This window comes from Marmota monax, unplaced genomic scaffold (assembly GCF_021218885.2).
Source record: "Marmota monax isolate L192 unplaced genomic scaffold, Marmota_monax_Labrador192_F-V1.1 WCK01_AAM20220418_F8-fsc00153, whole genome shotgun sequence".
NCBI classification, from domain to species: Eukaryota; Metazoa; Chordata; class Mammalia; order Rodentia; family Sciuridae; genus Marmota; species Marmota monax.
Window position 1 is genome coordinate 566,694 of NW_026692146.1, and position 288,358 is coordinate 855,051.

The window sequence follows — 288,358 nt, forward strand, 5'->3', positions numbered from 1 at the left end:
GCTAATCATATGATTCTTGTTTTTAAGTCTATGGATGTGATAAATTACATTTATTGATTTCCGTGTGTTGAACCAACATTGCATCCTGGGGATGAACCCTACTTGATCATGGTGTGCTATCTTTTTAATATGTTTTTGTATGTGATTTGCCAGTATTTTATTAAGAATTTGCATCAATGTTTGTCAAGGATATTGGTATGAAATTTTATTTCCTTTTGGTATCAGAGTGATACTATTTTCATGGAATGAGTTTGGAAGGATTCCCCCATTTTCTACTTCATGGAATACTTTGAGGAATATTTATGTTAATTCTTGTAGTACTTGGCTGAGAATCCATCTGGTCCTGGGCTTTTCTGTCTTTCTTTTTTTTTCTTTTGGCAGGGAGGGTACCAGGGATTGAAATCAGGAGTACTCAGCCACTGAGTCATATCCCCAACCCTATTTTGTATTTTATTTAGAGACAGGTTCTCACTGAGTTGCTTAGTGCCTCACTTTTGCTGAGGCTGGCTTTGAACTCATGATCTTCTTGCCTCAGTCTCTCAAGCCACTGAGATTACAGGAGTGTGTCACTGTGCCTGGCTGGGCTTTTCTTGATTTGTAGGCTTTTGATGATTTTTCCTATTTTATTACTTGTAATTGATCTGTTTAAATCATATATATCCTCCTGATTCTGTTTGGGTAGGTCATATATCTTTAGAAATTTGTTACTGTCTTCAAGATTTTCTATTTTATTGGGGTATAAATTTTCAAAATAGCTTCTAATTATCTTTTCTATTTTAGTTGTGTCCATTGTGATATTTCCTTTTTCATCACATATTTTAGTAATTTGAGTTTTATCTTCATTAGCATGGCTAGGATTTTATCAATTTTATTTTATTTTTCTAAGAACCAACTTTTTGATTTGTAATTTTTTTGAATTGTTTTTGTTTCAATTTCATTGATTTCAGCTCTGATTTTATTTATTTCCTATCTTCTACTGTTTTTGGTGTTGATTTGTTCTGCTTTTTCTATGGCTTTGAGTTGTAATGTTAGGTCATTTTTTTGTTGACTTTTTGTTCTATTAATGAATGAGCTCATTAATGCAATGAACTTTCCTCTTAGTACTGCTTTTATGGTGTCCCAGATATTTTGATATATTGTATCACTATTCTCATTTATCCCTAAATATTTTTTTTATTTCATCCCTGATTTCTTTTGTTATCCATTCATCATTCAATAGCATTTTATTTAGTCTTCAGGTGTTAGAGTAGCTTCTATTTTTATTCTATCATTGATTTCTAGTTTCATTCCATTATGATCTGACAGGATACAGGGCATTATCTCTATTTTTTTTGTATTTGCTAAGAGTTTCTTTATGGCATAAGATATGGTCTATTTTAGAGAATCCATGTACCACTGAGAGGAAAATGTATTCACTCATTGGTGGATGAAAAATTCTATATATGTCTGTTAAGTCTAAAATATCAGTTATATTATTTAGTTCTAGAGTTTCTTCATTTAGTTTTTGTTTGGAAGAACTATCCAGTGGTGAGAGAGGTGTGTTAAAGTAAGCCAGTATTATTGTATTGAGGTCTATTTGATTCTTGAAGTCGAGAAGGGCTTGTTTGATGTACATATATGCTCCATTGTTTGGGCCATAAATATTTATGACTGTTATGTCTTATTGATGTATAATTCCCTTAAGAGTATGAAATGTCCTTCTTTGTTCCTTTTAATTAACTTTGTCTTGAAGTTCACTTTATCTGATATGATGACAGAAACCCCTGTTTGTTTATGTGATCCATGTGAGTGATATGTTTTTTCCCATCCTTTCATCTTCACTCTGTTGGTGTCTTTGCTTATGAGGTGAGTCTCTTGGAGATAGCATATTGTTGGGTCTTGTTTTGGGATTGCTAGTCTGTGTCTTTTGATTGATGAGTTTAGACCATTAATGTTCAAGATTATTACTGAGATATAATTTGTGTTCCTGGTCATTTTGATTAATTTATGTTTTTTAATTTGACTTAATTTCTCCTTTGATTTACTATTCCTTTAGCATTATTCCTCTCTCTGATGGTTTTTACTCTTTTTTTCACTTCATCCTCATGGAATATTTTGTTCACAATGTTCCGCAATGCAGGCTTTCTAGTTGTGAATTCTTTTAACTTTTGTTTATAATGGAAGGTTTTTATTTCATCTTCAAATCTGAAACTTAATTTTGCTGGATATAAAATTCTTGGTTGGTATCCATTTTGTTTCAGAGTTTTGAATATATTATTTCAGGACTTTTAGATTTGAGGATCTGGTTTGAGATATCAGTTGATATCCAAATTGGTCTCCCCTTATACATAATTTGATTTTTTTCCCTCATGGCCTTCAAGATTTTATCCTTATTCTCTGTGTTAGTCATTCTCATTCTAATGCATTTTGATATGGGTCTGCTGTAATTTTATACATTTGGGGTTCTGTAAGTCTCTTGTATTTGATTTTCCATTTCATTCTTTAGGTTTGGGAAATTTTCTGATATTATATCATTAAAAAGATTGTGCATTCCTTTGGTTTGTATCTCTGCTTTCATATATCCTGATAACTCTTATATTTGGTCTGTTCATGGTGTCTTACCATCATCTCTACAGGGTTAACCCTATTTTCAAGATTATATATTGTGTGTTTGTTGCCTGAGGTTCTGTCTTCCAAGTGGTATAGTCTGTTGGTAATGCTTTCTATTAAATTGATAATTTGGTTTATTGATTCCTTCTTTTTTTCATAATCTCTAACTCTTTATTGAAGTGATCTTGCACTTCCTCAGTCAGTTCCTGCTCCCACTTTCCAGAGGCAACTACTGTTCTTTATTTTTCCACCATACATTTGTTTTATCTGTTTTAGAAGTTCATAAAAATTGAATCATACAGAACACACGCATTTAAGACTTTTTTTTCACTGAACATACTGTCTGTCAGCAAGATTTATATGTTGAAGGAATGCTATTGCACATATAAGGACTTCATTCCTTCTTAATTCTGCCCTTAGTGAATAGTATAGTCTCCCTCAGATCCAAGGGTCTAGTATCTGGACCCCCACAGATACCAAAGTCGGCCAATGCTCAAGACCCTCATATAAAATCTTGCAACATTTGCATGAAACCTATGTACTTCAGACCATCTCTAGATTACTGGTAATACCTAATGTTTTTTTCTTTGATTTCACTCCTTATACTATCCTTTACATTGCAGATCAGTTTAACTATGTACATTCTAAGATCCTTCTCTGACATTTCTTCTACTGTGTTGTCAGTGGATTCTGTTATTGGAGCACCTTGGTTTGTTTGGGGTGCTTCATTCCCTTGTTTTTTCATGTTATTCATGTGTTTTTCCCAGCTAGCAGTATAGATCTGAGCAGAACAGATTCTATCCTGCAGACTTATAGTGCCCCTGAAGGTTACCAGTACCTTGCCTTTAGAAGGGAGACCAATATCAACAGCACTCCATGCAAACAACATACAGCCCCAAACCCACTAGATCCTATTAAGATTTCCACAGTTTTCTCACAATAAACAGAATTGATGAGTTCAATTATTGATTACACTGTATACAGTAAATTTGCTAAAAGGTTTTACAATTGCAAATGTTGGACAAAGAGAGTACAGAAGTGGTGCAGGACATGATGTCCATGAGGGAGGAGGAAAGAAGCCAGAAGCAAAAATCTATAGGCAGAGTGGAAGAAGAACTGATAGAGACTGACCATTAGTGGGAGAAAGTGAGAGAATTCAGGAAAACAACAAGTGAGAGGAAAAGTACAAATCATAAAAAAATTAAAATATAAAAATACACAACAAAAATGCAAAGCACCTTTCATACATCACAGTCCTCAAAAACTGATGCATGAAAAATACCAGGTTTCAAATATGGTAGAGATGCTAGAAAAGAGGGAAAAAATATTAAGACAAAAAACAAAAAACTCAGTGGAAAATTGAACAACTGTCTGCAACAGTCCTCAAAGTTTTCTCGGTCCTGCCTCTGACTCTTCATGGGATTGCCAGGCCCAGATTGGCCCAGCAAGACCCAGTCACTATCCCATGGATCTGGGTTTCAGATATCCCAGGCTTGGTCACATTGCAGTCCCAAGATCTCAATGTCCTTTCAATTTGCGAGAGATCACCAGGGATATGCTCACACAGAGGAGCGACCCTAAAAAGAAGCTGCAAGATGGCGGTCACCAGCACTCCCAACAGGAAGACTCTAGGAACAGCCAACTCCACAGGCACCCTGACACTGGACCTCCAGGTCCCAGCTGGTATCCCCAAACAGAGGCGGCTGCACCCCAAGATGGCAGTGGAGGCAAAGCAGCTGGTCCATCTCCCAAGATGGAAGTGGCAGTGCCCAACCAAACCTGCAGGCACTCTGGCAGTGGACCTCTGGGCGGCAGCAGCAGCGGTAGTGGGGGCGGGTCAGCAGCAGCTGGCAGCAGGTCCTTGGCAGTGGCACCAGTTGGAACTGGATGGGGGAAGCAGGACCTGTGCCAGCCTCTCCCAGAGAAAAGAACTCTGTGCGAAGACAGTGGTGTCTGCCTTAAGTACATATTTATTGAGGTTTGAAGAATGCAAATAGTTACGTAATTCAAACCCCTGGAAAGTTCCCTCTTGCTCTTTCTCAGTCAGTTCCTGCTCTCACTTTCCAGAGGCAACCACTGTTCTTATTTTTCCACCATACATTCGTTTTATCTGTTTTAGAAGTTCATAAAAATTGAATCATACAGAACACACGCATTTAAGACTTTTTTTCACTGAACATACTGTCTGTCAGCAAGATTTATATGTTGAAGGAATGCTATTGCATATATCAGGACTTCATTCCTTTTTAATTCTGCCCTTAGTGAATAGTATAGTCTCCCTCAGATCCAAGGGTCTCATATCTGGACCCCCACAGATACCAAAGTCGGCCAATGCTCAAGACCCTCATATAAAACCTTGCAGCATTTGCATGAAACCTGTGTACTTTAGACCATCTCTGATTACTGGTAATACCTAATGCAATGCAAATGCTATATACATAGTTTTTATATTGTATAGTTTCAGGAATAACGACAAGGAAAGTTGTACTTGTTCAATACAATGCAAATATTTTTTCTAAATATTTTTGATCCAGGATTGATTGAATTCTTGAATGCAAAAACTGCATATTGATGGAGGGCCAACCATATCTCATTGTATGGACGCACTACACTTCCCTTGATAAGCTCTTGGGTTTCTTCCAGCATTTGGCTATTAAGATTAATAATGTGTTTGCCTCTGTATTTTACTGATGAGGAAAGCCAGGCTCATGGAGAATCAGTGATTTGTTGAAGGTCAAATGGTTAGTGAAGGGCAGAATCAAAATTCAAATCCAGCCATATCTGCCTAAATGCTTCCTGGTCACCATGAGGTAAGCAGCTTCCTTTGCCATGATATGCTGTGCTGCCACAGGCCCAGAGTGACAGGGCCACACAATCATAGACTGAAACCTCTGCAATCATGAGCCAAAATAAACCTTTCTTCATGATAAGCCACTTTTTCCAAAGTAGTTTGTAACAGTGACAAAAAAAAAAAACTAACACAAGAGAGAACATCTGGATGACTCTGCAAGGGATCTTCTTGTCTTCACAAACCTTCCTTTCTAGTTGGTGAGAAAAGAGATGAAGAGGGGATCTTCCTAGACAGACATGTGTATTTCCTCACCTTACATCTGCCTTTGTAGGATAGCGGGGTATTTAGCCATGTTTCCATGTCCTTCTCTTATTCTTAGACCCTTTGCATTGTGCTCCTGGGTATCACACCTGATGGCCCATCCTTTATGTGTCTGTCAGAGGAAGAACAGAAAGGTTCAGCTATGTGGGTATAAGTCACAGAGATTCTGGAGTCCTTGAACTTCTGGGTGTGGAATCCTTACTCAAGGAGATTGTGGGAAGATACCCCTTTTGCAGAGGGCCAATGATATGAAATCTGGGCTGATCCTCAAACACTCTCTTGACAGTTTACACAAATGTCTTCATATTGGCAATGCGTTCTTAGAAGCACATGGTTACTCATTCATTCATTCACTCATAGAGCATAACTGGGCACCATGAGTACAGATGTGATAGAACCAGACCTGGCCCTGCCACCCAGCAACTTCTAGTCTAGAGGAAGAGGACATGAGATGGGTCAAGGTTGCTCACAGGGGAGTACAGCTTCCAGAGCAGAACCCAGGAAGGGTGCTTGCTTAGTGATGCCTAAATTGAAACTTGAAAACTGAACAGAATTATCCAGAGAGTGGAGAAAATGGAGCACGACAGTCCCAGTCAGAGGGAGTCCCAAGGGTAGGGGTCATTCAAAGACCCAAGAGAAGTGGGGTTTGGGAAGAGTGTGGAGCGAGAGGGAGGGAGATGAGGGCAGGCCTATCTGGAGAGAGCCCTGCTGCAGGAAGGAGACGGTCATATTCCTTCTGAGGGTGATAGAAGGTCCTGGGGCAGGAACTGAAGGGCTGTTTCTGTAACTGACTGGGAGGTTCCACTCAGTGAGGGGAAACAGCCACAGCTGGCTGGCATTCAGCTGGCCTGGCAGTCTGGACTCCCAGCGGGCCCTGGCAGGCACCTGTCCAGCCTGGCTGGCTCCCGGTGCTGGCTCGCTCCCCTGGAGAGCCACTCTGAGGGGCAGAAGCTGTTTGAATTGTTTCCTTATCCAGGGGCATCTGAGCCCAGAGCCAGACCTGACCTCAGAGCCTGCACTGCAGCAACAAGTAGAACTCTAAGAGATTCTGACTTCACTGACATCTGATGACCTTGAGAGGTTTACCAGAGGCAGTGTCCCCGTGACCCAGCATGACACAGTGTTCCCTCCCTGGAACATAATGTTCCTTTAGACTTTTGATTATGACTGAGGGCTGATGGGGATACCAGTTCAGCTTGACTCTGCTAGGACCACTGCCTAGCCCTCCCTTGTGCCCTACCCCACACCCACAGCCCTGTTCATCCCAGAAGGTGAGCTTGGCACAAGCATGGAGGGCAAGTGGCTCTGCTTCTGTGAGCAGCAAATGATCCTTTCCTGGGACAGGCAGACAGGGCTATAAAGAGCACAGTGCTGGGGCCAGGGGATCCCAGGTTTCACCTCGCTACTCCAATGACTCTCAAATGTCACTCAGTCACCATGCTCACATGCTGGGACATGCTGTTACTTTTGCTGATATTTTTCTTTATACATATTCACTTAGAATTAAATACACTGATTTTAAAGGAGATCATTTAATTATTCTATAACGAAAAAAAATCACCTTCAATAAATGAAAGGTAAAAATAAATGACTAATTATTAAAATAAAGTTGCTTGAATACCACATAAAACCATCCCATGTTCCATTAGAGGGTAGATGTACCCAGCTTGGGGTTTTTGTGTGGATCCAAGAGCATTTGGGTGAAGCCTCTGGCACAGCCAGGGGTAAGGACCCCAGGCTCCCATCATGCAGCTGACCTGAAGATACAGGTGTCCACAGGTGTGGGGCAGGGTGAGGTCCCCTAAAGAGGAAGTGGTCACCTGGTGGGAACATCTGCTCAGGAAAGGCCTCTTGGATACCCAGGACAGTGGAGGTGATGAGGCAGGAGCTGGTGGCCCCAGTGCTAGCAAGGGGCCAGAGGATATTTGGAGAGGCTGGTACAAGGGAGTGGGAGACCTGTGTCCTGGGGTGTTCCCTTTATTTCAGGGAATGAGAAGTTTGAGAAGGGCTCAGATTTGGGGAGAATTATTTTGAGGAGAGATTGGTAACAGAGGAGGCAGTCACTCAGCTCCAGATTGGAATGAGGGGCAAGAGGGGAGTGGATAGGCCCAGGTCCTGCACAGTGAGTGGCTGGGGAGAGACTAAACTGGATTTTCTGGCTCCCACCCAAGCTCCAGGGTTGTAAGAGGCCAGTCATGGTAGCAGAGATGGGGAAGGAAAGGTGGCAAGGAACCTCTGAAGAGGGCAGTTCCTATAGGAACAATTTACCTTGTAGTGTCAGAAAATACACAAAACCCCACCTCATTCTCACCACACACAATGGCAATCTACGATTCCTCCTCCTGTGGCCATCTGTGCTATGGGCTGCTCCCCATCTATTCCCATTCCTTGTCCCTCCCCACTTTCCCAGCCCATTGGTTCGATGCTCAGGGCTCAGCCCAGGCTGTCTGCTCCTCACACACTCTCTGGGTCATCTTGTCTTCACCTGGCTGAGCTTTGCCTGCTTGTGACAAGCTCTAAGGGCTAAGTGGCTCCACTTCCGTGAGCAGCAAATAAACCGTGCAGATGGAGATGATGCCAATCTTCACATCCAACCCAGCCTTGCTGCTGTGTTTCACACCCATTGCCTCATCTGTGTGTTCACTTCCAAGTCCTGCAGGTTCTTCAAACTCAATGTGCAGCACTATCTCCTCCTCTGACACCCAAGACCCGTTTCTACAAAGTATGGTGACTGAGGCCCATCACCCACCTGCTTAAGCTGTGCACTAGGAAAAAACTCCTGATCCCCACCTCTTGCTCCGCCAAGGACATCAGTGCTGCCTCTGGTTATCCTTCTAGTCCAGCCCCTCCCCCACCCACCTGCTTCAGGCCACATGCTTCTGAACACACCTTTTCTTTAGTCCTCCTTCTGCAGCTAGAAGGATTACCCTCTAGGGCTCTCTACTGCCCTGGAGAGGCAAGGTCTTTGCAGTCAGCAGTAGGCTTGAGGTCCCTGAGACAAGTGCTTCCCCTGCCCTGGCACAAGTTGTATGGCTGCATTTGCCCAAGGTTTGTCTTTTCCTTCTCATCCTAAGTGTCCCGAGGCCTGTCTGGGTCACTCTTGTTCCACCTGAATCCCCTAGGTCTTGCACAATGCCTGGCACAAAGGGGGGCACTCTATAAATATAGTCAAGTAGATAGATGGCCTGGGAGGGCTGGTCAGAGATAATTCAGTCCTTGACATCATCGTCCATGCTTCTGGGCCAGGCCTGTATTGTGTTCCTTTTTCTTGGAGTTCTTGGGGACCCAGGCTGAGCCACAGCCTTTTGAAGAAAGAAATATAGCCCAAGTCTTACCAATTTAAAAGAGATTTTTAAAAATCACTATTAGGACATTTAATGCTGACAAACAAGGGTCTGAAGTCAGGCAAATGTGAATTCAAGTACAACAGCACAACCCTGATCTAGTCTCAGGACCTTCAGTGACATCAGTGGATCATGGCACGTGGGACTGTTGAGGAGCCTGCAGTGCACCAGAGAGTCAGCCTGGGATATAACTTCCTCCTCTCAATTTCTCTTCCTTAGCCCTTTACAGATATAGTACTCTGCTCAGACCTTTAAAATACTGCAAATGCTTGCTTTAAAATAAGGAAGCTGGTTTATACCATCTCCAGCCCTTCTTGCTGACTGGCATCCATGTGGGATGCATCCCTACCCTTCTACCCATCCCTGGGCTCTACCATAGAAGGACACAGTCTGTGAGCCCTGGGGCTGGCCCCACCTCACTCCTGTCTGCTCAGGTTAAGCCAGGATGGGGCAGAAGTGTTGCTCAGCAGATATGTGATACTTTAAATTCATTTCTCCATCATCATCCTCATCTCCCAGACCTGACAGCCTGCTCCCTCTTCCAGAGGTCTTCCAGAGGCTCAGAAATCGTGTTCTGCCCCCTTGTGCTGCATCATGCTCCTGGGACCTCTGTAGACAGTGAATAAAGAAGCAGAGAATATCAGAGCCAGAGGGGATGTTATGAGCCATCTGCTCACCCTTGACCTGTGGATGGGGAAACTGAGGCCCAGAGAGCTGAGCCAGGGTGGGGGTCATCTTCCCAACTCCCACACTTTGTATTTTTCTTGCTGACCCCCAGCTCCTTTCAGAAGCCCTGAACTGCCCTGATATGTAGGGTCAGCGAGAAGGGAAATCCTTTGACAACAGACAGGCTGGACTCTATCTGACCTCTGAGAAGCATGGCAGGAGGGGGCCGCGCCCCTCCCTCCAGCATCCCATCAGCATTCAGAGGCAGCCCTGACTTGTGGATGAGGCAAGGAGAGAGCGAGGGACTTGGCAGAGAACCAGCCTCCTTGCCCAGCTGGCGCATGAGTCATGCAGAATGAGCTGCTTCAGAGATCAGATGGGAATGGGGACTGACCGGAATGCTGCGCAGGTGTGTCGGCAGAGGGGCAGCAGTGGGAGCCCAGGGTGCTTCTGTCCGCTAGATTAAGTCAGCCTGGAGGGGTCAGGGCTCTCTTCTCCTGCCAGATTCACCCTCTTCCCCATATAACCACCTCCCCTCCTTTTCTCCTCCAGGGTCCCCCTCTCCAGCTCTCCTCCCTCCTCCCATCCCCCATTCTCCCTCCCTTCCCCAAACTGGACTGCCCAGGTAACATTGGATAGGGATTCCAGAGCCAATGTTCTTTGTGGATTTTTCTGATTCTGCTCTTCAGAATGGGGTTTTTTTTTTTTTTCCTTTTTTGGGGGAGTACACAGTTTCTGCTTCTTCCTTTGCCTGTATAAAATCTTTGGGTGCTATAGGCTGCCCCCTCCTCTCCTAAGGGAGATAGGGGTTTCTCTGAATTCCTGTGCTGAGGCAGGGTTAGGGAGGAAAGGGGCAGTGGGGAGCCTTCTGGAGTTGAAGCTAATGGAAGGAGAGGAGCAGAGATAGGTGATCTGGGAGGGAAGGGGTCAGGATGGGGCTGGATCAGACCCTGGCCAGAAGGTATATGTACAGAGAATGGAGTCACTTGGTAGTAAAGCTCCCAAAATGGTGGGGATACTCTGTGCATTTGAGTGACAGCTTGACAGAAGTCAGAATCCAATGGGAGTCAGAAGTCCAGGCTCCTGGCTCAGGGCTCAATCCAATCCTACCAGATCTGGGCTCCCCATGGCTGATACTATGACTGTAGATCCCCCTGGCCCTTTGCCTTTGAAACCATTCCATGGCTCTTTGCCCTGCCCCGGAGAGGGAGAATGTGGCCAGTCTGTTTTTGCTGCCCAATGGGAATCCTGTGTTACCTGGAGTTAGTTTGGGGCTCCTGCCTTCTCTGCTAAGAAGCAGAAGGAATCCTCCCATGACAAACTCTATGCTAGCTGTGCCCAGTTTCTGCCCCTTTAGGACCCAGGAACAGCAACATTCAGCCTGGCTTTGATGCCAGTTGCCTGGGTATTGCTAACACTCTGAGCACACGGCAGGCCTGGCAGGAGGAAGGGGTGCTGCTCCCCGTGAGCTGGTACCCACAGCCTTCTGAGGGCAGAGGAGTGAGCTCAGTCCATAAATACTGCTCAAGCAAAGTTAGAAGTTAAGAATCCTAAATCCAGGATTCAGCTAAAGATATCCAGCCTCATCCAACTTGCTTATTGGACAAGGACAGGGGAAGGGGGACGGCAACCCAGGGAGGGAGAGACCGGCTTAGTGTTACACATTTTGTGAGAAACTCAAGCCTAGAAACAGGTCTCCTGATTTTCCTGAATGATGCCCTTTGTCTGGTAAATAAAGAAATTGGAGAAAGACAGCTGTGCCTTGGGAGCCATTGGAGCGGTACAGAAAGCCTCCAGGCTGAAGGTGGAAGGTGGGGGCAGCACTGGCAAAGGCCGAGGGACAGTTCAGGCCATGGAGCAGATGCATAGTCTAAAGGAACATTGATTTTATGATGTTATTATTTTAGTATTTATTTTTTAGGCCCATGAAATATTAACCTTATGTACCCTTGGGTGGTTGAATGAGTTGAAAGAGATAACCGACATGGAAGTGCTGTATAAACTTGATAGGCTCTGCAAATGTTAGTCCTTATTAGCAGAGGCCTGTATTTCTAGCACCTTGGCTTTATGGAGACTGAGAAGATGACAGAACTGGAAGGGATCCACAGAGACCATCCGCTGCCTCTCAGTCAGTCTCCTGAAGGGTGAGCCTCCACTCTTGGTGTGTCCTTTTTAAGAAAAAAGAATATGCAAAACTACAAATACAAATATTTATATAAATGAGAAATCACAACAAAATAACACATTTTTTTAAAAAATCTGACAACAGAGACATCACACACAAAAAATATCCCAGTAAACTAACAACATATTTTTAAAATGAATATGGATCATCTTCTGCCATTCATCTGTAGTACTTTAATCCTGCACATGTTTGGGTTGTATATTCTTTGATTTCTTCATAGGATGATAATTTTGTATTATCATTTACTATAGAGAGAATAAAAAGATAAGTCTGTCTTTCCTGTAAGCATAGTGACCTCAATTTATTTAATTATTTATTTTTTTATCGTTGGTAGTTTGAAATCATTTCTTTCAGCTTCTTTAGTGCTGATGATACCATGTCTGAGCTGTCCTCTGTTCAGTGGTCAAGCTCCTGGTTGGGGCCTTCCCTCCCTCCTATGGTATGGAGAGCAGAGGAGTCCCCCAGTCATCAATGGATCCTACAATGTCAGCAAAATCCAAGCCTGGGAAACATCTCTTGCCAAAAGTCAAGGATGTTAACAGCCTTGATACTTGGCTTTGATGCTAACAGTTACCAGACATTCAAAGACAATGGGCTTCCTGGGTGCAGCAGGATAATAGTAGGATGTTCCTAGCACTGCAACAGTAGGATAGCTGCAAAAATGTTTCTAGTTCTGTAACTTTTTAGTGCACAAAGAAGCCTCTTAATAACTCATAAGCCTTGAACAATTTACAATGCCCCTATTGTTTAACTTCCTGATTATGATGCCTTATATAATAAACTTGTGGAGCTAGTTCTGGGTCACTGTTCCTCCATCAAAGTGCAGTGTCCCACCTGGCCCCAGTTTTACTTGAAAAAAAATCTGTGTCTTTCTCCATCTCCTATCACCCCTACTGGAGATCCTTTGTTGATGCCATGCGGGTTGCAGCACTGTGGCTCATCAGCTGGCCCTCAGTGGCTGCTTCAGCTTGACCACATCCTGGCCCACCTGGGTCCCTGCCATTGCCCACCTCTGCTAGTCCAGTCCTGGGGTGAAGTCAGGGTAACCATGAGGCCTGGTCATTGTGGCTCTGAGTGGGAGGCTAAGACAGGTCCTGATCTGATCCTTCCTTTGGGAATGAAGTGTGTGCAGCCCTGGTGAGTGAGGTCCTCCAGAAGCAGAGGAGTGCCCATCCATTGGAAGTGGATCATGCCCATAGTCCTAGGACCCTGCTGGGGAATGGTGTGTGACCTCAGCTAGGACAGAGCATCTCAGTAATGGTTACCGAGGTCTCCTAGCCACACCCTGAAGAAAACACATGAGTGTGGGGTCATGAAATGTGGGTGCTGGTGTTCTCATAGTCAGCCTCATTCTGATCCCCAACTAGCATTCTCCAGAAGGATCCTGGGATGCTCCGTAATAGGAGGATCCTGGAATGTCCTAGTTTGTTTTGGTTATTATAATAAAATACCACAGACTGGGTTATAAACAACCAATATTTATTTCTCACTCTGGGAGTCTCAGATCAGGATGCCAGTGTGGTGGGGTTCTGGTGAGGGTGCTCTTCCACAATGCGGACAGCTGACTTCCTGTGTCCCCACATGGTGGAAAGAGGGTGAGAGAGCTCTCTGGTCTCTTCCTACAAGTGCATCAATCCCATTCACGAGGGCCCCACCCTCATGATCTAATCACCTTGCAAAGGCCCACCTCTTAGCACATCATATTGAGGATTAAATGTCAAAATGTGAATTTTGGGGTGGACCCAGCATTCAGTCCATTGCATGTGGGAAACTATATTACCACTACCACTAAAAACTCTGAGCTGGACATGGTGGTGCACTCCTGTAGTCCCAGTGGCTTGGGAGACTGAGGCAGGCAGATTGCAAGTTCAAAGCCAGCCTCAGCAAAAGCAAGGCACTAAGCAACTCAATGAGACCCTGTCTCTAAATAAAATACAAAATAGGGCTGGAGATGTGGCTCAGTGATCAAGTGCCTCTGAGTTTATCCCAGTACCCAAAACAAACAGACAAACAAAAAACATCTGAGAAATCCCTCAGTATGGAAACTTGCAGTAAAGGGTTAGAATGAGCTGTATACACACTTGACATGGGTTTAGGTGGCACTTAATTCCAGGTAACTTTTTCAACTTGGTTTAAGACAACCTAGCTGGTCCACACGAGATGCTTGGGTAAATTTGGTTGAGAGGACCAATTGTTGAGGTTAGGAGCACTTTTCCGAGTTTAGAAAATTGAAGATAATCTTAGAAATCACTAATAAAAACCAAAAGGCTCCAAACACAGGGTAATACATACAGCTTCAAGTTTACTCCTGAGATTGTGGATGAATCATACTTAAAGGAAAGGAAGACAGTAACACCATGTCCCTGATATGCCCCTTTCAGTTCACAAGGTCAAGCCAAGCCCAAACTGTGAGCCAGCCGGGGCCAGAATGCCTAGATAAGCATTATCAAGAAGGAAGCTGACTTTCTCTTGTGTTCCGGGAACTAGGGCAAGCTAATGCTATGTGTGGAAAGCTGCTTTCTTGCACGCATGCCAGGACAGCTGCTCCTCAGGATGCCGGTCATACAAGAAATGAAGCAAACTAAGCAAATTAATGATGTTTTGTAGCCTAACCTACAAAACCCCTCTTTCTGCTGTCGGTGGCGCAGATCGGAGCACGTGGAAAGAGAAGTGCTCCTTCAGGTGGCCACCCCTGCACAAAGCGGACAAAACATTGCAAGGGAGAGGAAGCTCTGTCTTCTGGTGAAGCACTGTCGGCACCATGAGCAACAGAGGTGTGCCTGTCCAGCGGTTGTCATCGGACTCTCCTGCAAAGCACCTGTTCAGCCTCTCTCTGCTGGACCTTCCCTGTAGCATTCTCCAATAAACCTTCTGTCTCACCTTCCATCTCTGGGTATCTTCTTGGTTTCTCTGCATTAAGTGGCTTTCCACAGATTCTACACCAATCCTACCCTGCCCCTCTCCAGTTAGCCACATGTAAATACTTCTGATCGGTGTCTGTCACATCATCCAGAACGTACACCCATTGAGGAGCTATGGAAATGCCTAATCTAGCCTCAGAGAATTCTCACTTCCTTTAAAGTCCAGAAGAATAAGGTCGGCTGGACTTCCTGATGCCCTGACGTATGACACAGCACTGCTGCAGCGCCTAAAAGAAAGGAGGCCTTTCTTTTTAAATTTTATTTGTTCTTCTTAGTTATACATGACAGTAGAATGTATTCTGACATATTATACATACATGGAAGGGGCCCTTTCTTGATTTTTTTTTGGGGGGGGCTGGTGGAGGTACCAGGGATTGAACTCAGGGGCACTTGACCACTGAGCCACATCCCAAGCCACATCCCCGCTGCCCTAGCACAACTGGGATGTGGATATTACAACCAGGTGGCTGAGTTGGATCTGTCCACAGGGCAAGTGGGCAGGTATGGAAGATAAACAGTTACATGTCAACTTGTGGCTTTGGAGGCAAAAATGACAGCAGAAGTATTCACATGTGGCTAACTGGAGAGGGGCAGGGTAAGATTGGTGTAGAATCTGTGGAAAGCCACTTATGCAGATGGGAGACATAGATGATATGACAGACACCGATCAGACACCATATGTTGTTATGATGTCAACTCCTCAGAATCTTGCTGAAATATTATTCAACTCTTGACTTCCCTTAAGAATAACGACAAGTACCCCTTTCAAACACTTGCTTCTGTGATCAACATTTGCATTAGGCACTTGATTTAATCTTCACAACAAACCTATAAAGTAGGTAGCATTCTCCCCATCTTCTTGATGAAGAAACCGAAGTTCAGAGAGGTTAAGTCATGAATACAAACTCAGACAGCTAGAGGACGGTGGAGCTGGGATGCAAATTCAGGTTTTCTCATTCTAAAACCTGTGTTTTCTTCATTTCACTGTACACTAAATGACAAAGGCTACTCTAGGGGTGACTCTATAGCATATGACTCTATAGCATCCGCTCTGAATCCAGAACTTACACCCATTGAAGAAGAGAAAATGAGCCCATTGGGATGCAGCTCACTAGTTAGGAATTCAGGATTTAGAGCTAAAGTTTTAAATATAGAGGACAGAACTCATGGGTCCGTGGATTTGGATAAGAAACATTTGCATCTCATTTTCACTCACCTCTAATGGCATGTAGCATCTCTTTTGCTGACCATGTTGGCAGTAAACCACAATATAGCTGTCCTGTGACTGACTCTGTCATCCAAGAAACTACCAATATTTTTTTATTTCACGTGACAGGGTTTACAGACATCCCCAACATTATTTCTGCAACTGATCACCACCTTGCATTTATGGTAGTTGTTAGACCTACAGCAGACCTTATTATTTAATGTCGCTCATAAAAAAATAGCACCATTACATTATGTATTAGTTTTTAAAAGTGTTGTGATAACTGGCCTTTAGTATAATTCATTGGCTTGATTTTATTTTATGCATTTAAAAATATTCTTCTGAGCAAGATTCCCTCTATCTCACATGACTTCTCCCACTGCCCTAGCACAACTGGGCTGTGGAGGTCCAGACTGAAAAAGAGTCTAGATGCCCCGACGAAGCATGAACAAAAACCCAATCCAACTGGTATCATGTACTAGATGTAAGACATCAGGTAAGTCCCATAGGCACATGAAATGCCTCTCTTAAATCAGGGTTTCTTAACAGTGGCCCACTCTTGACACATGGGCTGCTTAATTCTTTGTTGGGATGTCAGAATGTGGGTGGGCCCTGTCCTGGTGGATGTTAGCAGTATCCCTGACTTCTACTTGCTAGATAGAACCAACCCCCAGTTGTGATGTCCCAAAACATATTGTCACATGTCCCCAAGGTGGGGGGCAAGATAGTAGAGAACTGCTGTGCTAGATGCACAGTGTGACATTAGAAGATTCTTTTGGCATTAATTGTGATAATGCCTCAATGCCTGATAAGTCAATCAAGGAGGCCTCTATCCTGCTTGTTAGGGCACCATATTTTAGTAAATCCAGTGTCAAGAGGGGCCAGCCACAAGAAACTTCCCCTCCAGAGTGTTAGCCCTCATAGTGGTGATTCTGACAGGGAGTCTGGGGGTGCCCAGCCTCGGAGAACTCATTCTGGGGTGGGAAAAGAGGGGTCCCATGGATGCCTGAGGGTGCTGTCTGACCTAAAAAATGGGTCCGGGGTCCAGATGGACAGGAGCTATGGAAAATGCCTAATCCAGCCTCAGAGAATTCTCACTTCCTTTACAGTCCAGAAGAACAAGGTCAGCTGGACATCCTGATGCCCTGATGTATGACACAGCACTGCTGCAGCGCCTAAAAGAAAGGAGGCCTTTCTTTTTAAATTTTATTTGTTCTTCTTAGTTATACATGACAGTAGAATGTACTCTGACATATTATACATACATGGAAAGGTCCCTTTCTTGATTTTTTTTGGGGGGGGCTGGGGGAGGTACCAGGGATTGAACTCAGGGGCACTTGACCACTGAGCCACATCCCAAGCCCTATTTTTGTATTTTATTTAGAGACAGGGTCTCACTGAGTTGCTTATCACCTCACCGTTGCTAAGGCTGGCTTTGAACTAACGATCCTCCTGCCTCAAACTCCCGAGCTTCTGGGATTACAGGTGTGTGTCACTGCGCTGGGGCCCTTCTTGATTTCTTTGGAGGACAGAAGGAAAAATACCATCATGCATCACGTCATGACATTTTGGTCAAGGAAGGATCAGCTATACCATGGTGGACCCAGAAGATATAATGGAGCTGAAGAATTCCTACTGCCAAGTGGTGTCATTGCTTTTGTAATGTCATAGTGAAAATCACAAAATTTGTGGTGATGCTGGTGTAAACAGCCTACAGAGCTGCCAGTTGTATAAAAGCATAACACATAATTATGTGTAGTACATAGTACTTGATAATGACAATAAATGACTATGGCACTGGTTTATGTATTTACTATATTTTTTCTTCTTATTTTGGAGTGGACTCCTATTTAGAAAAAAGTGTTTACTATAAAATTATATACCTTGTTGTATCAGCAGCTGCTTCACACATCTCATGTTACTGTGTTTCTCAATGGCATCAAGAGGTCCTGTCTAATGGTTGTCCTGTGCCATCTAGGTCTGTGTGAGTGCACCCTGTGGTGCTGGCACAGTGAGTCAATCACCTACCAGTGCATTCCTTAAAATTTATTGTCATCTCTAAGCAATGCATGTCTGTAACAGAATATTGAGAGAGGCTGCTGTTTGAATGTTTCCTCTGCACCAGACACCCTTCTGAGTGGCCTGCATCATCATTGTGTCATCATAGATGACCGTCTGTCATCACAAATCCTTATAACAAACAATGAGGTCATAAAGATGTGAGTCTTGACACCCAATTCAAATCTTTATACGTGTACTTTGTATAATGATGACCATCACATACCTTATATACAAACACAGATATGAAAAAAAAATGTGGTATATATGTGTATAAAAATTATAATGCAAAAAAGTACATGTATAATGGCATAAATTGGCATGAACATACTTTATATACAGAGATATGAAAAATTGTGCTCTATATGTGTAATAAGAATTGTAATGCATTCCACTGTTGTTGTGCATTTAAAAATAATAATAAAAAATAAATAAGTGAAATAAAAAAGAAAGATATGAGTCTTAAAAGTCAATGATCTTGCCTGACTTTGCTTCTGTAAGTAACAGAGATGAAGTTTAAATCTAGGTCTCATTTCGGTACCCAAGAATTTAACCAGGAGACATCATTGCCTGGGTGCCCAGAAAACTCAAAGCTGACCTTGCCACATCAATATTAGGAACTATGGAGCCACATGAGGAACCATGGAGGCCAGAGCACTCCAGAGAAACCAGAGTGCTTGCCTGAGACAATGTTTGACAAAAGTGAAGTGGATGGTGGACTCTGTGACCTGTGGACTTGTGAATTCAGTGTGGATGTTAGATAAGCATCTGGATCAATTATTAAACATATGGCTGTCAGCCTTTAGATGCTGAAAGGGTGGTTGATAAAAATCACTCTAAGACCGTAAGTGAACAAAGCATGGGTCATGTCAGACTAGCTTCATTCTTTATGGTTCTGTGCTTCTGATGGTGTGAGGGGTGCTCCTGCAGGGGAATCTGCAGATGGCTCTCCACAGGGTATCTGTCCACATTTATCACGTTTGTGAGGACAGGTTTAGAAATGTGAGCTGGATGACCGCAGGTTAGGCTGCTTTCTGGTGGGTCAAGACCTGTCCCCAAAAGATCTGTTGACTTAAAATGGGCCTAGAGGGAGTCTTGATGGCAAACTGGAGATGACTTAATGGTCAGAGTGGAAAATGTCACCATGAGATACCTGTGGAGGAGGGCAAAGCACCACCAACCAAGTGGACTCTAGCTATGTCTGGTATATGGAGGAAGGGAACCAGTATTGCAGAATTGTGTGGACTTAATAATGACAATAGCTAATACCTCTAAAAACGAACCTGTGTCAGGCATGGTTCTAGTCCCTGGACATGAATGAGCTCCTTGAGTTCCTCCTGACAACATTATGAAGGTTCATTTCATTATTTTCCATATTTCACAGTAGAGGAAACTGAAGCAGGTGGCTGGGAGCAGAGTCCCATTTAGCTCTAAGATTCTACCAGAAGGTAGGTAAAGAGTGGCTAATATGTGTACAAATAGAAGTTGATCACTGTGTGCTAAGTGGCTCAGCAGTCCCCTTCTCTGGGAGGCTTTACCTGATTCCCAGGTGGGCTTATCGGCCTCTCCCAGGTACTCACAAGGCACCTAGTACAGGTGCTGTATCTCCATGTGCTGATGGTTTCCTGTTGTGGGTGTCTGCCTACCCACTCACTGTAGGCTCATCTTATCCATCCATAGCCCCTCAGCATCAAGCTCCGTTGATAATCCATGGGCTCTCCTTATATGTTTATGAGGGAATTGGAAAGGATTTAAGGAGTTGTAAAGTATGAAAACACCTTGGAGCCGTGGAGCCTGAGGGTTAACAAGGGTGTACATGGCCTGTGTGACAAAATTGAAACCCAAGGGAGGAAAGACATAGGAGGCTTATCATACCCAAGAATGTGACACTGGAGGAACCTGTGGAAAGTCTTTCCCTGAATCCCGGATGATCTAGAGAGGTGGGGACTGTGGTCAGAGACTCACCTATCTCATATTTTTCTCCAATTCTAGGAGCCAAGAAGTCTATGAAGGTAGAGTTTCAAGATCTGAAAGCTGGACTGCTTTCCTTTTCCTTTTAAATTATAGGAATGAAAAGACACGGCGGGTGGGAACTTGAATATAGTGGATTAGTAAGTGATCACAGTCAGTCTTAAAAGGCTTTATGGTATATGATTTCCGCTATGTAACTTTCTGGAAGAGGCAAGACCAAAGAGAAAGTAAAAAGGCCAGTAGTTTCTAGAATTGGGATGTGTGGGAAGACAGATGCATAGTTTGAGCACAGAGGATTTTTAGGGCAGTGAAATTATTCTGTGTGATACTATAAATGGTAGACACATATCATTATATACTTGTAAGAATCTACAGAATGAACACAAAGAGGCAACCCTGATGTGAACTTTAGAGTTTAGCTAATATTGTATCAAATGTTGTTTAATAAATTATAACAATTATACAACACTAATGTAAGATATTAATAATGGAGATTACCCCATACCCTCTCTCAGGGTGGGCATGGGAACTCTATTTTCTGAGCAATAGTTGTATAAATCTAAAAATGCTCTAAAAAATGAAGTTGCTACATAAGCACCAATAGGAATGAGTGAAGCCACCTCCTTACACCCTGGGATAAATATAAAAACAGACAATGCCAATATTATCATCCTATAACTTGCTTCCTTTCCATTTCCTCTCCCCACGAATACTCAGTAGGTGAGCGTGCTTCCTAGAACGGGAAATGCAACACAATTATGAAGAATTTGCGGGCTAAATCGATCTAATAGATTTCTTTGGGCTTTTAGCTGTTCTAAGTCATTACACTAAAATGGACTCCAGGAGGGTTACCATTAACACCTGTTCCTCCTGGCCATGGCCAAGTGAATTAGGGTTCACAGAAGGGCCACAGGAGACCAGAATTGCTTATGGTCTGGTGTCTCTTGTCTCCTATCCAAATTGAGGGCACCTGCAGAGTATCTGAAGTGTGGACCCCTTTCTAAGGGGGTGCTGGGATGAGGGCTAGTCCCAAGCAGCAGGTACCTCACGGGACAAGAATCAGGATGAGTATCAGATGGGTATTGGGGTGGGGGTTAGAAGACAAACAGGAGAGGTCAATTGCTGAGAGAGATTGAGGGAAGGACTGAAGAAAATTTCTCCCCAGTCAAGAGTTGAAAGAGACCTTTTAAATCTTTTGCTCCTTTCTCTCACTGTACAATTGAAGAAACCAGGGTCTGGGAGCACCTCCCACCCCTGTGTATTAGTCAGCTTTTTGTCACTATAACAAAATTACCTGACAAAAACAACTTAGAGAAGTAAAGGTTTATTTTGGCTCATGGTTTCAGAGGATTCAGTCCATTGTCAACCAGTTCCAAGGCAGAAACATTGTGGCAGAAGGGTGTGGTAGCTCATAACAGCTAGAAAGCAGGGAGAGAGAAAGAGAGGAGGGGGCCAGAGAGAAGACAAACCCTCCCAGGGCACTGCCAGTGATCTACTTCTTCCAACTTGTCCGCCTCCCCGCAAGGAATGTATTCATCTATCAATTGATTAATCCACTGATGAAGTTAGAGTCCTCACGATACAATCATTGCCCCCATGATACAATCATTGCCCCATATCCCCTTGCTACATTGGTGCACTGGGTTTCTTGACTTTTTTTTTTTTTTTTTGGTAGGGGGTGGGGGATTGGCACCACTGGGGATTGAACCCAGGGCCTGTTAGGCAAGTGTTCTGCCACTCAGCTAGACCCCCAGCCCAATCTTGCTGCATTGGGGACTATGTTTTCTACATGAGCTTTTAGGGGACATTCCAGATCCAAATCATTCATTAACACCCTGAGACCCTAACTCCTAGGGTCACACTCAGTAAAACTGAATTGACTTGCAAAATAGTTCTCAAACCTGCTCACTCCTCCCCATCTCACCCTAGCAACTTTTCTTCTTCCCACTTTCAAAGGTTTCCCCTTTTCCCTAAGGGAAACCATTTACCTCCCTAGCTTGAACTCCTGGCCCTTTATGAACTGGCCCTCACTGACCTCTGCAGTTCCATTTCTCTGCCCCTCTGCCCAACCACGCCCCCCCCCCTTTTCCTTTTCTCCACCCCTGACCCCAATCCTAGGCTCTGGAAGTGCAGAACCCGTGTTCATCTCCCAAACCCAGTCTCCTCTCTTCACCCCTGGGACAGGGCATGCAATGTGCACCCCCCAAACTCATCCAGCACCCGCCTACAGTGAGGCCTCCTGCAGCTCCCAGGCCATAGCTGCACGAACCAATCCTTATTGCCTCCTAGACTGAAGAGCACAGAAGCCTGGCATGGAATATGTGCTTCTGAAATATTTATTGATGAAAACAGGGTCTATAAATACTTATCAGCTCCAAGCAGAAAATATTAGTCTCGATTCCCACAGGCTCCATCCCATCTCCCTTGCCCAAACTCTATGCATCTGCTAGTGCTTAGGTTTCTTTTTCTAGTGGCCTTGGGTGACCAGCAGCTCAGTGTTCTGTGAGCTACCAAGTGGCTTGAAGCTCATGGATGAGGTATCACCACCACAGTAAGGTAGGTTTGTGGCTCCCATTTAGTTAGCTGGGCTTACTCCTTTGGCCACTTAAAATAATGTATTGCAGGTACCCGGGGACTGGTTTCCAGCCCAGCGTGGGCTGCTTTACTTCCTGCTATGGCAGTTAAACCCCTTGTTGATGCACACACTCTGCATTAAGTTTTATGATTTCAATACCACCGTGCTTGGTACTCACCCTCCCTGATAAGTGACTGTAACTCTCCAGGGCCCTATTTTACCTGCTAGAATAGAAATCTTGACCGCAGACTTTCCCAGTTATCACCTTGAAAATGTACAGGCATTAACTTTTATGCTTTAAATCCAAAATAGACAATAAAATTAGGGAAGCAGGTTAGTGATAATCTACAGGGTTGCCTGTGGAGATGAGTCCTTCAGGGTCCTTGAGGGAATTTCCGAGGCTGTCCCGCCTCCCTGAGCAGAACTTTGTGTAGCGTTCAGAGATGGGATGTGCTGGGAAGGCGGGCACATGCCTAATGGGTAAAGATTGAAAATTTCCATTTGCTCAAAATCTTAGCATACAGCAAGCCAGGGATGGGCACTTAAGCAGGGGCTCCCAGGGGAACAGATATAGTTCATTCCAGTCTGCTTCAGGCAACCCCAAGCAAGTTTTACTTGCAAACACCTTGGTTCCTGAAGGGTTCAAGGCAGGTCAAAAGCACCTGGGTTTGCATGTGGCCATTAATCACTCACTTGACACCTTCCTCCCACTCACAAGGGGGACAATAATTGCCATGCATCAGATACCCGCTGTGTACTGGGTACTTGACTTAACATTAGACATCATCCTCCCCACAGTCTATCTCCAAATTCTACATTTAGGATTTAAGGTCCAGGGAGGTCAATACCTCGACCAAGTACACAGCCCGGTAGGGAAGGAGGCAGGTTTTGAAGTCAGGTGATGTCTGTCTCCTTCCTTCCAAAGCCCACTCTCTCACATGATGCTGTGCAGCCTCTGTGAGGAACAGCTAGAGGAAGGGGAACTGCATGCTGCTGGAACTGGACTTGGGAGGAAGGAGTGGGAGAATGCTGAGGTCCAGGAGCCTCCTCTGCATTTGACCCACCTGCACCTGCAGTGCGGCTCTGTACCAGCATCTCTGCAAGAACAGACAGAAGCCCTGTCTGCATGCCAGCTGCTGGGCCGGGTGAAATTAGGTGGGAAAGGGCCTAAAGATTCCACACCAGCAAATCACAACCTTGCAATTAAAAAAAGCTACATGGAAATGAAGTGTGAAGATACCTGTGACTTCTGATGTGCTCCTGAGAGGGAGCAAGTCAGCCAGAAAACACCTGCTCTGCTCTTCCTTGGAATGAACACTCGGGCGGACACCTTGGGCTGGCATGTCACAGCACCCTGGGCTTCTCAGCTGTGTGTCCCAGGAAGCCCTCCCCTGAGGCAGAGGGCATTTGTGTTTGGCATGGTTCACTCACACAGTGCATGGCTAGGGCACCAAGTCACCATACAGCCAGATCTGTTTGCACTCGGAAGGTGGCAGGAGAGAGGTGATTCTGTTCCATTACACCCAGGGCCTCCGGGACTTTTAATAGAAATGAAAGCCAGGATCATGACATGCTTGGAATGCCATGTGGATTCTTTCTTGCCACATATGCTCACAGTAGTGAGAACAACAGCACTGTAAATATTTGTAGCGGAATCTCTGGTGTGTCTACAGAGTACAGGGATGGCAGGGAGCGTCCTGGGGATTTGGTTGGGCATCGTCTGATGTTGCAATTAAGATGCTCTGCCTTCCTGCCAGCCTCTGTGCTTAGAACTATGTTGCCACGAATACCTTGAAGTCTCTGGCACTGTGGAATTTTTTTCCCCCGGGGCTAGGGCTGGCAAGGCAATCCTGTGCTTGGTGGCTGTCCACTGCTGCTACGTTTTCTGGAAGAAGGCAAGGGAGGCCACAGAGTTAGCCTTGCATGCCTCCTTCTGTGTGTCCCATGGAACATCGAACACTCACCTAGTGGTCTCAGAGACACAGCTACATGTAGAGGGCATGGGAGGGAGGACAGGTGTGAGAATAGAGAAGAGCTCAGCTCTGGCTCGCAGGTGGAGGCTGTCCACACAGGGCTTATTTCCCTTGTTCCCACCTGGCCCACACTATCAGGCCATGTGATGCCTAACACCCACCCACCCTTGTGAATACCGGCTCCTTCAAATAAATGGGACCAGTGGTATGAAGCTGTGCCGGGGCAGGGTGAGGCTGTCACCCCATCTCTAATTACCAGCACTGTAACCACGTGCTCAACGCCATTGTCACTGTTGATGGTGCCTCCTCCAAGGGTGGGCTCTGCATTAGGTGATGGCTAGGCAAGCCCTTTCCAGGTGTCCTCTTTCTTGGTCAGCCTCAAGTTCTTTTTTTTTTTTTTTTAGTTTACTTTTTAGTGGGAGTTGGACACAAAACCTTTATTTTATTTATTTATTTTTATGTGGTGCTGAGGATCGAACCTAGGACCTCACATGTGCAAGGCGAGCACTCTATCCCTGAGCCACAACCCGAGACCAGCATCCAGTTCTTAAGCCCACATTTTCTTCCCATCACCCATGATCACTGCCACCGGCTTCCTGCCCGCCCAACTCCACTCCACTATTAAAGTCACGCTTCAAACTGACATTTTCTTCTTAATTTTTAATCAGTCTGTGTCAAGAAAAAACCAGGACCCGATCAAGCTTCCAGCCCTCACTGCTCTGTCGGCACAGCAATTTTATGGATCAGAGTTTTGTTTATATTTGTCTAAAACCCAGAGGAGGAAAGGAATCAACTCCACAAACCAATATATATTTGAAGAGACACTTTCGGAGTCAGGGCATTTTTTGTTTGTTTGTTTGCTATATATCAATCAATCAGTTTCATAGGAACAACACCCAGTGGGCACTGTTGAGACCCCTGCAGCAGGACTGTAGGGATGGCAGGCAGGCGAGGCAGCTCAAGGCCCAGAAGCAAGACAGGAGGGCAGTTTTGGGGCTGGGAGGAGCCTCCTGATTCTGCAGGACAAAATAAAGGGGGAATAAAGAATTCACTTTCTTTGGAGGAAGAATATGTTTACAGAAACAATTTCTGTTTTGGAAAATAAAAATATGTCTAAGTTTTGGAGTAAGGGCAACAACATAACAGTCACCCAGAAAGAAACTCATGACTCGGTCAACTGTTGGATGGAGTCTTTTTAAAAGTCCCAAACCAAACATTACCTTAGTTACTTTCTCCACCATGAGATATATTTGAACACATTCTGATCATATGTAAAGTCACGCAACTTAGCCAACACCAGGGATCCATGTGCCATACCACGAACACAAATACTGATGCTCCATCACCAAACGCTGATGCTTTGATGCTCCATGGCACAGAGTACGAGAACTCCCCTCCTTGAAGAAATTGCCAGAAAGTAGAGTCTGCTTGTCTTTCCTTCCCTTTCTGATGGGGACCGCCACATCCTGCTCTGAGCAGAGTTTTCCCGGCTGAAGGAAGATGGTCCGAATGTCATCTGAGAGCCTCTCTGTTGGAAGTTGGTCCCTTACTGAGGGCACAGGGGAGGTGTGCTCCTCTTCTGATAGCTCAACATGGACTTTCTGCAGAGGCTGACCCGTCCAGCTTTGGAGTCCAGCAACAGTTTGAAGCAGATTTGAGAAGCAAATTTACAAAATGTGACATGCTTTCAGAGGGGGCAGGGAGCACTCATAACAGAGGCCAACAGGATGTGTGATGCAGTGGGTGCATATGGAACTGCCCCAGGTTCCGCAGGACTGAGCACACTCAACACCTCCCTTCAGGACAGCACAGGGGTCTGCCCTCTGCGCTCCGTTCCCCACTGGTCTTATCAAATCCTCTAGTGTCTTTTAAAAGCACTGCCCCTGCAGTTTGTTAGCCTCACTGTTGAGTTCGAGGTGTATGATGTGAATCACTGTCCCCATGTAGATAGATTAGAAAATGTCCCTCATGCCCTCAAGCTCTGTCTGTCTGTGGCTTTCCCTCCAAGGCTGAAGATTCCTTTCCCCAAGGGGCAGTCGAATTTTGAGGAGTTCACCCAGTTAGGGATCTTCTTCCATTAGAGGAATCTCTGTTAAAGCAGACACGCTTATGAGCTTAGTATAACTAAAAACACCATAGCAATTTGGAATTTTGACAATTCCAGAAATCAGTGAGGAGAAGAAAGATCAAATAAGCCAACTCTTTGGTATAACATCTATTTGCTGGAAAGCAATTGTGATTCTATTCCCAGTTCATTAAAAAAATAAAATAAAGTGTTAGACTTTAGTGACAGATTCAAGTTCAGAAAGGCAGTGTGGTTTTCAGGAAAGGTACTGTGTGGGGACCCAAGAGGCCTCTGTTTCTGTCTTGCTAATGCCATAAAATAGAATTCATAGTTGCAAAGTTGGGCTGGTGCTTTCCTCCCCTGGGAAACAGATCCCTAAATAATTGATACATTTCCCTCCCTTTCCATGAGCTGTACTCTGCCCTTCTTTGTAACAGGTGCATGAGCACCTTTTATCTCACATGGGGTAAAAGTAACTTCTATATACACAGCACTTCTCTGGGGCGGGGACACTGTCAGGGCCCTGACATTTCTCTTTGCCTGGGTGTGTTATCCTCTTCCTAAGCTCTGCTTTTAGAAGCCCTGCCTAATTAAGGGATAAAGAAGGAAAACATCCTGTATCACATACCTGCTACAAAACTAAAGCAGGGCCACTGTAGCCTTTCTACTCTGGATGGCGTGGTGCCCTTTGGGTCTCCTAAAATTTCCATTAGTGGACCTATTATTTGCAAAATAATAATCATTCCTTACAATGACTGGCCTTGGCCAAAGCCTCTACTTATTACAGAAAGCAGAAAGCAATGGGAACTGAGTGGAAGGCAAATGACTCAGCCCTGAGCTAGGGAGCCGGGCTGTGCGCAGCAAGGGGCTGGCTTAACGATGCTGGGTGTGAGGTGTTTACAGGTGCAGCTCAGCCTTGGGGCAAATACTTACCATCTGCAATGTCGATGCCCGGGCTGGCGGATGCCACCTCCCCCACCGTGCTAGTAATTGTGTCAGGGTTGTCCGAGGTGGGGCGGGTGCCCCCTTGGCACATGGGAGGTGAATATAGACTCTGAAGCAGCTCAGAAGAGCCCGATGTGCTGTCACAGGTTTCTGACTCTCCTGGTCCTGTATCCGTGTCCCCAGAGCCAGGATATGCTGGGGGGCTCTGGTCGTCCACAGGTATAGGGCATCCCTGGCCCACCGAGGCCAGATACCCGGGGCCTAAGGCACTCAAGCCACCACTCACAGCCTCATCATAGGACGGGAGCATGACGGGCACACCATCCACTACCACGAAGTCAGGGTCACTGCTGGAACTCCTGGGAGGCCCCCTGTGTGGAGGAAATGGTGTCAATAAGTCAGAAGGCTACTCCAGTGCTCCCCACCAGAGCTGGGATGCTTGGGGCTCCCGTGGGTGCTAGAAACCAGCATGGATGGTGGTACAGAAGAACCAGCCTAATTTCTGGGTCTGCTCTGGTAGACAGTGAAGCCCACCATGGCCATGCTTGAGAGGGAAGAGGTTTTGCTCTTGTCACTCTTGTGTCCTCCTGCCTCAGTGCTTCCTGTTGCCTCTGAGATCTACTACCTCCTGTACTTCTTTCCTCCCTAATTTGGCCTCTGGGTTTGGGCTATGAACTTGTGTATGGAAGGGAAGGAACCATGTGTCCCATTCTAGCAGAATATCCCAAAGTGCCTCTGCTGTATCTCCCGGGATGGTTGTTGAAAGCAGAGTGGCACCGTGAAACCTCCAGGGAATGGTGGACCCTAAGTGCCCCGTGGAAGATGACTAGTCTGTGCCTGATATGTTTTGTTTTCTGGTATAGTATAAAAACCACTCATTTTTACACAAGACAGAATAATAACAAAATGAAAAAGTCTGACTAGGAGCACGCTCTGACCTGATTTCCTCATTCAAGTTGCGTGGGTTCATAGGCCACCTCCTGACTCCTCCAGCATGGTAGCTTACGCACAGCCTGTGCTGCTGGCATGAGAGCTCTGGTGGTGGCTGGGAAGCCAATTTGCTACCTCACAGGCATGCTTATGTAGGGGCACTTGCATTGCTCTGGGACTGGCCCCTGTATATCTCATCACCCTGCATGGTCAGCACAGCTGGGCTTGAGCCCAGGTGGTGTCTGACACCAACCCTGGGCTCCATCGGACCACTGCACTCTGTTCCTGGCTCCAGAAGGAACCCAGAGTGGTAAGTGGCGGACAGAACTTACTGATTCTGCTGAAAGCTAGAGCTCTGAGCTGCATTGAGGTCAGATAGTGACATGTCAGGAAGGAAAGGTGACCCATTTGGGCAGGAGGAGCCTGAATCCCCAAGTGCTGATGGCTCCAAATCCCAAAGATACGAAAGGTCTGGACATGGCACCTGAGGTAGAGGACAGTATCTGACTGCACTTTTCTCTAATGACTGAAGGATGGTCTGGAGTCCACTATGAGAAACATCTTGCAAAGGCCTACGGCTCATGGTGGTGAGCTCCTTGATCTATAGTTCTTCAAGGCTACCCGGAGAGGGTGGAAGATTGTCAAAGCCCATGCTCCCTAGAGGGTGGCAGGCAGGAGGGAAGGATATTTGGAATCTGATGTTGCCTCTCTTAGAGCCACTAGTTAGTGCATCCTGGACAAAGGACCTCCTCTTCTCTCTCAGGTCTCCTCTCTGTCCCTTTCACCTCCAGGTCATCCTGTCCAGGACAGGCCTCTCTGTATTCTCCATTTACCACCCTAATGGTCTGTGCTCAGGCGGCGTCCCCCATGACCTGTCAGCTTCCCCTCTGCTAAGCCCCAACCAGGCTGCTCAGCTGTCATATGCCCTGTCATCAAACATCTCCACAGTGTCTGTATTCCTGGGACACGGGGAACAATCTTCATTCTTGACTTGCCCTTGAGAATCTTACCATCCATTTGGACAGATGGAATCGAATTTTCCAAAACTAGAGAATAATACAAGACGGAAACACTCAAGGGATTTAGAACATCAAGTGAAAGAGTTTTGAGAACATTTTTGAAACATCTTCATATTTAGTCGATATCCTGGAAACTTCTTCCAAGCATAAGTAGAAAAATAGCTTCTGTGGGCCATTTTAAAGTACTCTAATGTACTATAAATCATAGCCGTGTATTTAGCCTCCTCTTTGTGATCCTTCGGCCTTTCTGAGATACCGTAATTGCTCAGTGATATAACATGGTTCCTGGATTAATAAATAATAATGATGCAGACTCAGAATGGATGGCAGGTTTGAGAGGAAGGAAGTTTCTGGCACTTCAGGATGGGCTTGGTGATGGCACCAGGGTGGCACAGACACATCTTTTGGTATGGAAAGGGGTGCAGGTGACCCTATACCTAGCACACTTTCATGGCTAGGGAAAGTGGCATGCCTATAAGATATGACCCTGCAGGGATTCTAACTCACTGTTATGACTTGGATCCATCCCAAAGGCTCGTGTGTTGAGGACCAGCTGATAGCGCTACTGCGAGGTTGTGGAGACTTTAAGAAGTAGGACCTAGTGGTAGGAATCAGATATTGCACACGGGCCCTTGAAAGGGATCTTGGGACTTGAGCCTCTCTCCCGTGCCCTTCTCTCTGCTTTCTGGCTAATGTGACTTGAGCAGCCTTGCTCCACTGTGTGCTCTCTGAAGTGATGTTCTCCCTTGCCTCGGGCCCACAGTGATAGGACCAGCCGACCATGAACTAAAATCTCTGAAACCCTGTGTCCAAAATAAATCTTTCCTCCTTTGAAGTTGTTTATCTCATGTATTTCATCATAGTGACCACAAAGCTGACTAACACATGCCGACTTAGCATTGCTAAGGGAAGTGAGGTGTCCTGCCCTGGAGGGGTGGGGCTAAGGGAAAGGGAGTGAATGTTGTCCCCAATAAGCTGTCCCTTTCCTCATAGGGAGTTGTGAGAGATACACTGGGTTTTCCTGGAGGGGAGAGAAGGAGGTGGCTGGTTCCAGGAGCCTTTTCCTTCCCTAAGCAAAATTCCCCCTTTCAGGGGTGGTTTGCATGATCCTGGGAGCTAGACTGTTCTTAGTGGGGGAAGTTCCCTGTTCTGAAGCATTAGGTCCTAAATCATTATGATAACTACAGGGGTGAAGACACCAGGCTGAGCTTATTTGTGTAGCCAACAGGGGCAGTGGGTGGGGCACGGGGTCGGGGTATAGAGATCCACCCTCCAAATATCCCATTCAGCAGGCTCAGATTAGACTCCAGGCAGAGGCTCACTAGTCCTTTCCTGATTGCCCATCATGTCTGTTCTCCCTCCTGAGTGCTGGGAGCCATTAGCCAAGTAGGTATGACAATTTCCTTGCCAGCGTACCCCATGTTGCTGACATGTTGCAGTGACATTGAATGTAGGTGACCTTGCTCAAGGACCAAGGCAGATTAGGGTGTTCCCGGTTTTAAGATAATCGTGTTTAGGGCATTCCCAGTTTAGGTTCCAGGTTTAAGGTTTAAGATTATTCCTGCCGGGAATAGGGCGTATCCTGCTGCCTGAGTTCCCCTTGAGTTCTCACGGGATTCAGACAGTATTTTTTGGGAGACAGAAGCCCAGTGGATGTGGATTTGGGCAGAGAACGTGGATTTCCCCAGAACGTGATTGTAGACGGCTGGTGTGAGTTCGGGAATAAAGAGTTGCTGTTTGAATCTACAAGTTGTGTGGTGGCTCGTGATTGTGTGCCCAGCCAGACTGCGGCACCTGAGACTGCCCATTGCACACACAACTGACCTCTGCTGGATACACACCTCGGACCTATGTCCTTTGCACATGTCTAATCCTCTAGGGCCACATGAAGGTGGCGCCCTGTGGGGCAGTGAGCACCAGGCAGCCCCTCATTTGTTTCCCTTCTCCAGCCCTCAGAATGCTCGCCCCAGAATGTTCTCCTGGGGGAAGGACAAATGAGGCCCATGGTGCTCTGGCCCCCAGATACCCCAAAACATTTCTGGAAGATGCTTCTCTCTCTTCCTTGTTCCACCCAAGGATCTTGGCTTTACACTTGTCACATGCTCACTCTGCTGCACTGACCTGGGTGGGAAGTGGGCCTTGAACTTGGTCTGGAACATCCTGGCCAAGATGACAAGCAGCAGCACCAGCAGCACACTGGTTGCCGTGAATGCCACGATCTTCCATGTGGTCAGGAGGGTCTCGTGGGTGCTGGGCCATGTTTGCTCTGCCGTGAGAGAACAGAACCATGCAAGAGGTTTGTGCTGTGGGTGCCAAATTCCCATAGGTTCTGTTGATGGATTCATCTGGCACATGAGACACCCAGAGAGTACCTATTGGCCCTTGGGGCTCACAGTGACACCGTGCACCTGGCACAGTGCCTATAAATCACATTAGGATTCACACAACACTAAAACCCATCTCCATCATGGGCTCTGTGAGGTTGCAGACCTTCCCGTTCAGATTCTACACCTGGCCTGAGAGCCTGGCATAATCTGAATAATGGGCCTCCTTGTGCAGAGAGTGGCAGGGGTCCTCTTTCTGAAGGAAGTTGTTCTGAAATGGACCAAGGGCTGGGGGAGGGAGGAGTGGGACTATAGGCCTTGGTGATGTTCTGGTACTTGTTATTGGTTGGGGTAAAGGGTGGTGGCATAAAGCCAAAAAAGGAGGATTAAGGGGACAGGCCTGTCCCAAAGCCCTCAGCCTCACTTTGTCCATCGAGTGCCTGAAAGTAAGATTCAGAAAGAACAGACCCTTCCAGAATAGAGCTTCAGCCTTTTGCCACAAGCTACCCCGTCCCCTGCCTCCTCCTCCCTCCTCTCATCATGCTCGGTGGCCATCCTCTTATTCTGTGCACCTCTCCCCTTGCTGGTTCACGTGGACACCTGTGTGCCTCCAGATTCCCAGTATTAACAAAGCATGTCCCTCACGTGCTGTGTCCAGGGTGGCAGCATGCAGCCATCACTGTGGCTTGGAGCAGTGGCCATGGCCATGGTCTTCAAATGCTGGAGAGAGTGGGAAGGGAAGGGCAGGGCAGGAGACTGGCATGCCGGTACCCAGGCCTCTGTCATGTGGTCACTACCTTGGTGGGCTGAGTGGTGAAGCTAGTTCCCAAGTAATTTGTCACTAAGTTAGGAAAGCACTGGAACCTGAAAATGGCCTCCATTTGTGTAAGTGAGAAAAAGTCTAAGCGTCCATAGTATCACTTATATTCTCATATACAATTTTAGTGGAAGAGAAAGGTGGATCACTGAGTCCCAGGGCAGGGTGCAGGATTCTGGTTACACCCCAAGGCCTGTATCCTTGCCTGTATTCTTGCCAAAGACGGGAGAAAACTGACCAGAGGCCGAGGTCCTTTCATGAATGCCAAGGGACTAGGGACCCTGTCCAGAGGACCAGCATTTTAACCTGGGAATGGACAGGTTAGTACTCCCGACCCTCAGAACAGGGCCTGGAATCATCTGGCACAGGACAGCCCAGCCCTACATATCAGCAACACGTTTCCACAACCTGTTCCTGATGCCGGCTGTGGGAGGGGAGCAGACACAAGCTATCCGGGGAGGGCCTGCCACTCCTCCTCCGAGGGACCCACCTGATTTGATACAGTAGACTTGATAGGAAGGGAACCACTCTCCGTACTGGCAGGTGATGTACTTGTAGTCACTGGTGAGGCTGTAGCCAGGATCGCAGTAAAACTCCACCACAGTTCCATGGTTGTAGCGCTCACAAGGCCGCGGGTGGCAGATGAAATCTCCGTGACTCACCATTGGAGGTAGTGGACAAACTTGGGCAGTGGGGGAGAATAAGAGTTTCAGAACCAGAGGTTCACCCTGTCGGAAGCCCTTCAGACACACGCTGGTCCAGGAGAGCATGCGGCTTAAAGATGTGCTTCTGCATTCATCACCAGGACACTGAGATGCGCCAGCATTGGCCCCTTCTTTTGTATTTTCACATAAGGTCAAATCGAATATTCTGAGCACATGCTGCTTTCACATGGTGTTGTAAAGCACACCGTAAAAGAGAGGCTCATTTTACAATGCAAAGAGTGTGCCTATTTAATAGATGGTATTAGCTACTCTATTAATAATGCATGCTATTATGTGCCAGACAGCCTAGTAAATAAAATTAAGATATTTGTGGACAAAATCTTTACCCAAAGGCACAGCTATGCCAAGTCTGCTTTTCTGCAACCACAGTAGTGATTTGGAACTGTTTGAAACACAGGGCTGTGGTCCTAACCGGATCCTCCAGTGTCATCTTGGGGTCTGGCTGATGACAAACATGGAGCAATTTTTCTACCTCTGCTTGTGGATCCAGGCCACACACACCCTTCCCATAATGGGGAATGAGACACCTTGGGTTCTAGGTTCGCTTCTGCCACCAACACACTGTGTGACTTTAAACAGTTCACTTAATATCCAGAAGCCTTGATTGTTCTCCTCTGCAAAATAGAAGCTTATTCTGTGCTAGATGAAGTTTGAGGGTTTTCTGACTCTAATATTCCATGAGATTGGGGGAAAAGAAAAGCTGGTTTTAGTTTCCTATCTCGAGATTGCATTATAGGCTGCAAGGAAAGAATGGCTCTATCTCTGGAACCAGAAAGACAGTTTTAGCAGTTTGGTCCTTATTCATCTCCTACTACAGAGAGCTCTTTTTCATGGAGAAGGACTAAGAAATAAATAGCATTCTTCAGGAAATAATAAAACCATGAATTCTACCAACGGCAGCCTAAAACCCACACCTGTGGAAACCTCTAAGAACTTAGAGCAAAAACAAAAACAAAAAAACACACAAATCCAAAAGAGAGTTAACTTTCAAGCCCCTTGCTCGGGGCAACCAAATGCCCTAGACAGTGTAGATCCCTGGGTACTGCCCATCACTTACTGGCTGGTTTTGCAGGGAGAGCCACCACCCCACATTGGCTTCCCTGTGAAGGGCACAGGAAAAAGCATATAGTAGGACTCACTGGCAGCACATGCCCACTGAGGCTGGGTGACAAGATGGGACCCATCATGGAGGCATCTCAAGGCATGTGGATGGATACAGGCTCACTCTCGCTTGCTCGCTCTCATTCTCCCCCTCTTTCCCTCCCTCCCTGTAAACAGTGCTGCACTGTAGACCTATTTTGTCTCTTTTAGATATGAGGAAACAGAAGCTCAAAGTAGCAACCAGAGGAGTGAGTGGGAGCCCAGGCTTGCTCTAGACAGAAGTAGGCCTTAATTCTGGCTGAACTACTCTCTAGTCATGAGACACCAAGTCCCTTCTCATCTCTGAGCTTCAGGGTTCTAATCTGTAAAACAAGAAGAGTCCCTGGGGGCTGTTCTAAGGAATGCCGGTAAAGCCTTCATTCAGAACCAACATATATGAATCTGTAGGTCCAGCCAAGACCCAAGTCTCTAAAGAGAGGGAACATCATGAGGTAGTGGCTTATATGGGTGATGGGAGAGAGGAGAAGCCAACAGGGGCACCCCAAGATCAGCAGCTGCAGGAGGCCACTGCCACCATTGGGTGGGTAGGATGAAGGGGTCTTCATTGCTGGGGTCCTCAGTAGAAGTTGGAACCCCAGAGGTCTATTCTGCAGGAGCTGGAGCCAAGGACACTCAGACACTGCAGGAGATGTCCCCAGGCAGAAAGAGTGGAGGAGAAGACCTAGTTTTTCCACCTGCCACCCTCCAGCCTCCCTCTGGGCAGAGCTAGTGGGAAGCCAGGTGACCAGGGAGCCTAGGAAATGAGGTCTTCAGCGGGAACTCTGCCTGTAACATGGTGTCGTGTAGGGAAGGCCCAGGGACAGACCTGAGGCCCACAGCCCAGGGTGTGCTCAATAAACGTTGGTTGCCAGGTGGGTTGCTAGAAGGGCCCCACGGGTGAGCACTGGTAGCCATGATTAGAAGCTCTGACTTTGAAGGCTGAGGAGCTTTTGCTGCCCCAGGGGTGTTCCCTGGGCTGGCAGGTGCCCTTTACTGCTGTCCATGGCATGGAGTCACATCACTTCTGCATTTCCATTTACACAAATGGGGGTTCTTTTCAGATTCAATATCTCCAGGGTGTTCTGGGAAGATCCAAGGAAGATAACAGTTGAGGAAGAGGGACAGAGAAAAAGGCACTTGCAATGGTAGCTGGTCTGAGAGGTCCAGGGGTAAGTCAGCGAGGGCTCCTCCCAATCCACTGGCCCTCCTCTATGCCATTTTTCCTCCACTCAGTTCTTGTAAGAACACAGGGAAGGGTACCCCAGTGACCTCTAGGGATGGTTGCCTGAGGTTCCCAGCATAACCGCAAACCAGTGGAGTCCAGCTGTATGCTAGTGGAAGTCATTTCTATGGGCGTGGGTATACTAAGTGTCCACCAACAGATGAATGGATTTTAAAAGAAAGGCCACACACACACACACACACACACACACACAACACACATGCCATGGAGTATTATTTATCCTTGAAAAATAAAGAAATCCAGCCATTTGTGACCACAGGGAGGACATTAAGCTAAATGAAAAAAGCCAGACACAGAAAGAAAAATACTGGACGATGCGTGATCTTACCAATATGTAGAATCCAAAAAAGTTAAGTTCATAGAAACAGAATAGAGTGGTGGTTACCAGGCGTAGGGAGGTGGGGGAAGTGGGCAGATATTGCTCAAAGGGCGTATCTGTTTCGGTTAGGGAGGGTGAACAAATCTGGATCAAGGGACCATGGTTAGCAATGCTGTGTTGTATCCTGGAAATTGGCTGAGGGTAGATCTCAGGTGTTCTCACCACAGACATAAAGAGGTAACTGTGTGAGGAGGACAGGTAACTTGCTTGGCTACAGTCATCATTTTGCTATGTATACATACATCAAAACATCGTGTGCTACACCTTGATTATGCATGAATTTGATGAAAATTACAGCATCCAGAGCACTGAGGCTCTCCTCCTAGCAGGCTCTCCAAAAAGTCCCCAAGGGCCCTGGTAGGTTTGGAAAATTACCAGAACTGTTTTCAAGGCCCAGAAAACCTCATGAAAGAGGCCCCGTGAATATATGCATGTTTGTTATCAGCACCAATTTTTCTCACTTGGCCTCAAGGATACAGGACTGTTCAAACCATAACATCAACCCCAAGGCAAGCAGTCCTGTGATGTGCTAAAGATTGCTGTACTGTACGATCCATCATTTAATGAGACAAAGGGAGGCTGGGCTGTGGAATTACCCAAATTTGTGTTCAAATCAGTGCTCCACCCTTGATGAGCTGTGAGGTGTTCCGGCAGCTTGTTTAACTTCCTAGGTCTTCACTTTCCCATCAGAGAAACCGTTCCCAACTCACTAAGTCGTTGTGAAGATTATAAGCTGTATTAAAATCATGGCTCAAACATCAGGAACACCCTGAGGACATGGTAAATAATAGCTAGTGGTTATCACTGGTGCCCAAACTTGCTGGAGCCCCTGTGCCACCCTTCCCATGACTGCCATGCCAGGCGTCCTATGCAGTTAGAATCCCTGGGTTGTAACAGGGTAGTCCCGAAGAGAACCTGGTTGCATCTAACTGTCATGTTTTCTTGGAGGCCGGGTAAAATCCATCCATTGCAGAGTCTTTCCTTCTGAGACTGTCATGATCCCTTGTAATGGAGATGCATTCGCCTCTAAGTGGAAACATTTGTCTTCACACCTTGCACCTGGCAGACCATTAGCTTCTCTGTTAAAGGAAACCCCTGAGAGGTGCAATCAGGGCAGAGGGTGGGGAAGTGTTCTCTGACTTGGAAGGAAACAACAAAAGCACAATTAATTTATAAACTTGTTGAAACTTATTTAAAAATCCTGAGGGACTTCTACTTCCATCCAACACAGCCTGCCCTTGGAGCTAAACTGAGTTCTGGTACCCTGTCCTCTCTGCCCCTTCTCTAAGAGGCAGACAATGCCACATAACGGAAGGCACACACAGAAGCCTCCAACACAGGGCACGGTGACCTCATGGTCAGCATTTGAAATAACCCACATGTTCCTAGACTGCTGGTGAGTAAAAGTGCAAAGCTACCCCTGAGAATTCCCTTCCAATCATCCTGTGACTCAGATCCCATCGGCCACTAGTTCTAAGCAAGCCATACCTGCCAGAACCTGTGGCAGGCACGAACAAAAATTCTTCTGTAACTCTATTTTTAACATGTTTCTCACAGCTTTAGAGATTATTAGCAGCAGTTATTGCTTTTATGAGGTTTGCAGTCTAGACATTCTGTGGTTCCAGGCAGAGTCCAAGCGAGGCTCCGCTGCAGTATGGCCAGAAATGGACAATAATTATTGTCCAGCAGGTGTCAACACTCTGCTCCTTGTTTGATGACAGAGGATTATAGCTCCTTTCAGAATAGCAGGAAAATGCCTCTCTATACACACGATGGCAGAATACAGTTTTTACCATATTTAGTCTCTCATGGAGCTCGACGGAGATGGGCTAGTGCAGGACTGAGATGTAGGGGCCTGAAACCCTCAATATGCCCTGTGTTGGCTAAGAAGGACCTGAGCTGGGCTGGACAGGCGAGCCAGAGGCCTGCTGTCAGACCGTGGTTCCCCCTAATAAGCTCTCTATTTCTTTCCAACCTCCTGAAAATTTCCAAGGCAGCTCTTCTGCCTCTAAACGCCATCATTTCCTCACTCCTTGCCTGGTTCCTCCTGGTCAGATTGAAAGCAGCATGAACACCAGACCCCTCAGGAAGCTTTCCCTGCACACCCAGGCAATGCTCTTAGAATTCCTCAGATACTGCATTTTATTTGCATATACAAAAAAAAAAAAAATCCCCAGCTTACCATGAGGCCATATCGTGATAAAGCCTTGGTAAACAGAAAGTATCATAAGGAAAATGCATTTAAGAAACCCAACCTGCCAAACACTCAAGCTGAGCAATACAGCACGAGGTACAGTATCTGTTGCTCCCCTTTGTGAACACACAGCTGGTGGAACTGCAGCTTGAAGCTGCTGCCCAGCATCAGAAGATCTTACTGTCTACTGTCAGTCCAGAAAAAGAACAAAATTCAAAATTTGAAGTACAGTTTCTACTGAATGCATATTGTTTTTCCACTACAGTAAAGCTGAAAAATCTTTTTTTTTTTTTTTTTTTTTTTTGGTACTAGAGATTAAACCCAGAGATGTTTTACCACTAAGCCACATCCCTACCTCTTTTTGTCTTTTGAGACCTGTCTCACTAAGTTGCTTAGGACCTTGCTAAGTTGCTGAGGCTGGCCTCTAACTCACAACCCCCCCCCACCGCCTCAGCCTCCACAGTTGCTGGGATTACAGGCATGCACCCTAGTGCCCAGCCATAAAGCTAAAAAATCTTTAAGTCAAAACCATCCTAACTAAGTCAAGAATCATCCATACGTGTATAAATCTGTGACCTCATTGAGAGGGCTATCTTTTAAATTTTTGTCACTTCGATAGTATCCAGCATTATTCTTGGTAAACACTTTTTAAGTGAGTGAATAAAAACTTCATTGTCTTCATGATAAACCATAGTCCCTCCTCTGTCCACCACTCTCCCATTGTCGATGAGCTGTAATTTCTATGCTGTACTGGTCCCATTTTTTTTTTTAATGCAAAAAGAAGTTGAGAAATAACAACAGATTACCAGTTTCTTTACCTCATGGCTACATCGGGCAAGGACCTGTGTGCGTTTTAAGGATGTCCTAGTGATGTGAGCCAGAGCTTTGCCAGCCCCACCTCTGAGAACTAGTACAATAAAGAGGTCAGTGTTCTAACATCTACAAAACAATGCCAGTCAGTGCTTCCCGTGAGATCTAAAAGTTGTGCAGAGCATAGGGCAAAACGTACATGATAAAAATGGAATGTTTAATGCAAACATCCTGTATTCCATGGAACAACACTCACAACACAGACGTGGTGGTACTAGTAGAGTAAGAGGCAAGTGTGTGTGGGGTGGACTTACATCCATGCAAAAATAAAGCACAGTTATTGCAAATCTGGGACTTGGAAAATAAGGGACAAGAAAAGGATGTTCAAGATTTCTTCCTTAAAAAAATACATAAAGATGAAGATAAACCCAGCAATTTGGGAGGCTGAGGCAGAAGGATCCCACGATCAAAGCTAGGCTCAGCAGATTAGCAAGGCACTTAGTAACTCAGAGAGACCCTGTCTCTAAATAGGAGAAGAAGAAGGAGGGGGGGAGGAGGTTGAGGAAGAGGAGGGAGGAGGAGGGGGATGAGGAAGGGGAGAGGAAGGAAGGAAGGGAGGGAGGAAGGGAGGGAGGGAGGGAAAAAAGGGCTGGGGATGTGGCTCAGTGACTAAGCATCCTTGGTTTAATCCCTAGTACAAAAAAAAAAAAAAAGATGAAGATATATAGTGCTCTTTTGTCTTGGTTAGAAAAAAACCCAAAGCCATTTTATTCTGTTATCTATCTATATCCATTTACAACATATATGTAAAGACTTTTGGGGAGCAGTTTTAGGCTCACAGCAATGTTGAGCAGAAGGTGCCAAGATTTTCCTTATGCCTTCTGCCCTAACACATGCACAGCTTTCTCAATCAACATCCCTCCCCTGAGAATTTGTTACCAGTGACAAACTTGTATTAACACCTCATCATTGTCTTGAGCCCATGGTTTATATTAGGGCTCACTCTTGCTGTTGTACGTTCTGTGGGTTTGGACCATGTACAATGCCACATCTTCACCTTCACAGCATCACACAGAGTAGTTTCACTGTTCCACACATTCTTTGTGCTCTGCCTCATCATCCTTCCATCTGCTGGTGACCACTGATTTTTTTTTTACTGTTGCCATAGTTTTTCCTTTTCCAAAATGTCATATAGATGGAATCACACAGTATGCAGTCTTTTCAGAATGGTTTCTTTCATTTAGAATATGCATTTAAAGATCTTGTGTTGAGTGGGAGAAAATCTTGGGCAGCTACTTCTCGGATAGGGGATTAATATCCAGAATATATAATAAACACAAAAAGCTGAACACCAAAAAAAAAAAAAAAAAAAAAGAAAACAAACAAAAAAAGACACAGAAATTTCTTAAAACAAACAAAATGGCCAACAAACATATATAAAAAAAATGTACAATATCTCTAGGATTGAAGGAAAAGCAAATCAGAACTGCACTAAGATTTCATCTTGCTCCAGTCATAATGGCAACAACCAAGAATACAAGCAACAGTAAGTGCTGATGAGGTTGGGGGTAAAGGGAACACTTGTACTTTGTTGGTGGGACTGCAGACTAGTACAACCACTCTGGGAAGTAGTATGGGGATTCCTCAAAAAACTAGGGATGGAACCACCATATGACCCAGCTATCCAACTCCTTGGTATTTTCCCAAGAGATCTAAAATCACCATACTAAAGCAATACAACCACCTCAATGTTTACAACAGCACAATTCACAATAACTAAATTATGGAATCAATCCAGATGCCAATCAATAGATGAATGGATTAAGAAATTGTGATACACACACACACACACACACACACACTCAGCCATAAAACACAATGAAATTATGGCATTTGCTGGTAAATGCATGGAAAGGAGAATATCGTGCTAAATGAAATAAGCCAAATCTAGAAACTCCAAGGTCAAATGTGGAAGCTAGAGAAAATAAAATAAAGCGGAGGAAAGGATAGGATAATACAAAAAAAACAATCAAAATACAAATTAATAGATGAGTGAAAAGAAGTCATGTAGAATAGAGGAAGGAGAATGAAAGAGGGGAGTGAGCACGGGAGGGAAAAGGAGAAAATCAATTCCCATGCATGTATGAGTTTGTCAGGATAAACCCAACTACAATGTTTATAAAGTCCTAAAAGAAAAAAAAAAAAGACTCTCTGTCTTTTCAGAGAGTTTGGTAGCTCATTTTTTTTTTAGTGTTGAATACTATTCTACTGTCTGAAGGTATCAGTTTGTTTATCCATTCACCTATACTGAAAGTCACTTTGAAGTTTTGGCAATTATAAATAAAGTTGCTATAAACATCGTGGGCAGGTTTTCATGTGGACACAAGTTTTCAGCTTCTTTTGAGTAAATGCCAAAGAGCACAATTGCTATTGGATTGGCTATCCTATTTAGTTTTGTAAAAAAACCACCCAAATGTCTTCCAAAGTGGCTATACCAGTTTTCATTGCCACCAGAAATAAGAGCTCATGTTGCTCCACATACTCATCTGCATTTGGTGTGTCCGTGTCCAGGATTTTGGCCATTCTAATAGGTAGTGTAGTTGCATCTTGTTGAGGTTTTAATTTGTGTTTCCCCAGTGACACCTGACACAGAGCATATTTACATATGTTCATTTGCCATCTGTATCTTTTCTTTGGCGAGATATCTATTAAAGGTCTTTGGATCATTTTACAATCAGGTTATTAGTGTTCTTCTTGTAGAGTTTTAAGAGTTCTTTCCTATATTTTGGATGAGAGTCTCCTTTATTTGATGTGCCCTTTGCAAATGTTTTCTACCCATTTGTGGTTTGTCTTCTTATTCTCTTGATGCTAACTCTCACAGAACAGAATTTTCAAATTTTAACAAAGTCCAACTGATCAATTATTTCTTTCATGGATCACACCTTCAAAGTTGTTTCTTAAAAGACATCATGATACCCAGGGTCATCTAGATATTTTTCCCATGTTATATTCTAGGAACTTTATAGTTTTGCATTTTACACTTAGGCCTATGATCCATTTTTAGTTCATATCTGTAAAGAGGACAAGTTGTATGTCTATATAGATTTTTCCCACTTTGGCACTTGTTGAGATGTTTAAGCACCACATATTGTAAAGACTATATGTGCTTCCTGTGTCGCCTTTGCTTCTTTGTCTCTGTTGATCATATTTATGGGGGTCTGTTTCTGGGCTCTCTATCCTGTTCAGTTGTCTGTTATTTCACCAATACCACACTGTCTTGACTGCTGTAGCCTTACGGTAAGTCTTGGCTTTTTTTTTTTTTTTTTTTTTTGGTATTGGGGATTGAACCCGAGCAACATCCCCAGCCCTTTTAAATATATTATTTAGAGACAGGGTCTCACTGCATTGCTTAGGGCCTTGATAAGTTGCTGAGGCTAGCTTTGAACTCTTGATTCTTCTGCCTCAGTCTCAGGAGCTGCTGGGATTACCCATGTGTGCCACCATTCCAGGCTTTATGGTAAGTCTTGAGGTCAGGCAATGTCCTTTGAAATTGTTCTTCTCCTTCAATATTGTGTTGGCTGTTCTGGTTCTTTTGCTTTTCCATATAAACTTTAGAATCAGTTTATAAATCCCCCAAAATAATAACTCCCCAAATAATAATAATAGGATCTGAGTCTATGAATCAAGTTGGGAAGAACTAATATCTGGATAAAATTGTGTAGTTCTTTGATTTCTTTCATGCAAGTTTTATGGTTTTCTTCATATAAATCTTGTACACAATTTGTTAGATTGATACCTAAGCATTTTATTTGGGGGATGCAAATGTAAATGGTACTGTTTTAAGTTTCAAATTCCACTTGTTCATTCCTGGTCCAAAGGAAAATGGTAGACTTTGCTTATTAATCTGTGTCTTGCAGCCATGCTATAATAACTTATTAATGATAGAAGTTTTTTAAAAGAATTTTTCTTGATCAATTCTTCTGGATTTTCCACATAGATGATCACGTCATCCATGGACAAAGCCAGTTTTATTTATTTTCCCAAACTGTACAAGTTTTATTTCCTTTTCTTGACTTACTGTAGTAGTTAGGACTTCCAGAATGAGGTTGAAAAGAATTGGTGGGAAAGAACCTCCTTGCTTTGTTCCTAATCAGAGTAGGAAATCTCCTAGTTTCTTATCAAGTATGATGTTAGTTGTAAGATTTCTGTAGATATTATTCATCAAGTTGAAGTTTCCCCCTATTCCCACTTTATTGAGTTTTGAATCATGAATCAGTGTCAGATTTTTACTGGATTCTTTTTCTGAATCTGTGGATAAGATCAAGTGCTTTCTTTTTTTAACCTATTGATTTGATGGACTACTTAATTGATTTTTAAGTGCTGAACCAGCCTTGCATATCTGAATAAATCCTATTTGGTCATGGTATAATTCTTTATACATTGTTGGATTCGATTTGCTAATATTTTGTTGAGGAATTTTGCATCTATATTCATGAAAGATATTGATCTTATAATGTCTTTGTCAGGTTTTGATTTTAGGGTAATGCTGGCTTCACAGAATAAGTTAGGAAGTATTCCCTCTGTTTCTGCCCCCTCATTGTTTCCTCATTTATCAAAGAGAGAAAACAATACTCACTCACTAGAGCAAAGTTGGAGTTTATATCAGAATATTGCCTGGCTTGTTTTCAGGGATGGGGACCTGCAACCCCAGCTTAGCCATAAAGTGAGGTTTGGAAAGAGGAAAGCATTTTTCTGATTTCCTGGGATCTCCAAATTCCTCACACTCCATGAAGGCATAGACATAAATGTCTAATCCTGCTGATCCTCTCCACATTCCCTGGAAAAATATGATCTAATTAAGTTTGAGTTGGGAGAGTGTCTCTCTAGCCAGATGCTCCCCATGAGGAGCAGACCAGTCACAGGGACTCCTGCAATAGATTCTTTTCTGTGGTCACTGCGACGTGAGGACACCAGGACCCTCTTGGGGAGGTGAATGCAGCCTTGCTCTCAGACCAGGAAGCTGATAATCCAGAAGGATTTAAGGATGCACCACTGGGCTTCCTGTCTCACTCTTGGCAGTCCTGCCTAGCTTCTTCTGGGAGATGGACTGCACCATCTTCTGGATAGATGTGGCTTCCCTGTGATTAGTCTTCCAACCTCCCTTTGCCCTCACAAGGGACTCAGAGCAGCCTTCTCCTACCAAAGTCACTCCTTCCATATCATCAGCCCCTGAATCTTTTTTTTTTTGAAAAGACTGGTGACTCCCAGTCTCTGGGAGTGCTATTCACTACACCAGCAGGGGTGGGACAACTCAGAGGGCCCCCATGGTCAAGTAGCAAATGCCACTTTGTGTTTTGGGGAGTATTGGAAGCAGACACCCATGCTGTCCCCACTACCAGTGTGTTGTCTGGAGCATTTTCATTTGCTTACAGGCAAATAACTCTCAAACTACTTCGCTCCTCTTCTATGTATACCAAGCTCTCATCTCCACTGTCTGAGCTCAGAGATCAACTAATTCTACTGTCTGAAGCAAAATAAACCTACAAAGAAAGCCCGATGCATTTCCAAGTAGGAAAATAAAAGGTTCCTCCATGATTTCTTCCTATTTTTGCATTATTAGCATGAAAGTACTCCCTTTTGCATAAAAAAAGCCAATTATACTTGGACTGTCTGCATTTTAGACTTTCTAGCTTCTTCATTCTTCTATCTAGGTACATGGATTATACTCTTTCACTCATTTTAAAATTCATTTATGTAACAAGTATTTTTTGGAGAACCAGAGAAGCTAGGTTCTATTTGGTCCTTTCTTCAGATGATAGGTAAGCAAATGAATATTTATGTGTCTGGGTGAGCCCTCTGCGCTATCTTCTGAAAAAAAAATTATTACCACACTCTCATATACTGGATGGAGATCCCAAGCTGCACATCTCCCAAGAGGGTATAAAAGACACATAGACCAAAAGGAGCCAGGTGTTCTTTTATCCACAGTAAGATCCAAAATGTACACAGTACTGGCAAACCAGGTCTACATTTTGGACTAGAACATCAGAGGTAAAATGTTTAAGAAGCTTAAGGGCCAGGCCTCCCTGCTTCCTCTAGATGGGTCATGTGCACACCATGCTGGAGAAACTGAAGATTCTCTTGACATACAAGGAGGCTGGGTGGTGGGATCATGAGGTCAGTGCCAGTGGGGAGCAACAGAAAAGAGAAAAGGACCAGGAGGAGAGAGAGGTTGCAGACAGAAGTTTCCATCAGGAGAGGATAGGTCATATGTGGATATCCTGTGGATAATGCAAAGCCTCCCCCCCCCCACCTGAGTCTTCAACGCCGACAAGAGTGGATTCTACTACTGCCTGGTGGTTAAAATCCACTTGAATCGTGGTGGAGGGATTGTTTCCTCATGGAGAATGGTCAGAAGATGCTTTCTCTTGCCCCTCCCACAGTTTTAGGCAGGTAACAAAGTGCCTGCAACAGCGAATGTGGTTGTCAGAGCTGGAAGAAACTGCCCATCTATCTAAGCAATAGACTGATTTCAAACTAAGGAACTGCTCATGTTATATCAGATCACAAATTCTCCTCCACAGTGGAGATTAATGGGAGTCAGATCACAAATTCTCTACCACAGTGGAGATTAATGGGAGTCAGATCACAAATTCTCTACCACAGTGGAGATTAATGGGAGTCAGAAGAGAAATTAACATTATTGGGGGTGGGGGTACAAGAATATACTTTAAATGAGCTGTTCTGGGAAGTACCCAAAAGAGGTGACTTTTAGACTGAAATCTAGAGCAGCCCTATTCCTCATGGGGACCTAGACCATTACCTATGCATCAGTTATGTGCTGCAGAGTCTGTGACAAAATAAGAAATAAATTTGGCCTTTTCACAACATCTGTGTGTGTTTTTGATTCCTATTTATTTAAATGTAATTTGACAATAGTCAAACCTAATAATTAAAAATGGGGCTTGTATTATGTCTTCATCATTTTTTTTCTAGAATCCATTTTTATTGTCTATTATACAAGCATTGAGCTGCAGCATATTGGAAAACACCACCCAATCCTGGTCCTTTCTCTAGCATGGTGAGAAGCACTGATTCCATCACAGATGCCCATGTGAATGCATGGCCACAATGACCAGGACCCAGTCAAGGGCAGTGCTGTAAGGGAGAACATGTCAGGTAGAGGGGGTGGCACCCATGAAGGAAGGTTGGAAGCACTGAAGGGGGGCCCCGGGTGGTGGTTGTGAGTGACAGGAGAAGGTCGGGTGGCACAGGACCAGGGTTGGGAGGCAGATAGGACAGCATGTGTGAGCTCCGTGGTACCAGGGCAAGAAGTTGGGATTTTATCAGAAATGTGAAGGAATATTTCAAAGAGCAAGGATTGATGAATTTTAAAAATGCAGCTCTGGCCACTGTGTGCACACACTATTGGAGAGCAGGCACAGATCTGTTAGGAGGCAGCTGCTGTGCCCTGGAGAGATGACAGTCAACACAATGGCAAACAGGGCAGTAGGACATAGCTTTACATATTCCAGTTTCATTTCTACTCTAGGACTTCTTGTTAGATTGATTTGGAAGAATCAAAGATAACTCCCAGATCCCTGACCTGGCTTGACTGGGGTGCCGTTTACCAAGTTAGGTGTTTGCTTTGTGGGAGGAAAGTGGTACTGAGTTTGGCTTTGCACTTGTTAGGTTTGAGCTGTCAGTAAGAGTCATACAAGTGTCAATCAGGCAGTTGGAGAAAAGGTCTGGGATAAATTTAGAACTCAGGAGTCATGAGCACGGAGATAATATCTACAGCCACACAGCTACATGAGCGCATGTAAAAGAAATGGCAGCAAGAAAAGAAAGGGTCCCAGTCCCAATGCTGAGACATCAGAGAGGGCAAAAGAAATGAGCAGAGCAAATCGGGGTGTTTCACAAATGCCAACAGTGGAGACTGTGGTTCCTAGCAAGCTGATAAATATGGGAAGAGAAGAGTGACTATTGGATTTGGCCACATGGAAATCACTGGTGACTCTGAGAAAAACAACTTCTGTAAAGTCATAGAGGAGAATCCATTTGGAGTGAGTTGAGGAGTGAATGGGTGTAGGAGCTGTGGGTGACTCTTTGGAGAAGTCTGTTGCAAAGCAGCAGCAAATGGGCAGCTAGAGGGTCAAGGGAGGCTCCCTCCATCCTGTAGAAGAGCTCTGTCTTGTTCATTCATTGGCAAGAGTGGAGAACATGGAGAAAAGACTGGTGATAAAGGGGCAGGGGACTGAAGGAGGGTAGTCATGGAGAAGGTGAAGAAGATGTGATCATGTACAGGATTGAAGGAGCTGGTCTTTGACAAGTTAGAAGGGAGGAACTAGAGCTGAACACAGGCATATGGAGATCCATGACCAGGGTGGTGGAAAGATGAGAGAGCTGTTCTCTGTAGGCTCCCATTTTCTGAATAAAGAAGTATGATGAGGCCATTGTTTAGTGGCAGGGAAGCGAAACTTAGAGCTCAACATCATATGTTATAGTCCCTAACTCACATATATTTCTCTCTGTGTGTAAAAGAGGCTTTAAAAATGGGCTTTAAGCTAGGCCTGGTGACACACGCCTATAATCCCAGCTGTTTGGAAGGCTGAGGATTACAAGTTCAAGGACAGCCTGGGCAATTTAAGGAGACACTGTCTAAAGATAAAAATATACTTTTTTTTTAAGTTTGAGATGTAGCTCAATGGTAGACTGCCCCCAGGCTCAATCCCCAATACAGAAAAAAAAAAACTGCTTTGAAAGAGGTTTAGAAATAGTTTATGTACATTATGAATATTCACACAACTTATTCTGGGGGTAGGGGACAGAAAACTTAGAACATGATAACCTATAGCCTCTAATTTAATATATATATATATATATATTAAATTATATATATTATATATATATTATATATATATAATTATATATATTATATATATATATATAAAAGCCACTGAGCCCAGATGCTTTTGACTATATATTTTCATTCTTACTTATTCCAAAGCTTTACACAGCCCCCTGAATATTTTTCATGCAGGAAGGAGCTGTCCCTTTAGGGCTAGTGGCAGGAGCTGTTAGCTACTCCCCACAATCCATGGTCCCCTCATCTTCTGGATACCCAGCTGGTCCACATTACCCAGTGCCCTGTGTTCCTCTAGGTTCTAGTCAATGGGATGTGAGATGATAATTACTACTTCTAGGCCTTTCTCATGAAGCCTTTCCATGCTTTTGGCTGGCTAGAATGATCTCCCAAAGGGACCTCAGAAGCTATACAGGAGAATAGAGCCTCTACTGGCCCATGGGAATGACCAGAAGGAGAAGAGGTACCAGCAGACCAACAGTCACTCCGTACCACTACATTGAAGCAGACTTCCAATTTGTTTGAACCACGATTCCTTTCTGGGAACCTTCTCATAGTAGTAATCCACCATATGCAGTTGGTATAAGGAGTAACAGATGTGAATCTGCTCTGTTTAAGAGCAAGGCAGGAATTCTTTAGATATTAGTGTACATTATTACAGTCAGCACTCTCCCTTGCTGCCACATTAGTGCTGCATTTGAAGAGTGTCTTAATGACTTGGGTCAGTGGTTCTTCAGTCCTGGCTGCGTATTAGAATCACATGGGGAACTTTGTTTCATTGGTCAGGGCTGGGTTCTGGCCATGGCTATGTCTTAAGAGGTTCCTGGGTGATTGTAATGGGTAGTCAGAGTTGAGAATCACTATCTCATGCAGTTACAATAGAGATCTGGGAAAAATCAGCTCCCCTTGTTCTCCATCTGCTGAGGATGGCTGGCTTACAACATTCAGTGGCGCTGGTGTGGTGTTTGAATTACACTGCATTGGTATCTGATCTGAAGGCCTTGTTATCTGAACTGCTATCCAGTGAACCATTAGCTTGGCCTCAGCTAGAAGCTTGCTAGATGTGTGTAAGCTCTAGCTATACCCCAGACTACCAAATCAGAAACTTTCTGTTAGCAGGATTCCAGATGATTCACAAGCACAGTCCCATTTGGGAAGGGCTATCCCACACCACTAGGAAAGTTCGTAGCTGAGCTAAATGGGGACAAGTGAGAATCTTGGCTTTTAATGGCAGAATCTTGACCTCAGCTGGCTTTGAAGAGCAAGGGGAAATGGTGGTAGAGCCTGTGATTCTGTGTGTTGAAGGCAAGGACATCATCCCAAGACAGCCTAGCATATCATCAGCATGGCTCTAAGAGGGACCAGGAGTATAGGGACTGTTTAATTCTAACATGAACAGAATCACTCAACCTCTGTCCTCAGAAGTTCTGCTCACTTCGAATAGTCAAAGCTGGCAGTGTGCCAGCTCTCCCCAGTCTGATCTAAGTTTGGGTAATGATTCCAGGAAGCTGCATGGGATTCTCCATGTCAAAGTCACAGTTGTTTCCAAGGCTACATCTAAAACTTTGCTTTTAGCTCAGGAAAAATCAATAAACATTATACAGCACATTACGTTTTCCATTTTTGTTTTGTTATAACAACATAGATGGCCGATAAATGTGTCCACCAAAGGAAGCAAATGATCATGAGGCTGGAGCTTTGCTTGTTTCCAGGCCGGATGGAACATGGTGTTTACCTGCTCAGAGATGTGCTGACAAATCAAATAAGATCAGTACTACCCAGGGGCCCTGAGGGAGAGGCTCTGATCTGCTATTACAGTGTCCCACAGTAGGGTAACCCTGAAGAAACACAGAAAGCATCTGATGACCACTGTGAGATTTCAGTGTGAAACACAGACACACACACCATACACAAATCAAGCTTTACATAGGAAGAATGTCTGGTGGTGTAGCCATCAAAAGCCATGGAGGAGCACGCAGGTGAGCAAACAGATGCAAACCCATGATGTACTGTCTTTGCAGCAAAAACTGACACTGAAATGAAAAGTTGGCCTGTGTTTCTGTGTTCTGATGAGGCTGCTCTTCTTTCCCTGCAATGACTGGAGGACTGGCTACATCAAGGACAGCCTGGACCACACCAGGTAAGAATAAATCACAAGACATCCATGGAATCAAAGTATTCTGAAGACAGTGAACCTTTTCCCATACAAATCCTCCTGTAGTTAGAATTCTAATGGCAATCAGGGCATCTTCATTTCTTTAAGGGAGAGAAAACAGGACACAAGATTAAAAGGGGGTATGTCCCACAAGGTAAGACAAAAAGCCCACAGGTAAAGGAGCATTTAGAGTTGTTTTTTTTTTTCCTGCCTCTCTCTGGAATCAGCAAATCTTTCCACCCTCAGAGAGGATGTTGGAGTTAAATGTTGCCAGTGTATCTTGGTGATTCTCAATCTCTCCCTTCACAAACTAGACCAAGGTGGCACCCAGATAGATTCATGTATGGGATATTCTGAACCTCAAGTTGTTATCCTCTATTTTTTTTTCTAAAAGTTTTTGGAAATTTGTGAAATTCTTATTCTTGTCTAATAGCAAATCCTAGCAGATGAGGAGATACATAATTCAGTAGTTAGTTAATAATAGTGGAGAGTAATTAATCATGTATTATTCCTAGCTGTGTGTGTGGTGTGGTGTGTGTGCGTGTGTGCGTGTGTGTGTACATGTACATAGATGCTTTTAGGTAGGATTCTAGATTATATATAGAAAATAGGAATATTTTATGTTGGTAAAAGTGCTTGGTAAAAGTGCTTCAAATATTTGCCCAATATAAATAACTTTATCAATATTTCTTCTGCAAAAGAAAAAAAAGCCTACTGTTCTTTGAAAAGTACCATGCTTTTCTGACATCTGAATAAATTCAAGCAACACTGTCTTAGAAGGCATGGACAGTGAAAGAAAGGAGCAAGGACAAAGCCAGCAGGGGGACAGAAAGGACAAAGTATGAGAATGAGAGTGTGAGAGAAGAGACACTTAGAAGACAAAACTGGGTGGCTTAGTGTGGAGGCAGCTTTACAAGTAAGGCCAAGTGCACTGCCCTAGGTTCAAATTCTGGCTCAAGCACTGAGTAGCTATGTGACCTGGGCATTTTACTTTTTAAATTTTTATTTTTATTTTCCTTCTGAGCTTTAGTTTTCATCATCTGTAAAACAGGAACAGTGATGCCTACTTGCAGGGCATTTATAACAATTAGAAATGATATCTGTAAATCAACAAGCACCAAGTACCTGGCACAAAAGTAGATGCTCAATTTAAAAAAAAAGGAGATAGTTACTATTTTTAGCTACAATATACACCAATGAGATAAAAAGCAAGCTGTAATCACAATGGTAACATTTAACAAGCATCTACTATGAGGGCAGCATACATACCTATTTCACTTGATCCTAGCAACAATCTTGCAGAGCAGGTGTTGTTATTGCCTCATTTGTGCAGAAAAGGAACTTGAAGCTCAGAAAGGTGAAATTATTTCCCCAAGGTCACCTGGCGAGTAAATAGCAGAGCTGGGGCTGGACCATATGTGAGGCTGGCTCTGAATCATTCACTGTGGTCTTTCACTGAGACTTGCCATGGGGTTTTAAGTGTACATCAAGGAAATGGAGTGTAGGGCCTCTCAACGGCCAGATTTTTGGAGCAATGATTTCTTTATTTGCTAAGATATGTATTATGCACAGTGGGGTTAGTTTAGAAAAGCCACGAGGCTTATAGAGATGTGAAGAGATGGAGGGATCCTGATAGACGGAGAAGGCGAACTCATTTTTTGGCTCAGTGGACATAGGCAAGGCATCATATATGGGGCTAGAGGATAGGCTGGCTCAGGAAGGGGGTGTGGGCAGTTCAAAGGATGCTTGTCCGCTAGGGTTTGCAAAGACCTGAAGATAGTCCTTTTAACCTGGAAGCAAGAAGCACAGGGAATTCAGAGGAGAAGGCGACTTCTTCCCAAGGCTGGGAGAGCATGGAATTGTGCCTTCCCCCATCACAAATTCTTATGTTGAAGTCCTAATGCCAGGTCCCATGAATATGACCTTATTTGGAGACAGGGTACCTTGCAGATGGAGAAAATGAGGTCATACTATCCTATATGACAGGGGTCCTTGAAAGAAGAGGCAGAGAGACACAGAGAGGAAATGTCCACATGAAGATACGGACCTAGGGAGGGTTCATGTGACGACAGAGGAAAAGATCAGAGTGATACAGCTACAAGCCAAAGCACACTAAGGGCCATGGCCACTACCAGGAACTAGAAGGAGGCCAGGAGGTATTCTACCTGGAGCCTTAGAGGAAGCACAGTCCTGCTGACTTTAGACTTCTACCCTCTAGATCCAGCAGACAATAAATTTATTTATTTTATTTTATTAGGCATATTAATTGTATAGAATAGTATGTTTCCTTGTGCCATATTCACACATGTTTACAACATCATTTGATTAATTTTATTCCCAGGACCTCCTCTTGCCCATCCCTCCACCTGATCACCTTCCTCTACCCTTACTGTCTCCCTCCTATTTTCATGTAATTCCCCCCTTTTGTTCCTACAAAAACTTTTGTTGGAGAAAATATAGTCTCTTTAACAAATGGTGATGGGAAAACTGGATATCATATGTGAAAGATCCCTCTAGATCCCTCTCTCTCACCCCGCTGTTTTAAGCCACCTACTTCATAATAGTCTGTTACAGTCACCCTTGTAAGCAAATATAGCATGAATCCACCCTTGGTCCAGAAAGTGGAGCCCAGCCTTTGGGCCAGGTCCACTGGGAAGCAGGAGGGTTTCCTAGGTAATGTCAGAATGTCCATCTGGAATAACAAGAAGTCCTCCTAATTGAAATAAGAAACACTATGTCCCTTAAAGTGGTTAACTTGTGGGCGAGGAAAAAACTGAATCCCAGGCCTTGAACCCCAAGCACTCCTCATGGAGATACTAGTTATTCTCTCTGGGAGGTGCTAGTCAAAATCAGGCTGTTTTTTTAATTTATTTATGCTCTAGGGAGAGTAAAATCACCCACAGATAATGCAAAGGCCCACAATGTCTTTTAAAACATCAAGCAATATGGCTGGGTAAATTTCCTCTCCCAGGCTATTTTAGGCATGGTTGTCTATAGAATTCTTGGCTTCCTATCTTCCCACAAATTTACTTTTCTCCCCATCTCCAAAAAAAAAAAAAAAAAATTCTGTCAGAATAAGACACTTATGGTATGAAAATACAGACTTATGTAGGCACCGTTGTTCCCTTGTGATAGCTTGAGATAAGGACTAGTTTTAAAATCTGAATTTCAATATAATTGGCTGCATCTTAAAAATATCCAACCATTTTTTCCAACTTCTTAATGGATGGATCATATTAAATCCCTTCCCTTGGGTGGAAGAGGCAGAGTTAGAAAATGCATTTGGTTCTCATCCATCGAGGAGCAAACCGACCAGAATGTGATCAAAGTCCTAGGCTTTTCTTCAGAAACCATTTTTGAGGAGACAGATGAGCTCTGGTAAAGCACTGTCTTCCTTAAACACTTTAGAGGAATCTAGGCACAGTTTAGAATCAGGTATGACCTTTCTACAAAACCAAAACAAATAAAAAAGAAACCTCCTTGTGTACAAAAAGTGAAAAAGATTGCACACACAGGCATTGTGGGAAGAGGTTTTATGAAAAAAAAAAAGATGAATGACAGAAGACACAAAGATGGGCATGGACAGGCACTGCTGTTTGACTTGCCTACCACCCTAGATGTCTAGCTTCTTTGAGAAAAGAGACGGGTAATTTGGGAGAAGGAAAGTGGGAGGTGGGCAGGTGAAGGAAACTAGGAAAGGACCTGTAAGAATGACTCCAGACCACTTTGTAGATACGCCGAGTGACTCGAAGTGACTGAGGGGATTTATCATCTTCTGCATGGCACCTGATCATAAGAGGTTTTATTGCTCTGAAATACAAGTCGCCTAACTTCCCAGAGAGGGAAGGAGGAAATAAATCCTGCCTAGAGGGGGAATGAGATGATATCCTAGAGTTTAAGGACAAATACAATTTCCCATTTGTCATATTCATCTATTTTCTGAGCAGAATGAAGTCATCCTGGGGGTACAAGCGAGGGGCTCAAACCACTGGTCATGGCTTTGTGGTTGCTTAATGCTGCACTTTTTTCAGTGGCTTGACATTTAAACATCATAAGAAAAAGACTTCAGCTTCCATGTCTGGATTTTCAAAAAATAAGAAGGGACTGCAGGACAAAACCAAAATATACTTTGGTGAAAACCATGAATCTAGTAAAGGGTCATGTTCCATACTCCCTATGCCAAACAGAGCAGCCTCCCACGTGGGCACAACCCTGCTCATCAGGTGAGAGTGGAGGGAGGGGCCTGCCTGGATGTGGGCACGACCCTGAGGGGATCCCAGCTCTGAGAGTGTGCAGGAATGGGGGAGGGAGTTATGGGGTCCTCCTCTGGTGACCTCTTTCTTTCTTGATTTGGTGAGAGTCACTGTTCAAACCAATGGAGCTGTCAGCTCTGTTTGCCCCTTTGGTGGGGAGAAGAGAACCACCAGTTTTGCTCCTTCGACCTCAGCAGAAATTTCTGCACTAAAGTGCAGTTTAAAAAATAAAAAATAATGATTCTGGAAGCCAGGAGAGAGGGAGGATTGATGGTCACATGCTTCCAATGAGACAAAAGGAAAGCAAGGCCCTGTGGGCAGGGACCTGCATAGGGGCTGCATAGGCTGGTGGACAGCAGATCCGGAGAGAGAGGACGGGGAAGAGTTCAGGACAGGCAGGTCAAAAGTCATAATGACCAGGAGAAACAGAGCCTAGAATAGCAGCAAAGCCTGGAAACTTGGATCTACTTTAAAAAAAAAGGAAGGAAGCCTCTTGGAAGTGTTTTCTGATTCAATGGAAGAAAGGAGGAGGAGGAGAAGGAGGAGGAAGAAAGCAAGGGAGGAAGCTTCTTCCTTGATGTTACAGTACAGTCTACACATGAGTACAAGAGTGATGTGTGACCAAGAAGAGGGATGCCACTGGGCAATTAGTCTTTATTAAAAAAAAAGAAAGAAAAAAAGAAAGAAAAAATTACGCACACTTCTGTGGCATGAAAGCTACTATTTTCTTGTAATCACTCTGCTGTCATATAAGAACAGTACATGAAAATGGTATTAGGATAATTTACTATTGCTTGTGAACAATAAATTAACAGGATTGCTTGCTATTTTGCATTTCCTGCTAATAAAATACCCCTCCAGGGTCACAGGCAAGGTGATTGTAACACAAACAGCGTCAGCTACAGAAATTTTCATTGCCAGGGAACAAAATAGGCAAAAGGGATGTTACCCACTGACAATGTGTCCAGATCAGAGAATGCATTTCCATTCATAAACTGACCTCTCTGTGTTTCAGACTGGGCTTGGCTAGCTAATGTTGCTAACACAGGAAACCAACGAAGCCCAAGATTTCCTCTTTCACAAGTCCAGGAACACTCATTTGTCTTCAAAGCGAACAGGAACTTCTTTTGTTTTCAAGAATAAGATCTAAAAATCCCATCAGGTTTTGGCTGATGTAAGCTGGGTTCCTACTCAGGGTTGTAAATTAGCCATCTACTTCCACACCTGAAGGTTGGGAGTCTGAAGAGATGTTGGAATTTTTATGCAACCCTAGCAAATCATTTCAATTCTCTGGTCTTGGGTTCTTGAGAAGGCAGAACTAAGAGAATGATTTTCAGATGTTACACTGGCAAACTCTTCCTTTCAATAAATCTTGAGTGGGAACATGCTATATAAATATGTAAAACAGAGTGACTGGGGCTGCGGTCAGCCGGGAAGAAAGCTAACCTGGGGCCTTCTTTGCTGGGCCTCAGAGCCTTGAGGACACTAGCCCCAAACCACCTGATAGAGCATTTCCTAATCTTGCATACACCTCTAACATCAGCTAAAGCAGAGAGAAAGTGATAGTTTGGGGCAAGCAGATAAATCAGAAGGCCTCCTTCCACCTTCCCATGAAAAGAGGCCCCGCTGCTCTGTAGTTTCAAGAGGAGAGAGAAGGCATTCACTGCTCTTCACTTTCTGCTGATGCAATTTCAATTGGATCCAGCTGCTGGCAGGATCATGGGTGAGTCTGCAGGGAGCCTGAAAGGCTGGCAGAGGTTAATGGAGACCATGCCCCTGGCCAGTTGGTCTACTGAGAAGGGTGAGAAGCTGGGGGAGGGGGTGTTGGGTGACCAGTTGGTCACTGCTATTATCACTACAGCTGAGGTGAGCATGACTTGAATTCCTAATAAGCAGATGCCCCACGGCACTCAGTACAATGCTGGTTGACAACAGAACCTTACTAGGCAAAAGGGATAGATGGAAAAAAGAAAAAAAAGAATTACCGTCTTGTTCACTATGGTATGCAGTACAGCTTGGGTAAAATCATATTTTATATATATATATATATATATATATATATATATATATATATATATACACACACACACACATACACACACACACACACACACATATATGATTTCTTCCAAAACCTGAGCATGCTAAAAATCCACCGGGAACATTAATGAACAAACGAGTCGCCTCTGGTGGCTAAGTAGAGTACTCAGGTGGTCTCTCCACGGAGGGCAGCACAGTGCCGAGGAAAGAACCCAGCCTGAGGTTGGGTCAGAGAAGCTTTTGAATCTTGCTCTGTGTCTTGCTCCCGCAGGCCAAGGGTTGCTACTGGGCCTGTTTCCTTTCTGTAAAGAGAGAACCATTATTCCCAGAATTGTCTTGAGGCTGAATACAGAGGACAAGTGAAGTGCCTGCTACCAGGATGACCCTCCATGAGCATCTGTACTTATCTCTCTGTTTCCTCCCAGTGATGGAAAGCTCATGGTCGACCATGAATATGAGCCGCAGGGAGATGATGTCAGCTGCCATCAAGAGGAGGAACAACCTAGCACCCCAGCCGTTCACTTTGCTACACGCCTTGCAGAGCCAGCCAAGTCCAGGGCAGACTCTCTGGGAAGAGTTCTGGTAAGAGCAGTGAAAAGAATGTGTCTGCCAGGAGGGCACTTCTGAGGTCAACTCTTCCAATTCCTACCCTTTCCACTTGAGGAAATAGAGCTAGGATCAGAACCCAGACCATAGTGCTCAGTAGGTGCTCTAGGTCCTGCAGGGCCATGGGAGTGATGTCAGTAGAAGGCTTGGACTCAGGAAGTGTACCGGCTGGCTGACGAGGGGGTAGCCTTGGGAAAGGAAGGGAAGCTCTCTGAACCCCGGTCTCATCTGCAGCTGGCATCAGTCATGTTCTCGTGACTGTTGGGGTGAGAGATCACACAATAAAGGAACCTGCACAGTGTCCACAGATGTCAAGTGGACTGAAGGAAGCTTTAGTTATACCACACACCAGGGCTGAGAATTCATGGAGGAAAGAGGCACTTTCTGTCATGTAGTTGCTCATGGGACAAGGAAGTTCAAAATACTGCTTTCCCCTGTTCAAGAACACAGGTGAGGAAGGGAAAGGGGACAGAGTGGTGTGTGCCTCCCCATGCAAGGCAGCCGATTGGTGCCAGAGCCTTAGGCTGTATGTGCCAACCTCGATGGGCACTCCCAGGCCACACAAGGCCCAGGCTCAGCTCTGGTGCTGCTGACTCATCTCCACAAAGGAGATACTGGGGTGTGACAGGGTAGGCAGGGGAAGGTGAATCTGGGATGTCTAAGGCCTTCCATACTCTTTTTTCTATGATCAGCAAGTCAAAGTCAGTGACATGAGATCCCTGCTATGATTGCTCTTCTGTCGTTTCTCTCTTTTTACTTAAAATCCGATGGTCCAAGGCACGTATGCATCCAAGGCTTTCTTATTTGGATCACTGGGCAGGAAGAGGAGACTCCTAGATTCCCTTACTTGTCTAGTGAAAGGTGGCAAGAGGGCATAAATGTCATCAGGAGATCCCCAACCCTGGTTTGGGGAAGTGACCTAGTAACAATGAATCTCCTCATGGACAATAATTTATAGCCACCTTTTTGGGAACAGGCCCAAGACTCCTTTTGGTGCTTTGGATTTTCCATTTGGGAAATGGGAACCTCCCACCTGTGGAAGGGGGTGGGTCAGTCTGGACGGAAGCTTTGAGTATTATCCCCTGCAGCTTGCCCCCACGGGAGCTCTCTCTGCTTTCTTAAGGTCAGCAGGGCCCCTCATCTGATGAGGCCCAGATTGTCTGCTGTGTCCTTCCTGTTCCCTACGAAGGATTTGCTTTGAAGTCCAGAGGTGCTTCCCAGTAAAGTCAGGATTCCTGGAGGGAGAAATCATGGCAGGCACCTCTTATGCCAGGAGCCTCTTGTACCTGAACATATTTTGACTCGGGAACAAAGTATACTGCAAACTACAGCTCAGGAGCTGGGAGCCCTCTACATCCAAGCTGGCTTCGAGTTTTGATCTCAAATTGGAAACTTTCAAGTTATTTCTTATTTGGCCAAACAGGGTTCTTCAGTTTCTTATGTCTCTTCCATTTCTTATAAAAGGACACAGACCTAAAAGGATCCCTGGGCACTAGTAGGTTCTCGGGAAATCACACTGCTGCATTCTGTGTGATTGAATCTGACACTGTCTCATTAAACCTTCATCTCTGTCCATGTGAGCTCTGAGATGAGTGAGAATGGGGGGATCACTTTGGGTTTCTGAGTTTGAAGACTGGTTAGATTTAAAACAAAAAGTTTCAGATGTTCAGCTCCTTAATGGGGTTGGCTTTGCTTGTTCCTGGAAGAAATGCCAGCCATGGGGCTGAAAAAGCCTCTGGAAAATGTCAACTTTGGGGAAGTCACTGCCCAAGTCATTACAAGGCAAGTGTTAGGCACCTGTAGTTCCTGAAATCATCTTCTCCCCTATTTGGAAAAGCAGATGGAAAAACACATCAGACTCCCCAGGAGCCAGCCCCACACTGCAAAAGGTGACTCACAATGCAGCCCTCCCAGTACTTTCTAAACCAGGAAGACCTCACTTGAGAAGACCTTCTCAGAAGCCTCAGAGTAGGTTACCCCTACCTCTGGAGACCCTGGAGACCTTACAGATAGAATATTCTGAATATACCTGCCAGGAGAGTGAGATTTCATGAACAGCATTATGAGCTATAAGAGCCCTTGCAGGGCAGACACCTTATATAACTCATATACCACGGTGTGCTCTGGATCTTGCAAAATCCTCAACATTGAGGCCTTAAAAAAAATTGGCTGAATGAGTACATGGCTCTCACAGGCACTTATTTTAAAGAGCATATTGCACTCATTTTGGTTACTTTCTTTCCAAAGTCTTGATCCTTTCTGGATTTGATCCCCCACTCTCTTGTTGTTTCTGGAGATCTATTGAAAGGACCTCTGGTTGGGGAACTAAGTCCTTTGTTAGGGAAACAAAAGAGACTTTAAGTAGATGGAAGCTACCAGCAAGGACTCCAAATGCCAAGTTTTGGCTTCAATCACCTGTTCTTTTGACCCTTGTCTTGCCTCACAGATGCATGGTCACGTGATCTCTGTTGTTGTTGACATGCCATTTGAGCAAACTGCCACCAGGAATTTCTTCAACTAGATAACTAGCACCTCTGTGTCACCACCAGGCCATTGGAAAACCTTCCTCTTATGAAGAAAGAGCCCTTTTCTGTGGTTGTGCATCACCTAACTACAGTGTCTTGGGGATCCTGGACAGTTGGCACCTCTTCTTCCTAGTCCACCTCAGGTATGCACATGTCTTTCCTTGTAACCTTATCTGCTGTGTGGCTATATTTCCTTGCTTTATGACCCTCAACATCCTACATTCCCATCCTTCAACTTTTGGACCAGTGTCCTTCACACACATATCTGCTGCCTAGGCTGATGAGCTCTCCAATTTCAAAATGCACAATCCTTCCATATGAGTGAATCAAGTGGAGCCAGAAAGTATGTTATGATTTGGTCTCCAGGGAAAATAAACAAAAAATGCCACAAATCTCTGGACAGAAATTTTCACTTTGCACTTGTAATATCACCTACTAGAACTGTCCTTCTACCCTCTCCAAAGTGCAGATGCTCTCACATGCTCCTTGGTAAAAGTATCTGTGTGTGTGCATGTACATGCCACCTGTAATGATCTGTTCTCTAGATAATGGAATTTGTCTTCTCATTTTCCCCTGTAGACTGTAAACTCTGCAGAGTAAAGAATTATGCCCTTTTCTTTCTTTGCAATTCCCCAGTGCCCATTTTAGTTTTGCTCTGGGCCTAGCAGGTGTTCAATAAACCCTGATGGCAAGGTGAACTGAGTTCTGAGCACTTAGAAGAAATTGCCCACACTCATTATCTAGGTTCTTTTAAAAATTATTGGATTCAATGCATGGAAATGAGACAGGGAGAGGTGATATCCTCAGAGATGAAGAGGGCCTGAGAAGGGAAAGGATTAAGATACACCCAGATGAGGAAAAGCATGTATACCCACAGAAAGATGGGCCAACATAAAAGGATGCACAAAGTTCCTTTCAGGTCCAAAATATTGCAGCTAACATTCTTGTTCAAGGTTTGGTGATTTCAGGTGCTTTATCCATTACACACTATGGAGGTACACATGTGCTCAAGAAGGGATTCCCGCATACATGACCTCTATACTGGTCCTTGGAACTCTTCCTACCTTTGATGATACTACCAAGTTCTTTTCTTCCAAATGATCATGATCAACTCCTCCCAAAGCTAACCTTCAAAAATAGGACTGTTTACATGTGAGTGTGACAGGTCAAGTGTTGGCTCTCTATTCCATTAGGGAGAGGGGGTGCCATGTAGCAGAAAAAGCCACACCTGAGAGCTAGGGGGTCAGAGCAAGTTATGCCATCCTCTAAGGTGTCAGTGTCCCCATCTGTAAAAGTAGACTAACCATCTCTGCCCAGCTCACTAGCTGAAGTGAAGCACCACACTGTAACATGGGGACTAACAGGCATTTTCAGGGGGCAGCAGTAAGAGCTGGCAGCCACCTGGTGGGCGGTAGGACCTCCCTTTGGACTCATGGTCCCCTGTACCTGGGATTTCTTGAGGAAGACCACAGCCTAGAATGATAAATTCCTTCCTATGTAATAAAGCTTTATTTTTTTTTAGTTTTTGAAAAACCAAATCACCTTCCCTGTTGGATTGTAAAATCAGAATAAGTTAATCAGACTCAGATTTATATCAAGAGTTTTGAAGTGACAAAGACTCATGCTCAAGTTCTAGCTCCCTCACTATTAGCTGACTTTGGGCAAGTTACTGAGCCATTAGAAACCTTGGTTTGGTCATCAGCAAGGTGGGGTTAGAAGCAGTGAACAGACACTTTGGTCAAGAGTCTGGCACATACACAGTCACTTAGTATGATTTAGATATGAGGTGTCCCCCCAAAGCTCATGTGTGAGACAATGAAAGAACACTCAGAGGTGAAATGATTGGGTTGAGAGGTAGAACCTAATCAATGGCTTAATCCACTGATTAACTGGGCTATAACTGTAGGCAGGTAGGATATGGCTGGAGGAGGTGGGTCACTGGGGTCATGCCTTTGGGGTTTATATTTTGTCCCTGATGAGTGAAGCTCTCTCTGCTTCCTGATTGCCCTGTCCTGCCTGAGCAGCTTTCCTCTGTCATGATGTTCTGCCTTGCCTCGAGCTCTGAGCAATGGAGTCGGCCATCTGGACAGAGACCTCGGAAACCATGAGCCCCAAATAAACCTCCCCTGCTCTATGTTGTTCTTTTTAGGTCCTTTGGTCACAGTGGCAAAAAAAAAAAGCTGACTAAAAATCATCTCTCAAAAATAAAGGCAATTATCTTTATTGTTCAGTATTTCCTTCCCTTATCTGTTCCATCTTATACAAACACAGCTAAGAACATGCAAGTAACTAACATTGCACCTGAACAACCAAAATTAGTGTCACAATGAACATGCTCCAAAGCCTGGGCACCTTATTCATAGAGAATTATGCCCAGATCCTCACTTGTTTATACGGTGACTTATACACAACTCTAAAAACATCAATTGATTGGCCACTTGCTATATGTCAGAAACCTCACTAAATATGTCAGATTTGTTATACTGAATCCTCACAATCTCATGGGATAAGTAGATCACCACCCCCATTTTACAGATGAGGAAATGGAAATGGAGGCCAATAGAGGCAAAACCACTTGTTCTAGGGCAAAGTGACTAAGCAAGAGACCCAGGATGTGAAGCCAGCCAGCCTGATGGCCAACAGTCTTAATTGATAAACCCATGATCAGCTTAGGGATCCCATACCCTGGCTCACAGCAGGCAAGGCAACGAGTTGAGCATGGAGAAAACATGGCACCACATGCTCCCTGAGAGTGACAGGTACCCTGGTAGCTGATGCATTAGTAGTAGGAGAGGAAGGGGAAAGGATAAAAACCTCATAAAGACCTGCACAGCACCCACTCACTCACTATAGGAGCACCCTAACATATTTTAAAGCCCCCAATAACATCATGATTCTACAGCACAGTGCAATCATTTTTACTATGCTATCAAGAAAAATCAAATCATGCAAATTGTGGGTTTAGGAAAACAGGAAGGTGGGGGAGAGTGTGGGTGATATATTAAAGGGGTAGAATCCCTAGAAACAGTTCATCTCTTTTGAAACCCTGCAATAATATTACATAAATAAGGCACTGAGGTTGAAAAAGATGATACACAATTTGAAGAAAGAATTAAAGAAGTGCTAATACCTAGGCACAACTTGATGATGTTCTCATGAACCTTTGCCTCTTATTTTTTTAATCCATTGTTTATGCTTTTTGTTGTTGTTGTTACTGTTGTTTTGAGGGGGACACTGGATCTCTGCTGGGTCTCTGTTTCCCAGACTGAAGTTGAACTCTGACCTTAAGTGATCCTCTTCCCTCAGCTTCCCAAGATGCTGGGACTATATGCATGTGCCATCACACCAGGCTCATTGTTTGCCTTCACCCAGTTTCTATCTAGTTTTCCTTTGGTCCACTCTGTTATCTCTCAGTTTAGAGTCATGGCTTTTGTACCTTCGGCAGTGGTACATCTAAAAGGGCTCACAAATGAAATTCATCAGATAATTTAAAGAGACGTGTATTGAAAATCAAGATGTGAACATTATTTAAAAGAAAAACCAACTGAGGGAAAAAGGCATTCAAGTGGTCTTCCTGGCACAGGTGATATCAGGTTGGATCTTCAGCATCTCTCTGCAGCCAGAGCTGAGGCTGCAGTGGAAAAGGGCATGTGTTAAGCAAGCAGACTCATTTTCAACCAGAAGCTGCTCACAGCTTCTGTTTACAACCCTAGATCGTTGCCTCTTGAAGTTAAGATTTTGTTTTATGTCTCTCCATATCATATTCTCTAGGCTCCATAAAAACTGCTTTCTAAGTCCCCAAATGAAGCTTATCAAAACCTGACTGCTTGAAACACATTTAAGCCAAATTTGAAAAAAATTTAAAATGGGCATTTCAAATAGATAAAATCATAATAATGATACCTTTAAACTACCCCTCTCTCTCCCTGGTCATCTGGGTAGAAAAAAGCCTCCAGGAACTAGAAGACAGGCCCCCTTCTTCATGTGCCTACCCTGACCCACCATCAGTAGCCAGACAAGAGAAAGGCTAGTCCACTGGTAACAAAGGGGATGACCTTGTCTCTTCAGGCAAGGATGGCCAGATTCAGCAAACAGCAGTACAAGACATTCAGTTATATGTGAATTGCAGATAAGCCAAAGCAGGATTTTTCTTTTTAACCTTAAGTTCCATGCAACATTTCAGGACATGCTCCTATTAAAATTATTTATTGTTTCTCTGAAATTCAAATTTAACTGGGTGTCCTCTACTTTATCTAACACCTCTACCCTGGGTTCCTGCCAATCCATTAGAGGATTTGGGACAGGTGAGAGGTGAGGGAAGCAGGAGCTCTAATGACCAGCCTAGGGATAGGGCAAAAAAATGGCCCAGGCTTGGCACTCTCCCTGCCACCCACGGTTCCCTCCACTCTCCCTGCCACCCACCACTCCCTCTCCCTCCAAGGAGGCTCCAGGGCCCCAAGTCCATCCTTTCCTTTAGGAATAAATGCTTTCTCTCATTCCTCTGAGCATCGCCCTCCAGACATACTTCCCACTCTTACCTCCTCCCACAGAGCTGCACACTATAAAGCTGCTGTAAACCTGTAAGAACTGGTTTGCTTCCACATTTTGTTGTTTCTTTATTTGTTTCTTTTCCAACCACGGTTCCAAATAGGTTTAGAGAGGCTCTTGATGGGAGGTTTCCTTTTCTTTTTTCTTTTTTTTCTTTCCCCATGGAGGTCCCTTCCCACCCACTTATTCACATGCCAAGAATCACATCGGGCATAATTTCAAGGTGGGTGTTAAAGCAAGGGCTGACCCAGTATGTCCAACTTGTCTAGCACAAGACTTTTATGGACCCCATGACACTGCCTTGATCCTGGCAGTGGATGCCCTTCCCCCTCACTATCTTATACCGCTGATTAGTGGTCTTTAGTGATGCGCACTTTGTAATCATATAGATTTAATAAACAAGGAAGAAAGACCTCTTGCTTTCAGGCTTCCAAGGATGTGCTTGCAGCAAAACATTTACAGCTAAGCTATAAAATGCATGGAAATATGGAGGAAACATTGACACAACAATAAAACGAGGGGTGAGATTAATGATGCCATAATGCAATATGTTTTCATTTGGTGCAGAGAAAATTAATTTTTGAAGACATTTCATTTAACTTTGCAATATTCTGCAGTTTAACCTTTGATGCTTGCAACTTTTTCTTTCACCCACTCTCCTCCCCTGTGAGCCTGAGGATGGGGGAAGCAAATTTTACGTCTAACTGGAAGTATGGTTTCATGGCAGGTGGTCTCTGCTCTGGACAAAAGCAAGAAAAGTGGACTCAGGGAACAAAGGTTACTGCTGGCCATCATTTGCAGTTCTTCATTTCCCATCGAAATGTCCGCTTTAGTAATTCAAAATGCAACTCCAAAAGGCTAAGATGTGTTACCTTCCAGAGCAAGGCACCGGGGTGGGCTGGATGACCAGATAAGGTTGTGCAAGCACTCGAGATACTCAGACCCCTCGGGTTTAAATCCAGGGAAGCAGCGATAGGCGATGACAGTCCCCACTGGGAAGGAGGTCTGGAACTCAGAGATGTTCACATAGCCATTAGAAGAGGCTAGAGGTCTCAGACAGCCTGTGAAATGTGAAAGAAGAGAAGGAAAGTTTCACTTGGTCATCTTTGTACATCCAAGAGTCAAACAGCACACTGGGACTCTTCAGGGTTGGCCCACTGCATAGAAGAAAGAACAAAACAGTATTGCTTCTGTTTTAGTCAGCTTTTTTTTGCCACTGTGACCAAAAGACCTAACAAGAACAAATAGAGGAGGAAAAGTTTATTTTGAGGCTCACAGTTACAGAGGTCTTAGTCCATCGACAGTCAATTTCATTCATTCAGAACATCATGGCAGAAAAGTGTGGTGAAAGAAAGTGGCTCAAAACATGGCACCAGGAAGCAGAGAGAGCGAGCATGCGCCATCCTCTCACCATAGACAAAATATCAACCCACAAGGGCACGCCCCCAAGGACCCACCTCCTCCACACCCTATCTGCCTATAGTTACCACCCACATAATCCCTACTAGGGGATTAATGCACGGAGTAGGTTAAGACTTTCATAATCCAATTAGTTCACCTCTAAACTTTCTTGCATTGTCTCACACATGAGCTTTTGGGGGACATCACTTATCTACCCCATAACAGCCTCTGAAGAAGAAAGTACTTTGGTTTTTAACATACAGACTCCTTGTTCTATTAACCTCTTCTACTTCTAATTCAGATATTTGCTTGTATATTTGCAAGTGAGACTAAAGAGTCAGATAAGTAATTACAAAAGAGGGTAAGGGATGGTAGCTGAATGTGTGATATGGATTGGCACACCCCTAGTCCAGTGGTTCTGGCCCTCAGTGCACACCGACATCATTTGAGGGGATTTTCAAAGACACTAATGCCCAGGCCCCAGGCCCTGGTCTGAGGATCACTGTATTTTATTAAAGCTCCCCAAGTCATCCAAAGGTGCTGTCAGGGCTGAGATCCACTGAAGAGCCTTTGGAGAGAGGCTCCAAAAGTTTTAGTGATGTGGTGGGGACTTGGGAAAGTTAAGCTCAAAATAAATTGATTCCATGGGTACAGATTATGGAAGGGAAACTTCCCTTAGCGGGTACCACTAAACTTTTGAAAATTCAGTTATGTTTTACATGAAACAGGTGAAGAATTCTACAGGATAGATTTTTCAAACTTGAGAAAGACCCAAAGGCCTGGTGCAACACAGACTGTTGGGCCAGCCTCCTGGGCTTCTGTTTCTGCAGGTCTAGGTTGAAGCCTGAGGATTTCACTGCTAATGGTCCAAGTACCACTGTAGCTGCTGCTCTGGGGAACACACAAGGAGAAACACTGTCAGTAATGAGTCAGTGCATCAAGCGCAGAATTCTGTGTGCTATCACAGCAGAACTGGGACCTGGATCCCATATTCCTACTTCTGTAAAGAATTAGCTGCCTTTTGGTCTAGAAGCCTGTGGCAGCCCAGTATAACATTGCCAATGGCACAGAATTCTGTTGTGTGTGGCATCCGCTGTGATCATGGAATTTCTTTTTAACTTCAGTAGTTTCACTGGAGGAAATAATGACGCTGCAGAGCTGGTGTTCTTCCAGGGGAGAACTAATTGTGTGTAAAGTTGAGGATGTATAATGAAAATACCTACTCCCCCTTCCAGTCACCAAGTACAGATCGTATGCATCACATGCACATGGCAGATGGCAGAACCTTTCTACAAACTGACTGTGTTGGATAGTGTTAAGTGTCTGGAAGGAATGTCTCAGCAAATGGCTTTGGTGGACACCTTAGTGTATGGTGCCCGTGCATCACAGTGAGTGTGGTTAAGACAAGTGAGGTATAGGAATGCAGGATTTTAGGGAAGCATTCACTCCCAGGATGGTGCAGTTCCTGTGTCTTGGGGACCCCAAGTTCTGCATTACCCACAGACTCCATTGTGAACCAGCTAATATTTAGGATGGACCAGACTCAAAAGGTGGTGGAGTTCAGCCATTCTTTGGAGAGCCTCATGGCTCATGGCTTTAGATTGCTTTTGACCTCCACCTCCACCCTGCAGCTGAAAACTAAAAATGTTCATAGTAAAGTGTGTGTGTGTGTAATAAACATAATCAATAATTGAGGGGAAAAAAAGATAAGCACAGTCGGGCACTGTGTTCCCAGTGACTCGGGAGGCTGACAGGAGGATTATGAATTCTAGAACAGCCTGGGCAACTTAGCAAGATCCTGTCTCAAAATAAAAAGGGCAGGGGATGTGGCTTAGTGGCACAGCATCCTTGGGTTTAATCCTCAGTACCAAAAGCAAACAGACAAATAAATAATTAAGATAAGCACATTAATATGAACAACTAAATGCGTTAGAACCTTTATGCATAGTTCAACTGAGTTGCCAAGAATGACTATGCTCGCTCTCCTCCTAGGAAGGGGTTGCTGTTCTAACCTACTCACATGGATAAACTGGTTTCTCCCAAATAAAAACTAGCTGTGACCCACAGAGAGCAGGAGGCATCCAGACACTATTCTCCAAAACATAAAATTCCCACAAAAAAATGGGGTTTGAGCAGCTTCTCACCTCACCCCGCAAGGAGATGGCAGGGGTTAAAATTCATGCATTTAATCAGAGTTGAGAGGGAAGACATGCTCACTCTTGGTTGGAGGCAGACTGTCCTAAATATAACAGTAAAAAATTGGCTTCAACTCAATAGTTCAATGTGATTTCCATTTGCACTTCTAGAAAATAGAGAGAAGCCTCTTCAGGCTTTAGCCTCTGGATCCATAGGTGCAAATAAAAGTTATAGTATGAAATGTCATGCTAAGGACCAATTATATTCCCCCAGGGGCTTGGAGAGGTGTCAGGCTGTCTGTGGTAACTGATTCCTCATTCCTTATGCTGTGTTAGATGAATGGTTGGGAGGAGGCTGGTGCAGATTCAGCTGGCAGAACCTCTCCACAGGCAGGGAGTTGCAGGGTGGCATGGGGCCATGGCATGGGCCACCAGGACACATCCTTGGTGGGATGAAGCCTCTGAGGAAAAATTAAAACAAGGTTGCGATGTATATGTTGTCCCAAGAGACAAAACTCTCTTGGGAAGCCAGTCAAGGGCTGGGAATGTAACTCAGAGAGAGGGAGCACTTTCCTGGCATGCACGAGGCTCTGGTTTGTTACATAACACCACAAAATACACACACACACACACACACACACACACACACAAGAGTAGCCAGTCAGTCGGCTCTCTATTGTTGCAGACTTAGAATAGTCCTGTCTTGACTGGAGATTGACTAAGGGGTGACGGGATGGGGAGCCATGGTGGCCAGACAGAGACATGGGGAAGCAAGTATCTGAACTCAAAATGACACCCCAAGAGGTAAACCATGGGGTATGTTTAGAAAGTCATTAAGGGAAAAAGGAATTCCTAAAGAAGATATAGTACTTAGTGACCCAAAATGGAACAGAAAGAGTAGGAGAGAAAAAACTCATAGTGGCTGGAGTCTGAGGTGATCTTCAGCACGGCTCTGACAGTGCTGCAGACCAACCACCGATCAGCAGATAATGGAGTGTGTTGAATAAGTAGCCCAGGAAGGAGCCAGCTGCTTATTTTGTAGACAGCCTCTGAGCATGTAAATAAGTCACGTGTCCCCTTTAGAAATGTGATGCAGAACAGGCCAGCACATTGGGCAGTTTCTGAGGGAAGGGCAGGGAGTATGGCTGACTCTGTCCTCCTACTTCCAGAAGCTCCTTTCCTCACGGGGTCATGACTCTTAAGCTCCAGTGTAAGGAAACAATTTATTTCCCATGATGAGTTGCACAAAGCAATATTGGAGTCTGCCAGTTGTGATTTCCAAGCACAAAGTTAACATTCGTCTCAACTTGAACATGCTAGAGCTTTTGGAGCAAATGAGATCGCTTTCTTTCTCCATCAAATTATGAATTATGCATTGGCTTTTTGGTCCTTTGGTCCAAGTCACATGTTAAAAAATAAAATCAGAATTAATGTGAAATGCAAAGGCTTATTTTCACAAACAGGGTCCTTTTATGTCAGCCCAGGCAAATTTGAAAAAAAAAAATATGGGAAGATGAATATTCACCGGGTGGTTTGGATGAAATTTGAATTTGATGATATTTGTGCTCTTCATGCATTATAAAAAGGGATAACATTATTAAGAGAAAATAGCCTTCTGTAAGATGGGCTTTAACTGTATTCTCACCACCACTGAAATAAGTGTAAATGCCCCACTGTTTCCATTCAGTATATAATAGTTCATCATTGTGTTCATAGCCAAGTTACAAGTTCTTCAACTATATGATTTTCTAGATTAGGGGACCACATGACATGCTAAAGAATAAGGGGCTTCCCACCTATACCATGAAGGTGGGTATATGGAGCTGCACCTCTACAAGCACTGAAGATGGATATCCCAAGAGCAGTGAAAACACAAAGGACACGTGTGGGGTGGATGGCTTCGCATTCCGCTCCATCATCTCTATCACTCTATCAAAGAACATGTACAATAGAGTCTGAGAGAAGAACAGCCGGCGATGGTGGCTTCCTTCTCGTACCTTGACAGATGGGCAGGTTATCCCACGTTCCATCATCACGACATAATGAAACCATGTTGTAGAGGTCGGGGTAGCGGATCTTGAATCCTTCATGACAGGTGATGATTAACTTATCTCCATGTCTATACGTCTTGTTATGAATCTCAGCATCTTCAATTTGAGGGATACGGCAATCTGCAATTTTGGTGAAAAAGGTATACATTATGTCTGGAACTTAAAATGGCTAACAGTTTCACAAGAAAGCTCTTATTTTCAGGCCTGGTCTTGACCTATACAATTTCTGACACATGATACCTTACTTGTTACTAGGCTCAGGTACCTGATGACAAGCATCATAGCCTGCTTCCCTGGAGTAACAGGAAGAGAGAGTTCATGAAGAAAGACCCAGGCATAAAGGGAATCATTTCCTGCTGGACACGTTACCCTGATCTTATGAACAATATTGATCTTATGAACAATTCTGGAGATAAATGAAAAAAGACAAGATTTGGGGATTAACCTGAACAATCCATCTGGTGATATATTTGCTGGTTTATGAACAACACAAGACACGATGCAGACTGTCAGACTGGTCGCCCATCAGGCCACCTTTTCCCTGAGGCCCAGCCCGATGAGAAAACGTGTGTGTGGAACAGCACACATCAAGCTGCGGCCGAGTTTGCCAATAAAACTTCCTGTCCGCCTTATCTGTTGCTAAAAAGATAAAAAATAGAGCAGCACATACTCTTGCCAATCTCACAAAGGCTCAGAGCAAGCAGCTGCACTACCTCCCAAAAATGGAGTAGAGCAAAGTGCCCGAGTCCAGGAAGAAAAGACGCAAGCAAATCTGAGGGTCAGGAGGATGCTGAGGAAGAACAAGAAGTCCACACACCAAACTGATAAAAAGATAAAATAAAATCAATGGATGACAACTATCCACTTCTAACTGTGTCTACTTATAATTTACCATATAGGCCATTGTGTTCCTTGCTGCCAAGTTGAGATCCTGTTCTCCCTACCCTTACTGACCCTAAATACTGCCCAACTAATCCCATCTGGTTTAAGTCACACTGATCATATGTGTCTCTCCATCTCTTATGGGCACATTTCGGCTTAATGGTTCTGATTTCATGCATATTTCTCTTTTATTTTCTTTCTCTTTTTATGGTGCTGGGGATGGAACCTAGGGCCTCAAGCCAGCAAGGCATGTGCTCTACCCTTGGGCTACACCCCATCTTGACAATGCTTCTGATTTTAGATGCATATGTGCTTGGAATAGTGATCTCTAGATGGGTTCTGTTCCAAATTAGTTGGTGCTTAATTTTTTGAAAACAGGCAACCAAGGATAACACTTTGTCAATCACAGACACTTCCTCCAAAAATTCTTCCATGCTACAAAAGATTACTGGTTTCTCAGCCACTCTCCAAAGCCTACTGAATCCACAATATGTATGGAATAATATTAATAGGATCCTTGATCTTCAAGTTGCTCTAAGCTTTAAACAGTTAGTTCTGAAACTCTGGACCCTGGGAGCCCTGACGAAGGTGAAAGGAAGGAAAGGAGCAATGGCTGGCTGGTGGATGGCTCTGGTGGCTGTGAACTTTGGTGGCTTTGAAAAGAGCATATCCCAGTAGTAATATGGGGTGGGGGCTGGGCATACTGGGAGGGGCTGGGAATTGAACAAAACAGACTCCAGAAAATAAGATGTCAGTGATAGGAAAGAGGCAAGCAGAAGAGGCCTCCCTATGGGAGAGGGCCTGACAACAGGGCTTGAAGGACAGAGGCCATTCACTGCCCTGTGCAGGCCATCTGAAGTCAAGTGCACCTAAGTTGTGCCTGTATCTCAGCCTTTGTCACCGCAATTAGCTTGAGAGCAGGACCTGTGTCCCACTTCCTCTGATGTTCCTTCTCTGCTTCCAGACCTGTGCACACACCTGGCACAGAATAAAGGGGAGCAGGGTCATCCAAACCCATGCCCAACAACCCTGTGAGCACACAGCCCTCGGGAGCCTGGTTAACAGGTCTTCAGCCCGGCCCAGCCACTCAGCCTTCCCCTGAGGAACCCTATCATCAGGTTGTCCCACAGCCCGTGGCTTTCAACATAGAGTCTCAGCTGGAGAACTGTCTTCTGGTTTCAATTTTACCTCTCATTTTTTGTGCTACAGGCCATGGAAAGGGGTTTTCTAACTGTTCATGTTTAACCAATAGTTTTTCTGCTAGAATAGCTAAACTCCCTCCAAATCAGCCCCAGAATAATCCTGACTGGAGTCATAAGATAATTGGCGACTCTCTGCACACCACAGCTGCCTTCTTTTAATGGAAGAATCTGAATTATATTTTTTTTCAATGGCACTATGCAGAAGTCATTCACAGCAAATAAAAACACATTTATTGAGGCATCTGTCTGTAAAATCTTGGCAGTAAATAGAATCTGTAGCAGTAATTTATACGTTTTTCATGATGGACTTAAAATTTGCTCAAGAATTAACTGGTATACTCAGAGGTAGCCAGTTAAAGAGAGTAAAATCATGGACAGAATGTCCACTTAGACATTACAGACATGTGGATACTGGCTGGCCAGGTGCAGAAGTGCCCAAACCTTGATCCCAAGGCTGATTTACCAGTTTGTGGTATTTAACCAAGAAGGCTTGGCATTCCTAATCAGAACTCCAAGCTTCCACACACAGGAGTTGGGTTTAGTGCAGAGCATACGACACAGGGTTTGAAGGGAATTCACAGACTCACAAATTCCAAAGAGGAGTCTCCATAGGAAGTAGGGCAGGGATCGCTTACTAGGTGGGGGAGCCATGTACCAGCTGGGGAATAAGAAGTTAGAGTCCAAGTTCCACAAAAGTGGAAAAGTCAAGAGGGCTGCACCCTAGGAGTAAGGACAAAACTGACATAGCCTGGCTCTAATAGAAACCTAAAGTTTGACAGAAGAAAAGATAATTCACATTCTCTTCGATTTTTTACATGTGAAGTCTGGCATCGATTCCCCTCACTAAAGGAGGGTAGGGTTGGAGAAGAGGCATCTGGAATGAGTATTGTCCTGCTGAGTTGTCTGAGACAGCAAAAACCACAGACCTTATTTTAGTGGAAAGAAAGAATCCAGAACCTGTAGTATCTGAAAAGAAATGTGTGATCTTTATCAATGTACAAGTCTCAAATAGAGATGCAGATGCTCCTCCACTTACGATGGGGCTATGTCCAGCTAAACTCCTGTAAGTCAAAAACATTGTAAGTCAACATGTATTTAATATAACTCACCTACTGAGCACCCTAGGTGAGCCACAGTACACTGGGGAGCATCAATCATTTCCCCTCAGTCACCTGACTGACTGGGAACTGTGGCTTACTGCACCCCAGCACCAAAGAGTATCATATTGCCTAATGCAAAGATTCAATTTCAAAATTTGGATTACAGTTTTTATGGAATGTATATCACTTTCACATCATCCTAAAGTTGAAAAATCATAAGTTGAACCATCAGTAAGTTGGAGACTGTTTGTCACACAACTTTCTATAGCATAAGTTCATCAACAGAATTTTTTAAAGCCACTTCAAACATATTTTTACCAAGGATTATGAAAAATATCAACAATTAGAACTTAGGTACAGGAGGCATAAATGTACACTTCCCATACATAACCTAAGGGATACCAATGGCTCCCATTCTGGAAACCATCTTTCACCAGCCCACCACTGCCATTATTTTTATACCCTGTTCCTCGTATCAATGGGGATTCAATATAATGAATACATAAAAGAAGGAGTGAACGATCCTAAGGCAGTATTACACATTTATACCTAAGTACAAATTAATTTATCAGCTTAGTTAGCAGAGAGTAGAGTCCTAAGGGATGGGTCAGGCATAGTAAAATTTCAAGAATATGTACCATAACTTGGATTACTTTTCTTTAAAATGGGATTTACATGTGCAAATGAATTTGACTCCTTGAAAATGCCAAGTTCCCACATTATTGCTCCCCAAAACTAATCTTGGAAATACTCAGAGATTCATAATCTACATTAGTATATTAAAGGCTCTGAAGATATTGCCATAAAGAATTCTACTTAATTTTGCCTAAACCAGTTTTCAGAAAATTTATTTATTCATCCAGCTGCTCATTCATTCATTCATTCAATGAATTACTGAGCACGTACTCTAGGCCCAGCATGTTCTAGGTGCTGCAGATAGAGAACTCTTATTACTCTTATTATTTGCATGGAGGGAAATTGCTAACTGAAAAATTAAGAGACAAATGAGCTAGGAAATAACAAGAAAGGCTCACTGCTATGACGAACACATAACAAGGTGATAGGATAGGGACTGACTCGGAGACTCATTTAATTTGGGCAGACAGGCAAGGGGCCTCTGAGGAAATGACATTTATTAAGCTGAGACCTGAATGACAACAAAGATCCAATTATGTGGGGAACTGGGAGAAGAACATTTCAGGCAGCGGAACAGATAGTACAAAGGCCAAGAAAGAGCTTGGTGTCCTGAAAAAACAAAAGAAGATCTGTGTGTTTGGAATATAGCCATCAAGATGGAGCAGGAAAGGCTAGACTACGGAAGGATTTGTAAGTAGGGCAGGGAATAGGGGTCCTATTATAGTGTGATGGGGAGCTCCTGGTGCTTGGTAAGCCTGGGTCATGACACAATCTGATCTATGTCCTCAAAGGGTTTGCCATAGGTGCAGTGAAGGATTAACCTGCCCCAAAAGAGGTGGGGCTTTTGCCTTCAGCTCCAGGGAGGTAACCACTAAAACCCTGTAATGTCCTGCCTGGATGAGTGTCTTTGCTTATCTAGAGGCTTTGGGCCATTCTACATAATCTATGCCAACAATGTGGTTTACACTGGGGACCTTGGACCCCATAGAATCACCTCAGATCTTGGAGGGACTGGAGACTAGGGTGAGCCACACAGTGGTCTACCATGCCTGCATGACTAATTCCCAGTAAAACTCTGGAAACCAAGGCTTGGACAAGTCTCCCTGGTGGAGGGTTGTTAATATTCCATGTATATTGTCATATGTTGTTGCCTGAACAAATAGGCACTATCTGCTCAGCTCTACTGGGAAAGGACAACTGGAAGCTCACCTGGACCCTGCTTATGCACCTCTTCCCCTGGTTGATTTTAATCCATATCTTTTCATTATAATAAACTTGAATCATGAGTATATTGGCTTTTCAGAGTTCTGAGTCCTACTGAATTACTGAACCTGAAGTGGGCTTGGAGACCTCCAAACTTGATGTCAGAAGTGAGGGTGTTCTTGTGGACTCCTGAACTTCGTACCACACAATCCTTTCTTGACTCAACATCTACTAACATCTCCAGAATTACTTGTCCATATCAGTGCTGTTCCACACCCCTCCTGGTGTAAAGAACTATCATTCCAATACAATTCGAGAGAATATCATCAGAACATCACCATTTCTTAGAATTAGGTTGCAGAAGCTGGAAGGAATCAACAAAGGCAAATTATGTTACCATAAGCATAATGTCAGGCAGAGAAATGGAGAGGCTGAGCATTAATGCTGTTTGGGAAGGCACTGACTGGAGAGAGAGGGTGCTTCAAAGAAAAAGAAGCCCCACCACATGAGGTGGTTTTGCTTCATAAGCAGGGCGGATCCAGGTTGTTTCTTTCTTTTTAAAAGGACATTGATTTTAATGGAATCTGAAGAAGCATCAGACCAAGACACTCAATACATTGGGGCTCCCAGCTAAATGTTAATGTGGAATTTTTAGTAGGACCCAGCTTAAAACCACTGAGAAAAAGCCACCGGAATGAGAGTTGGTCAAAGTCATTAGGGTAAGCATGCATCTTGTGCTTACTATTTTCCTTTAGTCTACAGAAGGAAAATATTTGTGGTTGACAAAGGCAATTAGCATGTTTGTGTTTTGTTATTTAAGTTTTTTTTTAATACCTAACACTTGGATGGTAATTCTTTGTGGGTTCTTAGCTACCCATACTCTGTAGGACTGAGACTGCTACACATTCTTCTAAGCATACATGGAACATTTACAAAGTTTGACCACACCTGGGCCATAAAGAAAATCTCAAATGACTGAAACTTTAGAGCATGTTTTCTGGCCACAATAAAATAAGAAAAAAAAATAATAGAAATTTTCTAGAATGTTTGGAAACTGAAAAATACTTTTCTAAATAATCCATGGGTCCAAAGAGAAGTAACAATAAATATAGAAAATATTTTGGCCAGGTGCAGTGGTGCATGCCTGTAATCGCAGCTATCCCAAAGACTAAGGCAGAAGGATCACAATTTTGAGGCCAGCCTTGACAAATTTACAAGATCCTGTCTCAAAAATAAAAAGTATAAAGGGATGTTGTATAGTGCCTGGTACCACTAAATAAATAATCAAACAAATTAATTTTTAAAAATAAATATTTAAAATTGAATAACAATGAAAATACTGCACATTGAAATTTATGCTATGTAGATAAAACTATAGCTACAAATTTTCCTTTAAATATACACATTAGAGGGCTGGAGATGCGGCTCAAGCGGTACCGCGCTCGCCTGGCATGCGCGGGGTGCTGGGTTCAATCCTCAGCACCACATACAAATAAAATAAAGATCTTGTGTCCACTGAAAACTGAAAATTAAATATTAAAAAATTCTCTCTCTCTTCTCTCTCTCTCTCTTAAAAAATACACATTAGAAAAAGAAATATCTAAAAATTAAGAATGTATATTTTACAGTTGATTAGGTCAACTTTGTTAATAATTTTATTCAAGTTTTTTATATCCTTATTATTTTTTCCCTCTTGCTTGTTCTATAAATTATTAAAAGAGGAGTGCTTAAAGCTCTTCCTGTGATTGTGCATTTCTCCTTAAAAGTTCTATTGATTTTTGCTTTGTAAATTTTAAGGAGTATTATTAGGTGCACACAAATTTAGCATTATCACCAAATACTCAAATTAAAAGTTCTTACACAAAAGTTTAAAAAAAAAAGGATAGGCAATTAAACCCAAAGAAAGTTCAAGGAAATAAAATAAAGAGTGAGTATGAAAGAAATAGGAAAGACACACAGGAGAGGATTGACAAAACCATAAGTTGACTTTGTGACATCAATGAAACTGAGTAAAACTGATCAAGAAACAAAGAGGGATGGCACATATAACAATGAAAAAATAATAAGCAACATCAAAACATATTCTGTTTTAAAAAATAAAAAGAATATTACAAATAACTAAGTCAAGAAATCAGAAAATTTTGGTGGAGTTGGAGTTCTAAAATAAAAAATATACAATTGACCAAGATGGACACAATAAGAAACAGAAAGTAGTCATACTTCAGAAAAATCTAAAATAAATTGAATTCAAAATGGAAAACCTTCCCACAAAGAAAACTCCAGGCCTAGGTGACTTCCCCATAAATTTCATCAAGTATTTGCAGAAGAAATTGCAGCAATCTCACAGAAATTCTTTTTTAGCGTTCTCTTCTGAAGGCCCACACCAACCTGCTTACGAGGTTGATTACGCAATCTGGCAAGAACATTATAGAAAGGGAAAATTTGAGGCCAATCCATTCGGCAACATAAAAGCAAAACTTGAAAACAAGACATTAGCAAACACAATCGAGCAATAAATTTAAAAATATGTCACAAGTAAGATGGGTTTACTTCAAGAATCCTAGGTTGATTTAACATTTGACAACCAACTAATGTGAATCACAACAGAATAAATAAAATCAAGAATTAATAAATTGGATGGACTCAAACTCAAAAGCTTCTTCTCAACAAAAGAAACAATCAATGAGGTGAACAGAGAGCCTACATTTTAGAATCAAATTTTTGCCACACACACATCAGATAGAGCACTAATCTCCAGGATATATAAATAACTCAAAAAACTTAACACCAAACAAACAACCCAATCAATAAATGGGCTAAGCAGCAGAACAGACACTTCTCAGAAGAAGATATACACTCAATCAACAAATATATTAAAAAATGTTCAACATCTCTAGCAATTAGAGAAATGCAAATCAAAACTACTCTAAGATTTCATATTATGCCAGTCAGAATGGCAGTTATCAAAAATACAGACAACAATAAGTGTTGGCAAGGATGTTGGGGGAAAAGGCACAATCATACATTTCTAGTGGGACTGCAAATTGGTGCAACCAATCTGGAAAGCAGTATGGAGATTACTTAGAAAACCTGGAATGAAACCATCATTTGTCCCAGCTATCCCACTCCTGCTCAATACCCAAAGGACTTAAAAATCAGCGTACTATAGTAATGCAGCCACATCAATGTTCATAGCAACACAATTCATAATAGTTAAACTGTGGAAGCAACCTAGATGCCCTTCAACAGGTAAAGAAACTGTGGTATATATACACAATGGAATATTACTCAGCATTAAAAGAGAATAAATTACGGCATTTTCAGGAAAATGGATAGAGTTGGAGAATATCATGCTAAGCAAAGTAAGCCAATCCCCAAAACCAAAGGCCAATGTTCTCTCTGATAAGTGAATGCTGATCCATAACAGGGAGGGGAAAGGCTTGAGAAAAATGGAGGAACTTTGACTGGGCAAAGGGGAGGGAGGAGAGGGAGGGTGCAATGAGGGCAGGCAAGATGGTGGAATGAGATGGACATCATTATCTTAGGTACATGTATGACTGCACATTTGGTGTGACGCTACATCATGTCAACCACAGAAATGTAAAGTTGTGCTACAATTATGTACAATGAATCATAACTGTATTCTGCTGTCATACATACCTAATTAAAATAAATTAATTAATTTAAAAAAAGAATATCAAACAGAACCAAGGAGAAAATTACCATCTTAATAGATGTGAAAAAGCATTTGATGAAATTCAATATTTGTTCATGATCATAAAAATTTAAAAGAACTCTCAAAATAGGAATGGAAAGAAACATCCTTAATATAATAAAAGATATCTTTTTAAAAAATCTGTCACAATAATATGGAAGGCATCCCATTTAAGATTGGGACTAACACAGTGAGGTTCACTCTTGCTCCTTGTATTCAGCATTATACAGAGTTCCTAACCAAAGCAGGAGTGCAAGAAAAGGAAACAAAAAGTCAGAAAAAACAAAAGTTGTACTCTTCACACATCACACAACTACATATGTGATAAAATCCCAAAGAATTCAGTCAAATTGGCAATGAGTTTATCATACATGAATTCCACATGTGACCAATTTTTATTTTGGGGGTACTAGGGATTGAAATAGGGGTGCTCAACCATTGAGTCATATCCCCAGCCCTTTTTCGTATTTTATTTAGAGACAGGTTCTCACTGAATTGCTTAGGGCCTCACTAAATTGTGGAGGCTGGCTTTGAACTCGTGATCCTCCTGTTTCAGCCTCCCAAGCTGCTAGGATTACAGGCATGCACCACCATGCCCAGCTCATATATGACCTATTTTAAAAACAAAATATAAAATAATTATCCTCAAAAACAATTTTTTTTATTTCTAAGCATAAATCTAATAAAAGACATCTATGTAAGATATGTATACAGAAAACTATAAGATACCGGGGTAGAAAAATAGTAAAGGACCTAAATAAATGGAATAATCCATGTTCCTCAATTGAGAAAACTCATATTGCAAAAGCATTATCCCCCCCCTGTAATTTAACTGTAATCCAGTACAATCATATTAAAAATTCAAACTTATCTTGACGATTGACATGCTGATTCTAAGATTCATGTGGAAATGCAAAATAACAAGAGTCAAGACACTCTTGAAGAAGAGCGAGAGGGAAACTGGCCCTACCAGAGTTTAAGACTTATTATAGAGCTACAATCACACTGATGTAAAGACAGACAATAAAACATCACAGAAAGTCCTGAACCAGGACCTCCATCTTACAACAAGACAAAATCATCATTCTAATGACGAGTGCCGGATTGTATGATAGACATTGTGACCTATGTCACTAGACATGTTTGAGATTTAAATGTGAAAGGCAAAATGGTAAGGTTCTAAGAAGACTACATAAGAGAATGTCTTTGTCAGAGTAGAAAACCATCTTTTTTTTTTAACAAGACAGAATAAATCTTTAAAAGCTCCAGAATAAAGAAAAAGATGGATTAATTTCACTACATTAAAACTAAAATCTGTTCATCAAATGGCACTAATGATAAAAGAAGTAAAAACCTAAGCCACAGGACAAATCTTCAACATTTACACAATCAACAAAGAACTTACATCCAGTATATACAAAAACTCCTAAAAATCAAAAAGGAAAAGACAACTGATAAGGAGGCAAGTGAATTAAAGAGGCACTTCCAAGAAAGAATAAAAGCTGGCCATTAAACACTACCCACCAGGGAAATGTACATTAAATCCAGAAGTACCACCCGATGGCTAAAATACTGACAACACCAAGTATTGGGAAGGAGCAAATTCCACTCTTGGGAGTGTCAATCAGTACAACCTCTTTGGGAAACTGGCACTACCTATTAACACTGGACATACACATATCCTATGCCTCAGCAGTTCCATTCTGGTGTAGTCAAGAGAAATGAGAGCATATACATATACACCAGCAGGTATATTCAAGTATGTTCAGAGTGGTACTATGTGTAACAGAAGCCAATTGGAAACGCTCTAAATTTCCATTAACATTAGAAAGTTCAAATTATGCTATATTTATATATTAGAACACTAAGCAGGCTGAGGATATAGCTCTGTTGTGGAGTACTTGCCTAGCCTGTGTGAGGCCCTGAATTAGATTTCTGGCACCAAAATAAATAAATAAATAAATAAAAATAGAAATGATCAGAGTAGTCAGAAGTGGTGATGCATTCCTATAATCCCAGTGGCATGGGAAGCTAAGGCAGGAGAATCATGAGCCTCAGCAACTTAGCAAGGCCCTATCGCTTTAAAAAAAAAAAAAAAGTCCTGGGATGTGGCTCAGTGGTTGAATGCTCCTAGGTTCAATCTCTGGTACCAAAAAAAAAAAAAAAAAAGATCAGACTACAACTGCAGGCAATGATATGTATTGATTTCATAAGCATAAAGTAAATCAGACATAAAATAATCTCTATGCTATTACCCCATGTATATGAACTCAAAAATAAGGCAAAAGTAAACTTGAAATAGCATCACGTTTAGGAGCACATGTTCTCAAGCCAGGTGATTACAACAGGAAGTGAGTGCTAGCTCTCAGGAAGGGGAGGGGGGCAGTGATGGGGAGTGGGCTTCTGGGGAGCCATCAGTGTCCCATTTCTTGGATAAAGGTGACATTGGTATTGCTTTGCAATAGTTCATTGGACTGTTTGGTTTTATGAACTTTCTAGTGTAAGTATTATATTTCATTATTTTTACTGTGTGTGTGTGTGTGTGTGTGTGTGTGTGTGTGTGTTGTACTAGGGATTGAACCTACAGCCTCACATATGCTAGGCAAGCGGCAAGCGGCAAGCTCTATACTACTGAGCTAAACCCCCCAATGCTATTCCATTAATTTTAAAAAGGCTAAAACAACAACAGAAAAATTAATCCAAAAGGGAAAACAAGGAAATTCACTGAAAATTTAACCATCTCTCCCAATTCCATTGGAGCCTTTGGGTCTGGCAATTAGAGTGCTTAACAGAATATTAGGGAATGAATGACTAAATATATTGGAGTGGCACTAAAATTCTTAAAGGCATTTAAAAACATTAATTATTTGTCAAAAGATTTCAAGAAGGCCATTTGACTTCTAAATGTAGATTATGTAGATTGGTGGAAAAAATTGGGTTTGGCTTAGAATTTCACTCTAGAGGAAAAAGCTTTCTGATTTCCTGTTTTTCTCTTGATAAACACAATTTTTATTTTTAAAGAAAGTTTGAGGTCACTTTCCATTTTTTTTTTTTGCAAAGTAGCCTTATGTTGCACAACAAAGAAGTGATAGAAAGCAACGTGTGGCCAGAAGTGAGCCCACTCTCATGGGCTGAGGACTTACAGAGCTACCCCACTTCCTGATGCTCTGCTTGTGGAGTGCCCATGGCAAATACCTCAAGATGCTGCTGAGGCCCGCCTGCAGGTGCTTGCTAAATTTAGATTCCTAGTGCATAAAAAGCTTTGAGCTTGGCACCTGGAAGTGTGCTTCATTCACACACCCCTGGGGCAATTCCCGTGAAGTCAAACATCAAGATGCACCCTCTGATGGGATATGCAAGGCCAGTCTCTCTGATTATGTAGACTGAAGACAGCAGTCAAAATGTAAAGGTTGGCTCAAAATTTAACAACTCCCAGCCCATCTCTGAGGAGCTGTGTCAGCCAAGTGTAATTAGATTCAAATCTGAGCAGGTTGGGGAGGGGGGAACTCTGCACACTGAAGCCTCTGGCTCTTGAGACTCAGTGTGGGCCTCAGAGGAGGTCTGAATTAATACCTAACAGACTCACAAGATGCTGACCGGGGAGCCAGGATCAGCCCTGAACTGCTGCAGACTGTCAAGAGAGAAGATGAATTCCACTTGAGATAGGGTTGGAAAGACTTCCGTGGGGGTAGCCCTGCATTTTTCATCAGCAGTCAACCTAATTCTGGGCTGTTTCAGCTGTGAATTTGTGAAAAACCATTTTCTGGGGATCTCTGCAGTCAGCTTGGTGTCCAAGGTTGCTACCAATCATTGCGTGACCTTTACACACAATCTGAGAAGGATCTGAGCATGTGCTCATGTTGTTGTTGTTCTCCGTTTGCCTAATAACTCTCTAAAAATTCTCTTTAAAGCCACCCCCACCTCCAGGGCTTGGGTACAGACAGGGCGGGATCTTAGCACTCCTGTGATGTGGAAGAGCCTGTGCCACAGCGGGTTAAGGAGTGACGCTGCTCTAATTTGAACCTTCCCTCTGCACTTACAGGGCTGGTTGCTTAGACTTGAGAACCCTGCCTGTGGCAGTCCAGCTGTCATCCTGCAATAATGATAACTGATCATTTCTGTCACTTATCTTTACTGCATCTGCCCCAGTCTGACCTGACCTTATTTCCTCTGGATATTTTTTTCAAGTCATGACCACATTTAAGTTAAAGAAATCTTTTTTAAAAGCAAAAACCAAAATCACACTGAAGGGAGGGAGGATAGGCATACAGTAACTTCTCTAACCACAGCATAAGAAATGTCAGTGACCCTGAGGGCAGGCAGAGGCACCCTTCTGCTCTTTCCCCACCTTAGAAGATGGAAAATGAGAAGAGACTATCTTAAGGGAAGATAGGCAAATATTTGCCCTTGTGGGCAGAGTCTGTCGTTTTTGATAACTCCTATCTACAGCAACAAGAAAGAAATTTTAGATGATAGAAAACACACATGAGAAGAGAAGGGTGCTAAATAAAACATTTTTAAAGCATCCATCTGTTTTGGCGAAGCTTCTGGAGCTGGGAGATGATTTGCCTTAATATATGAGTACCTGTAAAAAGGACTAAGACTACCCTGCTTTTGAAAAATGCCTGCACCCCACAGTTTTGATGAATAAAGGAGTTAGCTGCCAACTTTATTGCCAGCTCTAGTTGGGTCAAGTTGGATCTTTTAATTGAAAACTTATAGTGTAATAATAAAACTTAAACTCACATTGCACCTTTTCCCCAGGAAGCTTCTTAACATCAAATTATTCATCTTTTATAGCAATTCTGGTCAGGTCTATGGGAGCTAATATATTTTAGTAAGTACTTTACTGCTTCATGAATGAATGAGATTTTTTTTCTCTTTCATGGAAGGAACTAGTAAAAAGAAGGGTTAAGCAAGGAGACACCACTGTGGCGAGGACAGCTCTCCTCCTGGGTTCTATGCCACCGTTAGCTGCAATCAGGTAGGTAACTGAATGGGGTTCCTGGGTGCTGTTGGAATTGCCCTGAGAGCTCTTAGAAATAACCCTGCCTGGGCTTCCACTAAACAGAGTCTCTTGTAATGGGTTCCTGGCACTTTTATTTTTAAAAGTTCTGCACATGATTCTGACCTGGAAGGAGATCTAAATACACATTTTCAACAAGTTTTGATGCAGGCCATTTTTGGAATACATTTCAAGGAATTGTGCCCTGCACAAACAGGTCGTTACCAAGCATGTCAACAGAGGCCACCTCCCAAAGGGGGTGCAGGCCTGGGGTGATTTTGCTACGTGTCACTTGCTTCATTGTCTCTCTTCCTTACCTATAGAACTTGGTTCCTCTTCCCAGGAAAAATCATCCTTGGTTAGGAGATGAACATCCTGGAAAGCACACATCTGAATCTGAATCCTAACTCTTCCATTACCTATGAGACCATGGGGAATCTAGCCTCTCTGCCCCTTCGCTTTCCTGTCTATAAAATAAGGTACTAGAACCTACTTTGTTGCTATAGTAATTAAAGAAGATACTGTATAATAAGCAGAGGTACCCAGTCTATATGCTAGATACCTCCTTAAAACAATGCAGTCTTGTTGGGGAAAAAAAAAATAAAGGGAATGTGCAGACGTGTTGGGGATGGTAGGGTGCAGGAACGGTGCCCAGAGAGGCTGTGGCTTTACTGACTGGAGGGCAAAAGGCATGTTCCGAACTAATGTTTAGCTGTTCCTCCTCATTCAACCCCTGCCTCCCTGAATCCCTGTTCATCTATATCAGCATCCCCAAACACATAACAAGGGCCACTCAATTCACCGTAATGCCCTACAGATAACTCTGACTCACCTGCACTGACACTATTAACTATGGCTAGAACAATTATAAAGTATGTACTAAGCCAATCAGGAGTATGGGATTAAAAAAATACATATGAGCCTTCCTTGAGTGTGAATGATTTTTCCAAAATTTTCCTAACTGATGGCTGGAGCCTATACCTTAACTGGAATGCAGAGACCTGGATTCCCCTTTGGGGACCTGGGGCCTTGGTTCAGGTTGCATAATAAATGAGCTGGCTCCTCCTAGTCCCTCCTAGCACATTTAGGGCTAAACCAGGCACACAGACCCATAGAATAGAAGCCTTCCACTCCAAGGATTTCTCAGTCCTTTTCTTGGAATTACTATACAGCTTATGGAGTTGGGAAGAAGCTCATCTAAAAAGTGATCAACTCCCTGCCACCCCATGATGATCAAATAACAGAAGGCCTTCATCTTTGGGTGATATTCAGGAAGGCTATTCTGGTTTTCTTTGTTACCTAATGTCCCTGCATTGCCTGAGTTTTAAGCACTGGGTATCTTTGGCCATAGGTTTTGGCAGGGAGGTGTATTTGGAAGCAACAAGTAAACTCTTAATTAAATACAATCATATGCATGCATGGGCTGCATGCAAGTGGAAAAGGTGAATTTATTTTTAAAAACTCTAAATCCATATTATATTAATTTTGGCATACATATATTTAAATATGTATATACATGCACACATATATATCTTGAAAATAAAAGCAAAGATAGCAAGTACTTGAAGAGCAAGACACCATCTTACTCATCCTTTACAATTTCCATGAGGAAAAGCATAATAGATACTTTTAAAATGCTTGTCAGTTTAAATTATTTAAATCGTTTCATAAAAGAAATATACACTAAGTCACAATAATTGCAGACATATCATTGCTAGAAGCTCCCTCCCAAGGTAAACTCAATAATGATGTCAGGAGAATCTGAAACTAGTTCCTAATGAACTCAATGAAATAGAAGTTCTATGCCTTATGGAAATTTGGGGCTAGAATTAATTCTTGATTCATGCCTGTTCCAAGTTCAGCCTTGTCCTCTGCGATACATAACCAACCACTTGGCATCCCAATTAGTTAAACACAGTGCATTTTTTAGAACTTTAAATGTGTCCACATTAAGTAAAAGCAAAATGTATATTAAGTTGTTTTGACCAATGGACTTAGGGTAATTTCCAGGAGTAAATGAATATCTTGACACCACCAATACATTTCAGGATAATTGCTAGAAATAAATGTCTCCCGTGTCAATCTGCTCTGCTTGTCACAGTTCTTTCTTAAATGAATCACATCTAACACAGAACTGATAAGTAGTAATTGATTTAATCCTCTGAGTAATGTATATCTTCTGTATCACTAAATATAGTTTTGGTACAATATATGTACTGCACTTTTTATTGAGTAACGTGAAAATGAGTGCTGAGTTGGCAGCCTAATTATAAATAGCCCTAATGTTATCTGAGTTGCTCTCTTGCATTTACAAAAATGGTGATAAAGTGGATTGTAATTGACTATTTCTTTTAATGCTGAGATTAATCTATCCCCTGCCCCAGCCCTCACTGAACATTTTTGCTTTTCCATTATCAGGCAGGTTTAGCCAGAAGAAGAGAGAGAAGAGACTGAGGTGAGCACTTTACCTTCTTGCACACAGATGGGTCTATCGCTTGGGATCCAGCCCAGGGTTCCATTAAGATGTTTCATACACAGTCTCTTTGTAGAGCCCTTCAGCTTGAATCCGTCTTGGCAGTGAAATCGGGTTACAGAGCTTTCAAAGAAAACCCCTCCGCTGGGAGTCCTGAAGCCATTCTCTGGGACTCCTGGGTCAGCACACACATGAAGGTCATCGAACCCTGCATTGACAGGGAAGAAAAGGTCTTTGAATACATTCTTCTGATGCCAAGGGTCTTCCTCCTAATTTAGTATACCCTAAATATAAATGGCAGATACTACATTGATTCATACACCTTGGACCACTCCAACTACACCAACAACAGAGCCAAGAGTATAAATATTTCAGTGCCTGTCTCATTGGCTAGGAGAGGCCAAGGATACGGAAGTGTCTTCTGTGTGCATAATGCTCCATATGAACCCTCAAAGGTAAGGAATGGAAACTTCTGAGCTCTATGAAGACATAATACTCTATTTTCTTTCAAAATCAATGGAAAAATCCTTATTGAACAGATACCAAGAACCAGCCTGCATCCCAAACTGGACACCATTAACATTTGGCAAAGGATGGGGGCTGGGGATTTAGCTCAGTTGGTACAGTGCTTGCCTCACATGCAAAAAGCCCTGGGTTCAATCCCTAGCAACATACACATACATACAGAGAGAGAGAGAGAGAGAGAGAGAGAGAGAGAGAGGCGCCATGCAAATATTTGGTAGAGGAGTCTCACCCCAGGCCAGGGCTCTTGGAGAATTTACAAGTGGAATGAGCAATGGGAACATGAGGTGAAGGGATAATTCTATAAACTGGATTGACTACTATGCTGATGCTGATCCCCATTTTCTTTCTTTTAAAAAGCAAATCACCTGCAGCCCTGCCTGGCTTAAGCCAATAAGACATGCTACAGTCCTCAGCAAACAACCTGCTATCTGCAGGAGAAATGCAGACCCAAAAGGCTCCTCCTTGCCCATAAGAACACAAATTACCCTGAACAGGAGGATTTTTGTGACCCTTACATGGACCAGATTTCAGAACTCAGGGAGATAGGATAATTGGAAGTAAAGCCCCTTAGCCATAAAATCTGTAAGAACAAGTTCCAATTAGAACCAGTCAGCATGGGCCAAAGTGATCCAGAGTTATCTTGGATCTTTAGCATGTAATTATAATAGTAAAACCTCCCCTCTGTGGGAGTAAGACCATGTGCAATGGGGACTTGAAAGTCTGATGCAATCCTGCTATCAGTCAAAAGGCAGAGGTGGACCTGGTTGGGACTGTATGAAAACTTACAGCATCCCCCAGAAAAACTGGAGGGCATGAGAAGTGCACCATTCTTCTCTTCTGAGAGGACCCACTCTCTTCCTTGAGAGTGTTCCTCTTTTCTTTTTCCTATCCCTTCTAATAAACTCATGCCAGCTACTACACTTGACAAGTCTGACATCTTTCCAGTGAGATCACAAGAACTTTTAACTGAGACTGTGACTGCTTTGGCTCTATGGAAGGCCTTGCCTAGAAACACCTGGTTCTAGCAGCTGCTCCGATATAAGACTTATAAGGAATCTGATCCTATTTAATATCCTGTTCTTTCAAAAAATCCTCAGCTGAGGCTAAATTTTTCCCCACTCCAACCCGTGTGTGCTGGTGTAAGACTAACCTGCTTTCCTCCCCACCTGGCATCATGACTCTAGACACCATGCAACACAGGAGATATGGAGATGACAGGATGTCCAGAAGTCACTGGATGAGGAATTGTGGAATGAGTGAATGGCCAAAAAAGAAGGCAGGAGAAAAGACAGCATCCATATCTGTCACTCACAAGTATTAAACATGAGCAGGTCTGATATCTTATCAAACTGAGGACAGGTTCACAAAGGAGACATCATCCAGCCTTCTCAGCAGCTGCTCCCACCATATCTGGATTGAGCACCCCAGTAGTGTAAGTTGTGTTCCATCCCAACAGAGAGGTATTGGAAAGGCATTAAATAATGGCTTCATGTTTATATTTTGAGGGACTGTGCTTCCTAAATGATGAGTGCCAACGATTTCCTCCAGTCTCTGCAGAGATGGGCAAACTCATGGTGCATCCTTTTAAATGGTGGTACTGAGGTGGCCAAATCAGCAGCAATGATTTCACCACAGCCTAGAAAGCCAAAAAGCACATTTGTTCAGAGCCCTGAAATCTGAGTGGTCTGAATATTTCTGGCAGACTTTGGGAGAAAGTCATTCTCACTCATGCTATTAAGTCAGATACAACCAGTCTCTGCTTTGCAATGTGGAAGTGGGGTATATGTATCAGTCGATGGGGGGCCATGGAAGGGCTGTATCAGAGGATGGGGTAGACTTCTGGAAGATCTCCAGCCGAATCCTTAGGATGAGCAGATATGGTCCAGCCAGACAGAAGAAAGGGCACCATGGGTACAGGTCAGAAGATATGGTGTGGGGAAGTTACTAAGAACATTTCAGGAAAGAGATGGTTCTACAAGGCTGTAGGTGAGGCCCTGTAGATAATGGAAGGCAAAGAGTTGGAGGCTATGTGTTAGCTCAGAGTTTATACTTGATGCATGGGAGGGGGATATGGGGGACAAGTATGGAGTTTTGTACAGGAACATGATTAGATCAGACTTGCATTGTAGAACAATCTCTCTGGTACCCATGTGGAGAACTGATGGGTATAGACCAGGCAGGGGATGGGAAATCATCTGAATTGACTCCCAGGCCACAAGCTTCAACTCACAATCATGGGGCGATTTTGTTAAAAGACAGACGAGCTAAACCAGGCTCTCTTTGGGTGGAAGGGGGTCAACGGCCTGCAGTTTTACAGAGTTCTTCATATGACTCTTGGACAGCAAGGTCAGCACCTGTCTGAGGGTCAGTACCTACTGCCATCATCCAGGGGAGAACTTGTGAACCAGAGGAAAGAGAAGCAGTGGAATGGACAGGGCCTTGAAAGACATGAAGAACACAGTCACAAACCCTGGTGGTCAGTTGGATGGGGACTTGATCAGGGGAGGGAATTAGAAGAGAGACATTTAAGATAGTCTATAATCAGGATGGCAAGACAGGATGATGAGGGAACCTTGGGAGAAGGATAAGGAGGTCTAGGGAGAAGGATAAGAAGCTCAGGGGGCACAGGGAATCCAAGTTTTGGGGAACACCCAGATAGTGTCTGGCTATCAGCTGGAGAATGAGCCTAAAGGTCCTCAGTACCCTGAGCTGCATTTATGCACAGGTGGTAGTTGAAGGCCTAGGTGGGTACGGCATGAGACTAGCTCCTGGGACTAGCACAGCATGAGAGCAGGAGCAGCTGAGGACACATAATTAAGGGGCACCCATGGAAGACATGGAGAATCAAGGGCCATCCAGAAGGAAGACCCAACTGGGGTCTCAGAAATAAGAGAAAGCACTTCAGGAAGGAATGGGATGCTGAGTCAGATGTCACCCACTGGTCAGGTAAGCAAAGGTCAAGAGCATCCACTAGCTAAAGACAGAACACTGGAACCACTCTTCAGGCAGCTTAAAGAACAGGGAAGAACTGACCACAGAGTGGAAGCCTGTCTGCCAATATTCAAAGAGGTGAGTCCACAGTAAGTGTGCTCAGTGTGAATGGAAGAACAAAGAGAGGCGGGTACCCACAAAGTAGAGCCAAGGGATGGTTTCATTGTTGTTGTATTAAAATTTTAAGATGAAAGAGACTTGAACATGTCTCTACACAGCAGGGAGAGAAACAATGGAGAACAAAAGAGAGGTAGTGGTCAAGGATGAGTGAAGGGGAAGCCAATGGAGTAAACTGCCCACCCCCAAACATGAGAGGGGAGAGGACCTAATCCTGGAGGTGGACTTGTCTTACACCAAAATAGGAAGAGAAGTCATGTCAGAACCTCTACTGAGAGAAGGATGTTCCCCAAACCATGCATGGTATGGGACTCAGCTAAAACAGCACCTCTTCCAGAGAACCTTCTCTTCCCTTTCAAAGTCTAAACAGGAGGGCTCTTTTCCCATCAAGACACACTGCGCTCACCTCTCTCAGGGTAATCCTCATTCTGACTATGACCACTGGTCCACTTAGCTATCTCTCGCACTGGGCTGAGAACTCCTGCAGAGGGAGACGTTATTTTTCACCTCCTCAGCACCTAACGGTGTGTATAGTACATACTGGTCACTCTGCAGGTGCTGCTAATGCAGGATAGATGAACGAGTGGCTGCAGGGTGGACGGATAGATGATGGATAGATGGATGAATGGGAAGATGGGTGAAATGGATAGATGACTTATGAACGGATCAATCAGGAGCTGCATGCCAATTACTTTGTTGGACCCCATCCAGCCCCACCCCACCAAGCAGTACCATTTATGGCCCAAGAGTCCAAAAAGCTTATATATTCCACCAACACAAGAGATATGAAATATTCTCCTACAGCAAAACACATTCCCTCTTAATACTCTTCCATTTTCCTTTCTTCTCCCAATCTGAGTGAGCTGTTTCCTTAATTTTCTATAATCTTCTCCCAATCACCTCAGCCCTCTTGCTCCCTTACTAATATGGGGTCCAGAGGTCGGTCTGTGCTAGGACTTTGGTTGAGACACCTGTACCCCACACCCCACCCATAACACATACTTTTTTGCCATCCATCCCCTGCCAATAGTCAGCTCTGCTGACTGCCACATTCTCCCAGATAGCCACACCCTCTGTCCTTGGCCACAGAGCTGCCCTGTCTCAGAGGACAAATAATTCAAAGAGAACTGAAGACCCATCAGAAAAATGACTGAATCCATCAGGGAAACGACTCCTGTGGTAATAAATAAATGATGAGTGCTTCATGAAAATTATAATGTGAGAGCAACAGAATCTCCTTGTGAAACCAATTATTATTTCTTCCTATTAAAGAACATTCCCATCTACATCATCTTTTGTTTAACTGTGGCCAACTTCTGAGCATGTTTCTGTGTCTGGCCCGGTGTTAATGATCAATGCTGCTGGCCACCAGATCCATTTGTTGTCACAGAAGAGAGGAACAAGAAGTAGTGGAAAGAGAGCAACCAGAAGACTGGATAGTACAAGAAGAGAATATTCTTCATTTTGGACAACTAATCCCATTGAGCAAGATAGTAATTTTCTAGGGCCTTCCAGAGATCAGATTACACTTTTCAAATTATTCCCCAGTAGATCAATTTCCAGCCTGGGTCATTTCTCTGTAGAGTGGTATTGTTAGTGTCCTTCTATAATGATGATAATCAGCTCCATCTGACAGTGTATCCATTAAGAAGTAGGCTCGTGTAGGTGTTAGAGAAGAGGAGTGGAGAACAGTTTGTACTGCAGGCCCACTCAAATAATCTTTACCTAAGAACCTCTATTCTTGAAGTCTCAGTCTATTTCCTGTCCATTCTTCAAATTCTGCTTATGTTTGGGAACTAAGTAGCCACAGCCTGGAGAAGAGAAAAGTACATGCAGAATGATTTCCAACATGTTTGTGCTGGGGAGGAGTGAGAGGAAAAGGGAGCATTCCATATTGATCAGTTTTCAATGGTGGCATACCCTGGCACTGCCTACAACATCCAACTCAGAGGGCACATGTGCATATATATAAGAGGTTATCTTCATGATGGCTAAATTTTATGCATCTCCTTGACTGGGCCATAGGTGCCCAGATATTTGGTACAATATCATTCTGGGCATGTCTCTGAGGGTGCTTCTGGCTGAGATCAGCATTAGACTCTGTAGCAGTTTGCTCCACCTAACACGGGCCCTCACTTAATGGGTGGGGACCTGAATAGAACAAAGCACTAAGCAGGTAAAAAACTCCCTTTTCTACATATGACTGTCTTCAAGCTGGGATAGAGGTCTTCTCCTGTCTTTAGACTTGGACTCAGATCAGAACTTATGTTATTGACTCCTCTGGGTCTCAGATCTTTGAACTTGGACTTGAACTATACCAGGAGACATAGGTAGGTAGATATAGATAATATAGATATAGATAATAATCTTCTCATTAATTCTTTTTTTTTTTTTGAGAATCCAAATGTACACAGTTTTCCTAAAGGTATTTAGGCACTTAAAACATGTGACTGGTACAAATGCTATCTTTCCCCATCTCTGGAGGATGCTATTTCTCTTAGGTTCCTTGAATTTGGGTAAGCAGTTCACCAGGTGAGGGCAATGCCTGGGCCCTGGGGTCTGGACAGCCCAGGTGCAGCATCACAGCCTAAAGTCCCTCTGGTACTAATATAAGAGGTGGCTTGCTCAGCCAGCATCTCCCTCTTGGGTGCTGACATGATCATTGTTGTCACTGGTTTTCTTGGCCAGCATTATGACCCTAGGTCCAAGGCAAGGACAGAATTGCAATTTGGACTCTGGTCCTCAATGGAGGCCAAATTTCTTTTTCTTTTCTCCTAATGAAAATCTGTATGAGGAACTGGGATTTCAGCTGTCCCCTTCTTCCTATACAAAGACATGCATCAGACCCTAAGTCTGATTATGAGGTCTTGACACTTCTCGTTTGGTTACTTTTGAGTTACTGAAACCTACCAGACAGTTTTACTGTGAGCAATGTAAGAAGTCTTTGAAAAGAATCATAAAAATGAAAGAGGTGTGAAAAGCAATCTTTTGGGCTATTATAACTGAAAAGTCATATTCTAGAAAGGAAGAGTGTATCAAATGTAGCCAAATCAATTTAGAACTAGGGCTGGGTTTCCATTTCTCTGTAAACTGCTATATGAGTCTTTGGGGGAAGAAACAGGATATAGACACAAAAATTGATTTTGTATGCATTTTCTTAGTGAGAGGGCTAGTGAAAAAGGGCCATCCCTGCAGAAGCTTAAACAGATATATTTGCAAATATTAAACAGAATTGAGAGCAATCACCAAGGCTTGCTCTCACCCCAAAGCACTTACTGCAGACTCACACAGTTGGCATTAAAATCACCTTCAAGTCCACCTGGTCTGACCCCTTTGACTGGAGAGGTTGAGAAGCTGGTCCAGTCACCCCAATAGCTAATTGCAGAGCTGAGACTAAAAACTGGGTCTTTGACTCTCAGTTCCCCTGCTCTTACCATTAGCAACATTGTCTCTACTTAGCCTTCTATTCTCATATTTCAGTTTGTGATGACTCAGTTGTTCACGATACTATCAACTCTTTGAGGGAAAGAACATTATTAAAAAATATTTTTGTGTCCCTGAATCTATCAAAGCAGGGCTGAGCAAAGAGCAATGCTGAAATGTTTAATGATTAAATATTAAAAAAACCACAAGGTGTCAAAGTTGACACTCACCAGCATTTATCTCAGTATGATGAAGCCAGGGAATATGACTTGTCATCCAACACATCCAAGAATCCAAGTAATTGGTTATCAAACATCTAGAGACCACAAAGTGGTTCTACCGTACATTCCTGGTAATGAAAATGTCCTTGGGGAAAACAAAACCTAATCCCAGATCCTAAACCCTGTTGCATGAAACAGTCCTAGAAAATAGGGTTCATAATCCCACCATAGTCAATAAAGAGAAAGAGGTGGTAGGTTTGAGGAAGTCTTCAATCACTGAAAAGCTTCCCTGCATTGATTTAAAATTCTAATTCCAGCTTCACATGGCTAAAGTCTGCCTTTTCCTCATCACCAGCAATAAAGATGAAGTTTCTTATAGACCATCCAACTAATAAACCATCTTTGTGCTTCAAAAAACTTTAGGTATATTAGGGACCCTGTGTCCCATTAGAGAAAAATGTCCAAAAAAAAAAAAAAAAAAAACCTTTTCTGCTTAACGAGCTGCTGAAAATTTAGTATTTGGGCTTAAAATTTTAGTAATTGAGTAAAGAGATGGAGAGAACAACCAAAATGAATCAGCATAATTTCCCAGGGATCTGTGGATGAATGGGTCTCTTAACCACTCCCTTACTGCCAACACATACCTTGTCCTGTACCACCTTCAGTTTCTCTTCTATCTCAAAAGTCCCTAACTCTTAGAACTACCTGAATTTATTTTTCTAAGTGAACACATGTGTTGACATCCTGTCTTGATCAGGGTAAGAAAAATATACAGAAACAATTTGAGCTACTGTTGTACCTATAACAAGAGATCAGCAATGAAAAGAAGAAGAAGAAAGAAGAAACATTAAAGAAATCATATTAAGTTAAACCTATTAAGCACCTAAGCCAATTCCAATGTCAATATTTTAAAATATGAGGCTCCTGGATATTGGTGATTAGATAACACAAAACTACCTGGCATGCCAAAGCTACCAGCCACCTTGCAGCCAACCATACATTTGGGCTGGCCCATGCCTTGCCCACCAGGTTCCTGACATGGCTTTAAGGTGTGGGTCTGCACTGACAGCAGCAGGAGCACTCCTGCTGTGTCATATTCTAGAAAACTCTGCATGTTCTGGAGGTCTGTCCTGAGCCAAGCTCAGGCTCAGGCATTCAGAGGATCCTCTTCCCTAATGGTAGTTTAGGAGCTACCAAACAGCTCCCAGAAAATACCAGAAGGCCTGATGCTAAACTGGGTTGCCCCGGAATGCCTTGGCCCTTGTAGAGATGGAGCTGGAAGAAAGCCCAGGCAAACCAGCTCGCCTATGAAGGAGAGGCCAGTGTGGACCCGAGGAGACCTTGCAAGAATAAGAGGAGGTCCCAGGACCAGCATGCAATAGAAACAGCAGGAGACACAACACACTATTAAAAACACAACTGAAATCTGAGGGAAATGTGATTTGCTTGATAAAATTTCATTATAGTGCATATTTCCATAATAATATCCTTATTAATTGTTTCTCCACCGACCGTCTGTGTTCCAGCCTAAACAATCTTTGTGTTTGACAAAATTTCAGCTTTGTTTTTTAAAAAGAAAAGGGAAGAAGGGGAGATAGACATTTAAACAAATAGATGAGGAAAGAAAAATGATAATCTGTTTATGTATTTACTTTGTCCACAATGTTGGGCATTGTGGGGAAAGGATCTGTCAGGCATTCATTCAGCAATGGGAAGCAGGATGTCCCCAACAGCTTACATCCAGGACGTTGTGTAGCTTTTGATCTGCAAGTTGTGACGCTATAGTAGGTCTTAAAAAATCAGTTTTCAGGGTCACAACCAGCACTGTTTAGAAATTAAGAGAAATAGAAAGGAAACGTCAGAGTGACTCCTACTCTGGGTGAGCACTGTATGGTGCAATTTTCAGTTTTATTTGTGCACAGACGCTTGTCGGCAATGTAAACTCTATTTCTTTCAGTGGATCACAAAGTGTTTGAAAAACACTGCTTTTCATATGCTCCACTTTGTCGTGATATTTGAAAACATATTTACTTGAAATAATGTGCCTGGTGCTTAAGGGCACAGGTTCTGAAGCGAGACTGTGTTTTGAATCCCATCTCTGCTATTTCCTAGCTGTACAACCCTGGGCAAGTTACTTACCTTTTCCGAAAGTCTCAGGTTTCTTTACCTATGTAATGGGCATTTTAAGAACAATGCCTACCTCCATGGCTACTGTGAAATTCACACGAGATGGAAATACGTGTGAGGCAGTAAGTGGCAGATGGCAAGTGCACAATCAATGTCTGCAAGCTATCATGTTATTAACATTCAACTTATTCCCCAAACAGCAAGAACAGAGGCAGTCGTGTTAATTTCCTAGAGCCACCTTAATCTCTGAAAAGTGTTCACGCCTATCCTTTTTCCTAACTTGCTCTCGAATCAAATGTCTTTGATAATGACTGTTGAACTTAGATACACACAAATACTTCTAAAGGGAGTCCATCTCTTGGCCAATGATGAAGCCAAGAAACAGGAAATGGTAACACTCAAACCTCCAGAAAAAGAACTCACTCTGATTTCTCCAAGAGCCTAGCATGAAGGGGAAATCTAAGGGCTAGTGGTCTTCAGCACACACACACAGCTCCGGGCTTTGTTCTAAGAGACAACAGCCACATCTGTCAGTGGTCTCTCTTGGGGTGAGCAATCAAGCTCCAAAGTACTCCCTAGGTCAGCCCAGGCGTGTGTATGTGTGTGTGTGTGTGTGTGTGCAGGTATCAGCAAATCAAACCAAACTAAAACAAAACAACAGAAACACCAAGGATTCTAAGACTTATGAACAAAGATCTCAGAACAAAAGGAGAAGTTTAAAATATATGTTCCAGTAAGAGACAATTCACATGCACAAAAATCAACAACACAGAAACTCAAAGGAAACTCAAATTGCAACAAAGGAAACCAAAGTTTCCTTAATTAATTTTCTTGTTTGTGAACTTAGTGCTACTTCATTCCATAATTCAGTGTATTATCAGTTACATATTTAAGAGCTATCTGGAGAGGGAATGAAGGGAAGCTGATCACTGTTGCTATTTATTAGGCTAAACAGACTTCTCACTGCAAAAGCAGTATCCCTTGGGAAATACAGCAAAGGAACACGAGGAAGCAAGACTGGGCTAGTTACTATAGCAATATTTCTGCCACACTAATAGTATGATATGCTATTTATTATAGCAGATTTATACTAATGAGACACCACTTAAACCTACTCTTCTGAAAAAAAACAACAATGAGTTTAAGGGATGTAGAATTCATCCACATGGGTTGAAAGCTTTGTATGTGGATTCCATTTCCCAGAAACTACAGGAATACTGCACCCATGGTTATAAACATAATATCAACTCTGAATGTTTGGATGCTAATCAAGTTAGGTAACTTTTCCCTAGAAATAGTGAGAATGTTTTAATGTTTCACAAAATATCCACAGATGAATATAACATTCACTATGTCTGAGTAAGTGTAAACGTTGCAAAAATAAGTCTTAATGGCATAATTTAGACTTGATTAAAATGGATAAAGACCACAGATGTGGAAGTCATAGCAGTCCCCATTTGATGCCAGAACTGATATTTTCCCCCTCTTGATTTAATTCACTTTGATTACCCAATTATTCCTAAATCCTTTCACTCAGTTTCAGCTCCAATAAAACTGATAACAATGCTAACTCGTAATGTGATTTTATTCCAGTCTCATGATACTGCTCCATAAAAACATGCCCAACAACATAACAAAATTATTCCAGACTGTGGTATTATAACACAGAAAAACAGAATCAACCTTTATCTTTTTGAAACAAAGCAAGCACACGGAACCAATCATGCAAAAAAAAAAAAAAAAAAATCTGAGGATTCCTCTCGTCTTTAGGAAGATGGTAGAAGGGAAATTTTGCAATTGATGAAAATTTTTTTAAGATTATCAATTGTGAAAAAATTTGAATGAGGCTGGATACATTTTTAAAAAACTGATTGATGTGGTTAAAGGTGTGGCTCTTTTCTAAAACAAACTCTTAGCAAGTATAATTCAGATTGCCTGTCCAGCTAGCTCTGTGACTCTCGACAAATAACTTGGTCTTCCTGGGTTTTAATATCTTATCACTCAATGAGGCAAGTGGGTACTTTCTCAGGTCCTTTCTACTTCTATATTCCACAATTTCTAATCTCTTCTTGATAAAATTGGTTACAACTTTCAGAGCACAAGCAAACTGAAGCAGCCCAGAAGATAGTTCACAAGTACTTAAAAAAAAAAAAAAAACTTTCTAGAATGTAATCTAAAAATGCCTATGGCAAATTTTTATCTTTTTAGATAATCAAATTTACTTTCTTTTCTGTGTGCAACAGCTTTAGAGCAATACTAAAATATGTTTCCCACATGTACACCACTTCACAGTTTACAAAGCATTGTACATACTCTGTCTCATTTCATCCCCATGAGATCAATATAACAGTTTGATGGGATTAGTTCTCATAGTCACTTTATGAAAATCCAACTGTTAACTGTAACAACTTTCAAACGACCTTTTATAGCCATACCATGTATTCTCTCCCCTCTACAGTTCATTCACAAACTAGAGTCCAGGTCATAGGTGAGGATTTTAATCTCTCTCTACATTCTCAAGTGCCCCTAGGACATTTTTTTTTTGTGGGGGGGCAGTCTGCCACTGTGACAAAGTAACTGAGATAATCAACTTATAGGTAGGAAAGGTTTATTTTGGCTTGTAGTTTTGGAGGTTTCAGACCATGGTTGGCTAACCCATCAGTTTGGGTCTCTGGTGAAGGAGGACATCATGGCAGGTAGTACAGTGGAGCAAACTTGCTCACCTTTTGGCAGCAAGGAAGCAAAAGAAAGAGAGGAGGGGCCAAAGTCCCCGTTTCTCCTTCATGGGCATGACCTAACTTCTCCCACTAGGCCCCACCTCTTAAAGGCTCCACTACCTCCCAATAGTGCCACAGACTGGAAACCAAGCCATTAACACCTGGTTTGGGGGTCATGCCATATCCAAACTATAGCAAATTGTGAAGTAAAAGATGGAAGAGAAATTTCTGCTGACTTAGGACAGTAGGTGCAAGACAACTGTCCTTTCTCACCACCAGGTTACATACTAATGGGTAAACCTATATACTTGCTTAGGCAAGTAATAAAGAGATGAGGGCTGTGTTTGTTTGATTGTTTTTTAATCTTGTTTGTTTTTAAGAAAGCTCAAAGAAATTTCTTGCTTCTTCCACCTATATAAATTTACCATAAAATAACTTGCCCAGACGTTCCAGTGCCCACTGTCTCCCTATGATTCAACTGTCTTAGGTTGAAGCAACAAATATTAAGATGCTACCAGCAGATCTTTGATCTAAATATGTCAGGATAATTTATTTAAATAATAATTTGTTAAAAACCAAGTTTTATCACCTATCTCCCTTGTAGGGCTATTTAAGTTAAATGGGATCTTTATAAGAATATTATGAAAATTAAGAAATAATGTGTAAGAACACAATAAACAAACTTTGTCCAGAAATTACAGAATTTATTTTTATTAGAAAGAATCTTCAAACTAATCTAAGTAATTTTCCCTAGTTCATAAATAAGAAAACTGATACCAAAAAAGTGTAAATGACTATGTAAGTTCACACAGCTCTGACTGACTCAGAGAAGAGGGATTAGAACACGGGGCCAAGTCCCTAACCCAGGCCCATGGTCCCTAATGCAAATCCATTCCCACCCCAAGGGCAGCAGGACACACTTCAGCAATACTTGGCCCCTGCTGCAATAGGCATCTTGACCTAATGGCACTTATTCCCTGGACCACTGACAAGATTGATCTCCAGGAAAAGGTACAGGTATCATGAAATATAAAGGATAGCATCTAAATAGGATGAAATATAAAGAATTTCCTTCTGAGGATGACAGCATGAATTTGCTGAAACACATTTGCAAAAATGCCAACAGATTCTATCAAAAAATTGAGGGAACATCATTCTTTGGATCCACAGAGTTGTTTTTCTTCCTCTTTCAACAAACCACCTCAAAGTGTTACAGGGTAAGACATTGAAAACAAACAATACAAACTTGTTGCAACCCAACAACAAGGGTGCAAGGTAAAAATTAAAATAAAGAAACAGCAGAGCATACACACAGTCCCCAACCATCTTGAAGATCTCTGCCACCCTAACCGGCAGATCAACCTCCTGTTTTGGATGGAATCAAAGTATTCTTTTCATACCCCACACTGTGCTGTCAGCCTATTTCATGTTGATTACCTTTGTTAGTAGAAGAAAACCCAGTCTGGGGGAAGCAGTGGGGAGCCTATGCAGGGGTTTTGAAATGGACAGTGGAACCTGTGCAGGTTCTGCACACGGGCCAGTGGGCTGGGCTTGGAGTGCCATCCAGGGCTGGAAAACGGGCTGAAGCCAGTAGGAGTGCCACAAGGGGCAGCCTGAGTCTTCCCAGAAAGCAGTGCCCAAGTTGTTAGCTTGATTGCAATTTAATTTAGAGAAATACAGGAATGTCACATTTCTCCACCAGAAACCTCATTCTTGATATATAAGTTTTGTGTGAACAGGAAGGAAAGACCCCAGTAGCTCTTCTAGAATGTATGAGGCCTTCATAGAAGTCATTCCTAAAGACAAGATGTCTTCCACCAAAAGACTGTCTTTTTGGACAACTCCCTGATGTACCTTTGACTAGTAGAGTTTGCTGACCTTGCTTTATCATCCATAAAACATGGGTAATTTGGTTTCTTCCGGGTAACTTCTCTTGCTTAAAGAGTGTCACATCAACTCCACTAGAGTTTCCTTGCTGAGTTCTGTCATTTGGTGTACACTAAGATCTCTAGGGCTATGGCTGGATACCACCAGGGCATGACTGGGATTAATTGTGGGCCTCACTGTGGTCCGCAGATGATTAGCTGGGATGGGGTTGGAAAAGACTGCCCATATAATATTTGACCAAGTTCCATAATTGTGCAAAGCCATCCCTCACCTTCAGGTAGACATCTCTGGATAGTGCCTTTAACCAAACAGAGAGGTCAGTGAATCTGTATCCTGCTCTCTGTAAGAGCCAGCCTCTGAAGCCCAGTGCTATGATTCCTACATAAACACAGCTTAACCCTGTGACCTTGGGCTGAAGCAAGGGAGTGGACTCTCTGTTCTTCTTTTACTGGAAATTCTTGGACAAAAGTTCATAGCACCTCTATTCCCAAACATGTTTGTCAGCTAGAACTTTCCCAAGAGCTCCTGTACCAGAGGTACCTGAGCTAAAATAGCAGCTAATGATAAATTCATATGATAAAATGCTCTGAAGTCATTATGTTTTTGAAGATTTCCTAATCAATAAATGTTAATGACTATGGGACAATTCCTTACATCAACTTTAAAAAATGTACATAGCAGGATGTTTCTTGAATATGGAAAAAGAATGCATGTAAATGAAAAGAGAGAGAGAGAGAGAGAGAGAGAGAGAGAGAGAGAATGAAAAGAAACACACCTAAATTTTAACTGTGCTACTTGGGATTGAAAGTTAATTAGTGATTTTTATATTCTTTATACTTTTCTGATTTTTCCAAATTCTCTACAATGAACACTTAGAATCAAGAAAGAAATGTCATTTTTTAAATGAGCTCTGATAGCACAGGACTGTTAAACCGAGAGTGGGTAAGAAAAGTGGGCTTCCACATACACACACAGTCTCAAGACTCAAAACAAGACAAAACAAAAAGTCAGGTTTAGAGGTGTGTGGCACAGAGTACTATGTCTTCTCTGGTGGGTATTAAATTCCACAGAGGTAACTGCAAATAACACAATGTCCCTTCAGTCGTTCCCCTCAATCATCTTCCTGCCTGAGGAACAGTGTCACCTCTGAGCCACCCAAGGCTCTGAAGGTTTGCAGCAATTGTCTAAAGTCTGGCAACAACTAGAATATGACCAGAGTGTTTCATAGCTCTCCTTCCCAAGAGGGTTGCCTGCATAATGAGAATAAACTGCACTGGGCAGGTCTCACGAGATCATGAGAGCAGGAGAGAAACAGCACAGATGGGTGCTGGGAATGAGCAGCCGTCTGGGTGGTATTGATAATGAACTGCTGCATCCTGGCTGAAGCCACTTAATTTCCCAAACACTTGTGTTATAAATATGCTGTCAGTGGAGTTAGTTGCTTTGTGGAGAATGGGGGTGAATCAAAAATGGGTTGATGAAATACCACCAGTCCCCCAAACAAATATCCTCTCCAATCTTAGCTGAAACACTACCTAGAAGATATGGGGAAACACTACAAATGACATCAAATGTTCTCTAGACAATCTGTGCTGCTATGGAGCAGCTTTGCTTCATCAATCAATCATAATCCCTAAAGGGTATTGAAGCACTGGCCCTTTTTACTTGCTGATTTCTATCCTAATTTATGGTTTAAATGGCATTTTTAGGTAGACGGAGGTGAAGGGTGTTTGTGAGCAGTCAAATATGAAAATAAATTGAAGATGAATGCAAAGGAAGATTGCAAGGAAATTCTTAAATTTGCTCATAAATAGACTCAGGATTTTTTTGTTATTTGCTTTACTTGCAAAATACTATAATCTCCTCACCTCTCACACTGGAGCAGGTAAGTGCTCCTATTTCTGGTGTCAAAATGCAGACAGCACTATAATTACAAACCAGAAAGAAAAAAAAAATTCTGCGCCAATGATGTAGGCAAACGTGGGGCTCGCAGTAGATTCCTGTCTACTTCCTCTTACTTATTAAGAGAGGCATAGAACCTTCCACTCTAGGACTCAGCTGTTTGCTAATTTGCTGTACGCTCCATTCCCTTCCTGATTTCATCTCTTTGATTTTATTCCAGTGAGAAGCCACAGGTAGTGCCTCCACCTGTAAGGGCTTATTAATTAGCAGCCAACAGGGTGAAGCAGAAGTCATGTGCTCCATTTGCAGGGCTAATGGTTCAGTTCATGAATGGTTGCTCAAAATATTTTATACCAGCCAATCTGAAAGAACATATGATTCTGGTTAAATTTAAGGACTCTTGGATCCTGCAGGCCCACATAGCCATACCTAGAGCTGCCATGTAAATGAGATTGCCATAATTTCAAAGTTCAATGGGAAGAAAATGAAGCAGCTGCTGCTTAATTTTTTATGGAGCCTACAATTTGTCTCATTAGCTGGCAAATAGGATAGGCTGGGAACTGAATGCAGCCTGGGCCTCAACTTCAAATGAGAGCAAAAAGGGATCATATTAAATCACTCACGAAGGCTTTCTGGGGATGGGGTGAGACTGGCTGATGCAGGAGATAGAGCACCTGGCTCCAAATCCTGGCTGCTAGACAGTTCCATCACCTCAGTAACACATCACCTTCAGCAATTTTAGAAGCTTCCAGAGCCTAGTTGACTAATATAAGAAGCAAGGGATCTGGAACTACCCTGTCTCTCAGAGCTGTGGGGCCCCCAGAGGCAAGGATACCTGAGGGCTTAGAAAATTCTGCAGTGCTATCCAAATGCAATTTGGGAATGACCTGGATGAGTAAACCAAGGTTCAAGGGCAGCAGATTTGACTATAATCACAGAGGTGCAGCTGTGAATCTGGGCTCCCTTATTCAGAGATTCGAGGAAACTATACATTTTCCCCATCTCTACTAGTGGTATTATCCACCAGTCGGGGGCGGGGGGGGGGGCCTGCTGGAGAAATGCAGGATGAGGGCTGGTGTTTCCTGGGTCATTTTCAACTTAGAAACTGGGTAATGTGACCTGGTGACAAGTCATGGTAACTTGCTTATGGGTGTCCAGACACCATGTAGATACCTTGGTAGGGAAACGGGCAAGAAGCAAATAAAAAATAGAGCTAGGCTATATTGGCCTGCTGTTATCCCCAGTTGCTCTGAGGCTTCCTCTACATCCATGAAATTTCTTACACTGTGGAAGTGTCTTTGTGGGTCCCAACAATTTATGCTAACAAGGTGACTCATGGTGATCCCCATATAATTTATGCTAAAGAGATGACTCAGGGTCTTGGAGCTTTAAGTCATGTGGTATCAGCCCACCATCATCAAGTGAGGAAAGGGGGGAAGGGGATTGAGTTCAACCACTTGGCTAATGATTTAATCAGTCATGCCTACATAATTAAACCCTATCAGAAACTGGGGACAAAGCTCAGGTGAGCTTCTCTGGTTAGCAATACACATTGATATACCAGGAGAGCAATGTATCCCCAGGACATGGGAGAGTTGCATTTGGGACCCTCCCTGATCTTACCCTGTGTATCTCTTATTTTGACTGGTCCTGATTTGTGTTTTATAACAAAACTTCTAAGTGTATACTTTCCTCAGTTAGTGAGTTATTCTAGCAAATTATGAAGCCTGATGGGCTAGTGGGAACCCCAGAATTTTTAGCCAGTTGGCTAGAAATTCAGGTGGTCTGGAAACCCTGTAGATGTGGGTGGTGCCTGAAGGGAAGGCAGTCTTGCAAGAGGCTGTATCCGTAACCTGTGAAATTTGTGCTGACTATGGAGTTGGTGCATGAATTGCATTGCAAAACCTAGCAACAGAAGTGGCAGGAACATAGTGTTAGGAATCAACCTAGATGCCCTTCAACAGATGAATGGATAAAGAAACTGTGATATATACATATATATATATATATATATATATATATATATATATATATATATATACACAAGGGAATATTACTCTGCATTAAAAGAGAATAAAATTATGGCATTTGCAGGCAAATGGATGGAGTTGGAGAATATCATGCTAAGCAAAATAAGCCAATACCAAAAAAACTAAAGGCTGAATGCTTTCTCTGATAAGTGGATGCTAATCTATAATTGGGAGGGAAGCAACAGATGCAAAGAGGAACTTTGGATCTGTCAAAAGGGAGGGAGATGATGGGAGGGAGTAAAGAGGGTAGGAAAGATGGTGGAATGAGATGGACATCATTACCCTAGGTACATGTATGATTGCACAAATGGTGTGACTACTTCGTGTACAACCAGAGAAGTGAAAAATCGTGCTCCATTTACGTACTATGAAATCAAAGTGCATTCTGCTGTCATGTATAACTAATTAGAACAACAACAACAACAAAAGATGTGATGAGTGATCTAAATCTGGATTTGGATCAGAATGCTTGGGGTTTTGTTAGAGTCTGTAAACAAGTCAAGATGGCGCCTGGCATTTTGCCAGAGAAAAGTTAGAGTCTGTAAACAAGTCTGGATGGCGCCTGGCATATTGCCAGAGGGAGTGGTTTGTGAAGTAACACCAGCGAGCCATTAAGTGTGGAGATTCCTTATTGGTTGACTGCTGTATCTAGTTTATGCTAATTAAGATAAGCTGCGTGGAATGTATAAATACCACTCCTGTCCTACAATAAACGGCTCCCACTCCTGCTGTATCAATGTACACAAGTTGCTCGTCACCCCCCCCCACCCCCGGTTATTTTGCTGCAGCCGGACTGCGGCAGGGTTTGTTATGGTTTGAATGTAAGGTGTTCTCCAAAAGCTCACATTTGAGACAATGCAAGAAGGTTCAGAGGAGAAGAATAGGTTGTGAGAGTCTTAATTTCATCAGTGAATTAATCCCCTGATAAGGATTAACTGAAAATTGAGTGGTAATTGAAGTGGTGGTAGGGTGTGGCTGGAGGAGGTGAGAACCTGGGAGTGGCTTTGTGGTATACATTTGTATCAGGCAAGAAGAGACCTCTCTCTCTGCTTTCTGATCATCATATGAGCTGCTTCTCTCTGCTACACTCTTCTGCCATGATGTTCTGCCTCACCTCAAGAAATGCAGCTGGCCTTCTATGAACAAAGATCCCTGAAACTGTCAGCCTTCTTAAAAACATTTCCTCCTCTATGGTTGTTCTGATCGGGTCTTTCAGTGGCAGCAGTGAAAAAGCTAATACAGGGTTGAATTCTGGCTTCACCATCTCTGAGCTTTGTGACTTTATGCCAGTTACCAAACCTTTTCATTTCCCCAAAATTCTGTCTCCTGGCTGCCAAAATGGGAAGACAGTACCTACCTCATAGAGCAATGGGAACTAAATGAAATATCCACATTTTAGATATTAACAGAGGGGATGGAACAGAGCTGAAAGTGACCAGTGGGTTTACCACTTGTTTCAAGTCTTAGATTCAGGGTGGGGCCCTTGGTGTGGTGATGTTGTTGGGGCCTATAGACCTGAAGGAAAATGAATGGGGCAGACAGATCTTGAAGGAAGAAAGATGTCCAGATATGTTTCAGAAATCTCCTCTGAGCAGAGTGACAAGGTCTCTACCTGCTGAGAACTTTCTTTTCTAGAACATGGATTGTTTCAGGACTTGTTCAGATAGAAAAGGAGACGCTGAAGGAGTGAGGCTCTGGGACCACCACTTGTTTTATGTTTTCTATTTTGGAGTGCAAGATAAAAATCATTTTGAAAAAAAAATATTCTGTTGCTATTTGTTTAAAAAAATTTAAAGACCACATCTGATTACAAGGGCAGCTCCTCCCTGGAAAGTGATACTGAGTTTTGAGAAATTGATGTCCAAGTTGAAGTGACCCAACCTTTGGAGGAACAGACTGCAATGAGAAGTCCTGATTGGGAGGAAGGAGATGCTAGATACATACAATCTCATCTCAAAAGCCTATACTTACAGTAGCAGGTTTTCCAAAGGTCAGAGAAAAAAAATAGGGCTGATTCTATAGTGAGAATCTGAAAGAAAAGGAGACTCAAAAGCATTGAGAAGCTCTTTCTACTGCATATAAAGGCAGGAAGAAAAGGTGCTAGAATGACCAGGGATGCATAGATAGGTGTGGCATGGGCTTGCAAGTAGAGTGACAGCACAGAAAGATGAGTGAAACCCAAAATGACCAGCAAAAATGTTAAGATCCAAAACAAGGTAAAGTGGATGGGGAAAGAAAGGGACATCATCCATGCACTGATACAGCTCAAATGGAACCAGCACAAATGGGAGAACATCTCTCCCTCCTTTTTATACCATTCTCTAGAAGGCACCAAAAATACCAACACTTTGCATCCTACGGCTTATGAAATTCCACTGGATGCAGCCTCTTAGAGCTGCCTCCATAGTCCCAGCCATATTGAAATATGGAGGAAGGACAGTGGGAGTGGCAGTAGGGGACAGGAAACAGGGAGCCAGGTGAGACACCATGCAGTATTGGGACCATCTATGCCCTGATACTGCCATTGGAGAAGCCTATCAACCTCATCCTTCCTCTTTTCTGAGGATGAGTCTGTCCCAGCTCCTCACTCCCCCATTCAAATAGACTTCTGCCACATCCAGGATGTATGACCAGGTCAGTGCCATGCCCAGTGGAGGACAAATATGAGGCCAGGACTTATGGCCACATACTCTGTTTCCAACCAAGAAACAGAGTCTCAGAGAAGTTAAATCAGTTGTCCAGAGTTAGGAGGTCACAGGGCCAGGATCTGAATTTGGTTCATCTGGCCACCTATATCTCCCAACACAGTCTCCACCTCTCAAGGTCTTGAACTGTAGAATCTGGTTGACCAAAGCAGAAGAGGGAGGGCAGGTGAGGTAAGGCAGGGACATGTGCCTATGAAGAGGAGGTGGGCCTGAAGAAGATGAGGAATGGACTGTGTAAGGGCACAGGGAGGAAGCCCTCCAAGGGAACCAGCAGAATCTTTGGAGTCTCTCTACCTCAATTTAGTTCTGAAAAGATTTTGTCCTGAAATTCTATTTAGTTTTTCAGAAAGTACCTGAGGAACTTGGGGAAGTGGTCTTTACAAATAGCTCACACTTCTTTATTTCCTGAAAGATATTATTTTAAAAAAGAAACACTCAAATCAATATTTCCCATGAGGCCAACAATCCCATTTGCTCCAGACTTGCCTGGCTGTGACTATGCCAAGTTTCCTGGACTTCACCAAGAGCTCTTTCCTACTCAGCCTTCTTGATGTAAGATCAGAGAGTGCAGCAAGCTCTGCCCTCTCACCAGACTGGGTTAATAACCTCCCCATGAGATGGCTCTTACTCCACTGCAGGTTCATGCACATCCACCTAGGACAAAACGCTGGAAATTCACCCACAAGCCAACACGTGCAGCAACAGGGAGCACATCTGGTTTTCACTGGTGGGAGGGAATAAAGCTGCTCCTTCAACAGCACCAACTTCTTTCCTAGGGAAAGTTTTCTTCTTGCTGATTTTGATCTATGGTTCTTTCTGTTTTGTCAATAAAATCAAAAAATTCACACTGACATTTCCAACTACCAAAGAAAATAAAGGCACAATATGCTTTTAGAGATGCCCCTTGACTTTTTCACTGAAGAAGTATTGATGGGAAAGATAAGGACTTCCAGCTGATTAGACATCATCCCGAGTTCAGTTCTGCCACTTAATTAGCAAGGTGGTCTTGATTGGACAAGGTTCTTTCCTCCTATTGCTGGGAGCCATTAGCCAAGTAAGTATGACAATTTCCTTGCCAGCGTACCCCATGTTGCAGTGACATTGAATGTACTTAACCTTGCTCAAGGACCAAGGCAGATTAGGGTGTTCCCGGTTTTAAGATAATCTTGTTTAGGGCGTTCCCAGTTTAGGTTCCAGGTTTAAGGTTTAAGATTATTCCTGCTGGGAATAGGGCGTATCCTGCTGCCTGAGTTCCCCTTGAGTTCTCACGGGATTCAGACAGTATATTTTGGGAGACAGAAGCCCAGTGGAGGGGGATTTGGGCAGAGAACGTGGATTTGGGAAGAGAACGTGGATTTCCCCAGAACGTGATTGTAGACGGCTGGTGTGAGTTCGGGAATAAAGAGTTGCTGTTTGAATCTACAAGCTGTGTGGTGGCTCGTGATTGTGTGCCCAGCCAGACTGCGGCATTTGTGCCCAGCCAGACTGTGGCATTTGGTGGCCCGTACGGGGAACTTCTGAAGCTTGGAGGTAAGTGAAATTGCTTGCCCCTGAGGAAGAGCGAAAGAATGGGTGACCAATTCAAAAAACAATGTGTTATTGTTTTGATTTATCTTGTTTTTGTTTCAAGCTGCCTATCCCTAGAAATTTCTCAGGCAAACTGGAAAAAATGGTTGACTAAAGGTTTGAAGTTTGTCGGCCCTGAGGAAGAGAAAATTGATACAACGATTTTTTATTCCGTTTTTGTTTCATTCAGTTTCGGTTTTGTTTTGTGCTATCTTATTGGGTTGCGTTATCTTTATAGTAGATTAGAAATTAGTAAAAAACAAACCGAAAAGATGTTAAGTAAATTGTTAGAGGTTCAGACCATGGAGAAAGACATTTTAGATCAAACAAAAGAGAAGGTCTCTCGAGCTAGTCAGACAGAGGAAGAAAATTTAAAGGAAAAGGGGTTGTTAGGAAAAAGGCCACAACAGGAGGCTGTTACTAACTCCATTTTATCACAAGAGGGCGTAATTCAACCAACAGCCCCACCGATGGAGACAGCTGAGTGGCCCTCAAACCCCGTAGTTGATAAATGGGATCCTGAGACAGGACCTCAAAGATTAGCATGCCCTGTACTTGAACAGGCAGGAGGGCAGCGAATTCACCGTGCTTTAGATTTTAAAACAGTGAAGCAGTTAAAGGAGGCTGTAACAACCTACGGGCCACAAGCTCCCTTCACGGTAAGCATGGTCGAGTCCATTACTAACTTGGACATGACGCCAGCAGATTGGGCTAGCATGTGTAAATCTGTACTAAATGGAGGACAATATTTGTTATGGAAGGTTGCCAATGAGGAATTTTGCACGGAGACAGCTAGGCGAAATGCAGCAGCCGGTTATCCTCAAAGAAATCTAGATATGTTGTTAGGAAAAGGACCTTATGAGGGTCAACGGCAACAAATTGAATATGATCCTGCTATATATGCACAAATTGCTGCAGACGCAGTTAGGGCATGGAAGACTTTACAAGGACATGGAGATTTACAAGGTCAGCTATCTAAGGTAATACAGAGAGCTAATGAACCTTACGCTGACTTTGTAGATAGGCTAATTCAAACGGCTGCCAAAATTTTTGGGGATACAGAACAAGCAATGCCATTAATAAAACAACTGGCTTATGACCAAGCAAATCGTTGCTGCAGAGAGGTTATTAGACCATGGAGACATGAAGATTTAAACACATATATTAAATTATGTAGAGATATTAATGAACAAGGGCAAGTCTTGGCAGCTGCAGTACAACAGGCTTTAGATGCCAGGCCAAAAACATGCTATGATTGTGAACAAACAGGACATTTTAAAAGGAATTGCCCCATAGGAGGAGGGTTTAACAAAAGTAGGTATCAAAGGAATAGAATACCAGGTATTTGCCCACGATGCCGTAGAGGGAGACATTGGGCTAATGAATGCCGTTCTCAAACCACCATAGAAGGTACTCCCTTATCAAAAAACGGACAAAGACCAGGTATTTATCCAAGATATCGTGGAGAAAGGCATCAGGCTCCATTGCCAAAAAACGGACAGGGGGGCCCAATGCTCCGGGGCCCACAACCACAAATATACGGGGCAGTGGAGGATCCCAGCAACACCATCAGGGTAGTGCCCAGGACACATTGTCCATTAAATCCCTCATCAGACAAACCCGAGGGAGCGCAGGGTTGGACATCTGTGCCTCTGCCAGAGCAGTATTAACTCCAGAGATGGGAGTTCAAATCATTCCCACAGGAGTAAAAGGACCTCTTCCCCAAGGAACAGTAGGCTTATTATTGGGACGTAGTTCATCTACATTAAAAGGACTTATGATAAGTCCTGGGGTAATTGATCCTGATTATGTAGGTGAAATAAAAATTATAGCTAGTTCTCCAAGAGGTATATCAGTAATTTCACCTGGAGATAGAATAGCACAGTTGTTAATAATACCCAGCCTACATAATAAATTTCCTAGTCATAGTGTAGAAAGAGGTTCCAGGGGATTAGGCTCCACAGGTGTAGATTGGGCTATGTTGTCTTTAAATTTAGATTCTCGCCCAATGCTAAAACTAAATATTCAAGGTCATGAGTTCAATGGGCTACTGGACACAGGAGCTGACCTTAGCATCATATCTCGTCAAGAATGGCCAAAACATTGGCCATTACAACAAGCCACTCAAACGCTTCGAGGCCTAGGAGTGGCGACTAATCCCCATAGAAGTGCTATGATATTAGATTGGAAGGATCCTGAAGGATGTGAAGGAACTATACAGCCATATGTATTGGATCATCTTCCTATAAATTTGTGGGGACGAGATGTCCTAGATCAATTAGGTTTGACGTTAACAAATAATATCAATCCTAATGTGCCCACTACTAGAGCTAGACAAGGCTTTAGGAAAGAAAAAAGATTAGGAAAACAAGGGCAAGGTATAGCAGCACCAGTACAAATAGATCAAGGAACAGACAGACATGGGTTGGATTTTCAGAAAGGGCCACTGAGACAATCAAAATTACTTGGAAATCAGAAAGACCAGTGTGGGTTCCTCAGTGGCCCCTGACTAAAGAAAAGATACAAGTAGCCCATGATCTGGTCAAACAACAATTAGCGGAAGGACATATACAACCTTCCATATCTCCCCATAATACTCCCATTTTTGTCATCAAAAAGAAATCTGGTAAATGGAGATTATTGCAAGATTTAAGAGCCATTAATAATGAGATGGTTGTTATGGGACCTGCTCAATCAGGGATTCCTCAATTGTCTGCTTTGCCAAAAACCTGGCATGTTTTAGCTATAGATATTAAAGATTGTTTTTTTTTCAATTCCAATTCATCCCGAGGATAGTCCACGTTTTGCATTTACTATCCCTGCATTAAATCATGAAGGTCCTGATCAGAGATATGAATGGAAAGTACTCCCTCAAGGGATGGCTAACAGTCCAACTATGTGTCAAATATATGTTAACAAAGCAATCCAGCCACTTAGAAATCAAAATCCTGAACTACAAATATTTCACTATATGGATGATGTATTATTGGCACATAAAGATAAAAACATATTGCTGGAATGTTATGCCACACTTACAAACTTATTAAAAAATTATAATCTAGAGATAGCAATAGATAAAGTACAATTAAATTTTCCAATTAATTATTTAGGAGTTCTATTATCCTCAACCATGGTCCGTCCACCAAAAATTCAAATACGAGTAGATCAACTCAAATCACTTAACGACTTTCAAAAGTTATTGGGAGACATAAATTGGATAAGGCCTTATCTAGGTATACCAACAGGAGAGTTGGGACCTTTATTTGATATTCTAAAAGGTCCATCAGATCCAAATTCACCCCGCATGTTAACTCCTAAAGCAAGAAAGGCATTAAAAATTATTGAAACATATATGGAAAACATACATTTGGATAGAATTGATATAAGTTTGCCTTTATTATTTATTGTACTACCAACAAAAAATATTCCTACAGGAGTATTTTGGCAAGAAGGTCCATTATTGTGGATACATTTATCTTATTCTCCTAACACTATTCTTACTAGGTATCCTGAGGCTGTAGGACAATTAATACTCAAAGGAATAAAAGCAGCGAAGGGAGTGTTTGGAATTTCTCCCAATAAAATTATTACTCCATATACTATGGATCAAATTGATGAGTTAGCTAATGAGTTAAATACTTGGGCAATAATCATGTGTAAATCTAATGTTTCATTTGATAATCATTTACCATCTAATCCTTTGTTGTCTTTTTGGTCTAAGCATCCTGTAGTTTTTCCTAAAATGACAAGAAAAACACCTATCATGAATGCTCCAAATATATTCACTGATGGGTCAAATAATGGTACAGCAGCAGTAGTTACCCCTGATCAAACTTTTACATTTTTAGTACCCAAACAATCAGCTCAAAAGGTAGAGCTTAATGCAGTTTTACAAGCTTTTGTGATGTTTAAAGATTCTGTATTTAATTTATTTTCTGATAGTCAGTATGTAGTTAATGCTATAGTATCTCTTGAAGATGCTGGTAGGATTTCCCCTTCTTCTACTGTTTTCTCTTTGTTTTCCACTATACAAAGTCTAATCTGGGACAGAAAAGATCCATTCTTTATAGGACATATTAGGGCACATACAGGATTGCCTGGAGCCCTTAGTTTAGGCAATGATTTAGCAGATAAAACTACACATGACATACATATTTTCTCTACATTTGAAGAAGCTACAAGTTTTCATAAAAGGTTTCATGTTAATGCTAATACTTTACAAAAGCGTTTTAAAATAACTAAGGAACAAGCCAGACATATAATAAAACAATGTCAAAATTGTGTGACATTTTTACCACAAGTTAATCTTGGAGTCAATCCTAGAGGACTGATACCTAACCATATTTGGCAGATGGACGTCACACACTTGCCAGAATTTGGAAAATTAAAATATTTACACGTTACAGTCGATACTTCTTCTGGATTTTTGATGGGCTCCCTTCATGCCGGAGAAAAAACTAAAGATGTTATAGCTCATTGCTTACAAAATTTTGCCACTGTGGGCGTTCCTAAACAGTTAAAAACCGATAATGGTCCTGGCTATACCTCTACCTCTTTTAAACAATTTTGCTCATCATTTGGTATTACTCATATAACAGGAATCCCATACAATCCACAGGGACAAGGCATAGTTGAAAGAGCTCATCAAACTATTAAAACATACTTATTAAAGCAAAAAGAGGGAATTGGAAGGGGGTATATATCCCCCAAAGATAAACTTAAAATAACGCTTTTTACTCTAAACTTTTTAAATTTGGATTCATCAGGACTTAGTGCTGCGGAAAGGCATATGTATCCAAAAAATGTACATAAGCCTAAAGTACTTTGGAAAGATATTCTAACAGGACAATGGAAAGGTCCTGACCCAGTGATTGTCTGGAGTCGGGGGTCTGTTTGTGTTTTTCCACAGGGAGAACAGCAGCCCATTTGGATTCCAGAGAGATTAACTAAAACAGTTTCTACAGATCGAAAAGAAGATGATTTGACTCAAATCCATAACAGCTGATATCCAGAACTCCAGCTTGGCCATTCTTACATCTGCGACAGTGATTAACCAGGATGCTTTTTTCAATAGCTATTTTATTATTGCATTTTTCCACATCATAAGGTTCTATTTTTATTTTTTGAGCTCATACAAACCTAGGTTAATGTTTTTCTGATCAGTTTTATTTTTTGACTGTGGAGTTTTTAAACATTGCAATGGAGATTTCACCTAGGTAAAGCTACAAGGCCTTTACTATTTTCTTATGTGTTGTACGTTTGTGTACACTCTTGTGTTTTGTGTTGTATGTCTGTATGTGCGTATGTCCATATTTCTTATATGAGGAGCGCTCATGAAAAAATGGATCCGAATTATTATTATTTTTTTATTCACGTGATTTAAATGGTTTAATTTAAATTATGTAAACAGCTGTTAAGGATTGTTTTTAAAGGTGGTTAACAGATCTGTTTGTTTACTAATTTAAATTAGGTAAAAAGCTGTTAAGGATTGTTTTTAAAGTAGGTTAACAGATCTGTTTGTTTACTTTCACCTTTCCTTTTCATTATATTTAATAATTCTTTTCAGGATAATGTCTCTTTAGCATCATTGCCAGAATTCCTATCTCCATCTCAGTGCTGGTGAAGAACTCAACAAGTAATGCTCAATCAAAGAGTCAACTTACTTTGGGAGGAAACGGATTTTGGGAGGAAATGGACATATTGATAGATTCCTCTGCTTTGAACTGCTTGCAGAACTTGCCTGGACTATGTAACTATCGTTTGATGGTGTCACTAGTGATGCAATTTTTATTTCCTGCCAGCGCACCCCATGTTAATTGTGGTAGTGCTGGCATATCTTTGCTGATGGTGTCACCAGTGATGCAATTTTTCCCAAGGAGCCGTCAATTGGCTTGGTGTCGTGGCATTTCTGTATCCTCCTCCCTTCTGCTAGTGATGGTCTAAAATTTGGGGGCCAATGGCTTATGCTGGACCGGTAGTCAGTGACGGGTATGATCCAATTGCAGTGGTATCAACCTAAGACAGGAGGCTGACGCCTCAAGGTCAGTTTTCCGATGACGGGTAAGAACCATATGTTGAATTGGACAACCTACCAGGCACGGTCCATAAGCCACATTAACCTCACTCCCCCACTGGCACCAAGGCCAAATTTGGGGGCCAACAGAGGTGAGGCAAAGAACCTCACCCCCCCACTGGTGCATAGACCTATCCACAAGTATGGCTGTATGCTGGACCGGTAGTCAGTGACGGGTATGATTCAATTGCAGTGGTATCAACCTAAGACAGGAGGCTGACGCCTAAAGGTCAGTTTTCCGATGACGGGTAAGAACCATATGTTGAATTGGACAACCTACCAGGCACGGTCCTTAAGCCACATTGCTTGTTGTTTAATTAATCAGAAGGGGGGAGATGCTGGGAGCCATTAGCCAAGTAAGTATGACAATTTCCTTGCCAGCGTACCCCATGTTGCAGTGACATTGAATGTACTTAACCTTGCTCAAGGACCAAGGCAGATTAGGGTGTTCCCGGTTTTAAGATAATCTTGTTTAGGGCGTTCCCAGTTTAGGTTCCAGGTTTAAGGTTTAAGATTATTCCTGCTGGGAATAGGGCGTATCCTGCTGCCTGAGTTCCCCTTGAGTTCTCACGGGATTCAGACAGTATATTTTGGGAGACAGAAGCCCAGTGGAGGGGGATTTGGGCAGAGAACGTGGATTTGGGAAGAGAACGTGGATTTCCCCAGAACGTGATTGTAGACGGCTGGTGTGAGTTCGGGAATAAAGAGTTGCTGTTTGAATCTACAAGCTGTGTGGTGGCTCGTGATTGTGTGCCCAGCCAGACTGCGGCATTTGTGCCCAGCCAGACTGTGGCACCTATGACTCCATTTTTCTCATGAGCAAATCCAGGTGAATACTCGCTGAGTTGTGAAGATTAAATGAAGAACAGAATGAGAATCAGGGTCATGCCTGACACACAGATGCTTTCCTAGCCTCCAATGGCTTCTCTTTTTCCCCTCCTCATCCAGGAGAGATTTTAAAAAAATAAATAAAATAATCTTTTTTTTTTTAAAGTTCCCTTTCTGTCCTTAAAAAAAAATGTGAGTGCAGGGAAAGCTATTTTCATCTCCTCTCTATGTCTCCATCATCTCAATAAATTTCACACATCTACAAGAGACAGCAATGTCTCATGTGGTATCTGTCCTGTCCTGTTTGTAGTGTCATAAGCAGGGGAGGGAAGGTGAGAATGGGCTGGTATTTAAGAAGCCCTGTGCCTGTGAGTGAAAATGCACTCAGGACATAGAACAAGACTCGGGCATGGGAGCCCCTCTTATTTTATACCTAGCTTGGCTGTACCCTTCTGGTTTCTGGGGCCCCCATGAACATCTAGATGGACAGATATCCCCACAGACATGGACACAGCTGTCCTCTTGCAGAGACAACAGGTTTGCCTGCTAACATAAACATCTCCCTTGGTTGGAATAAACCAATGGGTGGCAAACATGCAGGGAGAATTCTAAAAATAAAGGAAGCTGTTGAATGTAGCCTTTAACTTCTTGCAACTCACCCAAGGGAGAAGGAAGCTCTCTCTTTAGTCTGTGGGCCTGGGAACACTACCTTCATACAAAGAATCTTTGTATAAAATCTGGTCAATTTTCTACCTCCACAAGTAAAGACTGTACTTCAGTTAGAAATTTATGAAATGAAAAAGATCCTTTTTTCCCACTTAAGTTTACCGACCTGTTGAATTCTGTTGAGAACCTTCACCTACAAGGCAAGTTTCTAAAAGTTCATGTTCTATTTATCTTTGCCACCTCAGTGTCAAACAAAATGCTGCATGTTGCATAAGAAAGACTTCTTTTTTCCTTTTTAATAAAAATAGGACTTTGTGCCAAGTGCTAGAAAACTGTCAAGGCTCCTGCCCTCTAGAAGCTAAAATCTGTACACAAATAACTGTGATACAAGATAAGAGGCGGCAAACACCATATGCAGATTACAAGGGTGTCTGGCTTGGGTGAGGTTGTGCATATGTGTGTACATGTGAGGCAGGAAGCAGAGGACCCAGAGACAGGCGCTGTGTATTTTCCAAATCATTCTGAAATTATCAGTCACAAATCCGTCTCCTTCACTAGAGTTAGATTTTCATGGACAGAGACCATGTTTTATTTATGTTTGTATAACAGAACACTATTTTGAAAATATTAAACTGAGGTATTTTTCATTCCCTTATAATCGTGTTCCCTGCAGCCTTCACATAATTACAGATAGAACTTCCCCTGGGAAGAGGAGCATAGCACCAAGGGAGGCCACAGAGAGAAGGAAGGTATGGTGGAGAAAGGCTGTCACCTGCCCCCACAAGGCAGAAGAAGATACAGCCCTGCTACCCTCCTCCTTCTGTAGTGGGGCTACAGGGAAGTTCCATGTACCTGTTAGTCTTGTGCTGGGCACTGATCCTCAAGATGAAGAGGGGAAGGAAGGAGAAGAGAAAGGAAAGGAAGTAAGGGGAAAAAAGAAGGAAGAAGAGGAGTTAAAGGAAGAAGATAAAAGCTGAGAGTGCTTGTTTTCTGCATTCTTTTAAGATTCTGGGTGCAGAGAACCATTGTGCAAATGTCTCAGCACCAATTTGAGATGTCCACAACAGAAAGAAAGTGGTGATGCATATGGCTCTGATTGACAAGGGCCTAAGACAGCACCCGTGAGGGTCCTTGGCTTCCATGGCCTGAAGGGATCCAGTGGAAGACATGTAAGACACAGAGTCAGCAGGCCTGCCTTAAGGTTGCTGTGGAGAGAAGAAAAACGGCCCCATAGCTAAGCTGCAGGGAGGACCACTGCTATATTTTAGATGCAGTTTGTCCCCCTAGATATTCATGAGTTTGAGGCTTGGATCCCAGTGGAACCTTTAAGAGTGGGGCTTAGGAGGAAGTTCTCCCGTCAACTGGGGTCATGCCCTTGGAAGGGATGGTGGGACTTCAGTGTCTCATTCTGACTTCCTGTCTGGTGATATGATTTCCATCTTCTGCACATATACTCACCATGATGCCATCCACCATGAGACCCTCACCAGAGGCTGAACACATGGGGCTGCCCAATCCAGGGCTTTCAGCTTCCAAAATTGTGATCCAAATAGAACTCTTTTCTTTAAAAGTACCCGAACTCATATATGTTATTAAAGTAATACAACCACCCAGGCAAGGGGCAAAGTAGATAATGAGTCTGAAACTCAGTGAAAAGGGACCAGTTGGTAGGTGGCCATGCCAAGAGATCTTAAGACCAAGAGTCATGCTGGCTGAGGATTCCAGCCCTGAATGCCAACAGCCTAGAGAGAAGCTTTAAACCTGGAATTAATTTGCTCACATGATTAGCAAAAGAGTCTGAGCTTACCCAAAGCAACTAATTCAGCATAAGGGAGATACACTTAAAGGGTCTTTTACCATCTGTGGATGTGGGGCTTCAGTGCCACATGAAAAGTTATAGTAAGTAAAGGATGCAAATTTTTTATTCATATTTTTGGCACATCTATTTGCAATGTGTAAGTTTCAGCTTTCCCCCATCCCACCACATCCCATTTGTGATTCCAATTCCTAATACAGCCTCTGTAACAGGGTGAGCACACAACAAATGCTTATGAAGGTAAACTGGGCTTAGATATATAGGAAGCAAGTGACAGCTTACAGATGGTCAGGAAAAAAAAAAGTGAAACACAGAATCAAAGCTATAAGAACAATACAAAGGAACAGCTTTCTTGGGCCATTCAGTGCATGGGCACATGGCTACTGAGACTGTCACTGACATAGAATCACATAGGGTGACTATTGATAATAAAATATAAGACATCAAGATTTCTCCATTAAATAAAGTAGAGAAATACATGTTTTAGAAGGACCCCATCTATATCCTTATTTTTTATTTACTTTTTTGCAGTGCTGGAAATTATTAAACCTAGAGTCTCACCCATGCTAGCAACCACTCAACCACTGAGCTACGCTCAGCCCCAAAATGGTTATTTTTAAAGGATTAAAACTTAGCTTATGAAAAATTAATTTCCTGGAATGTACCACTCCTCCAAAGATGCTGGATCAATAAAACACAACTGCACTTTGCCTTTCTCCTTTGGAAATGAACCCATAGTGCAGATATTTCCCTTTTCAGACTCCACCTCCAGGAGACCTTTAAAGGACATCTGGCTCTAGCAAGGCAGCAAAACTTCTTTAGGGTGGCCTATAGACTTCCTCTAGGTTAGCAAGATGCCACCTGCCTCAGCACTTGGGAAAGCCGGAGTGAACAGGTCTCCATATGAATGGGTAAAGAGGCAATGGGCACTCATGGGGAGAACCAGCGGGCATGGCCCCTGTAGCTGCATTTGCTGTTCTCCACGCAGGGTCCTTGTAAACCCCATCCCCCAGCCCCACCCAGGATCAAGGTACTGCCCTCCTGTGGGTGCTTCTCTTGGGTGTCGATCTCCATGGCACCCACTCCACAATGCACTTAAGATAAACCTATGACTCCTCTGCCTTCGTGTTTCCAAAAAACCTAGGCATTTGGAAATCTGAGTGATTTCCATGCCCAACCAAGCCTGGAATAAAAGTCCAGTCCAGTCTCATTATGTGGCTTAGCATTGGGGTTCTCTTCTTTACTGTCTTCCCCCAAAGGCAAGAAAACCCTCCTGTGTGCTGAAGGCTTTATTTAAATAAGTGAACAAAAATATCAAGAAATAAAAGAATTCCCAAATATCATCATCATTTGATTGAGTTTAGCCATAAGAAAAAACTCAGAAAAAACTCTCAGTCATGGGCTGGGGATTACCTTAATTGTAGAGCCCTTGCCTAGCATGCGCAAGGCCCTGAGTTTCATCCCCAGCAACAACAACAACAAAAAAGACATGCCTCTTTTTCTTGTCTCCCTATCACCCAAGACTGATGAGGAGATGAATAATGGACATTCGGGTAGTTTTATGAATTTTTAAGGAAAGACAACTCATAACAAGCTTCATCAAGGTGCACAATCTCTTTTCTACCAGGTTCAACTCATCCTGACTTACATACATCACAGACAGCAAGAGAAAGTGGCTTTCCTATTATATGTTTCAAACCTGACTGTGTGACTCCCTGCACTTGGGACCAGAAGGCTGAGTGCTCCAGAAGAAAGGCTCCAGATCCTGCTTACTCCATGGTTCTGATAATTCTGTCTGGAACTCTCTGTCTGGTACCCTGGGGATGAGTGCCATCCACATGGACCTATCAAAGGGAATTGTTGCCACCTCAAAGATTCAATAAGCTGCACACTTAAATACAAGATCTTCTTGGTCAAACTCTCCATCATTTGCAAAGCACCAGCCTGCTAAAAATATATCTTCTTGAGGGGTAATTTCATGTTTGGAGCTGGTCCACGGGGAAGAGTACAGGAGAGGAGAGTTCTCAGGGGCCATCTCCAACCCCTTTATACACAAAGGCAATCTTTCCTCCGTGCTCAAGATTGGAGGGGAAACAGGGCACAACAGGTGTAATGCCATCTGCCATTAGTAATTAGTGTTCTCCAAAAAAATGTTGTTTATAAAACTTGGCATTTTTCACCTCTGCTCCTGGACATGATGATCACAATGTCACAAAATGTCTAAGCATGACCACTAGCAACACATCTTAGCTTGACTGTGCATATTTTGTGAACAACTATTAGGTACTGGGTCTCATTTAGTCCTTCCTACTGAGTCTCTACATCCTCTATTTTAGGGATAAGGAAGAAGAGATGTTAAGTGACTTGCTTATGGTCTGACAGTAAGTGGGTAAGGACTCAGACCCACCAGCCCCTTTTCTAATCTGGCCATTCAATACATGAAACAGGGTTGCTCTGAATAGAGAATCCATCTTCTGTCCTTTAGAAGTTCCCATTTCCTCTGAGACTTATCAGGGATTCCTCCCTGTCAAAATGTTCCTCTGTGTTTATTTTTCCCACCTGACTGTCCACACCGTTCAAGAACTCCAGGCACCTGCTTGGATGATGAGAAAACAATAAATGCTACCACTACTAAGTTCTTCAGCTTTCTCCTAAGTCCCTCATTATTTCTCCCAGTGCTGACCCCAGGAGTGTCTTCAGGGTTCACTGGGTGCTTGCCTGGTTTATCCATCACTGCCAGGCCCAAATGTGGACAACTATACCTCAGAGGCTCCTAGACCAGCTGGCTCCATCAGGGATTCTATCACCTGGGGTCAGGTTAGGCTCCCTGGTCTACTTCCTGGCTGTAGAGATATCTCACCTACCACCACTCTACAAACTTTGATTGTGGCTAGGAGTTTGATGACCTTAAGCACCATCCTACATTCACAAGGCTTCAAATCCACATGTCACTGGACAGTCCCGTGGCAAAAAAGGTAAAAATCAGGCCCTGTATTCAGTTCTGACCACTGACTTTTGTGGTCTAAAGTTGACAATGCTGTCCTAGAACTCAGTGCACCCCTCTCCACAAGTCTTCCCTTCCTTTCCAGCTCACTGTACTATGGGGGCAATCTTCAACTTAATTCAACAGCCTATCAATGAATATAAAGAAAGTGAAAAAAGGGAGTCGTTAAGTCCAGTTCTGTATTTATACTCAGGGAGAAGATTAAAATTCACATGCTGATAACACTGTGGGAGTATCTATCACTTTCATGACCCAAGGTATCCTGTTCTGGATGAATAATGAATAAGAATATAACTGTGGATTGTCCTGACTTAAAAACTTATATTGGAAGAGGGGGTACTGGAGATTTAACCTAAGGGCACTTTACCACTGTACCAGATTCCCCAGCACATTTTTGTTTTCTTGGGTTTTGGGTTTTTTTTTGGTTTTTTTTTGAGACAGGGGTCTCTAAATTGCTTAGAGATGAGGCTGGTTTTGAACTTGGAATCCTCCTGTCTCAGACTCCCAAGTTGCTGGGATTACAAGTGTGCACCACCACAGCCAGCAAAGTTTATAATCTCATTCCAAAAAAAGAAAAAAATGGAAATATCTTTGCTTAAAATTGTCCTGTCTTTTCCCATGTGTTCACACTCCAAGTCCAAGCTCAATTTCCTTTGTCCCAAAACCGCAACTTCCCCCTCTTCAGTGTTCCCTGATACTTCATCTACATTTCTCTATTTTATAGTCACTGTGTTCTATGCTCACCTCTTAATCTTAGCTTCAAGAAGGCATACACTCCTGGTTAAGCGTTGCATCCCTAAAGTCCTTACCCCGGAGCCTTTTACATGATGTAGCTCCATGAAAGTTGATGTAATGAATGGATTGATAGATGGATGGATGGATGGACGGACGGACAGACAGATGGCAGAACAGAGGATGGATGATGGAGGAGGGAGGAAAAGGAAGGACCGTTTCCTTTCTTCGTGCATGCTACAACAACTTACTCTCTCATATATATATATATATATATATATATATATTTTTTTTTTTTTTCGAAAAAGCAACTCACATTCATCCTCATTATCACACTCATTCAATTCCTAAGCACGTCCTCAGCTGGGGAGGTTTTGCAATTTCTCCACTGCCACCACTAAATTAAAAGCACACTGGCATACTGTAGCAAGGGAAAGCTATAAAAGGTCCAAAACTTGAAGGGCTGGATTTCTGACTAAACCACAATTCACATATCACTGTTCTCCCTTCATATTTAAGAAATAAAAGTTTTCTGTTTGGAAAATTCCCCAGGCCTTCGTTCTCTCACCTGCTTAATATGCTTTCCAAGTACTGCTGAAATATCTTTATTCTTTCCTAGGACCCTCATTACCTATTTTCATCAAATTTTAAGTCTTAACCAAGGAGACTCAAAAAACAACAAATGAGAAAATAAAGTCCACACTAACAAAAATAAAACAGGTTCGTCGACAGCAAAAGGAATATCTGCCAATAACAACACCATTTGTCTTAGTTACTGCTTTTAACTTTCTCTTTCTCCTGGCATTAATAGAAACAAAACTGCGTGTCTCCAGCCTCATGCAGCTAATGTACAGTTAGCGCCCCAGGCAACAGGAGCCACGGAGTTCAAGTACAGTGAAGACAAATTCAAGCAAACAGATTGTAGACACAATTGATTGCCGCGTTTAGTCTCGTGGTACTATTCACTATAGTTGGCGAGTTTCATGTAAAAACAGGGAGTCCTCTGGTGGGACAGCCCCCATGGAGCAAGCTAAAGCATGTATGTCACAGAAGTACTTACCCATTAGAAGCAAAAGATGGAAGGATGGCCTGGGAAAGGACCAGAATGAGGAGCAATGTCACATGGTGAGGGGTGATCTTTGTTCTAAAAAAATGCCTGGTACCTACACACCACATCTGCCACACCCTCCCCTTGACATTGTCATAACCACTGCCAGAGGTACACTGCTGTCTCACTGACTGACGGCCTTCGAGGGCATTTCTCCACACAGGCCCAACTAAGCCTTTTAATGAATCCACCCCAAGGTCACCTACTAACTCATTTGCTTACACTTCAACATCAGATCTGCACTCTTTTCCCTGATGGCATTAGAGATCCGAACTGCTCATTTCAGTGACGAATGCCAATAATCCAAAGAGCAATAATGGCAACTTAGTCTCAACGTGGTGGTGTTTTAGAGTTCATAAGTTGCTTTCACATTCCCATATCATAGACAGACTGACTCCTTAGCACCACCCTGAGCTACTGAGGTCTCAAATGCAAACTTTTACTTTTTTATTTAATCTTTCTATTCCAAGCCAGCTGTGAAACCTTGTATGCCAACAAAGCTCTGTCATTTCCAGCAAAAACACAGCTGAACCCGTGTCCCCTCGTGGTTGGGGTTGAACACTAAAGGGCCTCCGAAGAACAAATGCAAGCATGGCCTTACAATGACCATCATGCCACATGGCCTACTTAAAAGCCCATGGTTGATTTCCAAGGCCTTTGATACTATCTTCACAAGGCAGAAAACTGGGGTTTCAGGGCATACCACTTTAAACTGCAGTTCTCCTGACAAACTCACACACACTGAGCAAGGCCTCAACACACATGACCTTGTGTGCCCCTTCTAACCTGAAAAGACTCTATCTGACCAGGGCATCTGCTCCCATAAGCAAGGCTCAGGCTGAGGAACCCCAGAAGCTTGCACCCCAGCTTGGCAGTGACAACCCAGAGATGCTAAAGCAGGCACATATCTCATCTGTATTCCCCAATAAACCACCCCACAAACCACCCAAAAGCAACATCAAAATGCCAATGAGATTGGCCAGGTGCAGTGGCACACACCTGTAATCCCTGCAGCTTGGGAGGTTGAGGCAGGAGAACTTCGAGTTCAAAGCCAGCCTCAGCAACTTAATGAGGTGCTAAGCAACTCAGTGAGACTCTGTCTCTAAAAAAATACAAAAAAGGGCTGTGGACATGGCTCCGTGTTAAGTGCCCCTGACTTCAAACCATAGCACCAAAACAAACAAACAAAAAGCCCTGGTTGTACCAAAAACAAAAGCAGGAGTTGACTATAAGATAGCTACTTATCAGATGATGCAGCAAGCAAGTCCTTCATTAGTTCTAAAGGACCACTGTGACATTCCAGCTTCTCATCCCCTCATCTCCTGACCTTCTGCCTGCCTTCTGCTTCATGGAATCCCAATATGACTATTCTAGAGGGCGTCCTTGAACACATGCAGAGAAAGCTGAGTAACAGGGCAAAGAGCCACCTGTGTGTCACTCATTACAAGCCCTCCCACTCTCCAGCTTCTGAATTCTAGTCTTCTTGGGCAAAAGCCAACTGCGAAGTGAAACAGCAGTCAGGGTGGTGTGTCAGGAACGCTGTATGTGGCCATAAAATACATATGATGTGGTTTATGAACCAAGGTATTTGGAGCAAGGTATTAGGAAGCATGGCTGGGCTACTTCAAAGCAACTTGTTTTATAGGTGCTCATATATACATGTATCTACAGAAGACATTATATGTATAAAGGACATATCTATATTAAGACATGGTACCTGAATTCCAATAAGCATCAGAGGGATTAAATTACTTCAGTGAGCTCTCTTGCAAAAATTGGATATTTACTGCTGCTGATATCTGTAACAACTTCAAGGCCTGAACATTACCTACCACCGGCCTTCCTAGTTCATTGCAGGGAGATACACAGGTTTCTTAGGATCTGTCCATTTAAACTTGAGGTTGTTAATTATTTTTTATGCTGCAATACAGATTTGAGACTTTAAAATATATATCCCAGGTACCAAAATATGGCCTAAGCTGTAGTGAGTCATTCTGTAATCCTTGGTGATCAGGTGTAGTCTTAGAAGATAGAACCTCCATGGATAATCCTCTCTTTAAGGGTGTGTGTTATCATTTAGATATGAGGTGCCCCAAAAGCTCCTGTTAGTGCAGGAATATTTAGAGTTGAAATGATTGGATTATCAGAACTATAACCTTATCAGTCCATCCTAGTTTGACTGGGCTGACAAAGTGGTCACTGTAGGTAGGCAGGGCATGACTAGAGGAGGTGGGTCACTGGGGTGGAGCCCTGGAAGGATGTATCTTTCCTGCAGTCCCTCTCCATCTCTCTGCCACCCGGAGGGGAGCTGTTTTCCTCCACTGTGCCCTTTGAGGATGCTCCATATCACCTTATATCCAGAGCAACGAAATTGGTTCATGGACTGAAATTCTTAAACCATGAGCTCAAAATAAACTTTCCTCCTCTAAATTGTCCTTGTCAGGTATTTTGGTCAGAATCCTGAAAAGCTGACTAACACAGTCTGTGTAATGAGGAAACAGAACCAGGGGTTAAAGCCTCCTCCCAAGGCTTCAGTCTGAAGCTTTGATCCTTCCCTCTTTTGCCCCTGTCCTTTGTATCTCCCTCCAGCTAAAGGTATATTGAGGGGGAGGGGAGCATCCTAAGAGTGCCTTATATTGGTCATCTCATGCCATGTTCCCACCCCAATGCTTATCCATGGCCAATTGCCCCTGGCATCCAAGTGGACACTACCCAACAGACCACCAAAGTCACCTTGTCTACAATGCTGTCCTGGGAAGGGGGCTTAGCCTTTGTACTGGGGCAGGATCGGTCAAAGGAGCTCAGCCAGCTTACTTTCCTTGGGCCTCTTCTTTCATAGCTGGGTACCCTCTTCCTTCCTTGTCTCCATAAAAGAATCCTGTCCCTCCCAGACACCAACTCTAACCTCAGTTATTTTATGGTGAGTACACCTTGGTTCACACATGCAAAAAGGCACACCCTCTCTCTCTCTCTGGAGAGGCAACACCCTGGGGCAGGGATTAAGGCTTGAACTTTTGGAACTTCAGCCTGGACTCCAATGCTCTGTGCTCTGAGTCACTAAACCCCACCACGACCCCACCCGTGTCCTCCTCTGTAAACTGGGACTAGGCACTTCCTTACTGGGCAAGCAGGAGGATTCAAACAGAATATACATGTAAACCACATAGTGTCTGGCCCTACTATGCAGGCAATTAACAAAATTATTCCAAAACAATCTGAAACGAAATTAGGGCTTCCAGTTGAACTGAGTGCAGCAGATTGAACCTTCAATTACTTTTTTCTCCTTCCCAAAACTCCACTGACCTAAGAAGAAAGGATTAAAAAACAGCATAATCCCCCAACAACACAGAAAACAGGAGGGAGTTCATAACCCACTTGAATCTAATGTATGAAATATGATATGTCAAGAGCTTTGTAATGTTTTGAACAACCAATAAAAAAAAGAATGGCTAAAATCATAAAGATTGACTAAAATAAGTGTTGGCAAGAATACAGAACAAATCCAATTCCGTTATACTGGGTCTGTAAAGACAGTCAAGATAACAGTTTGACTATTTATTTAAATTAAATATGCATGTAAAATGAAGTCAAGCTGTCTACTCCTAAGTATAAATCAAAGAAAAATAAAAGCATATTTTTATACAAAGATTTGAAAATGATAGTTCCCAGCAGTTTTATTGCAATAGCCACAAACTGTAAACAGTACAAATGTTCATTAATAGGTGATTGAGTAAACAAATTATGGTAGTCCCATATAATGATACACTACCAAAAAGGAACAAAATATTGACATGTACAACATTGTTGAATCTCAAAATTATGATGCTGAGAGAATAACGCTAGACCAAAACAAAAATCAAGCAAACAAAAGCCAGTATACATATGGCTTGGTTTTATTTATTTAAAACTCCAGAAAATACAAACTAATCTGTGACAAGAAGCAGATGAATGTTCACCTACTAATCTTCCAGGATGAGGTGGAAGTGAAGAGGTGGATAGATTATAAAAAGGTGTGCACTGGAGACTATCATGCTAAGTGAAGTAAGTCAATCTCAAACAGCCAAAGGCCAAATGTTCTCTCTGATAAGCCAATGCTAACTCACAATAAGCAGGGCCAGGGTGGAGATAGAAGTTCACTGGATTAGACAAAAGGGAATAAAAAAAAAGGAAGGGAGTGGAGATGGGAGGAAAGACGGTAGAATGAATGGGACATAACTTTCCTATATTCATATATGAATACACAACCAGTGTAACTCCCAATCATGTGCAACCACAAAAATGGGAAGTTATTATGGAACCAATCTAGTTCTTTAACAGATGAATGGATAAAAAAAAAAAAACTATGGTATATAAACACAATGGAATATTACTCAGTCTTAAAGAATAGTGAAATTATGGCATTTACCAGTAAATGGATGGAACTGAAGAATATTATGCTAAACGAAATAAGACCGTCTCAAAGAACCAAAGGTCAATTGTTTCCTCTGATATGTGGATGCTAATTCACAATAAGGGGTGGGAGGAGAACAGAGGTATTTGGGACAAGACAGAGAGAAATGAAGGGAAGGGGGGGCACAAGGGTGGGAACTGGACATTTTTACCCTATGTGCATATATAATTACATGACAGGTGTAACTCTGTATCATGTACAGCCAGACGAATGAGAAGTTATACTTCATTAATGTATGATGTGTCAAAATGCATTCTACTGTCATGTAAAACTAATTAGAACAAATAAAAAATATTTAAAAAGTGGAAAAAAAAGGAGAAGCAATAAAACACTTTGTTGCAAAACATTTCTCTGCTTTTATTAGAAAATGGGAAGTGGATAAAGATGTAAGCAAGAAAGAATAAAAGTAAATCATAGAAAGTAAGCTCAGAAAGTCACAGAACCCCAGAACAGTGGGGGAACTGGAATCACCAGAGATGGAGTAGGTGTGGGGCTGAAAACAGAGACTGGCTGAAATGTGTTCAGGGGAATTAGACCCCTGCTCCTCTCTTCTAGATGGGGCCTCTGGGTGACCTCCCTTTGCCCCACCACAGAAGAAGAGAGGAAGTTGACACTTTGGAAGTTCCAGATTTGGAGAAAATGAACAGACTCAGAGAAAAGATCTCCAGATGTGGACAATCAGAGACCATTCCTCACTCCACCCACCCCACTGAAATGGCTGAATTTTAGTCCAATCAATCTTCAGTGATAGGAATTGACAAGCCTCACCCACAAAGCAGAGCTTCCCTTCTTGTGTCAGTCTTAACTATAAATGGTCAAGGAAGCCCCCAGCTTGAAAGATAAGTATGAAGAAATATGAAACAATGCAGGAAGAAAATACCACAATAATATCCTCAGTAATGTAAGAGAATATAATGCATCCATACATGCTATTTTAGAAAGAAACCGATTAAGAGTTCTTAGTAATTAAAAGATAGTAGTTGAAAAGCTTCAACAAAAAATTTGGAAGTTACAGAAATTTCTCTAAAAAGAGAACCAAAAAGGCAGAAATAAAAAAAATTAGAAAAGATAAGAGCATTTAAGGATCAATCTAGAAACTTCAGCCTCCCACTTAAGGAAAACACAGAAAGAAGAGAACAAAGAAGAGGAGAAAATAATCAAAGAAATAACACGAGAAAAATCCTCAGAAATTAAAATAATGAGCATCCAAACTGACAAGACCACAAGAAATGAACACACTTCCATACCACTGGGAAATTTCCAGAGAACTGGAAATAAGGAGAAGATCCTACATGTGGAAAGACGGAGAGAGAAAAGTCCAAGTCATTTATAGAAGACTGGGAATCAGAGCGACATCATACTTCTCATCAACAATATTAGAAGGTGATACCTTCAAAATTCTGAGGGAAGAGATTTTTAACTTATAATTCTATGATTCACCAGGCTATCAGCTAAGTGTGAAAAGTAGCAGGGGAAAAATATATTGGAACTGTCAAATCCCCAAATATTTTCCTCACACCCCCTTTACTCAGGAAGCTGCTAAAAGATACGTACCATCAATATCAGGGCATAACCCAAAAAATGGGGAGACTCAAGATTCAGGAAATAGGGAAGTCAACACAGGAGACTGTCCAGATAATCAAAATAACTGGGCAGCGGATCTAGAGAAAAGCCAGTTCCAATTGGGATGGTGATCAGAGGGCACCAGAGAGGATGTTTACAGGAGGAGAAAAATTTTAAAAAGTGATGAATTATTGGTTGCATCTGTCCACATGGAAAATGACAGACAGCAAGAAAGATTTCAGATTCTTTTGGAGATACAGGAAAGAATTAGAGAGGCACAGAAAATACAGCAAAACAAAACAATAATAAAATGATTGTTAATTCTTGGTAGGGAAAAAGCTGTTAAAAAAAGGAAATGTTATCTTAGTGTGTTTTTTGCCTTAACAGTGAACAGTACTTACAAAGTCATAATGTAAACAATGACTACTGGTTTAAACAAAATTTTGAGAGACAATTGACAGAAGGATGAATAAGAATTGGAGAAGGGAACTGCCATTATTCTCCATATTTTGAAATCTATGGGTAATGTCTAATATTTTTAGCATCCGTTATAGTTTGGATGTGAGATGTCCCCCAAAAGCTCATGTGTGAGACAATGTAAGAAGATTCGAAGGAGAAATGATTGGATTGTGAGAGTCTTAAACCAATCAGTGAATTAATCTGGATAGGGATTAACTGAGTGGTCACCGAAGTGGTGGGGTATGACTGGAACTCATGCTCCCACTCACAGCTAGGGGAACTTGAATAGTTAAGCAATGCAATCAAATATGTTTTGAAACAGCTGTCTTAGTCCATTTGTGTTGTTCTAATATAACACAACAGACTTGGAATTGTATAAACAGAGATGTATTTCTTACAGGAGGCTGGGAAGTCCAAGGGTTAGTATCTAGTTGTTGAGAGCCACAGCCGAGTCTGGCATTTTGCCAGAAGGAATGGTTGAGAGGTGACGCCAGTGAGCCATTAAGATGATGATAATTAAGTTAAGCTGTGTATAATTGCTGTGACTAGATGAGACTGGATTGAAACAGGCTGTGTATTCAGTTGTATATAGACCCCTGCTGTCCAGCAATAGGGTGGCTCCTGCTGCCTAGGCGCCCACTACTTTGGAGTTCTTGCGGAGTTCCCCTTGAGTTCTCACGGAGCCCGGTTGAGGGCGGGGAGAGTTCTGGGGGAGAGTTCCTGGGAAGCTCGAGTGGAGTGCGGGTGAGAGTTCGGGCAATAAAGTAGGTCCTGTTTGAACCTACAAGTGCCTGTGGCGGCTCGGTTATTTTGTGCCCAGCCAGACTGCGGCATCTAGTGAGTGTCTTCTTGGTGTATCATTCCATGGCAGAAAGCAGAAGGGCAAGAGGGCACCAGAAAGCACACCTGGGGCATTGAGGCATGGCTTTGGGGTATATATTTTTATCTGGCAAGTGGAAACCTCTCTGCTTCCTGATCATCACATGAGCTGCTTCCCTCTGCCACACTCCTCTGCCATGATGTTCGGCCTCGCCTTGAGCCCTGAGGAATGGAGTCTGCTGTCTATGGATTGAGACCTCTGAAACTATGAGCCCCCAAATAAACTCTTCCTTCTCTACAATTGTTCTGGTCAGATCTTTTAGACACAGCAGCAAAAAAAAAAAAAAAAAGTTAACTAAGACAGCATCTAAAATTTATATATCAAGAAATACCAGTATAAGCAAACAATCTAGGAACATGGAGGTAGACTTGTGGTCATGAGTTTTGAAAGTGGCTGCCTCTAAGGAGGTAGAACTGGGAGAACACGGCTGGGAACTGCTCTTTCCCTTATTTAATATCTGCCCAGAAGTCACATTCCTGTGCTTTCTAGAATTCTTGCCTGTATCTTATTTAGCATGTAAAAATTTGATAAACAGACCCATGGATCTGTGTGAATCTGCTTCATCCTGCGGGGAGCATCTTAGTGACTGTAACAGAGACCTTTATTCTTATTTTTTTTAAAACAAAGGACTTGAGACAAAATTCACACAGCTAATGTTTCAAGCACACCTGGAACCCAATTCTTCTGCCTTCAAATCTAATGCTAATTCTAACCCACCAATTCCTATCATCGTATCTGGCACAATAGAAAGATTCAAAGAATATTTGGTGTGTGATTATTATGCCCCACAGCTTATAAATGCCGCCCACATTGCATTGCCAGAAACCCTACCTGCAGAGCTTGCAGCTTGATGAGCTTTGGTTGCTGAGATAGCTAGAAAGGACACACCAGCAGCCTTTAAAGAGTTTCCTTCTTCCAGTCCTGCTCCCTGCCAACCTATCTCCAGAGGGCAGCCAGCTCACTTTCTTAAAAGTACTCTTCACATTTTATTGTTATTAATGTGCTTTATCATACTGTGCACTGGATGAGGACAGGGGCTGTATCTCTCAAAGTCATCACAAATTGTTTAGTGCTCAAATATTAGTGGGATCCACAAATGAATGAATGACACCTCCCAGATCCCATCCCCAGACTGTGTTGAGCAATTGAAACCTCAAATGTCTAAGTTTAGCTTGAGGGGTAAGAGAGAGAGAGAGAGAGAAATAAAAATCCAAGCAATGAACTCCTCCTGTAATAGGGGTAGTGGTGGGGGAGGTAAAGGGTGCTCCTGCTGCAACTGGGTGTTAATAGGGAAACTCTCCTGCAACCTTAACACCACCTGAGTAAGCCATCTGCTCTGGAGGCAGTAATTAGGACACTGTGGCCCCATGTGACCACAGTCACATGCCTGCGTCTGTGATCTAGGAGCAAATCATCAGGACACACTTTTCTCTTCCTCACTAGTATCAGCTGTATAGTACCTGCTACAAAATCAGTTTACAGAATCATTGCTCGGGGTAGTTTTTGTCTCCAAAAGGAGGAGCTATAGTTTTTAGCACAAACAGAAGCAAAAACAAGGGCGGCTCAGAATGAGAAAATGAGGCCAAAGCACACCAAAGTCCTTAAGAAAGACATCAGGAGCCCTTCAGAGGCTGCCTGACTAGAGGCCACCAGGGCGTCTTTCTCAAGCAGGATTCAATCTGTTCCAATCCAGGGCTCTGGACTCCTAGAGAACACCTGAACTATTTTTCATTTCTTTAAAAAGGTGAATGGAAATAGTACATTTACCCAGGACAGATCCACATAGGCCAATGTAAAAATTCATATTTCTTTGACTGAATTGGAAATACAGTGTGGTGAAAAGTCTTAGCTCACATAGAACTCAGTGAAATTTACGTATACATATATCTCTCCCCAGAAATGAAGGAATGAATTAACTATTGCCTCATAAATGCAGTTGGTCTCTTTTAAAACAAGTTAGTGGACTGAAAATGATAAAAGGATCTTGAGGGCTGAGGCTGTGAGCCCTGGGTCTCAGAAATATCCAGGTCCTTTGCTTTGAAATCAGATCCAGTAGGCTGCATGAACAGTTGAAAAAGAGAGACAAACAGGGAAGCAGTAAACTGAGTCAGGAGAGAGGCAAGGTGCACACTGAAGAAGACTTCATGTGCTGTCCTTTGAAACTCATGCTCCCACCCGCAGCTAGGGGAACTTGAATGGTTAAGCAATGCAATCAAATATGTTTTGAAACAGCTGTCTTAGTCCATTTATGTTGTTCTAATACAACACAACAGACTGGGAATTGTATAAATAAAGATGTATTTCTTACAGGAGGCTGGGAAGTCCAAGGGGTGGTATCTAGTGTCTTCTTGCTATATCATTCCATGGCAGAAAGCAGAAGGGCAAGAGGGCACCAGAAAGCCAACAGGGAGCCAAACTCACTTTCAATACAAGCCCACTCTCTCAATAATTAACCAACTTCTACGATAATAATGATATTCATCAATTCATAACCTTTTGTTAGGCCTGATCTCCCAGCACTATTGCACTGAGGACTGTTTCCAACACATGAGCTTTAGGGGCCACATTCAAAGTATATCATCTCTATTAGCTGCAAAGGTGGGTCAGATGGGCTCTACTGGAGGTCGAGAATCCACTAAGAAACTTTTTCAATGGTCCCAGAGTAGATGGATGAGAGTCTGGATGAGGGCAGTAGAGACAGGGGGAGAGACAATCCCTAAAACATTTATGGTGAAGAAACACCAGTATAGACTGGTATGGAGATACAGGATGACTCCCAGGCCTCTGATTGGGAGGACAAGGCAGATGATAATGCCATCACTGAAGTGGGGAATGTGGATACAGAAGCAATTGGAGGCAAGAAAATAACTCAGTTTAGATCAGTTGAGGAATGTGAGGGACAAGTCGGTAGAGACATCAGGTAGGGACACCTTCATGTCCTTATCAGGGCCAGGAAAAAAATCAGAACAGGTGAAATATGTGTTAGTCAGCTTTTTGTCACTGGGACCAAAATACCTGACAAGAAAAACTTGGAGGAGAAAAAGTTTCTTTTGGCTCATGTTCTCAAAAGGTTTAGTCCATGGTGGGCCAACTCCATTGCTCAGGGCCCAAGGTGAGGCAGAACATCATGGTGGTTAGGTGTAGTAGAGGGAAATTACTTGGCTCCTGGAGGCTGGAAAGCAGAGAAAAAGAAAAGGGGAAAGGGCTACAGGGAAGATGAATTCTTCCAGGGTACATACCCAGTGGTCCACCTCCTTCCTCCAAGCATGCCCCACCTTGTCTACAGTTACCACCCAGTTAATCCAGTTAAACCAGGATGGACTGAATAGGTTACAGCTCTCACAGTCCAATCATTTCACCTCTGAGCATTCCTGCATTAACACAGGAGCTTTGGAGGGTCACCTCATTATCCAAACCATAACAAAACATATCCAGTTCCAGGGAGTAATTCAAATCGTCAGAGTAGATGAGGTCACACGAGTAGACTGTGTAGCATGAGACATGAAGAGAGCCAAGAACTCTGGGGAGAGAACAGAAGGCAAAAGTGAAGGAGAGGGCGGAGTCCTGGCTCTGTGGTACAGCACCTGCTGACCATGTGTGAGGCACTGGGTTCGATCCTCAGCACCATGTAAAAATAAAGGTTTTGTGTCCACCTACAATTGAAAAGAAATTTTTTTTTAAGTGAAGAAGACTCTGAAAGAATGATTAGAGGAAGAAAAAAAACAGAAAAGAGTAATATCCTAGAAGTCATAGAAGAATGTTTAGAGAAAAAATCAAACGCTGCAAAGAGCCTAAAGAAGATGAGAAGTGACAAGACCCACCATGTGCATAGATTTGGCATTCGCGTGTCTTTGGAGGTGACATTTACCAGGATAATTTCAGTGGAGTGGTGGGGGTGGAACCATATTGCTGTGGGTTGAGCAGTGAGTTGGAGATGCGGAAAGACTAAATACGGGCCATTACCTCTGGGAGTATGTGGAGGGAGGAAAGCTGTATGGCAGGGCCAGGAGCAAGGGAGGAAAGCAGGCTGGAAAGAAGGAACCAGGAGGGACAGTGGAGAGTGTTAGGGAGGGACCCATACTCCCAACCTGCTATCTCCCATGCTGCCCGCCCTGCTCCTGAAGCTCAGTAGCATCTCTCACGGCCAGATCCCTCCCAGATCTGAGGTAGAATTGGAGGAGTCATGACCACGGAGTTATCAAACCTAGCCAGCTACCCATCAGAATCTCATGATGGCTTTTAAATGTCTAGCTCCCACACACCCCCAGTGAATGCTGAGGCATTCAGACACCACTAACTGAACAAGCTTCATGAACTGTACACTGAGTCCCCATAGGATGCAGAAGCCTGGTGTCACAGTTCTCCTAGAATGGGTTAGTCTCAAGGTCTACCCACATGTGTGTCCTCATGCAGCACAGAGCTGCTTCCAACAGTCCTGAGGGTGGCAGGCACTAATCTGTTGAACTGAGGGGAACAGGGCTCATTCTGCCAGCCCTCCCCTGACAGCAGTAACACCCAGCTTCACTCCTCCACTCTTCTTTATCCCCCAGGTAGAACTGCAGGTAATGGAGCTCCTGCAGTCATTTGCTCAATCATCTTCCCTGAAGAGGACTACACATAGCCAGACCCTGGAAGGGTATCTGGGCTTGTGTGCTAGACCTAGGACCCTGAGAAAAGACTGACACCACCAGGAAGTGAAAGACACCTGGTTTGCCTGAGAACAGGAAGTCACAAGTGCATGTTCAAGACTTCTTCCCTGGAGACAGTTCAGACCTCATGCCCTGCCTCCCTAAACAGATGGAAATCAGTCAGTCCTCCTGAGGGGCAAAAGGAACAGATGGTGTCTCGGGAATGCCATGACCTCATGAGGCCTCTGCTTGGGATGCAGATCCAGGACAGTGGGCATTCTGCACTGTGTGGCCATTAACTAAAAACTAGCTTCGTGTTAAAGAAGGGGCAGGAAAAGTGTCCAGGAGCAGGGGATCCTTTGAGAGTCACATGCCACCACCAAAAGTAATAACGAAGGGGCTATCAACACCCAGTCCTTTAAGTCCCCACCAATCTGAAGATGGCTTGTGTCAACAGGTCATAATATCCAGTCTGCTTTGACCACTGGCCACTGGGTCTAGCAGGTTCCAGGCAAAAGATGAGGGTAGGGCCAGGTGAGTTCTCCATGCCTCAGTCCTGTGACCTACTTAGTAAGGAAGTTGGGGAGAGAGACCACAGCCAACAGGCCCCCAGTGAGACAGAATGTGAAAGGCTGCCATGCTCCCTGAAGGAACATTTCTTAAATTGCCATTATTTCTGAAATACAATAAGCACCCAGGCAAAACTGACTTTTAGAAAAAGACACTCTTGACCTCATACATCAACCCCGTGTGCTACCCATATTCTTTAATGTGGTTTGCATACAGATGCTACCTGTTCTAAGACAGGGAATAAAAGCATCTTTGATTGCTAAAATATACATAGTTGATATGTAAAGTCCTAAAGCTGACTTCCTCATCTTGAAGCAGAAACTGTAATAATCTGTTCTTTAAGGAAGTGTTTTTTGTTGTTGTTGCTGTTGCTGTAAATGTCTTGTCAAGTCCAAAGGTAACAAGCACAGTGACAGTACTGGGCCTGCCTGGCACCTCTGTCCCAGGGAGTGTCCGTCCAGTCGTTCTGTCAGAACCCCACTAGATCACAGAAGCCCGAAAAGCAGAACCAGATGCCTTTCAGGGGTACTTGGCAGGCCACAGGCGCTGCTGCAATTAGCAAGCTGGATCATGATTCAGCATCAGACTTGGGCAGCCTCCACCAGAGCGTAGCGGACAGCTTAAAAATAGCATAGCTGCGGCTGCATCTCACCAACCCAGGCTATACAAGAGGCAGGGCAGCTGCTATCAGCAGATCCTGGAGAGGGTCCCACCACCCACCACCCCTGTAGGCCTTCCGGATGTGCCTTCCAGCTGTGTGGGAAGCAGAAGGGACTGGCTCCCATCACGTTCCCCATGCTTACATCAGAAGCAAAAGTGCCAGTGGTTCCTGGATCCACTGACAGGCACCCCAGTGCTTGAGGGTTCAGATCTTCTTTTTTAAAATGAAAATTAAAATTGAGACTGTCCCCCTCATATCCCAGGCACAACAACTACACATGCAGCTCACCCACAGTGGGTGCTCTCAACGCCTCTCCTCCCCAGGTCATAATGCCCTAGGGCAGTTCTCAGCCTGGAGGAAGGAGGGAGAGAGTAGGTCTTTGTAGCAGAGAGGCCTGGGTGCAAACCATTTCAGCATCTGCCAACAGACACCACCTGGACTCCTGCACCCCATCACTGATCCTGTCATGGCCAAGTTAAGAAACTTCCCAGAACCTCAGAGTCAGGAGTGAAAGAAAGATAGTGAGCACTCACTAGCTGGCCATGGCCTGAGTAAATGAAATGATATGCAAAGAACCAAGGAGGGAGCCCAGCACAAATGAGCCTAGAAAAATCAACACCCTTGCCTTCCTCAGCTCTCACTGAGGTCTGCCTTGAGGGGGTATGCATATGATAGACCCACATCACATATTTAAAAGGATGAAGACAACATTTATTTTCTTAATTTTACTTATCCATTTTTTCCTAAAAAAAAATCTCACCATGGTGCCAAAGCCATGGTGAGACCATGGCCAGAGGCCAGACAGGTACCTGAGGCACACAGAATGCAGGAGTCATGGAGGGCCCTCAGTATCCTGCAATTTGCCTAGTTTTCATTTCCATCATATTCTCTGGGTCAATGATACTTTCTAAATGAAACTGCAATGTCCTCAGGACTGATATTGTCTTTAAAAGTGTTCTTTCTACCCAATAATCCAAAAGGAGATTTAAAATAATGGAGAGGTTTGCCATTTTTCTGAGAATGCTAGTATTGAATAGATGTCACTTGTCCCCAAATTAATCTACAAAACTAACTAAATGATTTTAAATTTATTCAGAAGAATAATTTCATGGGACAAACTGAGAGCATTTTGGAAAAGAAGAATAATGAGTGGGGATTTGCTCTATCAGGTTTTAAAGGGTACAGTAGCAAAATCATATGGTACTGGTACAAGGAAAGATATCAAATCAATAGAATATAACGGAAGGTGCAAAAACAGACCCAGATATCTATAGTGTTAGCATATTATGAGGGTGGTATTTCAAAACAGTGGGGAAATGATGGACTATTGAATAAATACTATTGGTACAACTGGGTAACAATAAATAATATCCTCCTTTCTCCAAATATACACTAATGAACTTTCAAATTAATCAATTTTGTTTAAATATAACAAAATCAAGTGTAGAAAATATAGTTGGATATTTAAATAACCTTAGATTGGCAACAAACTTTTGAAGCATGCCACCAAATGGTAGAAACCAAAGAGGAAAAGGTTAATAGAATTATCACAAATGCAATTAATGGCAAACGAAAACTATAAGAATCGCTGTAATATCACAGAACAGGTGCATATTTGGAAAGAGTTTTACAAGTGAATGAGAAACAGATCAAAACTTCAATAGAAAAAAAGACAAAGAATACGAGTCAATGATTCAAGCAAGGAACAACCATGGCCAAAAGACATGAAGGCACTCCACTCTGGTCCCAGAACCTTCTAATAGGTTCTTGACCATTCTGTACTTATCTCCTGACACAGGACCTTTGCACAGGCTGCTGCCTCCACTAGGAACACCCTCTCCCTTATCTTCCCTAGTTTAAGTCCTTCAGCTCTCTACACAAAACCAACCTCCCCAGCAAAGGGTATTCCCTTGAACATTGCCTCAACCCAGACCAAGTGAGATTTCCCACCCCTCTCTTATAAGCACTTTCAATCCAAAGTAGTTTTCCTCCATAGCACACATTTATTTTTGTGATGAGCAGACTATTTGTTTCCCCTACTGGACAAACTGCCTTGATCTCGCTGGCCATTGCATCTACAATGCAATGGTTAAGTCACAGGATAGGTATAAAAAGGAAGGTCATCTGTGAAGTGAGTTAAAATGAAGTCATAAAAGATGAATTCTTAAAATATTACAAAAGATATCATAATATATCTTTAAGTGATAAAAGCAGAGTACAAAATAATATATATGTACCATGTGGGGGATATGCATATGATATGATACACACACATCACATATTTAAAAGGATGAGGATGACATTTTCTTAATTTTACTTATCCATTTTTTCTAAAAAAAATTACATCAACACACACACACACACACACACACACACACACACACACACACACAGACATATGTATATAACCATTTAATAAAATTAAAAAGATTCAAACCAGCTATGGTTTTCCTCTCTAACCTAAGGGAGTCCCTGTGCAATTGCTACCGGAACCACAGTGCTTCCCTTCCCATACATTCTCCCTGACCCTTCCTCTCCACCCCTCCATCTCCATTTCCATGAACAGAGAGAAAGAAAACCCAGTTCCAAGGCACATGTCAATCTTTGCTTAGCCACTTCCAAGCCCCATATCACCCATCTTCAGAAAATAAAAACCAAATGTATGAGACAATAAATGTATGAGGTTTTAAGAAAAAAACAAAACAAAACCTAGATGTCCTTCAAATAGCCAGACTTCCCTCAAACGGTTAAAAATGGAATGAGTTACAATTTTCTGGAACTCTGTCCCTACTTAGCCTCAAGAACTATCTTCTCAATAAATATATGTGGACAGTTTGACCACCTAAGAAAGTGGAGGAAGGACATATGCAGATTTTTCTACTGAACAGCAAAGATCCACCTTACCATATTTCAAAGAGAGAAGTGTGTTTATGTGCTTGGCGTACATGGTTTGTGAGATAAGAAAGAGCAAGGAGGTAAAAGGGAGGGCTGTCACAGTGGGCTGGAAATGGGACTTCACTTCTCAAGGGAAAATCTCAAACAACCAAAAAGATTAACGAGGGGACTGTCCAAGGGCCCTACCTGCCTGGCACTGTTAACATAGAGAAAGCTGGAATTGCACTTTCCTGGCGGTTTCCTTTCTTGAGAATAAAATTGGCCTGCTTATTTGTAGCTAAGGGAAGAGCGAGTCTTAATACACTGAAGGAATTGCTCGAGATTTGTTCATCCCTGAGAAAAGCTCAGCCTTGAAGGGCTGCCAAGGACAAGGCTCAGTGTAGGCTCTGTAGGGTCAGTGGGCCCGGAATGAGGCTCAAACTTCAATCCTAGAAAAATGCACAACCACGTCCCATCTTCTCCAGACCCCGGGGGCCTTCCTTTAATCAGGACGGACACTTTTCAATGGAGGCTGGGCCTGTTTTCCCTAAAACAAAGCTGGCCCGTCTTACCATCCAGGAGGACGACATGTACCCAGGGAGGACAGGCAGATTGCTTCTTCAAATCCGTCTGGACAATTTTCCTGGGTTCAGAACATTCAGCACTCTTTCTCATGTTCAAGGCTAGGAGTTGGGAGGTTCAAAGAAAAACAAATTCTGTGGAAATAACCACAATTTCCTGTCTATTGTCTCTTCCCTTTGGTTTATAACTTAACTATTCTTCCCTTTCTCTCTCCTTTTCTACAGTTTATTTCTCTTGTTTAAGAAAAAAAATGAAGTTAATACGAGTAATTGGTTATTAAATCCACATAGACACAACTTCTTCCCCCCAGTATAGAAAGAAATGTGACTGGATGTTGAGGTATAATGCCAGGGAGGTTAATTTACATTGAAGTGGTGCTCACAAACAAATAATGAAAATGCTGTCCCCAAAGTCCATAATGAGCTTCTAATACAAGGCTATTTTTGGTCCTCCACCCCCTCCCTTCTGCAAGAGTTCCACACACTGACCACCCTCCCCTGAAGCCATCATGTCCCTGGTTTTGGTAACAGTGTACTATCCTGGCTCCCCACCAATCTCTCTGAACATTGCTTGGGTCTTCTATGAGAGAGGTTCAAGGATATGTCTAAGATCCTGTGATTTTTTTTTTTTTTTTTTTTAACAGATGGAGCTAGGATTCAAATCCAGGTCCTGGATTTGGCTTTTCCCTGGCACTCGAGGGTGTCCCACACCAGGGTCCTGGTCCCTCAGTCTCCTCTCTAGACCACTAAACACTGATGGTGATGACTACTTCCCATGAGATGACTTCTACATCTGCATTTATAACCCCAATTTCTCCTTTTCCACCTTTCATTCCCAAATGCCTGCGAGGTAATTTCACCTCCATGTCAAAATTTAAATACCTTAAGACCGAACTCATCATCTTTCTAAAATAAGCCTCCTGCCTGACATTCCCATTACAATTAACAATCCCACTTTTCTATTCCATACCCACATGAGACACCTCTGACTATAATTTCTTCCTTGGTTTTCCCTGCTATCCTCTTGTTGTCTTCCTTTGAAATATGTACCCTGGCTTTCCCTGCCAACAGCACCTCCTTAGGGCCCTCAGCACCTCTCCCCTGAAGGACTTCCTCCGGGTAACCCACATCCACCGTCTACCCTCCAATTTACCATGCCAACCACAGCAACCAGACTGGTCACCCCAGACAGGGTTCTCAACCCACCTGACCTGTGAACATTCTGAGCTGGACTCTTCTTTTTTCGAGGGGGATGTTGTAAACTGTTTAATAGCATCTCTGGTCTCTTCCCTCCACCAGTAGGATAGACCTTCCCAAACCCACCCCACTTGCCCCAGTTATGTCTCCAGACATTACCAAATGTCCCAGGGGGTAAAATCACCCCAGTTGAGGAACATAGCCCTAAAGCATGGCTCAAACACACACCTCCTTTCATAGACTCTCAGTGGTTTGCCACAGTGGTCTCCCAATGACTTTGTAAAAAGGGAATACTTTTCAAAGGATTAGAAAATGATTTTTCCTATTTATGATTTCCTTTTCCTTGAGGTTTTGGACTAGGGTTCAAGGTATACTAGAGGGGGGAAAAAAAAAACAGTCCGTGGAAAAAAAGCAGACAGGTGGCTGGTAAATCTGTCCCTGTTCTGCCATCAAGATTCCCTCTGCTGAGCACCCCTGAAGGCAATGAGGAAGAAGCCTTGAATACTTCAGGGGAGACAGAGTGAGACAGCTTACACAAGAGCCCCAGCCTAGTTCTAGAACCTTGTACCTGTCCTTTTTAACCCCTCCCTACCCCAGTCTTCATTCAGAAAATGTGTTAAATTTTGCATCTGGAATGTCTCCCAAAGGCTCATGTATTAAAGGCTTGGTCCCCAACACAGCAATGGGCAGAGGTAGGGCTCTGGGGTGAAAACTGGTTCATGAGGGCTCTGATCTCATGAATGGATTAATCCATTGTGGAGTTCATAACTGAATGGATGACTGGAAAGTGGTAGAAACTGTAGGAGGTGGGGCCACATTGAAGGAGTAGGTCACTGGGGTAGTTCTCTGGAAGTGTACTTCTTGTCTCTGGCCCCTTCCTTGCTCTCTCTTTGCTTTCCAGACACTGTGAAGTAAGGGGATCTGCTCTACCACATGCTCCCCACAGTGACATTCTGCCTCGCCAAAGGCCCAAAGATATGGGCCAAGTGACATGGACAGAAACCTCTGAAACTGAGCCAAGATAAATCTTTCCTCCTTTCAGTTGATTTTCTCAGGTACTTCATGACAGTGACAGAAAGCTAACTGATACAAAATGGGAATAAAACAATACCTGATTCACAGGGATGTTTTGAGTGAATTAATATGTATAAAGCACCTGAAAGTTCCTGGCATGAAGCAAGTAATGATAAGCATTAGCCAACATCATTACCATTTATTAATATTATTGTAACAGTTCCAGCCATATTGCCTGTCTATCCCCAAAGCAGATAGTCAACAATTTACTCTTCTTTTTTATCTCTCAGATAGTCAACTTACTCTTCTTTTTTTTATCTCAATTCAGAAAGATTTATTTCCTTGCTAAGCAAACAAAGTTAATTAATTATTAAAGATCACATGTGAAATGAGAATTTAAAAAATAAAGGTAATTGATCATAACTTTTATGGAAAACTTTTTTTGATAAAGCAATTTTTAATTTATTCTCCTTTGTTATATATGACAGCAGAATGCATTTTAATTCCTATTACATATATAGAACACAGGTTTTCATATCTCTGGTTGTACACAACGTAGAGTCACACCATTCGTGTCTTCATACATGTACTTAGGGTAATGATGTCCATCTCATTCCACCATCTTTCCTACTCCCATCCCTCCCTTTCCCCCCTCTCCTTTGTCCTATCTAGAGTCCGTCTATTCCTTCCATGTTCTCCTCCCCACTCCATTATGAATCAGCCTCCTTATATCAGAGAAAACATTCAGCCTTTGGTTTTTTGGGATTGGCTAACTTCACTTCACATTATATTCTCCAACTCCACCCATTTACCTGCAAATGCCATGATTTCTTTCTCAACTTACTCTTAATTATGAAAAAAAATACCTGAGATGATCAACTTAAAAAGGAGGAAAGGTTTATCTTGGATTATGATTTCAGAGGTTTTAGTCCACAGTCAGTTGGTTCTGTTGCTTTGGGTGGCCCATAGTGAGCATCATGGTAGGGAGAACATGGAGCAGAGCTGTTCATCTCATGGTGGCCAGAAAGCAAAAGAAAGAGAGAAAAAGGCTGGGGTCCACATACCTCCTTTAAGCCCCAATGACTTAACTTCCTCCCACTAGGCCCACCTCTTAAAGGTTCCAACATCTCTCAGTAGCATTTCAGGCTGGGGACCAAGTTTTAACACATGGCCTTTGGGGGAACACTTATTCAAACCCTAGCAAGGCCAAAGTAAGCCCTTCCCTGCCCCAGCAACACCTCTGTTCATGCTCTTTCTTCTAAAAATCCTCTACTGTACATTCCCTCCTGTTGAAATTCTACATATCTTTCAAGGCCTAACTCTGTCACAAGTTCTTCCCTCTTTAAGTCAGAAACCATCTTTCCTACTCTTGAACTCCAAAACACTTGGATATGCAGCCAGCATCTTCTATCACAATTACTGATGACAGAATTATTTCCTAACGAAATACCTCAAGCCCCACGCCAAGGCAGAAGTCTTATCTTAGGAATCATCACTGTATTCTCAGCAGAGTCTGACAGGTTGCCCTTCCTACAGGAAATACTCAGTGATTCTAATGTGAATGTATACATGAAATAATTAAAGCACTATTTTTTAATGCTATAATTTCTTATCTGACATAAACATTTTAAAAAGCATATAAATACTCAACTTCTGCTGGACTGAGCTAGATATTCTTACTAATATATACAGTCATTCCTCAGTCTCCATGGGGGATTGGTTCCAGGTAGGACCATAATCCCGCCTCCACCCTCCTGCTGCCAGATACCAAAATCTGCAGATGATCAAGTTCCTTTTATGAAATGGTGTAGTATTTGCATACAACTTATGCATATCATCCTGTATACTTTAAACTACCTCTAGATTACTTAGAATACCTAATATAATGCAAATGCTGGGTAAATAGTTGTATTGTTTAGAGAATAATCACAAGAAAAATGACTATTTATAGCCAGTTTAGGTGCAATTTTTTCAAATATTTTTTCACATATTTTCAATCCACAGTTGGTTGAATCCACTGATGTGGAATTTATGATTACGGAGGGCCAAACTTAGTTGTTACAGAAAAGTTTTCTAATTTTCTCAGTTATTAGTTCCAAGGTATTAAGCATGATAAATACTATTTCTCTCCTTTTTAGAGACACGGTGTTGAATTAACATTCTCACAAAAATCATAATCTGCTTTATCCTAATTTTGCTTCTGGTTGGCTTTGATGATGTCACCATGGTAAGGCATAGTAAAAGCTAATAGTTCTGCTTCTGAGTTTCCATGTGGGCAAGCCCAGCTCCAGGAAAACAGCTCATACTATACAGTGTCCATGAAACATCAGGCTCCTACCTACGCAAGAGGGTACCCCACAAAACGTCCTGGGAGTTTGGGCTCTGTGCCCTGGAGCTAAAGAAATTAGCTAAGGCCCGGACACAGTGGGAAATAAATCCCTTAAGTATCAAAGTGCTTAAGCTATCTCTCAGGAAAAACCCTAGAGCCCACTGAAGGACAGTTTGGACACGCACAGAAGAAATCAGCTCAACCAGTCAATGATCCTTGGACATGACAAGCTCAAAATCCCCTGTGCTGAACATGATAACTCCATCCCCCAAAGAAACAAGCGAGCTTTGAAGAGGCTTCATGCCATTCTATGTCTTGCAAAATAACTTCGAAACCTCCCTTTCTTCCCTTCCAGTCAACAAGCAGCCTCTTTCCTCCCCCTTCCTACAAATCCCTCTGCTACCAACCAGTCGGCAGATCTGAGTTTCTATCTCCTAACCTCTTTTGTCAGATCCCTTGCAATGAAGCTCTTTGTTTTTATAAAACCTGAGGCCACAGTTTGCCTTGGATGTGCACCAGACAGCAAGCTCTTGCTTAGTACCACTCACATTACCCAGTGTGCTTGCAGAGATGGCTGTCAACAATGTTCTGACATCAGAAAAGACACCAGCCTTGGGCCTGCCCACTTGCCTGGGCAACTGACCATTTAATGCCCCTCAGCCAAGCAAGACTGAAACAGATGAGAAAATAATGAAACTGGAACAAACAGAGTGACCTTCCCAGGGAGGTGGACTGTGAAAGACAAGAGCATACTAAATTCCACAAAGAAGTTCAAAGATTATCTGAGTGTTCCCTGTAACTAGGGGACACCTTCTGAAGCTAGAAGAAGGGTATTTGTATTTGAGGGAAATTAAAAGAAGTACTTAGCAACTCATATGCATATGAAATTACATTACTCAAGAGGTGGGGAGGGGGGCATTCAAGAAGTTTTTAGACAAAGTGATGGAGAACAAGATTCATCAGAGATAAGGAATGACACCAGCAATGATGGCTGGCATTCACTGAGCTTGTTTTAGGGCCAGGCCAACAAATGCTTTTCCTTGTGTTATCTTATTTGATCCACGAAACCCTCAGGAAGTGGGTCCTATTCTGATTCCTTGTTCAAAGAAGATGAACGATGTTACCAAGAAGCCTCATCCAAGAGCACATACCAGGGTCTCGGGTCCCAGTTCCAGCTCTGCCACTAAGCTGCACCTTATCCCACTTTCAGGGCTTCATTTTCTCACCAGTGTTAATACGACCTCTAAGGCCCTCCAGCTCAAATACCTCATCCCAAAGCCCAGACTAGGAGAACCATGGATCTAAAACAGCAGGGACATTTGTTACCTTTCTAATATTCATTATTGGACAAAAAAATAACGGTTTTCATATGCAACTAAACCATCCGTTTATAACGTTGGAAACAGCAGCATAATCACAGTTATGAAGTCTATGATGCTTCAATATGTCATAAGAACATGCTGAATTACAGAGATAACTGAGACAAAAGCATCGCCTTTGCCTGTTTATTGGAATATTTCTCATTCTGTCCACATTTTCAGGGAGAAAAATAAAGACAAATATTTTCCACTCATAATTTTCTAAAAACTCAGGCTTTTTGGATCCTGCCTATCATTCATCTCAGATTCTCCTACCCTGCTACACACATGCCTTGCCTATAACGGAGTCTCTGGTACAAGTTTGCAAATTACTCCACCTGTTCTATATCTATTTCTCCCTTTAATATTTATATAGAAACTACTTAACAACAGCGGGAGTTTTTGGTCTGCTGTTGTTTTGTTTTGTTTTGCAATTCTGGAGATTGAACCCAGGGACACTATACCATTGAACTACATCACCAGACCTTTTAATTTTATTTTGAGACAGAGTCTTTACTCATTTGCCCAGGCTGGCCTTGAACCTACCTACGATCCTCCAGCCTCAACTCCTCACGTAGCTGGGATTACAGGCACTCACAGCAGAGGAGTTTTCTACATTGCGGTGTATGCAATTGCCAGGCAGGTGAAGGGTTAAATTAAAGGAGGCACTCTCTGACAGCTGCCAGTCCAGGTAGATTTGCCAGCCAGCACTGTCTGCTTTTCCTCTTCTCTGTATCTTCTTTCTCTAGTATATTATGAACTTTTTCCTAAAGGCAGGGAAGCCCAAAACCTTCACAGAAGGGCATTGGTTCATAAGTAGGAAAAAATCACTTCCAAATCTCTCAAAAACTGTTTCCTTTCCTGCATGATCTCTATCCAGAGCATAGCCACAGACTCACTCTAAAAAGTTTGTTCTACATTTGTGATCTTTTCTAACCCTGTTTGGGTTAATGAACCCATCTGAGAGTCTACTGAAAGCTACAGATCCTCTTCGGAGAAATGCACAGACATGTTTGTACATGTCACGGGTGGGATCAAGGAGGGTTCAGAGATCTCCAGAAGGTGGTCCATGTGCATGAGTCTAAGAACCTCTAGGATGTGCTATATTCAGAGAGAACTAGACTGCAGTTGACTCAGCCACTGCCCTGTCATTCTGCACAAAGCCCCTTCTTTCACAAAAGGGGCTGTGGGTCTCCCTTAGAACATGCCCCCAGCCCCACCGTGACACACAAATCATTCAGATGCCCCATCTGTTTTAAGTATCACAAGAAGAAGAATAAAAGAGGACAAAGGCAATGTTTTGACTAGGAGAGAAGAAAATGCCCCATAAAAGATAAATTTGAAATGACTTAAAAATACAATTGGAGACAGACTCCCTATTACTATAGCTATTAACCCATCACTTCTCTGCAGGCCAAGTCCCCATATTAATTCAATATTTACCTGACCTAAAACAGGGGTAGGCCCACTGCATGGCCTGGAGAGCCACTTGCAATTGATTTTTAGTGGCCAGCAGCTGTAATCAAATAATGCGAGTGTCTAGCAGTAGGTTGATTAGGTTAGAGCAAATGTTATGGCCCTGTAATTTGGGAAACTCTGCAAATTTGAACTTCCACGTCTTCCTTGGACCCCACCATCAGCGTCTACATGCAGAGTAAACCTTAGGAAATGTTTGGTGAATGACTTAGTGAAATTCATGAATAAGTAAATGGCTTTCAGTCATTCTACCCACCACCAACACATATGGACACAGGCAGTTCTATGTAGCAACACCTTTGCTCATATTGCTTTTCCTTCTCTTTCTTCATCCAATTGCTTTAGAATGGAGCTCTGGTCTCACTTCCTCATGGAAGCCCTCCCAGATTTCCCCCTGGCTGGAATAAGAGCTCTGAGTCCTCATAGGAGCTTGTCACTAGAATTAACATTTGTCTTCCTTTGGCATCTTTTAAGAACTGGAGTGTGTCCCACAAAATTCATATATTGAAGCCTTAACCACAAATATGACTATAATTGGAGATATAGCCATTAAGAGTAATAATGTTAAATGAAGTCCTAGGGTAGGGCCCCAATCCCATTAGTTAGTGTCCTCCTTAGAAGAGACATCAGAAATCTCTCTCTCCTGCTTCCTACCCTGAACACACACCAAGGGAAGTCCATGTGAAGATACATTGAGGAGGCAGCTGTCTGCAAGCCAGGAAGGAGCCCCCAGCAGAACCCAACTCTGACAGCACCAAAACTACAAGAAAATAAATTTCTGTTGTTTAAGCCATCCAGTCTGTGGTATTTTGTTATGGTAGCCCAAGCTGACTTGGATAGTGTCTCAGACAGACTTGCACGCCTGGAGGGCCAGTGTTGTATCTTATTTGGTCCTTGCACATAATAAGTGCTCAATAAGTTCTTGCTGAGTAAATAAAGGAGTGGATAAAGATATAAAGATGAAAAGACTCCCTCACTTTTTCATCCTGATGAGCGAGAACCATGATTCCACCCTCATGGAAGTAAGTAAAAACTCCACATCCACAGTTCTGCCATTCACAAAAACAGAACAAGGCTCAAGAGCAAGCCAGATGTCAACTCTGTCATTGTCCTTCCTGCCCATTCCAGCAGCCACTGTTGCTATCTGACCTAGATGTCAGAAGAAAGAAGAGAAAGAGGGAGAATTCGAAATAATAAAATGTATCACTCAACAATATCTTTTATGAATGCAGCAGCAGGCCTTGGCTGTCAAACCCAGCTGCAGAGTCCTTCTACCCTTTGATCAAGCTACCAACATGCAACTGGGTCTGGGCACGTGTGCTGTGCTTGGAGAGAAAGTCTAGTGCCTGTCCTCCTGGAACTTGTAATATCATTGTGGGGTCTGACACCAGGGTTTGTTCTCCTAGTCCTTCTCCCAACTTGCATTAGGCAGTAGACAAATGTTGACAGAAATCTAGAACACAAAGAGCACAGTCCAATGGAAAGAAGATAAATCAGTCATGGATGCTCTAAATAAGGAGCCTAATGATGCTGATACTAAAGATTCTAACAGTCAACATTTATCGAAATGTCACTACATGCCATCCATATAGATATATTCAGTTATTTAATCCTTTCAACAGTTCTACAACATGGATGCATAACATTATCCCCATTTTACTGAGACAGAGACAAGTCATTTGCCACACACATCAAGTCATCAAGCAGGAGAGCTGGGATTCCATCCCAGGATGGGGGAATGACTGACCCCAGACCTCTTGTTCTTAGTGACTACTTCAATTTGTCACACAGGTGATAGGAACCTTCTTTTTCCTCATCTTTTCAACAATCTGGCTGGGGTACATGCAGAGTTCTCATGTGTTGGTAAAAGAATGCAAGGAGGAACAGCATGTTGAGCAAGTACACAGGAGGAAGCTGATGGATCCACAGGCAGCTATCAGCCAGGTTCCCTCAGCCTCTCCCCCAAAAAGATCCTATGGGGGAGCAAGGGACTCTGTGCAAACCTCTGACCCAGACCACTCCCATGTTCCCTTGGCTCAATACTCATGACTCTGTTGCTCTGAGACTTCTGAGAACAGATTTCCTGGAGCTGGAGAGGCCAGGGATCATCTGAGACATCACAAAAACCTATGGAAGTGATAGAAGCTGCCTCTTAGGAGATGAGAAGGATCCAGATGGGAGAAAGGGGAAGGACAGGCATCCAGGCTCAGGGACAGCTGTGTGAAGGCCAGGCAAAGGAAAGAGCACTGCCATCTCTTGGAGCACAGGGAATCAAGGGGCCCAGAAGCACTAATTTGAAATTTGTCCCATCCTGGTTTTTCCAGGTCAATGGACCATCTTTAGAGTATCACCTTTCTTTTCCGACTCTGAGTTTGTGGTCTTTTTGTTCTCTAACTTTATGAAAGCACATATCTCTTAATCAGGAACTGTACTGAAAAAAAAAATCCTTCCAACTTAAATTGAAGGCCCAAGAAACAATGGGCTTGGTACAATCACTCTCCTTTCTGCACTCAGGGAGGCGGAAGGCAAAAATGGCCCTAGGCAGTAGAGAGATGCCTCTCTCCAGACAGGCAGGAATCACTGTTTGGTATCTTTCAGATGCCTTCTGACACTACTTCCTGTATACCTGCTTGTCCGGCTAATTTCCATGGAAGTTAGCTTATGTCACGTCACAACACTAACACAGCAGGCACTAAAGAAAATGCCACTGTGAGAAGACCAAGGCACTTCGGAGATGTGAGGCACCCAAGCTATACAGTCTTGAAGGTAGAGATCAGCAAGTGGTTCTGCCTTTGATTGGAGATCCTGGTAACCACAATGCATGGAGACACTTAAGAAAGAACAATTGGAACAGCAGCAGCAGACAGGAATCTGCCCCTGAGTATGGCTGCAGTTCTCCACCTAAGATGCAAAGGCAGCTGCTACAGAGGTAGGACAGTTTTAGATACACTGTACATTTCTGGAGCTTCGGAATAACTAGGTCTTCCTTCATCTGGAGATGACAAAGGGCAGGATCTCTGTGGGCTCATTTCCATGTAAATGAAAATGGCAAGAGTAGAATTTCAGCAAAACCACTCTCAAGGGTAGATAAATGCCCTGCTACCTCATAAAGCCATACAAGACCCTCTGCTATTAAGCCAAAGCCCATAGATCAGGTTGCATTTGAAGAAACTCTTCTCCAAATCAGACCCTGGCATTTCAGGAGTCCACACATGACAAAGGTCTGAGGACAGTGAGGTGCTGAGCAGAGGCCATAGTGAGGTGCATCCCCCCCCACCAGGCTAACAGGCTGCTTTCCTGAAGTGCTCTGACACTAGAACACAGAGGATTTCCTGTGATTTCCACAAAGGATGAGGAATCCCAAGATCTCCAGCCCACAGATGCCAGAAGCAGCATCCTACATGCAAAGCTAAAAAGAAGATCCCTAAGAGTTAAGACACCGTGCAGCTGGAGGTGAGAGGAGACATTCCACAAAGACAGGCAGTCAGCCCTTCTGTGGCAATTCCTGATTCATGGCACTGTCCTACCTGAGCCTGTAGGGGCTGACCCACCATGCCCACACCCTTCCAGCCTCATGCACCATGCCAGATGAGGGAGAGGCAAAGCTAAGAGCACCTGGAGCAATTCCTCCCTCATGACCACTGCAAATCCTATAATGAATTGCTTGCTTGCCTCCCGTGTTTAATTTAGTTTTCCTGAGGCTTCTGTGAATGCACACACACACACACAAAAAAAAAAGCCTACTGGGCTTGGGCCAACAGCTATTGAGAAGTTCCTCTCAATGGCACAAGGACCTTCTCCTTCTCCAAACGCAACTTATTCACTGAACACGCCAGCAGCAGGGACCGAGCACAGACCAGCACATCCCATTTTGCAACAAAACAGCTCTTCCAGCTGCCTGACATCATGTCTACACAAAATGAGCTTTCACGGGGTCAGGACCCACACGTTTACATGCTGCGCAGAGCATCCCTCACCCTCCTTCTGTACTCAGGGAGGCAAAAGGCAAAATATGGCCCTAGGCACAGTAGAGAGATGCCTCTCTCCAGACAGGCAGGAATCACTGTTTTGTATTTATCAAATGCCTTCTGACACTACCTTCTGTACACCTGCACATCTCACACCCCTGTGAAGTGCAGAGAAAGGAGCCTCATTGCCCTGGATTTACAGAGGAAGAAACCAAAGCATGGAGAGGTTAACTGAATTGCTTCAGAGGTGACAGAGCTAGTCACAAGGGTAGGGTGACAGAACGATCATTCTCTGGCAATCTTACCTTTGAAGATAACTGACAGCTAGGGAATACTGAATCTTTGAAGGACCTGAGGAGAGGGTTGCTCTGGAATTTATAGCAGAAGGACCTGCATCCAGAGCACAGAGTACATAAAAATTCCCAGGAGTCTAGGAGGACGGGGAAAGGAGCAGCAGCAGATAAAGTGACCCATCACCACATCACTGCACTTAGACACTCAGGTGTCTAAGGAAACACAGACACACAATCACCCAGGGACTCTGTTGAACTCTGGTTCTCCTCTTAGTTTTGTCCTCCCAGCAAAGACCAAGAAATTCCCCGGCTCGTCTGCAGTTGAGCTTCAAACATCTCTATGCTGATTCTCCATCCCACTAATCACAGCCTTTCTCCCTCCTGGCCCTGTTGACTTTCTGTGCAGTTGATATGGACATCTAGATAGAATTCAGATTACCCAAACATTATGCCAATAGTAACATAAAAAAAAAATTTTCTGCCCCCAAATCATAGGAGCAATTAATAGCCAGAACCAAGCATGGTTGGGTTTTTTTAAAAAGTTATTATCATCAGTACAGATTAGCAGCACAACTCCTCAGTCTCTTTGCCAGCTTCTCCTTCACTGTGGCTGCTTCCTGGGCTGCTCCGTCCGCACATTCTCTTCTTTGCATTCCACACTCTCTTCTTGGGAAAGCCAGATCCCTCTTGCAGCCTTCCCAACACAGATGACACTCACATCTCCATCTCCAGCCCAATTTCTCTCCTGTGTACCAAACTGAGTTTTCAATGCCTGACGGACAGATGGTGCTCAAATATACGTCCTGCAGGCAAGGCAAGCCTCCTCATCCAAGATGAACTCATTAGCTTCTCCTCCAAACCACCACTGCTGGGGCTCTGCTAATAATGGCTCTTCCTCTTCCTCCAACCCCACGTCCAGCCAGCTGTCTGGCCTTAGATAATTCTCTTTGCATCTCTTGTCTCCATTTATTCCTCTCTAGTTAAAGCCCTTGGCATGTCCCTCCTGGGTTAATGTAATCGTTTCCTCACTGGCCCTCAAAAGAATATGAATTTTTAGAGGGCAGAACTGTTTTGTTTCCCATGGTATCCTCCACCTAGACTCTGATAGAGGCATGATAAATATTTAATGAGCAAAAATCTCTCTGCTTCTCCATCTTTCACATTGCTAAAAAGTTGCTTTCTAAAACAAAGAATGGATCATGTCATGCTCCTAAAGGCATATTTTGTAGGCTCCCAGTTGCCCAGTGTTACCATTCAAGTTCATAAGCATTGTGGTTAGCTGGGCATGCCGGCCCAACTTGCCCTTCCTGTCTCTTCTTTCTGCTTAATCTGTCTTTTACTAAAGCTGCCCTGAGCTATTCCTTGTCTTCAGTACATATTCTTTCTCATTCTGAGCCTCTGTTGACTCTGTCCTTTCTCCTGGAAAAAAAAAATCTACTTCTCTGCATGGAGAATTATTTTATTATTCAAGACCTGGTTCAAATGTCGTCTTTGTTGGTAAGCTTTCCCTTACTCCTCCTTTGACCGCAGAGTCTCCAAGATAAGTCTCCACTTACTAAACCATCTTATGGTGGTAGATCCTATGGGACTATTGGGACCCAGGATCAGTGGCTATCTGGTGAATGCCTGCAGCACACATCTGTCTGGGCCTGTGCCAGTTGGTATTCGTGTGTATTTATCATGCTAGGTCCCTGCAGGACAATGAAAGCTCTTGGCAGGGGTACCTTCCGCATGATGACTATAGCAAACATTCACTGTCAGTTTGTTTTACATGATATTGATACCTTATATAGTTATGATGATGCATCCCCCTTTTAATGCATTTTATCCTCACAACAGCCAGAGAAGGTCCCAGTATTGGCCCCTTTTCCCAGATAATGAAACTGAAACAGCAAAGAGGTCACCATCACTCAGCCTGCTAATACAGTAGCAAGGAAAACTGGCTCTGCTTCCTATAAGACCATATATATCTCTCGTTCTTTACCTCAAGAAATTAAAACATACCCATCAAGTTATTATTAAAAGTAAATGGTGTAGATCAGAAGGATGATAGGGAAAATATCTGGTCCTTCATTTACAATCCAAAGGGAAAAAAATCTGCATGAGCTGTTTAAAGGTCACATACCCATTCAGAACTGTATGGCTCTGCAAGCTTCTAAAAGACTATTTCCCCATTTTGTTTAAGTACAATTTAAACACAGAGGTCACCCCCATCAGCCATTGAATATGCACTGTCATACTATAACCTAAATTTGCAGATGTGTCCCCCGCCAAAACAAAATTGTTAATTTAAAATGCATCCTTGAATTAGATTATTAGGACTCAGTTAGTTAACAGAAGCCAACTAAAAGGACCATTGAGAACCTCTCATAAGATTAACCCTCTAAAACACAAAAAAGAATAGCGTTACCTTAGATTAGGTAGAGAGAAGTGATGGGAGGGGAGGGGAGGGGATGGCGGAATAGGAAGGATAGCAGAATGAAATAGACATTATTATTACTGTGTGTGTATGTCACTGCATGACCAATGTGATTCTGCAACATGTACACTCAGAAAAATGAGAAATTATATCGCATCTGATTCAAATGTATGATATGTCAAGGTCATTGTACTGTCATGTGTAACTAATTAAAACAAATAAAAAATTTTAAAAAAACAGATCACATTTCTACAAAATAAGCAGATCCTGTTGTTTACGTTATGGATAAAAATCAGAAACTTCTGAGTTTAAGTTTCAAAAAAGGTCTTCCTGTAGAGAACTTGAATTTGACAACTAGCTAGATTGGGTTATGGACACACCAATGCTAAGAAGTCTACTGTAAGAATGTATTTTACCTTTTTCTTGATAGATTGTCCCTCTAACTGGTTCACCCAATTCAACCACATATATCTTTTCTAAATGTAATTGAGCCCAAGAAATAAAGTCTTTTTGTATTTTGTTACTCTCAGAAAAAAAGAATATAGTGCACGAGTGACCTTCCTTATTCAGCTTTTCTTCCATGCTGGTAATTTCAGGAGATTAAAGTCACTGATTTCAACAGAAACAGGAGACAGCCAAGTGGAACCTTTATTTCCAAAGATCCTCACCCTTACTCATCCTCTCTCTTGAACTTTAGTTCAATTTATTGGGATAATGATGACGTGATCAGTGATCAAGTTTACTGGGCTCTGCAACTCTTCTCACTTTTAAGAACCAAACTCCATTCCTGCAGGCTGGGAACACACTCACATACACAGATTCACTCACACCCATGCCCACAGATAGGCTCTGACCCGCTGAGGCCTGTACGTGCCTCTGCCCCACAGTGGAATCAGTGGAGGCTCACCCACTACAGAGCTCCCAAGTTTATTGTCATTTCCAAATAAATGTCAAGAATTATTTTTGTTTGACTTCTCTGATGTTTCTAGTTTACCTTCTTTAAGATTAATAAAGCAATTACAATATTCCCTATTAAGAAGCTATTCTAAAACGTACTTTTAATTCCAGTTTGTGAGCAACTCACTTAATTATTTCTATTTGTTTTTCTTCTTGAGTGGATAATTCCTTCTCTTAGAGTAGCATAGTCATCTTTTTTCTTAAGAAATACTAGGCTAAATTCTTCCCTAAAACACAGCATCTCAAGCTCATACCATCAAACACAGCACCCTGCACAGCAGAATGAGTGACTTTGAGATCTCATGAACAATCACATCCGATTCTTACTTCAAACTTAATCTTGCAGGGAAATTATTACTCAGGCTCACAAGCCTCAGATATCATTTTTCTTTTACTTTCTAATATATACCAGCTAGATTATCATCTACATCATACAACTGAAAAGACAGGTTTACAGCCTGGCCAAGAAATGCAAAGAGGAAAGTCTTGCTAATAGGCCTAACTCCTACTCTAGCCTTGTATGACCATGTTCAGAACCTGGAAGAGCAACTTCACTGAGGATATCTCTTAAGATTGAGAGGGAGGGAGGGGGAGAGAGAGAGAGGAAGAAGAAGGAGGAAGAGGAGGAGGAGGAGGAGGAGGAGGAGGGGAAGAAAATAGTCAAAATCTCCTATCTTAATGTGTTAAGAAAATTAAACATTACACAAATAGTAACACTTCAAGCATATATTAGCTAACATATTGTTAGGGCTCGTCCAAGTTGCATGGAAAAGCAGCAGTCCAGGAAAGATATCACCCTGGGAGCCATAAACAGCCCAGAGAATCATCAGAAAGGGATGGAAATGTCAGTAATGGAGGGCCCAAGAGACCAACCATTTACTTACTCACACCTGGCCTCTCAGAGCAGGTAAGAGTCAGGGCATACTCTGTCTGGACCACCTCCCTCAAGCATCCCATAGGAACCACTTTCACAGGATTCTGGTCCCTTACTTTCTTCCATTCAGAGCCCAAGGGCAAGCACTCTGGCCTTCACTCTGCCCCAGGTTGTGCAATTTTGTTGTTCACTTGCTAATATGCTTTCTTTTTGGTCACAAAACAAAGGAGTTCCCTTATATCAGAGGGGAGATGGCTAAAGTTTCAAAATATTTGATAACTGCAGCTTAAAGAGACATGTTTGAGTCAAACTTGATAACATGGGAGGGCGGGTATTTAGGGATTGGAATTTCCATGTGTGGGCATGCTAAAACAAAGACTGCAATAACAAAGATAGTCTCAGTTAATAGCCAGATGACTGTGGAGAAGTGGACTAATCTTTCCATGCCTCAGGTTCCTCTTCTATAAAGTAAGGATAAATAACAATATCTACTCGAGAAACTAAATGAGTTAACATGATTGAAGTGTGGAAAATGACATTAAGCATTTTCTAAATGTTTGCAATTAGTGTTATTAATGATTTGGAAACTTTTATCAATCACTCAGATATGGGCCAGTTTAAAATTATGTCACATCTTCCCAGTCTTCCCTGGTTAGCAATAGTTCTTATAAGAATAGACCAATAAATAGAAAAAATATTGTATATGATGCATCTTCTATATCTGTCCTAGAGATTGTGGTGGGTCCTGTTGAAATGTGACTGTTTGTAAACAAATCAGCCTTTTTTTTTTTTTTTGCCCCTTTCTTCACTCAATTCAGAGGCATTAATTCCAGGGACCTATTCAGACCTATCATTGCTATGTATGACTTTTTCAATTATCAAATACCAAATGAGATTTCAAAACAAGGCAAAGATAAAGAGAAGCAGGCTGCGAAATCACTTTTCTCATTGGTTTCAATAAATAACTCTAGATTTTAAGTTGAATTAAAATATATATATATATACATATAAAACATAATTTTGTGCAAGCCTTTTACATTTAAACTTTTGAGAAGACACTGACTCCTTCTTACTTGTATATTTCCTCTGGAGCAAGAACTGAGTCCCCTTTCTCTGTATATCCCCAGGGCATACAACTACAGATGAAAGGATAGATGAGGGGAAAAAAAGACATCCTGCCTTTACTCAGAGTTCAGAACCCATCAATTCATCTTATGAGGATAAGTTGCCAGTCCCCTTATGGATATCTGAAACCACAGATAGTACCAACCCCATGTACACTGCACTATGTCTTTTCCTAAACATTCCTGTGATAACATTTAATTTATAAATTAGGCACAGTAAGAGACTAGTGGCAGTCACTAATAATAAAATAGAGAAATTATAATGTTATACTATAATAAAAGTTATGTGAATGTCATGTCTCTCTCTCAAAATATCTTTTGTACTCTGTATAAAAGAATGATTCATATCAGGAAGGTCAGAGCAGGATGGCATGAGATTTCATCCCACTCCTCAGAATGGCATGCATTTTAAAATGTATGAATTGCTTATTTCTAGAATTTTCCACAGAATAGTTTCAGACTGCTATGATGGTTGGTTACTGAAACCATGGAAAACAAAAGTGCAGGTAAGCAGGGACTTCTCTTATCACCGAACCAAAGAATGCTAGTGATGGGGAAGAAATTGAGTCAAGGAGAAGTTACCTAACCTGCCAAAAACTGTGGAGCCATTTAATGGCAGAAGCTCAACACACAGGCTATATCCATTCTTTAAAGACTACGGACCCCTGGTTCTACACCAGAGCTTCCATCTGAAGCTTTGGAAATATGTCTCTGAAATCAAGAAAAGAATAACATAGGTGTTTTTCTTCATGTTCCTAATCAATATTTACTAGAAAAGGAGCTTTACCTATACTTGTTATTACTCTCAGGAATTAAAGAACCACTGATTCTGTCTTGCCTCTCTAGGTCTCTGAGATGAGAGATTTGCTCCTTGTTATATGAAATCCTTCCTTTGCCCCCAAAAGCTTTCGTATTTCATCCTGTGGATAAACTGAAAGAGTTTCCATGCTGCTTACATGAAGGCAACCTTTTGTTGAAGAAATATGCTTTAGAGTTTCAGGAGCTGGGACTTTGTTTACAGACTGAGTTAAGCGTAGTTTAAATTCATGGATTTTTGCACTCTGTCATGTAAGAAAATTTTTCTCAATAAAACTCCAAGACACTCACATCTACAAACCATCGGTCAGTCAGAAGGCATTTGTTCCTACCAGTAGATACATAGCTCAATGCTATGGCCCCATGACCCAAATGAGATCTCAAGAAGCTTAATCCAGCCACACTAGAACCATGACTCAGGAGTGCAGAGAGGGCAGCCAGACTAGTGGCTTGCCCCAAGTTGGAGGCTTGGAAGCAGAGAAAGTATAAACACAGCTCACCTGATATTATGCTCCTTCTCTACATTCTTCAGTGGGTCCCATAGTGCCTGCTATGTAGCATGCAAGTTCCTCATTGGGACTTCCAGGACCCTTATAATAAGGCTGAAACCTATTTTTCCTTCTACTCTACTATTCCCTATAAGTAGACTATGCTGTAGATTAACCCGACTAAACTGTTTCCTGTAGAGTTCAGGCACATAACCACATCCCCATCATTATACAAGATGCCTGCCCCTGAGATTTTCCAGTCATCTCATCCTAAGTACTACTCCTTCTCTGGGACATTTCCTAATGTTTTCACCAACCACCAACCTAGAAAAACTACAATTGGAGGTGGCCTCAACTATCATGAAACTTTTGCACATTTGTAACCCACCCAAGAAATTATTTCCTAGATGGTATGGTAGTAATTTGGAAAATTTTTTTCTTGCTTTCAACCAATATTAGCTGAACATTTACTATTAATCAGATGCTATGCTGGGTGCCTGGGACATAGAAATGAATTGAGTCAAAGTTCTTGTTCTCAGCGGGCTTATGGTCTAGTAGACGAGACGATACTATGATAGAAGATGATAACCTAGGGCAACAGGAGTCCAGGTAAGGGCAGAATTTAATGACCAGGGAAATAAGAAAGACAGTATGGCAAGAAAAATTTGTTTTCTGGGGATGGGGTGGGAAATGAAGTGTAAGAAAGGGGTCTTCTAGGTAAAAAGAACATGATGTACAATTCCTCCCTACTACTTCCTGAATTTACTGAGTACCTACAAGATTTCCATCTCTCACATCATTCTCATTAAGATAGATATCATAGTCCTCATTTTATAGATGAAGAAACTGAAGCTCCTAAGACCCAAGACCACAAGCTATCAAGTATCAGAGCCCAGCCTGAGCTCCTGGTAACAGGAAATTCACCTTCAAGGAGCCAGCTCTTAGCTCCCATCCTCTAAACCTGGGTGACTATACAGGGAACCACTCAAAACCAAATATCTTCTGGAAAGGTTAACTGGGGCATAAAAAGAAAAGGTTCGAGAATGTGGAAACAGCCATGTCCTGTACCTCCCTATAAACCTAGTAAAAGTCCTCTCAGGGTATGTGGTTTTAATGGCCCCAAAGGAGGGCCCTTCTTCTTAACTCAGAAAAGACAACCTGAAGAGAGTTACCTAGAAGTCACTTCAAGTCAAGCCAAGCCCGTGAAAACTCTCAAAAGGCTCAGAAAATTGAATTTCTAGGGCAAAGCATTTTGGTTTTGATGGAGTTCTCCCCCAGCCTTTTCCTTTTTCTCATTATTTTCTCAATTTCTCCCTTTCTAGTTCAAGCTCTTTCTGTAATACTTATATTGGGCACATGCTTTTCTCCCTCCTAGCTGAGACTATTGTGGTACTCCTTTTCCATTGAAAGCAATCAAAAATGAAAATCCACATTTCAGAACAGGGTCTATTAAATATGTACCTTTTGTGGATAAAAAAAAAGAAAGCACTCTCTGAGGGCTGATTTTCAGTTCTGTGTATCACCAAAAGATTAGATATTGGGTGAGACTTCTGCTCCCTCGCAGGCCATTTGCATTTGGTAATTGAGAATGATGGCAAGGAGTCTGGAATCAGAAGCAACTTACTTATGGAATGTCTTAGTCTAAAGCATTGCTAATCAAAGAATGGTTTGGGGACCCATAGGAACTGCTTCATCTGGAAGCTTATTAGAAATGTAGAATCTCAGGCCCCACCCCAGCTGACCAATGGAATCAGAATCTGCCTTTTAACAAGATCCCAGGTGACTTGTGTGCACATTAAAGTTTGGGGAGCATAGGTCTAGAGCTAAAGTAACACTGCTTTTATTGTCATCCTGGACACCTCAGGTGGGTTTCTTTCCTAAGAAAGAAAATCTCTGTTTAGTGAACTCCATAGAATGTCCCCCACCACCCTTCTCTGTCCAAACTATTTATTCATAGAGGAATTCTAAAATGATAAACATTCTTCAACAAATTATACTCTCTGCCCAAAGAAGTTCAAGGTGAAACAAGGCTACTGGCCAGCCTTTCCCTAAAGGGAAAGATCTGAACTTGGGACGTAAAAGACAGCTCTTATTCCCACTCCCTTTTCCAAGGGTCTGAATCTCTTTGCTTAATCTACTCCTCTCTGGGGGGTGGGGGGTGGGGGAAGAACCTCCCTATGGACTACACAGGTAAGTGGAGAGTCTGAAGGGCATGCTCTGCCCTGGGTCCTAAGGAAGTGTAATAAATACAAATGGGAGGGACCAAGATCATAATCTTTAAATCCAGGCTGTGCTCAGACCTCACACATCCAATAACAAGACATACATAGATAAATTCTGATTAATTAATCTGCCATCTATCTACATGAGAGACATCAACCAGGAAGAGGGTAAATCATGTGGACCTAGTTGGAAGGAATGAAAGTTAGAACTCAAAGGCAAGAGAAGAGGAGAGGGGAAATGGCCCAGTCCTGCCCATTGGTGTCCTGTCCCTTGATTTCTACTTGCCAGTGAAGCAGAGGTAGTTAGTGATCAGGGCAGGGCAGAAGCTCTGACCAGAGCCCTGGCAGACTACACAGAAACTGGTCAGACCTCACACTGGACCTTGTCCTCTATGAAAAGGATGCCTGTCTCAGAGACATTTCTATTTTTAAAAAATTACTTCTTGATAAAACTAAACAAAACAAAACAAAAACCAGGTCCATATCCAAAGCAAATACTTTCTCCCTAATTCTGACAGATGTGCACATCACAACGAACACTTTAAGGTTCCAGGTATCTTTCACACATCTAAATGGAATGCCTGAATTAGGGACCAATTTGCTATTCTCCTCCCCCACTTTGGCTAATTTTTCATTCATTTTTTCCATCTTCATCTTTGGATTCTCTTAAACAGCAATATTTTCAAACACATGAATGGTTTATTTATACCAAGCAATACTTGTTTTTCAATCGGCAATAATTTAATCACATATTAATAGTATTTCAGCTCTGGAAACACAGTTCTGTCCTTTTAACATCCACATCAGCATGCCCTCAGCAAAAATTTGGAATGGACAGCAATGATGGACAGCAGTAAGTAGGGGTGGCAGGGACATGCTTAGGCTCTGAAATTCAGACAGGAACTCCATTTGTCTTCCTCTACCACAACCAAAAGATAGCCCTATCCCTCAAACCCAAGTATGTTATAGATTATCTGCCTACAGAGACTGAGGCTATCAATTTTATTTCAGCAAACTTCCACTTTATAGAAGAGCACTTGACTTGCTTCCCCCTGTAAATCAGACCTAGATGAACTAAGCAATCTTCCAGAAGAAAAAGCTCTGCATCCCCTTCCCACCCCCAACATGCAGACATGCTTGAACACACTACTTTCTGAAGAAAGAGAAAGTTAACTTTCAAATAAACCTGTCCTTCAGCCAGTCTGGCCATGTTTTCAGACCTTTTACATTTCCAAAGATGGATCTTGTAACTCTTGACTAAATCCAGAGGATGAAACCTGACCTCAGTCTGTTGAGGGCATGCATAAGGGTCAAAGGTCCACAAATACACCACTTCCCCTCCTCCCCAACACATACTTCTTTCTCTCAAAGTGAGAATAATGGATCAGACTTTATTATTCTTTCTTCAGAGAAGCCAGGCCGGGCTGCTGCTGGGAAGCTCCAGACAGAATGTGGGTGTGTGAACCTGTGCGGGTTCCACAGAGGAATTTTCTGGGAACTCCAGGCGTTTTGAATAAAGGGTAGGTCTGAGGCTGGGGCACAGAAATCCTTGGGTTTCTCAGGCATCTCTGAAGTCTGGATGTACAGGGTGAGGGCGTGTGCAGCGGGGCTGTCCTGCCAATCTGGCTCCCCTCCCTGCCAGGCCATGGCCATCCCAGGCCCTCTGGTCACAGCGGGGTCACTCACCACCCGTGAGCTGTGCAGGGCCAAAGCACAGCGCCAGCTGAAACCACAGGATCACTGCCAAGAGTCTCTGGGGGGACTGAGGCTGCTGCTGCTGCTCTAGAAATCCATCTCCATTGCTCGGGTTCATTCCATGATACATCTTTCATCCACAGAGGGCATCCAGCTTGCAAGAGTCTGCAACCACGAGTGGAACACGACAATACCCCGGGCTGCTGGAGCTCTGGGCTACGCTCCCACTCCTCGGCCCTGGGACCCGGCGCCTCAGCTGCGCGGGCTCCATCCCAGTTCACCCCCGCAAGGCCCCCGCCCCCTTTCCCACGGCGAGATCTCCCCGCCGCCCCCAGCGCAGGGTACACTGAGTAACAGCCGCCGTGGGATGCTGCGCGTGCGGGAGTGGTGGAGGAGGGGAGGGAGAGCAGGGGTTAGCGCACATTGGCTCTGCGCCGGTCCCCGGGATTCAGCGGCTGTGACCATGACAGGAAAGTCTAAAGCCTTCTAGCGTCTAGGGGCTGAGAAAACACTTTTCCCCGGGCCTAACCATTTCACTCTTAGGAATCTCACAATGTGGCACCGGCTCCCCCCAGCTACTTCTCTGGTTTTCCCTGGGATCGGGAGGGTCCTATTGCCCTAGTCCCCAATGAGATTGCGCTGTCAAAAAATTCCTCCCTTGGGGAGCAGAACAGGACACAAACTCCCCCTGCCCGGCCTGCGTGCGCCTCCCCGAACTGGAAAGCCCTTTCCGGGCTCCTGGTCTTACCTGTGGGTCTCATGCATGCAGCTTCCTTCCCTCCTCCGCCTCCTCCCCCCGCCAGTCTAACCCGCATCTGTGCGCGACCTCTGCTGCCGCCGCTGCGCGAGCGAGCAAGACGGAAGCCTCGGCGGCGGCGGCCGCGGCAGCGGCGACGGCAGCACCCGGCTTCAGCGCCCCCCGCCTGCAGCCCGCGCGCTCCCTCCCCAGGATCCCCCGAGCCGGCGGGAGTGGGGGTGGCTTGGGGGGGTACTGCAGCCGGCCGCGCGCCCCCGGGGAGGCTCCCGCGCGCCCGCTACCTGAGCTCGCGAGCGCGCGGCGGAGGCGCGGAAAGGGGGAGGGGCGGAGACGGCGCGAGGGACGCGCGGCCGGGTGCGCGCGCTGGCGGCCGCGCGCCTCCACGAATGGAGCCGGCGCCGCGGCGGGGGAGGGGGTCCAACGGAGGGCGGGGAGGGGGAAGGGGCCCGCCGCCGCCGCCGCGACCAATGGGAAGCTGGCGCGCCTGCACCTGTCGGGGCGCGAGTCGCCAGGCAGTAGTTCTCGCTCGCTCGCTTTTTCTCACACACACAGAGGCCTGTCGCGTCTCTCTAGGAGCTGGACCGCGGCCAGCTGCCCAGATGATGCGCGATCCACTGTGCCCGCCGCGGCCTCCGCACGGCCTCTGGTGGCCCCAGCGCGCTGCGCGGCGCGTGAGAGCGCCAGCTCCTTACACTGCGGCCGTGGAGGTGACTCTATGCCGAGGAGTCCAGACACTGCCCTCCAGTCCCCACCCCAAGAGTCTCACTCCGACGGGGTTATAACTTAAAAGGGGCGGAGCAGAAGGCGTCAATTGCAAAAGCCTTTTCGTCCCCAGCCTTACACCCCACCCCACCCCCATCCATCTCCACGGAGGCTCTGCGTGTCTCCTCAGAGCCGGTAGGACAACCTGAGGCTGCCGAGACACTCTGTTCCTCCCCCGCACCTTGGTGTTTTCTCTTTTGCCAGCTGCAGGCGTTGTGAGCCAGGACTCATGGCCTGTCTTGGGATATACTGGCTTCTCCGGATCTTGGCTTAGGAGGCGCTCTCCCAGGGAGGCGGGACGTGATGGGTGCCAAAGCAGAAGGTTGGGTACCTGGGGCTGTGAATCGGAACCCAAGAGTTCTCGGGGGTGTTTGTCCTCCTAGCCTCCAAAGGAGAGAGCTCTCCTGGCTGGCGATCACGATCCCTGCGCAGTTTGCTCAGCTAGCAGCGGGTGCTCACTCACCACTAGCCCTGACCGCCTGCAGTTCCTTCCAGGATAGGCCTCCCTCTGCAGGCTGGGCTCCTAGGGCCCTCGTTGAGGCCACGGTGATTAAGGGGTGCGTGTGAGATAATGAGGTGGTGCTGGCCGGCAGCACTTTAGAACCAGTGGCACTCGAATTATTCTCTAGCAATTTGTGGATATGAAAACCATGTTTCTGGTACAGCTACCAAATCATCCCGTGCTTCTATCGACTTTCTCAAAAATCTCACATACTGATGATAGTTGGGAAATTACAGCTTTTACCGTGTCGACTCTTACTGAGAGTAATTTTAACAAATTCTTGCAGGATACATTAGCCTTTAGTAGATAAATCAAGCTCAGTATTTTCTTTTTCTGATTTGTAAAATTGAGATGACAGCTTTGCACAGAATAAGTTTAAAATTTTGGCTCTAGCACAAGTGCATTCCTGATAAAGCTTGTACTTCAGGGCTCCAAAATTTTAGTCGGGCGTTTTTCCATGTTGCCAAGATTCTGAGATGGTCCTCTGCAGATTGAATAATTATTCAATTTTTTTTCTCAATGAATTTTCTACCTCATTTTAATAGATATCAAATCCACAAAGCTCAAAAATATTTGTTGACCAGGTATGTGTTTTACAATCAAAAGAGATATATCTTAAGTACTATTAAAATGTCAAGATGGAAAGGAACATCCAAGTTCATCTGGTCCAAAATGGTATCTATGCTTGGTCTCCTCTCTGACGTTTCTAAAAAGTGACTTACTTCCTACTAAGCTCTTCTAGGAGTTGACTCAAAAACCACTACCAGTAGGTTCAGGAATTTAAGTGAAGCCTTGGAATCCTTCTCCCAAATATAAGAGAGCCCCTTGGGCTTATCTGGGGAAATTAGACATCCTACCCCTTCCCTCTACCCCCTCGACATGAGGTTTCCCATTGTTTTCACTCCCCTCCCCTATCATCTCCCTGCCCACCCCTTTGCACTAAGATAGATTTTTGAAATTTAATAAAGCATCTTCATGGCTTAGGCTGTGATTTCACTTTGAGTGGCCAAAAATATTTTATTTCACATGCATTAATTGAGCACCTATAAAGACCTGGTTGTTATTCTAGGAGCTGGGGATGCAACAGTGAACAAACTCAAATATCTGTGCCCTACAAGAGCTTATATTCTAACTAGGGAAGACATATAGTGAATAAAATAAACAAAACATTTCATATGTTAGATGGTATTAAGTGCTGGACAAAATAATAAATTAGGAAAGTATAGAGGAAATGCGTAGGTTAGAGTATAGGAAAGTTGTGTAAGAAAGTTTATCAAATATACAGCAACTGTTTATTTCTTTCTCCTGCAAATGTCTTGTCCTAGCTGGCAGGACCTCTCTGCTCCACAAAGTCATTCAGGGACCAAGTTTTCTCTGTGTCATTACTCTGCCCTTCCCTAAGGTATTGCCTACATTTGTGTAGTTGAAGCTGGGTCACTGGAATCTCTGGAGTTCAGCCTGAGGGAAAATTGTTAAAAAGAAAAAAAAAAAAAAAGGCAATTTTTCTCTTTCAGGCTAATAAGGCAGAAGTTAATAAACTAGTTCTCTCACACTTCATTAGTGAGAACCAAGCCACATGGTCATGCCTAGTTGCAAGGAAGCTGGGAAATGTAGTCTTTATTGGGCATCCAGGTGACCAGAAGGAAGAAGAGAATTTGGGGGGTTGGGAGCTAGCAATGTGTCTCACCTTGTGCGGAAGACTAGAGACTGCAATTTTTAATAAAGTTTACTGGAAAGCCTTGCTTAGAATATAATATTAAACAAAAACCCGGGGCAAGGAGCAAGTCCTGCAGTTTTCTGAGGGAAAAGCAGATGTAAGTGCCTGAAGCAGGATCATCCCTGTCAAAGTCGGAAAACAGGAAGGAAGTCAGAGAGGCTGGAGTGGAGTGAGTGATGGGAAGGACCAAGGGGGCTGAGGTCAGAGAGGTCACCTGAGTCCATCAGCCTAAAACACCTTGTCAATGGTCTGATTTTTACAGAGGGAGAAGAGATGCCACTGGAGGTTTGTGAGCAAAGAGAGACATTAAACTTAAACACTTAAACAGGAAGTAACCAAAAGGATTATGTCCTTTATATCCTATCAACTATACTCATCACTGTACACCCTGAGGCCCTTTCTTCCTTTCTTCTCAACACCCCTCAACTCCTGTGCCCCTGAGACCTCAGAATGTTACCTTTGATGGCCCACTGCTTCACAATTCTCCCCAAATATCAAAGTGTAGCATCACCCCCCAGCCCGGCACCTTCTCATTTACATAGCACAGACTGTTAGGATGAGCAGCCTGCCTGACCATGCCTCTGAAAAGATAAAGACCGAGCTCAAGGGCTCTTTTATTTAATTCTGAAATGGATAAATATTTTTAATAAATTTAAGCTTTGGCCTTCTATAGAGCAATATTTGGTTCTTGGATGAAATCAAAAAGTGTTGCTAATGAGATGGTTTAATGTGGTCACCAGCTATGGTCAAATTTTCCATTTCAGTTGACTATAAGGTAAAGGTAAGCCAGTGCTTTGAGACACGTACAGTAGTGAATTACACTTAAAATGATATTTTTCTGACCTTTTTCTTTTGTCTCATTTCCTATCACCTTGACTTTTCTCTTGGTTTCTTAAAGATTCCTACCCTTAAAACCATTTTCAACTTGGTAGACATTTTCTTTAGGAAGTCTAATACCTAATGACACTAGGGGAAAGGGTAACAAGAAAACAAACTTCAGCTAGGGGATCTCTTTACTCAACAATCATCCAGCATTTATGGAGTGCCTAAGAGATGCCAAATAAAATGCAAATGCATAAAATGCAAATAGACATTAAACCAGCCTTCAAGAAGCTCAGTTACAACCCACGTTTTTTATACATACAAATTTTTTATTCACTTAACCCATTCATTCATCAAATATGCATTGAACCCTACTATATTCCAGGCTCTGCTCTGGATGCTGAAAATACAGAATTGAACAAAACAAAGATTCTTGTCCTCCCAGAGTTTGCATTCACATAGAGAAAGACAGACAATAATTTTCCCCACCGCTGACTCCTCCAATCCCAAGATGATTTCGTTTACCTGTGAAAGTCTATGAGAGTTTATTCTATTTCTTTGACAATTGCTATTGTCTACCAGGTATATTTAAGATGACAGAGTAGGTTCTAGAGCTTAATCTTTGCATTCACTACTCAGCCTAAGATAGGGTTAATAAATGCTTATATTAACTCAATGAATGAGTAATGAATGTGTCTTCACAGAAACATGACCAGTAAGGCAGATGAAGCAGGTGAAGTCCCACTAGAAGCTGAAAGTGCTTCTTTCAATTTTATTGTCCAAATCAACAAAGCAGCCAGACACTCAACAGGGCTCCTATCCACACTCCTACCCTGTTTCTCACTGGTTTGGGGGCTGGGATGGCAGGGTCCAAAAGCAAACTGTAGTTACAGTTTGTACTGTAGAATATACCACAAGTAAATTTTGAAGTGGGTTTTATCATGATTTTTTTATCCTTAAGGTTGAAAATATTAATTTATAGGGATTATAAAAGTGTGAGAAAGATATACAAAACTTCAGGGAATGCTTGGGAAATTATGGATAACCCCTGTGCCTAAAGAGTTTTTTTGTTTAGGGTTGAGAGCGGTTGTTAGAAATACAGGTAGAGTAACTTGTTAAGGTCACATCAAAGAGTTTTAGCTTTTTTCGAAAGACAATGAATGGAGAGCTATCAAAGGATTTTGAATGAGGGGGTACCATGATCAGTTGTATCAGACACTAGTTCTTTTTTTTTTTTTTAGTACCAGGAATTGAACCTGGAGTGCTTAACCACTGAGCCACATCTCCAGCTCTTTTTATTTTTTTATTTTGAGACAGGGTCTCACTAAGTTGCTAGTGAGTTTTGAACTTGGGATCCTCTTGCCTCAGCCTTCAGAGCCTCTGGGATTACAGGCATGCACCACCACACCCAGTTCAGACACCAGTCTTTTAAGAATGAAGCTAGGATGAAAGGAGTAGAGCAAAAAAGATGATGGGGACCCAATCCCAACAGGCCAGCTAAAGAGTATTCAGGTGTACACAGGAGACATGGTAGTGGTCACAGGAGGCTCTGATGAGTGAAGGACTATCAGATTTCAGGGGCCAGAATGTGTTGGGGATAGGGAAGCCAAGCATACAGAGATAATGTCAAGATTTAGAGTCTAGGAGACTAAGCCATAAAGCACTAACAAAAATAAAGAGTACAAATGAAAAGACCTGGTGAGAACAGTTATGAATTTAATCTTTGATATGTTGAGTTCTAATTGCCAAAAGAAAATCCATAGGATCTTTGCAGAGGACTCAGAGCAAAAGAAGAAGTGGGCCCAGGAGTTGCTCTAAGGCTATCTGTTAAAGCCACAGAATATGTGGACCTCATTGAGGTCAGGGAGTTTGCAGTAAGAAGAGTCTGTAAAGAACTTTTGGGAACTGTACAATAAGGGAAAGGAGGAACAGAGAGAGGGGTGGGTGAGGTGGGGGCAGTGAGTGAAAAAGAACAAGACAAGTGCTTCTCAAACAGCAGAGGTAAGAGAATCACCCACAGATATTAATGCAGATTCTTAGGTCCCTCTCCTGAGAACCAGATTCAGTAGGCCTGGGGTAGGGCATAGAGAATTCCTATAATTTTATGTTGCTTTGGCATCCACTTGTATGGCATCCATACAAGTTTAACTTTCTCATATGATGAGCAGGGCTCAGCCACCCTTGTAATTTCCAGGTCTACATCACACCCAAATGGCTCAAGCCCACAGTCAGAAAGAACTTAGAGACATCTCCCCTGCTTAGCAAACCAGGCTCCTCACTTTCCTGATTCCCTGCAGCTTTCTTTAAGTGAACCATTCAGGTATTTGCCCTCAAGCCCAAAATGACCCACATCCTATTAATATATATATATATATATATATATATATATATATATATATATATATATATATATATATATATATATTGTTTTAATATATTGCACATATTAATATATTTATATATTAATATATGTATTCTGTTAGTTCTCTCTTGCTCTTGCTGTCTGTCTCCTCTCCCTTGACTAACATTCTTGCCTTGAGTGACCCAGGAGACAAAGGACTACCCTCCTGAGTCACTGTGACTTCCTTGCTCAGGATCCTTAAGCAAAAGAATTTGAATTTGCTTCTTTTTATGGTGGTGCACTGAATTTGCATCTTCCATCTGAAGAACAAGGGGTTTAGACTGGATTTTCCTTGGGACAGCAGAGAATAAAAGGGTGGGCTCCCAGCAAGTGAGCAAAGGTCAGGCAGGCATCAACTGGACCCAGGTCACATGAGCCACAAGGGTGTCTGCCAGTATAAACAAGGTTCCTGTGTTAGAGACCACCCAATAGCAGATTGGACAACCAGGCATTATGCTGTCTACCAGGTGAAAGAAGCATCCCTTGAAAGTTACACATATGCAACCACATCCAGCTCCCTTTCTTTCTCCACTAGGGCAGGGTCACTAGAATGCCATGGTTTGTATAATATCTCCCAAAGGACCATGTGTTAAAAGCTTAGTCCCCCACCTGTGGCACTATTGGGAGGTTATGGAACCCTTAAAAGGCAGTCTAGCAGGAGGAAGTTAGGTCATTTGGGCCATGCCCTTGAGGGGATATTGGGACCCCAGTCCCTTCAGAGAGTCCATTCTCTTTCACTTCCTGGCTGTCATGAAGTGAGCAGCTTGCTCCACCATATGATACCCACCATGATGTGCTACCTTGCCACAGGCCAAAACCTACAGAATTGGTAGCCAAAACAAACTTTTCCTCTTCTCAAGTTGATTATCTCGTGTATTTTATTGCAGTAACAGAAAGCTGACTAACATCTATATCTCAATTTAACTTGGGACTCAAAGCATGGGGTCTAGGAACATGCAATTTAAAGCATACACCCTCTTCATTTTCTAGCAATGCATACCAAGTTATCCCAAAACTCAGTCTTAGAAAAACAAATATTTTTGATCTCACAGTTTCTATGCATCAGGAATCTGGCTCAGGCCCTCTCACAAGGTTGTAGTCTGTAGTTATCTGATGACTTAACTAGGGCTAGAAGATCTGGTTCCAACACAAGTGTCCTCATCACATAGCAGCTGGCTACCCCAGCAGCAGAGTAAGACAGAGACCACAGTATTATTTATGACCCAGCCTCACAACACTTGTCATGTTCTCAAAACCTATTGTTTGCACAATTGAGTCCTATTTAATGTAGGAGGAAGGTTCCCAAGAGTGACAGGAGAAAAAAATCATGAGGGCTACTTTGGAGTCTACCACATGTGCCTATAGTCTCATGCGATACAAGTGGCCCTCTGAGAATGGGAAGGAGAAAGAATGAACAGAGGAGGCCAAGGGAGGGAAAAAATCCAGTCCATCAGAAGATGAATCTCAGTGACAAATAGGACCAAGAAATCAAGATGAGACTGAGAAAAGGCCATTGGATTTGGCCTCAGAGATACCAGCCTTAACCTTCTAAACTGTAAAGCAGCATCTCTAGAGAAACACAGCTTTTCTATGCAACCCGTGATGAGAAATTTATATTTTACTCTATTATTTGGTATACAGTGCACCCATCTATAGAAAGATATTTCAAAAATTAACATCTACCTGTTAGAGGAAAGCAATTAATATTTCTTATTCTACAGTAAAGTATTTCTTTTAAAAATGTTAGTTGAAAGCCACTAAACTGATATTGTTAGTCATTAAAGCATTTTGACCTGAAGTTTGAAAAAAGAATATGAATAGGTTCAGATATTAATGAAGATGATAATGTTGATGATGAAAATAGTGATGGCAAACACATATTAAGTGTTTAGACTACAAGCATACACTATGTGCTAAATGTGATACCATGAATATGTCATTCATAACAATGAAATTATCTTTTATAATTACCCTTTACTATAGTACTATTATTGTTATTGTTGTTTAATTTCATTTTATTTTATTTTGGTGATGGAGATTGAATCCAGAGCCTTGTGCATGCTAGGCTAGTGCTTTAACACTGAGTTACAATCCCAGCCCCTATAATGGCAAAGTTGAAAAATTAAGAAGCTAAGTGGCTCGCCCAAGTATATCTGGTCCAGAGATGGTGAAATGATTTTATTCTAAACTAATAGGAAAACTTCATAATTTACACTTAGAGCTCTGCTATCCAATACACAAGACCCTAGCTGCATGACCTATTTTAATTTTGATTAATTAAAACTAAATAAAATTTAAAATCCAGTTCCTCCATCACACTAGCCACATTTCATGTGCCTAAAAGCCACAGGTGGCTAGTGGCCTGCATATTGGGCAGTGCATATATAGAACATTTCCCTTATTGCAGAAAGTTTTGTTGGACAGAGATGCTCTAGAGCTAAAGTACCAAGGGACATGGAGGATTGAAATCTCCTGAGCATAAGTGTAAAGTGAGAGGAAGGAGCCAGGAGAGAGAAAGAAGGAAAAGGAGGAGGAGAAGGAGGAGGGAGATGGGAGAAGAGAGGGAGGAGAGAGAAGGGAGAAGAGAGGAAGAAGGAAGAAGGAGTTGTCAAGATAGGGGATACAGGAAAGGACAGTGGCCTAGGTTAAGATGGATACATAAAACCATAGTAGTGGCTTTAGCAAAGGACAGGGACAATCTCCAATGTGTAAGAAATAAAGAAAAAGATAGGTGAAGGCCTAGAGGAAGGGTTTTACTGTTTAGTTAAGTGTTCTCCAAATGTTTATGCATTGAAGGGTTGGTCTCCAATCTGTGGCACTGTTGGAAGATGGCGGAGCCTTTAGGAGGTGGGACCTAGTAGGAGGTAGTTCGTTCACAGGGGCATGCCCAGGAAAGGGCTATTGGGATCCTAGCCCCTTCCTCTTCATTTCCCAGCAGCTTCCTGCATCACATTATTTCACCATGATGGGCTGCCTTGCCACAGGCATGGATTGAAACCTCTAAAACTATGAGCCAAAATAAGCCCTTCCTGTTTTTAAGGTATTTATCCAGTATTTTGTTATAGTAATGGAAAACTGACTCACACAAAGGGAAGGAGCTTGCTTTGATGATCTTGTCTAAAGGGTAAGGACTGAGAACAGGAGCAAAGAATGAGTGAGCAAAGGTGTGGCCAGGGGCTTGAGTCGGGTAGGAAAGATTGTAATAACCACTCTAAAAGTTGCATATAGAAAAATGGGAGCATTAATCCCCATCAGTGAGGGCTCAGCTATGGCCAGACACTTTTGAATTATCAGTAAAGTAATTTATTTCATTCATTCAAAAAGTATTTACTAAGGGCCTACAGTGTGCTGGTACTGCACCAGGCAATGGAGAGCCTTTGAGAGGTAATGACAAAGGAAGTATGCTCCTCTCTCTCGTGGAACTTGCTCAAGGAGGACCAGGTTAATCTGATTTTCATAGAACCCCGAAGTTAAATGAACACACACCACTAAGGAGAGGACCTGGCATTCAAAGAGTTGTGAGAGTGAACAGTAAAGGACTTCATCTGGTCAGAAAGATCAGGGAAAGTGCCCTCTGAATCAAGACCTGAAGAGGGCACCATTCCATACAGAGGAGAGGACAGTTAATAACTTTCCCCATCAGTGTGACCATGAAAAGACCCAGGCAGATGGACAAAGGGACTTTCATAAGATTCCTATGGACAGATGTGATTCTGGGTACACTGAGAGAATCACCCACAATCCCTGAGGTTCCACTCTGTGGATGGCTCTGAGGGGAAATGACACTGGGAGCTGTCCCCTGAAACATTTCCTCCATAGCATAATAAACCTGGTTAGAGGCAGAGGCTAGAATTTTAGGAGACCTACCCTGCTGATAACATCAACAAAGCATTCACAATACATGGCATATTGCAATGTATGCACAGTCAGCAGTCACAGCAAACCATCCATCACCACACTTCTATTGCAGCTGTCTTCCCTCACCTATGCCTTTTCCGTAAAACAAATGGTCTTTGAAGTTAGGAAAGCCAGGCCTGACTTTGGCAAAACAGAAAGATAAAAAATAGAGCTTTAAAAAGCCCACACAGTCTTGCTAAGTTTCAACAAAGCACAATCTTTAAAACGTTTTTTTTTTTTTAATATTGAAATGCCCATTTTATGTTGAAGATGAAGAAGCAACTTCACACTGGGCATGCAACTATTTCTCCAAATTTCCACTGGGTAAAACTTGTAGAAGGTTTATATGTGTGTGATAGTATTTCAAAACAAATAACTTTTATCACACGGTTTTATATTTCTGTGTCATTGTTGAGTGATCCAATAACTGCAATTCAGTCTTCTTTAGCTCCCTGTGAAACTGAACTCATTTCAGGCTCTGAACATACTTACTTCAAGTTCATAAGAATTGGTTAATTTCTATCTCCTGCTTGTATTTTTGTTCATGTTATGAATATGAAAAGCATTACAATCCTAAATGTAGACTATAATTTTGTAGCATTAGCACTGAGGTTGAATGGTGGAAGGCCCGATGGTGGGGTAGGTGTGAGCATCCAGGTACCAATCCTAAATCCCCCGTCAATTACCAGCTTCATAATCTTGGCAATTCTCTTTCTGTGCCTCAGGAAAGAACAGGCCCTACTTCACATTGTTGTGGGAAGGTTTACACGTCAAGCACTCAGCAATGCTCCAACACATGCTCAACATGTATCAGCCATCGTTTTTACCCACCTAACCTCTCGTACACATGGAATATTTGCACTGTGGGTAAGCGATTGTTTCCATGGCAACTTAACTTTCCTATTTCCAGATTCTTAACCCACTATTTTCTTTTTATCTTTAAAAGAGAAGTTTGTAGGCTATGATCTTCATTCTTAGCGCTGCATTAATAGAGTTTTCCCACTTATTGTCCTTATATTTGCATGTTTGTTTGGTTTGGTTGGTTTTACTATTTCGTGGCTCTGATATTTTTAATGAGTCCAAAGCACATTGTAGGCACATGCAGAGAGCAGCCCTGTTTTATATTTTCAGATACTGTTTTTTGGGGACATCTGTTTTGTTGCGTAGTGAGGAAAACATAGAGGGATACATAAAAGAAATAAAATCCTGTGAAACTGTACTATAAAGCTGAATTTTGGAAATTAATCATTTATCCTATCATCCAGACAATGATTTGAAAAAAATCTTCTTAGATATTATTTTCTTAGAAAAGGAAATTTTAAAGCAATAAATTTGTATAAAATAAAAAATACCTAGATGTTAAAAGTTTTCACTTACAACATGAGTATTGGGTAATCTCTATGACTTAGAGCAGCATTGTCCAACAGAAATATACTGTGATGGGGCAGGAGGTGGACTAATGGATGCTAGTTTACAGTGAGATAGGGGCATGAAATTCTGGGGTGCTATTGCACAGAAAAGTGACTACAGATACCAATAATGTACTGTACATTTCCAAAAGTAGAAGAAAATATTTTAAAAGTTCCCCCATAAAGAAACAATAAATGAGGAGATAGATAGGTTTGCCCTGATTTAATCATCATGTATACATAATATTGAGACATTACATGATACCCCATTAATATGTACAATTTTTATGTGTCTATGTGTCAGTTAAAATAATTTAAAGATACCTCTCACAGAAAAGTAATGAAGATGCCATGATGTTTAGCTACATATATATGTAATTTTTACTTCACTAGTAGCTACACTAAAACAAGTATAGAAAATGTGAAATTAATTTTGATAATATACATTTTTTAATCTCATGAATTCCAAATACCATCATCCCAATATGTAACAAGTATTTTAAGTTGGTATATTTTATACTTTTCATACTAAGTTTTTAGATCCACTGTGCATTTTATACTTGTGCATCTATCAGTTTAAACTAGCCACATTCAAGTGCTCATACCACCTGTGGGTATCTGGCTGATATATCCCCTTTAATCCAGCCAAGAATTAGGAGCTCTAGAATTCCAAGTCCCCACGTCAATCAACAGTCTATTCTGAGGAAGGGCACGGAACACCTTTTAATTCCGTAGATTAATTTGAATTGTGGGGTCAGAGCACATTTGGCCATATTTTCCAACACTCCAACAAATTAAGAAAAGAGGTTCAGGTCATCATTTGGCAGAAGGCCACCTTCCCAGACATCCAATGAAACACACAAAGGATTTTTCTGCCAAATAAAAATGAGTCCGATTGTTCTCAGTATCAAGGGAATGCCTGGCAGCTTAGCATTTGCAAAACATCTCTTTCAACTGTCCCATGGAAGAGCTGACATGACTTCCAAGCTGGAGATCCTCCAAGGGGTCTTAATCAGATGCTGAAGATGCAGGTGAGGGTTGTCCCTGCTCTGTGCAGCTGTCCTCTAAGGCTAGAGCTTCCTCACGAGGCCCCTCAGGAGGTTTTTTTCTTCCAAGTTTCATCAGTTTGTTCCAGACATTCTGCTTGCTGTTCTCTGTGGGATCCATTCATTCTTACAGCTTCTTTCACCTGATTTCCAAGATCACTGTCCTCAAGGTAACCCAGACTGCTGATTTTTATCACTGTCACTCATTATCAGCCAGAGAACCCAGGTTAGAAACCCTCTTTCTCCAAACCAAATCCATCTCCAGGTCATGGTCCCTTAATCTCTGAACTGCCCCTCAAATCCATCCCTCCTTGCCATTGGTTTACATTTCCTTATTGCTCACCCAGATTGCCATACCAGCCTCTTCACTTATCTGCCACATTATTGCCAGGTTGAGCTTTCTAAAACACCAGATCCATGGGGTCACTTTTCTGAATTTTGCTGAATCCCCACTGTTACTTACACAGTGGATTCTAACCCTTTTGTATAAACAGAAGAAACCCAAATGTTTTTCAATATTTAAAAATTGAATGATCTAACAATCTCTAGGGTAGAAAACAGATACAATCTAAAGCTTCTCTGAGCAAAGCAGGGGCAGAGGACTCAACAGCCTTTCCTAAAGACTTCCAGTTCTCCCTGTTTCTGGAGCCCAAGGAAGCTCCAAGGAGTCCTAGAGAGCTCTTCTAGACCTAGCTGGAAATGCTGTCCCAGGGGAGGAAGCCCATGCTCCTTGGCTTGGCATTTGAGGCCCTACAGAATCTCAGTAGGCCCAGACCCTCTTTCTTGTCACCCCCCCATACCTCCACTACACAAACCACACACAACCTCAATATTGCAGGCATTTGGGGTTCCACACTTGCCATGCAGCCTCCTCAGCCAGCTGCATCTTTCTGCTCAGCCCTGACTGCAGAAATCCCCATTGTCCTCCCAGGTTTATCTCCAAAGTCATCCTTTACGAAGACTTCACTTATGAACAATCAAGATAGAACAAATCCCTCTCTCCCCTGGGGACTCAGTTAAGGTGACCATTTAACCACTTATCACATCTGTTACCTGGATGTTTTTTCTAGTGATGCCATCTTTCTAATCCTGGCCCAAAGTTCCAATCAATAGCGCTATAAAGTTAGGACTATGTCCTTTACTCCATCACCATAGTGGTGAACGAGCCATACATGATTTCATGACAAATTCTGAGAACCTTCAGAGGAAGCAAGAGACCAAAGAGCTCAGAGCTGAAATCTGAGCCTTTGGGGTCTAATTTTGGCTTTGTCTCAAACTAAGTCTTTGTTCAGCCCCACAGAACTATCATCTTTAGTGCTCTAGGCATAATGATAATGATTCCAGTGACTAATTTTATAAGGCAGCTACAACATGCCAGGCACTCTTCTAAGCGTTTTTCATGGTTAACTCATTTTGGCTTTACAGAACAAAATCTGAGGCATTTTATAGGTTAAACCCTTCTTCAGTTTCACTTGGGACTGAAAGAGCCTTTACTGGTTCATCTTCTGCAGTGATGAAGATGCTGAGACTCATGGTGAGATGACTGCTCGGTGACTTGGTGAAAGCAGAGTTGGCTGGTGGCCAATCTCCTGGCTCTTGGCGGGGGGAGATAGGGGGAATATGCCTTCACCCACTTAACACTGCTTCTCTGTGACAGGAAGTGGCCTGGGAATTGGCCAGAGCCACACTTCATGCAAAATGTTTTGCAAAGCTTCACCAGAGAGATATGTTGCTCAGCTATCAGCATACCTCAATTCATGCCCAAATATTTCCTAATTTACAAAAGCTAAATAATTCTATTTCAAATTTGGTTTAATGTTTTTAAATTTTCTATCTCCTTGTAAGAATTATAATCACATCGATTGATTGAATGAGTATGTGAGTGGCACCCACAGACATTGAGGATAGAAACTTCTTGTCCTCAGAGACGTAATGGCTGCTAGGGAGACATTGTCCAGGTCGAGCACCTCACTGCTCCATCACTGCAGTTAGGTATGCAAAGAGGCTTCAAGGTCATGGAGTCCATGGAGTCCATACACAAAATGTGTATTTTGTGATCTGCATCTTAAAAGCATGTCTCAATTAATAGTGCATTTCCTGAGAGGCAGAAAAATAAGTGAAGTTGAATTCAAAACTTCCACTGTTGACCAAATGGCCTTTGGAAAAATCAGTTAATATAGCCAAGTCTCAAAAATGGGAGTTCATAACCCACTTGAATCTAATGTATGAAATATGATATGTCAAGAGTTTTGTAATGTTTTGAACAACCAATAAAAAAAATATAGCCAAGTCTCAGATTTATCCTGAGGAAAATGTTATCATTTCTATTGGGGTTGCTGTGAAACTCCAAGGAGATACGAGTGAAGAGAACTGGAGAGGGAAAATATTCATTTTTCTTCTTTAAGGTCACATTTGAAGAATGTTATCTATAATTTTTCCTTTTAGGTCTCCTGTCCATTCGGGTTCTATAACAAAATCTCATAGACTGAGTTGCATATAAGTATTTCTCACAATGCCAGAGGCAGAAAGTACAAGATCACCAAAGCCCTAGTAGACTTGGAGTCTGGTGGGGGCCCCTTTCTTGGTCCATAGACAGCCATCTTTTCACTGTGTCCTTGCATGGCAGAACAGATGAGGGAGTTGCTTGGAATCCTTTTATAAGGGTAGTATGGCTGTAGCCTGATGTATCTGCAGCCATCTTGAGTTGTAACCACCAAGATGGCTCCTGAATGACCCTGCTTGGTTTTCTCCAAATATTTTCCCAGCACATTATAAATGATCAAAACCATTAGAATAGTAATGTTGGGCTTTATAATCAGGGCCTGGTGACCTGAGCATTAGGTATGAGCCTGATGTCCTTAAGACAAACCAGGTACATTCTGACTTGGATGAAGTCACTTTTGTTCTGTCTGCTTTATAAACCCCCTACTTCTGACCCAGATTATAGGGGTGCATTCATCTTGCTGTTGCCCAGGACCACACTTCTATCAGAATTCCCCAATAAATTGTACTCTGTGAAATCCTGGATCTGACTACCTCTTTTTTCATTCTCACAACATCCTGGGGCTAGTTCTCATGGTTCTGGAACAAGGGCACTAATCCCATTTGTGAAGGATTCACCCATGACCTTCCAAAGTCTCCCACCTCTTAATACCATTATCAATGATTATTAAATTTCAACATATGAATTTTGGAAGGAAACAAACCATCAGACCATTGTAACCTCAGAGAAGGGAAATGACTTAACCAAGACCCATAGTACAGTTTAGACTAAAAAAGAGCCCAGGGGGGTTAGCCCTTTATAGCAGTTCTATTCCTATAACCACTCATCTTTTCTTAAGCTAAGAATCTGTAGAAATTTTTGTCACCCCATATGTTAATTTGAGTTTTAAATTTTTAGCGGAAGCTTAGCAGGACATCAAAATAACATTTATTGAATGCATTATGGTGGCAAGCTTTCCATACAGTTTTACCTCATCATCCCAACAGCCCTATATTACAGGTATTATCAGCCCCATTCCCCCAATGGCAATGCACCTTTCCAGAACATGAGGGCAAATTGCCCAAGATCACAGGAGTTGAAAGTGACAGAAGAGTCAAGCTCAAGTTTTCCTAACCAAATTCAATGTTTTTTCCCATTAAGGGGGACGGGGGTGCCTCAGCAAGGACAAAGAATGGCACAAAATTGCAGAAAAATGACTAAACAAACAACAACAATAACTGTGATTTCTGCATGGTATTCACGGATACTTTTTCAGAAATGTATACACTACATTCGTGTTTTGACTAAAGCAGGAATTGCCATATTCGGGAAAAATCAGAATTGTCTTTTTCCTGTGCTGAAGTTTTAAACGTAAACATTAAAGCGTGTTTCGGCCTTGGTAATTCAAAAAGTAAAAGGGTGGTGCTGCATATTAATGTGCTTCCACAGCTGCTTAATTCGCACATCGTGACTCCCCACCCATTCTACAGCATTCTTTTCTGAGGGTGACGACTTCGGTCGAAGCTTTCTTAAAATTCAAGGTATGCAAGTTCAAGTTCCTGCCTGAAACACAGGTAGGGCTCACTATTCACCCTCAGTTTTAAAGGTCATCTCTGATTTCCTGCAGACCTTCCTCCAACCAGCTCCTCTCAGCTCCCTGCCGCGGGCCTCGAGGAGCCGGCGGCGCCAGGCGCATTGTGAAGTGGCCCAGCGTCACAGGCGATTGGGACCCCCCCAGGATCCAAGGGTGGAGTGGGTGTCCGCAGCGCCTCCTGGAGGCCGCGGGACGCTCACGCAGACACTGGGCGCGCTGGGAGGGAACATGGAGGGCTTCCGCCACTTCTCCCCGCGGCGCTACAAGAACCTCTGGGACACCTCGCCGCCGGCCTCAGAGAGCAGGTCCCCCATGCGGCTGGATGGGCCCGAATCCAAACCGGCCTCGGGCCCCTGGGGCTGTACGTCGGATTCGCGGAGTGAGGCGGCAGAGTCCCAGCTGCCTCCCGGGCGTTCGTTCACGCCACGGCCTCGCAGGCGCTGGTACAACACCTCGCCGCTGGAAAGCCGCAGCCTGACTCGCTTGACCCGGAGGCCCCCAGACCGCGTCCGGAAGCACCGATTGGGCAGCCGGCGCCTAGATGAAGCCTGGGGGGAGGACCGGACCAAGCCCAGTTCGGCCTGGCAGCAGCAGCTCCATCTGCAACCCCAACAGACTCAGTCCTGCCAACGCTGTTCTTCCATCCAGACAGATTCGCCCCCGCGGTACCCCAGGGGAGCTTCCAATCCCCCGAGTGTGGCTTCTGGGGTAGGAAAGGCACCGAGTGAAGACCAGTGGGCAGTGCCGATCTGCAGCCACGTAGGTCGCTGGTCCTCTTCCTCTTTACACACAGACAAGTCCTCCGTGCCTTCCCAAGAGTTAAGGACCCAGTCGGCCTGTATGTACACCCAGCAAAGAGACTGTAACGATTTGATGGAGTCCTTAGCCAGTCAGTATCCCCAGCCCATGGTCTCCAGCAAAGACCCTCAGAACCAGATTCTCAAGTGCAAGCTGGAAGAGACGGTGATGTCCTCGAGGGACCAGAAGATCGTGTCCCTAGTGCTAAACCGGCTCCAGAAAGCCCAAAGAATGCGGGAGCTGCAGCAGCAGGCGGCAGTCGCTTGGGAGGAGCTGAAGCGCTCAGACCAAAAGGTCCAGATGACCCTGGAGAGAGAGCGCCGGCTGCTGCTGCGGCAGAGTCAAGAGCAGTGGCAGCAAAGGAAGGAGCGCAAGAGTCGCCGGGGCCGCGAACATCACTACCGGCGGCGGGACGGCCACTCCAAGAACGCGATCCAGGAGGAGAGTTGGTGGGAGTCACAACTGCAGGACCCCGAGAACCAGCGTCTAGCGAGGATGGAGAGGGCGCGCGTGGAGGCCGAGCACCGCAAGCAGTGCCAAGCTCAGCGCCTGCGAGAGCAGGAGAGGTTATTGCAGAGCTTGCGGGAACTGAACAACCTGCAGCTGCGGAAGAGGCTGGAGGAGGCCTGTCACAAAAGGCAGTTGCACTCGATGGAGACCAAGAAGGTCCAGGAGACCAACCTGAGCTCCCTCGTCAATTATCAGGCCCGCAAGGTGCTCATGGACTGCCAAGCCAAGGCCGAGGAGCTCCTCAGAAAGCTGTCGCGGGAGCAGAATTCCATGGGGTCCCAAGAGATCCACCAGGGCCTGCTGAAGGGGCAGTACCGACAGCTGAAGGAGAAGGCCCAGAAGGAGGAAGAGCAGTTCCAACAGGTCAAGTGTCACGCCGTAGAGTCGGAGGAGCAGAGGAAGATGCACAAGAGGATATTAATGGAGTTAGCGGAGCAGAAGAGCCAGCAGGATCGGAGTCACGCACACAGGACCCCCAGGGACAAGGCACAGCGCCTCCGGGAGCTCAACATCCTGCGGGAGAAGAATCATCACATTCTGAAGCTGAAAGCCGAAAAAGAGGAAAAGTGCCACATTGAGGGCATCAAGGAAGCCATTAAGAAAAAGGAGCAGAAAATGGAGCAGTTCTCCCGCGGGAAAGATCCCACCTTGTCAGAGTTTCAGAAGGCCTCTCTCCCCTCCAGGAGAGAGAATGGCAGAGGGCTTCCCATCAGCTGCTTTGACCAGAGGACATCAGAGGCCCAGCTGTGTGCCCATCAGCCGAGAGGGGGCTATTGAGAACTGAGGACAAAGAGCTTCAGCCCCAGCCAGCAGCCAGAGAGAGATGTGGCCAAGCGATTCGGGTTTATAATCTGATTATAATTATTGATTTTTAAAAGTATATAAAATAGCTGCAATTTCCTCTCATGAACTAGTTTATTGATTCACTTGGGTGGTTTAGAGGGTTGGGGAGAAAAATTTGGGGATGTGAAGAAAATTGCTTGGCTTTGTAAATTTTTATTTGAAGAGAAAATATTCATGTAGCTCTCAAAAAAATCTTAGAGGCATACATTAGGCATATCCTCCAGGAACCAGAATAATCTACATGTGGGGATACAGTTTGTGCCATGTATAAGTCTTTTCCTATCCCAGAACTTCCGAAAGAATAAAGCGTGAATGACCAGTCATAATTAAAATCTCCAAGAAAAAAAAAAGTGGGGTAGGAGAATTTCTGTGAATAAGTAGATTTGGGAATCTTGGATATTAAGTCCCCTCTTGAGAGTTTATAGTGCACTTTAAATTTTTAAAGGTTCTGAAAAGACTTGCAGTAATGAAACATTTGTTTAATTAGTGTTTTGTAACAAACTATGGACACCCCCCCCCCCCACACACACACACACACTCCATGGGTCATTCCATGGAATGTGTTTTGTAGAATGTTCTATAAACTCTAGTTCCTCCCAGAACTGAGAGCTGCTTTAGCCATCCCTCCCTGTGCTCCTGAACCTGATTATAATTCCAGCACAGTGTCTTGACTGTCCCATCTGAGAGATCACTGGAATATATTTGGTCTGATTTTTTTGTTGTTGTTGTTTCTATCCAGTCTTATGCAACAAAATTCTATTGGAATCCTCCTTTTCCCCTCTATTTCTCCTCTGCTTCTTTTGAAGGAGGTATGTGATGTCATTTCCATCTACCCACATTGTGTTTAATTAACTTAACCAGGCTCTGAATGACTGACTAAGCATGACTCAGTAACATGACATTTTTAAAATAAGGAGCCAGCAGCTAAATAGATATTAACCCATGCACATCTCAAAGTCTCCATTGAAAAGCTCTGAATGTTTTTTCTTCAGAAAGACTCTAAGGTAACATTTGTTTTGAGGGAAGGAGAAGAAGGATGAAGGGGAAACAGAGATAGAGACAGACAGGGACAGAATTAATAAGCCCCAGAAGAATTTTTTTGTTTTATTAGTATTTTTTTTTGTACCTGGGATTGAACCCAGGGTGCTTATCCACTGAGCTACATCCCCAGCCCATTTTATTTTTTTGTTTATTTATTAGAGACAGTATCTTGCTAAGTTCCTTAGGGCCTCACTAAGTGGCTGAGGCTGACTTTGAACTTATGATCCTCCTGCCTCAGCCTCCTGAGCTACTGGGATTATAGGTATGTACCATGGTGCCGGTTTATTAGTAATTTTGAAATTACTAATATTAATTAGTTTTAATATTTGATTTAATATTAATTAAATTAAAGTTCACCTGACAAGGGACTTTGTGCAGAGGTCAATGTGTGACGTCCACTTTCTCAGCCTAGCTACTGGAAACCAGGTCATCTTCTCCATTATGTTTTCTTCCTCTACCCTAAGTCTCCTCTCCCTGATGCCCCCCACCCCGCAAAAAGGCTCGCTGTAGAGCCCTCATTCCTTCCCTCAGAAATGTTCAGGGAGTCCCCTGCTAAAAAATGTGAGGGTTCACACATCATGCCTCAAATCCCAACCTTATTCTCTTCTACTTGCTCAGGGTAGTCAATTCCATCATCTAGAGAAATATTGCATGCAATCCAGGTAGTCTAGGGTTAATGCTTAATATATTTCAGACAGACCTGGGCATGAATCCTAGTGCTCCCTCCATACAATTATGTGATATTTGGAAAGTTGCTTCCCTGAACCTCAGTTTCCTCATCTGTAACGTGGGAAATAATTCATACTTCAATGGCACATTCCAAGGAATGATTAAATAACATAATAAGATATTTGGCATAATGCCCAGATTCTAATAATACCAGATAAATATAATGGTGGATATTATTATTCATAATACTGACCTTGTACCTTTGTCATTTTATTCTCCCCATCTTGATGCCTTTTCACCAGCTTCCTTGTTCCACCATATCCAAGCCTGTTTTTTGTTGTTGTTGTTGTTTTCCCTGAGCTTAGTTCACATTCTGTTGCTTTTGTGAAATGTGAGACCTTTCTGGACACCCCCTCTTGAGTATCTTTCTGACAAACTGCATGTCTCATGAAAACTTAATAGTTATTGCTTTGTGTAGCATATGCATTTTGCAATCTACATCTTGGTTTCCTAACTGGACTGCAAGCAACCTGAGGCTAGAGTCATTGTCTGGGACTTCTTTACATTTATGCATAACATGGGGTGGTCAATATACAGTCAAAAGCCTCTCATGGGGATATTTTGAATCCACATCCACATCCCATGATTTTTATCCTATATTTTTATCTCTTTGCTCCAAGAGACTTAACATTCTTTTGTCCAGTCCTTTGTGAATGCTACTGGCAGAAATGATTTGTACAAACTAACACTGACAGAAGCTGAGTAGGCTTTTCCCTATCCTTCCCTTAAATACGACAAGAAACATGAACACTGTGTATGAAAGGTGAGGATAAATCAGAGTGACTGGAGACCTCAGGACTTAAGGAATCACACAGTAGTACATTTCCTAGGTTTTCTTTTTGCTTCATATATCCTAAACCTGGAGCTGAAGAAACTGACAACCCCCAAACACCAAGTACAGACTAAATCCCAATTTAAGCCTAATCTTTCCAGCCAAAACACTTGGGAAGGGCAACCTAACAAGGCAGAAATATTTTAGATGATAATCACTCTACTCCAGTCAAACACCACAGAAAAACCTGTGACCTCATCCTTACCCATGCCAGCAAAGACCCAGCCAGGAGTCTAGATTTCTACCCTCACCAGGTTGTAACAAGGAACTCCCTTCTGCTCCCTAGCAATGTCAGCAGAGACCACACAAAGCCTAGACTCTCAACCACTAGCTCCATAGACACCTCCCCACACTCCTGCAGGGTGTCACAGGAAGCCTGGTGAAGAGTTAAAAAGTTTTATTAGCATCAGTACACAAGTTGTCTAAGTTTCAACTGAAAATCCTTCCACCAAGAACCAAGAATATCTCAAATGGAATAAAAAAGAATCCATAAATGCTAACAGAAGAACAAGAAATGTTAGAATTACCTAAAAAACATTTTAAAACATCCTTAGTAAAAAAAATGTAACAAGTAATTGTGAACATACTTAAAACCAAAAAGACAGTCTCAGGAAAGAAGCAAAATGTATAAAGAAAAGCCAAATGGCAAATATGGAACTGGAAAATATAATTTTGGATTGACTTCACAACAGAGTAGGAAACAAGAAAGAATCCGTGATTGGAAGATAAAACCAAAAAAAAAAAAAAAAAATTCTGATCTGAGAAACAATAACTTATTGGAAAAAAACAGCAGAGCTTCTTGGACCTGTGGGTCTATGGCAAAAGATCTAACATTAATGGCACAGCAATCCCAGAAGGAAAGTAGGAAAAGGACAAGGATGGAAAAATCCTCAAGGAAATAAGATAAAAAACTTTCCAAATTCAGTAAGGAAGTTAAGCAAACCCCCAAAAGGGTAAACCAAAAATTCAATGGATAATCCATAAAGAGTAATCCATAGAAATTCATGATACACCATAGTCAAGGTTCTAAAACTAAAGACAAGGGAAAATTTTCTTAATCAACACAATAAAAATATAAACCATGGACTGAAAAATTTTTTTTTCAAAAAAGTGGCTATATTAATATCAGAAGTATTCAAAGAAAACTACCAGAGGCAAAGGAATGTAAACTTTATGATTCAATCCATCAAGAAGACATAGCAATTCTAAACATGTATATATCAAACAATAGAGTTACAAACTGCAAGAAGCAATAACTGAACTGAAATGAGAAATAGACGAATCATCCATTTGTACAGTTGGAGACTTCAATATCCCCTCTCAACAACTGATACCCCTACTAAACAAAATTAAGAAACATACAACTTAAGAATGCTCATCAACCAACAGGGTAGGGTCTATTCAACATTTATAGATGTATCCAACAACAGCAGAATATGCATTTTTCCCCCAGTCTTCATGGAGCACATTGCAAGATAGAACATACCTTGTCCTCTGTATCAAACTCTTCAAATTTGAAAGAATTGAAATCATACAAAACCATATAATCAATTCTAAATCAATAATGGAATGATAACAGGAAAACCTTCAACACATGAAAACTAAACAGAACCCTTCTGTGTAATCCATAAGTCAAAGAGGAAGTCTCAAGGGAAATTTAAAGATGCATTGCACTGCTGAGTACAATGGTGCACAGCTGTAATCCCCGAGGCTCAGGAGGCTGAGACAGGAGGATCTTGAGTTCAAAGCCAGCTTCAGCAACAGTACTAAGCAACTCAGTGAGACCTTGTCTCTAAACAAAATACCAAATAGGGCTGGGGATGTGGCTCAGTGGTTGAGTGCCTCTGAGTTCAATCCCTGGTACAAAAACAACAACAACAACAACAACAAAAAAAAAACCCAACATTGCACTGAATGGAAATAAAATGTGCAATATGTGGGACATGGCTTAAACCATAGCAAGAGGAAGAATTATAGCATTAGCTACATACATTAGAAAAGAGGGAAAGTGTCAATTCAAAAATCCATGCTCCCACCTCAAGAACCTGGAAAAGAATAAAATAAATCCAAAACAAGCAGAAGAAAACAATAAGGACTAAAAATTAAAGTGAAAACAAAAATCAATAGAGCAAACTCTGTGAAACAAAGACCCTGTTCTTAGAAAGTTTTGATAAAATTGACAAACTTCTAGCAAAACTGACAAAAAAAGATGACCCAAATTACAAATATATAATATTTGTTCATAAATGAATGAATCAGGTATATTATTACAGAATCCTCAGACATTAAAAAAAGATATGGAAGCAGGAGGATCTTAAATTCAAAGCCAGCCTCAGCCTCAGTCTTATAGAAGCCCTAAGCAACTTAGTGAGACCCTAAAAAGGGCTGGGAATGGAGGGGTGGGGTGGGGTGGGATGGGGTGTGGGGGAGGACTGAGGATGTGGCTCAGTGGCTAAACACCCTTGGGTTCAATCCCTGGTACAAATGTATATACATAAACACTGTGAACAACTTTACACACACAAATTTGACAACCTAGAAGAATTAACCAACTCTTTGGAAAAAAAAAACTAATTCTCACAACTTACCCATTATAAAATAGATCATTTAAATAGACCCATAACTGTAATAAGATTAAGTTCATAATTGTAACCCCACTCCACAAAATCTCCAGCCCAGATAGTTTTGCTCAAGAATTTCACAAACAATTAAGGATTAATATCAATTTCACACAGCCTTTTCCTGAGTAAGGAACACTTTCAAATTCATGTTATAAAGCTAGTATTATCCTAGTACCAAACCAAAGGTAAAGACAGCATGAAATAAAGAGAAACCAGACAAGTGTCCTTCATGAATGTAAGCATAAAAATCCTCAATAAATGTTAGCAAACTACATTCAGCAATATGTTAAAAACAATTATACACCACAACCAAATGGGGTTTATTCCAAGAATCCAGGTGGATTCAATATTCTAAAATCAATCACTATGTTAATGTCATTATATTAACAGGCTAAAAAAGAAAAATCACATGAGCATATCACTTGACACCCATTCATAAATAATACTTTCAGAAAAATGGAAATAGAAGATAAATTCTTTAACTTGATAAAGAGCATCAACAAAAATCCTACAGCTAACTTCATCATAGTGAGAGCCAAAATGTTTTTCCTCAAACCCAGAAACAAAGCAAGTATTTTTACCACTCTTATTCAACAGTGCTGGGAGGCAAAATAATGATAAATACAGATGGACGGGAAGAAATAAACCTATTCTTCTTTGATAGAAATATAATTTTTGTAGAAAATCCAAGAAATCGACATACATACTCTAGAAATAATGATTTCAGTAAGAGAAAGAGGATACAAGATCAATATACAAAAATCAATAGTATTTCTATGTACTATTGATAAATACATGTCATTAAAATTTTAAAAACACCATACTGTTTATAATCAGAAAAAAATATCTAGATTTAATCTAACAAAACATGCATAAGACTTTTCTGCTGAAATGGAAGTAAAACTAAATAAATGGAGAGACATGCTGCTCATGGATTAGAAGGATCAACATAATAAAACTCAATTCTCCCCAAACCGAGATACAGATTTATTGTAATTCCTATCAAAATCCCAACCAGATTTTCTTTTTTTTGTAGCTACAGACAAGATTATTCTAAAATTTATCTGGAAAGGCAAAGGAACTAGAATAGCTAAAATGATTTCAAAACAGAAAAGAGGGAGGAATTGGTCTATTCGATGTCCTGACTTACTAGACAGCTACAGTAATCAAGATGGTGTGGTCTTGATAAACGACCAGACGCGTACGTCAAAGGAAACGTGAAAGGAGAGTCAGAAACAGAGACACAGAAATGAGTCTGACTATGATTTTTGGCAAAGATGCAAAAGCAATTCAACAGAGAAGGATGATTCTTGCAACAAATAATGCTGGCGCAAGTAGATGGGGGGGGAATGGTGAAAGAAGTTGAGCCTAAGTCTCCCATCTTACACAAAAATTAGCTGAGGGGCTGGGGATGTGGGTCAAGTGGTAATGTGCTCGCCTGGCATGCGTTGGGCGCTGGGTTCTATCCTCAGCACCACATACGAATAATATAAAGATGTTGTGTCCATCGAAAAACTGAAAAATAAATATTAAAAAATTCTCTCTCTCTCTCTCTCTCTCTCTCTCTCTCTCTCTCTCTCTAAAAATAGCTGAAAATGGATCCTAGACTTAAATATAAATTGTGATATTATAAAACTTTCAGGAGAAAATCTTCAGGATCTAGGGGCAGGGAGTTCTTAAACTTGACACCAAAAGCACAATCCATAAATGAAAAATTGATAAAGTGGACTTAACTAAAATTAAAATCTTCGCTCTTTGAAGGAGTCTTTTAAGAGGATGGGATGACAGGCTACAGAGCAGGGGGATGCAAATTGAAACCACAATGAGATATCATTATTCACCAACCAGAATGAGTAAAATAAGAAAGAGTGACAACACCAAATGCTGGCAAGGATGCAGAGAAACTCATCACTCCTATGTTGCTGCTGGGAAAATAAAATGACTTAAGCACTCTGAAAAGCTGTGTGGTCGTTTCTTTAAAAAAAATAAATAAATAAAGATGTAAAAGTGACACCACCCAGTAGTTGAACTTGTAGAATTTTACCAGAGAAATTTATGTTGATTTATGTTGAAACAAAAACCTGCACATGAATGTTTATAACTGCTTTATTCACAATAGCCTGAAAACAGGGTTAACTCAGATGTCCTTACATTGCTGAAAGATTAAACAAACTATGGTGCAGCCTGACCACAGAATACTACACAGCAATGAAAAGAACCCAACTATTGTCACACACAATGATTTAATGAATCTCCAGGGAATTATGCAGAGTGAAAAAATTCAATCCTGAGGGATTACACAGTGTGTAGTTCTGTTTAAATATAACATTATTGAAATGACAAAATTGTAGAAATGGAGAACATATTGCAGACTATCAGGGACTACTGATGGACTAGAGATGGACAGATGTAGATGTGACATACGGAATTGAAATGTGAAGGATGCTCTTGGTGATGGAAATGTTCTGTATCTTGACTTTATCCTGTCAATATCCTGTTTGATCGAGTACTATAGTTTACAAGAAGTGATTATGGGGGGAAACAGGTAAAAGGCATGCAGGATCTCACTGAATCATTTCTTCACACAGCATGTGAAACTGCAATGATCTCAAAATAAAATGTTTATAAAAACAAAATTCCCATTATTAAAACTGCACAATGTACATTGTTGGGAGAAAATGGCAAATAATTATAATAATAATAATAACAATATTTTATTCTTGAGAACTTCAAAAGTTGACTCTAGAAAAACTAGATTTGGTAGAAACTGAAGACAAAAATCAATCATTGCTAAAATAGTAACATGGTTATTGACCAAAATGTAATCATAGAATCAAACTTTCTTTATAACACTTAGACCTTGACCCAGGAAACATGAGCTGGGTAGAAATTATTCTCATAAAGGAAAGTCTACAATGGCAGAGAGTATAATTGGTCACATTTTATATTGCCAAAAACACAGATCAATAAATGCAATTGATCTCAAAGCAACTAATCTTTTGTTAGTAGAAAACAAAAAAAGAAAAAAGAAAAATTTCTAAACAGCAACTAGATACTTTAGAAAACTGATTACAGAACTGAATTGTCTTAAAGGAGTTTGTGTTGGAAACGAGTCTCTCGACAAAAATATATTAACCTTGGTGTTCTGACTTAAACATTTGTATTTAAGTTCATATCAGATCTAAACAAGGGGATCAATGCATCATACTCTCTGATAGCCAGACCTTATCAAAAGCTTATTATATGCCAGACATACGGAACCCACTAGGCTCTTTCACATTAGTTTATCTCCTTTAATTTGATGAACACTCAATGACATAAGTATTATGGTATTTCACAGATAAGGAACAAAGGCACAGAAGTGAGATTGGACAAGATTTCTAAGATGCTGCTACTAGTAAGTAATATAGCTGGAATTTGAACCCAAGTCTCCTTGCCTCCCCAATGTCATTTTCATGGCCTTTTAGCAATTAGGAGGAAATAGGGCCCAGTGGTTAGCCAGAGTGCCCATGTTCAAATCCAGACTCCTCTGCCAAACTGACAAGCAAACTTAGGCAAGGTTCTTAATCAATTCATGCATGTTTCTTTATCCATGAAAAGAAAATAAAGTATATAACTCATAAAGTTGTGGTTATTAAATGGATGAATACACGCAAGAAATGTCGAGTATCTGACACATCATAAGAATTCATTTTGTTATGAAATATTGTCTTAGTCTAATGCTGGACAAATTCTTATTGTTAAAAATCTTTTTTCTAAAGTATACTCAGAATTTGGGAAGAATTAATGGCAAATTAACCTAACTCTTGTCAAATGCTAAAATACACATATCTTTTACAGTAGAATTTTAAAGACTGGCAATGATCGTCAAAATAGAAGACTTCAGGGGGCTGGGGTTGTGGCTCAGCGGTAGAGTGCTCACCTAGCATGAGTGAGGCCCTGGGTTCGATCCTCAGCACTGCATATAAATAAATAAAATAAAGGTATTATGTCCAACTACAATAAATAAAAAAAAATAAATATGTAAAAAAATGGAAGACATCAGGAGTTTCAAAGAAGTTACTTGACTTTAGGGTTTTCTAAGTGTTTCTCTAATGACTGAATAATTGAATTAATTCCACATCTGGCCCATTTTTATTAGCATTCTCCCTTCTTTCTGATCCTGTAGAGATTCTGCATTGAGGGGAAAACTACTAACTCCATTGAGCATTCTCAGGCCTTAATCCTTTCTAGGTCTGGAATGATACTGAAGTGATATGGAGCCATATTCTTTTCCTTTTGTGTTATTCTTGCATAATCAAGAGTTTTTCAATAGTAGGCTTTAAAAAAAATCTTTTGGCAACATCGTGCACTTGCCAATTTGATTGATTTTGTCTTTTTCAAAAATCAGAAAGTTCTGGGAATTTTCCAATTCTATGTCTAGTTACACAGGACCCATTTCCTTTTTAATAGCACTTGAAACAGAATAGTTCTATTTCCAGTTAATTTTTCTGTGCTTCAAAAGGAGTTATTGTTTCACTCTGATATTGCAGATGTTCTAACTCAAAAGAGCTGATGGGTCGAATTTACTGGCAAGTTTGTATTTTTGAGGTTAAGCAGAGGCAAGCTAATTCTCAAAAAGATTTGCAGGGGACCACTCAAAAAAGTTCTGGATCTTATTTTCCTCATTGGCCTAATTATCACTAGTGTTGGGTGGGTGATAGTCATTGCTAAAAGTCTTGGTTCTTTCACTGCCCTGTAAGTGACTAAAGGGGCAGAAGGTTTAGTCTCAGTGGTATCACAGTGAGGAAGTCTCCTCACGGATCCAGTCTGGATACATATACTTCTGGTGACTAACCACACTTCTTTATAATTATATCATAAATATCTTCATTAGGCTTAGCTCAGAAATAGGTCCCTGTGTCAACCAAGCCTTGAGTCTGACTGTGTCTATGCGGAATGGAAGATGGAGGTCAAAAACCTCCAGTTTATGTGCATTTCATTTGAAATCCAAGAAAAGACACTTTGTTTTTGTCTCCGACATGGAAAATCTCAGAAGAAGGCTTGGAGTAGGCCAACCTGGGTCACAGGCCTTCTCTGAGCCCTATGAATGAGCATTATGACACTACAGCATACAGCATTATACTAGGTCCAACCTGCAGATTGGGCATTTGGGGGTTGTTAATTGAATAGTATAGAGTTGGCAAGGGTGTTCTTTGGATTCTAAAGAAAGGGTACCAGACCAGCTTCACATATATAAGATAGCCACAGGACAAATTATAAGATTCAGAAAAGTATATGCCACAAGCAATAACTAGAATTTATTGAAGACTGCTTAAATGACAATGAAACATTTCCACTTTTTTTCCTGGATTCTATACTCTTTCCCCTTTTTGTTAATGTAAAAACCAGTCCAAACTTCTCATAGTGCAAGAGACTAGTTTTTCTTTTCTTTCTGGTGCTGGGAACTGAACCCAAGGTGTTGCCCATGAGATGCAAACACTCTACTACTGAGCCACATCCCCAGCCTGAAACTTGGTATCATGAGGGCCAGCCTGCTTCAAAGCAGGTATCTCCTTCACATATCTAATGTGGTTTTTTTTTTTTTTTTTTTTTTGCATTTCTGGAATTATGGAATAAATAGAAGCCTCCACAGCATCACACACACACACACACACACACACACACGCACACATGAGCACACACACAAATCAGTATGCACGAAGATATAATTAGTCTGAGGACAATTCCAAATAACATCACAGCAAGGAGGAGAAGATGACTCTGAAGTTCCCTAGTTTAGACTAGGCACTCTGGAAGGAGAAAATATTGGTCCAGGCTAATTGGGGCTTCATGATCCTGGTGGAAACAAACACAAATCTGTTCTGGAGGCAAGCAGGCTTAATTTAAGCTCTCAGGTTTTTCCACAAATTAAAATCAGTCAAATATGAGCTCACAAAGATCACTACACAAGGAAACAAATCATAGTGAAAGATGATCAGCAGAAATAAAATAAACTAGGACCCATACAGACTTGAGCTATTTGAAATATCAGAATTAGAATAAAAAATAACCAATATAGCATGTTTAAAAGAAGCAATGAAATTCTAAAAATGAATAAGTAGAAAGGAATAATATATATAACTAGACATATTTCAAAAAGAAATAGAACTTTTAAAAGTAAAAATATGTTTTTTGCTATTTAAAAAAACCCACAGAGGATAAGATAAATAGCATATTAAATACAACTGAAGAGAGAATTAGTGAATTTGATGACAGAGCTATTGGAATTTCCCAGAATGCAGCAAGGTAGCACAGAGAAACACAATATACCATGGAAAAAAAAGTTTAAGAAATATGGAAGATAAAGTGAGAAGCTACAATATCAAACCACAGTTCAGGAGGATGGGATAGAGAAAATGGAGGATAAGGTAAAATAAACTATTATTTTTAGAACTCATGGAAGTCAAGAGCGAGGACACAGGAAACACAACAATATCCCAACAAAACAAGTAAATCAAAGCTAGGCACATTTAAAATAGCTTGCTGAGCACTAAAACCAGACAGAAGATCTTCAAATCCCTGAGAAACAAAGTGAATCACATACAAAGAAACAACAATCACAATGGCAGCAACTTTCTCAACAGCAAAAGCCAAAGTCAAGAGACAGTGGAATATTATCTCCTAAAAGCCAAGAGAAAATAACAGTCATCCTAAGATTGTCCACCCAGCAAAAATATCTTCACTCACAAGAGTGAAACATACACATTTTCAATGAAACGGAAACAGAGTTTACTACAAACAGACCCAAGCCAAAGGAACTTGTAAAAGATGTACTGTTTCCAGGAGGAGGGAAAATAATCCTGCAAAACCATCCTGTAGTACAAAAAAAAAAGTGAATAAGTAGGTTAAATGTTAATAGATATTGTTTCTTAAAATAAAATAAAATAAAAAAAATAATAATATCTGATTTTCATGTTTTATTTATGGAAATAAAAACATTTAAAGCAACAAAATCAAATTACCAAAGGACAATAGTATGGAAGTTAAGAGAAGAAATGCTTCTGTGATTTGGCAAAAGTGTTGAGATACTCATATTAGAGTTTAGTAGGTTTGCATGGTAAATTTTCAGGAGAAACCATAAAAGAACAGAAATAGAATACAGTATAACTTCCAAACAAGTGAAAGGAAAAATGTAATAAGAAGCAAGCAAAAATGTAAAGTTTTAGTAGTCAAGAAGAGGAAATTGGGCATAGGAAAAATGTGGGTCAATAAGAAGCAAAAAGTGACAAATACTAGAAAGGAATACAGATATGTCAGTCATCACAATGAATGAAAAATGACTAAACTCACCACATAATAGACCAAGATTGTCTCACTAGATATTTCTAAATTTTAGTCATGTGATATTCACAAGGGACACATTTAAACATAAGGACAGGGAAAGGTTGGAAGTAAAAGATAATATTAATCAAAAGAAAGCCTTCTGCTGTCAGGAAATAGAGACTTTAGTATAGAAGAGCATAGTATAGAGAGAGGATATTAATAACAAAATGTTCAATTCATCTGGAAGATGCAATGATTCTAAAAATCTTACATATCCATAAAGCACAATGGTAGAACACATAGAGAAATCAAGGTCATCACTGGAATAAGATAAGTTCAAGATACCTCTTTTATTTTTTGATAGACAAAAAGTCAATTAGTAAGTTTGGTTTTTATACAAATATAGACCATATAACAATGGAATATTTACAAAAATTGACCTGGAATGGGCCATAAGAGAAATGTAAATAAAGACTATCAAAAAACAAGTATCATATGGACTGAGCTTTCAATTTACAATACAATTAAATTGGAACTCAAAAATATATACTTACAGGTGGCTCACGCCTGTAATCCCAGCAGCTCAGGAGGCTGAGGCAGGAGTTTAAAGCCAGCTTCAGCAAAAGTGAGATGCTAAGCAACTCATTGAGACCCTATCTCTAAATAAAATACAAAATAGGGCTGGGGATGTGGTTCAGTGGTTGAGTCCCTCTGAGTTCAATCCCCGTATATATATTTATAGATAGATAGATAGATAGATTTTTAAAATGCCACTTCTAAATACTTTATGGATTAAAAAATAATAACAATTTTAAAATATTTAGAACTAGACAATAATAAATTAATAAAAATATATGAGAGGTCCAGTAGAGACTAAAATGGTAAAAGCATACTATAAAAGATATATGCCAAAGGATACACAAAGATGTAGAAACTTAGAAGAAATAAAGACATTTCTTAAAAAAAAAAAAAACAACTAACAGTCCCAAATTCACAGACTCAATAGCCCATAACTGCTAAAAGAAGTCAATCAGTTCTTTAATTTTCCAACAAAGAGAATCATCATGCACAGACAAGAGGTATCAAGCCTAATCAATAGGCCATATGTATTATTCTACTCTTATGCAAACTCCTTGAGAAAAAAAAATGAGACCACCAATAGTCTCAGCTACTTGGGAGGATAAGGCAGGTGAATTGTAAGTTCAAGGCCAGCCTGGGCAACTTAGGGAGACCCTGCTGCAAAATAAAATAATAAAAAGGGCCAGGGATGTAGTTCAGTGGTAGAGTGCCCCTGGGTTCCATCTGTAGTACCAAAGCAAAAAAATGAGGAAATAAAGAAAGAAAACTTATTCAATGAGTCCACTGTACCTTTGATACTAAAACTCAAAGAATACAATAGAGAAAATTCATAAGGAAACATTCATTCATGAACATAAAGACAATAATCCTACACAAATATTAGCAAAACGAATCCTGCTCTTTATGAAAAAAGATAATACATGACTAAGCTGAGTTTATTCCAGGAATGTAAAGCTTAACTTCAGAAAATCTGTAATTATCATTCACCTTATTAGCATATTAAAAGAACAAAAGCAATATGGTTATTTCAATAAGGAGAAAGCACATTTTATGAAATTCAAAATACCTATTTATGGTTTTGTTAAAAAAAATTAACTAGCTCAGAATAGAAAGGGTTTTTTTTTAATCTCATAAAAGGACTCTTAACAAAAAAACCTACATTATTTTTGATGATGAAACTGCAAAGGCTTTTAAAATCGAGAAGAAAATACAAAAGAAGTAAAAGGTTTAGAAAGAGAAAAACCTTAAACCTGTTATTATTCACAGATATGATTTTCACATAAACTATTTTAAAAGTTTATATGTTAGTAATAGTGTGTTTTGTAATAGCCAAAAATGGGAAACAATTTGAGATCCATCAATGATGAATGGGTGACTACATTCAGGCTACACAATGGCTTCCATAGCAACAGTGGAGTCCAGACAGCAGAGGGCATGAATGACATGGATGAATCTCACAACCTTAATGTTAAGTGGAAGGTGCCAGACACAAAAGAGCACATGCTCTAAAATGTGAAGATAGGCTCAATTAATCTTTGCTGCAGACAGGAGGGTGGTTTACCCTTGGATGGGGGCTAGGACAGAAGGGCGTGGTATGCACTATGGGATGTAGAGCCAGTCAGTGCTGGGTTTAAATGCTACTTTCCCAGTAGACTGACCTTCTGCAAGACTCAGTTTCCCCAACTGAAAAATGAGCATAATAAGGATACTTACCTCACTGGATTATCGTGAGGTGAATGAAATAATGTATGTGAAGCAGCTTGTTCTGGAAAATGACATTAGCAGTGTTACTGTTCGTGGGCCCCTTCAGTAGGAGTCTAGAGCAACAACCCATGTGACCAAAACACAAGAAACAAATAGAGCTGAGTTCAGCAGGCAGTCTTGTGTTTCCTCTAAGGCTGCTATGGAGATCCCCACCCAAGACTTGGCAGCCTGTACTGGTATTGCTTTGTTATTAAAACTCTCACCTAGCCAGGTGTGGTGGCCCATGCCTGTAATCCCAGCAGTTTAGGAATCTAAGGCAAGAGGATTGTGAGTTCAAAGCCAGCCTCAGCAGTGGTGAGGCCAAAAAAAATTCCTCTTACCAAGGTCATATGCATAGGGAGGGACTGAGTGCTTAGAAATGCTAAGTCAATTCGTATTTTAGTGCATTTATGCTTCCTACAAATCTCAGAACAACAACAAAAAAAAAGTTTTCATTCTTACCTTTATGAGTTGCTTGAGTCTGCAGACATTTTGACTTGGAGTTGAGAGGCTACGGAACCCATTGCAATGCCTCTCCATCCACTCTATTAGGAGCTAGTCAGGCAGCCCCCCACCTCCACTTCACCCTGCCCTGTGGATGCATAGACATTTATCATGAAATGAATGCAGCACCTGCTTCCCCCCTGCCCCAAATTTCCTGCTTTTTGTAAAAGCTTCTGAAATAGATTTTGGATTGCCTGGTTGTCCTACAATGCTTGTTTTGCGAAGTGTTTCTTAAATAATTATTTATGCTTAGTGTTTGAAAAATAGCCTTGCTCAGAGAGAAGGAATATAATGTGCCTATTTCATATAACCAATATTAATGTGAGCACCCCTGAGCCAAACTGGAAGAGATGAGGAGGGGACACGTGAATGAGCAGCATTTGGATTTTGGCAGGGAGCCGCCAACGTGAGCAGCCAGACTCCCATAGAGTTTTACCAATCAGTGTTCACTGAACGTCACTCATTAGACAGGGCAATTGAGGAACGCAGCAAATACACACAGGGGTGGGAATGCACACTCCAGGGGACAAAAGAATGGACGACTGTCCCAAGTATCTTCCCAGTGTGACTTTTGCTTCACCACAAGATGGATTTGAGGCTTTTAAAACAGTGTGAAAAATAGGCAATGTTCCTCCAATTCATGAAAGAAACCAGGAAGGAGCTGGAAGTAGGCTGGGCCATGGTAGGGGTGCTACATAAAGCCCCAAATAGAAACAATGCCCCACAAGAAAAGCCACCCTACTCCTGCCCACAATAAAGAAGACACCATCCAGAACATTAATTTGGCCACGATTTAGCACAGTCAGAGATTCCTGGCAGAAAAAGCCCTGGCAGGAGTGATTTTTTTTTTTTTTTTTTTTGCAGGTTGAACAAAAAAAAGAAACCTCTTTGGAGCAGAGAGGATCGAAGATAATAGATGTGACAGCACTTGAGGAAGTTAAAGGGATTACACAAAGGTAAGAGATCATTGTTATTAGTGGTGTGTTTTGCTACGAAAATGCCAGAATATTTCTTATCGATCAATGATCTTGACACCACAATGGCCAATTGTGTCAGAGTGGGGAGGGCATCATCCAGTCTGGAGCCAGCAGGCCTGGTCAAACACAGCTGTACTGCTGATTGACCTAACTACCAGTAAGCCCTTCTCTCTGGCCTCAGGCTTCCATATCTGTAAGTGGGGCATATCAACACCATGCTCCTAGAGTTGATGGGAAGAAATGAAGGTATAAGTGCCTACGACATGGAGTCCTTCATAACCAGCGACTGTTTAATGAGCTCTTCTTATTCTGCACCATACATTGCACAATGCTTTTGTGTCCACACTCTCTTTATTCTTTGCAAGAAACTTACCTGGTAAGGATTGTTATTTTCCATTTACAATGGGGATCCAGAGGAGCTGAGACTGTGTGATGGGATTTCAGGGTCCAAACCCAAACCCAGTGATTTCAGTCACAGGCTCTTCATTTTCTATCATGCTTCTTCAATAAATGTCGGTTGAATCCCAAATAGGTTGTCCATCTTTTGAAGGCAGGTACTGTTTGTATTTCCTGAACTCTCATCCCAGAGCATCTGTTCTGGTGCTAGCTGCCAGTAAATATTTACTGAAATGGAAATGTTTCAGCCTGGAGGAAAGGTCCCTGCTGGCCAGGTCAGACTCTCCAACAACTGTTTCATGAGCTCCATGTGACTCTCTGCTCCAGGTGGGATGACCTCTGCACAAGGGAAACTCAGAGGCCATCGTACATGAAGCTTCTGAGGACAGCAGACCAGAGAACACACCCCACCCTGTGAAGAGGGAATCAGATCCAGATCCCTCCAGGTGGCTGGGCAGGTGTCTGAAGCCCTGGGGCATCATCCAGCCCTGCCACAAGAATGTCTCAAAGCTTCAGAATCGCTTATGAAGTAACAAGTGAGAGCACGTGGCTATTCTGTTCTGTAAATCTTGGCATGTTTTCAAAAGCTTGATGTAAAGACTGTATTGCAGAAAACACTGTACCACCAACAACTTCCAAATGGAAACTACTAAAGTGTACACAATGGAAAATGCACGTAGCATCTCAAATTAAGCCTTTCTAGTATACTGCCTCTTCATGCTTAAAGAGATGTGCCGAGCTTGATTTGATGTGATACCCAATACAATCAAAGTGGAATTTTAGAAATGCTAGTTATCTCTGAGTCAATGACAAATTAATACCATTGTAAATATTCTTTAGGATCCCTTCTTCACACACCAGAGATAATAATGTTCTGATTTTCACTTAAATGAAAGATTGAGCAATATTCCCTGAGGAACTGATTGGTGGATTCAATGAAGCTGCTCTTCTCAAGAAATCACAAATTTTCCTTTTCTCTCTTCCTTGGGTGTTTTCTTTAAAGCAAGACTCTTCATGCATTTGTCACCCTATGCAATCATCTAGTTATGAGTTGGTTCCTTCAGGGTGCACGTAATACGAGAGGAGTGTTAGAGTCTGTAAACAAGTCAAAATAACACCTGGCATTTTGCTAGGGGAATGTTAGAGTTCGTAAACAAGTCTGGATGGTGCCTGGCAAAATGCCAGAGGGAGTGGTTTGAGAAGTAACAAAAGCGAGCCATTAAGTGTGGAGATTCCTTATTGGTTGACTGATGTATCTAGTTTATGCTAATTAGATAAGCTGTGTGGAATGTATAAATACTGCTCCTGTCCAATAATAAACGGCTCCCACTCCTGCTGTATCAACGTACACAAGTTGTTCGTCACCCCCGGTTATTTTGCTGCAGCTGGACTGCGGCAGAGGAGGACAATTATGACTATCATTCAAAACCCAAGGAAGGACCCATGAATGAGCAGGAGGATACCAATTGTGTTGACAAACATGGGACACTAGCAGAGGGAGCCACTCACCTAGTTGGCACTGCATTCTGAATTAAAACAAAACTCACTTCTGTTTTGATTAGTGTAATTTTTCAGGGATGATTTGCCAGGCCAAAGTGTTGAATGGATTGGAACTTATGTCCCATGGCATCTCCATTCTCTAACATGAAGCACCTCTTAATTTTAATTGACTGTGGTCTCTTTCCAATCTTAGACTCCTGCAAATTTGCTTCTGAAAGTACCTGTTGGTATAGTTTAGGTATAAAATGTCCCCCAAAGACCCATGTGTTAAAATCTTGGTCCCTAAGGTGGCACTATTAGGAGGTAGTAGAACCTTTGAGAGGTGGGGCCTAATGGGAGGTCTTTAGGTCATTGGGGGGAGGGTGCCGTTCAAGAGGACTGTGGGACCTCAGCTGTGGGAAGCCATTCTCGCGAGTGATTTGAGTTACCTCCCTGGCTGAGAGAGGCGCTTAGACACAACTGTGTCAGAGTCTTCCCCACCCTGTCCCAGGTGCGAGGGCTTGTCCGTGTGGAGGTGTGCCTGGCCACTGACCCAAAGACCAATCACTGACCCTGACCTTGGAATGCTGCCCCTCCGTGTGGTGAGCCCCTTGGCCCTGGAACAAGGAAATAGGTCAGGTTTCCTGTTCACTGTTTCGCTTGAGGAGGCGAGTGAGTCACTGAAGCAAGAACCAGCTTTGTGGGCTTCCTGTTCGGCCTACCTTCTCAGAAGAGCCTGGGACAGATTGTACTTACTGATAAGTCGGCCCAGCTGGGTCTCGCATGATCAGTCTGAGAAGCTGACCGAGTTTGCCTAAGGGCTAAGCCAAAAACCGCTTCCTGCTGCAGAAAACTGCGTGTGTGTGTGTGTGTGTGTGCTTTAGCTTGGGTTTGGGCGGATATATAAGGGACAAGAGATGAATAAAGAGAGAGACTCCTGGATGAAGAACCTCGGTGTCCTGTGTTTTCTTTAACCCCGACGTCCCTCGCCGGGCTCGGCTCCGCTAGCCGGATGCGGCACCTCCGACCTTCATTGGATGGAATTTTCCCTTGATTTTTTTGTTCCCCAATAAAAGCTCACTCCCTGGCGTGTTTTCTCTCTTTCGCTAGCCTCTTGGGTAAACCTCGCCACTGCATTAGGTGGCTGGAGGCGGGAGCTAGGAGAAGCCGTCTCTGGAGCTGGGCATTAAAAGGTAAATAGAGTATGTCTCTTTAATTTTAGAACTCACTAGTTAATTCATATGCTTCGAACCTCTTTTATGAAGCTCGCGTGCTGGTCCTGTGGCAGACTCAGCCCTTTCCTTTTCTTGTTCTGTGACTTGTGGTATAAGTGTCTTTGCTCTGCCACATGTTTCCATCATGGTATGCTGCCTTGTCAGAGGCCCAAAGAAATAGAGCCAACTAATCATGGACTTAAATCTCCAAAACTATGAGCCAAAATAAACCTTTTCCCTTTATAAGTTGACTATCTTGGTCATTCATTATAGTACGGAAAGCTGACTATCACCTGTTCATGCACCAGGCAGTGGGTGCAGTCATCCTAGTTGATGTGTGGGTCATGGCCTGCCTCTTTCTTGCTCCTATTCTCCGGAAAGCCCAGATAAAAAGTGTCTGGCATTATCCAAGTGAACCCCCAGAGCCCTTGTCCCCCTACACTGCCACTGCTACTAGGTTCAGATTTTACATCCCAGGGCACTGTGTTCCCAGAATATGCAGAATGAATGTCCCTGTCCCCCAGGGACTCTGATTTTTCATAGGAATACACATTCCTGTGGCTCATAGTCTTTCATGCAAGACAGATTCTTCAGCCTTTGCCTGCTGCCCCTGCTCCCTCTCCTTCATCCAAGAGCCTGGTACAAATCCCCCTCAGCCATGCTCAGAGGCCCACTTTGATTCAGATCTTGCAAACTGACTTCTCCCTTGGCCCAGCTCACCAGACAGTCTCAGACAGGTTCATTCTCAGTGAGGGCTCAGGAAGGACACTCACTACCGCATTTTTTGCAAGAATAAATGTAGTATCTCCCTACAGATATTTCTTAATTGCAAAGTAACTATACCAAGCAAAGAGATGCTATTTTACAAAGGAACATTACTAGAAAGAAATTTGGCAAATACCATTCTTAACCAAATGATCAAAGTAAATATCACCAATCATGAGACAAAGGGACAGCAGGTGACCAAGATAATCAAGTTATAAAGGGAAAAGGTTTATTTTGGCTCATAGTTTTTTTTGGAGATTTAAGGGACAGCAGGTCTTTTCCAGGCTCACAGAAAAGACCACACCACTTCTGCAGCATTACCACTGAAAACACATGACCCAAATGCAACCATGAAGAAACACACCAACCCAGATTGAGGGACATTCTAAATAATACCCTGCCTATATTATAAAAAAATGTCAACATCAGGAATGTTAAAAAAAAAAAAAGATTTGATCACAGGTCTACATTCAGGGAAAACAAATAGGTATAACAACTGAACACACAGTCCTAGGTTTTCTATTGCTACAAAGGACGTTGTCAGGAAAAGGGGTGAAATCTGAAGAGAGTCTATGGGTTGGAAAATATTGATAGTCTTATCAATATATACAGTAGAAGAAAAAGGGATAAAACAAATGTAGTGAAATGTTAACATTTGGGTGTATTCGAGTGAAAATGTTTTGTACTATTCTTATAAATGTCTCTGTGAATTGAAAACTGTCAAAATTTGATTTAATTTTTTAAATTAAATTTGCTCAGATTGAGCAAATCTTTGAGATGTCTAAAGATATATTTGTTTGTTGTCAATCCAGGATCCATGGGGCATGTGGTTGCTATTTTCCGAGCAATAGCCAAGTCCAGATATAAGATCCCAGGTGGCTTCCCAGCACTTCAGTGAGCCAAAAAATCATCACATGAGCTCAGTTTGAGCCACTTCTGAACTTTTCAATGGCTGTTTCAAATTGCTTAGAAAAAAATTGAGGAGGCCATGAGCATGGTGATGGATAGTAGTTATATTACTAAAAGAACACATGCCTTGCACACTTCCACCCAGCTCCCACCCCCAGGGAGTTCTACTTGGCTTTTTTTTTTTTTTTTTTGTACCAGGGATTGAACTCAGGGGCACTCCACCACTGAGCCACATCTCCAGCCCTATTTTATATTTTATCTAGAGATAGGGTCTCAGTTGCTTAGCACCTCACCATTGCTGAGACTAGCCTTGAACTCATGAACCTCCTGTCTCAACCTCTTGAGCTGCTGGGATTACAGGCATGTGCCACTATGCCTGGCATCTACTTGGCTTCTGAGAGAGATAATCTGGAAAGTCAAGATCCCAGTGCTCCACAGTGATAAATTTCTCAGAGCCTGTTCCGTGCTGGCTGAGCTAGACTCCGCCATGGGAGCTGATTTCTTATGGCCCTAAATATAATTCAGAAGTAACCTGAAGCTACAGACACATCAGACAGCCTGAGGGCTCCCTTGCTGGCTTTGAAGCTCAGAGAAATCTAATTAAACTTTTCTCCACCCTCCCTCGTTCATCAGAGCATGGACTGATGGAGAACAAGCAACGAAGGTCAGAAGGTCAGGTTCAAGCTTGGGTGTCTCCTGAGTGGCCCTGATGGAGTCAGATCCCAGTGAGGGAGCATGGGAAGGTAGGAAGACCCTGAGATACTGGGAACCCTGAAGCTGATTTCCAGGAAGGACAGGCCCATTTTTTTCCCCTTTACATCAGAGACCACATGCTCCAAGTCCATGCATTTCTCCAAACCTGCTCAGTCACTGGTGAATCTAATACATAGAATCAAGGCAATATTCAATATCCATTTGAGGTAGGATAGAAGATACCAGGGCAGGTAGAAAGGAGACATGCAGGACAGAGCAAGAGTGGCCGTGATGTCAAGTCCAGATTTAAAGTCCACTCCTACATACTTTGATCACAAACTACCCACAGGTCCATGAATAAACTCTCTTGATCTGGACCTAAAGAAAAAAAAAAAACAGGTACAAGAATATTTTTCTCAACAAATAGATATTTCTGTGATTTATATTTTTAGGATCTAATTATTTCATCTATAAGTCATGCTCTCGATCAAACCCTCAATGTTACACGAATGTAGTACTGTTTAAGTTCACAAAGCACAACAATGAAACCCCGATGAGGAAGTCAATAAACATTTTTCATCAAAAACAGAGAAATAAAGAAAGAAAACAACCCCTAGTAGGTAATGATTAACATGTCAAGTCACTCACACAAAGGACTAAAAATGCCCTCTTAGATCATGTCTTTGTGCTATAGATTTTACATACATAAATATGCCTTGCTAAAGGGAAGCTAGCCCATTCCTCTCCAATGCCTGCATTCTACCCTGTCTCTCAGAGTGTGTATTTTTGCTTTCTCTCAATAAAATCAATCTGTATCTCACTTTGACCTGTCCTTAAATTCCTTTCTGAGATGATGTCAAGGACCCTCATAGCCTGAAATGAGATCTACCTCTCTTTGGGGGACCTTCTTGGGACCTCTGTAGATACAAGGAGCATCTATTGTGTGCCAGCAATGTACTAACTATCATAACAGATGATCTTCTTCAGTCCTTATAGAAACATATATCGCTAGTCTCTCTTAGAGTTGAGGATACTGAAGCCAGGAAAGGCAAAGCAGTTATTTTCTAGGTCATCTTTGAGAAACTGGGAGAGCAATTAGGAAGTTCACAATCACAACAGGAAGCCAAACATACCCACATGAAATATTAAATAGCAATAAAAGATCTGATGTTGATCTGATTTCTGTTACTGAGACAAAATGAATATGATCAACTTAAAAAGGAGGAAAGGTTTATTTTGGTGTGTAGTTTCAGAAGTTTCAGTTCATGGTGACTTGGCCCATTTGCTTTGGGTCTGCAGCAGCCCAGTATATGATGGTGGGTATTCATGACAGAGGAGGTCTATTCGCTTCAGGGAGGCCAGGAAGCAAAGAAAGACAGGAAGTGGCCAGGGTACCAACAATCACTTCAAGGGCACACTTCCAATGACATAACTTATTGCAATAAGGCCACACCTCCTAAAGCTTCCCCTGTTTTTCAATAGTGCCATAGGCTGTCGACCAAGGCTATAACAAATGGACCTTTGGAAGATATATAAGATCCAAGCCATAACAGAACCCTCTGGAAAAGGCATTCTCTATAGATTTTTTTTTGATGACCTCATCAAATCTCAGGCTCCATTCATCTCCTCCTTGAGGGGATCCTTAGATCCTCAGTCACTATCTTAGTCCAGCCACTCTACTTTGAGCTGTTGACTGACATCTTTTCTGGGATGCCCTCTGTGGAGCTCACACTCAACCTGGTCAACACCCAGCGCACCATTACTTCTCTCTTTTTACCAAATGAATTCACATCTGGATGTCTCTATTTATTGCGCTGTGACATCATTCTCTGAAGGGTTAAAGTTTGAAATCTTCAGCTTTTCCATTCCTGTTTCACTATATGCTCACCCATATATTTTTCCTCATTTCCCTTCTTCTTCTATGCTACCCCATCTCCTCACACACCTGTCTAAGATATCTGGACTCTTGGCAGAGAAATAGTATATCAATCCTTCCTTAGCCATCCCTTAAGGCACATTCTACAAATTGTCCAAGAAATAATTTTTGAAAGGTGATCAATCAGAAAAAAAAAAGTCAAGTCCTGGACACTTACTTTGTTTAGGTCTGATTTTAATGGTTTATACTAATTTTTTTATTCCCAAATGAAATGGAACAGAGTTAATAAATTAGCATTTCTTTAGAATCTATTATGAACTGAAACTTGGGCCAGTTACTTTCGTAAACATTATCTAACTTAATTATGACAACAATTTTTAAAGATAGATATTATAAAGCTCACTTGATACACAAGTTCACAATCAAGCTCAGCAGAGTTATAAGATGCTCAAGTCACACAGCTCCTAAGTTCATTTCTCCTTTATTACAATCTCTCCTTAAGTGATCTCCAGATTTAAAGCACTATCCTTAACCTAACCATGCCCAGACTCATATCTAAAGCTCAGTGTCAGACTCCGCATGATCACCCACTCACATCTCCACTTAGATGGCCAGTCCACCTAGATGATTTAACAGGTCCAAACACAAGTCTTAGTTTTCCACTGTTCACTGAAATGGTTCCTCCCTGCTTCCCCATTTTCCTTACCCATTTAGTGAAATCATAGTTACTTGGACTAAAGACCCACAAGTTATTCTTTTTTAAAAAAATTTTGTATTAGTGTATTATAGTGGGGCTCATTTTGACACAATCATACATGAAGTATAATTTGCTCCATTTCAGTCCCTGGTGCTTCCCCTTTCCCTCCCTCCCTCCCTTCCCATCTTCCCCTTTCTCTACTCTACTGGTATTTCTATTTATTTATTTATTTATTTATTTTTAATTGGTATTTTATGGATACACAAACAGTGAAATTTATGCAGTGTGTTCATATGTGTACATAGAAGAATTCGGTCAATTGCTTTCTACTGTTTCTCACTTTTCACAACTCTTCTCCCTCCTCCAGTCCCCTTCCTCTACGCCACTGATCTCCCTTCTATTTTCATGGTAATCCCCCACCCCACATACACACTTTCCCCTTGTTTTGCTCTAGTTTATGAATATGAGAGAAAAAACAATCAAAACTTGACTTTCTGTTTCTGGCTTATTTCTTAGCAGGGTGTTCTCCAATTCCACTAATTTACCAACAAATACCATAATTTCATTCTTCTTTCTGATTGAGTAAAACTCCATTATGTGTGTGTGTGTGTGTGTGTGTGTGCATACCATATATATATATATATATATATATATATATATACATACATACCACATTTTCTTTATCCATTCATCTGTTGACAGATATCTGGGTTGGTTTCCTGCTTCACTATTGTGAATTGTGCTGCTGTAAACATTGATGTGCCTGTAACACTCTCATATGCTGATTTTAGTTCTTTTGGATTAATACCAAGGAGTAGGACAGCTGGGTCACATGGTGATTCCATTCTTATTTTTTTATTCATTCATTCATTTTTTTATTCGACAAATATTTACTGGACACCTACCATGTGCCAATCACTATTCTATGAGCTCAGAAACACTAACTATACTGACGAAGCAAAAAGGTATTTTCTTTTTTTGTATATTCACATGCTTTATTTTTTAAATTTTATTCAAATGTTATCTCTTTTATTGACTTTTTAAAAAAATAAATGACAGCAGAATGCATTACAATTCTTATTACACATATACAGCACAATTTTTTCATATCTCTGGTTGTATATAAAGTATGTTGACACCAAATCGTGTCATCATACATGTGCTTTGGATAATGTTGCCTGTCATATTCCACCACCCTTGCTAATCCCCTGCCCTCTCCCTTTCCCTCCCACCCCTCTGCTTTGTCTAGAATTCATCTATTCCTCCCATGCTCCTCCTCCCTACCCCACTATGAGTCAGCCTCCTTATAGCAGAGAAAACATTCAGCATTTGTTTTTTGGGGATTGGCTAACTTCACTTAGCATTATCTTCTCCAATGCCATCCATTTACCTGCAAATGATTTGATTCTATTTTATTGCTGAGTAAAATTCCATTGTGTATATATACCTCATTTTTTAAATCCATTCATCCACTGAAGGGCAACTAGGTTGGCTCCACAGTTTAGCTATTATGAATTGTGCTGCTATAAACATTGATGTGACTGTGTCCCTGTAGTATGCTGTTTTCAAGTCTTTGGGGTATAGACAAAGGAGAGGAATAACTGGGTCAAACTGTGGTTCCATTCCCAGATTTCCAAGGAATCTCCACATTGCTTTCCATAATGGCTACACCAATTTGCAGTCCCACCAGCAATGTATGAGTGTGCCTTTCTCCCCATATCCTTGTCAACACTTATTGTTGTTTGTCTTCATAATAGCTGCCATTCTGACTGGAGTGAGATGATATCTTAGATTAGTTTTGATTTGTATTTCTCTAATTGCTAGAGATAATGAACACTTTTTCATATATTTGTTGATTGTTTGTATATCCTCTTCTGAGAAGTGTCTGTTCAGGTCCTTGGCCCATTTGTTGATTGGGTTATTTGTTTTTTTGATGCTTAGCTTTTTGAGTTATTTATATACCCTAGAGATTAGTGCTCTGTCTGATGTGTGAGGGGTAAAAATTTGCTCCCAGGGTGTAGGCTCTCTGTTCACCTCACAGATTTTCTTTACCACACATTTTCTTTATCCATTCATCTGTTGACAGGCATCTGGGTTGGTTTCACAACTTCACTATTATGAATTGTGCTGCTATAACAGTGTAGCACTCTCATATGCTGATTTTAGTTCTTTTGGATTAATACTAAGGAGTAGGACAGCTGGGTCACATGGTGGTTCCATTCCTGGGTTTTTTGTTGTTGTTGTTGTTGTTTTTTTGAGGAATTGCCATACTGCTTTAAAAAGTGATTGTATTAATTTGCAGTCCCACCAATATTGTATGAATGTACTTTCCCCCCCACATCCTCACCAATATTTATTATTTGTATTCTTGATGATTGCCATTTTAACTAGAGTGAGATGAAATCTTGATGTAGTTTTGATTTATACTTTCCTGATTGCTAGGAATGCTGAACATATTTTAAATATTTATTGGGAATTTGTATTTCTTCTTTTGAGAAATGCCTATTTAGTTCTTTTGCCCATTTATTGATTTGTTCCTTTTTTTCTTTTCTTTCTTTTTCTTTTTTGACTTTGTTTTCTGTTTTATGGTATTAAGTTTTTTTCTTTATATATTGTAGATATAATCCGAGAGTACTAACTAAAAAAGATTTTATCTCATTCTCTAGGCTCTCTCCTCACATTTTTATTATTTCCTTTGCTTGATTTGCCTCTTTCCCTCCTCCACATACACTCAATCTATTAGGAAGTCTTACGGGCTCCAGTTACGAAGTAGATCTTGGATTCCAATACTTTCCACATTTCCACAGCCAAAACTGTGGACCAAGCCCATAGGGTCTCTCAGCAGGTTGACTCCAGTGGTCTCGTCCAACTCTGCCTGTCTCTGTACTTGCTGTCCACCTTCCCTGACCATAACACATCCTCTCCCACATAGTGAGTGATTTTTTGAGAGAATTAATTAGACCCTGTTACCTTCCCTGCTCAAAACTGTTCAATGACTTCCCATCACCATGGTCCACGTGGCCCGCTGAACTTTCCTGTCTCATCTCTACCACGCCTTCCACCTTTCAATAACACAGGCTGAGTCAGTTCCCTAAAACATATCCATCTCGTTCCTGCCTCCAGGAGATTATCTTACCTGGGATATTCTTCTCCTAGATCTTCACCTGGCTTCTTTCTTTACATGACTCAGATCTCTCACCTCCTCAGAAAAGCTTCCATTCTCACTTTGCTGATGTGGCCACTTGGGCCCCTTCATTCTCTATCCTATGATTCCATCCCACTTTCTTCTTACCACATATCCATCTGTGAAACTATTTTTTAAAAAATTACTTTATTTTCCAGAGAAATTTTAGGTTCACAGCAAAATTGAACCAGAAGTACAGAGAATTTCCATATCTCCCCCGACCCTCACTTCCCCCTACTATTAACATCTCCCACCAGAGGGGTACATTTGCAATTAATGAACCTACATGATCTTATGATTATTACTCAGAGCCCACAGTTTACATAGAATGGATGTCACATGTATAATGATGTGTATTCACCATCGTACTATCATGCAGAATAGTTTCACTGCCCTAAAATTCCCCTGTGATACACCTAGGAATCCCTCCCTCTATCTCCTCTAATCCCTGGCAGCCACCAATCTTTTTATCGTCTCTGTAGTTTTGACTTTTCTAGGATGTCATTTCATTGGAATTACAACCCATAGCCATGTGGACTGGCTTCTTTCATTTAGTAATACACATGTCCTCTCATGGCTGAATAGCAAGTTCCTAGGGATGTATCATTTCATTCCATCCTTTGTGGCCAATTTAATCTAAGATAAGCTAACATTGGTGGTGGGAAAGCAGTACAGGTCTGAGGACTACATAATGTTCCCTTCAATCCTACCTTGAAAGACCAATGAATCTCACCCCATGAAACCATGAGTATTGTGTTATGGTCCAAACCCCTACTTTTTCTGGCTGCCTTCCCAAAAGGTATTCCCTTCTTCCTAAGATGACAACTTTTTTTGTGTATCTATCTTCCTTAGTTTGCCATGTCCTTTGGAGAAAGCTGGGCATATCCTTAGTCCCAAAAGTCTATATGTGTCTAAGTCAACATGGTGGTCCTTTTCCCCTTTCCTGTGGCTTAGGCACGAATATGGCATGCAATTCTGGACAAGGACACATGCTAGAGGTCTTCTATGCAAAATTATGACACTTGCCCAAAAGAGACACAAGGAAGGAAAATTTCTCCTCTTCCAAAGTAGTGATTGCTTCTTCATGTCTTTGAGTGTGACATCTGAAACTAAGGGAGTCACCTTGACCCAAGAACAAAGCTCACATTGTGAAGGGTGCAGAACAGAAGCAGGGAAAGAAGCTTGATGGCATGCTGAGCTGCTGAGTTAACCAGTCACTGGAGTCCCTGCCTCCACATTTCTTTATGTGAAGGAGTGCATCATCCTTGTCTGAACATTCTGAGTCAAGGTTTCTGTTCTTGCAGCCAAAAGCAGCCTCAAGGAGCCATCAACTCTTGAAGTCTTGTCAATCCATGTCCTGGCTTAGCCTCAGACCTGCATTAGTCACTAGTGAAAGCATGTTCCAAGCCAAGATTTTTACTGCTTTAAGCAATGAAGTGATCTGCATTTGGATTTCTTTAGTCTTGTACTTTTTTTAATATATGGAATCCTTCCAAACAGAAGGACAAAGTGAAATGCACAATTTTGACATATCTATTGCACTTTACTTTCTACAGAGCCTTCCATCTTTCCTTGAACAAGCCCTTCTTAATCACCTACTATGAGCTAATCAATGTTCAAAGTAAGGAAGATGCAGCAGTGAACAAAACAGCCAAGATCTCTGTCCTCAAGAAGCTTATGAGAAAACAAGTACAAATTGTGGTGAATGGACAGGAAGAAAATTATCAGGGAATGGAAAACAAAACAGGGAACTGGGGCAAGGAGACCTCTTTGGGAGGGTAGCCAGGGAGGGCCTCTCTGAGAAGGTAACATTTTTTTCTTTTTCATATGTAATTGCATCTAACTCCTTAAAATTTTATTGTAGTAAAATATACACAATATAACATAATAATATCACTTTAACCACTTGCAAGTGTACAGCTAAATGATATTAAGTATGTTCATATTGTTGTTCAATCATCACCATCATCCACCTCCAGAACTTTTTTGTCTTTCCCAAACTGAAGTTCTATACCCATTAAACCCCAGTTCCTCAGACCACCCCCCAGCCCCTGTAAACACCATTCTGTTGTCTGTCTATGTGCATTTAGATCTCCCATATAGACTTCTTGAGATATTCCATAACCATGGAATCACTTTTTCATGACTGCCTTATTTCACTTAGCATAATGCCTGCAAAGTCCATCCATGGTACTGAAATGGTGCCCCCTTTCTCCAGGAAAAGTCTTAACTGGGCTTCTCCAGAAATCTTCACCATAGCTGATTTTAGTACTGTCAGCAAAAGAGTCTCTACAATTTAGATAAACTTCCTATTTTTGTGTTGCCCTGTTTTACTTGGCCGCTAGCCTGGAAGAAATCAGCACTAAGGGCTGGGGTTGTTGCTCAGCAGTAGGGTGCTTGCCTTGCACATGCGAGACACTGGGTTTGATCCTCAGCATCACATAAAAATAAATGAATAAAGTAAAGGTATTGTGTCCAACTACAACACTAATATATATATATATATATATATATATATATATATATATATATATGTATATATATATGAAATCAGCACTCCAGGTGCTGGACACCCCCTTACTAGTTTTTCACAAACATATCCAGTATAGTAGTTTGTAGAAATATGCAAACAAGGCCTCTGGCCTTGAGCTGGGGCTTCACAGAGATGTCTACATTTCTAAGATAAGAGAAGTTACCAATTGGGCTCCTTGATGATAGCTGACAGGGGGAGGAAAGAAAGGGAAGAAGAAGCTCTCCCCTTCCCAGGTGTTGTCCTTGAAGGGTTAACTTGCCCAGAACAGTGAAAGAAAAAAAAAACTGCTTTTATGTGAACTTCTGCAGACTGTGAACTTCTGAGCCCCTCCCCTTAACTGCTGGGTACAAAATTCTGAAACTACCTGAACTCGGGGTTCAGGGGATTGATTGATTACAGCAGAAGCTGTGCCCTCTGAACCTGGCTGCATCCAAATAAAACTGTTTCCTGCTATCTTCGGTGCCTTGCCTTGTCTGTCCTTACAACAGTATAGCATATATCAGAATTTACTTCCTTTTTGAAAACTGAACAATATTCCAGTGTGTGTGTGTGTATGTGTGTGTTACATTTTGCTTAACCAATCACCCATCAGAGAACACTTGGGTTAAAGAAGTGACATGTGAAATGATAGTTAAAGGACAAAAAGAACTGACCACAAAAATTGCTGGGGTAGTGGTTTCCTAGTGAATGAAACAACAAAGACACAGGCGTGGGCAACTCCTAAGAATTACTTAAGCTCCAATTGCAATGTCAGTACATTAATCTCCAAAGTTTTCTCTCACTTCCCTGAGTTGCTGGTCACTCCCTGCCTGTACCTGCAAGGAACTTTGCCTGTATTTATCCCATCACACTGTTCTCTCCCCTACCAGGCTAACAAAACTTACAAAACCTTCTTAACAATGCTTTTTCTAACAGCTGCAAATAAACTGCAAAACTGGTGAATTTGAGCTGCCAACAAACTGTGAAAATGGTGGATTTGAGTTTCCTTTTACTCTTAGTCCCATAAGGCAGAGGAGATAAGGAACAAGATGAAAAAGCAAATGCAGGCAGCAGAGGAAAATAAGCAAAGGGCTTGAGTCTGCTGCTAGTTAAGCCCTGATTTTAGAACCATTGCTTCCTGACACAGGAAGGGATATCGGAGATCACCTGGTATGATGTTTGCTTTGCCCTGGGGTGAAATGCTTCATGCACACTTCTTAGACAAATGCAATTTGTTGGGGGCAGAGTAGGCTCTCAGCCATCCTGAGAGATGGTTGAAGTGAATTTTTGGTGCCACTCCATAAGTTCCTGGTTCCCCAACTGCTGGAGCATCTTATATCACTTGAAGATTGGATAGTGAGTTGATGGGCAAAGGGGTCCTTGCAGGATCCTGCAGCTTACCTCAACAAATGCTGCGAACAGCCCTGTGAGAACTGCTTAACAAAATCAATGTTATGGTGTATGGTCCTGAATCACTGTGCATAACTTATGGGCGACTATCCATCTCTGGGAAGGGCTCCCTTTCTATGAAATGGGGCTCCCTTGAGATGTTTTTGAAGGTTAATTAGGTTACTTTTCTTCCAAACATAGCTTTCCTTCCAAACACTGTAGCAGGTAAAAAGTTAGGCTCAAGAATGGACATAAACCCTGTGAGCCTGAGTTTGCTCACCTGCAAAGTGGGGGTGAAGAGACTCGAGCACATGTTAGGGATGTAGATCAAGTATGGCAGGGCCCAGCGCACAACAGGCTGAGTAACTATTAGCTATTTTTGCTCTCATTATTCCCAAGTCACCAGCAGGCAAGCAGCAGGCAGGATGTGCTCACCTACAGACGGGTGCTTCAGAAAGAAGGATTGGAAGTCCTTTCTTGGGGAGAGGAAGAAAAAACAAGAGCATCTGAGAGGCAGAAGATCCTGAGCAAGTGCAGGTAAGGGGAGGTAAGGGTAGACAGTGGATATCACTTTCATCAAATGTGACAGCCAGAAGGCAACGGGGACCAAGAGGGAGAATCATCGTTGTATTCAATGAGCAAGAGCAAGTCATTAGTCCACCCTGAGAAGAAGTGCCATTGAAATATTGAAACCAGCAGCCAAGATGTTCAAGAAGGAAGAAGAGATGCGTGGGAACAAAATGAAGGGCAAGAGAAGGTGCAGTGGCCTAACTGGCCACTGAAACACAAAAGATAAGACTGGAGAAAGCCACAGAAACAAGACTGAGAGCTGCTCAGGTCTGTGGAAGAGGCAAACCAGCCTGGGATGGGACAACGAGGTTCTAGGCATGGCTGCCCCATCTCTAGGGAGACTCCACAGGGAAGGTTAGAAGATTGCCAAGCAGCAGGCTCCGGCTCACCTTCCAGCCCTCTCTGCATCTCTACCCTTCTCAATTCTATGATTAGGACAGTCTTGAAGGGTGGTCGGCTAGTCTCCTCCTTTATGGATGGTCCTGTGCCCTGTCCCTGTAGAGATGCTTCAGGAAAATGGATTTGAAATCGATTCTGCCTACAATGGTACCAGTAACTCATTCCCTTCCCAATTCCCTCACTATGTAGAGATTTGGAAATATGGTGAAGCAACCTGGCCAAAGACTTATATTATCTCTTTTCCTCTTTTTGTTATCTTCGGGGTGATGAATAAGAATCTGTCATACTATTTATGGCAAAATGCCACACACTCACTGTCTTTCACATTCAAATCTCGACTTAAATACTGTGAAACATGCATGCCCTCCTTAAAAGATGCCTCCCTGAAAGCACACAATTCACCGTTATCTCTTCACGACCAGGTGTATTCTGGGACCAGAAAATTCATTTTCCTATTTAAAACAATGAATGGGATTGAGATCCCGATTTATAAGGTAGCTGCTTTAGGCTGCCAACTCTAGATATTTTCATCTTTGATCCAGGCTGGTGTCTGCTTCAGAGCAAAAAAAAAAAAAAAAAAAAACAGCCAGGAGCAGACAGAGAGAAAAAACACATTCCAAGTGGGAACTTTGGCCAAGAGGGAAAATCTTATCTAATCCCTGTGGCACTAAGATGTGCTCGGCCAGCAGCCCCAGTCTGAGAACAGTTTTGAGGTCAAAGAGGAAGGCTGAAATGGCCTTGCCTCTGCTGTCACGACAGGTTGTCCCTGTCAAAAAGTTGTTCAGGATTGTCTTTATTTAGATTCTCTGAAAAGCAGATGCCAAGATGGCAAGAGATTTACAGGGGACCTGTCTGAAGGATGAAGGGAGGGGAGTAGGGAGAGGGAGGACAGCCTTCCAAACGTGATGCAGGTCTGGCCCTTGCAGAGGTGAGAAAAGGATTAACAATTGGGCTGGAAGGCTCTCAGACTTCAGCACTGTTCTCAGAGGGTTCAATGAGGTTGGTGGGGAGCCGCTGAAACAGAGTGCTTACCAAAAGAAGCCCTATCCTCCAGGAATGGGCTGATTTATCACCTCCACCTTGCTCAGTCATTGACTGGACCCACTCTAGGGCTGCCTGACCTTCAATACGGTGGTCAGTCCAGCTGGAGCATTAGTCAGGCTCTCCTGCAGTGGAGATCTGGTAGCACATTTCCATGACCACCCCAAGGAGACTTTGCAAAAAGCCTATGTCTAAAACTCTGATAATGATTTTTAAGAACATGGCTCAGATACCAATATTAATGAATTCCACTCAAAGCAACAGCAATGAACTAAGGATGTTTCTGAAAGTCAAGGACAAAACACATAGGGATCGAGAAGAAACTGAAGCTGGCTCTAGGGCCCGCTGAGCCTCACATTATGAATGTTTTTTCCTGGACTACTTGCAGAGTAGGTGTGGGAGTTTTCCTCACACCAACTAATTCTCTAACTGTCCAGATATACCAGGTGTCCTGAATTTCAACTCAATTCTGATACTCATTACCTGGAGTTAGTGCAGACCCCACAAGTTAAGCTTCAGTACCACAGGACTTCCCCCACTTCAGATACCAGTCACATGACTAGGACCTCAAACCAACTTCTGACCACTGGCTAAAAAGTTAGGGGTTTCCATGACCCGCACTTCTCACACTCAATAATTTGTTACTATACGCACAAAACTCAGACAACACTTTACTTATACTTACTGGTTTATCATAAAGGATATAACTCAGAAATGGTCAAATGGAAGAGATGCATAGAGCAAGGCATGTGGGAAGTAGTGTGAACTTCTGTGACCTCTTTGGATGCACTGCTCCCCCAGCACCTCCATGGGCTTACTAACCTGGAAGCTCTCAGAACCCCATCACTTATGAGTTTTTAATGGAGGTTCCATTATGTAGGCATAATTGACAATTAATTCCATCTCCAGCCTCTCCTTTTCCCAGAGGTTGGGAGTGTGACTGAAAGTTGCAACCCTCCAACTGTGGCTCGATCTTTTGGGTGGGAAGCCCCCATTTGGGGTTTCATTAGAATAAAAGATGCTCCTATCACCCAGGAAATCCCAAAGGATTTCAGAGCCCTGTGCCAGGAAATAGGGACAAGAAACAAATATGTGTGCCTAGTTATATCACACATACATAGGTGGAGTTCCACTGAGTTTTTTAGCAGTCATCATCATCATCATCATCATCATCATCATCAATGTAAACTCTAGAAAGAACAGAAATGTTGTTGAATGTCATGTTTTAATGAGAGGAATAGGGCAATTAATCAGGAGGGGAGGGAAGGCTGGCAGGACAGAGAGGCATAAGAAAAGAGCAAACAACCATGAGTTCCACTGAGTTAGCAAGCACTACATGGCTGCCTCTGAACTGGACTCCTCATGTATTCATTATCTGAAATTTTTACCTCAGTCTTGAAAAAAATTTTTTTTAAACAATTTTTTTTTTAAATTTCAAATTAAGAAAACAGACTCACCTGAAGTCATTCTACAGGTAGCAGGGCCCAAATCTGTCCCAAGTCCACCAGACTCCAAAACATTTCCTCCCACATTTTCTGAAACCATTTCAAGCAGCTGTGGAGTAACTCTGTCTGGAGGAAACTCTCTGACCTGGAATTCAAGACCCAGGCATGAAATTTGAGACACATTTCTATGACCCGCTAGTCCTCTTGAACTGCACTCATTGTGGATTCCTTTTCCAAAAATTCAGCCAGGGCTCCAAACTTCCTCTCTCCCACCCCTCCCTCCTATGCCCACCCTCCCCTGGCTTGCTTCCTAAGAGGAAGACTTAAGGCTTGTAGTCGGTTCACTGTAATATTAATTCAACCAATATTAATTGTGGCTCAGTGGTAGAGCGCTTGCCACACATGCATGAGGCCCTGGGTTTAATCCCGGCACCACATAAAAAGAAACAAAATAAAGGTACTGTGTCCATCTACAACTAAAAAAAATTACTTAAAAAAATATTAATTCAACCAGTTGATTACTATTTAGTCTTTTGTATCTGCCAGGATCCTTTTAAACACTAACTAGTTCATCTTTACACTCTCTTTGTTCTTGCTCTGGATAGAGAACCATGCTGTGACTATACTTGATGTTCAATAAATATATATTGGCTAGCTCATCAATTCCGTGAACAGACACCTATCCAAATGCTGTTAAGTGCATTTGCAACACAGTGATTGCATCACAAAATCACCCTGGTTAGAAATCACCTTAAGCTAGAATGCTTCAATTATTAAACTGGTGTCTTTCAACTGAACTAGAACAAACTTAAGTACAGGGAGAAACGTAGAGTGAGCCACGATCACTTGTCTGCAGCTGTGGAATCCAAAAAGCCCTCAGAACAGAAGTGTTTTCTTCCACAAAGTTTTAGGCAAGCTCCCTAGGCGGCAAACCTTGACCTGAACTGATGTGAGACTATTTATAGTCTTTATTTATCCTCCCAGTATGAATATTCATATGTTTCACTGCACAAATATTAATGAGCTGATTGCAGATTGCTGCCCACATTCCACGTGTGGTGTTACATAATATGTAAGGAGCCAAGTTACCTTTCTTAAATTTGAAAAAATTCTGAATTAGAAACGTGCCTAACTCTAAGGATTTTGCATAAGGGATTAGAACTCCTGAATTCTGCATCAATCAGTATGTTTGCAGATGCAAGTAACTGATCATCTAACTCAAATTGGCTTAAATAATAAAAAGAATGCATTGTCACATGTAACTAAGTCTAGAAATCAAATTGTTTGGCATTATCTCATCCAAACATACACAAAGTTATTGGAGTCCTAAGTTCTCTACTTCTATTTTTCTTGTCTCTGCTCTCCTCTGTCTGTTGGATTTATCCTATGTTATCTTTACTCATTGTAGCAAAATAGTTGCATAAGTGCCAGGCCTCACATAGGCACCCTACAAAAGAAAAGAAAACACCTGTGTCCTGCCATTCCAAGAAAAAGTTAAGTTCCCGTGGCCACAACTGAATGACAACACCCTGCATGTTAGGGGAGGGAGGGAGAGGCAAATTGGACCTGTTAGTTTTTTCTAGGTCAAGTATGCTATCTCTAGGGATAGCATAAAGTTAGTTGACCTAAAACCACAGGGACTTCCCAAAAAACATCAGGAGCAATTGGGAAGAGGACAGAGAAAATGAATATTGATGAGGTGACAACTACTTCATCTCTCTTACTGTATATTCAACACACTGCAGCCACATTAAAGAGACTCAACACATCCTGGTCTTTACTCAATTCAAATCTTATCCCCAGTGGTGAATAAGGGTTCTGCTTTCTTTATACCATTAATTTTTCTCCCTATTTCATGATCCTATGTAGCTCCCTGAAGGCTTATCTTATAATATTTATATACTGTTCTGCCTCCCATCAGTCATTCATATACAAACCATCTATCTTACTGAATTCTAAGCTCCATTATACACGGTCTTGTTCGGCTCTGTGTTCCCCTCAGTATTTAGTGTATATGTCTTGCAATGGTAAACTGTCAATACGTCCTGGTTGAATGGAGTCTATTTCCCATGACAGATCATGGTGGCAGTGGAGAGAATTAAGCAAAGTGAAGATGGATGGAGAGAGAATGATGTTCTCTTTACATGTTTTTTGTTTCTTTGTTTGATATGGTGTTTTGTTGTTGTTTTGTTTTGTACCAGGGATTGAACCCAGGGATGTTTAACGACTGAGCCACATCTCCAATGCTTTTTTATATTTTAGTTTGAGACAGTGTTTCACTAAGTTGCTAAGGGCCTTGCTAAGTTGTTGAGGCTGGCTTTGAACTTGGGATCCTCCTGCCTCAACCTCCCGAGTTGCTGGGATTATAGGCATGCACCTCTGTGCCCAGCTCTTTAACTGTTTTTCATTGGGAAACAACACCTAAATGCACCACACTTATCACACTAAGCAGGATGATTTGGGGAGCAAGAAATAAAGCCTAATTGAACTGCCTTGAAAACGCTGGTGATATGTTGGCTTGGAAACTGGAAATTCTTGAGCCAGGGCAGGCTTTAGAATTAATTGAAGTTCTCGGCCACTCAAAGGTGTCAATATAACCCCAGTTTCTTTCATCTGTACTTTCCACACTGTCTTCCCAAGATTTACTTGCTCATGGTATCCACATGGCTGCAGCAGTTCTGGGCATATCATTTACATACCAACTGTCTAGAGATAGAATTGCACCCATGAGATGAAAGGAGGCGGACGGGGTTGGAGTGTGCTGCATGCTGGTGGCCAGACAAGACACATGCTTGGGAATAGGGACTGGTTGGTCAGTTTGTTCCTAGGAATTTCACGGTGTGTTGGTTTACTAGGGCTATTATAACAAAGTACCATAAACTGGTGGCTTAACCAGAATTTACCAGCTCAGCATTCTGGAGACTAGAGGTTCAAAATCAAGGCGTGTTGACAGAATTGGCCCATTCCAGAGTCTCTTCCAGGCTTCTCTGCATGGCTTGTAGACAACTCTATTCTCCTTACATTTCCTCCTGACATCTTTCTTCTGTGCATATCTGATTCTGTGTCCTCATTTCTCCTTTTTATAAGGGTTGTCTCATGAAAGCTCATGTGTGAGACAATTGCAAGAAAGCCTAGAGGTGAAATTATTAGGTTATGAGAGACTTAAACCAATCTATGAATTAATTCCCTGATGGGGGATAAACTGAGTGGTGACTAAAGACAAGTGGGATGTGACTGGAAGAGATGGGTCATTGCAGTTGTGCCTTCAATATTTTGTATATGATGAGTGGAGTCAGTCTCTCCCCCTCCCCTTCCCCCTCCCCCTCCCCCTCCCCTCCCCTCCCCCTCCCCTCCTCCCCCTCCTCCCTCCCTCCTTCCTGGAACCATGTTCCCAGTTGCTTTCCTTCTCTACACTCTTCTGCCATGATGTTCTGCCTCACCTAGAGCCCCAAGGAATGGAGTCAGCCATCTATGGACTGAGACTGAAACTGTGAGCCCCAAATAAACCTTTCCTCCTTAAAGTTGTTCTTGGAAGGTCTTTGGTTCACAGCAGCAAAAAAAAAAAAAAAAAAAAAACTGACTAAACACCAGTCTTACTGGATTAGGGATTCACCCCACTCTAGGATGACCTCACTGGAATGTAATTCTTTACGTATTCAAAATCTTCAATAACCGTATCTCCAAGTAAGTTCATATCCTGAGATACTTGGGGCTAAGGCTTCAACATACTAATTTGGAGGGAGCACAATTCAAACCACAGCATGTGAATGGGGAGTGGAGAGCTAAAAGAAACCTGGATTCTATTAGGAAGAAGACACGAGCAAACAACAGCAACAAATGGATGCTGGGCCAGCAATCCCAAAGGTCTCTATAATGATCCCTTTTTCAGGAGGAAAAAGCATAGATGAGGCTTTTCATTGCAGCCATTGTGTAAAATCACTTTCCCTCCCTCTAGCTTATGGAAGATGACAGATAGGAAAACAATAAGGCCTAGGAGAGATTCTCTCATCACACTGTCACCCCCATCTGTGGTCCCACTGGGTAATCTCTCTATAGTAAGTCTGCAAAATTTAGCCCTTGAGGTCCTCCAATATTCTTTTGGAGTTAATCCTTCTGATGCCTGCTAGGGGACAGGACTTCACATAGAGAAGAAAGCCTTAAGGAGATTTGTGGTAGAAATTCCCAGAAAAGAAGATCCTGAGGCCTCCCCCACTGCCCCAGGCATTTCTCTCAGCCCAGAATATTCAGCACACACCAGATTAAAGACCATGTTTACAGCTTGGGTGGTGTCTGGCTGCCCTCCTGGGGAAAGATAACCTCAATGGAAGTATCCATGGGTCACTTCAATCCCTGGCACCCCAAAACAAAAAACAATAAAAATGATAAAAATGACCCTCCAGACAAGGACAATCTCTCCTCAAACAGGGTTCTATGGGAGGCATGTGCTGGGAGGAAATGAGGGTCTCAGGAGAAACCAGGCCATCTAAAGGTGCCCAGAACATTCAGAGGAGCTTTTTAAAACCCAGTAAAAACAAAACTCTACCATGCAGAGCCCAAGACATCTAAAGCATCTTTTGCAGAAAAACACAGATCAGCTCTGACAAAGTCTTACTTTTTCCTGTTAAAGAGGTCAAAATCCATTCTAGGCCAGGCATGGTGGAGCATGCCTATAATCCCAGCCACTCAGGAGGCTGATACAGGAGGATCACGAGTTCAAAGTCAGCCTCAGCAATATCAAGGCACTAAGCAACTCACTGAGACCCTGTCTCTAAATAAAATGCAAAAATAGGGCTGAGGATGTGGCTCAATGGCCGAGTGCCCCTGAGTTCAATCCCTGGCACCCCAAAACAAAACAAAAAAAAACAATAAAAAACAAAAATCCATTCTAAGGAAAAGTTGTGTGAAAGACACAGTATATTTTGTTTTGTTTTAACAGCTTCATTGAGTTACAGTACACTAAGTTGTCCTTATTTGAAATGTACAATTTGCTAATGTTTGACATACATATCTAATTGGGACACCATCACCATAATCAAGCTAATGAACATATATCTACCTCCCCACAGTCCTCTCCCCTTCTTGCCTACCACCATGCCTACCCCTAATCTCAGGCAACCACTGATCTCTGTCACGGTAGATTAGTTTTTTTTTTCTAGACTTCTATATAAATGAAATAGGAAAATATGTATTCTTTTGTGGGTCTGCCTTTTATCATTCAGCAGAACTGAAGTTTATCTATGATGGTGTGTGCATCAATAATTGATTCCTTCTTATTGTTAAGAAGTAGTCCATTGTCTGCATATCTATTGACCTCAATTTTTTTATTCATTCACCTGTTGATGGACATTTGAATTGTCTCCAGTTTCTAGCTATAACACATCAATTTGCTATGAAATGTAATGAGAATTTTCTGTTTGGACATGAGGCATGTAGTCAATGGTGGCTGCTATGGTTTGTATACATGCCCCCCAAAGCCCACATGTTAAAGGCATGTTCCCCACTATGGCACTCTTGGGAAGTAGTAGAACTTTTAAGAGGTAGGGCCAAATGGGAGGTCTTTAGGTCATTGGGGGTGTGTCTTTGAAAGGGGATTGTGAGACCATGGTCTCTTCCTCTACCTCTTTTTTATTTCCTGGTCACAAGGGGAGAGGTTTTGCTATGCCATGTGTTCCTACCATGATATACTACCACAGGCCCCAAGCAATGGAGTCAACCAATCTTGGACTAAAGCCTCTAAAATTGAGTCAAAAGAAATTTTTCTCTTTAAAAAGAAAGAAATTTCTTTCTCTTTAGAAAGAAATTTGTTATAGTAATGTAAAGCTAAAAAGTGGCATGTTTGGTGGGCATGATTTTACTTCCTTATGTGGATATGAAAGGCCAGCATAGAATGTTCAAAGCGATGGGTGGTTCTGGTAAGATCCTAGAGCAGGGTCCTCCTCAGGGGATTTTTTCCCTGGATTGGGCTTTACCCTTCTTCCTTCCCCAGCCTCCTTTTACAACCATAATTAGTAACTGTTGAGGGCCACAGTCGAGTCGGGATGACACGTGGCATTTTTGCCAGAAGTAGTGGTTGAGAGGTGACGCCAGCGAGCCATTAAGATGATGACTTTTGAGTTCTCCCGGAGTTCCTGTTGAGCTCTGGTTGAGCTCTCGCGGGGATTCCCTAAGAGTTCGCGTTGGTTGGTGAAGTTCTGGTGGTGGGAGTTCCGGTTGGTGTGTGGTGTATTCCTGGAGGAGCCTCGTGGGTGGCGTTCGGGAGAGTTCCCGGGTAGTGTGCTGATGGAGTTTGGAAATAAAGTTTGTTCCTGCTTGAGTGGCTCGTGATTTGTGCCCAGCCAGACTGCGGCAAGTAACTAAACTGGGACTTAGGGGAAATGACCAGACCAGGAAGAAGTGACATAAAAGGATCTTGGATTTAATTTCTTAAAATCAACTCTAACTCCTCCATGATCAGCAAACAAACCAGCTGGCCTATACAAAACCACCCTCAGAGCTAGGCAAGAGGGGCCACTGTCCTAGACTCTGTGATTGCCCTCCTTCAGCCACATCCTACCCACACCTACCCAGCACCCAAAGCATAGGCTACCATCAGTCCTCACCCAACTCATGACCTCTGTGCCTGGAACCCTAGAACTGCTGGCTCAAATGACTTCAGCCTCTTTGGAGGACATCCTGGGGCTGACTCACAGATCTTAGCTGCCTGAAAAAGGTAGACAGCTGTGTGCTGAGAATGCTGTTGGAACTTGCAGGTATTCACAGGTGGATCTTCACGTGTATTGATTACTGGAGTTCTAGGCCAGAGGCTATGAGTCTATGAGTCCCAACAAATTAGGTCAAGCCACTCATCCCAAAAACCAAATGGGAAAAGAAATGTTGAAAAGCGGGAAAGGAACCTTGATCAACATGGCCTTACTGGGAAGGCAATAAGATCAAGTGTCTCAGTGCTGTCTTCAGGGCACTAACATGAGCTTTAAGTTTAAACAGAGGAAGAATTGGGGCAGGAGGCTAGAGGTCTGCAGAATTAAACATTCCTGGTCAAACTACAGTTTTGGTTAATTATTATCTCATTTCTGGTTCTGAGAGGTAGCTCCAGAGAAGTCCTTATTACCCAAGGGGACGTCTCCATCTGCTTCGAAGGATGTTTATCTATCAGACTTATGATCCTGGAAGGAGGTACAATTCGATTTCCATGAAATGATTGCTCCTGTTTGGGAGTGCAATCTCATTATGAGATGATCTGCCTATAAGATTCCAGTGTCCCTGGAAGGTGTAAGGCAATGACTGGAATCTTCCAGGCACCACTCCAGGGGTTCCAGAACGGGACATTTTAAAAGCTGGCAGTTGAATGTTCCTGCAAATCTTGAAAAACACTTTAGTTACTCATATCTTGGTATCTTCAGCCTTGAAAGAGGAGGATTACCAGTTTTGGATAAATACTCCTTAATGATTCACATGTCTAGATGCAGAATTGAGCAGGAATTTGACCTGAAGTTTAAGGTAATCAAGGAGACAGATGCAAAATGAAGGCAGAGGTGCCAAGCTTTTATCCTGCTTTTAGTCATCCATCGAGCATCTGCAGGCCCTAGTGACAAAACAGTGCTTTTAGCAAAAGCATCCTCTAATTCCTTGTTATATATAAACACAAAGTTTCTTGTAGTGTGTTTTGGAGTCAGGAGGGAGAAGAGAAGGGAACAGAGTATGGGCTAGGCCTGGGTGTTAGGGGCCAGCTCTTTCCAAGTTCCTAGCACAGAACTTGAAAGAGGTCAAGAATTTTAAATTCAAGCCTGGCTCATATACTCTTAGGAAGGCTTATTTCTCAAGTAGGAGGTTAGATAATATTTCACCTCGTACTGCTCTGGCATGATTCAGAACATGTACATCTGTAAACATTTGTACATTTTCCTTGGACCCCTAAGATGTGAGTGATAGGCCAGGACCTCCCTCCTCCTGCTTCACATAGCTCTCAGGTTACCTGTTGGCTTTTGATGTTTTCTTTTCCCTTTGGGGGCTAGTCTTGATATTCATTTTAATCTTTTTTCAACAGCCTGCATATTGAGAGAAAGAAGTGTGAGTTGGGGGTGGGGCGTGCACACGGCACAATCTGTCCCCAGCCTGTGCATCTGGAGGCCAGGCTCTGCTGCAACTCTGGAGTAATGAGCTGCTGTTTCTTGTCGAGATTATGGAAATTAGGGTAGATTGCTTTGAAGTCAGGCAGCTTGGTTTTTCCACTAAAAAGCTACCTTGAGCACGACTGAAGAAGACTGATTGCAGAATGGCTCTAATTGTCCACCCCTCCCCATCTCAATATGACTTTGCACCTCCTCCCATCAAGAGTTGGAGCCTGTCCCCATTCCCTGCTTGGATCAGGGACGCCCTAGCAACTTACTGGGACTGATAGGATGTGGCCGAATTGACAGGGTGCCAGGTCCAAACCTGGACCTCAAGAGGCTTTGTGTACTTTTACTCTCTCTCTCAGATCCCTGCTTATGCCACAAAATGAGGCTGAGCTGGACTGCTCTATGACCGGCCACAGGCAGCAGGGTCTGGACCCTCCCAGCTGAGGGTACACCAAGCCATCTGCCACCTGTCCACAGATATATGATTGAGCTCAGCTGAGGTGAGTTAAGCCTGGCCCAGGTCAGCAGAATCACTTACCCAACCTGTATGCAGAAATGTCAAAAAAAAAAACCAACACAACAAATCCATACTTTCTCAAATTGTTTTTCATGTAATTTTACTAACCTGTACAATATTCTGTGAAATAACAAATGTTTTCATGTAAGTTTGGAAATTTCTAGGTTATCCTGGTTAAACCTGTTTCTTTCCTTTAGGACCTCTCAAAACTTTTAACACAGATCTGTCTAATACATATACCTATGCAATGCAGGCACAACTCATCAGATCTATAAGCAAAATCATGGTTTAAAAAAAAAGTTAAAGTCATTAATTAGGCCCTAAAATGTATATTGCCTGAAAAATGGATTAAAGTACATGATCATTTTTTGCTTCCTCAACCTATTCCTATTGGTATGGTCCAGCTATCAAAATGAAGCAATATTATCAAAAACAGAGGCAAAAATAAGGTCAAAATGGACCAATTAGACAAGATTTAAAACTTTTGTGCATTAAGGAACAAGATCCATAAAGTAAAAAAGCAACCTGAAGAATGGGAGAAAATATTTGAGAGAAACATATTGGGAGAAACATATCTGATATGGATTTAACATCCAGAATATATAAGGAATTCCTATAACTCAACGGCAAAATTAAAAAAAAAAACGGATTTAAAAATAGACAAGGGACTTGAATAGATATTTCTCCAAAGAAGATATAAAAATGGTCAAAGGCATATAAAAAGTTTCCATGTGAGTTAGTTACAAATTATTTTGACTCACAATTTGGGAGGTTTTAGTCCATGGTCACTTGGCTGTGTTACCTTTGAATCTCTAGTGAAGCACTACATCAATAGAGGGAGTATCTGGTGAAGTAAGCCTGAGAGAGAGAGAGAGGAAGTGGCTGCAGTCCCAATGTCTCCTTCAAGGATGCTCCTCCGATGACCTAACTGGATTTCAGACGGTCCCACATTCTAAATATTCCACCACCTCCCAATAGTGCCATATTGGGAGGTCATCACCATGGTGGTGACCATGCCTTAACAAATGGGCCATTGGGGGACATTATCCAAACCCTAGCAGATTCTCAACATCACGAGTCATTAGGGAAATGCAAATAAAATTGAGAAGAAAGAAATAAAAGAATTCAGTGATGCCAAATGAACTATGTCAGCATGTTATCTCAAAACATCCACCTGCACCAGGAAAAAGAAATTAATGTTTTTGTGTCCCTATGTGCAAAATAAGAAACAAATGACTTTAAAGGGGTTGCAACGTTATCAGATCAAACTCAGGAAGTTACATATAAAGCCATGCAATTAATAACTAAAAGCCAAAATGCCTCAGTGGTATAATGGCTCATTTTATCCAGCTGCCAAAATTGTCAGCACTGTGTTTGGGACTGATGAAATAAAGGAAAAGGAGACACTTTTGAATAATGCTCTTGGTAAGTGCATCCTGTCATGGGGATGGGACCCGGCAAATTAATGAATCCAAATATCTCTGTTGCGAGTTGATGATCCACAGATGCTAATAACTGTGCTCAGTAATGGTATTGGTTAGAATCCCTGAAGAAAACGACTTAGACTCTTTATTCGTTCTGCAAAGAAGTAACTAAACAAAGCACAGGTGATGGAGTATCAAAACAGAACAGAAACATTGAAACACATATTATCAGAGTTCTATATAAATCTGTGCACTGATGATATAACCTTGATGACATGAAAAAGCAAAGATATACATCAAGTCTTCGTTCCAAAAACCATGAAACACAAATAATACACAGCTTTGTTCACAGGGAAGTCCTCATGCAAATTTTGTATTGAATGATGCTATAAAAATGGTGAATCTAATGAAATACAAGCTGAACATTCCCTCTGTTTCCACCTTTATCTAAATCAATGGCATCACAATACCCATTTCTGACCTTCACACTGAAGTACATTGGCTGGCCAGAATTGTGTCAGCAATTTATGAATAAAAGGAAGAATTAATAATTATTTTATGAGTCATTCACACTATGCAGATATACTAAAGAACAGCTAATGATTTTTTAAATAGTTCAAACTGATAATTTTTGAGCATCTGCTTGAAGTTAATTAAAAATTAAAAGAATTGCATAAAAATACATAAATGTGTATGGACAAAGTATATGTATTCAAAATGAAAATTTAACTTTGGATAAGTGGAGCTAATATGATTTACCACTAATATTAACTAGGACTAATATAGGAATCCTAAACATGATTAAAAACTAATGAAGGAGCATCTGTGTAGGATTAAGGAAAAGCTTTATCATTATTTAGAAATACTCAATATGATCAAGTCTGATTGCATGCTAGATCATACACATTATCATAAGATATTATATCTGCTAATAAAAGAAAAAGGTAAGCTGCTGGATTTAAAGAAGCATCTTACCCTTAAAATACAACTTAAAGAGGTCAAATTATCGAAATTCTAATGCTGAAGAAGTTTCTGCCAGTTGAGGAATAAGAAATACCATTTTGCTTTTTGCTACCACATATGTGTCAAAGAAACTTTATTCCCAGGGCTGACTATTAAAATCCTGGTTGAGATTTATATGCAGCCACTTCAAATATAAAATCTGATATTTAAAAAGTAAAGTTTATGAAAACAAGCTCTTGCTTCTTGTTACAAATTATTTTGAAAAGCAAGACATTGTGTTTTATTTTCTAATCATGAGCATATAATATAAAGAAAAATGTAATATATGTAAATGTAAATCCTCTTCCGTTTGCTCCAGTGAGTCATAGAAATAGAGTATCATCATTTTCTGTGTGTGCAATGATGTCAAAACTGCTGGGAAGCAGTGTTTTAATATATTATTTGCAATGTGTATATTGAAAAGAGTACTACAGTACTTTGCTTGGCCCAAACTTACTCAACCATAGAACTTTTCTTTCATGTAACACTGCTTAATGGCCTAGGGGACCCCAGTGCCCCATGGAACATAGCTTGGAGAAACTGATGCATTCTGAACCTCTCTGCACACAGATGAGGAACCTGGTGTCCAGAGAGAAAGAAAGTGAATTGCCCAAGGCCAAGGCTATGGGCAAAGCAAATTTCTTCTTACAAATCATTTGCTCTCTTAAACACCTTCTTCAAGGAGGCAATCAAAGTGGGATTTAGATAAATCCATGAACAAGTCTTTTTTTTTTTTTTCTTAACGATGAGCTCTCATCATTTTAACTTAAGCTCCATGAAAACTAGAGTTGCGTCTACTTTGTGATTTCCTGTCCTTTCTTTAGAACTGTCTAGCCTCATCTTTTATTATCAAGTTCTTTATTTCTATGACTGGTTTAGATTTATATTTCCTTGTTTTTCAATCATTTGGCTAATTCGTTAATCAGTGATAGTATTTTTTCAAAGAATTCATTCATCTTAAGTTCATCCAGAAATTGGAAATATGGATAACAGCATTACAGCACTCTTGAACTCTAAGATTCCATAACCCTGAGATGCAAGGTGAGGACCAGGGGCTTTAAGCTTCAAGTTTCCAATGCTTATTTTTAATTTTTTCCCCTTACACTTCCTATAAAATTAAAAGAGAATCACATATTGCACCTCTTGGCCTATCATGCGACCAGAAAGTAGAGTAGTAAAAGGAAACTCATTGGGCCAACGTCCCAAAGAGAAGCCAAGGCAGGAAAGCCAGCCAGAGGGAGAAGCTGGGCTCAGATGTAGGTACAACAAAGGTATCAACCCAACCCCCAGGGAGGTTGCAGAGGTGGGACAGCCCTTCAGAGTTGTCCCCAGCTAAACAAGAGTCATAGACCTTTGTTCCCCTGCCTTACCCAGTCTTTGGATATAGACTAGCCCTGGGGGGTAGGGGAATAAACCTAGGCCAGGCAGCTCTCTTCTGCTGAGGGAGATTCTCAGGCCTCGGCTGTCAATTGGCGGCAGCTGAGTCAATAAATCCTTCATTCTTAGAGGGGGCATTGGGCAGTGAAGAACAGCACCCAGCACAGCCATGTAATTCCTCTTGACCTGAGTCCAGCAGATCATCTCCTAATCAAGAAAGCACTAGTGAACGTTTGGACTCCCACACCATGGCCCAAGAAAACTAAGACCCACCTTCCTCCCTAAGTAAAGGAAACTAGACCCACCATCTGGGTCTAGCTTATACCATTCAGTATAGTCAGAATTCAGGGGTCCTGTGAAAATGGAATGCCTTATGTTGAACTGGCTGGTGTTACTTCCCTTGTCCCCTGCAATAGGACCTCCTGTATTTCTAGAGATCCAGAGCTACCTGACTGGATCTGTTTCAGCAGCTCCTTTTTCTAGAAACCATTGCATTCAATGGGCACAGCTATGGCCACCTCCAGAGTAATAGAACCTTCTACATGCAAAATAGCAGGCTATTCTCTGAATTCATGTACTGTAGATTACATGGGCTCTGACGAAGACCCCATGTTAATGTTCATAAAAGCATTTTTCAAACCATAACTCACTATTCTCTCTCCTTGCATTCACCCAAGAAAGATCCTAAACTTAAATTGTAATTCTTATAGTTGGGCACAAAAGTGCTTGTGTATGTGTCTACATATACATATGTATATATACACACACAAAGCTTGCATAGAATGAAAAGTGCAAATTTTAAGGGTATAACTTGGTGAATTTTTACATACACACCCACCTGTGTTATGATCATACTGATTGAGATATAGATCATGTTCAGCTTCCCTTATTGTCCACCCACCTCCCTCAATATACCTTATACTCAACATTGTTGAGTAAAGAAGTAAATCATTTCTTATCCATTTTGCTATCGGTGGAGAGTAGAGTTGTTCCAAAGCATTTGGTTATTTTGAGTGAGATGATTATGAACATTCCAATTAGTTTGACTATTATGAATAAAGAGCTTATTCATGTTATTTAAGGGACACAAGCATTCATTTTTATTGGGTATATACGTAGGCATGAAATTGCTGAATCATGGATTATATCAATGTTTAGTTTTAGTTATGACTGTCAATATTTTTCCAAAGAGATTATAATGATTTAAATTCCCATTTTTGAGGGCTGGGGTTATGGCTCAGCAATAGAGCACTTGCCTAGCATGTGTGAGACCCTGTATTCGATCTCCTCAGCACCACGTAAAAATAAATAAAATAAAGGTGTTGTGTCCAACTACAACTAAAAAATAAATATTTAATAAATAAATTCCCATTTATGAGAGTTCCAGTTTCTCCATATCATGACTGACACTTAACATTGCCAATTTTATGGTGTTTTTTAATTTGCATTTCTATGATAAGAAATGGTGTTGAGTACATTTCCTTATCCTTTTTTGTGAAGTACTCCTGAAAATCTTTTGCCTATATTTTTAAAAAAGTTACATTGAATTATCTTTGATTTTGAATTATAGAAGTTATTTAAATATTCTGCATGAGTTCTTAGTTAGATATCTATTCTATAAATACCACTACCAGTTTATGACTTATATTTTTTGGTCCTTTAATGGTAATGTTTTGAAGAACTCCTTCTCAGCACTAATCTTCTTTTTATGATTCACGCATTTTAAAAAATCTTGCTTGCCTACCCAAGATTATAAAAAAAATATTCTATGTTATCTTTCCAGAGACTGTATTGCTTTACCATTCATATTTCTATCTATGATCTATCTCAAATTATTTTTATTTTTTTCCACAGTTTTATTGTTGCATTATAGCTGTACATAATGGTAGGACTTGTTGTAACATATTTGTTCATGCACAAAATATAACAATTTGGCCAATATCAACCTCAGTATTTTCCCTTCTCTCCCATCCTCACTCTTCCTCATCCCTTTCCTCTATTCCACTGATCTCTCTTCAATTTTCATGAGAAAATGGGCACCGCCCATTTTCTTTTCCTTTTTCCTTTCTAGCTTCCACATTGAGAGAAAGTGTATGACCCTTCACATCGTGAGTTTGGTTTATTTTGCTTAATGTAATATTCTCAAGTTCCATCCATTTTCCTACAAAAGACATAATTTCATTTTTTATGGCTGAGTAAAATCCCACTGTGTATGTATACCACATTTTTTTATCTACTCATCCATTGATGGACACATGGACTAATTCCATAATTTGGCTAGTGTGAATTGTGTTGCTGCAAACATGGGTATGCATGTATCACTATAGTATGATGATTTTAATTCTTTAAGATTAAAGAATTGTGTTGGTTCCATAATTCTTCATATGGTGGTTCCATGCCTCATCTTTTGAGAAACCTCCATACTGATTTCCACAGTAGTTGTACTAACTTACAATCCCATCAACAGTATAAAATTGTTCCTTTTTCTCCACATCCTCTCTAGCATTTATTTTTATTTGTATTTTTCATGACTGCCATTCTGACTGGTGTGGGATGAAATCTCAGTGTAGTTTTTATTTCCATTTCACTAATTACTAACAATGTTGAATTTTTTTCAGATATTGATTGGCCTATTTATTAATTTATTTAGAATTTTTAAATTGATTTTCTAAAAATAAATGAAAGCAGAATGCATTACAAATCTTATTACACATATACAGCACAATTTTTCATATATCTTGTTGTATATGAAGTATGTTAGAGAAGTGCCAGTTCAATCATTTGCCCATTTATTTTTTATTTATTTATTTTTTTAAAGTAACTGTGGAAATATGAGGTCAAGAAGGACTTATTTATTTATTTATTTATTTAAATATTTATTTTTTAGTTGTACACAATACCTTTATTTTGTTCATTTACTTTTATGTGGTGCTGAGGATGGAACCCAGGGCCTTGCACGTGCTAGGTGAGCGCTCTACCGCTGAGCCACAACCCCAGCCCCATTTGCCCATTTATTAATTTGTATTATTTGTTGTTGTTTTTTTTAGAGTTCAGTTGTTTGAGTTCTTTATATATTCTAGATATGAATCTTCTGCCAGAAGAATAGCTACAAAAATTCTTCTTCCATTCTGTAGGCATTTTCTTTGCATTCTTAATTGTTTCCTTTGTTGTGTGGAAGCTTTTTAATATGATGCCATCCCATTTATTAACTCTGGGCATTATTTCCTGAGCTTTAGATGTCTGCCTGAGAAAGCTGTTGCCTATGCCTGTAAGCTGAAGTATTGACCCTAACTTTTCTTCCAGGAGCTGCATAGTTTCTGTTTTAATTCCCAGGTCTTTGATCCATTTTGAGTTGATTTTTGTGCAGAGTGAGAGATAAGGGACTAGTCTCATTATTCTACATATGGATAACTGGTTTTCCGAGCACCATTTTCTTTTATTATTATTAAAGATTTATGGTGAGGCATAGCGACTGGGTTCATCCCAACAAACTCACACATGAATGGAAATCAATTAGATTGATGATCCTCCCCTTTTTCCGCCCCCATTTCCCTGCACCCCTCCCTGTCGTTTTTTCCATTTATGTTTTTGGCAACGTTGTCAAGTATCGTACGACTGTAGATGTGTGGGTTTGTCTTAGTGTCTTCTATTCACCATTGGTCCTTGTGTTTTTATGCCAGTGCCATGCAACTTTTGTTACTATAGCTTGGTGGTATAATTTGAAGTTGGGTATTGTGAGGCCTCCAGCATCGTTTCTTTTGGCTTAGAATTGTTTTGGCTATTATGGGTCTTTTATTCTTCCAAATGAATTTTAAGACTATTTTTTCTAGCTATGTGAAGAATGTCCTTGGTATTTTGATGGGGATTACATTGAATCTGTCTGTTGTGTTTGGTAGCATGGACATTTTAACAATATGAATTCTGCTTATGGACAGCCTTTTCCTCTTCTTATGTCTCCTTCAATTTCTCTCGTCAGTGTTCTGTAGTTTTCATTGTAGAGGTCTTTCACCTCCCTGGTTAGATTTTTTTCCTGGGTTGTTTTTTGTTTGTGTTTGTGTTTTTGAGGCTATTATTAATGGAATTATTTTCCTGAAATTTTTTTTCCTCAGCAGATTCATTGTTGGTGTATGGGACAACTATTGATTTTTGTATGTTGATTTGGTAACCTGCTACTTCGCTGAATTTGTTTATTAGCTCCAGCAGTCTTTTTGTATAGCTTTCTGGATCTTCTAAGTATAGGCTCATATCATCTTCAAACAGTGACAATTTGACTTCTTCCCTTTCTATTTTTTATCCCTTTTATTTTCTTCTCTTGCCCAATTGCTCTGGCTAGAATTTCTAGTATGTATTAAATAGGAGTGGTGAGAGTAGACATCCTTATCTTGACCCAGATGTTAAGGAAAATGCTTTCAGTTTTTCCCCATTGACTATGAGGTTGGCTTTGGATTTTTCACATATAGCCTTTATGATATTGAGGTAGGTTCCTTCGACCACTAGTTTCTTCAGCATTTTTATCATGAATGGCTGATGAATTTTTTCCAAGGTTTTTCTCTGCATCTATTGAGATAACGAAGTGATTTTTGCCCTTAATTCTATTTGTGTGATGAATTACATGTGTTGGTTTGCATGTGCTGGGCTTTTCTTTGTTGGAAGGCTTTTTATTACTGCTTCTATTTCACTGCTAGTTATTGGTCTATTTGGATTTTCTGTCCTTTTGATTCAGTTTGATGGGTCATATATGCCTTGAAATGTATCTATTTCTTCTAGGTTTTCCAATTTATTGGAGTATAAATTATCAAAACAGTCCCTAATGATCCTCTGGCTGCCTACAGTGAAGTCTCAGCTTAACCTCCTTCAAGCTGTGTGACTTTGGATGGGTTCCTTACCCTTTGGGTTCATCATCCATGTAATGGAGACAATAAAAGTATAGCCTATAAGATTCTTTGAAAGACTAAATTACATAACAGACAAAAATTCCTGGCATAATGCCTTATGCTATAGTTTGGATCTGAAGCGATCCTAATAGCACCTATGTCCCATGCAAGACCATCCCTTACTCTTATCCGTGTCCCCTTCCTCTTCCTAAGGTGCCATTCTGGCCATCACTCACTCTGGCATCTCAGTGACTGTTGGCTCCTTCTGGTTCCCTTCCATCTCCTCAGCTGTCTGGACCTTAGGGATCTTCTACCCAGTGTTTCTTCTCCCTCATTTCAGCTCCCTGTGGCTCATATGTTCAAAGACCCAAGAGATCCCCTGATTCCTCCCTCTCCTGCACATCAGTGCCCCAAATCACAGCCTCAAACATGCCCTCCACCCCCACCAAAGTTAATATTTTGAATCCTTCCCTAGTGCTGCCTGAATAAAGGGCAGACTCGAAGACTCCTTGGCTGGTGTCCAAGGCCTCCCAGGATGCCTTCAGCTTGCCTTTCTTATCAATTTCCCACTGTCCTCCTCTCCGCCCAAAATAGACCCCGCCTGTGTCCTTAGCCTGCCTCAACCTTTTTCTCCCTCTGCCTTTCGTCCATGCAGAGCCCTCCTCCTGGGAATCCCTGACCCATTCCTTCCTGTCCTTCCATGCATGCAGACTTTTCTTGGAATCCCTTCCTCAGTTCAACTAATGGGTTGGGATCTTTTTTTTTTTTTATCATTAAACCATTATAATACTAAATTCATATCATTCCAAGGATATAAATGAAGTTTATCTTGAATTAAAAATGTTATTATGGAGTGGAATCCACGTTATCCTTGTCTTCTATCCAAGATCAACACACAAGCCACACAGAGTAGGTTCACAATGAACATCAGTCAGTTTGATCAGTAGAAAAGAAACGATGGCTGCTGAGGTGCACCCCAATCTCTGTAGTCATTAAGTCAAGGAACCATCAACAAAGGGCCTTAGAGTTCATGGGTAAGGGGCATTTTATTAGGAGGGCACAGTTGGTTGGAGACTTTGAACATTTACCTTGAAATACCAGAATTGTCACCTTAAGATTGGTATAATGGAAGGAGAATAAAAGAGTTCAGGCCGCTGACCCTTTCTACTGGCCACCATCACTACACAGCAAATGATCATAGCAAACGATTCCTTAGTGGGCTTACAGAGGCCCTCGTCAGTATTGTGTCACTTATATCTCCCCTTCCTTTGTGGGGAGAGCCCTGGAAGGCCTGAGGATGAGTCTCAGTGAACCTGCCCACACCTAGGGTCTGATTCTGCAAACCCAATGGGCACAACCCTTTCTTGTGCCCACCTGCAAATAAAATTGTGTCCTCCCTCGTGAATAAAATCATCTGTCTCTTTTGACATCAGGGCCATCACATCAGACTTGTCTCTAATTATTTTAACCATCACAAGATCCTCTTCAATAAAAGAACATAGCAATCAATTTTCCCTTATCTGAGGTGAGGCCATAATAGATTCCTCTAGGAAAGACAGGCTCTGGGTATTGGGAAAGAAAAAGGATTTTAGGACTCCACTGTCATCTCTAATCCTTCTCAAAGGAAGCTGGTTTTCTTGTCCACAAACAGGTATTTACTTGGAACTTGAAGTCATTGGAGCCCAGCGTCCTCAGGCAGAATTACAATGGTGGTAATTATTCGACTGCTCTTCAGGATAATTTACCGCTCCTCATAGTGTCTGCTTGCAGCCAGGCCTAGAATGCAAATGATATGATTGCTTTCATTAAATCATCTTTTTATGACTGTATAATTTCAGTAATTAAAACCTTTACTAATATATTCTATGAAGCAGGCAGAATGTTACACTAATGTATGGCCCTTATTAATTTTTGAAAAATAGGGGTGAAACTTGAATAACCTGCTTCTGCACACTTAAGAACTCTGAAAAGAAAAAAAGGAGAGCTGAATACAATTTTGATGAATGTAAACTAATTAGCATTCATTGTTTTTTATTCCCTTTTCCCCACCTGAAAAGCCACAATAGAGCATTATTAGCAGTGCCTACTGCATTAGTATTAGTATTAGCATTGCCTATTGCATATTTCAAGTTTTATCTTATTTCTGGTATAACATTGATTTTGTTACCAAAAAGGAAAGAGAGCATCTGTAGGTCTTTAATCATCATATTTACAGAGTGAGAAATCTAAACATCAGCTGTGACTCCCACGGTACTCAGGGCAGGGCAAATTCCCTAGTGCAGTTCAGCAACCCTGTCTTCTCAGAGAGGTCCAGCTAAACCTCACTATTGCTTAAAGAACGCTGGCTGTGCGTGAGTCTGTAACATACCTTTGGGTACATGATTTTTGCACGCACAGCCACCCACAAGCGTTCATAGGCTCAACCAAATGCAGAGATTCTTCATAGTTGTTGTACTGAAAGATCAGTAGAAGCTCAAATTTGGAATACAAAGGGTTTCTACTAGATCCAAAAGTAAGTCTCCTGAACTGTGTTCATCTTTCTCATGGCCAGAGAGGTCAGATGTTCCCACTGTATAGTGACAGCTTCAGAAAGCACATTGGGACATGTAGTGACAGCATGCCATTTAAGTCTTAACCTTAAAAAAAAAAAAAAAAAGGTTCGCTCTACAATGCAGCATTCTTTCTGAAAAAGAACAATTTCCAGTATGAAACTCAAATTCCACTACAAGCAACTTCAATGGGAATTTGATCCTCATCAAAATTTAATTAAGCCATTAGCTAGGGTTTACATATAGGTAATTTTGATATCTATATTGTATTTTGCTGGTGTGTGTTCTAATATACTACCCGTCATCCCTAATATAAGCTTTTTTCAACAATATTTTTTGAACTTTTAAATTTTTCAAAATTGCCAGGCTCCCTGCTGAGCTTAGGATCCAAAACCATCAGTGGCTCCCCATTCCCTACAAAAGAAGGTCCATTCTTGAAAATCCTCCAAGGTCTAGTTCCAAGCCTAGTTCTCCTAACACTACTTTCCAACATTTACCTTGAAGTATACTTACTCTTTTGTTTTCTTTTGTTTTGTTTTATTTGTTTGTTTATTTGTGGTGCTGGGGATTGAACCCAGGGCTTTGTGCATGCGAGGCATACTTACTGTTCTTACTGTGCACACATTGTATTTAACCATCTCTGCTCATGCCAATGCCCTGTCCTCCCTGATCCTGGTTTTTGCATGTCCAACATTTTTCCTCCTTAAGGCCCAGCATAAATATCATTTCCTCTTTAAGCCCTTCCCATACATAAGTGATCCATGTTGTCTGTCTCTTCATATCTGTGTCTCATAGGTACTTGTTGCACTTGAAAATAAAAGTTACTTACCAAGCAAATATTGAATCAGGAACTTATCCTAATAAAATTAGTTCCACTTGACCTTGATTAACACTGGGATTTACACTCCCCTCCAAAGTCTGCCTCTCAATCTTACCCTAATGGGAGGCCATCATAAATCCCTATGGTATATGCAAGATGATACAAATTGACTACAAAGTCAAATCTTGGGGAAGATGAGGAATTTCACGAAGTCAATGACAGTGACATTGGATCTCATGCTAAGTCACCGATCACTAGTAACTAAAGAGGAAAATATCAAAGAGGATGATAACTCCGAAGGGACTTTTAGAAGGCAGTGATTTAGACACCAAACAATTAGAGGAGGCTCTTGGAAAGTTAGTGAACCCCTTGAACATTTTTGGGAAAGAGACATCCTCTTTGGTGAGTCCATGATTATCAACTGGGAAGTGAAGGAGTTTGTCTTTTATAAAACTTAAGATAGTTTGGTCTGACAATTATACAAGAAAACTCCAATCAACCCTGGATTCAGCCTTTAATCATTCTAAAAATTGTAATTATAACATAAATTGCGTTACATCAAAGACAAAATAATCTTATTCATAATTTTTAGTTTGATTTTTTAAGACAAAGTCCCAATCAAATTGCTTTCACACTATTTGCTAGTAAATGCTCTCATTTCAGTGGCTTTTCTTAGAAACAATCATGCTTGGATAAAAAGAACCTCTTGGGTCACTATTCCAATGCCATCTCTTCCTCCTCTGAATAACTGCAGTCTTTTATTTGCACCTCTCACCTTTCAAATTACACCACAGCTGTTTCTGAATCAGTAGTGTCTTCCCGTTAGGCTGATGCAAGACCTGTGTCTTGTTTATTGGAGGCCAAGAGGGTCTTTGGGCCTCAGGCTCTCTACAGTGAAGCCTCAGTTTAACTTCCTTCAAGGTGTGTGACTTTGGATGGGTTCCTTACCCTTTTGGTTCCTTATCCGTGTAATGGAGACAATAAAAGTATAGCCTATAAGATTCTTTTATATAATTTAAAGACTAAATTATATAACAGACAAAAGTTCCTGGCATAATGTCTTTTACAATTGTTTGGATCTGAAGTGTCCCCTAAAAACCCATGGATTAAAGGCTTAATCCTTAGACAGTGGAACCTTTAGGAGGTAGAGCCTAATGTGAAGAGGTTGTATCATTGGGGGCATAACCTCAAAGAGGATGTTGAGACCCCAGCCCTATTTTTTTTTTTTTTTGCTTTCCAGCTGCCATGAATTGATTGCTTTTTTTCACCATGTGTTCCCACCATGAGGTTCTGCCTCATCACAGGCCTCAAAACAATGTGCCAACCAGCCATGGACTAAAACCTCTAAAACTGAGCTGAAAGAAAACTTTCCTCCTTATAAGTTGATTATCTCGGGTGTTTTGTCACAGTAGTGGAAAGCTGACTAACATACCTAGCAATTGTTATTTGCCAAATGATTTTAATTTTATTATTTATATATTCACTCCTTTGAAGTGGCTAGGGGAAAATAATTTTAACCTATTCCTGAAGGTATCATTCATGTGCAAATGTGAGACTCCTATCATTGCTTCCCATTTTTAATTTGCTCAACCCTAGGCAGGAGGAGATGTGACTTAATTTGGTAGTGGGTTGGGAAAGAATGAACTGGGCATGTTTCCTTTCTTGGGAGCCAGAGTGCTCAATGATATGGTACCAGCCCTTGTGGGGAGTAGGCCTGGGGGTATCCAGCACCTTCTGTGATGGGTGTTTAACAAGCCCAGTTACTCTCGCTCCAAGATACACTTTCGGTTAAGCCTCCATCAGCACTAATTGTGATATTTTGGTCTCCATCTGCCTATTACATGTCTTACTTTTCAGGTAGTTCATAACTTTAATGGAAAAAAGAAAAAAAAAAAGCTCTTTACAGAGGGATAGGATCTCCTGGCTTGTATTTCAGTTAATGTTAGTTAGATTAATGAATAAATAAAGGCATAAATTCTAGATTCCAGTTTCATTTCCTGAAACATTATTTTTCAAGTGAAAAAAAAATGCTACAATACAGCAAACACAACCCTTATTATGTTTAGGGCCAATGAATCCAATTACAGAATTAGCAGACTGTCCATCAAACACACTCTTAGAGGCAGCACAGGATCACCAAAGGGAAAAATAATGATACTGAAAATATGTGGCTGGTTTCCAAGTCCCTCCTCCATTGCGATTTCAACTCAAAGACCTAGAGATTCCGAACCTCACCTATTGTTCCACGGATGACAGCTCTGAGCATACGGTACACCTCATCTCTGACCTTTCCTGGCAAGAAATTTGCTTTGTGAATAAAGAGGTGAAATGGTCAGCCCCTGCTCGTGACTTGACAGCTATTGATATTTTGTGTCTGTAAGAGTTCTTCTCCTTGCTGGAACTTTCCTTTTCCCTACTCCAGTTCTGTTTCTCCTCAGACGCTGTGCTGTGCTGTTCCTCATACACAATCCCCACCCAACCTGGTGCTTCTCATTGCCCTCTGTCCCCCTGTCAGACTCCTGACACCCCAAAGCCTCGGCTGAGAAGAGCTCTTGGGTTGCTGCAGGCACCCATCATTTGTGTTGACAACCCCGCCCCGTGCCCTACTTCTCCCATGAGCCTTGCTCTGGTTCTTTCTGGTTTTCTATCCCCTTCCTGGAACCACCCTTTACAAACTGGCCCACTGGACATCTAAACTCTATGCCTGCCCTGCCAGACCCAACCCTGACACCATGCCCATCTCCTTTGGCCGGCATTGCCCAAGATGCTTGGCCCTGGGGCCTACTGCTCTCTTGAGCTATCTGGCACCCTGCACAGCCCAGTACACCCATGCCCACTAGAAACCTTGTATGCATGGAGCTTTCTCCCCAGGTCAGATAGTTCCCTAAGCTCTGTGGTGCCTCTTGGTAGGTCCATCATATCTTCCTGTTTAATCATATCACCAGCCTCCCCTCCCACTTATCCTCAGATGTTTATAAGAGCAATAAGCTTCAGCCTCTTTGCTCTCCACCTGTGCTCAGCTTGACTGCGTAAATCTGGAACCCTGACCGGGACAGGAAGTCCACTAGCAACCTCATCCCTATCCATGGTGGACTCTAGCATTAGTCCTATGATCTCTAGCATTAGTCCTGCTCCCTCAAGACCTGGGTCTTAATTCAAGTGTTCTCAGAGTCACAGCCTCCCTCTCTCCAATCCTGTGTGGGCCTATCCCGCGATGTCAGGTAAGTACATTTCTTAAGACAACTCTTTTTCAACAGTAGTGACTGCCTCAAATGGATTGTCAAGACCGTTTCTGAGATGAACATGAAAAAATACAAATGATTCATGACATCTACCCTGGGAGAAGCAGTGAGAAGGGGTGGTCTATATGCTGGTATTTGCCATCTATTTAACAGAGATTTTAACTCAGTTTCCCTAAATATCTCTGATTCTCTGCAGATTCAGTGTGATCTCTACCCCTCCTACTGGAGGCTCAAATCCTTTCCATCTCTCTTAGGGGAGGTGACCTGCTTGCCTATTCACCCTGGGCTAGGCTCCTACCTTCTAGGGACTGATCACTTGCAAGAATGCCATAGGCACTACCTTTTCACCTTCAAGTGTTCTAACATGATCAGCTTCTCCTGCCACCGTATCTTACCTGCAAAACTGGGGACTGTTCAAATCCATATTGAGATACTGCTTCATATCCACTAGGAAAGTTAGAATCAGAAAGTACAGAGGTGCTAGAAGAAGTGTGGGAAAACATCCAGACTTCACACACTGCTGGTGGAAATTTGATCTACCAATTCTACTCCTGGATATATGCCCAAGAGAAATGGAAATATATGTCCACATAAAATCTTGTACACAAATATTGATAGTAGCACCATTCATACAAAAATGATGGAAAAACCCAGACGTCCATTGTCAACAAACAAATAAAAAATAGTATATCCCTAAAATGAAATATCATTTGCCTATGAGAGGAAAGAAAATACAGACCCATGCTATTGCCTAGGTGAACCTTGAATACATGAAGCTAAATGAAAGACACCAGTCACAAAATATCACATATTATATGATTCCATTTGTATGAAAATCAAAAATAGAGAAATCTACAGAGACAGAAAGTAGGTTAGTAGTTGCCCAAGGCTAGAGAGGGGACGAGAGGATGGGGGGGTGGATGTTGTTAGCTAAAGAGTGCATGGTTTCTCTTCATAGTGATGAAAATATCCTAAATTGACTGGTGATGGTTGTGCTTATCTATGACTATATATAATTATAAGCCATTATTAATTATATCTCATTAAATCTGTTAAAACAAATAAATAAATAAATAGGCCTTAGCGCCAGCACCTGCCTGAGCCAAGTCTGGGCTCCCTGTGGGCCCGTCTGCTCTGTGCAGGGTTGTATTTTCCATTTTCTAGCTCAGGGACTTTGAACCCAGCCCGGCCCAACTCCACCCTCATGCTTGGGAGTGAAAATGCAGACATGGTCTTAAAACACAAGCACACAGAGTGGAGAACTTAGCCGAGAACCATCAGAGTAGAAGTCCACTGCTTCCAGTAGAGGCTGTGGGGAAGGCCAGGCACCCGCTGCCTCCCTGTTCCCAGCCATCTCCTGAGGCTCCCTCAGAGCCCCTGAGCTCCTGGCTCCTGATTCCCATCCTGTTTGTCTCAGAGTGGGGCCACTCTGTCAGGATCCCTCATCTGGCCTCTTATCCATTTCCTCTTTTACACAGGCACTGGCCAAGGATACCTGTCTTCATTAGGGCTACTGTGACTTGAAATCATGGGAAAAGCGTGGGGCATTGCAAGGATTTAGAGCTGTGTTTCTGTTTCATTATCACTCCCCTCAGCAACCATTGCAGATGTTTCTGTGTGATAATCGAGGTCCCTGACCCCCATCAAATCTGAAGACCACGTTATGCTATGTATCTGTTTAGGGACTACGAACAGTGGGTCACAAACTGTAGTAATATCTAAGGTTTCTTTGCTCCTCAAGAATTAACTTTGCCTCCCAAGGGGCAACACCACCAGTGTTAAGAATGCAGGATACAATAGAGGGAGCTCATGATGGGGCTCAAGACCTTAGGGATCCTGGATCTCAGAAACAGGCCCTACCAAGAAAGGAAGGCATTTCCAGCTTTCTCCTCCTGCCCTACGTAGTATCTTCTCTGTATCTCTCTCTCTCTCTCTCTCTCTCTCTCTCTCTCTCTCTCTCTCTCTCTCTCTCTCACTCTCTCTTCCCTACATTCACTTTGCTGAAGAAGCCAACGGAGATGGGAACAGCCTCCATCCCAAATGCTCACAGAAGAGAACTTCCCCCAGCCCAGGCTGCAAAGGGTGCCCACTCCTGAGGTAGTCCATGAGGCCAGTGATCACGGTCATTTTGTACATAAGTGGCTGTCAGGGACCTATCACTGTTACCAAGTGGACAGAGAAGAACCATCACCCAAGGAGGGATATGACACTGCTTTAAAAGTCCCATGACGTTCATCTTTTTGTATCCCACCCCTACACCTGGCTCAGGCCCTGGCTTTGCTTCCTCCTTCCACTTTGGCCTTGATGTCTCACTGACCTCCTGACGTCAGTTAATACTTCACAAGGGCCTGGAGAGCCACTGGCCCCGATACAAGCAGAACCCGGTCCTGTGCCTGACTTTGGCCAGCTGCCTGTCTTTCTTTTCTGCTAATGGTCAGTGCCATGATGTGGATTTCACACTCTCTCCATGCCCCGCTCAGATCTCTGGTCTAAGCTGTCCTCCTGGCAGCTCCTCAGATATTGGTTCTGACCTATCCTGATCCAGTCTACACAGGGCCCTTACGGGCAGCTGCTTTATATGCCTGGATATGTTATTTGCTTATTGCTATTGTCCTATCCACCTAACCACAGCTGTCCCTGCCTTCAGGATACAACTTGAAAGTAACCTCTCCCTCCTAGAAGTTTCCCCAGAGTTGTTGGGTCCACCTCCGCCTCCTCAGCAGCTCTGTAGTCAGACTCTAGTCCCCTTCTCCCTCTACTTGACTGTCCCTCTGAGGTGCGGTCCATGCCCAGCCCAGCTCCATGCCTCCATATACATGGTGTCCACTGCCCTGTGACCTTTCCCATTTGTTCTGACTGTTTCTAGGCATTGTTCTCTCCAAGGGGCCACAGCTGCTAGTGATTTGCAGAGAATTTGGGCAAAACATCCTTCAAGCCAGAAACTGTCAAGTTGCTAAGAAATGCAGGGACATGCATGAACAAATTAGTTCTTTCATCACAGAATAAATGTGGCATTTCCAACTCTTGCAACTTTGATCCCCAGGCAAATGTTGGTCTGGCCCAGGGAACTTGGAAAGGAAAAGATGGCCACCTCCCAGCAGGAGTACTGAGTCTCATCTTTTCCACGAGGCACGGCGAGTTCTTTACATTTGGTTTCCAGGAGCCTGATGAAGCTGAGAGGGGGTGGGAGACCTGACCAATGCAATCATCTTTGGAATTAAGTTGCAGTAAAGGGTGGAGATCAGCTGCACAACTCACATGTGCCAGCAGATTCACAGGCTGTTCTCATGAGAGGAGTGATGAGTGAAACCCATGCACAATGATCTCATCAAGGACAGAACCACTTCTGTGGTGGCCACAGAGATTGGGATTCCAAAGACATGGGAAGGAACCCATCCTTGAACTTCATAGCTGAGGCTCCCCCTTTATTGTCCCCGCCTCACTGTCTGCATGTGCTTCTCTCCATGCATTGGGGTTGTTCTCTTCCCTCCCTCTCTGCAAACAGCCTTCCTCTGCTCTGCCTCTATCCTGACTGCTCCAAGACACCTCCCAAGGAACAACCAGGTCCAGAAAATTTTCTCTTCTCTGGAAAGACCCTTGAAACTCAGGAGTGAGCCCCCTATTGACCAGAGCTGATTGTCCAAAGGGTAAATTTCTACTCGATCTCAACCGGCCACTGTCTCCTGTAAATCTGAATTTAGAAAGGAGGGTCAAAACCACAGGGGTAGAATCACATACATTAGTAGCAGCCCAGGAGATGCTGCTGCTCAGTGTCTGAAGCTGTCTCCATTTCTTTTGTTCTCAGGAATTATGAATTCTAAGTTTTTGCTTAGATGAACCCCGGGTTTGATTCCACTGGCTGCAAAAAAAAAAAAAATCTCTGAGGCTAACTGAATCATTTTCTCAGTGACTCTATTTCATATTTCCTAGAAAGAGAATCTGATTGGCTCTATCTCATCTCTGAGATGGTTTCTTCTGGATCCAGTGTCCACCCCATGGCCAATCAGTGTGGCTGGGTGGGGTCAGGGCAGGTGCAGGGCTCCTTAGAAACCTGGCTATAGCTTTCCCTACTCTTGGGAGTATTAGAGAACAGCTCAGTGCTGAGAAAAGAAGACACCTTCTGGATAAGATCCTGAGGCTAGGGTCTCCTGCCATAAGATTATACAGGTGGGGTGCTGGGGATATATCTTAGTTGGTAGAGGACTTGCCTCGCATGCACAAGGCCCTGGGTTCAATCCCCAGCACTGCAAGAAAAACAAAAAATAATAATACAGGAGAGCCCTGCCTGGACCTAGATAGTAAAGAATTGGATTTCCTAAGGCAAAGGATTTGTGATGGGAGCAGCCAGAGGCCAGCCTCCACTGAGTCTTACAGTCTCTCTGAGGCAGAACAAGTTTTCTAGCAATCTATCTGCCCTTAGCCGACCCCTCAAACCTTCTAGCCTGAGCCCTGTGGGGCTTGGACGTGTGTAATTTAAGGTAAAGGATAGAGAAACTGACTAGTATGTTTCCATAAGAAACAACTTATTGGTTATTCAAAGATCTGTCCAAAGTTGTGAGTCTAATTAGCTTTAATATCCTCTCTGCAGCAAAAACCTAACACGAAAACACAGACACGTGCAAGGAAAACGCATTTGGTTAATTAGCCTTATTTTGCTCCAGTTTCCAGGCCTTTTCTCTAGGTGGCCAGAGCCACAGCTTCCTGGAGACAGCCACTGCCTTGTCACTCTGATTACAAGAGCCCGGTGTGCTACTCTGTGGCTTCAGAGGATGGGGACTGGGCTGAGACTGTCAGAGGTGGGGGAGTCATAGAGCCAGGTCTGGAAGGGCCTTTGGGAGGCACCTAGAAGAGTCCCCACATTTGCCTTAACCCTTTCTGTATGTCTGTCTATGTATCTATCATCTATCAATCATCTATTATAGTTTGGGTCTTGAATGTCCCCAACAGCCCATGTGTTAAAGGATTGGTCACCAGCCTGTGGCACCAGTGGGAGGTGAAGGAACCTTTAAGAGATAGGTCTTACCGGGTGGAAATTAGGTCACTGGGGAAGGGGAGTGTCCTCTAAGAGGTGATGGAATCCCAGCCCACCCTCCACCCTTACCCCCATTCCCAGCTGCCATGTGGTGACTAGGGCTCATCTGCCATGCATTTTCTGCCATGATATACCATGCTACCCCAAACCAAGCATCAGGGTCGAGTGACCATGGACTGAGACCATGGGCCAAGATAAATCCTTCCTCCTTCTAAGCTCTTTATCCCAGGTATTTTGTCACAGTGAGGGAGAGTTGACTAGCTAGCTAGCTTTATTGTGATAAAATGAGTCTAACATAAAATTTAGCCTTTTGATCATTTTTTTAAGTGTACAGACCAGTGGCATTAAGAGTATTCATGCTGCTGTGCGAACATCACCAGCATCCATTGCCAGAATTTTTACATCTTCTCAAACTGGAACTCTGTGCCCATTAAATACTAACTCCTCGTGACCCTCATGACCTTCTCCTGAAACTCCAGCCCCCATCACCCAACTATTATATTTCCTGTCTCTATGAACTTGCCTGTTCTGGGTATCACATGCAAGTAGAATCAGACAATATCTGTCCTTCAGTGAAGACTTACCTCACTCAGAATAACGCCTCCCAGGTTCACCCTGGTGGTAGCAGGAATCAGCATTTCCATCCTTTAAGGCTGTATGTGTACACCACACTTTGTTCATCCATTTATCTGTAGATGGACAGCTGGACTGTGTCCATCTTCTGCTATTGTGAATAATGCTGCAAGGAACTTTATAATAATGTTTTTAAGTACTGGGCCCCATACCTCAGAGGCACTCCCTTTCCCTGAACCATTCCCCACCCCCACAGCTGGCAGACGTTCCTAGGGCCCTGGCACAGTCTCCTAGACAGTTACCAAATTCCTCTCCCTCATATGGGTTTTCTCTTCAGCAACCCCACTTGGGCCTTTTACCCACAGATGAATTAGCTATCACAGATAGTATCTTCCATGCTCTCATCAGATACACCCAAGAGGAACTTCCAGTAGTGAATACAACTTAGGCTTAAACTGGGACTTCTGGGGTGTGTATATGTTATAAATGCACATTTCCACACCATACTACAATTCCAAATTATAAGAATGTTTTTAAATCGGCTGTTGGTTACCCAGGATACAATTTCCCCTAAGAGCGATGCTATAATTACTAGTGAGGCTTTCAGAAACCCATTTAATCCATAATACTGAGCCATAGTTTAATATTGACTTAGCATTATTAGTATTGATTTAGTATTGACTCCTGGGATCAGAGAGGCAGGAAAAGAAAGGAAGAAATGGAAAAAAGGAAGAGGGGGAGGGAGAAGAGAAAGAGGAGAGGGTAGGAGGAAGAGGACAAGAGGACGAGGAGCAGCAGGAAAAAGCTATTCCTGCTACCTGAGTCCCCCTCCATCTATACCTCATGTCCTATATGTTCTCATAGCAAAGCGTGGAAGTGTTCTGTATTTACTATCTCCGTTTTCTCAATTCCTGTTTCTTTTCAATCCACTTCAGTGAGCCTTGTATCTCCAGGACTCTGCCAGAACGAGATGCCCCCTTTTAAGGTCTCCAATGGCATCCAGCCTAGTCCAACAGTCAAGTGCCTGTCCTCATCTTACTTGATCTCTCAGGGATATTTGAGGGGATTGACCACTGTGTCCTCCTGGAAGCTGTCCTCTCTGGCTTGCCATGGTAGATTGCACTAGCAGGTGCCATTCTTCACTACTCCCCGCATGCACACCCTCTGCCATGATTTTGGAGCTCCTCCCACCAAATAGAAGGAGTCTATTTTCCTGGGCTTGACATTAGTTTCTGGTTGTGACTTCTTTTGGCCAATAGAAGTTTATCCAGTGGGATGTGACCAAAGGTTTGGAAAGTGCTTGTGTGATTAGGCTTGTTGTCTTGCATGGCTGCCATCACCAAGAGAATGTCCCTTGTGCCAGGGTGGGGGGGATGAAGGACATGTGCAGAGGAATAGGACTGCCCTAGATGAGCCAGCATGGAGGAGCTGCTCCCCAGTTGACCCACACAGTTTTAAGCTAAATAAATACTTATTTTACACATCACAGAAGTTTGGGGATTGTTCGTTATACACCAAAAGTTGACAATTACACTTTCCATAAAACCACTCTCAACTCCTCTTTTACTTACTGCTTATTCTGAGAGTCCTTTTGGTCACCCCTAATCATACCCCACTCCACCAGGCCTCTAAATCTCGAGGAGCCCCAGGGCTCAGCTGTTGACTTTTCTTTATCCACAGTCTCTTCCCAAATGACTCATCCAGGGTCACAGCTTTCAATTGTATGCCAATGACTCTCAAAGTGATAGCCTAGTATCTTCCATGAACCCTAAATTAACATAGCCAACCATCTTCTTAACATCTTTAATTGTCCCTGTATTTAAGGGTGCAGGTATGGAAACAGAGGATGAGGGACAAGCACTCACCACACCACCCTTGGAGAGCAAGAGGGCCGCAGCCACCCCTACATATTCACCTTTTATCCTTCCAAATCCCCTAAGAGTCCCTGGGGCTTGGCCCAGTGCGAATCAGACCAAGCAGGTTAGTCACCTCCCTCCCCTTCTCCTGGGGAGGGAGTTGACTGAGAGAGAAGGAGGTGAGTACCTGGGGTCAGTGCCTGAAGCAGCCCTGCTGGGATTCTGCCCTCCTGGGAGCTAGTGTCCGTCCCTCTGCTATCCTGCTACCCTCAGCTCGCGCTCTCTCTCTCTCTCCATTTGTGGTCCCATATTGTCTCTAAAACTCAATATTTTCCCCACAACTCCCCAGACAGCAGCTTCACCTCCAGGCATCTTGCAGAATGTATGCATGTGACATGTGGGATGTCTGTGTCAGGCATGTGCTGCGGTGTCACGGTGTGGTGTGTTTGTGGTGCATTGTAAGAGTAGCATTGTGATGTGGGATGTTGTGTGAGTTCGGCATAAACGAGTGTGTGTTGGAGGAGGGGTACATCTGTGAGGTGGTTGTGACAGGGGACTCCACACCAGCTCAGTGATAACCTTTTGCATATACAAGTCAGGTCTTGTGAGTCAGAAACTATGAGAAAAGAAAGGAGAGAAGAAGGGAAAATTGGTGATACCAATAACTTTCCTTATATGGATATCTGTTTGGCTTATTTACATGTTGTGTAGGCCTTAAGAGTTCTGAAAAACAAAATATGATATCAGGCCCAATTAGATGCTTAATATGTCTTTTATGATGACAAATGTCAGTGATGATAATGAGACAGCTCCCTCCACCTCCTCCTGCTCAGGGCGCCCTTGGCTCTTCACACTTGAAGTTCTCTTTGTAAGAAGCCTCAGTCTCCCCACAGGAGACATTTTTTACAGGTAGGGCCTCCCCGAATCTTCTTATCTTTGGACACCTGCTCAGGTGCCCCCTCATATAGCAGGTGCTCATTTAATATTTCTATCTTTAACTCCAAGTGGCCAAGATGCTCCTGGAGAATGCTGCAATGGAGGCAGAAGACCTTTCTTCATGCCACTGTCCTCACTTCTACCAGCCCCAAGAGTAGCTCCCTCTTTTTGGTGACGCTCAGGACTTATGGACTTGCACAATGCCCAAGAGTTAAACAAAACATTTCTCTGTGTTCTTGCAAAATGTGTGTCAGATCCCATCCCTTCCCCAGGAGTAACCAGCACACGTAGAATAAAACACAGTCCCTCATGGCTGCTCCCTCCTTGCTTCACCTCCATCTTTCCTCAGGGGGCCCTTCTCCCCATCAGCCTGTAAGTCCTGCATCTTACCTTGCCCTATTTGTCTTTGTACCACTCCCAAATTGCAGGGCATAGTCTCAACAGTTAAGCTCCTGAGGATGGGACCTCTTTCTTTCTTATTTACCTTTAAACTGCAGGTTCAGCCAGGCATGGTGGCGCACACCTGAAATCCCAGCAGCTTGGGACACTGAGTCAGGAGGATGGTGAGTTCAAAGCCAGCCTCAGCAAAATTGAGGTGCTAAACAACTCAGTGAGACCCTGTCTCTAAATAAAATACAAAATAGGACTGGGGATGTGGCTCGGTGGTCGAGTGCCCCTGAGTTCAATCCCTCATACACGCCCCCCCAAGAAAACCACAGGTTCAAATAGTGCATGACACGTAGTAAAATATGTGTGTGTGTGTGTGTGTGTGTGTATGAGTAAATAAATAAATGGGTGTGAAAGAACATACATTTTCAAGAACATATAAAGTCACTATCCTAAGGGCAAGATCCTCCTTTCCTAAAAAGAAATTATACCCTGTTGCAATTATGGGGGTGGGAGAACCATCCAAGCCCCAGGAGGTCTTGGATTGTAAGAAGACCCCTCCTCTCCCTCTGTACCAGATATTATACCCAGCAGATTGACACACACGTACCCGGAGGACTGCAACACCTGGTTTGCATTTCTAAAACGATGAGGATTATTAATTACATGCATGTTGTTCTCATTCGCTGTCTTTTGGAGGGGACTATCAGCCCCAGAAGACTAGAAGCTGGAGAAACATGAAGTCGTTATGACTGCCTCCCCCACACCCTTCTCCCTGTCACATCTGGTTGGACTCCTCCACTCAGATTCACCTTTGGTTTTCTCGACAGGTAGCTGCGTAGAAGCATCTTCCCCCTGCCCAGGTGTAGGGACTCCGTATGACCCACGTCAAAGGCAAGAGGAGACAAAGCCCACAGCAGCTGGGCCAGGGACTTGAGATTCCTCACAAGCTGTCACAAGGATGGCTAAAACCTCACAGAGTCGTTTGCCTGCCAGACCCAGCCCCAGGCTTTTCTCTACAGCCCCTCCTCTTACTTCAACACATCTCCACATCTGTTGGCACCACCCTGGGATGCCCAGGGCTTCCTACTACCCTCAGTCCCTCCTGCTACCTGGACACACCGACTGCATCTCTCTCTCTCCCTCATCATAGCTCATTCTTCATGCTCCTTCCACTGTGTTACCCTCTCCAGTTCACCTGGGCTCCCTATTTTACATTGTTCCCAGTTTGTTTCAGCTGCCATAACAGCACCCCAAACCAGGGACCTAAACAATAGGCACTTACCACCTCCAGTTCTGAAGGCTGGAAGTCTGCAATCAAGGTGTTGGTGTGGTTGAATCTCTACCATTCTCCTGCGTGCATACGCCTGCCTCCGAGTTGCCCCTTTTGAATAATGCCAGGTTGGATAAGGGCCCACCCTACCCAAGGATGACTCCACCCTCACTCGGCCCAAGTTCAAATATGGTCACATCCTGGGCTAACCCAGACTTTAACACACGAATTTTGAAGGGACATAATTCAACCCATAACAGCAGCTATCTACAGAATAGCTTATGGCATTCAAGGCTTTCTCTAAACTTTTCGGATCCATGTTTCCAGCCGTCTCTCCCCTACTTCTTTCCTACCTGCACATACGGGTACTCTTTGACATAAAGGTGAGGTTTCTAAGATTAAGGAGAGAAAGGGGAAGGACAGTAATGCTCACTGACTCTATTTAAATGCCGCACTTAGCAACAGAGCTTTTTCATCTACCTCATTTCCTATCGTCCTCACAACAATCATGTGTGATAGGCATTATGCCCATTTTACAGGTGAGGAAACAGAGGCTCTGCAGAGGAGAGCATCTCAATGATCACTTCCATGGACAAGGAAAGCTATGAACCACCTGAAACCTTCATGTGGTTCTCCAAAGCTTTGGCTCCTACCGCTGTGCAGGCGGGGAGAGGAGCCTCTGAGAAGGATGGAGACAGGAAGCAAGAGGCTGGGAGAAAGCCAGGCCAACAGACTGCAGTGAGCACAAAGCAAGAATAGAAGGCAGTGCTGGATGTTTGATAGTGATTCCCCACACAGAAGGGACATGTGGCTGGAAGAGTGGAGACCACCCAACATTGGTTCTCTGAGGAGGCAGGTCAGGAAGATGAGGAAGGCTGAGGACATTCCTACAAGGTGCGAAATTGCAGGAGAACTCTGCAATGTTTAGGCAGCTTCCAGAGGCCTGGGAATGCCCAAAGGGACTCTGTCACAGGGCTGTGCCATCAGCAGCTCAGTCCCTGGAATGGGATGATTGGAGCTGGCTTTCTGGAGGCACTTTCCTGGTGGATGCCTTGACACAGGCAAAGAATGCTCCAGGGCATGTTATCAGCACCTCTCAGAAGCCGCATGGGGCTATTCAGGGAGTGAGAACCCTCATCAGTATATACTGACTGACAGCAGAGTCTCAGAACCCGTATGTGGTCTTGTCAGGCACCTGGCAGAGGAGATTTTCAGATGGGGCTTTCAGGATGGCTCAGGATGATGTGACTGGGAACTGGGGTCCCCACACGGTGAATGCTGTTTAAAGTGAAAGATACAGAAGTATTCAAATTTCCCACTACTACCTTCCCAGGTCCCACATTTCAGGGGGATATTTTGCCAGCTCTCCGTTCCCTCCTGTAACTTCTTCAAAATGGAGGTAACTTGAATCCTTCCTGAAAAGAAAAGAGAGGGCAGTGGCAATAGAGCTCACAACCAGGGGTTCACCATGGGATCCCTAGTCTTGGCCACATATTGAAATCACCTGGGAGCTTTAAAAGGCACTAAGGTCTGGGTGCACCAGAGAGTCTGACTTAATAGGACTCGAGTGCAGTATTGGGCATTTTGTAAAGTTTCCGTGATACCACTTCACACCCACTGTGTGATAGGATGACCACTATCCAAGAAATAGAAAATCACTAGTGTTGAGCAGGATGGAGAAGAATCGGGGCCCTTGTGCTCTGTTGGTGGGAATATAAAATGGTACAGGCAGTATAGAAAACAGTACCACAGACCCTCAAAAAATTACACATTGAATGACCATTTGGTCCTGCAATTCTGTTTCCATTTACCCAAAAGAATTGAAAGCAGGGACTGAAACAGATGTGTGTACACCTATATACACAGCTGGGCGATTCACCATAGCCAAAGTGGGGTGAACATAATCCAAATGTCCATTGACAAAAGAATGGATAAACACAATGCAGAAGACATATTCTGGAATAGTTTTCAGTCTTAAAAGAGAATAAAATTCTGACACATGCTTCAACATGAGTGAAACTTGTAGACATTGTACTAAGTGAAAGAAACCAGTACTGTAGTGTTCTGCACATCTGAGGTCTCTGGAATAGTCAAATTCAAATTCCTGTTGACAAAAAGTATAATGGGGCTGGAGAGAGTGGGACAAGGAGTTAATGTTTAATGGTTTGAAGTTCCACTTGGAATAATGAAAACATTGTGGAGATCGGGGGGTGGTGACAGCTATACACTAATGTGAATGCTTATTGCCACTGAACTATACACCTAAAAATGGCTAAAAGGGTAAATTTTATGTTATTGTATATTTTGCCATAATTTAAAAAAACAACTACAAAAAAATAAAAATAAAATATGAAAATAAGATCCAAAGACCCTTGCAGTTTTTTCTCCAAAGGCCTCAGCAGTTATTAAAAGAGAAGTTTCCCAGATAATTCCAACATGCAGCCAAGATTTAGAACCATTGGTCTTTGAGATAATTATCTTCATCCTTTCTTGGAGGAGAACCTTCCTCTTCTGTAAGCTGCCAAAGACAGCCCACACCATCTTGGGTCCTAATAAGGACCTCATGTGTATGAGCCAGCTCACCTACAGTACAGGGATCAAGAGCATGGACTGGGGCCACACTGCCTGGGCCAACCCTGCATGCACCCTCTGATTAAGTGACTTCAAGTAAGTTGCTTCACTTCTCCAAGACATCAGTGGGGCCAATCACAGTGCCTGCCCCTGAGGTTGTGTTACGGAGAACCACATGAAAGGAGCCTGTGTAAAATGCTCACCACGTAGAAAAAGCCCCCAATAAATGTTGGTGAATATTATAAGATTTCAAATCACCCAGGAGTGAATAATTCCTACTCTATTCCATTGGCCATGGCAGAGGAATACAAAGATTTAACTCCCTCCAGGAGTTAACAGCTATGTGACTTTATGACTACATGTGCCATGGTAGAATAAGATGAACTAAATGCTGTGGGAATCCTAAAACAGAGACTCACTAGCCATGGAGTGTGGAATTAGGAAAAGCCTAAAGGTAATGGTGTTTGAGCTGGCTCTTGTTGGGATGTAAATATAAAACTGACCTCTGACATCTTCTCCTTTCCCAGGGAGATACCCAAACCTCAGAAGGGTTAGACACCACCACCCCCATAGGTCACAGAAAGTTAGTTAGAAAATCCCACTACCCTCCACATTCACACAAGAAAGCAAGACTTAAGAGTCCCATGACCCTCGGCATTGGACAGCACACTCAGACACCGATGGACCTCCCTGGCTAAACGTGACTCCATCCACCTGTGCCTCCCCACCAGGCTCCAGGCCACAGGACAGCGTGTCCCAGCCACAAGCAGCTGTCCAAGCTCAGGCAGCTCCCTCCTCCCAACCCGGATGTGCACAGCCTCAGAGGCCGCTCTGGGTAGTGCTCTCTGCTGAGGACTCTAAGCATGAACCACAAATGGAGGTGGCTGTGCTGGGTCACCAGCTGGGTGGGGGAAAGGAACTTGGTCACCCTTAGTTGTCCTGGTATGGAGCTTTCATAATGGAGAAGACTTCTCCAGAGTCTGCATTTTTCCTTACCTCAGAAGGAGCTTCTGGAATATGTTAAGGGGCAACTTGATCATTAGACAGAGTCCCTCTCTTCCTGTGGACCTCTTGGGGTCTGTGTCATTTAGGTTTTTATGGAACACCTGGGCTTTGGAAGCAGCTGGAGGAGTGCATCCAGGAATGAGTGGTAGAGCTGGGTCCGGACACTCTAAGCAGAATAAACTTCACCAGCTGAAGTTTATTCTGAGATGGAACAGCCCAGGGCACATTGGAAACCTGAGAAGAGTCTGTCGGTTCTGACTGGGCAGTGCCACACATGAAGGCTGGAGAGGAAAAACTGGAAAGATCAGAGTTGGTGTGAGGAGTGGGAGGGTTCATCCTTACTTCCAAAGATGATGGGGGACCATGGAAATTTCCAGAATAACAAGTAAAATGGATGACTGTGACTTCTTCATAATTTGTTGAATAAATGAACCAACAAACTAGCGTCTGAAGTGCACACAATAACTATATGGAAAACACTTGTTGCTGAAGAGCTTCACAGGTGGACTCTACTTCTGCGTGTACCGTAGTTGTTTTTGTGGTTGGGTAGCCAATAGGAACTGTTGCACAAATTCGGAGTGCAAGAAAAGTCATATCTATTCTGTTTAAAAAAAAAAATGAGCTCAAACCTACATATCAAGTTAATGAGAAGTCCAGAACTCTCTCCTGATGCTCCCCAGGGCCTTTCCTTGCTTTTTGATGACGATTGCTATAAACATTGGTCCTCTAATACAGGGCTGGCAGGCCACTGCCCCAGGCACAGACTTCCTTTGTCTCTAAGGGAAGGCAGCCCACTGTCTGGTACTACTCCGTCTCCACAGTTCTCTGTGCCTGGGGAACACAGGCCCCCACTCAGCCATTCCACCAAAGCTAACTATTCTAGAAGCGCTGGCAGAGAGTTGGCTGAGGTCTCCATCCTGTGTGACTCCACTTGCTCCCTTCCCTGGAGACCCAACCCAGAGGAGATGGAGCAACTTTTCCTTTCCTGGCCAAGGGATTCAGAGGAAAGCATCTTTTCTGGCAAAGTGGTCATCTTAAATATAGCCAGGAGTCCAAGAGCCTCCAAATAAAAATGGTATAAATGTAACTTTTTCTTCAAAGATAAAGTCAGTTACTTTCTTCAGCAGAGACCTGGATCCTCTCCTGGGGACCCAATACCCCTCCCCTTCATGTACCTTTAGTACTTCAAAGATGACTTAATCCAACTAAGAAAAACTGTGGAAGCTCCCCAGTTCCTCTTCAGGAGCAAGAAGGGAGAAAGGGAGAGAAATTTCCCATTGTATTTATATTATAACAATCTTCATACTATATTATTATTATTGTTGCTTTACTTGGTGTTTTTCTGAACATTGTATACCCTGCCTATGTTATAATCCCTAGCATAAGGCATTTCTTTATTAAATGTTTATTGAGAAGGAAAGAAGAGTGAACAGCAAAGTTGCAATGTGGAAACTAAGGTTCAATGGTACCTTCTGCAAGCACACAGTGATAGGCACTTTGCAAACATAGTTTGTACACAGTGATGCACATCTGTGATCCCAGCAAATCAGTGAGCTGAAGGCAGGAGAATCACAAGTTCGGTGCCTCAGCAACTCAGTGAGACCCTAAGAAAATGAGCAAGATCTTGTTTCAAAATAAAAGTGAGCAAGTGGTATAGCTCAGTGGTAGAGCACCCCTGAGTTAAATACCCTCAGTACCTAAAACGAACAAACAACAACAACAAAAAAAAAACATGGCTTTATTTAAGTTTTCTAACAACTTTATAAAGAAGGTATTATTATTATTTGTCTGGTTTTACTGACCTAAAAAACAAAGAAGTAAATGAGATGATTAAATGAACAAGTAGCCGTGCCATTTATCTCTCTCTTTACGTCACTCAAAGATGGCCTACTTTTCTGAATTGTAAAACCTTTTTCAAAGAGTCAGAGAACAAAAAATATGTAATAAAAAAACAGATGAAAGCAGTTATGATTTCTGAACCATTCAGCAAAGGATGAAAACAGCTTTGTTATCCAGAGCCTGCCTTCATAAAGTCGTTGTTATCGTAAGTTAGGGCCTGTATTAACTCAGGAAATTAAAATAATAGCCCCATCTGTGGTCAATTCTGAAGACACACTCGATGGTTTTCAGAGCACCTATTATTAGTCTCCTGCACTTTAGCTGGATCTGAATGATTTACAATAAGAGGAGCCAGTTGAACTGTTCTACTTCACAAAGAAAAAGAAATAAAATAGGATATCTCTGAAAAACCTCTTTTTGTATTAATTAGGACCAAAGTACAAATTCTAAAGTGATCAGAACAATGCTGGCGTTTGTGGAAGTTTTTATACGTGTTCCCCACAAGGTTTCCCAGCAGACAGTTCTGGGACCCCATGAGGAGACTTGGAACATTCTATGGAACAAGTTTATTTACAGACTTTATTCCAGTGGATCCAAACAGCAGCAGCTGGGACAATACATTTTTAATCAAATCGAAAGGCAAACATAGGAAAAGATAAACATTATTCAAAGAAGACACACAAAGCATTTGCTTAAAATATATTATTTCACTTTCTGAAAATGCATCTAAAATTATGCCATAAAAAACATTCTGAGGGGGTTAACGATCGTGTCTCCCTAGCAATCAAAGGTCTGGGAGGTTTATTCCTGTTCTACCCTTCAAGATGTATTGCACTCTCTATTTCTCTGCATCTGTTTCTAACATTCTGTTTGGGGCATCTCATTCTGATGGGTCCCTCTAGGGAATGAGCTTTCCAAGAGCTCACAATTTTCAGCCTGGGCTTAGACACCTGAGCTCTCATTCCGCTTGCTCTGCCTGGCCCTGTGAGGTGTTCCCTCTGTTGATTCAGTACTTAGGACATTTGCATTTTCCTGTTCTACCACTCAGAGGCCAGCGACCCTGGATATGAGCTGTTTGTATCACAGAAACAATGCTTTGAGTGAAGAAGAGAAGACTACAAATGAACAGGGATCCTTCTATATTGCTTAAGATATACCTTCCTCCAAGCTGCCTGAGGTCAGGTTTGATATCGTATCTCTCACAGCATTTGCAATCAAAAAAAAAAAAAATGTCTTTACCCAACAAGATTGTTCAGCTGATTTGATTCACTGGACAGATGCTAGAAGATAGAAAAGGAGAGAGGGAAACCAAGGCAGGGAGGGAGGGAGGAAGAGAGAAAAGAAATCCCCAGAATCTCATAAAAAGTCCAAGCTATGAGAAGAGAGTTCTTTATAAACAGAGATCAAATACAAGACTACAGTAGCAGTGAACTATTTCCATTCTCATTTACCTCTCATGGGAAAAGGGAACCCACACATATTGAAATATCGCTTGCAGTAAAAAAGAATTCTTATTTCTACAAAAATTCTTTACCCAGCTGGGTGAAGTGGCTCACATCTGTAATCCCAGTGGCTTGGGAGGCTGAGGCAGAAGGATTGCAAGTTCAAAGCCAGCCTCAGCACTTTAGTGAGGCCCTGAGCAACTTAGCAAGACCCTGTTTCAAAATTTAAAAAACAGAAATTAAAAAAAAAAAAACCTAAAAACCGGGATGTGGCTCAGTGATTAAGCACCCCTGGGTTCAATTCTTGTTACAGAAAAAAAAAATGTCTTTACCCAACAAGATTGTTCAGCTGATTTGATTCACCGGTGGTTCAAGAAAGACAAAACAACCACAACAAAAAAAAAAACACTCTCATCCTCTTCCCCCATCTACATACCAGAAAGCAGGGTTTAAGAATCCCATTAGCATCTCACTCCAGTAAGATTGGCAGCCATTAGGAAGTCAAACAACAACAAGTGCTGGCGAGGATGTGGGGAAAAGGGTACACTTGTACATTGCTGGTGGGACTGCAGATTGGTGCAGCCAATTTGGAAAGCAGTATGGAGATTTCTTGGAAAGCTGGGAATGGAGCCACCATTTGACCCAGCTATTCCCCTTCTTGGTCTATTCCCTAAAGACCTAAAAAGAGCATGCTACAGGGACACTGCTACATCGATGTTCATAGCAGCACAGTTCACAATAGCAAGACTGTGGAACCAACCTAGATGCCCTTCAATAGATGAATGGATAAAAAAAAAATGTGGCATTTATACACAATGGAGTATTACTCTGCATTAAAAAATGACAAAATCATAGAATTTACAGGGAAATGGATGGCATTAGAGCAGATTATGCTAAGTGAAGCTAGCCAATCCCTAAAAAACAAATGCCAAATGTCTTCTTTGATATAAGGAGAGTAACTAAGAACAGAGTAGGGACGAAGAGCATGAGAAGAAGATTAACATTTAACAGGGATGAGAGGTGGGAGGGAAAGGGAGAGAGAAGGGAAATTGCATGGTAATGGAAGGAGACCCTCAGGGTTATACAGTGGAGGGGGTAGAGAGAGAGAGGAGGGGAGGGGAGGGGAGAGGTGGGGAGGGGGGAGGGTGGAGGATGGGAAAGGCAGCGGAGCACAACAGACACTAGTATGGCAATTTGTAAATCAATGGATGTGTAACTGATGTGATTCTGCAATCTGTGTATGGGGTGAAGGTGGGAGTTCATAACCCACTTGAATCAAAGTGTGGAATATGATATGTCAAGAAATTTGTAATGTTTTGAACAACCCACAATAAAAAATTTAAAAAAAAAATAAAAATAAAGTTTATCTCAGAATTTTCCCTTAAAAAAAAAAAAAGAATTCCATTGGCCAGGCAAGGCAGCTCACGGCACATGCCTGTAATTCCAGTGACTTAGGAAGCTGAGGTAGGAGGATTGTGAGTTCAAAGCCAGCCTCAGAAATTTAGCAAGTCCCTAAACAACTCAGCAAGACCCTGTGTGGATTGTGGCTCAGTGGTAGAGCGCTCACTTAGCATGGGCAGGACCTTGATTCAATTCTTAGCACCACATAAAAAAATAAAGGCATTGTGTTGTGTCCATCCACAAAAAAGATTCTCTCTCTCTCTCTCCCTCTCTCTCTCTCTCTCTCTCCCTCTCTCCTTTAAAATAAAAAAAAGACCCTGTGTCCTGTGTCTAAATAAAATATGAAAAAGGGCTAGAATTGTGGCTCAGTGGTTAAGCCCCTCAAGGCTTAAAAAAAAAAAAGAAGAAGAATCCCATGGTCCTTGGCACTGGTCAGAGCTCTAGAGACTGATGGCCCCTCTGGCTGAATGTGACTCCATCTACCTGCAGCTCCTGACCACATGACTGTGTCCCGCCATAGGCAGCAACTGTCAAAGCCCAGAACCCAGATGTGCACACCCCTGAGAGGCCACTATAGGTAGATAAGTCAGATTAAATTTCCTTCTCTGCTAAGCAGAGAGATTTGATCTTCCCCAAATGGAGAGGACTGTGCTGGGTCACCAGCTGGGTGGAGCAAGGGAGCATGGTTTGTATTCTGTCCATGGTCTTTCTTCACCCCTGGTTCTCCTTTGTATTTGAGTTTTTATGATGCTTTTTTAGGATGTCTTCTCCAGAGTCTGCATTTTTCCTTACCTTAAAACAAGCTTCTAGAATACTTTTGGGGGTGATTTGGTTATTTGAGCTTAGGAGAAAGAGGCCCTCTCTTCCTGTTGACTTCTTGGTGTTTGTGTCATTTAGCTTTCTGTTGCACACCTGGGCCTTGCAGGCGACTGGAGGAGTGCTCTAATGGATTTGAAGATTTGAAGTGGCCCAGAAGTGTCAAGAATCCAGGTGTACCTGGAACGTTAGCCATTTAAATGAAGGGATGGTAAATCAGGCCAACCCAGCCCTCAGCCTAATTTTGTACCTCCAGTAAAGTAAGAGTAGCTTTTACATTTTTAAAGGTTTGTAAAACAAATGAAAAAGAATTCATGACAGACGTACATGGTCCACATGGCCTAAAATATTTACCCTCTAGCCCTTTGTACAGTAAGTTTGCCTGCCTCTGGTAAATGGAAGTGCTATAGACCATGAAATGTCCAAAGTTCACAAGAAAAAGTGAGGATCCAGAAGAATCCTTGAGGGCAAACATCCATTTCCAATTGGATGCAGACATCTTAGCAGGCTAAGGACTCCCTCTCAGCTGAACCCTGCCTGCTTATTATGGGATGTGGTTTGTTAAGGTGATGGGGCCAAAGTCTCCCAGGATTCAAATGAGCTAGAGATTGTACAATGTGGAGGGGGGGTGGTTAATGTTATATCAAAGGCACCCAGATGCCTTGTCAAACACATCTGGATGTTGCTATAAAGGTGTTTCTAGATGAGATAACATTTAAATCAATAGGCTATGGTTTGAGTGTCCTTCGAGTCTTTGTCTTCATGTGTAGAGATTTAATCCCTATGGTGAGGTATTAAGAGAAGGAAATTTAATCTGACTATGGTGTTGAGAGGTAGGGCCTTTGATAGGTGATTAGGATTAGATAAGATTCTTAGGTGAAGCTCTATGGTTGAATTCTGGTGATTTTAGAAGAAAAGAGAGAGACCAGATATACACGCACCTGCAAACTTCCTGACTCTTACCAGTTTGTGACCTGCACCACCTCAGGTCTCTGCCAGGAGGAAGGCCATCAACAGAGGTGGCCTCTTGCACCTTCAGAACCATGAGCCAAGATAAACATTTTCTCTTTATAACATTAGCCTGCCTCTGGTATTTCATGATTGTAACAATGATGTGGTGGATCTCATCTAAGAAGTCTTTACAAGAACAGAGTCTGACCTCCCCCAAGCAAGAGGGTATTCTGCCAACATATGGCCTCCAGATTTCTCAACTCTACAGCATCCACTCTTCCTAGGGGCTCCCACCTGTCAGCCTATGCTGCAGCTTTTGGACTGCCAAATAGGAAGATGATGGTGAGCAGAGCCAGACACCTACCAACTGCTCTGGGATCCTTAGACGCAAGCCCTGACTCTGAACCCTCTTTCAAAGTCCTGGAGATGTGCACCAATAAATAGTTGGAGTCCCTAGAAAGAGGGTGTTGCAGTTACCCAGATCCTGTTTCCTGCACATCCCCAGTCCCAAGGGGACCTTGGGAAAAATAAAGAAAGCAGAGTCTAGTCTAACTTATAGACACCTTGGGCTCTTTATTGACCTGGATGCCCACTAGCATCACAGAAATTTGTATATGGTCCTGCCCCATGGACAAATGAGAAAGTCAAAGCCCATCCTGGAACAAGTATATACAACACTTTATATTAAATTCCTCTCTTATCAGCATCCTATTGATCTCTTTCTCTGGAGAATGCTGACTACTACAAAGGGCAGGACCATATACAAATCTTTGTGATACTAGTGGACATCTGGGTCAATAAAGAGCCCAAAGCAACCTCAAGTTAAACTAGACATGGCCTTCTCTATTTTTCCCAAGGTCCCTTTGGGACTGGGGACACACAGGAAATAGACTCCCAGTAATTGCAACATTCTCTCGCAAAAGACTCTTTCCATTTTTTGTGCACATCTCCAAGGCTTCGAACGAGTGCTTGGGTGGGGCTCCTATCTAAGGGTCACAGTGTGGGTGGCGGGTCTCTGGCTCTGCTCACTGACATCCTCTTACGTAGCAGGCAGTGAGTGCAGTGATGTAGAGACCACAGTCTGTGAGCCATCCTAGCTCAGGCTCCCGGGAAGCAGATTCTGGGATGGAGCTTAGAAGCAGGAGGGTACTGGGCAGTGCTCTTGGACAAACACATTTGCTGGGTGAATGAGAGAAGCAAGGTTGGGCTAGGGAGTAGCTAAGCTGCCGTGCAGCCAACAGAGACATCCGACTGTCTAGAACTTGCCAAAAGAGTTGAAAAGCTCCCTCTTGTTCCATTGCCAGTGGGAGGCGGCCCACCCAGAAACTCTCCCCAAAGAATGATGACAACCCAGCTTAAAATGACATCAAACAAAGAAACTGGTGTCTTGCCATGGGGAATTTAACAGAGGGATAGAAGAAATGCTTTTCAAATTCACATTTTGAAGTTCCCCCACCTATACCTGGGTAACAGCCACAGCTCCACTGGTCACACCCTCAGTGTGGCCAGGACTAGTACCACAGCAAGGTGGGTCAGAAGGATTCTTCCTCTTTTTGCTCTTCCCTTTTCGCTTTATGTACTTGTTCCAGCTTGACTTTCTCTTTTATAAAACAGAAATATTCCAGCCTTGACTATCAGAGCATAAACGTGGACATCAAATAGAAGGATGTCTGAGAAAAAATTTTGTACACTATAAATTACACAAAGGTAGGGTCTCCTTTTCTGGGCTGTGGTCTAACAGCCTCAGCCATACTGTCATTTCTGCATGCTGCTATTCTCTGTTCCTCTGCCTTGGCCTGTGCACCTCAGATAGAGACAGGGACCTGTATTGGCATCAACTGGGGTACAGCTATTAACACACCCACCCCCGAAACAAGATTCTGATATACCCTGGTGGCTTTGGAAAAAGCTCCCCATACAGTTTCAGCATGAACCTTCACTCTAAGCTCAACCTCCCTATTTTCCCCAAGGCCAACTCCTCCCAAGGAACCCAATGAGAATCAATGACCCAGAAATTTCCATCACTTTTAGCTTGTTCAAAGTTTGCACCCAGCAAAAATCCATCAAACCTTCCTGAACAGTAAATGTCACAAGGCACACATCCCTCCCTCTCCCTTAGCGTCTTTGCTCCACAGCACATTCCTTCCTGTTCTGAGGCTGATGGCCCATCTGGAGACGGTCTCTGCTGGAGAGGCCTGTGGTGCAGCAAATGGTTTCTAAAGGTCCCTTCCAGCTCTGAAGTTTAAAGAAACACATCTTTCCTAAAGCTGTTCCACAAAGTAATAGTGCTTCCACTGGGAGGTAAAGAGCCTCCCTGGAAGCCATTAACCTTTCTGGATCACATGGGGTGTTAGGAAAGCAGTTTGGAAGGATGCCAAACCAAATCAGGAGCACAGGGAGCTTTGGGGTGAGTCTGGCAAGCCCACATTCCAAGAGTATACCTCAACCTATAACAAGGCCACTGCTGGCACCCAGATGGGGCTCCCAGCCTGGGGTGGGGAGGGGAGAAGGGAAGAGAGGAGTGGCTATTGTAAGCTGTGCATCTGCTGGGCCCCAGGGCAAGTCTTCCATGATGCATCTCTGAATCCTCACAATCACCTCAGAAGGTGGATTCTTTGTGAATCCAATTGACAGATAAGGAAGCCAAAGTTCAGAGAAAGCAAGAAACTGTCACTGAGAGCCAGCAAGGGTCAGAATGAGGATGTGACCCTGACTGTCCAACAAAGTCATTATACATGCAAAGAGAGGTTGGGGCAATGACTCTCAGAGAAAACCTGAATGAGGGGGAAGGGGATAAGGAAGATGTTGTTCAAGGGGGTCTAAAGTTATAGTCATACAAGTTGAGTAAGTTCCAGACATCTGTGCAACCTAGCATCCATCACTTTGTTAAGAGTAGATCTCATGTTAAATATTCTTACACAATAATCACAAAGAAATTCAGAGAATGTTTTGGCGGTGGTAGAGATGTCTATTACCTGAACACATACACTCCACAAATTGTATACATTAGCCCTGTGCAGTGTTTTGCAATCAATTATGCTTCTATATGGGATGTTCAGAATCCAGTCACCATGCTGCGAGAAGTCAATGTCACATGGAGAGCCAGGAGAGGGACTTGGGGTGATAGTTCTCACCTAGTACCTAATCAGACATCCAAGTGACTGTGAGCAGAAACTGCCAATCAGATGAGTGAGCCATTCAGGATGTCCAACCCAGTCAATCCTTCAGATGACCTAATCCCCAATTGACATTTAACATAAACCACAAGAAGAACCTCAAATGAGAATTACCAACCACAATCAAATACAGAACAGGAGAGTTGATTTGTAAAAATTATTTTAAGCCACTAAGTTTAGAGCAGTTTGTTACCAGAAGTAGGCAAATAGAACACTTGCTGAATTATACAAAAGACATTTGTGCATCGCATGATATGCAAATTTTACCTCAATAAAAATAAGGTTATAAGGGAGTATGTTGTATTAGGTTTAGTGACATATAACAAATAAAAAATAACAATGGGTCAAATAAATGACTGTATCTCCATAAAACTGCCAGGGGACAGGGGAATGAATGTCCTACTAGACAGAGAGCTTGGACCAGTTCCTTCTTTTGAGGTTTGGCATGCATAGAGTCAGTGGCCTCTGTGAGCTGGGAATGTGGGAGGAGAGAAACATCCTTTCCTGGTGGGCAAGCCTGCACATTGACCAGACTTTCTGTTGCTCCTTGAATTCTCAGGAAGCATCCCAGGTAGCCCGGGTGGTGGCATCTCACCTCCATCTTTATTTCAGGGGAGCAGCCTGAGCTCCCATACCTCTTAAAGCACAGTGGAGCTGGCCTCTGCTTGTGTTGTCCTGTCTGTCCTGCCTTTCTAAGGATCCAGGAGAAGGGTGTCTTCATTTGAACTGAAAACAGCCTAGGCTCTTCAGGAGCATCCTGCAAGCCTAGGTGTGGGAGCGGTGGCCCAAAATGTGAAGGAGTGGGGAAGGCTGGATCCTGCCTTCCCTCCACACACTGGCCTGCTCAAGACAAGCAGTGTTTTTCCATTTATTTTTTTTTCATTTCTTTTTTATTTTAAACGCTAATGTTCCATAATAGCTGGTATTCTTCAGTGTTTGCACTCATCATTATAAAGCCTTTATTCCTTAAATATTTGCTTAATGTTTTTTTGTAGAGTGAAAGAGAAAGCTCTATGGGCCTATACAAACATCTGCTTCCCGGAGTGGAAGGAGGGATATGCTCAAGGGAATGTTAAATCCAAAGGGTTCATTGTCCCAGAGGCCATGGCTGAGCCCTGGGAAGCTTCTCCAGGCAACCAGAGAGCTGTGGCCCATTGTGGATGCTGCAGCATTGCTACCTTCAGAACCACTCATTGACTGACAAGGTGCTACAGGCTATGAAGCCTTTGGAGGCTCTTAGAGGAAAGGCTGTTTCACCTCTCACACAGCAGGACCACATGGGACTTACAGTGGCAGCAGCAGGGAAATCCAAGAGACCTATATCCCAACTAGGCATCTGTGCTCCAGCTCGGCAGGCCAGAAGTTTCTTTGGAGAACTCTGAGAACAGGTCTAGCTCAGGAGTAGCCCACATGGCACCAGTAATGGCGCCATTTTGCAAGTGAGTAGGCACTGAAAACTTCAGGGTTGGCCTACCATCCCTTGAATTCTAGGAGGATGTCCTGGTATCAGAAGCCAGGCCTTGTCACTGTGCACCAGTGGATTTTCCACCACACCACATGCCTCCATGCCTCCCTGCCTCCTGGGACACAGTCCTTGGCTCAGGTTTCTCCAGGGCAATTGCCCCATTCTCTAGCTCCTGAAGCAGAAAACTAGGTGTCACTCTGACTCCTCCTCTAGTCACCCTCCCACCCTTACCCATTCTACCCTAAAAATTTCTCCAGGTCACCCCCCCACCCCCATACTCTGTCCCTATGGTCCTTATTTCTTAAATGGCTGAATGAACATCCTTCACAGCATTCTGCACCTGACAGAGCACAATCCTGCTTATGATTCTTCCTGAGGAACCCTTCAGTGATTCCCCACAGTCATACCTGCCCTCCCCTGGATCCCAGCAGGAAGGCTCACAGGCACAAGGGCATCTACTGTTGTGTTTTGTGAGAATCCTATGGAGATGTCCTTAAGGGAGGGCGGCACAGGATTATCAGAGAAAGCTTCCCAGAGGAGGCAGTGCCTTTGCTGAGTATGAAAAAAGGAATAGGGAGCTTCTAAATGAGAACAGAAGAAGAGAGCAGGTGCCCAGATCAGGTGGAAATCCTCAAAGACTCCCTTCTATCCACCGGACTCCTCATTCTCCCAGTGTCCTGCTGACAGCAAAGCAAACTACATTAAAGAAAGACACTTCCCTCCTCCAAGGGCTAAGGATTCACCAAAGAACTAATTAAGAAGAAAGACAGCATGAAAGAATCTCCGGAGGAGAAATCAGGTGACTCACACACTAAAAAGTGTGTTCTTGGCTCCCTTCCTGATCAGAACCACTACAGCAGGTGGCACACTGGGACACTGTGAGTGGGCACCTTCATTTCTCAGGCACGTGGTTTCTAGAGGAACAGGAGCATGCTGCCTTCAGGGAAACACAGCCACCCACGCAGCTTAGGACAGGACTGATCCTCCAAACAGCCTGCAAAAGAGGCCTCAACTGATGCTGGACACTGGGATCTTTCGACCTGATGATGCTGAGAACAAAACTGAATGAGGGGAGTGAACGTGCAAACAAGGCTTTTATTGGGGCCTTCTATTTGCAAAGGGAGACAGCTCCAACAAAAAGATGTCAGGCTGGCTCTCTGAACAGAAAGAAGAAAGCTTGCCTTGTTGGTTCTTTGCAGGGATGGGAATGTGTATTGGCTGTAGGTGCGCTCAACTCAAGTATTTTGTCCTGTGCTAAAGATAAGTTACTACAGCTCTTCCAGAGAACACACACACAGAGCACCCTGACCTCAAGATACAAAGAGACATTGGCACACACCACACCTCCTGGGGTCTGCAGCCAAGCTGTGAGTTGCAGCCTGGAGTGAATTTGCCCTTTGTCCCCACCCCACAGCTACTTACTGCCATCATTCATATTTCCCCTGATGATCAAGTGATGATTTTCTGGAGGTGAAGACCTGTGTTCTCACCCCACCCTGCTTCTCTCCCTAAGATGTTCTGTGGGTGAGTCTGGGAGAGGTGACTTGGCAAGGGCCTTCCCCCACCCCTCTCTCGTCCCCCCCACTCCCTTTTCACTGCCTTCAAAGCTCTCCTCGACAGAGAGCTTTAAAGCCAGAATAATAGAGTCCCTCTTCAGGAACTTAAGGCTCCTGCACATATTATCTCATTTGTCTTCACAACATCTCTGTAAGGTGGAGAATTGATGGGAATAGTAGGAGGGGGAGTGGGGGGAATAAAGGACCTTCCTTGTGTATGTTCAGCACCAGAGCAGGGCAGCCCTGAGCGCCCATGGGACGGATGCTCCCAGAGAGCCCGCTGAGTCAGGCACATGGAATTCAGCAGCAGCCGCTCCACCCTTCCAATAAGCCTGGAAATGGGGTGCTTTCCAACTGGAAGGGACACCATGGAATCCATGTAAAGGAAGGAATGAACACTGCCCAGAGCATCTGCTCTGAATGACCATGTGACATTTATGCTCAGCCTTGAAGGATTGGTTGGACCTTGGAGGTAACTCAAGAGAGAACAGGAATGATCTGGGCAGACAGGCACCCATGTGTCCCTGGCTCATTGCAGCTGGATCATCAGGAACCCCACAGGGGAAGTGGTGGAAGAAAGAGGACTAGAGATCAGAGGGCAAGCTCAAACAGCAGTCTCCAGGAGAGCAGAGCCAGGGGAGGGTCGACCAAGCAGGAACCAGAGGCCTGTGATGAAGGCCTGATAAGTGACATAGGGAATGAACTAGAGGAAAGATGGAGGGGACTCCAGGTCAGCTGCTGCTGAGGTGCATGAAATTTGATGAGGTGCTGGATTAGGGCAGGATCTGGAAATGAGAATCCCAGCAGTCTTACTCCACTACAGAGGGGATGTGGTTTGTGCTGTAGGCTGAGAACATACAAGTGAGCTGAGACATGGCCTTGCCCAGGAGGAGCCCCATAATCTGATTGGACATGAGTAGACATTGACCAACTTGAAAGAAAATTGTCTTGGAGGATGGAGCCCTGGATCCACCTGAAATACAATGTTGGAGAAAGGACAGATCAAGTATGAACGAGATTTGCCCTAGAAGCCACGTGGGAGGGAGGGAGTTGAACTAAGAGGTGCATCGGAAGACATTTGGACTGGCAAAGAGGACAGGCACTCAGAAGGAGTGAGAGGGAGGTTGAGTGAAGGTCCTGAGCTGGGAGCAGGTAAGAGCTCTCCCATTCCCTGCCCTCCATTGCCCCATCATGACCCACATGCCTCTCTCTGTTGGTAATTTGCATAGACAATAAAGAAAGTCATTATATCCCCCTCTCTTTTATATGGAAAATCCACTGTGAGTCCTTTTTTGGGGGTGAAGAATAAATCTGCTCCCCCCGCACACCACAGAGGACCCCAGAGAGCTTGCAAGATATTGGTCCTCACAATGACTTATTGAATACATGAATGAATCAGATTCCAAGCTTTTTTTATTTCCTTTCCCCTGAGTGTTACGGGCAGCTCACTGTGTTCTGGCCTCAGAGCGTTGGACCTGGGGGAGGAAGGTGCATGATATTTTTCTAGAGAAAAAAGTGATGCTGATAATAACTGTCTCAAACTCAGGATGAAATGGAAATGACTCTGCCCCGGGCCACGGTTTCCTTGTTGATAATGTGGGGACTGATGATGCCTACAAGTCACTGGGGTTAATGTAAAAGTCAGTTGTGCCGATGGATAAGAAATTGACCTATAAATTAAAGAGCACACCCCACCTTCAAGGGGTTTTAATCTTGATCTGGACCTGTTATAGGACCCTGCTCATTTGTAGAATTGAAAATTTTCTATTGAAGCAGCATAAATTATTCCTTGCTTCAGGGATCATGCCTCAGTTGCTAGATAGATATGATTATAGTTATCACCCTGCTTCTAGCCTGCCTTGCAGTGCAGACAACTCCTTTTAATTCTGTGTCCCTAAAATTCTGCACAGGCATTTAATGTGTGCATCTGAGTGAACAAATGATGCTCAACTCTGGCCAACTGTTCTACTTTAGGTGACTTCTTTATATCACTCCTCACTCCCTCAACAGCTCTGTGGCTTTGTTCTTCCAGATCCAGTGTCTAAGGAAGTGCAAGTTCAGGGAGGTTGTTAGTAATAGTATCAACGATTGCTGACCCTCACTAAGCACTGCTTATGGGCCAGGTACTATCCAAATGGCAAAGACAAATCATGCCATTTAATTCCCACAACAATGATACAGGGTAATGCTAATAGCATTCTCATCTTAAAGATGAGGAAACCTAGAAAGTGTTAATAATGCACCAAGTTCACATGATATGTAAATGAATGAAGGAGAGGTTAAATTTGCACTAAGAAAGCATGTGCAATCAACAACAATAGGAAATCACTTCCTTGCACAAAACTGTCACCTTGCACAGGACTGTTTCTGCAGCAGAGGTCAAGGGGACACAAGTAGACTTGGGCCTTGCCCCTTCTCCTGACTCCTCTAGAGGAACCAATGTGATTGTGCCACATGTCCTCTGTCCTCACACTATGGGCACGACCACCAATGCTGAGATATTGCTCTTCAAATGATAAAGGACTCTGGGAAGGGCTCCAGGGGAGAAGAATTAATTAGTTCACAGAAAATAGAGCAGGAGTCTGATTACTCCCACTGCAGGACATTGATGACTTGAGATAAAAGCAAAGCTGGCCCCAGAAAATTCTAGCCTTCTGTACCTGTACAGAATGATCCAGAGCTACCAACCCAATAGAGTAGGATTAAAGGAGACCCCTGAAGTCTCTCCAAACTGAAACCACTCCACCTGTCTTGGCTGGACTACAATACAAGGCCAGCAACCATCTTACACTCAGTAGAGTACAGAGTACAGAAGGCTGAGTTGGCAGGACAAGGCTGCTGGGCTTCTTGTTCCTGTTCAATTGGCTGGATATTCTGAAAGGCTTGTTTGGCCTTTTCTAAGGTCCCAAGGCCCACCATTTATAGAGGGCAACAAGAACAGCCCAGGTCTGGAGAAAGATAGTCTTGGTTCAAATCTTGACACATTTATTTACTAGCTATGTGAACTTGGCTACACTTCTTAAATTCTCTGAACATCAATTTTCTTTTTTCTTTCTTTGATATTAGGGATTAAACACAGGGCCACTCAACCTCTGAGCCACATCCCCAGCCATTTTTTTTTTTTTTTGTATTTTACTTAGAGACAGGGTCTCACTGAGTTGCTTAGGGCCTTACCAAGTTGCTGAGGCTGCCTTTGAACTTGCAATCCTCCTGCCTCAACATCCCAAGCTACTTGGATTATAGGTGTGCACCACCAACCCCAGAACATCAATTTTCTTATTTAAAAAAAAGTAAAGAAGAACTAACTCTTGAGAACCCAATGGAATAGCATATATAAATTGCCCAACACATTACTCAAAAAACATTCATTCCCTTTCGATCTATAAAATGGGACTAATCTTGCCTGCATCTCTCTCCCTTACGGAGGCTAAATGCTGGTAAGATAAGGCATCTAATATGAAGATGATCTGAGACCCATTATTATGCGGAGCACAACTTTCCAGTCATTCTCATGGGGCATATATGACATTGACTTCCTCCTAGGTCTGCCTGGCACATCTAACTTCTAGTAAAGCTCAGGAGAGAAAAGGAGACAACACCTATGCCCTCGCAAGGAGGGACTAATGCCTAGGACAGCATCCCAGAAGACCAGGGTGTCAGAGCACAGAGTCAATAAACCAGACTGGAGCACAGAGGGAAAAGTCTGTCTAAAGGTCAAAGATGCCCACCAGAGTTGGACCAAGTTGGAGGTCCCAACCTGCCTGTGGTGTGAGGCTGCAGGGCAGCTCCTGGCAGGTTTCCTAGCAGGAGAGAGACTACTGGGGAAAGGAGACAGCACACCTGTGTGCCTGGGCTCCCCTACTGCTGGGGTCCAGGGGCAAGTCCTTGGAAATCTGGTAATCACAGGCAGGCTCCAAGTGAAGTGGAATGATACCACCCGGGACCACACAGTTCCCAGACAGGACCTTGAGTGTGAGGACAGATGTCTGTTGAACAAGATAAAGGCTGGGGTAGGTGGGCAGGAGAGAGGCTGGCCATGAAGCACAGAGCAGAAACCAGAAAACCAGAAGCCCTGAGGCTAGAGCAAAATCAAGACCAGACACCTGAGGTGATTCCTGATCCTCTTTCTGGCTTCCCACACCCATGACCTTGGACAAAGGCATGCACCCATCCTTCTCAGTACCATTTTCTCATTAGAAAGCCAGAGAAAATAGTAATTATCTGCTTCACTTTCAGAAAGTCTTTAAATAATTAACATTTATGGGATGGCCTTGAACTTCTCAGATATGAGCTGCTGTGAAAATATTATTATTGTTTTAAAAAATAATATGTCTCCAGTCACAAGCTGTTGCTGAAGGGGCTGTTATCTTATCCTTGGGGGTAGCTGTTTGCAAGCTGATTAATTAGAACTCAATTTTTGCCGACTTTTTAATTTAGATGTTAATAAATTCAATAATTTTATCCATTTGTTGTTCTAGATAAGATCCTTTGGGAATAACTTCTCATTTACGATAGTGACCTGAGTGAGAAGGCTCATAAACTATATTATAAATGCCTCAGATATGAAATGATGAAAACCATACTCTGAATACAGCAATCTCTCTGGCCTCCAAATTGCCAGACCCACTCTTCAGGCCAAACACCATCATAGAGTTGAATTAATATTCCTATAAGGAATATAATACTTTCATAGCCTGACTTTTTTATTGGATTTTCAAACCAACTCTACTGACTTTTGCATTTAATTGACTTTACTTCAATCTTTGTTCAAAGGAAAAAAGATATAGAAACAGAGAGAAATGGCTTCAATTGTATCCTTTCCCCCTTCCCCTTTACTCTCTATCTCCTCTCTCAGGCTAAGAAACAGGTTGTCCAGAAAGAAAGACATAGCCTTCAGCCATTGCAGGCCTTGGGCACCTGTGCCGGAGGCAGAGAAGAGACAAATCTGACTCTCGTATGAGATGGAGTGACTTTTCTCTGCATGAGGAGGCCCAGAGACGGTGCCCAGGAGTTAGGAATGGTCAAAGATTTGGGGAAGGTGGGGGCTTCTGCTAAATTCAAGAGAGCTGTCTATAAACTCCTTCCCTGGAAATCTCTCAAGGACTGGCTCAGTCTCAGAACCTGCCAGCAGCACAGATCCACCCTGGGCATTTTACATGAGGCATAATTTTTTCAAAGAATCCAACTTCAGATCTGTCCAGGTTTCTAGGCCCTTTCAGAGAGGACCCCAACCCTCCTCTGGTTATGGTTGTTGCTATAGTTTGGATTTGGAACGTCCCCCAAATGCCCATGTATTAAAATCTCAGTCTCCAGCTTGGCAGTATTGGGAGGTGGTGACAACTTTGAGACAGGGCTAGTGAGAGGTCTTTAGGTCACAGAGGGTGTGTTCTTGAAGAGGACACTGGGACCCCAATCTCTTCCTCTTTCTCTTTGCTTTCTGGCTATTACATAAGAGTTTTTGCCACAAACAACTGTGAAGTTTCTAAATCTCAGGGAGCCATGGCCTGGTCCTTCCATACCCTTGTTCCCAGGCTCCTCTTCTCCAGCCTGCTCCTCTGTCAACCTTCCTCTCTCACCTCTCACTAATCCGTGGCTCTCCTTGGTCAGTTTGACTAGTAGGTCATAATTGTCTAATCAACAGTTAAGTTTTGCCAGCAGCTCTCAGGTACCCGCAGAGACTCCAAAGCCATAGGTGTTACTATTGTAATGTGTTGGGGGATGGTTTTATAATTATATAAACATAATTATATAATTATCTCAATAGTATATGAAATATAAAATTTAATTATATGATTAAATATAAATTTATATTTATGAAATATAAAAATTTTAAATAAATTTAATTTAATGATATAATTAAATATAATTCTATAAACGTTATTTAAAATTTTATAATTTAATTTTTGATCCACTCCCAATTATGCCTTTGTTAGGGAACTATTAAAATGAATCTCACTCTGTGAGCATGGGCTGCTGGCTTGAGGTAGTTTTTCTGCAGGGCTAACAAGGACTGCAGGAAGACACTCCAAGTCCCCCTCCTATGGCCCCCACTGTGTGCAGAGGGATCATGGAGTCATCTCTCCCCCATTAAGCTTTTTCTTAGCTCCAGTTTTAAAGGAGAGATACAAATAGCCCCAACATACCCAGGATCAGGTTGGATGAAGAGATTTTCCTTTGAAAGTGAGCAGTATAATCAGACCATCTGCTGAGAAGAGAAGATAAATCCCCTTGGACTTTAGACACAGAAAGAGTACTAAGTGTGTTTTGCCATAGGCTGTGCTGAATCCCAGTTGCATGACAGCTTCCTTCCAGCTGTGCAGACAGACAGAACCCGCTTCCTCACATTAGGGGTTGACCCTGATCCCTGCATCCCTGGGAAACCTCCCACTTCAGGTCCCCACAGGGCACATTGGGTCTCCCCAAAGCTCTGAGCTCACCTGCTTCCCATCTCAGTAGACATAAACATGCTACTTGGGAAGACTCCAGAATCTGCCATATATACTGCAAATTGTGTAGACAGGCAGAGAGGTGAGCACAGGTGGCCTTCTGTTCTGCTCTGTTCCCCTTTCCAATTAGCTCTTGCCATGGACTGCTAAGCACTTCCTGAACTAACTATGTCTCTGAACACTCCACTGCAACATTCCACTCAAGCCCTCTCTCTCATCTGCCCCTCTCCAGCCTGCCCCTTCCCTGCATCCCTTACCTAGCTAATTCCTACTTATCCTTCCAGATTTACAGGTGCCCTTTCCTCTTCCCATGACCCAGTCTCCTCAAGATTTCCCAAAAGTCCTGCAAGGGTTATTTTGTAGCTCTGAAACTCTTCTCCTTTTTCTCCCCCTCTCTCCAGTACAGTCTATGAGGACAGAGTCTATGTCTTCTTCTGATCTGCAACCCCAGAATCTGACACAGTGTAAGAACTCCTGGAAGGAACTCCAGAGCTCATAATGACTTTAATTCCCTCATCACCAAAGCAGAGAGAGACCTGGCCTGGCCAAGGAAACCCAGGTGAGTAGCAAGCAGTAAGTGGCAAGCAGTTGAGCCCAAGGGCTCTAGACCCAGATAGCATGGGCCCTATACCTGACTCTGCCACCTTGCAGCCAGGTAACTATGGGCAAGTTACTAACCCTCTCTATACCTCATTGTTCCCCTCTCTAAAATGGAACTAATATAGCATCCATTACTACAATGGATTGTCACATGAATTAAATTAATTTATTTAAATATATATGGGTATGTCTATGTATATATATATGATATATATGTGTATATATATTATATAAACTATGATATCATATATATGATATAACTATATATACATATGTGTGTATGTATATATATATAGCTTAGAATATATATATAGCTTAGAATATATATATAGCTTAGAATATATATATAGCTTAGAATATATATATATATATATATATATAGTTAGTGTCTAACCATAGTAAGTGCTTTGCAAGCATTTACTATCATTATTAATAGGGTATTTAACCCTTTGAATGTAAGATCTACATCCCCATATGTCCACACAGTTCCTGACACATAATAGCAAATTCTTCCTGTGGAAAGGCTTAGAAGAGATTCAAAACTGAATTCAAATCGTGGCTGTGTGATCTTGGATGAGTTATATATTAACAATGAAGCTTGGTCTCATTATCTGGAAAGCTTGCAAGTTTGATGTGAGATTTGGAATCCCTGATTAGGGATAAGGGATTTGTTTGTAAAGCCCTTAATAGCATAGTGCCCCCAGTAGACACTGGATAAATGAGGGCTGCAATCTTTATTATTATTGCAGAATGAATGAGGTGACAAGTGAGCGGCAGACCCTCCAGGGTTAGAATTACATCAGTAAATCTTCAGGAAACTGCGCCCCCATGGGCAGGTCTAGCTACATAAATCTCAGGGCTAGGAGCAAAATGAAAATGTGGACCCTGTGTCCAAAAATTATTCAGAATTTCAAGACGGTAACAGTGGAGCATTAAACCAAGCATAGACCCTCCTTAGTACACAGATCCTGCCCCCAGTATGTGAGCAGTGGAAGTTCAGCTGAAGGAGCCAAAGTCCTTTCATTTTGCAGACAAGAGTTCCCTGCCCAAAGAATTCAGGTGCCTTGTGTCGCTTTTCTTTTGAATCTCTCAGCAGGCAAATCCAAAAACTCAGAACTCTTGTTGCCAAGTCCAGCATCCCCAATGCTATCAGTTTCACAGTAGCAGCCCAACATTCCTTCCTGCTCTGCTAAGAACCTGGAGCACAATAACTGAACAACTTAAAGCCATCTTCATGATTGACCAAATTTGGGAACTAAAAAATTTGCATGGGACCTATATTTAGATTGAATTGTTGGTCCTAATTGTTCACTTTTTTCTCATAGTATTAGAACACCACATCTTGTTTGTGACTTCACAGTGGTAAGTGTGCCACACCACCCCATGACTTTTTGTTTGTCCATGTTACTTCCTTTGGCCAACGGGAATGGTTGGACTTGTCCTCTTGCATGCCTGACTCACCATGGGAAGAAAATGTTCTGGATGTCCATTGTCTCAGGAGGATGAGAGATATGTGGAGTAGACCTAGACCCAACCTGCAGTCTACATTCAAGCCTAGCCAAATTCAAGCCTAGGTATATGATCAAGACAAAAATGCTTATTGCTTTAACCCACTAATTTTCAGGTAATTGGTTAAGCAAGATACTGTGACAAAAAACAACTAATGTCATATCTTGCAACCCAAAGAATCTATCACGTAAAACTCAGACACTTACCAAATAGCTATAATGTATCAGGCACAGTTTTGGGGGACTTAAAAATGAAACACACACATGCACAAACACATACAATGGTGATCTCTGTGAGGCCGTCTAGCAAATTATCGAAAGTAATATTTGGGGGAATTTGGGGGACCTCCTGAACTTGGAATTGGTGACAGAGTAAGGACAATCTGATGAACTGTCCTCTAACTTTGCAGATCTTGGAAAAATTCTCAGAAGGGCAAAGAAATAGATTCAGGACTGCCACCCCTAACTTAAAACAGAACTTCAAACTTATCTCTATACCTGTGGTCCCAAAGATCATAGTTATGGCTGCTACCCAGAGTCCGAAAACTTTAGATATCACTGTGGAGCTTTCCAAACAGCCCCAAGGCAGGAGACTGGCTGAGAGAGAGAAGCCTCTGGAAAACTCACACTAGCCAAAGCTCACACTCCTGCCGCCAAGCTGGATGGGAAGGAAAGGCTCTAACTTCTACTGTGGTTTACAAATCTAGTGCTGAGATGTCTCACTGACAGAATTAAATCTTACCCAGTGCTCTGCAAATTAAATAGTCTAGGAACAGGCTTCTAGGATTCCTGAAATAGGAAAGATCTCCAGGGGATGTAGGGACCTGTCCCCCATTGACTCACCTATAACTCTCCCAGAAAAATCTACTTTCCAATTCCAACTTCCAAGCCAGGTGCAGTGGTGCATGCCTGACCAACACAGGTGCATTTCTCATCTAATCTTCTAAGAAGGAAGATTCTTCTCTTCTGTGTGTATCACTTAGGATGCTTTTGGCTATAAGTATAGCTCAACCCAAATGGATTAGGCATCTATCATCTCACACATCAAGGATTCTAGAGATAGGAAGTTCTAAGTTTGGTTCATTCCATGGGATGAAGTCATCAAGGACCCATTTTCACCATGCCACTCTGCTGTCCTCAGGGTCAGCCTGGTCTTCTTGAGGAGGCAAAAGGTCACCAACCACGAGTCCTCTGGCAATCATATCAGAAAGAGGAACAACCTCTTGCATATTTCTTTTTGTTAGAGAGAGAATCTTTCCCAGAAGTTACCTAGAAAACTCAGGAGGCTGAGGCAGAAGGATTGAGAGTTCAAACCCAGCCTTAGCAACTTAGGGATTGCCCTAAGCAACTCAGCAAGGCCCTGTCTCTAATAAAACATATTTAAAAGGGCTGTGGATGTGGTTTGGTAGTTAAGCAACCCTGGGTTCAATCCCTGGTACCAAAAAAAAAGTTTAATTTTAACTACCAAGCCTCTGATGCCCTTACTAAGGAGAGAGGTTTTAGAATACATGTGGCTGGATTTTGGAATGCTCCATGGTATGTTCTGTAAATGGCCTCCTTCCTTTGAATGCTGCGCTAGGAATTAAATATGTGCTAGGAATTATAGCCATGTTCAAGAGCCTGATATTCAGGTCTGAAATTACTAGAGAGATAAACTAAAGGATGAATATATGTTTACCAAACAGGATACCTGGTTTACATCATAATGTACTTTAATAGTAGGAATTTACAGATATTTAGCACTTGTCAAAACAGAAGAAACTACAAAGTGTTAGGCACTATAATTAGTTGAATACCAATTATGAATGCTGAGAAAGTATCTTGGAAACATGTATGAAATCAATGAAGAATTGTAATTTGCATCACACATTGTTTATATGAATGCATCTTCTTAGTAAAATAAGGCCTATCTGTAAATTATGGTATGACATGTATTGGTAAATTCTCCCCAGGTACCTGACAGATGCTGTTATGGTTTGGATCTGGAATGCCCCTTAAAGTCTCCTGTTCAGAGATAGGGCTTTGGGGAAGTGGTTGGATCAGAGGGCTCTGACCTCATCAGTGGATTAATCCATTTGTAGACAGCTGGGAGATGGAATCTAATTGGAAGAAGTAGGTGACTGGGGAAGGGTTTATCTTTTCTCCAATCCCTTTCCCTCTTTCCCCTCCCTCTCACCATTCCCTCTCCCTCTCCCCCTCCAGGCTGCCATGATCTGTTAGCTTTGCTCTGCCACGCCCTTCTGACAGGATATTCTGCCTTGCCTCAGGCCCAAAGAAATGGAGCCAGCTGACCATTTCAGCTGTCTGAAACCATAAGCCAAAATAAGGTATTCATCCTCTAAGTTGTTCTTCTCAGTATTTTGATCACGGCAACAAAGATCTGACTAACACAGGTGCATTTCTCATCTAATCTTCTAAGAAGGAAGATTCTTCTCTTCTGTGTGTATCACTTAGGATGCTTTTGGCTATAAGTATAGCTCAACCCAAATGGATTAGGCATCTATCATCTCACACATCAAGGAAGTTCTAAGTTTGGTTCATTCCATGTGATGAAGTCATCAAGGACCCATTGCTTTTCATCATGCCATTCTCCTGTCCTCAGGGTCAGCCTGGTCTTCTTGAGGAGGCAAAAGGTCACCAACCACGAGTCCTCTGGCAATCATATCAGAAAGAGGAACAACCTCTTGCATATTTCTTTTTGTTAGAGAAAGATCTTTCCCAGAAATTACCTAGAAAACTTCCCTTGCTGGTTCCTTCATCAGGACTGGTTCCATGTGCGCTCCTCAGCTGCAAGGAAGCCCGATGGCATTTTCAGCCTCTATTGTATGCAGCATACTCAACCAGAGAGGAAGGAGAAGATTGGGAAAGACAATTGGTTCCATAAACAAGTATATCTACCCTAACGCTATGATTGCTCTCTCTCTCTCTTACAACTAGAGGCCAATGCTCTGTACATAGTTGGCTGGCGTTCAGTGAATGTAAACTAAGAAATAAAACATTCAAGAGACAATGGAGGCGGTGCTCACTCAACCCAATCTCAACTTCCTATAGGGCATTCACAACTTTGGTACAGGAGGCTCCTTCGCTGGCATCAAGTGGATTAAAATCCATCAGTGGATTAATCCATTTGTGATGGATTAATCCATCCATAAGTGGATTAATCTTACTATCCAGTAAGACTAATACAGGACACAAGTCAAGGCACATTTCTAGGTTTTGTCATTATCTTGTTCTCAAGTCATGCAAGAGACTTTCCCAAGAAGTGAAAACCTAGAGATCCCTGCAGAAGACCAGCTATTGACAGGACCAAAGCTCTCCCCACAGAGATGAGAGTCTTTCCTATGCTTGACCGCAGTACCGGAAATAAAAAAAAAATCTTTATTCATGTTGCTGGAGAAATCAAGGAGAGTACTAGGACTCTTAAGTTAAAACAGATGCTTCATTCTGGTCCTTTAGAGGAGCTAAACCCAAATGGCTTTCAAGAAAAGAGGACAGTAGTTTCAAGGCAAACTAAGTCAAACTATCAGAGAGCCCATCCCAAGCAGGGACCTATGGGTAGGAATACTCCCCTACCCGTCAAGATGTGGAGGGGACTTGTTAAAGTGTCAGAGCCTCTTTAACTTGCAGTGGTGGCAAAACCTCACAGATCTCAGTGGCCCTGTGGCCTCTTAACTGTATTCTTTCTGTGTGCTTCTAGCTTCTTCTAAGAAACCAGAGAAAAATTTAGAGACTTTGCCAGAGATCATGTCAAACAAGGAGATCAGAAGCAGATTTTGCCACAGACAATAGAGGTGAATGCCAGGTGCCTCCCAGAGGACTGCAGAGCATCAGCCACGAGTACAAAAGATACTTGTTTCAGCCTGAAGGAAACTGAAGCCCAGAGGCAGACACACAGGTACTTCAGCTCATTGGAGAGGCTAATGAGCCCAGTCTCCACTCCTAATTAGTTGTATAATCTTGGACAAGTTGATAACCACTTAGAATATTGGATTCTTCATCTGTAAAATGGAGTTAATAGCACTGACTCCACAGGGCTGCTGGGAGCATCAGACAAGTATGTGGGGGTAGCTCCTTATGGACTGGGAAGTCTCCATGACCATTTCCCCTCCCACCTGCACTCCTCACTCTGCCTTGGGGTTCCTGGGGCAACAAGGGACTGGATTTCATCACTAGATGACACTCTTCTCTCACCCCAACACAGCTCTGAGTCTGCCATCCCATTCACAACATCCCAAGAAGAAGACGTAGGCAGGGGACTCACACCCATGAGTCCCCACACTTGGGAGTGTGGCACCAGCCAGTGGATGGATGGTCAGGTGGAGAGGAGGCTGGTTGATAGAGCCCTCTGAGGGACTGTAGATACCCCACTTCCACCCCACACTTGCTTTGATCCATCTTTTCTTTACCCCCATGGAAAGACCAAACCTTAGAGTGCCCTAATCAAACTGTAGCAACCCTATGTTTAAAGTCTTTCTGTTCCCTGCGAATCTCCCATTTGAATTGGAAGTGTCTCCTTCAGAGGAAGCTTCCAGCACTAACAGAGATATCCAGAGCCTGTGGGCAGCCCTGAGGTGGCAGCTAGCATTCCTGCTAGTGACTTCTCATGGGACCTCAGCAAGTAGCATTGTGTCTCTAGATCCTCCAGAACTTCATGTGTAGACATGATCTCCTCACAAGGGACTTGTAAGGAGTAACTGAAGAGCAACTGTATTTTTAAAGCACTTTGCAAAGTTACTACATAAATAACTCCTCGTGTAAGTGATTGTCACATATATAAAATGCTGGAGATGACAGGAAAAAAAAATATATCGCCAGAGGCAGAGACACACATCTCCATGCCAGAAAAGCAGGTCTCTGGGAGTGATGCACTTACAGTGTACTGAGAATTAAATGTCAGCCAAGATCTTTTCCCATTCCTCATTTCCCTGATGCTACATGCAGACAGCAAGAGATGTGTGTATGCATTTAAAAAATCATCAACAGTAAAATCCACTTAAAATATTAAAGCAACACTGATGTGGGGTATTTATGGTGACTTTGATTCTACTAATTACTGCCTTTAATACTCTGAAAAGTGTCTGAGAATAATGCATTAGCATTATTTTGCAGTCTTATCTGTGGTTGCTAATTCTTTACCAACTGAATACCTGTAAAGACTTCTAAAAGGAGGACTCATCCTTCCCCTAATAGTATGGTGTTAGTTAGATATCATTTATGAGAGTAGCTCAAGGCCAAATTCCCTCCTGTCCATCTCTCTCTCTCTCTCTCTCTCTCTCTCTCTCTCTCTCACACACACACACACACACACACACACACACACCTTTCTCTATTTCAGTAGAAAAATGTTGGGTTATCTTTAGTCTTAGTGTGAAAAGAAATGGAATATGATTATGTAAAAACATCCAATCCTCCAATCCTTTAGTGAACAACTTTAGTGTTCTAGCTATGCGTTGAAAACAAACAAAAACAGCCAAACATTGAATTTCATCCTGAGGACTAAACAAGCTGTTTCAAAATGGAGCCAACAGAGAATATGGACAGACCAAAGTTTCGAAACATTGATAACAAAAGAGATAAGACCTGCCAGGCACAGTGGCACGTGCCTGTAATCCCCAGTGTCTCAGGAGGCTGAGGCAGGAGGATCACAAGTTCAAAGTCAGCCTCAGCCACAGCAAGGTGCTAAGCAACTCCGTGAGACCCTGTCTCTAAGTAAATACAAAATAGGGCTGGGTATATGGCTCAGTGGTCAAGGGCCCCTGAGTTCAATCCCCAGTACTAAAAAGAGAGAGAGAAAGAAAAAGAAATAAGTCCCTAACAAAATTTGATTGAAGAAAAAGTATAAATAAAATAATGGAAATGAGAGAGGATATAATTCAAAACAACTGATATTTAAGCATGTTTTAGAAAACATTTGAACGAATTTGTGCCAATAAAGTTTAAAACCTAGATGAACAAAACAATTTCCAAAACAATTAAATTCATTGACTTAGAAAGAGAAGGCAGATTTCTGGGTGAAGACCATATATTGAACATATATGTCTAATATTCTTCCCTCCCTAAAGTCCACCATAGAGGACTTACATTTTTTTTAAAAGGAAGTTGGAAATTAGGTGAATACGTGGTGATTACTTTAGCAGTTATGAGAAAAATGAATCTGGCTATTCCTAAACAGTGTCTCTCCTGAACTTAAAAACAGTTCTTCCCTGTACTACTGCCCAGATATCCCCCTATCTGGTGATTGCTATTGAAGGACATGTGAGGGGGGCTTCTCACTGTGGCCATGGCTTACTTGTGTTTGATGTCTCCCATAAGAGAGCTGGGGCATCCACCTCATGTTCTCTCCTAGTGCTCCCAAAGCCATGAGCTCCTCAAGGGTATAAGTAACACCACACTCTCTCCCATTCTCACCAAGCCATCCTCTACTAAGGAAAGGACCCTCTGCCACTTTGTATCACACTCGCTGTGCCTTTGCCATACTGATCCTCCTGAAGGCAGCTCTCTGTTTCCATCACAGGGCCAGGGAGAGGACCAGGGTGAGGCTGGCACATCTTACCTTCCCTACACCAACATCAAATCCAATGACCTGATGCCCCATTCTCTCCTGGATACTCTTGGAGAAAAACTCCTGCAAAGGGCTGCTGAAACTATCCAGCTACCTCCTGACAATTCACAACACACAGACCCACTGAAATACTACCACTGAGCACTTTAGGTCCCATTATAGGTCCCTGCTATTCATGCAATCTTATATTTTTAAATCTTCTATAGGTGTTAGGAAATAGAAAAATAGATTATGTCTAACTTGTTTGCACTCACAAGGATCGTATTTGATGAATTCAATGTAAATGTGTCCTTCCTCACACAATATTTTGAAATGTAATTAAATTTACTTCAAGTCATTTTAAATTCTCATTTTTTCAGTGGAGCCCTGAGCAACTGAATTCTTCAGCAAACTAGCATCTCTTAGCTTTTATCAGGTTATGAGAAAATGAGCAAATTTCAGAGAATACAAGTCACCAACCATACCATGACAAAGGTAGTTATTATATTTTTTAGAAATAAGTGTCCTCTGATATCAAGAAGGTAGAGAAATATTTTTTTAAGAATAAAAACATTTCTAAAATTTTGGAATGTCTTGTCAGTGTCCCACGTAGGCAATGGAAATGGGGTTCCCCTCGGTGAAATAAGCTGGCTGCAAAATAAAAGCTAAGAAAAATAGAATGATGAATAAAACCACAGGACATAGAATGTAGTTTCAAAATGGGGTGGTGGGGGCAGAACAGGCAAGCCAATCAGATGGATGGAGATTCTGTACTCTGGCAAAATAGGGCCCATGCTTGCTTTATTTATATCAGGGACATCAAAGGCAGGGATAAGGTTTCAAGGGCAGAGTCTTGCTTTGTGTTGACTTGTAGTCAGCAGGTTGATTGACATCTTGGCAGGTCCCACCCATCTCAGGTGCTGTGTGGGATCTCTGGCAGAGCTTGAGGGGGAAGTTCACCTGCATCAAGTGATCAATCCCTGTGGGGACACCATGGGAGGTTCCCAATGCCAGACGTATCCCCTCATTAGGCTACTATGCAAAACATAGTCCACACACAGCCCATGGATGGCTCATGACAGGAATGTGATTTTTGCTTTTAACGCTAAGAAGAGCTATTGCTTATGGACTGTCTCCTCTGAACCCAGGGTTGTACATGCATTAATTCATTTAATACTCATAGCAACTCTGGACCAGTTGACCACTAATGGCCATTTTACAGATGAAAAAAAAAAGAGAGAGAGAGAGAGAGAGAGAGAGAGACGATGCAGTTATATTAACTTGTCCAGAGTCGCACATCTAGTAAATAAGTTCTTTCTGGAATTTTCTCTAAAATTTTCTCTAAAATTCTCATTTCTCTTTCTCATTTCTACTGCCATTAATATTCATTTTATTGGGCTTGAGAAAACTAACTTATGCTCAGAATGAGAATGAATTCTCTATCTCTTCAGATGCTCATTTATTTCTTGGGTCAGAGTACAAACTTCTAGAAGTCAGTTTCTCTGCTGAGGTTAGAGTACCAAGGACTCAGGACTTGTGTCAAGTGCTGCCAGGATTAAAACCTGTGGCAACCTGGCCACACCAGTATTGCTCTCCTAAGATGCCTACTCTAACAGTTTTTGTTTGCCCTAGAACAATATTGAGAAGAGCTTGTGATCCATGGTTTGACTGGTCCCTGGGTTCTGTCCACAAGGAGTTCCTCACTGACCTACAGGGATTGGGTGGTTCCTCTGGGCTCAGTCAGGACCCCCAAACCTCCACCACCAGAACACCCTTTTCTCATCCTTTCTGGGCACAGAGAAACCTGCTAGGTGTCCATATCCCATAGTTACCAAGTGGAATACCAATGGACTCCCCACCTTTGACTCCTTTAAAGGATCCCACATACTCCATTAAAAAAAACACAGTTGTCAGCAACTTGAGCTCAAGACCTGCTGCAGGCTGTATCCCATTACCCACAACCACCCACTTTGTTCCTTCTTATCATCAGTTCCCCCTAATTCACTACTCTTCACTGCATACCTGGGCTCTGCCTTTTTCATCTGACTCCATGGTTACCTGGTCCTTAGGCCAACTATTCAACTCAATCCTTGGCCCCTTCAGACTCAGTTTCCATTCCTGCTCATTGGTTCCCCTAGGCCCCTCCTAACAGGGTCCCCCCACCCCCACAAAGCTGTGTATTCCTCCCACAGGTCTGCCCTGCTGAGAGTTGTAGGTAGTCAGGAAAACTCACTGACGAGAGAGGAAGGAGCAGTCATAAAGGCCAAGACACTTTGCAATTGTCACTTAATCGTCACAACAACTTGCAACTTATTTATCCTCTATTCCAGAAATGAGTTAAGAAGTCATAGGAGACTACATAAAAGACCGACTTCGCATGAATTAGGAGCAGACAGCAAAAGGAGAAAGAGGCAACAGGGCACATAAACCAAGATTAAAGTGCAGAACATGCTACATAAATTCTTCAATTATGTGTGACCCATAACTTGACTCTGATGTTTCCAGTAGCTGAGAAAAGGAGAGCTGAGGGCTGGGGCTCTAGCTCAGTGGCAGAGTGGTTGCCTGGCATGTGTGAGGCACTGGGTTCGATCCTTAGCATCACATAAAAATAAACAAGTAAAATAAAGGCATTCTGTCCATCCACAACTATAAAAAAAATTAAAAAGGAGAGATGAGCAGTTTTAGGAAGCAGGCACAATCATTTCTGGTTTACAGTTGAGGAAATAGACCAGAGCTTCAGTAGTCTACCCGAGGTCACACAGCTGAGAGGTGGTGAGTGAGGTTTCAATCCAGGTCTGCCCAAATAGAAGACACATTCTAAGTATTATATATAGACTTTCCTAAGCTCCCTGCTAGAAGAACACCCCCAGCTCTTATCTGGGCCAGAGCTTCTTCCTGGACCAGAAGCATCCATCAACTGTGGTCCTCCTCCAGCCACAGCAGCAGCATCTGAATGAGGAGAGAAAGGGCCACCTCAATGCTGTGGGCTTGTCTCTCCTGGGACCGTAGGAAGGTGTCAGGGTAGTGAGGAAAGTGGCCTCCTCTTTCTGTTCTGTCCTAGTGAGAAGCAGAAACCAATTAACCACTGGCACAAGGCAGCGCCAAGGGAGCTGCAGGCAGAAGGGGAAGCCCTTCAAGGAGTCCCACACTACTATGTGACTGTCCTGTTCCCTGCTTCAACCGAAGGCAGCACACAGCTAATAGGCTTGTCACCTGGAGAGAGAACATTAGCCTCATCATTACCATTTTACTAAATAAGTCATTTTAAATTAATTACACTGCACTCTGGAAAGAATTAGCTCTGGTTGACTTTTCCATTTCTACTGATTACCGAGTTGGCAGGATTCATTAGTCCTGTAGATAAACCAGAGTGTTTGTGTGTGCTCTGGATGTAGACAAGCACATGCTCCCAGATGGGTGTCAGGGGCAGGGAACCAACATACACTCAGGAAAGGGTGAGTCTGTGGTTGGGCAGCATGGCCTCAGGTCCTTCTGGGAAATTCTCCCTCAAGTGCAGTCAGGGGCCTCAGAGTCACTTCAGGCTGTAAATAGCCTTTTCATTGGTTGGTTTTGTCCTTTGCCTTTCTCATGGGTTCTATGGGGAATTCATGTGAATTAACACATCAACTGCTTTCCTTGGGGTTTGAGAGTCCTACAGAACAGCTGGGAGCCATGCTCCCAGGGCAAGGACAGGAGGAGGCTTCCTTCTGGGGCCTGGACCTTGTGCTGAGAAACAGGCCAGAGAGAACAGCGCTGGGAACAGGGAGGTGGAATATGGCATGTGGACAGTCATAGGCTTGAATTCCATGTTGGCCCCCCTCTTCGTAGCTTCTTTAAGCCTCAATTTTCTCAGCAGTAAGTGGAAATAATGGTACCTACCACCCAGTGTTAATAGCTAAATTTTAATGGAGTATTTAATGGAACACTGTTGAACACTATTCTGAACACATGGGCCAGTTCATTTAATCTGACCACATGTCTCTATGAAGTTGGTACAATAATTATTCCCATTTTCAGACTGAAAAAAAAAAAAACTTAAAAAACAGAATATCAAAATAACCACTTGGCCCCAGACCACACGGTCAACAACTGGCTGGGATCTGAAGCTAGATGGTTCCTTCCGCTCTCTGCACTTTGGCATTGTTGATTAAATGAGATGATGTATAAAATATTTAGTAGAAATTCCGGCACTTAGTAAAAACTCCACAACTATTAGCTATTATTGCAGTTAATTATGCATCAGTGGAATGGAAAGAAACATCAAATGGGGCAAAGTCACAAAACTCTGGTTAGAAGAGACTTTACTACCCAGTCTCTTTACTTCCTGTGTTCCCCACTTTGCTTCAGATCTCCGTGCTGAAAGGGGCCATGGTTATGAACTCCATTTGGGAACTGTTCCCTTCATAGACACTAATAGTTTCTCCTAACCCAGAAAATTTCTTTAGGAGGGCTAGAAAGGAAGCTGCACCACCATCTACCCAAGTCCCTCACACTACAATGAGTCCTGCTAAGGCCATTAAGCCAGTGGGGACAGATCCAGCAGGAACTGGATTCTCTGACACCTCAGGGGTTTTCCCTCAGGTCAAGGTAGATGCCTGACCAGTGCGGTCAAACTAGCAGGTTCCTGCAAGGGATGATGGGAGCTTGGAAGAAATAAGACTCACAAACTCAGAGTGTGAAATAGAGAGCTGGGATTGGGTGGAGTGCTGCTCTCTGATGGAGAAGTAGGTCTAAAGAATTACACCAGCAACCTTTATTATATATGTCTCATTAATCAGATTAAAGACTATGCAAGCCTTATTCTTTGTATTCATGGAAGTTACAGAGTTAGCAACAGTATGCAGCTTATTCCTCAGTCACATTCTACAGTTGCAATGTGCAATGCTAGCATTATGCAGCTCTCAAGAAAGTTTGTTGTTTAAAGTTACTGTTATGGGGGCAGTTTCAGGAGCAGCAGAGTTGGTGAAACATTGTGGTTATCTAGAGAATTCCTTCATTCCCAGGAGCTGTGTGCCTGAGAGCAAGGTTGAGGCTGATAAGACTCTAGCACAGAGCCTCCCCAGGAAGGGCATTACTATGGCAACCGGGCATCCTGCACCTTTGCACAGAAACTTTCCCAGGCACCAAGCATGCCACAACCATGAAGTCATCAGGGACTCCAATCTCAGACACTGGTCTCCCAATCACTGTCACCGCTCTCCATAGGTAGATGTTCTATACCCTATGTTTTGACAGTGCTGGGGATCAAACCCGGGGCCTTATGCATGGTAGGCAAGCACTCTACCACTGAGCTACACTCCAGCCCAATGTCCTGCACTCTTATTGCCCAGTACTTTCCATGCATGGGCATATTGGTCTCCAAAGACTGTATCCAAAATAAAACAAAAAAAAATTGTGAATCATTCATTCAAACTTTCTAATCAATACTCTTGTAGTGTGGAAGAGAGCCCCAGGCTATAAGGAAAGGGCTGCTAAGGGCCTGGGGAGAAGGATAGACGAGCAGGATGCAGGCTTCCTTGGTGCACATTGGGGGCTCTGGTGAAGGGAGCGAGTCACCCGATACCTAGCATGACCTAGTGGCTGCTATAGGAAACCATGGGAAGAAGCCCTTCACACTGCCCAGCTAGAACATAGGCTCGTAACACAAATTTTTCTTCATGAGCCCTGAGGCCCTGAGAAGTATAGGGACTTCCCTAAAGTCACTGAATAGTCAACAACAGAGCCAGGATAAAGCTCACGTCTCTTGACCAGAAGTGCTACAATTATGGCAAGTTAAAGTTGCAACAAGCCTCCACTGAAGTGTGATCTGTTCCCTGGCTGGGCAGGAAGAGCCTCGGCATAGCCATCAAGTCTCCCTCATTGGCTCAGGGTGTCTCTCCTAAGGAACTGTCCCCTTGGAAAATCCAGAGGCCAGGAGGCCATGAGCATCTGGTCTCAAGGATAATAATTGCTGGTGTTGTATGGACACAACCTGGGTGGTCCCCTGGGGCATATACCTGGGACAGGCAGCCTCTGATCATGATCTGTCTAATCTGACAACATGGCTGGAGGTAGAACACAAATAAGGAGAGAAATAAAAGTTCTGCAGAACCCTGAATAGAAAATAGAAGTCAATGGAGTATCCTGACCCTAGCTAAGGGGAGAATACTAGGACTGGGGGCCCAGGAATACCTCAGCTCTCTCTTCAAGAGCCAAAGGAGGACCAGGGAAGGCTGAGAAAGAGAGAAGCACAAAGTTAGTTGGGCCCTGCCCCAGCTGGGAGAAGAGACCTGGGGAGTGGTCCTGAGAGCTTCAGTTAAAGAGAGGCTGGCCTGGGGATCCTGGAACACTGAGAACTCAGTAGAGCCTCTCTCTTGAGAGTCAAAGCTGAGGTCAGAGACAGCCTAGAAGATAATCATTCAGTCTGCTGCTGTACTGCTGGCAGACTCGGCTAAATACAGGAACTTACTGGTTGATTTCATGCAAGGGTCTGCCCAGCACAGATCTCAGGGATGATAAGAAACAGGATACAAGACCATCTTTCTGGATGAGACTGGAACGGAGGCTGGGAATGTCAATGACTCAAGCCCAGACCCTGCAGACCCTTTCCTTCTGTTGGGGTCCTGGCCTTATCTCTCTGCCAGGTTGAGAGTTTCCAGCCAAATAGCTTGTGTGCATGTTGGCATGTTGGAAAAGAGGAAAGAGTCTCTCCTACTCCTCTAGTGGGTGATGGAAGAGGTGGTGGCAGTGTGGGTGGGGCAATCATAGAGGGGAAGAAGAGCAGAAGGAGCACACAGAAAGCACACTTGGTTGTTTTACTTAATACAAAATTTTATCAGGGTGATAAAAAACACAGCAATGAAACTGGAGGAGAATGTGGAAAGATGGCTGGAGATCCATCCAAGAAGGTTCTTGGGTATGATGCTAAGAAATCGAACATTCATTCTGCTGAAAATAGAACCCCACTGAAGGTGTTGAGAGAGAGAGAGAGAGAGAGAGAGAGAGAGAAAGATCCACGAGGTGCATTAGGAAGTAACTCCTAATGCAGGGGTCAAAGAGGCAAGTGTCTGAAAGGTAGTGAGATTTGTTAGATCTGGAAGTTGAAGGATTAAGGAGGCTGAGAAGAAAGAGACTGAAGACAGGTGAAAAATGAAAAAGAAAGCCCAGAAAAATGCAGAGTGGATGAAGGATGGACAAGCAGACAAGGCTTGGTAGCTACAGATGGAGAGGCCACTCATGAGGAGCCAGAGTCAAAAATAAAAACAAACAAAAGGTTTCTACTAGAAATGATGGGCAGATGTTGAGAAAGTGGAGCTTCAGG

General features: G+C 42.6%; 2 protein-coding genes and 3 long non-coding RNA genes across 11 annotated transcripts; 4 read left to right on the forward strand and 1 right to left on the reverse strand.

The window, feature by feature from the left end:
• Positions 1-25,246: 25,246 nt before the first annotated feature.
• Positions 25,247-212,336, reverse strand: Susd4 (sushi domain containing 4). 6 transcript variants are annotated; one of them, XM_046419051.2, is made up of 9 exons: positions 162,570-162,733; positions 161,314-161,487; positions 85,984-86,196; positions 69,719-69,892; positions 65,058-65,246; positions 33,192-33,389; positions 31,682-31,826; positions 27,600-27,982; positions 25,247-26,690 (listed from the first exon to the last, which is right to left on the reverse strand). In XM_046419051.2, the coding sequence occupies exons 2-9, from the start codon at positions 161,450-161,452 to the stop codon at positions 26,662-26,664; spliced, it is 1,470 nt and encodes a 489-aa protein (XP_046275007.1). In that variant the 5' UTR covers positions 161,453-161,487; positions 162,570-162,733; the 3' UTR covers positions 25,247-26,661. The 6 variants fall into 6 exon arrangements, with proteins under 6 accessions (XP_046275007.1, XP_046275015.1, XP_046275000.1 ...); XM_046419059.2 differs by lacking the exon at positions 162,570-162,733 and adding an exon at positions 162,071-162,203 and having other exon boundaries at positions 33,192-33,383; XM_046419044.2 differs by lacking the exon at positions 162,570-162,733 and adding an exon at positions 162,071-162,203.
• LOC131423275 (uncharacterized) lies at positions 113,121-114,168 on the forward strand. The gene is made up of 2 exons (XR_009224618.1): positions 113,121-113,415; positions 113,766-114,168. It is a non-coding gene; the product is annotated as an uncharacterized LOC131423275 (long non-coding RNA).
• Positions 162,528-200,017, forward strand: LOC131423273 (uncharacterized). 2 transcript variants are annotated; one of them, XR_009224616.1, is made up of 3 exons: positions 162,528-162,594; positions 197,081-197,172; positions 197,917-200,017. It is a non-coding gene; the product is annotated as an uncharacterized LOC131423273 (long non-coding RNA). The 2 variants fall into 2 exon arrangements; XR_009224615.1 differs by lacking the exon at positions 162,528-162,594 and adding an exon at positions 189,426-189,482.
• Positions 178,765-181,176, forward strand: Ccdc185 (coiled-coil domain containing 185). The gene has a single exon (XM_046419034.2). It carries the CDS (start codon positions 178,940-178,942, stop codon positions 180,794-180,796), a length of 1,857 nt encoding a protein of 618 aa, XP_046274990.1. The 5' UTR covers positions 178,765-178,939; the 3' UTR covers positions 180,797-181,176.
• Positions 200,018-210,152, forward strand: LOC124075593 (uncharacterized). The gene is made up of 3 exons (XR_006846113.2): positions 200,018-200,261; positions 202,590-202,699; positions 209,963-210,152. It is a non-coding gene; the product is annotated as an uncharacterized LOC124075593 (long non-coding RNA).
• Positions 212,337-288,358: the final 76,022 nt, after the last annotated feature.

What these genes read in the sequence shown, in the direction of transcription:
- Ccdc185 (XM_046419034.2), top strand. Translation starts at nt 178,940, where the DNA reads ATGGAGGGCTTCCGCCACTTCTCCCCGCGGCGCTACAAGAACCTCTGG.
- Susd4 (XM_046419051.2), bottom strand. Translation starts at nt 161,452, where the DNA reads ATGTATCATGGAATGAACCCGAGCAATGGAGATGGATTTCTAGAGCAG. An exon ending in TAACCTGCCCATCTGTCAAG is followed by an intron (nt 65,247 to 69,718) that starts GTACGAGAAGGA and finishes CACATTTCACAG; the next exon opens with GCTGTCTGAGACCTCTAGCC. An exon ending in AGTCTACTGTATCAAATCAG is followed by an intron (nt 31,827 to 33,191) that starts GTGGGTCCCTCG and finishes CTCTCACGGCAG; the next exon opens with AGCAAACATGGCCCAGCACC.